Genomic DNA, 267228 nt, shown 5'->3' with positions numbered 1-267228 from the left:
CAATTACAACGTATTTTTTCTTAGGTACACTTAAACTATGTTTATTAAGATGCTTTCGCAAAGTACTAACGCTCGTTGTTATTCTGTATCTATTGGAACATATTTTGCAAATATTATAGCCTGGAGCATATGATGGATTTTTATCAAAGTATTGCCATACAGCACTTCCTAACGTAGTTGTTATATCCGAAGCATCAGTATCTGATCCTATATTCATACGTGACAACTGGCTAGCTGTCTCATCAAGGTCTAAAACATCTTCCCACTCTTCATCAAACTCTTCATCATCAAGCACTAAATCTTCTTGGTCAGGAACAAATTCTTCGTCACTTAATGACATTCCGAGATGAGAGTGGATTTTTTTTAAGTAATCTTTTTAGATTATCAGTATTTATTTATTACAGATTCTTTTTTAGGCAAATCATCATATTGATAGGGACGATTATGTTAATTTCATAGTGTACGGGATCAAATACAAGTTTCTTAACCGATTAATTATTATTTCAACTTAAAGGAACAATCAAAATTTCCTATTTTGTATATTTATAATTATCGTAACTTTTCCGTTTAATTCAAACATTTTTCAGTTCTTTGATTATTGGTGAATTTTTTCGTATGGTGTTTTAAAAAATAATCGTAAGAATTAGAAAACTTTTGCCTTTTAGCATCTAACCGACGTAAAATATATTTGATCTTTGACGAATAATTGAAATGGTTATATTATTTGTCTTTTTATTATTTAACTGAAAAAAAAATTAAAAAAAATCAATGACGTAATTATGATATAATATTTATATTATGACGTATTTCTGAAAAATAATATCATCCATTTTTGATTTCAGCCAATTGGCGTAACAACAAACGACCATTATAATATTATATATAATTATAAACCGAACCGAACTGCTCGAGTCAAACGGTTCAGTTCTAGAGAACCGGAACCGGTTCTCGGTTCCGGCTCGGTTCTCAGTTCAGAACCGTGCTCAAGCCGCTCATTTGTGGAACTTCCCCATCCCTAACTATATGATGAGAAAAGAAAGTAGATGGAATTATATTTTTAAAAACCTAATATTCCACCTTTGAAGTTCTTATAAAGTATTTTATTTTCATCATATTAAGATTTGTATTATTAATTATTATTTGTTTAATACAACATGCGAAAAAATCAACCGTACAATACATATTTAGCTAACCGTACAATACATGTTTTTGTAGTACCTATCGCACATCCCAAGGAATTTAATTGATGTAGTAAACACATTAATTAAGATATTTCAAATAACAATATTGTTGAAGTGTTATTTGTTTCATTTGTAAGATAAAAATTGAAGTAATTTTTATACATTTATATCAACTAGTTTTAACTTTTATATCAGGATCGGAAATTATATACAACAAAATCAACAAAATTTATTATATCAAGAATATAAAATAATCAAGTTAATCAAGTAAATAATTTAAAAATACATTAAAATTTAAATTATTTAGCGTAATTCTTAATAATTATATAAAAAAATTCATTTGGATGCAAAATTAACTAAATAAATAAATTAATTAAAATAAAATACTAATACACTGATGAAAATAAACGTTAAACAGAATTTTGAATTGTAATCGTGAAAAAAAAAAAGTTTTTGAAAGTCAAGAATATTATATTATAAATATCTAATATTGTCGGCAACGTCAACTAAAGTTTAGTTGTTAATTACCTTTAAATAATGATTTTGTTCAACCTGTTTTCTGTTTGAACCTTAAAAATAATATTAATCATAGAAAAATCAATAAATTACATCTTAATTAGTATTTAATTGAGAAATAATAAATTGTGAAGTTTCCATTTAATTAATTAAAAATTTTATTAGTATCTTTAAGAATTATTTTACATTATGAAATTATCATTAATACCTGAAAATTTCGTGCTTATTATATTATCATTAATCAACAATTTTTTGGTTCAAGAAGGTTCTTAAAATCGAGCAATCTGCAGTACTTGCTTCCGAATGTGTTTTGTATGATAATCCTAAACTAGTTGATGGAATGATGTTATTTAATGAATTGTTTATTTCTGTTTCTTCAATTTTGTGGTTGCAATTCTACTGGTTCATATCTCCATTTGTTTATAGCATCTTTAACTTCTCTTGCTATCGGTCGATTTAGTGGATTTGCATCTAAATATCTCTTAAGAAATATACAATTAATTTAGTTACTTTAATATTGAACCCTTGGCATATTCTTATTACTAAATTTTTTATCATGGCTTAAATGTATGAGGGTAGTCCAGAAATTACTTCATACATAATTATGCCAAAACTATAATTATTAGCAGCCTTTGTATAATTTTATCCTCTTAAAATTTTAGGAGCTATATAAGTTAAAACACAATGTTATTTTCTGATTCAATATAATTTGCGTGTTTACATAATCCCATATCAGTTATAGCAGTATCATATTTAAGCTTTAATATATTTTTAATATGTAAATCTCAATGAATTTATTCCTTTCATGAATACGTTCCAATTATAATATCATAATATAATCGATCTTTCCATTCCAATTTAATTTTCTATATTCTTTATCTAAATAATTTCGTAAACTTCCATTTTCCGCATAATTTAAAACTATAATATAATTTTTTGTTTCCGAATCCTGAGTTATTCCATAAAATCCAATAATAAAAGCATTGGTTATTTTATTATGTAATGTAACCTATACTAAATAAAAATAAAACAATATATTAGCAAGATTAACTTAATTATGAAAACATCAGAATAATCATGCATAAATTCCAAAGTACCATTTTTTGAATTATCTAAACTTTCCAGAGCTACGAACATGTTTTTGTTATATCTACTCCAACAACTTTACTCAAATAAGTGCTATGGTGTAGTAGTAACAACGGAATACAACGCAGCATATGTTGCGTAGGTCTTACAATTTATCTTCCACATCAAAAAAAGCTCAGGCACGTGATTCAGTGTACGCGTGATTTGATATATGGCGCAGTTTTGATTGTTCTAAATTCCCAACTAGCGTAATATTTTTTTTTGAATTTTTTTGGCGTAATAAAAATATATATGTATATATATTTTTATAAAATTTTATGTCAGAAAAAAAATTTAATTTTTGATTATACCTTTTTTATAAAAAAATTAGGATTTATTAAGTACTAATTCTGTGACATGTACTGTAGAATTATTCTGTTTATACTTCTAATTATTATTTATTTTATAGTTTTTGTGATATAACAGAGATAATATAAAGTATGACAACGATGTTGTATAGGGTTATGATGTAGTAGGACACGCATGCGACTTGTTTAACTTTAAGCCATGGTTTCTTATTAGTCAACAGGTGATTGTTTTTTGCATTAATTCTAATGTTATAATCGCTTGATTTGAAGCACCAACTACTTTACTAAACTGTAATTTGTCTAAAAATCAACTTTAGACGATTTATTTGATAAAAATCAAGTTATAACAGAAATTCACACTAATTTGTTCACTTATATTCTGCGATAATAAACGTACAAATTTTGTGTGTAAATTTTCAAATTACGTAATCTTTTCCTTTTACAACTTTTACAATTTGTTTCGTCATTTCTTCGGTTCACGTGACTCACGTGATTCAACATTTCAATAGCGTGATTGACCATTCTTTATTTGACGTTTTTGATTTATGCACCTGCAGCACCTGCAGAAACTGCAAGTTCACCACATTAATCATCACTCTGTTTATCACCTGTACCGCACAATATTTATTTATATTATGCATGAGCGTGACAATTAACTCGTCTAATTAATATTTGCTTTGTTTACGAAATTTTGTGAAACTCGCTCCGGAATTTGTTAATCCATAAATTTCATTTTTAATAAAAAAAAAAATTTATGTTTATCTCACATTATGACTTCTATTCGAGAAGACATAGTTTTTGATGCAATTAATAGAGCATTTGCATTAACAGATTTTAATACTCAAGATACCATAGACAAACAATTTGAATTTATGCAACAAACTATTCTTGCTGACAAATCTCTTACAAAAGATGAAAAATCATATGCAGCAGTAAAATTATTAAATAAAGATTTTGACTATTATAAAATTCTTGAAAATGAAGGAATAAAAAGAATTTGTGAAAATTGTCATGATGAATGTTTAGCTACATTATACTGTGAACATTGTGTTCGAAATTATTTAAAATCAAAATTTTCAAACTGGACATCTGGAAATAATGATATTGATAATTTAATACAACAATGTCAAATGGAAACACTTCAACCAGATAGTATAGTAGAATGGATCCCATATGATAAATTACAAAATATTGAATATTTAACTAAAGGTGGATGTTCTGAAATTTATGAAGCATATTGGATTGATGGATTTTATGAAGAATGGGATTCAAAAGAAAAACAATTAAAAAGATATGGAGGACATAATGTAGTACTCAAAAAGTTAGAAAATGTTGAAAGTGCTAATAAAAGTTGGTTTGAAGAGGTATGTAATTTAAAATTATTTGAAAAAGTGATTAAAATAATTACTATATAATAATATCCATTATTTTTTATAGGGTAAATCTCATTTATCTATAAGTAACAAATATGGTCAAATTGTTAAATGCTATGGTATAACAAAAGATCCATCAGATGGGAATTATATGCTTGTAATGTTTGAATTGGATAATAATTTAAGAGGATATTTACATCAAAATCATAATAAACTTACATGGAAAAGAAGAATTCAAATTATTGATGATATAGTGTATGGTGTGTCTAGAATTCATAAAGAAAATGCAATTCACAGAGATTTGCATTCTGGAAACATATTATATAATGGAGATACTTATATAAGTGATCTTGGATTTTGTGGACCAGCTGATAAACCATTAAATAGTATATATGGAAATCTTCCTTATATAGCTCCCGAAGTTATTGTAAAAATGAAATATTCTTTTGCGTCTGACGTATATAGTATTGGCATGCTTATGTGGGAAATCTCATCCGGACAACCACCATTTGTTTATAAACATAATTATGATCTTGCACTAAAAATAATAAATGGAATGAGACCAAGAATAATACCGGGAACTCCTTTAAAATATAAAGAACTAATGGAACAATGTTGGGATGCTGATCCAACAAAAAGACCTGATATCTATACTCTTTATGATGAAACAAGTTCTTTATATAGATCATATCTCATCAATGAAAGTGAAGAACAACAGACAAATAACATTACAAGCATAGATAACTTTCAATTAAATACAAATTTTAGCATTAGTTCTACTAACTCTATTAACTCCTTTTTTAGAAATTCTAGTAGCAGAGTTTATTATTTTAAAGATTTGCCTGAACCAAGAAATGCAACAAAAGGTAAAAAAAATTTATTTATCAAGATTAGTTAACATCATAATAACTGGACATCTATATTTTTATTTAATAGAAGAACAAGAAGGTAATCATCAATATTTGTCAAAACAAATTATATATGGAAAAGTATACTAGTATTTATAACGTTTGTTTTTATAGCTTATCATAGTATACAATTTGACTTTGATTTACAAGATGGCATGATTACAGGTAATAATTAATACAAAATTTTGAAATTTCTTAATTGAAATAATTTAATATTTTATTTATTTTTTAAGAAGTAAAAGACGAATCTATTAAAAGAAGTTACATTAATGGTAATGAGTCATTTTATGAATTATTTATCAGCAATAAGTAAAATAATTAATTTTCTATTACTTAAAAGTAGAAGGACAAGATGATTTAACTATTAACCCTAAGAAAATAAAGTTTGATAATAGTGATAAAGGTAATTATTTCTAGATCTAAGAAATTTTATTTCGTTATTATAAAATTATTTAAGAATTATACGTGTAATAAAATAGGATACTTACAATTTTATTTTAATCTTAAAATTAGATGATGATGATATAAGTAATCCCAATTTTCATCCAGAAGAACAGGCTGAATTAAAAGTTTCTGACTGTAAGTATATTTTTAGAATATCTTCTTGCGTACTATTATTAATATTAACTTATAATAACCAATTTTTAGGTAAGATGGATCTTAATTATCTTTTAAATTAAATTTTATTATTAGTTATTTAGAATTATTTAAACACTAAGGTTTAGAGTAGCAATATTTGCAAGTTTCTTAGTTTGTAATTTGAATAATTCACTTTATTTATGAGTTATATATGATTTAATAAAATTAAACAATTTCTTTTTTATAAGCTAAATTATGATCTATATAACAAATCACGTAATATCATAATATGTAATACCATAAAAATTAGCTATTTTAAACTTTTATAATAGATAAACACTTTTTTGAATTTTTTTGCGTACTAATAAAATAATATATTTATAAAATTTTATCAGAAAAAAAAATTAATTTTTGACGTACCTTTTTTATAAAAAAAAATTAGAATTTATAAGTATTAATTCTGTGATATGTAGTAGAATTATTCTGTTTATAAACAAATTTGCAAATCTTTTTTCTTCCAATTCATTATTTATTTTATATAAATTTTTGTAATATATCAGAAACAATATGATAAAGTATGACAACGATACTGTATAGAGTTATGATGTAGTGGGACACGCGTGCGACTTGTTTAACTTTAAACCATGGTTTCTTATTAATCGACAATAGATCGTTTTTATATAATTATTCGAATGTTATAATCGCTTGATTTGAAGCACCAACTACTTTACTAAACTGTAATTTGTCTATAAATCAACTTTAGAAGATTTATTTGATATAAATCAAGTTATAACAGAAATTCTCACTAATTTGTTCAATTACACTGCGATAATAAACGTACAAATATTGTGTGTAAATTTTCAAATTACGTAATCTTTTCCTTTTACAATTTGTTTCGTTATTTCTTTGGTTCACGTGACTCACGTGATTTAAAATTTCAATAGCGTGATTGACCATTCTTTATTTGAACGTTTTTGATTTATGCACCTGCAGCCCCTGCAGCCCCTGCAAGTTCACCACATTAATCATCACTCTGTTTATCACCTGTACTGTACAATATTTATTTATATTATGCATGAGCGTGACAATTAACTCGTCTAATTAATATTTGCTTTGTTTACGAAATTTTGTGAAACTCGCTCCGGAATTTGTTAATCCATAAATTTCATTTTTAATAAAAAAAAAATTTATGTTTATCTCACATTATGACTTCTATTCGAGAAAACATAGTTTTTGCTGCATGTCATAGAGCATATGCATTAACAGATTATAATACTCAAGATACCATAGATAAACGACTTGAATTTATGCAACAAACTATTCTTGATGACAAATCTCTTACAAAAGATGAAAAATCAAATGCAGTGAAATTATTAAATAAAGAATTTGACTATTATAAAATTTTTTATAATGAAGGAACAAAAAGAATTTGTGAAAATTGTCATGATGAATGTTTAGCTACATTATACTGTGAACATTGTGTTCGAAATTATTTAAAATCAAAATTTTCAAACTGGACATCTGGAAATAATGATATTGATAATTTAATACAACAATGTCAAATGGAAACACTTAAACCAAATAGAATAGTAGAATGGATCCCATATGATAAATTACAAAATATTGAATATTTAACTAAAGGTGGATGTTCTGAAATTTATGAAGCATATTGGATTGATGGACATTATGATGAATGGGATTCAAAAGAAAAACAATTAAAAAGATATGAAGGACATTATGTAGTACTCAAAAAGTTAGAAAATGTTGAAAGTGCTAATAAAAGTTGGTTTGAAGAGGTATGTAATTTAAAATTATTTGAAAAAGTGATTAAAATAATTACTATATAGTAATATCCATTATTTTTTATAGTGTAAATCTCATTTATCTATAAGTAACAAATATGGTCATGTTGTTCAATGCTATGGTATAACAAAAGATCCATCAGATGGGAATTATATGCTTGTAATGTTTGAATTGCATAATAATTTAAGAGAATATTTACAACAAAATAATAATAAACTCACATGGAAAAGAAGAATTCATATTATTTATCATATATTGTATGGTGTATCTAGAATTCATAAAGAAAATGCAATTCACAGAGATTTGCATTCTGGAAATATATTATTTGGTAAAATAGATGTTCGTATAAGCGATCTTGGGTTTTGTGGACCAGCTGATAAACCATTAAATAGTATATATGGAAATCTTCCTTATATAGCTCTTGAAGTTATTGTAAAAATGAAATATTCTTTTGCGTCTGATGTATATAGTATTGGTATGCTTATGTGGGAAATCTCATCCGGACAACCACCTTTTGTTTATAAACATAATTATGATCTTACACTGAAAATAATAAATGGAATGAGGCCAAGAATAATACCGGGAACTCCTTTAAAATATAAAGAACTAATGGAACAATGTTGGGATGCTGACCCATCAAAAAGACCTGATATTGATACTCTTTATGATGAAATAAAATCTTTATATAGATCATATCTTATTAATGAAAATGATGAACAACAGACAAATAACATTACAAGCATAGACAACTTTCAATTAAATACAAATTTTAGTATTAGTTCTACTAACTCTATTAACTCCTTTTTTAGAAATTCTAGTAGCAGAGTTTATTATTTTAAAGATTTGCCTGAACCAAGAAATGCAACAAAAGGTAAAAAAAATTTATTTATCAAGATTAGTTAACATCATAATAGCTGGTCATCTATATTTTTATTTAATAGAAGAACAAGAAGGTAATCATCAATATTTGTCAAAACAAATTATATATGGAAAAGTATAGTATTTATAACGTTTGTTTTATAGCTTATCATAGTATACAATTTGACTTTGATTTACAAGATGGCATGATTACAGGTAATAATTAATACAAAATTTTGAAATTTCTTAATTGAAATAATTTAACAGTTTATTTATTTTTTTTTTTAAGAAGTAAAAGACGAATCTAATAAAAGAATTTATTTTAATGGTAATGAGTTATTTTATGAAATGTTTGTCAGCTGTAAGTAAAAATAATTGATTTTCTATTACTTAAAAGTAGAAGGACAAGATGATTTAACTATTAACCCTAAAAAAATAAAGTTAGATAATAATGATAAAGGTAATTATTTCTAGATCTAAGAAATTTTATTTCGTTATTATAAAATTATTTAAGAATTATACGTGTAATAAAATAGGATACTTACAATTTTATTTTAATCTTAAAGTTAGATGATGATGATCCCAATTTTCATTCAGAAGAACAGGCTGAATTAAAAGTTTCTGACTGTAAGTATATTTTTAGAATATCTTCTTGCGTACTATTATTAATATTAACTTATAATAACCAATTTTTAGGTAAGATGGATCTTAATTATCTTTTAAATTAAATTTTATTATTAGTTATTTAGAATTATTTAAACACTAAGGTTTAGAGTAGCAATATTTGCAGGTTTCTTAGTTTGTAATTTGAATAATTCACTTTATTTATAAGTTATATATGATTTAATAAAATTAAACAATTTCTTTTTTATAAACTAAATTATGATCTATATAACAAATCACGTAATGTCATAATATGTAATACCATAAAAAATTAGCTATTTTAAACTTTTATAATGATCCAAAATCAGGATGTTGCGATCAAGTAGTTGCGGATACTGCAAAAAATAAAAAAATTGGAAAATTTTAAATGATTGTATCGGAAATTTAATAGAACTCCCGCTTAAGTAATTATTTATAATTTATATAAAGTAATTTTTTTTTAATTGACGTGAAAATTTTTTTATTTTAGGTTACTTTGAATTAGGTTAGATAAATAATTAATTCTACAACTGTTACTCAACTTGAATCTTAAAACACTTGAATTCAAGTGAGTATGATGTTTGGTAAAAAAATGTATTTGCTTTTTTTTTGGCTTATTAAATTTTTTTGATTTTTAATTTTTTTAGACTGACGTCTGAACAAATAGCAAGACTTGATGTGTTATCTAAGCTATCTGAAATCTCATTTCCTCATTCGGTTAATAATAAGATTGATAACTACCGTTATAAATAGAAATTATTAAATTTAAATGTATTTTTATATTTTGAAGAAGTACATATCGGCGGATTTGTTTCATCGCCTAAATATGCTGAATTTTTGCATTATGCAGGCACAGAAAAGTTAAGGATGCGTTGCACGATATCCATAAAGATGTGATTAAAAAAAATACAATTTTGATACGATTTTAATTTTGGCTGGAATTATACATAATTTTGGCCAGATTTATGATACGTAGATCGATGTAACATCATATGATAACGCTAAAATGTTTTTTTACTTTCGCTTTCTTTTTAATTTAATTTCTAATTTTAAAAAGTACACAAGTAGTAGTATATGAGTCTACAAGTTAAAACTTAAAAATTGATTTTTAAATTATAAATTTAATATATTACAGTATTTATAATACTTAAATTTAAGTATAATAAGAAAAATAAACATTTGAACGCTCAACACTTATGACAAAAAAATAATAAAATATAAAGATAACCACCCAAACTCTTTTCAAAAATTCACTTTCAAAATATCCTTACAATAAGTCTTCTCAAATGAACCTATATAAGCAAAAAAGGGGGAATTTAGAACAATATTTTTTACAAAAATTCTTAGATCTAAAAGGTAAAAAGAAAAAAAAAGAAACAGAAAACTAGTCAAAAGAATAAAAAAAATCTCCAGCACTAAATATTCATACAACTCACAAACTGACATACCCTAACTCCCTAAGTCGGATGGATTGTGACTATGTCGGATGGGTTAAAACACGGTTTTTTTATAAAATATTTTTTTTTAACGTTGTGAAGTTCAAAAAAAAAAAATTTTTTTAATTGATATGTGAAATCTTGTGTTTGCTGATCAGTTTAGTATTACGCAAAAAAGGAAAAGGAGGTCGTCTAAAGCGGGGGCAAATCACGTGATTCGGTGTAATTTTAATTAGATTAATTTTTTATAAAGAAAGATTAATAGAAACTTTAAAATCATAATATAAGCGTATTTTTATCTGCTTTGCAAGTTTACTTAAGGAAAAAAAGTGGATTATGAATATTGTTTTTGACTTTACATATGAATGAACGAAACTTTGCCGATCATATCCAAAAATGGATAACGAAATTGAAAAAGTCAAATAAATCAAAAACAGCATTCAAAACCCTACTCTGCGCTCTAAGTAAACTTGCAGAGCAGGCAAAAATGCATTTAGGATGTGTGTTTAGAATGGTTGAATATATGGTAAAAAGTTTTATTTTATGAAAACAATTTTTTTCGAAGTCACGTGATTTGCCCCTGCTTTAGACGACCTCCGCAAAAGGCAATAAAGTAATTTTAACCCGTGAATCAAATCCCCTTATGATATGTATAATTATTACAAAAATATTTTTGTTTAATAATAAAGTTTCGATCTACTGTACGTCTCTATAGGTTATTCTTTTATATACGATATACTAGAAAAAATCAGCTGTTACAGCATACTGCACACAGCATACAAATTCTCTCATCAATTAGACTAAAAGAGCTAAAAGGATTGTTTAATCGACCGACCAAATTTATTTTTTAATACAAATACTAAATTTACATATCTAATTATGTTCGTGCTAAATGATTTTAGTTAAAATAGTCAGGAAAGTTACAAAATGAGAAAAAAGGTGTGAAATAAAAACAAAAAATTCATACAATTATCAAAAAAAAAAATGACATCAAGGTCAAACTCATTATACAATATATCATTAACTAGGATGTTAAGGAGGTAAAACAAGTAGTGACGTGACAATATGAATGTACTCTTATGAAGATTAATGAAATTTATATCTATACTAATATTATACACAGGTCGAAGAGATATGGTTTACATATATAGTATATATATAAATAACTCTATATAATGCGATACGGTACGATATGGAGTGAGAGGTACGAATAATTTATGATTGTTTTATCTGCTGATCTCAATTCCATTAGAATTTGATTCATTGAAAGAAAATTTAAAAAATTGGGAAGAATGACTTTATTATTGTAAAAAATCTAATTATCAAGTTTCAGAAAATTTTTTTATAAATTTAGATAGCAAATTTTTGCATGTTTATAAAAAAAAAATATAATATCAAATATATTTTTTACAATATATAAAGAAAGTGGGGTTGATAATTTTATTATATAGTACGTAATGAATAAATGGAATTATTATTTTTTGAAATTTTAATAAATAGCTTCTTGTCAGCTGGACGCAATTTGAACACCTTGTTAATAATCAGGCTTGTGTTATTTATTACAAGTACAATCTTCATATATTTTGGCTTCGTACTGTACCTGCAACTTTAATGATAGTATGCGGCAAAACAGTAGGTACGGTATGATTAGTAAATTGATTATCATACCAACGTAACAATTTAAATAATACCTTTTTTAATGTCATTTTCAGCAATATTAATGATATTTATTCGAACAGGAGAAAATGATTGGCAATCTATAATTAATTTTACGGGCTTCGTTATTAATAAAAAAAAATTTTTTTAGAATTTCGTGTTTTTTATTATACAAACTTTTTTAATGAACAAAAAAAAACAATATGTAGTAACTCTTTTGGCTAAGGGAATTATTTAAAAATTCGCACTATGGGATATATATGTAAAACTGTGCAAGTGTAAAAGATAAAAAAAATAAATAAATAAAAAGCCAAACTAAAACTAAATAAAGGTTTAAAAACAAAATAAGAACCAAAATTAACTTATTTTTGGTCAAAATGGTTCAAAAATAAATCATTTATAATTTAAATTAGCGTCAGAATCTTATGTTCCTCCATAATGAAGTTGAAGACGTGGAATTTTAGCGACTAACTCTGTAAGTGGATATCATATCACATGATGAGATGATCCAGTAAAAAGGGGTATTAACCGATTTTAGCGATTATTAAACTTCTCCTGTTAACTTTATTTTATTTAATAATTGTATTAAAATATAATAAAAATAGTAAAATTTTTTACGTGATTCATATAGTTATAGGTACGCTGTACCCGGAAGTGTACGAAATTTTTTATTATAAATGAAAGGTTTTAAAAATTTGTAATATATTCAAAAATATTTACACGTATCGATAACAAATTTTAGAACTGTAATCATTTTTTCTTTTGAAAATTTAAATAAATATCATGAAAAGTTATTTTTATATTTTCAGAACCTTGAAAAAAATGACACATTTAAAAAAGTAATGAAATACAAAATGGGAAGATATTTTTGATATAACGATAAAATTAAAATAGTATCGAATTGAAATAACAACTTAAAAAATATATTGGTCACTCAGAAATAATCACATAATATATTATGTTGTTTTACATTTAGGTATAAATGTACAAGTTATATTACAATAAAAGCGTTCGTATAGATTTTTTTATTCATATTTCTACTTATATAATATATTTTATGACCATAATGTTAGATTATTATTACGAAAAGTAAAAGGATTCATTCAAAAATTGTACATTCTCACTAATATTAAAACACTAGTACTAACATATATTAAATCTTACAAACTCATAAAAGAATATATAAACCCTAAAAAAGTTAAAGCTATAAAAAATTTTATCCGTTATTTCTGTAAAACTCCGTAAAAATGAGCCTTTCACGGTTCCATTCACGGAAAATGTAAATAATTGGAAATATGAACCTTTTACGGAAAAAAGATGGAATATAAAACCAGATCAACCTTTTTTACAGGGTTATTCTGAGAATAATCATTCAAAAAGTTTTAAGGTTTTATTTGGCAATTGGAAAGGGTTGATTTGTATTAGTGAATCAGTCGATCAATTCTAAAAATGGTTGGATAACTTTATACTTTGGTATTTAAAAAATTATCAATCTATGCCAGATTTGGTGTTAAAAAAAAAATAGAAAAAGAATTATTGAATATTTCTTTTTTGATAATTATTATTACTATAGGTATTATAAGTAATTAAATGTTTAAAAAAATGCATTGCCGCTGCATTTTTTAGTAAATATTATAAATTAATTTTATTTATTCTTTAGGCTTGATCAGCAAAATTGGGATTTTTTTTTCTAATTAACTATTAAATTAAAATTAATATTTTATCATCAAATTGATCTTCATTAACTTCAAAATCGGATGGCGAGTTTTGATGGCACATGTATAACGATATTTTTTATCTTTTGGGTTTAGATTGGGTTCAGTGAGATGCTGTGGTGGTAAGCACAAATCGGAATTACGTTAGTCAGCAATGATGCGATTCAAATAAAATCAACGGACTAATCTTTTTATATCCTCTTTTTCATTTTTTTTTTTATTTTTAATTAATAATCTTAAAGTTGCTACTGCAGTGATAGAAATTGGATTCGCGCAGTTAGAACACCACAAAAAAATTTTCGGTAACGTGACTTTGTACTATTAATCTAATAATAATATCGATAAAAATAATATTTTCACAGCCTCACCTGTTAGTATTAGCGTGTTTTGTGTTTATTTCCAGTAATTTCTTTGAAATTTTATATTATTCTTTTATTATAGTTTTTCTATTCTATTTTCTTAATTTTATTATATTTTACTTTGTTGTGAATATAAAAACGCTTTTTTTATATATTAAATACAATTTTTTTTACAACCTGGAAGTATAAAGGTAAACTATCAAGTTTGAATAAGACTTTTCTATTTAATACATTATAAAAATTATCTTTTTATTGCAATTATTATAATTAATACAAAGAACTATTGTCAAATTTCTAAAATAATAAATAATTTCATCGCTAATTTTAATAAAAAAAACCAACAATAAATTTTATAAAGTGTTTCTTTATATTTTTTTTTATGAAAATTTTTCAAAGATAAATGTTGTACGAAATAAATCTGGCCAATAAAATTCGTTAAATCACGTTATCGAAAATTTTTGACGTTATAAAAGCGCATATGACTTCATATGTTGCGCAAAACATTAATGAATAATTTGCCCTACGTAATTGAATTTTCAAACTGATCGACAAATCGCCTATTAGTATAGTTCGAATTTGTCAAAAGTCCATTCAAAACCATAGCCCCTTTTTCTCATTGTTATAATCATAATTGCGTTATACAGTAGATCCCTTACAATGATCAGTCTTTATCAGTTATAAAGTACAAACAAGAAAATTTGTAATGAAATATTCGTTTGTTCTGATTGGATGACTATTTGATTGTTATTAACATCCCTTACGACATTATTTTCCATTTTTTAAAAATAAAGCAGATATCGTACTTCAAAAAATGGAGTTTATTAATAAAAAACTGGATGCAATTATTAAGAAACGTAGACAGGAAATTGAAGATACACCATTGAATGAACATTTACCACATGATATATTGACATCAATGATTATTAAAAATACACTTCGTGATGTTGATTATATCGAAGCTGGCAAAGTCACGAGAGCTATGACTGATACTGAAATTCGCGTTAATTTATTTGATGGACTTCTTGGAGTTAATAAAGTAAGTAACTTTTAGAAAAATCATAAATGCGACGCTTTAATTTGAAATTATTTTAATCATTCTTTTTTTTTTAATTCATAGACTGCGAATATGTTTTCATTCATTATATATTATATTTCACGTAATCCAGATGTGAAAAGAAAATGCTAAAAGAAATTGATAGTATATTCCAAGATGATAAAATACGACCAATCACAAAAGATGATTATTATAGTTTAAGCTACTGTGAAGCAATTGTAAAAGAAGTAGCTCGAATTCTCCCAGCTATGCGCTCATTTTCAAGATATACTGATAAATCTGATAAAATAGCAGGATATCAATGGCCAGTTGACATACTGTTTATAATTGATATTCATAATAAAGATGATTATTGGGAAGAACCTAATAGATTAATCCTGATAGATGGATGGTTGAAAATTTTGAGCCAAAGAAGAATTCTTTTATATTATGTTTGGTGGAGGATTAAGATCATGTCCAGGAAGAAAGTTAGTAATGATTGAATTAGTTTGTTCGATAGCTTTATTGTTTAGAAAATATGATGTTAATTTAGTAGATATGAATTCGCTCATTAAATGTAAAGCTGATTATGTCAAATTAATAGTTGAAATTAAACCAAGAAATTGATTTGTTGTTGTCATAATTTTCATTAGTTGAGATTAAACAAAGAAATTGGCTTTCTTATATTATTTGTAAAAATAAGTTTATATACCGCTGATTATTGATGAATTAAAATTTATTTAAGTATTTTTATTATTGTTGTTACTTAAAAGTTCTTAAATACAACCGTGAAGTCATTTCGGTTATATCACCGCATATATAGTAAGCATTTTATACGTTAAAACGAACGCTTGAAAAAAAATTTAATAATAGTGTAATATAAAAAGTTTAACTTCCATAAACAATTCTCATTTTTGTTATAGATTTGTTAAAATATTTGAAGTGATATGGCTTCCACTAGGGAAATCTTGATGTGCGCGATTGAAACTTGTCCAATTTGCATAATATTTCCATAATATTTCCAAACTTCATTGAAGTCTTGCGTACACCATGGAAATTGGACAAGTTTCCACTATCTCTTCGACCTCGGCTGTGGTGGCCACTTGCTTTTTTTGTACTGTTTCATAAATGTGTTTTTTAGACTGACTCCTGATAGTCATATAATAAAATTTTGTTAGGTATGTTAATACAATGATACAAAGAATAAATCATATATATCTTAATTCGATCAATCAGAGCAATCTGGTGGCGCAGACGGTAATTTCATTAGTTATTTGTCACGTTATTCAATAAATTGTATTGGTTTATAATTAATCACATGAGACATAACCAATAAAACAAGCATTGTAGATCACTAAAACTAGTTCAGTGTTCGTGAGCGACGCGTTCTGAACTCATTACACAGCACTTACTATGAATTTTAGAATCGTTATTTTGATGATATACCTGTTAATTATTTTTCAATTTCATAAAAATTGGATCGAAGTTCACAAAAATGAACCTAAGAAACATTTATAACAAGACATGGACGCGCTTCTTAAAGTCTCCGCGCGATTATTAATCGTGGCTTAGATCTTCCAAAAATCTGGAAAGCTAACGAACTTTTAGCCAAATGTCAGGCAAGTACTTTCTCCATATAGGAAATGTATGTCCTCTGCAGTGATCTTTTAGTTGACTGCGGTTGTCCACGACAAGGAAGACACAACTTTTAGTTGTCCTTCTGAAGATCTTTTAGATCGTTGTGGTTGCGACATCCATAACAAGGAAGACGCAACTTTTAGTTGTCCTTCTGATGATCTTTTAGATCGTTATGGTTAATATATTAATAGCATTTTTTTTAATTGTACGCTAAAAGCATTTTAAATATATTAATAGTATTTTTTTTTATTTTTTTTTTTGTATCAAGAACCAGAATCAACGTAAAACAGGAAGCAATATAGATAAATTATGGCTTGGAGTTGAAAAAACACTCTAAGAAAAGAATATTAACACGGGAACAAACTGCTTACGGCTTGTTTCTTGCGAAAGTGTCAACATTAGCAATGTTGGAGATAACGACCATTAGGGGCTCCGATAATTTGGTACTATTTAGTCTTTTTCACAGTGCCTTTTTATGATTTGTTTTATTCAATTTATTGAATATTATGCTAAATAGATTTTGAAACTGAAAATAAGGAGACTTCATATAAACGCCGACGTATAGAAGACTCTCTTAATGATTTAAAAAAATACTGGTAACAAGGATGAATTGGAAAACAATTCTGAGAAGAATTCAATATGATGGAAAGATATGGATTGTGGTAACAAAATAATCAATGTACGTGATGCGTTAACAAATGGCAATAACGAAAGACCAACCGCGCACCGAGTAATTATTTGATATACAGTAATATGTTTAAAATGCAAGATGTTGATAACTTAATATTGGAAAATTTTAGTCTAGGGTATTGATTAGGATTAGGGTTCGATCAGGATATGGTTTAGATAGGGTATAAAATTGAGATTAAGGTATGGATTAGGTATGAATTAGGGTTAGAATATATGAGATGAAGCGTTCGGATCATCAGAAGAGCCATTTGTCGCGATTGATATGATTGTTAGATTTATTCTTGATCCGTGCAATAATCGGTACACGTGGTTAAAATTTGATTATAAAGCCAGGTTATGCCTGTGAGTCAGATGTAACTTCAAAATTTTATTTATCTGCTTCAAAAGCTATAAATTCAATAATAAAACACGATATTCAGGACTTCAATTTTATGAAAATATTACCCAAGAACTATTGTCCGATGTTTTGTTTTGTCCTTTAAGATAACAGTTGACAAGCTTTCTCTTTTGATTATAAATTTAAGTGATTCAAATAGGATATCAAACAAGTTTCATGCACAAATATCGAGAAAAGCAAAGTCTTTTTATCCAAATAATTGAAAGCAAATATTGTCATATAGAAGTATTCCAAAAGAAAGAAAGGATCGCATATTACAGTGATGTTTCACCAACTAAAGTCTGGAAGAAAATGGGAATTCCGAAAAATTATAATGGTAATATTTTATTTGGAATTAAGCATCATTTTACAATTAATGCATTGAAAATTTAACAGTAATCTCCAATATATAATGTGAATGAATAGAATGATGTTGAATTAATGACCCAAGAAATTGAAAGAATCTAAAGCGTAAAATTTCCGTTGTTGGAATTGATTAGTATACGTTTTTTACTGAGTGGAAAGAGCAAGAGTCAAGTATTATAGAATTTATGATGCATCTTAAACGGCTATAACGAAGATGATGAAAAGCGTAGTTGTACATATGTTAACTCCCTACTAAAAGCAAGGATCGAAAGTATGTTTTTTTTAAATTTAAACAACTTCATTTTTGCCAAAAAGTCGATAGCTACTTTTATAATACAAGAATCTACTAAATGGATCTATAAAAGAAAATAATCGATTGAAAAGTATAATTGATGAATTTTAGAATAGTTTTAAAGAAACGATTAGAGTCAATAAATGTGGATTGGATAGAAAGCAACGAATTCTCTATTATCGCGGAAAAATTTGGACATAGGGAAATACAAGAAATTTTGCTGATATACATAAAAAACAATTCGTCAATTATTTCGTTATTTCATGAAAAATAATATTTATTCTAATTTTTTTTAGACTTCAAACGATTTAATTAATGCCACAAAGAAATATAGACGTGCAAATGATCAGGATGACCCGCGAGAGTTAAAACGAAGTTATATTTCTGAAATAAAAGACAAAGAATTCAAGAGTTTTTTTCTGACAAAGATAATGTCACTATGAGCTCATAACGCGTTGATCCGAAAACTAACCTGCCGTTACTATATTTAAAGGATAACAAAGAATCCCTCTGACAAAATTCGAAGCGACTTATCGCACGCTTAGCAAGTGGTCGCCATGTGTATCGAAAAGATTTGGGCGGATTATATAATATTTGCAGTGATTATTGCTACGAAGTGTTTGATACATTGATAAATTTGGTAAAGTCAAATGTAAAACAGGAATCGTGGGTAAAATATTCATTTATTTGTTACATTTAATGAATTTATTATAAATAAATATACATAATATTCTCTAATAAAATAAATCTAATAATTTTCAAGAAACATTAATACATTGATGAACGAACTTGAGAAGTTACGCCATGAAGATCCGTAAATATAGCTGTAAATATAGAAGCACAATCTCGCATTCGGATATAATTAACCGTTGTTTACTGTACGTGTTTGGGGAATGTAATTAAGAACATAAGATCCGCGATCAACTGTTCGTGCTTATCGAACATTTAGCTACCTATACTTCCAAAGAATCTTCGAACTACAATTGAGGAGTCACGAAATAACCTTTACTATTTTCTTGCTTACCAGGCAAGAAAGGTCTGTTCGAATCACTTCAAAGCAAACTTTTAGAACTTGATGATGGTAGAACGGTATTGGTATGCGATTACAAAACGAGAATTTTACCTAAAAGTGCCCGGGAAACCAAGGCGTAATTCTTTGGAAAACGAGGATGGAATCTTCATACGATTTTGGTTTTTACAAAACGTGACGATTTGCAGCTTAATGTGCAAGCATTTGACCACTGATCTACCAAGCAAGACACTTGGTTTACAGCATCATTCTTTGATGCTGTTGCCGAAACGCTAGACCCAAAACCAAAGTGGATCAAAATCTTTTCTGATAATGGTGAACGTTACCACAATTCGGAATTGATGACCATTGTTGCAAATTGGAACCAATGGTATAATATCGATGTTCATGGAACTTCCTTGAACCTGGGATGAAAACCCAGCGTTGATTCGCATCAATCGCAGGTAAGTTGCAGAATTTCACCGAAAAGAGGAACATCCATCAATATCTACTGTATCATGAACAAGCGTGTAAATTGGACATCTTGAACTGAAAATCATCCTATAATTAAAGCATTATATTAATTAATGAGTAAGGACTTGTTATATTTGAAATTTTTTTTTCGCTAAAATAATTATATTTTAAATAGCAAGAGATAAGTAAGAGTTTGTTACTATTTAGATGGAGGTGAGATAATAGATGTTGCTATAAAAAACTTGGGCGGAACCTCCGTTGCTCATCTGGATCCAAAACGTAATCAAGTGCTCGTTAAAACTATACCAGGCATTACAAATCATCTTATTTTGAGTGGCCTAAGGAGGCTCAGGTATTATTACCGCACATAGGTGTTATTCTCAACAAATCTGATCAAAGAACCCTTGAATACGTCAACTCCTAGTTTTTCCGCCCATACGAAACCAAATTTAGTATGGAATTTCCCATTGCTCGGACTGAAAGTACGGTAGTGAATGTTCTATTTATGTTCGTAAGAAACCTAATCTTTTTAGTAAATATTTCAGATAAGACCACTTTTGAGAGTAAAAACCATCATATAGGTATAATATCTATATTACGGCTTAGGAACAAATCACTGATAACTGCAATTCATTGTTAGTTATAAACGAAAATTTTCCATTAAAAAGTGGATGAGCGCTCAAAAGTAGCCATAAATATGGTCAACAAGGCACTGGAAAATGCATATCAATGAAGGTGAAAACTTACTTAGAAAGGTTTTTTTAGCAGGGAATGTGAACAAAATTGATCGAATGTCTGCAAAAGAAATAGTAATATAGCTAAAAGAGCTAGCTGAAGAAGGGAAAATGAAGTGCCAGAAATAAAAACAGTTGAAGGATGGATTACAAGGTATTCAGCAAGCTCGCGTAAAGAATCAGCAGAACAAAGGGTAATCGAACCTAATAAAAGACTTGAAGAAGATAGTAATGGTAAAAATAACCATAAGCGGCAGAAAAGATAATAGTTACTGTATATAATCAAAATCTATAGTTTGACCTATATCCGGCCAGGTTCGTGGTGATTTCAAAAAAGGTCTTTAAGATTTTTTTATTTAGCATAAAAGCTTATAAATTTATAATGGAGGTATTTTCACCTGCTCTGAAAGTTTACTTAGGATTCGGAAGAAGGTTTTGAATGTCGATTTTGACGATGATTTTTTAAAAAATAGATTTGGCGAAAGAATAAATAAATCGATAACGATATTTAAAACCGCCTTTGTCGCTCTAAGTAAATTCAAAAATTACACCTAGCTAGTAACTTTTAATGGCAATTTATTATTAGAAAAAAAATTTCTTTTTATGACTTTTGTTGCGCCACAATCAATTGGCTGCGCCAAGCTTTGAGATCATTATTCAGATGTAAAAAATACCTAGTATCAAGCTGATTCAAATATTCATAGAATAATTCACGTTTTTACTAAAAACTATTTTCTTTAAAAATAGTTTGTTTATTTGTTTATTAAAAGTTAATAAAGTGTAAAAGAATAATTTCTTAAATGTCTTTATTATAAAAGTAATAAAATAATTTTTTTATAATAATATTTTAAGAAAAATACTGCTTTTTTTTCATCTCTTTTTTTTTAACTTCGTTTTTTTCTAAGGATATTTATCAGTACAACACGATAATGAGATAATCTGATTGGATGTGTCACGTGATCAAGAGCTGTGGCGTGACACAGATTTCAGATGTGCGCCAGAAATAAATTATATCTAGCAAAATAAAAAAAATTGATAATTCATCACCTGATATCCGGATTTTTGTCAGATCCCGAATTCAGATTAAGAATATCTGATATATGATTTATTCCGTCTTACGCATGGCGGTACAGGTATAAAATTAAACTCGTTGAAACTATACGGATTACAAATATATAGTAAGTATTAACATATTTGAATTTTATCAATTTTAATATATCAGATAATGAAATGAGTTGTCGGTGCCTTTATATACATGTCATATCTTTCATGAAGTTCTGCGGTAAAACTGCCAACTAATAAGGTTGAATTGGCGACAATATCACATCCATACCAACGTTGCTCAAATTCAAGGTTTGATTCTTTTCTTTCTACATCAGCCCATCTCTTTAACACACCTAACAAAATTTTATTATATAAACCTATTATCAGGAGTTGCTTGAATGGAGACTAAAAAATCTGAAAGATTATATTATATTAACAGATTTTGGTGAAAGCGCAAATCGGTTTATCACATTTACGAAACAGCAAGTGGCCACCATCGTTTGTTTGCACATGTCATGTTCGTGATTTTTAACGCATCATATAAAATACTTACTGTATATGTGGTGGGTATAACCGACATGACTGCACGGTTATACTTATATTGTCAAAATTTATATAGTACAGCAATAATAAAAATATTTAAATGACAAATTTAACTTTAAATAAGGGCCGTGGCATTATATTAGGTAATATTTTAAGGGGTGAGGTATTCATAAATCTTAGGTTACATATATTACTATATAAAGGTAATTAATATATATATCTTAGGGGTAATAGGGGTAAGCTCTTATATTAAAGTAATATTATGTAATATATGTCACTGCCCTAACGAAATTACATAATTCACCAATAATCAACATAATTATCTCTATGAATGGTGACGGTTATTTACGTGCCGCCGCGATATATGAACTTATTTTTACGTTTAATCTTAACTAGCTAATAATAATTATAATTCAATAAATCAATTTCTTGGTTTAATTTCAACTAGTAATTCGAAGCAATCAACAAAAATAGCGATACTCCTAGTTTTAATAGGAGAATTCGTATCTACTAAATTAATATCATATTTCCTAAACAATAAAACCATTGTACAAACTAATTCAATCATTGCCAACTTTCTTCCTGGACATGATCTTAAACCTCCACCAAACATAATAAAAGAATTCTTCTTTGGCTCAAAATTTTCAACCATCCATCTATCAGGATTAAATCTATTAGGTTCTTCCCAATAATCATCTTTATTATGAATAGCTTTAATATCAATTATAAACGTTATGCCAGCTGGCCATTGATATCCTGCTATTTTATCAGATTTATTAGTATATCTTGAAAATGAGCGCATAGCTGGGAGAATTCGAGCTACTTCTTTTACAATTGCTTCACAGTAGCTTAAACTATAATAATCATCTTTTGTGATTGGTCGTATTTTATCATCTTGGAATATACTATCAATTTCTTTTAGCATTTTCTTTTTCACATCTGGATTACGTGAAATATAATAAATAATGAATGAAAGCATATTCGCAGTCTATGTTTGATATGTTTGAAAATGAATGATTAAAATAATTTCAAATTAAAGCATCGCATTTATGATTTTTCTAAAAAAGTTGCTTACTTTGTTACATCCGCCAAGAAGTCCATCAAATAAATTACCGCGAATTTCAGTATCAGTCATAGCTTTCGTGGCTTTACCAGCTTCGATATAATTAACATCACGAAGTGTATTTTTAATAATCATTGATGTCAATATATCATGCGGTAAATGTTCATCCAACGGTATATCTTCAATTTCTTGTCTACGTTTCTTAATAATTGCATCAAGTTTTTTATTAACAAACTTCATGTTTTGAAGTAAATTATCTGCTTTATTTTTAAAAAATGGAAAATAATGTCGTAAGAAAGGAGAAATGGAATAAAATATTGCATAATCTGCAAGAAATATGCGAAGTGCTTGAACTATTTTTGCAGAATCACAGACTATTGCTGATGGACCGGATTTTTCATCACCGAAAGTATCAAAATAAGCTTTCATTAAATCAGGTCTTTTACCAGTCAATAATTTAATAATCATATCAAATGAGTATTGATTAAGCCATTGAAACATATTAAATATATTTTTATTTTCTTTGATAATTTCTTCTTTAAGAAATAATTTATTCCAATAACTATCTAATTTATTGAAACGTTCATTTGTCCAATCAATAGCTTCATCAGTAAATTTCGGTGACATAATGGCTTGTAAAAAAAAATGACGATTATATATCCACGATTTAAAATTATTATTGAATACTAATCCTTTTCCTTCAATTCCCAATTCATCTGGCCCTTTGAAATTGGGAAATCTCGTCCAATGTGCACTTCGTTCTGATAAAAAATTTTCAATATATTCTTTTCGACATAAAACTATAGACCGTACGCCTGTATAAGTTGAATAAATTTCATATATGTCACCATATTTCTCGTGACAATAATCGTAAAACATTTGAGCATCTCCCTTAAACTGCCAATGAATATGGGGCAAATTACCAATGAATGGGATTGGGATTGGGCCAGGTAAAGGGTTAACACGAGTAAAATATGTATAATAATAATATGCCACATATGTCATTAATGCTGCACTTAACAACAAAGCACAATCATTAATTGTAAAATTCTCAAGCAGGTTAATAATCATCTCAGATAATTTTTTCAGGGATATTTATATGTTTTTATACGATAAAATAAATCATTTAAAAGTGAAAGTTGAAGAAAGTTTGGAAAGTATCATTATTATCAGTATATAAATAAATATATTCCGATAAAGATAGTCAAAGGGCCATCCAATCAGAGCAAACGAATATTTCATTATCTATTTGTAAAAACTGATCATTGTAAGGGATCTACAAATTATGATTATGAGAAAAGGGGAAGCTCCTTAACAAATTCGAACTCTAATAGGTGATGTCGGTCAAAAAATAGTGTGACATAAATTATTATTAGAGTGCACATTATTCGTAAATATTTTGTGCACAACATATGAAGTCATATGCGCTCTTATTTAAAATTAATAATATTAAGCGTCACTATGAACTACTTTCAATTGAAATGTACGCTAAAGAAAATTTCGGTAACGTGATTTACCGAATTTTATTGGTCAGATTTTTCGCGATTTTTTTTTTTCAAGAAAAAAAATAACATTTTATAACTTAAAAATATTATAATAAAAAAAAAATGAAGAAACATTTATTTAAAATATTTCTTATAATCCTTTTCACATTATAAAATTTTATTGTTGGTTTTTTCTATTAAAATAACCGAATAAATTATTTATTATTTTAAAAACTTAAATAATTTAAATAATTGTGATAAAAAAGATAATTTTTATAACATATTAAATAGAAAAGTCTGATTCAAAACTTGATAGTTCGTCTTTATACTTCCAAGGTTGCGAAAAAATTTTCAATTAATTTTGTAATTTAATCCCTATAAAAAATTTTTATCCGAATATTTCCATTATTTCTCCGTGACTTTCGTAAAAATTCTGTGAAAAAGATACATTCACGGAAAAATCATGGAATTTTTACAGAGAATATAACAACAAAATAAAATACAGTCGACTCTCCTTTATAGGCACACTCAGATATAATCACACCCTCCTTATAAGCACATTTACGTTAGCTCCATGTTACTAATAAACTTATCAAAAAAAAACCCCTCTTTAGTCACATCATATAGTATTTTTATAATCACACCATACTTTTTTAGTCCCAAGAGGTGTACAATAAAAATTAAGAAAATAGAATAGTCCTGAATGTTGAATGAGCGTCAAATATACACAATTAATTCATCCGAAAGACCTTATTTTCCTTTTTTTCCCACTAAAAAAACCTTTTTCTATTAACGCAAAGTATCTCGCCGTTGCACGAAACAATATAATGACAATTATTGCGGATAATTTATGCTCATCCATGTAATCAATTGATTTTAGAAGTATGGTCATAAACAATGATAATGCGAAGGAAATTCTTGACCTAAAACAAATTTTACAGTAAGTTATGCAATAGTTTTCAAATTTTTTGATATTTATATGACGACATTTTTTTTATGACAGAATTTTCTTGAAAATTAGATGATTATCATTCGCATATCTATTCCTTATTCAACTTGAGCAGAATGCAAGTAATAAGGCTTCATTTATTCCATTGGATGAACGTTGTATGAAAATCGTGCCTTTTAAGACAAGAACGACATGATAATAATAATACCTTGGAACGTCAAGTCTGTCAAGAGATGAACATTCAAATCAATAAGTATTTATTAAAATAATTTTGGATGCAAATAAATTATAAATTTTTACGTCAATAAAAAATAAGTTTTATTATTATCATATATTTTTTTGATACAAATTTAATGTATGACATAAATTGATAAAGTAAAAATGTTCTGTCAAAGTGTATCTATTTTAATATTCGATTAATAATACGGTACTTTTATTCTTTTATAATCTGTCAAAAATCAAGAATGACGAATTATAATTAATTTTAAATTAGATAAAAATGGGATCCCGTATATTTCTGACAAAAATATCTACCAATAAATTGTAATAAGGATTATTCCGTCTCGGTTTGAATTTTTTTTTTAAAAAAAAAAATTGGAAAGTCATACCAGGCATATCACAATAATATCAAAACATTACAATACAATAATTACGAAATAAATTTATTGAAGGATAATAATAAATAATAAAAATTTAAAATTTTTTTCATTAGATTAGGCCGGGCAAAATTAATTTTTAGATATTCGTGACATAAAATTTTAAAATTGACGGGGATTTTTTTTTCTTTTTCATATTATATGTATTATATTTTGTACAAATATATCTTGTATTACACAAACAAAGATAAATTGTTAAATCTATGTAAATCTATCTTCCGCCACTTTTTTTATAAAAAGTAAAATCTATAATTGTACGTGTTTTGCTTCGTTCTAAAACTGGAAGTTTCCTATTGTTCAAGTGGTTTATTTGAAGACATTTGCTTTCAGTGTGGAAAAGTACCAGAAGATGAATTTGATGAATCTGAAAAAGTTAGCGTGAATGAAATATATTAACACTATTGTGATGAGTGTTATATGACAGTTTCAAATAAGAAGAAGCGTGGTAATTTCCAAGTAGCAAAAAGGTCACGAAAATAATATGTAACATGAATTTTTATACGGTAATAAAGTATATGCAATTTATTATTATAAAAAAATAATAATTAAAATAAATCTTCATCGGTTCATCCTAATTAATATACTTTACAATACCAAGACTCAAAAATATACTTATAAACCTTACAGTAGAACCGTGTGGAATCAATCGCTCAGTATCGTAATTGAGATTTAAAGGAAATTTCATATAAAATGCTCATTGATACTGCAATGATGAAAATTGGATGTGATTGAATGTATATAAGCGCGATATTTCATAATGGCGCTCATTATTATTTTTATTTTCATATGCAAGAGCGCATATCTGATATGACTTCATGTGGTTTAAAAACTTTGACAAATTCAATAATTAGTACGAAATCCCGAATAAGTGTGATTTATCGATCAGGATGACAAATTGGTTGAAATTTTGTAGCGCAGAGCGCACATTATTTATAATAGATCCTTACAATGATCAGCCTTTAATGGAATTGTTATTAACATCCCTAACTTATTGGATATTATTGATATTATTACACTGATACACTGATAATGACACTCCCCGAACTTCCCTCAGCCTCTATTTTTAAAATTTAACAAATAAATTTTAATATTATAAAAATTTTTTATATCTGTTAAATTCTCAACATCATTGTTGAAGAAATATAATTAAAGAACTATCCAAATTAATCCGTAAATCTATAATTTATTACCAAGGTTATTCTGCGGAACATAATTTTACTTATTAAAAATGATTAGCAAGGTAGTAGTATCATGGGTCACTAATCGAAACCTAAATGTCACCCCGTTATGATCATGTGTTCATTGCAACATTAGAATGGAAAAGGTTCGCGGTTGAGCGGTTTGAGTTGATTCGTTCCTTTTGGTTCGATGCTTTCGGTTCCGAATCGGTTCCGATAAGTTTTTGATATGATCAGTTAAGCTCAAGTCGATTCGTTCAATAGAATCGGTTAGGAACCGGAACGGATCAAGCGAGTCGTTCCCAATCCCTACCGTGTACTGTTTATGTATAACAGTAGATAGCTTTATTGTTTGGGAAAGTCGGTGTTTTGGTTGATTATGTCGAATTATTAGTTGAAATTCAACCGAGAAATTGATTTTTCATCGTTATTATTTGAGATTAAACAGAGAAATGGACTTTCTTATATTATTTTAAAGATAAATTTATATACCGCGGCGACTCGTAAACAACTGTTGCCATTCAGATATTTACAGGTTAAGTTTTGATTATTGGCGAATTATATAACTAAATTATTTAAGATTAAATTTATTTATTTCAGTATTTTTATTATTTTTGAACTTAAAAATTTAAAATTTTTGTGCAGTCTTGGTGGTTATACTCACGCCACCACATATACAGTAGGTACAGACGTACAGTAGTCATTTTATACGAACCCGATATGTGTCAAATAAACGCTTTATTATTTTTTTGACTACAAAAAGAAAAATCGATTAAACTTGACCGTCGTGTTACATTTTAATATCACGTAGTTATAAAGAAATTAAATAATTAATAAAATAATAAAGCTCTTCTGTTACAGGTTTTGTTAAAACACTTTCTATATTATGGCGGCTACTTGTTTTTTTTATCCTGTTTCGTAAACGTGATAAACTGGTTTGCGCTTTCACCAGAATCTATTGACATAATGTATGCGTCCACAATATAATCTTTCAGACTTTTTTGACTCTGTTCGAGCAACTCCTGATAATAGTGATATAATAAAATTTTTTTAGGTGCGTTAGATGTAAGAGATGGTTGGTGTAGAACAAATAAAAAGAACAAACCTTGAATTTGAGCAACGTTGGTATGGATCGTGATATTAACGCCAATTCAACCTTATTAGTTGGCAATTTCGACCGAAGAACTTCGCGGAAGATATATAACCCTCGAAAGGGTACTGACAATTCATAGCAAATTACTTCATTATCTGATATAAAAGAAAATTTAATAATAAAATTCTTATGCAACATGGATCATTTTCAAATACGTTAACACTTACTATATATTTGTAATCCGTATAGTTTTAACGAGCTAAGTTTCACACCTGTACCACAATGCTTTCTTACAATCCTATTGATTATGATTTTCAACATCTTAGCGATCTTTAATTTATCACTGAAAAAGCGTGGATGGCTGCGCTGGTTTGGTGGTCCACTGACTTCACCGACAGTAAATTCAAGGTCTGTTGACTTTAAAGACCAAATGATATCAACTTTTCGTCCAACTTCACGAGATTCTTTATCAGTTTTTTCGAGATTAAGTTCTTCAGATGATGCGAATAAATGTTTCTCACCGCTGCATGGATATACTCATTAAAAATAGATCAAGTTTAAGCAAACTTTTAAGTATACTCACAAAAAAATGCGCATCTCCCGATGCATTCCACGGAACAAACTACGAATGAGAGGTGCCAGAAAAATTTCTCGATATGCTAGTTCAGACAAATCAAAGTCTGTAAGGTCGTTGTCTCTTTCAAAAGATTCCGCACTAAGAAAAAGAACTTGGATGTGAGACTTCGAAAAAAAAACAAAGACTAAATTATCTTATTCTTACAGAAGATTCGCAAAGTCCCATATAAATTTCAGAGTATCGTTTTTTCGTGTTTCAACATAGTTCTCATCGACAACCTTGCGAAAATCGTTTGCCTATATTATTAAATTAAGTAGAATATTTAAAAAAAAGGCATCCAATAATTATGCTATAATTTTAAACAACCCATGGGTTTGATTAAATTGTACTGTATATAATGAGACAAAGAATAGACCACATATACCTTAATAAATTTAACAATTAATTCTTTCACATCATTCGCGATAGATGGCTCTTCTGATGATCCAAATTGCTTCATCTCATATATTGCATCATTAGGCTGGGATCGTATAAAGTCACTATTTGACCCTGGAGTAACATCTATAATATCGTAAAATGCTAGACTAAAATTTTCCAATATAAACATATCAAGTATAAACATAATGCATTTTAAACATATTATAAGAAATAATTACTCGGTGCGCGGTCGGTCTTTTCGTTTTTGCCATTTTGTTAACGCATCACGTACATTGATCTTCGTGCTACCCACAATCCATATCTTTCCATTATATTGGATGGTCTCTTCGGCATGTTTTTCTAATTCATCCTCCTCATTAGTATTTTTTTCATCATAAAGAAAGTTTACGTTATCCAGATCTTCACGTCGGCGTTTATATGAGTTTTCCTTATCTTCCGTTTCAAAATCTACTTTAATGTAATATTCAATAAATTGAATAACTATAAATAATAACATACCTATTTAATAATGGAATTTAATATTTATTATATTTGTTATCTAATTGGTTAATTTCAAGGCACTGAAAAAAACTAAATAATATATACCTAGGTGCTTATCAGTTATCGGAGTTGCCAAAGACCGTTTATCTCCAACATTACTAATGTTGACGCCTTCGCAAGAAACAAGCTGTATGCAGTTCGTTCCCGCGTTAATATTCTTTTCTTGAAAAGTTTTTTCAACACAAAGCCATAATTTATCTATATTGCTTCCTGCTTTACGATGATTCTGGTTCTTGATACAAAAAAAAAGAAAAATACTATTAATATATTTAAAATGCTTTTAGCGTACCATTAACGTTAAAAAATAAAAAATGCTATTAATATATTAACCATAACGATCTAAAAGATCATCAGAAGGACAACTAAAAGTTACGTCTTCCTTGTTATGGACGTCGCAACCACAACGATCTAAAAGATCTTCAGAAGGACAACTAAAAGTTGTGTCTTCCTTGTCGTGGACAACCGCAGTCAACTAAAAGATCACTGCGGAGGACATTTCCTATACGGAGAAAGTACTTGCCTGACATTTGGCTAAAAGTTCGTTAGCTTTCCAGATTTTTGAGAGATCCGCGCTCCGATTAATAATCGCGCGGAGGCTTTTAATAAGCGTGTCCATAGCCTTGCTATAAATTAGTTTCTCAGGTTCATTTTTGTGAACATCGATCCAATTTTTATGAAATTGGAAAACAGACCAGTTATTAACAGGAATATCATCAAAATAACGATTCCAAGAATTCATAATAAGTGTTGTAAAAGTTATTCGTAATAAAGAGAAACGCGTCGCGCCATAATTTGGTTGATCTACATATACTTGAACAAAGTGGTTTTTATTGGTTATGTTCCACGTGATAAACTAACAATAGAATTAATTGAATCTAGCCGGGATTAGGAATAGAAAAAAAAATTTTTTTTTTTGCCGTACGATACAAATTTTCATTGTACAATGAGGGTGTACGATATTAACACCGGAATTAACGTTAACTCTATCACGTGCAAGTGCATAACTGGGTTAGTTTGTACGTTAAAATTGTACACCCAACTGTACGTTAAGGACGTCCGTTGTAAAGTATCTGCATAAAATATAAAATATCAGTCAATAGATGTTTGGAGTCGCTTTGATATAAAGAAAATGATACTATGAACTACAGTATATATTTATCAAAAAAAGCCGGAGAAACTAGCTAAATAAATTTGTTTCTGATTTATTTGTTATTTATTCGAACGGGACCAGGTTATTTATTTCATGAAAGATAATTAACCATATTTTATTTTTCCTAATAAATAATGAGTGTGCTATTATTAATGGTTAAAACCAAATAAAGGAAAATAGTTATGTTTGTGTGTTAGTATATTCTTGGCATCGGTATCATGACACTGTAAATACTAAATATTTACAAAATAGTTTCATTTTCGTTTCCAGAACGATAATATCATTGAATCCATTGAATTCGAATAAATAAATTAAGGACCACGACCACTTTTATCAATATAAAATTATTATTTGATTTTATATAACAAGATACGATATAAGGGGATCGTTCATCCTGCCTGAAGAATGGGTAAAGCAAGTTCTTTAATTAATATTATTAGACAAGAAAGAGATATTTTGAAATTACGTAAATTAAATATTGATTCTCCGATATCTATCTCCAATGAAATAAATATACTTAATGAACTTTCAAAGGCTCTTAAAACCCATTCCACTTTTGAAATATATAAAAATGGTTGCAAGTATAGATTAGATCAAATGAGTTTCCAAGATGATGAAGATAATGCCACTAAATTTCTTGTCAACTTTCGTTCGCTTTGTTTTAAGGCGGAAATCATTAATCCACAGGAGATTAAAAATCATCTTTTGGAAAACATATTCATCAAATGAATTCTTTAAACGTGAATTTCCAAAGAAAATATCTGGCAACACATCAATGAATGAAATTTACAAAGTAACCATTAAACTTACAAGCGAATTCCAATTAATATATGACATACAAAGAATTTTAGGAATTACAGTAATAAAATTATGTGAAAACGTACTATAAATTGCATTAATCTATTTAATTTCATAAGGAAGGTAACATTTTTTTGGAATCTGATACGGGGTGCACTTTAATAATATACTAAGTTCAACAAGCCGCAGCAAAACAGTCGGAAGAACCGGAAAGATATTAATTATGTAATCCCCTGTCGCACTAAGTGTCACCTTTTAAAAATTGCGAGTGATTAGCTGAGTTTATAAATGACCGTTTACTTATTTCCTCATATAGATAGCCGGGAAATTACTAATTTTAGTTTAAAATAGTTTAAATTATTTAATGAGTGACACGCTCCAGAGGGGATTACCCATTTATTTCATGGGAAGGGAAATATTAAAAAATGAGTCATAGTAATATGTAATCAATTTATTTAATCTCCCTGTGTATTGTATTCGAAAAAAGTATTTATATACCCTCAATACCTCACCTCTTTTTTTTCATCGTCTTTTTTTCCATCAACTACAATATTATATATACACAATATATACTTTCGTCGTCTTTTTTTTTCGAGGTCTATCTTCTCTCTGCCTAGGCTTCTCTTTATTAGGTCTTCTATCTCTTAGGCCTTTTCTCTACGCCTTCCTTTAGGTATGTGGGTTGAGAGTGTGGAAGTGTGGAGTGTGGGTTTTGTGTGTGGTGTTTTTATCTTATTTTTTTTTCGTCATTTTTTTTAGGTCTATCTTCTCTCTGTCTAGGTCTTCTCTTATTAGATTTTCTTTTAGACTCTTTTTTTCATTTCGTCATCTTTTTTTTCTCTTCGTCGTCTTTTTTCTTTTGTATCGTTGTCTTTTTTTTTCGTCATCTTTTTTTTAGGTTTATCTTCTCTCTGTCTAGGTCTTCTCTTTATTGGATCTTCTTTTAGGCCCTTTTCTTTATGTCTTTCTTTAGGTATGTGGGTTGGAAGTGTGGGTGTGGGTTGGGAGTGTGGAGTGTGGGAGTGTGTGTGGGTGTGGAGTGTGGAAGTGGGAGTGTGGGTTGGGAGTGTGGGTGTGGGAGTGTGGGAGTGGGTGTGGGAGTGTGGTGTGTGTGTGAGTGTGGGAGTGCGGGTTGGGAGTGTGGAAGTGGGAGTGTGGGTTGGGAGTGTGGGATTGTGGGTGTGGGAGTGTGGGAGTGTGTGTGGGTGTGGGAGTGCGAGAGTGTGGGTTTGTGTGTGTATGGGTTTGTGTATGTGGTGTTTCATTTTATTTTTTTTTCGTCATCTTTTTTTTTAGGTTATCTTCTCTCTGTCTAGGTCTTTTCTTTATTAGATCTTCTTTTAGGCCCTTTTCTTTACGTCTCTCTTTAGGTATGTAGGTTGGGAGTGTTGCGTGGGAGAGGGAGAATGTGTGTGGTATTTTAACTTTTTTTTTCGTCTTTTTTTTTTTTAGGTCCATTTAGGTTTTCTCTTTATTTAGGTCTTTTTCTTTTAGGTCCCCTTCTTTACATTCAAATTCTGTATTCCCTGGTACCTTATATTACCGATCTTGAAAAATAGCAATATGTATTAATACTTGTAAATTTTTAATTGAACGTCAAATTTTGTAATTATTATTTATTAATATCGTTTCGTTAATACTTATAAAAAATTTGAATGAGTAATTAATTTTTTGATGAAATTGGGACTTTGAAAATCTTTCGACAAAATGTTTTCACTAAAAAAAAAAAAATCACGAATTAATAATATTGTGTAGCTTGCTTTATATAATCATGATTAGCACTAGTAGTAGAAGGTAGTAGTGTTAAGTTTGTACTATATTTTATCTATAAAAATTATGGGATAGCGTAAACTATGTAAAATAAATTGGTTAATTATACAACATTTGGAATATAGTAATATACAAGAAATTCAGTAAATAGAGAAGTTATTTTATTATATTTAATTACTTCACGAAATCTTACTAATGAATTTCTGAACAAGATATGTAAGTTTTCTATAAATTTAATTTTAAATATTTTCTAAATCAATTTTTAAAATTGTTTGTGATAATATGTTAATAAATATGTAAATTTAGAATATAAATGATGTAAAAAAGTTATTTGAATGAAATTTTACAAACTGGACCAGTAATAATAAATAAATTGATAGATTAATTGAAGAAATGCAATTAAAATTAGTTGAACATAAAGATATACAATTAAATGAATCAATGGTTTTAAAATGTTTTAAATGATTCTCAGAATATTTCCAGTAATTTTCTAAATGAGGTATGTACTGTAAATATTTAACTATTTGAACACTTTTCTTAAATATTATAATTAACTTGGTTTCTTTCTTTAGGTTAAAACATATTCAATTGATAATTATAATAACTTTGATAATTCCTGATGGAATTCTAAAAATATATGGTATATCAGCGGGGACCCTGAGCAATATATATATAGGTGTCAAAAATTTTATAATAGCTTCTACACAAAGGTTTTTATTAAGATAAATAAGCAAATTCAACATGTATCTTCACGAATTTCCAAAAAATAAATCATGAACTTATTAAAATTTTTAGTATGAAATTGATAATTTCCAATTATTGTCATTTTATTTTTCATTTTATCAATTATCTCGCGATAAACAATTTAACATTTTATCATATTTTCAATAATGTCATTCAAATCATCATATTTCTTTCATTCCCTATTAGTTTTAGTATATTACCATCAATTAAACTTTTGTTTCTGAAAGAAATTCATCAAAAACGGATGGTTCATCGTGATTTTCATCCAGGAAATATATTATTTAAGGATACTTATCATTGGGCTACGCCAAACCATATTTCAGATATGGGATGGAAAATTTATCAAAGTACATGGATAATAAATACTGATTGCTTAGACTGTGCGATCTAAGGTAAGATACGAAATAGATGATGAAGATCATGCAGGAAATTTATTTTTTTTACTATTTTGCATTGTTTCTTTGTTGAGATAATTATCTATTAATATAGTTATTATACTAAAAAAATATAATATTCTAAATTACTTTTATTGATAATTTTGCTTTTGATTAATCGGTAAGTAAAAATTATAATAGTGGATTAAAAGAATTATTCTGAGTCATTTCAATAATGTATTCATAATTATTGACCTAATTATTTACTAATCATGAAACAAGATAATATCGTGTGATTATGTTTAAACAGGTGTTTCGTGATGATTAGATTTCATTTATTTAAGTAACCTTTGTGAAGTTATATACTGTACAGTAGGTTTCATGTGATGCCCGTATTTCTAGTTAATTTAAATATTTTCTTTTCTTTTCTCCTAGAAATTCTTAATTTTTTTTTTAGTTTTATTTTTTGTTTAATATTTTTTAATATATTTTAAAATAAATAAAAATACAGAATATCTTATATATTTATAAGTGTTTTTTTTTTTGAAAAGAAATTTAAACGTTCAAATCATTATTTTTCTAGATGTTAATGTTTTTAAATTTTGATTTTATTTCATTTAATTTTGATTTCTTAAATTTGTAAAAACAATTATAAAGTATGAAAAAATTATGAAAATATCGTAATAATGTTCATCAGGTTAGGTAATATCCATGGTTTTAGAAAAAATTACATAATTTTCATAGTGTAAAAAATATAAATATTTCAAATTTATTTAATCAAACTTAAATTTACATTATATATTATGCTCGCGCAAGATCTTTTATTTTATTACGTTCGCACAAATCTTTTTTAGTAAAAACGAGAAGTAATGGTATAAAAATATGAATGTGATCTTTGAAGTTTATAAAACTTATAATTTACAGGTTCCATTATATTGTCTCCAAGTCTTAGTGACACCTTCAGTAAAATCATCCGATAAAGCAGCTTTGATGGTTTCTCGTGGTCCAAAAATTCAGATCATCTACCAGAAATGTGCAATCAAAAAGCAACTTTTTGTCATTAGCAATAATTGTGCTGACTATACTACAAATTAAAAGCAATATTAAAGTTTTTTGTTAAATCTTTATTAAACAATAAAAAATTTTCTTTTTTAGTAATATTTACATCTTAAAAACTATATATTAATAACTTAATATATTTTCGATAAATTAAACTTCAATAGTGATTTTTTTTTTAAAAAAAAGAGTTGTGACGCCATTATCTCCAAGTTTCCAATTCAATCGGGTCGGGTCAAACTGTAACACGACCCGAAACTTTGAAAATCTAAATACTTCTTTTTACAACTCCCTTTGATTTTTACGATTTTATACGCAACATGACGCTAATATTATGAATAATATTATGAATAAACATTTTTACGTGATATTCAATACAAAATGGCGCAAAAAATCCAAAAATATTTAAAATAAAATATTGCTTGCTCTTGGCCAGTTATAAACATACAACTGTTACTCCTGAACACCACGTAGAGGTGGCAAGCTTCGTTCAGGGAAAAAAGAAACCACTTACCTGTAATCTTAATACAACCAGTTTATAATTAATAGGATTAAATAAAAAATAATAATAATATTTGGGTTGTTAAGAACAAAAAATTGAGCAGAGACGTTCGGACATATAGATAAATAATATAATAACTTTCACAACTTGACAAATTCTATATGTAAACTGTGTTTTTTTAGTTATGTTCTGGCCCCAGATACAACTACTTATGCACACATGCATTAAAAACAAGAAAGAAAATTATAAAAGAAAATTATGTACGTAAAATCAAAACAAATAAAACAAATAATGCACATGTGCATCAGAACAAGAAAGAAATTATTTTTGTAAAAATCAAAAATAAGCTTTCTCATTCCCCCATCTAATTATTTGGTTTACATATATACACAATACGTACTATGTACATACATACATAAAATACGTACGTATATATACGTAATGTGGGAAAGTCGTTCGAGCAATAAACACAGGTTTCTCTACTCAATTTTATTAAAAAATTTGTTCAAGTATGGTTTTAACTTTTTTAAAGTTTTTAACGTGGAGTTGGTCGTACCTACGGTTTAAAATGAGGTGTGAAGTTGGTTGTACCTTACCTATTACCATACTTAACAAGAAAAATAAAAGAAAAAGAAAGGCGAGAAGGAATATGAAAGGAGAGAGAGTTAAAGAGAATAAGAGAAAAAAGTGGCTATTTTATATTTTAATCATGTATCACTTAACCATGGTGAGTCATATTATAAACATGTGAACTCCGTAGTATAAAAAATAGATATTAATCAGTAAACATGTGTTTGCAATAATTTCTCACGTAATCTTGTATACGACGTCAAATTTTATATACTATTTTAGTATTTGCTGTGGGCGTTATATCATTACATCATTACATCATTACATCATTACATAACTAACACGAAAAAACCATTTCTGCGTAACTTAAATTATTTTCAAAAATATCATTTATTTTAACATCTAACTAGAGTGATGTACAATAATCAGTAATAATCAGTTTGAATCATATTTCTGCAGTTGTAACGATTTGAACGATTTAGTTGTCTGTTGGCAAAACCCCTAGTAGCTCTAGCATAAAGCCAATTTAAACACAAAATTATAAGAATTATAAGAATAATAAGTATAATATTTCTGGATATCATTATGGGTATCCTTTTAATATTATCAAAAATTTTCTTAAAAATCTTTTGAAACCTAATTAATATCAAGGTAGATAATCTATTATCAATAACTTGAAATACTTCATATTCTTCTATTTCAAAAGTTTCTCTATTGATGATTTTCTTTTCATATGAATGTTGCTTGCTTTTACCAACAATATTATTAATAAAAGATCCTGATGATTTAATATACAAATCTTGTAAACCAAAATATGGTCCCTCATTTTTACTCCAAATGATTGCTTCTTTTTCAAAATTGACTCGACTTAATATAGGATTAAATCGACTTGTTAATGAAAATAAAAAACTATTTGACGTTTCACATTGATAATTTTTATGATTATGAGATCTTTCATCTTCTACCATCTTGGTACGACACCATTCTAATGGATTATAACCACCAATTATCTCTCTTGGGTGACGAACTTTAATTAAAAGAATAGTTGGTCCCTTATTATCGCAATGTTTATGAAATTTATCAGTCCCAAAACCATCCCGACTAGCACGATAAATAAGATTAAATTTAAAAGGTAAATCGTTAAAATGATGAGGTGTTCCATTTTTCTTATCAATCCAACTTGCTATTAAAGCAACATCTGTAGCGTTAATAATCTTGGAATCAAATATATATCTTGGCGGTAAAGCATTGAAAGAAAGTCTGGAAGCAGAATTTGAAAAATATTGAGTAACTTCATCATCGAGATCATCAGGTAAAATATTTTTAAAATCAGTTCTAATCTTCGTGTATTCATCAGGTGACATTTGAAAAAATCGAATATGAGGGATACAATTTTGTAAAGTTTTCTTTAGATCTATGAAATTCAATGGTTTCCATGTTTTTATATCATTATTTAATATAGAATTTGTATTTTTGATTCCCCATTTAATTAAATATTCCCAAATTTTAATTTCTTCTAATTTAAGATAATCACATTTTAAAAGTTGAATAAGATAAGTTTCTTCCATTTTTAAGAAATCATCAGATTCAAAAATAACTCCGGGATTGTTACACACCAAATTTATTGCAGCTTTATATAAATTGACGAAATTATCACATCGTAAAATTTTAATAATATCTTTTGTTTTCCATTCTAATATATTTCCAAGTAAAACTTCCTCAAGTTGTTGATAAAGCTCAAGTAATTCAAGTTCATCAGCGGCAATTATAACATCAATAATAAGACCAATCTCATTATTTTCAATGGAAATTATTCCCGAATAAATATACCTATTAATAATAATTTGATTTTAAAAAATAATAAATTTTTTTTCTTTTTTTTTTTATTAAATAATGGAAATAAAATACTTACTTTATTAAAACTTGAAATACCAAAGGTGAAATGTTAGGCTTTTTAAAAATAATTATTCCATTTTCTTTTTTTGCCCATCGTAAAGATAAAGCGTTTTTAAAATAATTGGATCTAGAAGCTAAGATTGCTGAATGTAAGTTAAATTCTTTAATATTTTGTTCTTTGCCAACTATAATTTTTGCATTATAATCAATAGGATCTTGAAGTAAATTTAAAAAATCTATGGATAAGGTACGATTCATATTTTACAAATTTTGTAAATAAAAAAATAAAAAAAAAAAAAAAAAAGGAAAAAGAAAAAGAAAAAGAAAATGGAATTTAGAAATTTTTAATGTATCAAAATGTATCAAATGATCAATATGCAATGTAATCGCAGATCATTGAATTATCACTTGAAAAAACAACAATCTGAACTAAAAAGGAAGTTTTAAGCATGTTACGTGCATTTAAGTGTGATTGATTATAGTTCTGTGATTGTTTGTCTGCGCTTCTATATTATCCGCCCTTTCATGCATGAATGACACTAAATATTTAATACGCAGATCTCTTTTAATATTCATATTTTAAGAAATGGATTATAAAGTCCGAAATATTATTGTTTATTAATTAGTCGGACAATGAGACATTTCATTCCGTTTCAAAACAGACTCCAGGAAGTTTTTACATATAAAATAAATCAACTTGCGAAGAAATAATAGTGCTTTCCGTTTCACTTTGTAGTATATACCAAATTAAAATTTTCATATATCATAATTTCCAAGTATCGGTCGAATTTTTAGGATGTTTATAAAATAAATATTGTTAACTTTTGTTATTTTATCTCTGGAAACTAAAAATCAATTAGCTCGATATTACGAAAAATATTCTACGAGTTTAGAAACTCAAATATAATAAAATTTTATTCCTTACCGGCCGGTAGACTACGTTAATATTCAATTATCATTTGGCATGTCGAGTGATGATCAAAATCCTATTAAAACCTGTTTAAAACTTGTTATGAAAAAACTTACTCGTCGTGATGCCTTGCATATAATTTTTATATTTAGGCTTCTATTAAGTTAAAGTATATTTTTATTAATTTATTTAATTACTTTATAGGAATGTTTAAATTATTAATCAATATATTATTACTTCGTATCTATCTTAAATTATTTAAGTTGTGAAAATAATCGAGTAAAAATACTTTATAACAAAGTATATTAATATTTTTATGTATCTCGTTATTCCTAAGACATCCATCTTTTCCCCCTTAAATCCTATTTTAATTGTTACCTTTAAAATATAACTTCATTACTCCAAACACTTATTCTTAAAAATAATAGTGTAAGACTGTAAGGCGTTACAACTCTTGGGCGGTATGGTAAATCTTTTCCTATTGCTTTAGTGTTGTACGCTGAAAGAAGTCTAGCCTTGTTGCTTGCATCATTTTTTTTTTTGTGGCATAACCTAATGCAGATGAAGCATAGAAACTTATTACCGGTAGTGACTTCGGCTCTCTTTGTATAGAATTAACGGGAGACGATCTATGCGAGAATACGTCAATCAAGTATGATTCTGTATGACTCTGACACAGTCATGGGGCTTGCTGCATGATGCATAGGCGAATTATATTGAACCTATTTCTAGTATAGGAAAATTTGGTCTTATTTAGATTGATGCATGAATTTAATCGGATTTAATCGGGGTATATTATACACAAGCACCGAACATAAGATATTATTTCTAAAGAAATGACAAATTGGAAATGTGTTTATACAATTGATTGATTTAATTTGGATACTACTGCGCAAAATCATCATAATATTTTACCAAAAATAGTAACAAATGAATGAATGATTTGTATGTACTATACCAAAAGAAGTCTGGATTGTTTATGCCCTTTGAAAATCAGATAAAAAAAATCGTGATTTTCATATCTTTAACCGGTAGTAAAAATTTTTTTAAAAAAGTGCGCAGCATGCATTTTTACGATATCTTTTTTACAGTATTTTCAAAAATTAATATATTCTAATAATTTAATAGGTTTTTATTTGTCAGTATTTTTTTTTTACTTATTCGTTAAAAATAAATAAATAAATAAATAAAACTTTAATTGATTATTAATATTTGGACCTTAAAAATTGTACGAATCAGTTTGAACTTTATAGTTAACATATAAAAACGTCGATATTAATCGATATTAACCATATTTTAGATCCCAAGTAACAACAATATGTACAATATGTTCTCCGGTTATTGGGATAACGCTAAAATATTTGAATTCAAAATCAAAGGTTAAATCCTACTAAAAAATACGGGGAAGGAATAATCTTTGGAGTAGTATTTGGGCGTAGAGTATTAAAAATTGCTTGTTTAAGAGTAGCTTAACGTATACGTATACGATATATATCGATAAATTAGACACCCATATTTTTTAAATTACTGTGATTAATGTCGCGAATCATTTTAACGTGTAGTATCAGAACCTTTATATAAAAACCTTTTGAATTTTAATCGATTCCGTCCATTTTGTCACATAGTTTCTGACACTAGAATTTAGAACTGATTAAGATGACTGTTAACCTGTACGATAATTTAACCGGTTAATTAATCCAGTTAAAATATGAGATCATGAAGTTTATGATATTTAGTATAATGAAATTGTAACAGAGAATATAGTTTCTTATATATTTAAAATATATACTTAAGCTAAATTTTCAACAACACTTGTTGAAAAGTTATGTTACGCGGAAACAGTATTTAGATTCAAGATGATCTCGCAATGTAAGTATCTACCGTATACTTGGAGTAATTTAACGACAGATAACTGGATATTGTTTATATCAAAGATCATAATCGATTTAGTTTTTAAGTTTCGTTAGATATGCAACGATATCATCTATACTTATTTCTTTATACTCATTCTTTATCATTTCATCATTTCAATATTTTATTGTATTTTATTATATTATTATTGTACATAATTATTAACTATTTATTAATTTATTAATAAAGTATATATATCCATCATTTGCATATGTATTCGGTATTTCGGTTTTCCGATTTAATCACGTGAAGATACATGAAGTAATTCTGGCCAGAATTAAGAGAAAATTTTCGTATTAATTCCAGTCAAATATTAATGCTGACCAGAAATAAGTTTTAACTGACTTAAAATTTTAGGTGCAGATCTATAGTTGCGTGCTATTATGCAATTCTATTAAATAAATACTATTTTACTTTATTTTATTTTATTTATTTTTGAAAAAAAAAAATCATTATTCCTTTTTATTTTTAGTTATTTATAATAATTGGAAAGATGCGCATCTGTCATTGGTTTTTTATTAATTTCAGTTGCTAATATTTTTTCTTTTAATGTTTATAAACAATAATTTAAGAAATAATTATAATCTTAGTACTATTAATAAATTGATTTTTATTTTTTTTTTGAAATAAATTTGAGAATCTTTTCGTTATCTGCGCCTTGTCACACCTTTTTGAAATCAACTGTATCATTCAAAAAAATAAAATTCTACAAAGTTATAATATTAGATTATTTTTTAAGCAAAAAAAATGGAATAACAAAATACTGTTTTGTTTATTTTGTAAAATAAATACTAAAACTAGGGTTGGATTAGCTCAGTCCGGTCCGGTCCAGTCCCAAAAATCAAAAATTTTTCAGCCTGGACCGGATTGAGCCAGGACTGGACTGATTTGTATTTAAGAAATTTGTCCCCACGATTCATTTAATTAAGGAAAAGGTTTATAGTTAGAAAGATCTTATAATTTATTCTCATCATACAAATTTTTATTAGGTAAGTGAAATATTTCTTTTCCGTTTTTTTTTAATAATAATTTTATGCAATTTTTTTTTATAAAAAAAAATTAGTTTATCATATCATTAAATAACAAATTTACATTTCAAAAAAGATACAAATACAATTTGTCATGTATGTTATTTTTATTACAGTTTCCAAATATGCGTATTAAGAAAACACAAACAATAATTCTCGTCATAATATTACAAAAATAACTATATATCATATTAATTCCTAATTAAATTATAACAAGTAATCGATATTTCTTTTTGGAAAAAATATTAAATTTGAATTTATAGTTTAGTTTATATAATGGATAAATAAATTAAATTCTTGACAATTATGCAAATATTTTTTTTCTTGGGCTTTAAATTTTTCTTTTTTCACCCAATACTTTTTCATATTCAAATACAATGACGTCATCTGGTATAAATCATTTGATTGGGCTAGTTATAATTTTCATGATTATCAGCAGGAAATAAATTTTCAGAAATTGAGCATTCATTAGTCATGATGTTATTGCTTAATAACAAGTTTTTTTTATTTAAATAAAAAAAAAATTCCAAGATTTAAACTTTTTTTAGTGCGACAACCTAGAATGTAACGTGCTATTACTAAATATGTAATTAGAATGAAAAGCATCAAAGTAAAATTTATTCAATAATTATTTATTAAAAGTTATATCATTTAAGGATTTAGATAAAAAAAGTTAAAAATATAAAAATTTAACTAGATTACATCTTGAAGGCTACCGAACTTATATAATACATCAATTTGTCTTTAATTCTCTTTTCACAAATAAATAAAATAAAATAAATAAATATAAACCTTGTGAAATAATTCATTAAATCAATATACGGTATTTATATTACAAACTAAGAATATTGTACTCTAGTCTTAGTGTTTAAATAATACATGATAAATAAATAAGTGACAATAATTTAAAATATAAAAAAAATATTGTTAATTTGATTTATAAAAAGACAATTTAAAATCCATCTAAAGATAAAAAATAGATTAATTATTTGCTTTATAAAGAATTTATTTTTTCTACTTTATTTTAAGAGCTTACCATCAGGAATTTCCAGTTCATCTTGTTCTTTTGAATGAAAGTTTGGATTATTATATACTTCATCATCACCTGTAATAGATAAGTAAATAGAATTAAAACGGTATTAAAATTGTTTGTTATTACATAAAATTTTCACCTACCATCGACATATTTTTGAGTTTTTTCTTTTTCGTCATCTAAATTTTAAATAAAAGTCGCGTTTAATAAATTAAATTGATATAGTAACTTTATTTGTTAATAATTTACTTACTATTTGACTTTATTTGCAACTTTTTAAATAATTTAGATAATTTTTTATTACTATCTAAAAATTAAGATATAGATTTAATATATAAATCAATCTCGATTTGACAATAATTAAAATATATTACCTCTAAAAATAGTAATTACTTTTGATGATTTGCTACTATTCTGCTCATTTGATTTATTAAAGTCTTCAACTAAAAAAAGATAAATTAATCATTATATGATAATTCAACGCTATAATGTTATTTAAATACTTACTATTGTCAGGAATGTTAAAATCATACAATTTACTATGAAACACTATTAGTAGTAAAATAAAGTATTTAAAAATTAAATTATTATAGTAACCAAAAAATGGTAGAAATTATTGTTTATACGGTTATACCTTCTTGTTCTTCTGTTATAATAAAAAGATAACATTAATAATGCATTTTAAAATAATATATTCATTAATAAAATATTATACACTTATATATACCTTCTGTTGCATTTCTTGGTTCAGGTAGATTTCCAAAGTTGTGAATTTTACTTGTAAATAATCTGCTACTCGTATAATTTTCTTCTACTTTATTCATTTCTAAATTATCCATTTCTGATTTGAATAATTCATCTGTCATATTTTGAAAATATAAATTAAGTTCATTCACTTTAATTGCAAGTGCATAAGCGTCAGGTCTTTTTAATGGATCAACATCCCAACATTCTTTCATTAAATTTTTATATTCTAATGGAGTTCCTGGCACAATTCTTGGCCTTATACCGTTAATAATATTCATTACAATGTCATTTTCATGTTCATAATTTATAAATGGTGTTTGTCCAGATGAAATTTCCCACATAAGAATTGCAATACTATAAATATCAGATGCAAAAGTATATTCTCTTCCAACAATAACTTCGGGTGCTATGTATGGAAGATTTCCATATATACTTGTTGAAGATTTATCAGCAGGTCCACAAAATCCAAGATCACTAATACACCAGGAATTATTATATTGTAAATATAATATATTTCCAGAATGCAAATCTCTATGAATTGCTTTCTCTTTATGAATATAATAAAGTGCAGCAGTTATTTCTTCAATAATTTTCATTCTATCTTTCCATGTAAGTTGATTATGATTTTGTTGTAAATATTTTCTTAAATCCATATCCATTTTATACATTACAAGCATATAATTTCCATTTGATGGATTTTGCGTTAAACCATAACATCGAACAACATCTGCCCATTTATTACTTATAGTTAAATGCGATTTAGCCTAAAAGATAATATTGTAAAAATACTAGTGCTAATACAAAAATTACAACAATTTTATAAAATATAGAATACAATAATACAAACCTCTTCAATCCAACTTTGATTTGCACTTTCAACATTTTCTAACGCTTTAAGTATTACTTCTACCACTATGTTTTGTATTCCAGGTCTTTCAATTCTTTTTAATTGTTTTTTTTCAGAATCCCATTCTTCATACGCTCCGTCAATCCAATCTGCTGTATAAATTTCAGAAAATCCACCTTTCGTTAAATATTTAATATTTTTTAAATTACTATATGGGATCCATTCAACTATTACATTTGGTCTAGTTGTTTCCAATTGACATTTCTGTATTAAATTATCAATATCATCATTTCCAGATGTCCAATTTGAAAAATCTTCTTTTAAATAATTTCGAACACAAAATTCACAATATAATGTGGCCAAACATTCTTGCTTACAATTTTCACAAATTCTTTTTGTTCCTGAATTATGATTAACTTTACTTTGATCATAATTTTTAGTTAAATCTCTTATTGCGAAAGTTTTTTCATCATTTGTAAGAATTTTATCAGCAAGGACTGTTTGTTTTTGAAATTCAAATTGTTTGTGTATATCATTGTAAATATTAGTATCTGTTAATGTAAATGCTCTATTAATTGTTGTATAAATTAATTCTTTTCGAAGGGTGGACATAATGTAATCAATAAGAAAGGATGAATGAATTATTTTAAGTTCATTCACTTGATAAATTAGTAAAATGCAAATTGTTGATCAAAATTTCATGTTGTCTCACATAAATTTTGTGACCTTGAGGCGTAATAATTTTACGCCTCATAACCAAAAAAAGAAAAATATTACTACCATTTACTTATTTAGTATAATTAAATAATTACGTTTTTTTTATTTTTTATTTTTATATTTATATTTTTTTCAGAGAATAATAATTTGCGTTTAACAAATTTGATTGTCATACTTAATGAATAGATAGTATCCTTATTAATATTCAAATAATTTAATCAATGATTGTTATTCAATTGATGAAAAGCAAATTTTCTTTTATTTTTGTTCAGACATATTTTTTGTTATATAGATGAAGTTTAAAAAAAATTACCAAAATTTACTTGGTTTTTTTATGCATTATTTTCATTCTATTATTAAATTAAATTATGTTACAATAAATTTGGTAATAAAAAAAAAAAAAAAAAAATTCTTTTTTACATAGTGTTTAATTTTACTATAATAGTAGGACTGAAAAATATATTTAATACTAGGACCTAATTTTGTAATAAATAGACTTGCTATATAATTTTCCAGTAAGTCAAATTAAAAGTGACTTATTGTAAGATTTTTTAATATTCATCTAAAATCTTTTTATAAATGGATGATAACTGATAAGTCGATATAAGTATTGTAAGACCTACGCCCGTGATAATCATAGTCTTAACAAAAATGATATTTTTATTAATAATATAAAATTACGACAAAATAATAAAATGCTTGGTTTAATAATATTTCCTAATAAGATAATTTCTAATAAATGATCGTAAATTCTGTTAATTCCTAATAATTCGTCCCTTTTCATGAGGTCTAAATTTACCCCTATTTACTGTATATTCTAATAAATGATTTTCATAGAAATAAATTCTAAGACCACAAAAATATTTCAGTTCTCCCTTTTTGAAGTCTTCCAATTTTTGATCCCAACAAATTTTGATATTAGTGATGCTTTTTCTTGAAGTGATTCCCAATGTCGTTTTCCACTTTTCATAATTATAAACTTTTCAAAATTCGCAATTCTTGATCTTCATCCTATATCCTTATAAAGTAATATTACGATCCTATTCCCAATCCCTAAAAATAAAAGTGAACACAAGAACTAGCTCAGTTTATACTCGTGATCCCGGAGTTATGATTAGCCCATTTTGATAGTTTAATGTCATTAATACGGACCGCAGAAATAATAATCTTAAACTAAATATAATACTACGCCTCACAACTAACAAATTAGTCACGTTACTCATGCGAAGTGGCAGATGATCACGTGATTAATCGTATGACTATGCAAAATATTGTATCATACTACCTATCAAACCTATCTTTTCATACAATCGTTAAAGAATCTTCACTTAAATTATTGTTTCTACGCCGAAATTAGTTATTCATTCTTAATATATACTACATATACAGTACATGTTTGAAAAAAAAATGTAACAAGACGCAGTTTTTTTAGTAGACACAAAAATCCCTCATGACAACTGTTTTTGAAGATTGGTTTCAGGAAATGTATTTTACTGATTCTGTATCAGGGATGACATTTATAATAAAACATTAATATTTGTGAAGCGTTATAAAAAATCATTACATATCAATAAAAAAATATTAATTGTTAATTTTTGTGATGTATTATTAAAATCATTAATTATTAATAATAAAAATATTCATTAAAACCATTAATTTTTGCAAAGTATTTAATTATTGTAACGTATTTTTTATAAAAGACATTAATTTTTATATATTTTTGCAATTTTTGCGAAATTCTTGATTCATGATCCGACTGATCCGTATATGATTTTATGTCGATCATAAGTAATTTTTTTCAGATGCCCGATTTTCATTCTCTTTATGTGAACCTGTTCAATACTAACATACTGTATTTTAATACATAATATTTATTCTAAAGTTTCAAATAGTTAGTTTTTTATAATAATTTTTTCACATAATTTTACTTTTATTTGACGCCACGGACGCCAGATTCCCATTTAAATATTAAAAATATATTAATTTTTATTTAATTTTTGCGATATATTTTAAAAATTATTACATATTAATAAAAGGATTAATTATTACAAAGTATTACAATAATATTACGACTATAAAAGTAATAATATATCGGGACAATAAGTGTCGGGTTAATGAGTTTTGTGTTGTAACGGGATTCGTCGAGATTTTAAACGACTCCATATTATACATATTGGAGACATTTAATATTAACTTTGGTTGTTATTTTGACCCTAAAAGAAAAATAAATTAAACAAAAAAAAAAATTTTAATGAGAAAAATAATACATTATTATTTGAGTAATTCATTTTCTCATTCTCATTGTCGTTTTTATATTATTAATTGCTATTAGCGTTCAAACTTTCAGCATTTCTCACAGAAATTACTGGCATCTCAGTATTGTTAGGAAGAGGCGTATTGTTAAATGGAGGCGTTTTGTTAGGCTGGGATGTGTTGTTAAATGGGGGCGTGTTGTTAGGTCGGGGTGTGTTGTTGTTGGAAGGTTGTACGTAATTGAAAGGAATTTCAGGCAATTTCTTATCATCGATGGTAATTAAAAAGTCCTCGTTTGATGCAAGAAGTCTCCCAAGTTCCTCTTGTTAATTTATAAAAAATTAAACATAGTCTACTGCCCACATAAATAAAGTAAAAAAAGAATTAAATTCAGTGATCTTTAAATTTAATTATAATCGCTCATAATTTTTTTTTTTAAATTTTACTCTCGTGGAGATCAGCATTTTATTAGAGAAATAATATTTTACGCTTACATATATAATTGTTTTTTTTTGTAACGCATTTCTTTATTAATGATAGATATCCAACTACAGAAATACCTAGAATCATACGTGCAACATGATATGACTCTATAACAAAACATTAATCTATCCTCCCTATAAATTTGTTGTTCATGTGTAATAAATGCCTAAAAAAGCACCATTTTGTTTAATTTTCTTTTTTTTGTAATCGGACAAAATGGTGCTTTTTTAGACACTTATTACACATGAACAACAAATTTAACACATTTCGTTTTTATAGGGCCTAAAAACAAAACAACTATCTCTATCTCTAATACTGGAAGAACAGAATCACAAAAACTACGACTAAAGAAACACTGACTAAGTTTAGACAAAGGTACAAAGGCAAACATGGCCTAGCGTGTAGCCCAACCTTTTTCCACGTCAAAGCCCTGTAATCTCACTCGTCCTACAAAACCAAATAGTTAGTACCAAACCAGAAACCTTTTATCTTGGTTTCTCGAACATTTTTTTCTTGCAAGCAAGAGACTTGAGAAGGTAGTAGGCTATTCAGTACTAGTAAGCATTTGCAAACCTGTATGTTACTGTTGATCATTTTTCCAAAAATTTCAAAAATTCTGTACCGTACAGCCAGTACGGTATCATATGTAGATCAATCATATGTAATGTTATATGATTTTATTCTCAAAATAGGTTTTTCATTACATAAATGTAAATTTATTAATGAGAAACAGCTTATTTTATTGAATTTTAGGTGGTCGGCTGCTTTTTGTTTACTTATGCTTCTGAAAAAACTTGATGGTGGTGTTGTTTTTTTTCCAAAAACTTTGTGTAAAATCCAAAGAATTGATTTATCTATGTTGCGAAAATATTTTTTGATAAAAAGACAAACAACTGGAGTTACTTTTATACCATCCTATTTTCGATTTTTCAAATACATACTTAAAAGGCTTTGTCTAAAACACTCTTCTACTTCTTGTTTGAGTTCTATTTCAGCCCTTACAGTTTTGTGCGCCTTTTAACATTATTGTAGTGCTTCATTATAAAAAGACAAGTCGCAACCGCAACTATTAAATGACATAATTATAAGAAATTTTGACTTATATCGTAAATCAGGAATCACGTGATTCAGATTCACTGCTAATTTAGCCACTCGCATTAGTCTAGTTTTGTATCGTTTTTGTAATTCGGTCTGCTAGCGTTTACTTGTAGTCCAGCTTTTGTCGCATATTTTAAAAATAAAAATAAAATACTAATAAATAATTTGGTTGCGGACCTTTGACATTGATTTTGCTCCATATGACGCGTATCTCCATTCAGAGAAACATCAAAATGCTATTTACGTATCGTCCAGTCAGGACCCAGAAGTTATTTTACTTGCTGAGCATCAGTCTTTCTAAATATAGTCGAGAATGCGACAAACGTTGTCTTCGTAATAACAATAGTGTGATGCAATTGTGTCCAAGCTCCAGTATTTTGCGGGTGTTTCAAAGAAAGTCATCTGTGATATGGCAATGAAATTCAAGCTATTTATAAAAATTCGAGCGATCATATGACATCGAAATTAATCAGGTCAACGCGCAGGATTATGAGTTACGAATTGCGATTTGTGTTGTATATCATAGTAAGGATAGACACAGATCCCACATGCACATTATTATAAATAACGTGGCCAAACACAAGTACACAATTTTATTATTTATTGCAAATCTGGAAATTTAATCCAAGAAATAGGACTGTGTTAAGCGAATAAATTGTATGATGTTTTCAAAGTGGGTCAAGTTTTTTCTTTGTTCTCTCACGTTTCCGAAAAATATCTATAACCAATTTGCTTCTATCACTATAGATTCTCAGCTTTTTCTACACTAGATTTCCGAAATAAATTATCCCACACATATCTATAAAAGTTTTGTCTATTTACAGTACATCACTCCCGCCCATACAACACTAAATAAAATAATAATATTCTAGCAAGAGAACTTCTCCGAGAATAGGAAATTACGAACCTAAGTATAAATTCGGAAGATTTAGCAATGAGGTAAAAAAAATAAGCAATATTTCTGATTTACACTTACTACTATGATCCATTTAATAACATTCAATTCTGTCTCGTATTCATTGCTTAATGCGTTATAATAAAAGTGTTTCGATTTTTTTTTATCGGCAGGAATGATACTACGCCAAATTCCATGGTCAGGCCACGGTTGAGATTTTTTTTTCTCTGAATTTCACTGCGCCGATGAGGCACGTGCTAGAGATCACGATTTCTCGGCGAATATCAAATATGTTAAAAGATCAAGAATAGTAATATGCCCGCTTTGACTTTGAGCATCTATAGAGCCGGAAAAATCGATTAACATTGTGATGATGTTCTTTTAGAAACTAGTCGAGCAACAAAACCAACATACCTTTTATCAATTTGCGACATATACGAGTTCGTTTGATTAATATTATTGATGATGTAAATAATGGTAAGTTTGATTGTTCGTTTGTTATTTTTTCACCTTACTTGCACAAGATAGATAAAGAGTTCACTAATCAGGGTCTCACCTTTTTATATAATTTGCAGGGTCAATTTTGGAATACACTTTAGGGAAGATTACGTTAATATGATCGCATCATGAAAATCTGATCAATGGATTTATACCACAAAGATCTATACGTAAAACTTTGAGTATATGCAAGAAAGTTCGAGAATAAATTACGCTTTCCTGGGATACAACGTTACTGCGCATTAATTATCAAATTCAGATTGCATATTCGATTACAACTAGGACGTGATCTATTTTATTCAGGTGGGACTTTAGGTCTCACTTTTTTATCACCATACATCTCTATATCCCACAAAAAATATTCTTAATACAATGTATAGCCTTTTCGGATGAATTATTTATTGATGTAGTAAATAAATTACATGATTCGCTCATAGCCGTGATACGACGGCCGAAAGGCGCCTTGCAAATTTTCTACACTAATATACATGATTATTGACTATAGATTATACCGTCACATATATCTCTATTTTTTTTTGCCGGACTTCATTATACAGTATGTTGATCTTATAACGCTAGTTGGGTGGTCAGTCAACCAATTGTGTGGTAACATAAAATAATGAAAAATGTAAACTGAAAAGATTCGAAGCAATAAAAGCCGATTTAAATTCTTGAAGTAGAGTTCTCTTTATTGCATTTCTTTCCGCTTATCCCTATAAATTAGCATTGAAACCTTATGTTAGTTCTAGCTCATTCACTTCAGGCCATAATAGTGAATACCAAAATGGTATTGTGAACAGTGACCATTTTGACAAGTGGTTGTACACCATAACCCAACTACCTTAGGGATAAGTATACATTTCGGGAGTGACTATATATATCATGGTATCCTTCACCACCATCTATATTCTCTATTATGACCATCAGATCCTTTGCAAGAGTGACTCCAGAGCACTTGGCAGCCAACTACTATATCTTCAAGACGGTGAATTTGAACCTGATGACTTATATTCAGGTACCTTAACCAAGGCTCCACTTTTAAAGATATAACCTTGGGGTACGATGGGCCCCAGTCATCTATTTGCAACCCTTTAAAGCCGTTCGGTCAGCCCTCATAAACCTTCGCACGTTGCTTTCGCGGTGTGCAGTCAAGGATTATGGTCAGTGGGTGATAGAATACTCTTTACCCACCTCTTAAAAATTCCAGTAAACAGTAACATTTATTAGACATTAGATTTTAACGTTTAATTTCTTCATAGGTCGGAGGCGACGTTATTACCCATAAAGTCTTTTGTTGTTCGTATGGACCGTCCCCGTCATCTTTTTTTTTGTTAGGAGAGTTTAGAACTTGGAAACTATTGCTTTTTTGTTAGGAGAGTTTTTTATTAGGTAGTGATTTTTTTTGTTGAGAAGGTGTACTTTTTTATATTATTTTCTTATCACATGATATAAGTCTGACTAATAGTTTGTTTGACATATGAGTCATCTTTACTAACTCTGATTTAGAGAAATCATTGCGTCACGTAGTAAGTTTTTTTTTTCTTTAAAAGTAAATTCAAACAATAGTAAATTTCCATATCGGTTAGTCTACAATCATTATTTTTGCCTTAAATATAGCGGAGTGTCAAATTATCTGAAATACAAATATGCATGATCACACGATAAATATAATCAATTTAAATTAAATGTAAGAAAATTTATTATCTGAAAATAGATGATAATTACCAAAAAAAACTCAGCCCTATCAGCCTCAAAATTTACCCGTGAAATAAAATATAATATCTAACAACCAAAGAAAATAAAGAATAAAACAATAACAAAAAAAAAATAATTAAGAAATAACAAAATAATAATAATAACAAGGAAAACCACGTGAATTAGGAAATAATTCAACAAATAATGAAATTATTCAAAATATTAGATAAGGAATTTATCATAAGATTTTCTACGAGACATTAAGCAAGGATTAAAATAAAATATAAGAACAAAAGTAATGTTATCATTGGTCAGAAATAATAATTTTAAGATGGTATTAGTGGTAGTTAAAATGATATATTTATTTTATTAACATTGTTTATTCTCAACATCTTACAAGAGAAGGATTCCTAAAATTCCGGTGATGATGAGACATTGATCGGACCATTTTGTATAGGATCAAATGATCAATAAATTGTTTATCATGTGATAAATAATGCCTATACGTGATATTTTTTATATTACAATTCCTCATTTTTTTAATTGAATTATTTAAAAAAACTTCAAAGTATACGAAAATAATAAAGATATTTGAAATTACAAGCTTCTAAAAAAAATAAATTTCAAATCAAGAGATATTGTAATTATAATAAAACTTTAAAACAAAAGTTTTTTTAAAATGTTATACAAGTAATAATAATATTACTAGTATAAAGTAATTTATGGACCAAATTTTAAATCAATTAAATGTATAAATTAAGCCTCTTAGTTAATAATTATAATTAATTATTAAAGTAAAAAGTCATATAATAGATTGTTAACATTTGTATAATATAATTTCAATTCTTCTCAACATTAAGGTGGTCGGCCAAATTAAATAAATACTGAATATATAAATAAAAGATTCAAATAATTGAAGTATTTGTAAAAAGATGATTATGGAAAAAAGTTCCTGGATTCCTGGTGGCAGTCCTAACCTATACCGATTTCTATCCTTGGTCTTCATTAAGGTTGAAAGGCAACTTTGTCTTATTGAATTTTTGGTATCAATGTATGAGTGCAATATACGTAGTCTAGGCACTAAAAAACTCAGCAAGAATGGTATCCACTACGAAGATGGTAGTCAGTCATTGAAAAAACATCTCTTTCAACAAATTTTTTTAAGAATAAAAGTTTTTCATACGCCATTTAAATCTCTTAAAGACAACTCTCTTGAAATTTTACATCATATCGTAAATCGTTATACGGTAAAAAGAATATTACCTACTTTAAAGCATATGCAGCAATAAATTATTATGATATACTTAATAAAATCGGTGGCTTGTGTTAGTTTGTGTCTGTCTCCTATTATAATTATAAGTTGTATTATAATTATTCATATGAATAAAAAGATGTATATGAATGTAAATACATCATGATTAGGTAATTAAAAGCTACAATATAACTATACGTATTGATATTGTTGAGTAATTGATTTAATTGATTGCAGATATTGATATCATTTATACTTTTTCTATGATCATTGTACAACAAAAAAAATAATATTTATACGGTTCTTTTCTTTTTTTTTAATACATATCTCTCCTCCATCTCTTTCATTCCTCCTTCAAACTCAACTAAATACTTTTTTTATAAATACTTTCTTTTCAAATAAATATCTAACAAATACCTTTTTATCACACGCAAATAAATATCTTTTTTTTCACGCGAAAATAAATACAATAAATACCTTTTTTTTTCACGCACAAGTGAATACCTTTTTTTCACGCGTAAGTAAATATCTTTTTTCACGCGCAAGAGAAATGCCTTTTTTTTTTACGCGCAAATAAATACCTTTTTTCACGCGCAAGTAAATACCTTTTTTTTCACACGCAAGTAAACACCTTTTTTAACATTAAGAACTGTATTTACTGCCTTTGGACAACATATGGGTAATGAGTTTCATTGGCTATTAAAAACTTGTTTGTAAGTGAAAAACCATTCAAACTACTCTTGTGACGTTTTGTGGTTCTTGTACCTACTGTATTTACGGTACTATTTTATTAGTTATCATTCTTCCTTTGGTTACGCATCGCAAATATTCACTTGTTTTCACTTCTCAATAGAGCTTGTATAGGAAGTAATGAATACTCAAAATACCGCTGAACTTACCGCTTCAGAAAACTCTTCTCTTGAAACCTCTATTCACGCTCCAGCTTCTGGTTTCATTTCTTCTCATTCTCCTGCAGATCCCTCTTCTACTACTAGAGCTCCTTCGATAGGGGACAAGCTAACACTAAATGAGGCTAGGTCATATCATTAAGTGGTAAGTATAATTATAATAGTTCGCCGGATGGACGTATGTGTAGGTGTAACACTGCAGGGTTCACTGAAAGTCTTCCGGATGGTGAACTGGTATAATTGACATAGGGGTTTATGTGCTCGTAGTACGTACCATTTGCTACAGGCTAGTAGCTATCTGATTTTGTGCACAAAGTCATAGCTACAATGATGCCATATAGGTGATCCCCAAGCTGATCCATATGGAAGGGAAGGCCAGGTTCCCGTTGGAAATGACACATATCTCCTATGCCATGTCACTTACTTAGTAATTGTTATTGAATACTATATGAGTCCATTTACCATAGATCCTATGATGGCCACATGGGTGTCCTGGGGTTCCCTGCTTAGGCATAATTAACAGGGTGGTAAACCTCATATGGTATAAGGTGATAGTGACTAAAAAATTTTGTAAATTTTGTAGGGCATGTATCAATTAATTTTTTCTTTTAAATAGGTGTCTTAACGTTGGCGTCAGGTGAAATTCTTACTTCTTATGCACAGTTGAAGATGTGAACTGGGATATAGATTTTTACTCCCATAGACAAATAGAACTTTTCAATTATAGAGTTTTTCTTCTCTTTCTAGTTTTATTCTTATTTTTTCTTATCATATTCACTCGCAAAAATGTGGTTTGATTAATTTAATATTTAATAAATTTAGCTTAGTTCGACTAACTTTTTTTACGCTATTCAGTGACTCATATGATTGGATAAAGGGTTTCTTTACGCGGTTAAAAAGTATTAGTACCGTAAAATTTGCATGTATGGTTAAAATATTTCATCAGCCATAAAAAAAAAGCTGTTTATTATTGTTATTTTATTAATTTATAAAATATATAAATTAAAAATAACCAAAATTTGAAAAAAGACTTGAACACTAAATTATGATTTCTGACTATATTAGTAATTTGGCCACGAATTTAAATCTTTCATTATAGTTGTAAATAATATCAAAAGATTTTTTACAATCAAATTCTTTTCTGATGAAGCTGAATTCGAAATTGACCAGGGTAATACAACGATACTACTGAGTACTGAATAAAGCTTTGATGGTAAATTATCCCATGTTGATACTTCTGGATACTTTGTACCGTGCACAAGTTCTTTTATTCATATCTAAGTGGACAGTAATTTTTGTACCATCTCCGAATGATGGGCAATAATTTCCTATATTAACTCCAGAACTACGACAATTACCATTGAACCTAATACCCATCCAGAAGATTGTTTTCCTGCAGGAATTTCATAATTAAAATTTTCTGATGCACATACCCCAACCCAAGACCAACTACAATCTCTTTCAATAATAACATCCCATTCAAAAATATAATTATTTTCTAATTTCATTTTAGCTCTAACACTGTGGAGTAAATCAAGATCATTTCGTGCATGAATAACTTTTCCATTATCCTCAATAATAAGTTTTGATCCACATGCTGTATAATTGAAATAAATGGGTATAATTTCTACCGGAATTAATTGATTTTGTATTATATCGATATACATTTAGAATAATTTTAGTTAGAACAATTTCTAGTGGCTCAAGCTCAATAATATCAACTAATACTTGAACTTGAATTCGTCTGAAATCAATAAATTCAATTAAAGGTTCCAATTCTTTAGCAATTTTTTGATGATCAGCAATAATTTTATTTTCTACTTGTACAGAGTTTTCTATTTGTTCTAAGGTCGGTAACCGTTCTATAAGAGCTTTAAATGCATCATTAGAAGTTTGTTTATATATAAAAGGCAATTTCTATTTGTACACGGGGTGTTTGAACCCGGGTCATGTGATTATTGCCATTTTGACTAATAGTATAAACTTCAAAATTAGTAGATAAATGGATTTTTGCCTGCTCTACAAGTTTACCTAAGGCATCAAAGGTGCTTATGAATGTCAGTTTTGACTTTACCTATGAATAATTGATTTTGCCGATCGCTCTTAAAAAAATTTAGGAAATGATCGGCAAAGACAGTTTTTCATATATAAGTCAAAAACGGCATTCAAAACCCCCTTTGATGCCTTAAGTAAACTTGCAGAGCAGTCAAAAATACATATATTACATAGAAAAAGTAAAAGGGTGTGACATTGGTGTCATTATATTTCACATGACCCGTGTTCAAACACCCCGTGTAAACTTTGAAATTTTCTATATAAAATATGCTGAACCACTTTCTTAATAACTTTCGGGTCAGCTCTATGCATTATGTATGTGGCATCTAAATTAGACTAAATATATTTTAATAATTAATCCAATAAAAAGGTATAGGACCAACGATTCAGAAAAAAATTTGTCCTAACCATTTTTGTTTAGAAAATTAAAAATAAACTAATTAATTTAGAAATGAATGTAAAAAGCTCAAAAATCCAATTTCCAAAAAAGCCTATTACCGAAGCACCTGCTGTAAAAAACACCTGCCACGATTAGGCGCTACCTGCCGCAACACCTCTGTACCTGCTGCTGCCGTAAAATGTGGCACACGTTTGTCAAGCACGGTTCAGTCGGCTTACCATAATATATCATTATGGTTATGGATAAGAAATAATAAAACATGCCTATTTACAATTAGAAGAATTTTTTGAAATTTTTTCAAATTTAATTAATATACAAAAATTAGAATTACGTAATAGCACATGGGCCAATCTAAATTTAGGATTCATTTATTGTAACTTTTAACATCTATTTTTATCAAAAATAGATTTTATTTATTTATTTAACTTTTATTATTTTTTAAGCATATGTTACCCAGAAAATTTTTTTTAAAAAAAATCTTTTTTTTAATATTATTTGAGTATAACAGGATTCTTAGTTTATAATATATAATCATTTATTATACTATGTATCGTCAAATTTCTGAGAACATAAAAAAATTACTATTGAATGTAATTATTATAATTATATTAGTATAACGATTTTTGTATACCTATGTAAAGTTTTATTTGTGAAAATATTCAATTAATACCCATTTGTCTACCAATTTCATTAAAGAACGTGCTGATAAAAAATGCTTCTTTTAATTTTAAAATTTTTCAAAATTAAGCTTGTTTATTTTTACGTTAACAATTTTTTTTATTTATGTCTACTACCGTATACTAAAACATAGTGAAATTCAACACATCGCAATCTGTTTCAATAGAAAATTTTTTTAAGAATTTGGGTATGATGCAGATCAGTGCATCGGAAAAAATATGACCCGAAAAAAATTCATTTTTTCACCCCAGCCAAATGATCGGCATAGTTTCTAAGCTAAGTGGGCGTGCACTACATCCTAGCTTATAAACTGCCCATGGGCCAGATTAGCCCACGAGATCTGATTGGTCCAAACAACTTACCAACATTTAATTACAAATAAGGCAATTTTATAACTTTTGACCGGATATTTACTTATAAACTCATGGTCAAGGATTGCATTAATGTACATTTTGTACCACCTTGTAACTATAAAAAAGGCAAAAAATTTTTTAAGGTTACACATTAATTTGGCCAGAATTAAGATAATTTCGCCCAGCAAAATTTGGCCGGAATTATAAAACGGACATAAATGTCCGTTTGCAAATTTGGCAAGAATTATAAAAACGGACATAAATGTCCGTTTGCAAATTTGGCCAGAATTATAAAAACGGACATAAATTTGGCCGGAATTATAAAATAGATGGTTTTCAAATTTGGCCGGAATTATAAAAACGGACATTTATGTCCGTTTTTGTAAATTTGGCCAGCATTATGAATGTAAATATTTTAACTAATTATTCAGTAATCATAAATAAATAAATTATATTTTGTTGTCTTTGTCTCATCAAAATATGCTAAATAGTGGAATTTCTATTATCAATAAATAAAAGTTATTAGCATTTATAAATATTTAAAAATATAAAAAATTATTTCAAGAAAATGTTAATATTTTATTATTTACTGTATTTATTAATCCTAAAGGTATAAAACTGCTATGGTGCGGCGCATCTATACTCATCAAATGAAAATTGGGTATTTTTAAACTTCAATAACTCATTAAAATTTTATGTTAAACTGAAAAAGTAAACTGATACAATTATAGATTAAAGGATTCTCTTTCATTCTATCGGATTTAATTTCCTCTAACTTTTATAGATTAAAAGTTATTAGCTTTTTAAGTTGGAGTATTTTTTATATAAGTCTATGTAAAATAGTGAAATTTCGGAATCAATTTTCCACGTGATTACGATTTGAGCCAATCAGGTAAATCTAATTTAATAAATCACGCAATGATCAATGGGGATGTTACCAAATAAGGCTAAACTATTACTTAATTTGGTAAAGATCGGCCTAAAATAAATTTTTGGACTGTTGATGAGTATAGATGCGCCGCACCATACCATTTAAAATATCTCAAAAAAACAATCCAACAAGCTATATATATTTTATCTTTCTATTTGTAATTACTTGATTTCAAGCTAAAGCAGTTTAGCTTTCAGCAATTTAATGTAAATATTTAATCAGATAATAGACATTTGTTTTTTTTAAATCAGAATACTAGATATTGTTTTATTATTTATTTAATATATAAAAGTTATATGAACATTGTGTTTTATAAATATTATACGAAAATTTTGTAAAGAAAATTTACAAAAATTTATAATTGATATAATTAATTAATAATTTAATTTATTATTCTAATTGTTATAAAATAATACATCACATGCTATTTATGGAAGTTTACTTTAATATAATATATATATATTACATTAAGAATGTATAAATAAATTATTTAATTATCCAATTCATTATATACTATCTTTGTAGATAATGTTATATAAATATACTATTTATTTAATGCTATTTGGCATTTAAAAAATTGGTTTATTGAAAAAATATTGACTTTTTAGTTTTTTTATTTTTAAAATTGCCAAAAAATTAGATCTTTCAATTATTAGTATATTAAATATATGTGGAAGTTACATATATAAATATACCTAGTATTTAGTAGTAAATTAAATATATGTGAAAGTTACATAAACATATTGGTATTTAATGTAATTTGGTATTTAAAATTATTTTATTAATTAAAATATTTTTTTTATTATTAGATGCAAATTATTTTAAAAATTGTCAAAAAATTAGATTCTTTAATTATTAGTACATTACATATGCAATTTAGCAATTGAAAAATTATTTTATTAATAGGCCATTGATTTTATTTTAGTTTTATTCTTTTTTTTAATTAGATATAATTTATTTTAAATATTATTAGAAAATTAAATGATTTGATTCTTTTAATTATTAGTATATTATTATATCTATAGAAGTTGAATAAACATACCTATTTAATGGAATTTAATATTTAAATTATTTTATTAATATAAAACTTAATTTTTGTTTTGTTTTTATTTACAGTATTTATTATTTATTTATTTTTTATTAGATACAAATTATTTTAAATATTGTTAGAAATTGGATCAACAAAATCATTCATTAAAAAAAATTTGGATTTGCGAAATGTACTGATAAACATTTACTGCAATATTTGCAAATCCAAATTTTTTTAATAAATGATTTTGTTGATCCAATTTCTAACAATATTTAAAATAATTTGTATCTAATAAAAAAAAATAAAAATAAAAAACTGTAAATAAAAACAAAACAAAAATTAAGTTTTATATTAATAAAATAATTTTAAACATTAAATTCCATTATTAAATAGGTATGTTTATCTAACTTCCATAAATATAATGTACTAATAATTAAGAATCAAATCCTTTAATTTTCTATCAAATTTTAAATAATTTAGATCAAATAAAAAAATAAAATAAAATTAAAATAAAATCAATGTTAATTGCTAAATTACATTAAATAGATTAAATAAGTATGTTTATTTAACTTCTATAAATATATAATATATTAATAATTAAAAGAGCCAAATAAATCATTTAATTTCTATTAATTTTTAAATAATTTAGATCAATAAAAAAAATAAATAAAATCAAAATAAAATGTTAATTGCTAAATTACATTAAATAGTAGATTAATAAATAAGTATATTTATTTAACTTCCATAAATATGTAATATATTAATAATTAAAAGAGCCAAATCATTTAAATTTTTATCAATTTTCGAAATAATTTGGATCAAAATCATCAAATAAAAAAAAATTAATAAAATCAAAATTAATCAATGTTAATTGCTAAATTACATTAAATAAGTATGTTTATTTAACTTCCATAAATATGTAATGTATTAATAATTGAAGGATTTAAATTTCTGACAATTTTTAGATCTAATAAAAAAAGTAAATAAAAAACAAAAAAATAATGTTTTATTTAATAGCATAATTTTTAAATAATAATTAAAAGATTTAATTTTCTGCATTTTTGAAATAATTTGTATTTAATAGTGAAAAATAAAAACAAAAAATCATTTTTTAAATGTTAAATAACTTAAATTTACAATAAAAAAATTTTTTTTTTGGTTAAAATATACCAAATTGCTAAAAGTTAAATTGCATTAACTTGTCATCAAGTAATTGTAAAAATATAATACACAGCTTGTTGGATTGTATTGAGATGTATTAAATGGTAGGAGTTTTATACCTTTAGGATTAATAAATAATAAGATATTTACATTGTTTGAAAAGAATTTTTTTGTATTTTTAAATATTTCCAAATGCCAATAACTTTCCATCTATTGATGATAGAAACCACAATTTAACAATTTAACATGTCTTGATGAGACAAAGCTAACAAGTTATAATTTATTTTTTCTATGATTACTGGATTATGATAAATTGATGCAATTTATAATATTTGCATTTATAATATAATGCTTACCAAATTTACAAAAACGGACATTAATGTCCGTTTTTATAATTCCGGCCAAATTTTGCTGGGCGAAATTATCTTAATTCTGGCCAAATTAATGTGTAACCTTGAAAATTTTTTGCCTTTTTTATAGTTACAAGGTGGTACAAAATGTACATTAATGCAATCCTTGACCATGAGTTTATAAGTAAATATCCGGTCAAAAGTTATAAAATTGCCTTATTTGTAATTAAATGTTGGTAAGTTGTTTGGACCAATCAGATCTCGTGGGCTAATCTGGCCCATGGGCAGTTTATAAGCTAGGATGTAGTGCACGCCCACTTAGCTTAGAAACTATGTCGATCATTTGGCTGGGGTGCATTTTTTATAGTAACTTCTACTTTTGGTAAGTATTCTTTTTTAGTAACTCATTTATGGCATATTGAATAAAAAAAAAAATTTTTTTTTCAATAAAATAAATTTCTAAAATAGCCAAATGGAAATTAAACTTAGTAATTTAAATATCTCAGATAAAGATACAGATATAATAAACATCAAAAATTGTTGTAACCCATTTACTGAAGGATTATGGTGTAAAGAATGTATTGATTATTTAAAAAGATCAGCAGAAAATGATGACAAAGTTGCAATGTTTAATTTAGCCAATAGATATAGAGATGAAGAAGGAACAGAAAAGAATTCAGAAAAAGCCTTTCATTGGTATCAAAAAGCAGCAGAAAAAGATCATATTAAAGCAATGAATAGTTTAGCTCTATGTTATTATGATGGAAAAGGAACAGAAAAGGATTTAGAAAAAGCCTTTCATTGGTATCAAAAAGCAGCGGAAAATGGTGATGAAGTAGCAATGAATAGTTCGGCCATATGTTATTATCATGGAGAAGGAACAGAAAAGAATTATGAAAAAGCCTTTTATTGGTATCAAAAAGCAGCAGAAAATGGTGATGAAAAAGCAATGTATAATTTAACCATATGCTATAAAAATGGAAAAGGAACAGAAAAGGATTTAGAAAAAGCCTTTCATTGGTATCAAAAAGCAGCGGAAAATGGTGATGAAGTAGCAATGAATAGTTCGGCCATATGTTATTATCATGGAGAAGGAACAGAAAAGAATTATGAAAAAGCCTTTTATTGGTATCAAAAAGCAGCAGAAAATGGTGATGAAAAAGCAATGTATAATTTAACCATATGCTATAAAAATGGAAAAGGAACAGAAAAGGATTTAGAAAAAGCCTTTTGTTGGCATTAAAAAGCAGCAGAAAATGGGTATGAAAAAGCAATGAATAGTTTAGCTATATGTTATTATCATGGAGAAGGAACAGAAAAGAATTATGAAAAAGCCCTTTATTGGTATCAAAAAGCAGCAGAAAATGGTGATGAAAAAGCAATGTATAATTTAACCATATGCTATAAAAATGGAAAAGGAACAGAAAAGGATTTAGAAAAAGCCTTTTGTTGGTATCAAAACGCAGCAGAAAATGGTAATGAAGTAGCAATGTTTAATTTAGCTTATAGTTATTATTATGGAGAAGGAACAGAAAATAGTTATGAAAAAGCTTTTTATTGGTATCAAAAAGCAGCAGAAAATGGTGATAAAAAAGCAATGTTTAATTTAGCTATATGCTATGAAAATGGAAAAGGAACAGAAAAGGATTTAGAAAAAGCAGTTTATTGTTATCAAAAAGCAGCAGAAAATGGTTATGTAAAAGCAATGAATAGTTTGGCCATATGTTATGAAAATGGAGAAGGAACAGAAAAGAATTATGAAAAAGCCTTTAATTGGTATCAAAAAGCAGCAGAAAATGGTGATGAAAAAGCAATGCTTAATTTAGCTATGGTCTATGAAAATGGAGAAGGAACAGAAAAGAATTATGAAACAGCCTTTTATTGGTATCAGAAAGCAGTAGAAAAAGATTATATTAAAGCAATGAATAATTTAGCCAATAGTTATTATAATGGAAAAGGAACAGAAAAGAATTATGAAAAAGCCTTTTATTGGTATCAAAATGCAGCAGAAAAAGATTATATTAAAGCAATGAATAATTTAGCCAATAGTTATTATAATGGAAAAGAAACAGAAAAGAATTATGAAAAAGCCTTTTATTGGTATCAAAAAGCAGCAGAAAATGGTAATAAAGTAGCAATGTTTAATTTGGCAGCTAGTTATAAAAATGGAGAAGGAACAGAAAAGAATTTAGAAAAAGCCTTTTATTGGTATAAAAAAGCAGCAGAAAATGGCGATGAAGTAGCAATGAATAATTTAGCCAATAGTTATTATCATGGAGAAGGAACAGAAAATAATTATAAAAAAGCCTTTCATTGGTATCAAAAAGCAGCAGAAAATGGTAATGAAGTAGCAATGTTTAATTTAGCAAATAGTTATTATTATGGAGAAGGTACAGGAAATAGTTATGAAAAAGCTTTTTATTGGTATCAAAAAGCAGCAGAAAAGGATCATATTAAAGCAATAAATAGTTTAGCGCTATGTTATTATGATGGAAAAGGAACAGAAAAGAATTTAAAAAAAGCCTTTCATTGGCATCAAAAAGCAGCAGAAAATGGTGATGAAGTAGCAATGTTTAATTTAGCTAATAGTTATTATAATGGAAAAGGAACAGGAAAGAATTATGAAAAAGCCTTTCATTGGTATCAAAAAGCAGCAGAAAATGGTAATGAAGTAGCAATGTTTAATTTATCCAATAGCTATTATAATGGAGAAGGAACAGAAAAGAATTTAGAAAAAGCCTTTTATTGGTATTAAAAAGCAGCAGAAAATGGTGATGAAGTAGCAATGAATAATTTAGCCAATAGTTATTATCATGGAGAAGGAACAGAAAATAATTATAAAAAAGCCTTTCATTGGTATCAAAAAGCAACGGAAAATGGTAATGAAGTAGCAATGTTTAATTTAGCTGATAGTTATTATTATGGAGAAGGAACAGAAAATAGTTATGAAAAAGCCTTTCATTGGTATCAAAAAGCAGCAGAAAATGGTTATGAAAAAGCAATGCTTAATTTAGCTATATGCTATGAAAATGGAGAAGGAACAGAAAAGAATTATGAAAAAGCTTTTTATTGGTATCAAAAAGCAGCAGAAAAAGATTATATTAAAGCAATGAATAATTTAGCCAATAGTTATTATGATGGAAAAGGAATAGAAAAGAATTATGAAAAAGCCTTTCATTGGTATCAAAAAGCAGCAGAAAAAGATTATATTAAAGCAATGAATAATTTAGCTGATAGTTATTATTATGGAAAAGGAACAGAAAAGAATTTAGAAAAAGCCTTTTATTGGTATCAAAAAGCAGTAGAAAATGGTGATGAAGTAGCGATGTTTAATTTAGCAACTAGTTATAAAAATGGAGAAGGAACAGAAAAGAATTTAGAAAAAGCCTTTTATTTGTTTCAAAGAGCAGCAGAAAATGGCGAGAAGTATGCAATGAAAGATTTAGCCATATGTTATAAAAATGGAGAAGGAACAGAAAAGAATTTAGGAAAAGCCTTTTATTGGAATCAAAATGCAGCAGAAAATGGGTGTATTAATGCAATGCTTAGTTTAGCCAGTAATTATTATAATGGAAAAGGAACAGAAAAGAATTTAGAAAAAGCCTTTCATTGGTTTCAAAAATCAGCAGAAAATGGTGATGAAGTAGCAATGTTTAATTTATCCAATAGCTATTATAATGGAGAAGGAACAGAAAAGAATTTAGAAAAAGCCTTTCGTTGGTGCCAAAAAGCAGCAGAAAAAGATCATATTAAAGCAATGCTTAATTTAGCCAATTGGTATTATGATGGAGAAGGGACAAAGAAGAATTTAGAAAAAGCTTTTTATTGGTATCAAAAAGTAGCAGAAAATAACGTAAATTCTAAAAATGAAGTTGAATCATGTAATGAATGCATGCAACCATATACTGATTATCAGTGGTGTCAACAATGTAATACTAGACGATTTCAACAAGATTTTTCAAAATGGACTAGTAAAAATGAATTTATTGATAAATTTATTCAAGAAGCACAACAGAATACTAAAAATAGTTATGAAATTTTAGAATGGATACCTTATAATAAATTGTCAAGTATTTATTATTATGATAAAGGAGGATTTGGAGAAATCCATAAAGCTATCTGGTTAGATGGACCTATTTATAGTTGGAATTTTAAACAACAACAATGGAATAGACAAATAGATTATGAGGTTGTTCTTAAAATACTTAATAATTCATCAAGTTTAAATAGTAAATTTCTGGATGAGGTATAGTATTTATTTTAATAGCAAATTTTATTTTCTTTTGCAAAAAATTTAATAATTTTTTTATCGTCTATATAGTGGAAATATCATTATAATTGTCAAAAGAAATCATTTTCAAAATTTATTCAATTCTTTGGAATTACTCAAGATCCAAATAATTTAAATTATATAATTGTAATGAGTTATGCGAAAAAAGGAAGTTTGAGAAAATGTTTACCTGATATAATTAAATTTAAGTGGCAAGATAAGCTACAATTATTGAAAACAATTATATTAGGACTTAAAGTAATTCATGAATCAAATTTAACTCATGGCGATTTTCATGATGGTAATATATTAATGTCAGATAATTACAATGAATTATTTATTATTGATTTAGGATTATGTAAACCTATAAACAATTCACAAGATTCTGGTAATGATGATGATGAAATTTATGGAGTTTTACCTTATATGGCTCCTGAAATATTAAGAAACAAACCCTATACTTCAGCAAGTGATATTTATAGTCTTTCAATGATAATGTGGGAATTTACATCAGGTATTCCCCCATTTAAATATGAAGCACATGATTATGACCTTACCTTGAATATTTGTAAAGGGGAACGTCCTGAAATTATAAAAAATACTCCAAAATGTTATATAGATTTAATGAAAAAATGTTGGGATTCAAATCCCTCAAATAGACCAACCATAGGAATGCTTGAAAATATTGTATCTGGATGGATTAGATGTAATAATGAATATTATGCAATAAACAGGGATGGAGATTATAACTTTGTAGTACATAATATTGATAATCAATTAAAAGATGATATGCTTGAATTTGTAGAAGCAAACAAAACTTTAGCACAAGAACAAGCAAATACTTCTATTATGCAATCTCATCCACAAGCATATTATACAAGTCGCAAATTTACTAAATTTACTGAAATTTTAGCTCAAGAAAAGTCCAAATTCATAGTTCAGGAAATCGTTCAAGAAAAGTCTGAGTGTTTTGAATGTATGGTTGTAGATTAATAATCTTGTTATTTATTGAATTATTTATCAGTTATTATATAGAAAATATTTACATTTTATGTGATTACAATTTTAAAATAAAATAAATATTATTAAATACAAGTATAATAATTATTGAATAATGTTCGTTTATTTAATATTTTTATTTCATTATTTCTTATAATTATAATGATTATGGTACATTTCACCTAAATCTGTTTCACAGAAACTCATTTTTCCAAAGTCATTTCGCTGAAGGGAAGTTTTGGAAGTTTGCAGAAAGACAATTCATCAAGGGCATTTCGCTGAAATTTTAGTGATTGACATATTTCTTTAATTAAAAACAATTTGATACAAAGAAAATAATAAATGTTCAAAGAACAAATTCTCTTTTTTACTTGTTTCAGAAAATTGGGAGAATGATGATATCACTATCTTTTTTAAATCCAAGATCAATAATATTTAACTAAATAGAAATAAAAAAAAATATTAATTCAAATTAATCTAGTATGGAATTATTAAAAAAAAAAGAAACCCGAACAACCAAGGAATTTATGAAACATGATGATAGAAAAAAAATATTACGTAAAAATTTATTTTTATAATAATGTTACATAATTAATGGTTTATATATATTTAACAAAAGATCATAAAATAATCAATGGTAAACATAGTGCCACATGATTAATATGTGACATAATATTTTTTTTTTATGCTTTTTTTCCGAAAAATTCATTATAAATGTTTGATTTTTCTATTGTTCATTTATTCTCCCATTCTTTCCCCTCTTAAATACATGATGTTAAATATACTTTCAAATTGGTATGGTAAGGCCTAATGTTTTTTAAAAAAATTAAAAGCTCCATGTAACCATTGGTTAAACTACTGAATTAGAAGAAATGGATTAAAAAATAATTTATATGGATAATTTAGAAAAATGAAAATAAGTATGTGAATATATGGAGAATGAAATAAACCTGGACAGGGAGCTTTTGATGTCAACTTTGTAATGTTAAATGATTTTAAAGAATTTTAAAAATTGGACTAATTAAAATAAAGAAATTGATGAATTAATTCAAAATTATAAAATTTTATACTTAACAAAATGTTTTGAATAGATACCTTATAAAATTCCTAAAGATATTACAAGATATTACTGTATTACAAGTTGTAGATTTAGTGATCTGAATGATACATTAGGTGTCGGCCTGTCGGGTATTGAGAATCAGAATTGATAAAAAATTCGTATTTCACGGTTGCATTAAAAGTTTGAATACAACAAAGATGAAATAATTCGAAAGATGAATTTTAAAATATGTAAAGGAATTAAACCAAAATTTTTAAAGATATACCAAAATTATTGTAAATTTGATAATGAAATGTTGGGATGCTGAAAGAGAAAATATGCTAACCATTGAAGAGATTAAAAAACTGGAATAATAATAAAATCATGATATAAACATCAATAAATCACTTTAAATGTATCCACTGCTGATCAAATAAATTATAACACTTTGAAACTTAAAAAAAAAAGCAATTTAACAACTTCTTTCCCTAGTAAATTACCAAGATATAATTTCAAAAAATTATAAATATTTAGTTATTGGAACTTGTTTTTTAGCTTGCGATTCAAGTCATCACGTAGTAATCAAAATACTTTTCGTACCTTCTATATTAAATCCATCTGTTTTTTTGTTGTTCAAAAAAATTCACATAGATTTAAATGCATCGCCCAGAGACACTTGAATTTGCACTTCTTCAAAACCATTTTCATCAATTCCATCTTCACGTATCTCAATTTTATGATATCGTCATCATCTAAAAATTCTTTAGTTGGAATTTTCTTCTACCAATCCACAAAAGTATTTATTTAATGCATCTGCCAATAAAGCAGCGTGGAGATCGGACATTATGTCTACTGTAGTTCTCTGATTATTTCATTGATATTTTCTATTTTTTATCATTCATTATTTCTTCTTTGTCTCTATCTTGAATCGGCCATATCTTCATTGTTGAAGAAGGCAAAATAGTTTCTTTCCAGCAATTGAAGATTGCTTCATTAATATCTTTGCTATCTTCAAAAGTTACAAATAATTGCAATATTTTCTCTTAAATTATCTTTGAAACTTGCAATTATTCCTGCGTCTAAAAGTTTCAAAAACAGTGCCAGAACGGTTATAAAGAAAAGAACAAAAGGTGGAAGAAAATTCTATTTTCAATAATTTCATTAAAAAAATATTTTCTTTACGTTTTGTATGAACAATTCTGATATGTGATAATAAAATTGAAAAACAAAAAAACAAACAAAGTACGAGTAAACTACAATTTTGACCTGTAATACTTAACATAATAAAAACGGTTACGGCACGATTTCCAGACGGATGTTAGGCTATCGGGAAATGTCCTGTCGGGAAATGGTCCGTGAGTGAATAAAAACCAGCGATCAGCCTGTCGATCGATTTATCTAGAAAAACTCAAAAGTTCGAAATACCATTTTGACCTGGTCTTTAGTTCAGATATAAAGAAAATTTGACTTTTCTTTATATGGCTAAATAGACAACCTATCATTATTGCTAAAGAAATAGAAAGATGAAATAAGTTCGTACCAATTTAACTATTGCTATACCTTAACGCAAATTTCAGATTAAATTTTCAAAATTTTTTACCAAAAAATAATTAACATTGTAAAAATGTATCAAATTGATGTCTAGATTATCCATTCTTTTAAGAATGTAATTAACTATTATTAAAACTTTTTTATTAGAATATTAGCTTACGTAATTTATTTACGCTGTGTCGGCTGCGATATGCTGCGATAGATTAGATTACAATTTAATCTTCGTCATTAGACAAATGCAGTATATGTATATTTACAATAGATATCAAACATATAATAAATTTATACAATTTTTTTTTTATTATTACATATTGATTTCCTTAAACATAGCGTTACTGCGTTAGAATGAATTATATAAGGATTACATAATAATTAAAGTTTATATACTGTACTTTCATCATTCTTTCATATCTGTGACTTGCATATCACATCAATTTTGGATGATCTTGACCCCCTAGAATTGTAAATCATTAAATAACTTCATTATCGTTTTTAAGTCTTTTTTATGTAACTTCAATAATGATATAAATCACAATTGGGTAAAACAAATTATTCAACAAAAGTATTTGTAAATTTATAACGAACATTGGTACCGACAATATTTAGTTATTTCATACCAACGATTTTATTCTTCAAAATAAACGATGTATATCAAACATCATGATTTGCATTACGCCAATTTTAATGGTTTGACATACCGCAGTTTTGTTTATCATGGATTACAATATCTTGCATTTCGAACGTTACACCAGAATTTTGATTCTTTGTTTCTATTTATAAATATACTTTTTTTATAAATCTATTTCTGAAATAATTTCCTTCTTGATTCATGTTCGATTATGTTCGATGTTTCGAAAAAGAATTTATCCATCCAAAATTGTTTCGTCGATAAAAAATGTAAGAAAAAAATATATTATATTATTTTATTTTACCTTTTTTTTTAATTGATACTCTTAATTTTCTTTTTATGTATACCATAAATTCATTATATTTATACAATTAATTTTTTTTTTCTAGATTTAATTTATATATTAATCGTCATTTTATCTTCTACTTTCGTCTAAAAGTATTTTCAAAAAATTCCTACGAGAAAAACCAATTAAAGTTAATCTTCCGTCGTACCGAGTACCCCCATAAGTTGGTGTTGAATTCTTGCCCAATCATAGATAATAATATTATGTCAAACTACCGAAGCGAGGCAAAAGCAAGGTGGGTCAAAACCAAAGTGATGCAAATACAAGACGCAACAGACTAAATAGAGCAAGTACAAGGATGGTTCAAAGTAAAATAAGAAATATATATTAGGTGAATTGTACCAAAATTGAAGTATAGACAATGTGAACGGGATAAAATTTAGATATAGGCAACATAAACCAGACCAAAATTGAGACTAGGGATGGCAACGGTCGGTCATGGTCGGTCATGGTCGGTCATCGGTCGGTCATAACCGGTCAAGAACCTTTGACCGACCGACCGACCGTTGACCGACCGGTCTAACCGACCGGTTAACCGATCCTGAAAACGTTTGCGAAACGTAATTTAATTGAAATACTTAATAAAAAACGTTTTCGCAACGTTTTCTATTACAATAAAATAATTAAAAAAACGTTTGTGAAACATTTTTTTTATTAAATTACGTTTCGCAAACGTTTTCAGGATCGGTCAAACGGTCGGTCAAACGGTCGGTCAGAGGTCTTTGACCGACCGATATCGGTCACGGTCATGACCGGTCATAACCGGTTAATGACCGTGACCGTTGCCATCCCTAATTGAGACCAAGCAAGTCGAAACAAAAGTGAATTAAACCAAAATAAGGTGTGTACAATGCCAAATGGGGAAAAATTAAAGTGAGGCAAAGGCGTTAGATATCGATCGTTGATTATTAATTTTCCTTTTAAATTTTGTGCTGCGTTATCGTATTAAACGATATAATCTTGAAAAATAGCATATATATACAGTATACTATTTATACTTTTCGCACTCGAAAATAAAAAAGAAATTATGGAAAACATGAACTCAACGCAAAATTATTCTAATATACAAACACCTTTACAAATTGTTGAAAATAATGGTGAACTCAACTTTCAACATACTTCAACCCTGGGAATGTCCACTAATACGAACATAAATACCTCACAAACTAGTGCAACTGCTTCTGCACCTACTTTTGAATTTTACCTTCCCATACCGAACGATACACGCATTTATCATGTTACTTATACAGAATTAAATACTACAACAGAAATTGCTCGACATTTAAATAACAGAATTAATTTATCTCATGTTCCTTACCATCATTTTCAACACCACTATAATGTACAAACTTCAATTCGACAACAGATTGTTCAACAATCCGCTGACCATCCACAAAATATGATTCAATTATATTCGAATGATTCGAATGACAATACTTACAATGCGTCATCCATTTCCGGTGATAATGTAAATAATATCTAAATATCATTATTTTTTTTCACACTCTTATTTCCCTTATCTTTTACTTTATACGCAGTATTATGTATGGGTGGGTTACGTCAAATTTTATTGTAAATAAAGCTATTCAAATTATCAGTTCGATTATCTTCGTAAAGAAAGAATTATTTTAACATTGCTGTATATCATAATTCATAACTCACATACGTTTTAATAAGTTTGATTTAGGATATAATATTTTAAGTGTTGACAATCATCATCACGTATTAAAAAGGATTGTGATTATGTGACACTCAAGTATAAATATATATGTGTGCGTGTAATAACTATTAAATTGCTTATTACAGTTATTTATCGGCCATCATTTTCGTGTCATGTCTCCGTCGGCGAATTTCTCATCATTTACTTTGACTGTATATTGCCCAAATTATTAAAAAAGTTTTAATTTTTAGGCCGTGCGTCTCGTATCAGAAATACTATTTATCATAACGATAAATTTGGGTTAACATTACGTTCAAATTACAAAATTAATATTGAGATAGTTAGTAATAAAAAATGATTTTACACTGTATTCATTATCCGTATTTCTATTTGACAGAATGTTAACTATTGTTTGAATTTTTTTAGAAAAATTGAGACATTTTTTGAGATGTCGTATATTAGTCGTACATTGGTCGTACATTAAAGTTTGATATGGCCCGCCGTAAGCCCATCATTTTTCATGATCATGTTACGATTTTTCACATGAACTTTTTCATCATGTGACGAATAATCTTCATGTTTCATATCGTTATGAATGATCGTTTGACGAAAATGTCTTACCACGTATTTCACATTTTAAAATTAAGAGATGTTTTTCTTATTATTTTATAAATGCATAAGAAAATCGTAAATTTCTAAATTTGTAAATAAAAAAAAAACTATAATCTCTAAATTTGTATTATTAAAATTCAGTTTTATATGAAAATTTATACAAAAAAAAAAAAACTTTTTGCCGACAAATTATAAAAATAAAAAAAAAGAAAAAAAAATTTTAAAAATTATAAAAAAAAATGTCTTTAATTTTTTTCTGTTTTATAATACGAATATTCACCAAATGATCCAAGTTCGAAACTCGAAACTCGTAAACTCGTTTTTTTTTTCAATTTCATAAATTAATTTTTACTCTCAATATTAATAATTTTCGTATTAAATTTATATGTGGATTTATTAATTTATCGCAAAAAAAAAAAGTCTTGTACACAGTAACACACGTACTGTATTTTATTAAATTTACTTAACACAATTGCAACTTTTATAAAACTGATTTAAATAATTATATACGTTTAAATATTAATAAAAAAAAAATCGGATTCTTTAATTTCCATACAAAAAAAATTAAGGAACCCAATTTTTTAAGGATTAGGTTTTTTAAAATTTTCTTTTTAATAAAAAATGGTCATTTAGGGTTTCTTTAATTTCTTTCTAATAAACTGGGGAATTTTTTTTTTGATAAATTATCTGTTCATTATCTACATGTCAAAATAAATCAAATAATCGATTTGATAAAAATGTTACGAATGCGATAATATGCGAAAAATCGGTAAATCTAAATTCGTAGAAGATTATTCATCACATGATGAAAATCGGCATGTTACAATGTCACATGGTGAGAAAGCGGCATGTCATCATGAAAGTTATCGTGAATCACGAAAAGTAATTAATGAATCATGATGTCAATTTTATGAATCATGATTTTAATTTCTTTCCTATAAAAAAAAATAAGAAAAAAACCAATTTTCTTCGTTTTAAAAAATGGAAAAGCTTAACAAAGACATAATTCTCCTAATATTAGAAGAATTACAAGATGATTACAAAACTATTCGTTCATGCCTTTTAGTTAATAAGGATTTGTGTGAAACAACCATTCCAATTTTATGGAAAAATCCTACTAGAAAAGATCATATTAATAACGAAAAAAGTTTTTTACAAGTAATACTTTCACATTTATCAGAAAAATCAAGAAATAATTTAAAGAAACAAGGATTTGAATTTTTTGAAGATCAGAGACCTTTATTATATAATTATATTAGTTTTTGGAGACATTTGGATTTAAATTTTTTAGAATGTATCATAACTAATCATCCAAATATTAAATATAATCATTCAGATATTATATATAAAGTTGGAAATGAAATATTGAATCTATTTAATATGAATACAAAATTTATTTCTCTTTCTATTCAAAATCTAGACCGTATTCATATTACAGGGACTGAATCTTGTTTTTCAGAACTTAAATACTGTTCTTGTGATGTTAAAATCAATAGTAATGTTTTAGAGAGTTTGGCTATAACAAACACATCAATTAAAAAGTTGATATTTGAAATTAATCACTTAAAGAATAATCCCGGAATCATTAGATTAATTGAGGCACAAAAAAGCCTAAAAAAAGTCAATTTCGGTAATATATTTGTTGAAAATAGGCATGAAACATATTTTTCAATAATTAGAGCTCAAGAAGAACTAAAGGATCTTGCTGTTTTAGACAGAAATGGATTTATTATTTATGATACATATTTTAAAACACTTGAAGAATCGCTAATTAAATGTGCAGATACTATCCAGTATTTAAAAATAAGGTGGATACCTATTACAAATTATCTTTCATACCTTATAAATTTAGTAAGTTTAAAAATACAACCTACTCACAAAGCACATTTTAAACATTTAGAAAATCTATTTTTACCTCATTTAAAATGTCTAAAAACTCGATATATCTCATCTAAAATTTTAGCAAGTTTAATTGAAAATACAAAAGGTCAACTTAATAAAATTAGTATTCTTTTTCAAAATACCACTGATAATGAAAAGCTTATACAAGTAATTTATAAAAATTGTCCAAATCTTAGTTATCTTCAATTATCATTGGTTGATAGTGATATTCCAGAAGTTGAAAATATATTAATTCATTGTCAATTTTTAATTGAATTAGAAATTATGGAATTGAATGAATTTTCTCCCTTTGAAAAAGACGATTGGAATAAATTATTTGAAATTAGTGCTCCTACCGGGTCAAGTCGGGTCGGGTTTTGAGGAAATATTCGACCCGATCTGAATAAAAAAATATAAGACTCGTATTTATTCGGGTCTCATATTTTTGTAACCCGACCCTTGACTCGACCGAGTATAATTTAACTCGTGTAACCCGGGTTAGACCCGAACATTTAAGTAAAATGGGTACTAACTTATATTATGTGAGATTTTCTTCTAATAATAACAAAATTAATTTCCTTTTATTTGAAAAAAAGGCAACTTAGTGATTAACCACTAGTAGCATCCTGAAATTTGTATCATGAATGGTTATACAAAACATGTAACACTAGCTCTTATTTTTCTCCTAGACTAAATTATCTAAAATAAAATTAAAAATACGAATTTTGAACCTGGTTTAATATAATAAAAATCAAAGAGTTAGGCAAAATAATTAGCAGATATTCAAATCAAAGATAAATTGGAATTCTAAAGCTATCAGAAAAATATTATTCTCAAAAGCCAAATGTTAATTTTTTTATTTTTCTGATTAAGCTATGTTAATATTTGTTAAAACTAATTCTTGGCTTAATTTTGGCCAAAATTATAATTTTGCCAGAATTAAAAACATCCGGGTCGATCCGGGTCAAACCCGGGTCAAACCCGGGTCAAGGAAATTTATAACCCGACCCGGCGGGTCGGGTCATGCGGGTCATGCGGGTCACGGGTCATTAAAAATCGTTAGTACCGACCCGATTTAAAAGTCGAGTCGGGTCAAATTAACCCGGGTCGACTCGTATCATTCGGAGCACTATTTGAAATATTATTGAGATCCTCACCAATTAATTTGTTTAAGTTTAAATTTTTTTCTCGGAATATAGAAAACAAATTAGAAATATTAAAATTATTTCTTGATAGTTGGAAGGACAGACATCCTATAATATTACAAACAATTACATTAGAATATGAATTAGATAAATTGGAGCTACAGGTATTAAAGGATCAACTACAAATGTATAAGGTAGAAGGTATAATTAAAAATTATGACTTTGATGATAATACTGAAGGTATTGGACGTCTCTATCATAACAGTGAATTCAATAATATGTGTCGGTTGCGCATCAATTGGTAACTGACGCACTTCATCTGTATCACACAATAAAGTCTAACGTTATCAACTGATCAACGCCAATGAAGTGTTAAAAAAAAAATTATAGTTAAATAAAAAATAATAGTAGAGACATCTTATGACAATTTCTTTCTTCTATCATTTTTATAAATCAAAGTAATTTTTATACAATACTTATAAAACTTGTAGAGGATAATTAATAATTAAGAACAAATTAGTTAACAATATCCAGCGTGTTCAAAATATGATTTAGCCAATTGTCATACAACTAAAATTTAATGCATCTACCGACTTTCTATAGATTCCCACACAATTACGTTGTTGGCGTAAACAATTTTTGATATAAACTGAAAGAATGCTTAGATAATTCCTTACCGGGTTATAATCAGTGGCAAAAATTCAAGTCGTACTTCTTTTTCTTCGCAAATATCTCGCAAACATGTATTGATGCGTATTGTGCAGGATATGGTGACATTTTTGGAAGCTGAATATTCAACCTACTTCTTAAGTACTTTATATTTGTATAAACACGTAAAGTACAGTATATTTTCATCCCATTTTAAAGTTCTAATTTACCATGTTACAGACTGAATTTTTTACAATGCGATGCTAATAGTTATTGAGTATATGAGCAAGTGTTGAAGGCTCAAACAAAACCTTTAATTTTTAACGAATATGCTTTGCAAATTCTATTAAATTTATACTTCGATAATAAATTTTATTCTAAAAAAAAAATATTTAAAGCGTTCCTTTATCACGTTCATCATCGTAATATAGCATTATTAAGTGGGAAACATTATTAAATGGAATAATTCGTGATCAGTGTAACAATCGATGAAAACTTAGCTTTGCGATTATCTCGTGATCCTGTGATTCAATTCGATTAACTTTTTTTTGTCATATAGCTTTCCGCGCCCTCTACAGAATAAAAAAAAAGATCGCCGAAATTGGACCAATAGATCGATTTTTTTCAGAACATATCGGATTCATCCGAAAGAAATCGGCTTTGCGATTATTTCGTGATCCAGTGGATCAATTTCGATTAACCTTTTGTTGTTGTGCAACTCTCTACACCCCCTACAATATAAAAAAGATCGTCGAAATTGGTTCAATAGATCGTGGGATAATCGCAAACCCGATTTTTTTAATTTACCCCTAGGGATTTCCCCGATTGTTACACGAATAACGAACATAAAACGAAAAAAAAATGACTAAAACGTATACGATATTCCTGGCATTACAAGTAGAATTAATTCTTATTCGCGCGAAAACAAATTTAATTACAAATAATAATTATAAAGTATAAACTGTTTCAAAAATCTCTGAACAACCTTTTATTTATTATTAAAATAAATAAATTTTAAAATAAATGTCAAATAATTAATAAAATATGATTATCGAAAAATTTTTATGCTGATCAGAGTTTAATTTGAGAGAGTAGAAAAAGTTTGTAAATATCCGTATTTTGAAACTCGGTCAGACTCGGTCTGAGCTTAAAATATGAAAATAAATTAATTTTCTACTAAAACTAAAAATTTTAATAATTTTATTGAATATATATTATTTTTTTTTTACAATCATTTCTTGCGTCTCGCTCAGTCGCTCAACAATTTTATATTTAGGCAAAAAATTTAATTCTCTAAAAAAAAGAACCAATTATCAATTTTTTAATATTTATTACAATAATCTATCGTTAAAAAAAAAATCTCGTAAAAAAAAAAAATATATTTAAATTTCTCTTCGCCATTCAATAATGAAATTTTACGCATTATTTTGCAACGCAACTATAATTTTTGGCGTAGGCTCAGTGATTAAATAGCGGAATATTCCTTTTTTGGAGATAATTTGCCATTTAAGACAAAGGATCTTTCATTTTCCCACATAAATGAAAGATTTCTGTTAAATAAAGTTTTTGACCAAAATTGCTGCGCCTCATATTTTTTAAAATTTCGGGTTCACTATAACCCGAAACGATTTCAAAATAGGAAAACTAAATTTATGTTCATAGTAATATTGACTTTATTACAAATAAAAATTACTAAGTGAAACTGTGGGAAGATAATGATAAAAAATGTTAATCTCGAGGGAATATCTTACTATAAAATCATTCATCGATCTATTTTAAGATCAATCAACTAAACCGGATATAGAAAGATTATTCAAATGACATGTGGTAATAACAATTATAATGTTAATAATCAATGTAACGCTTAGCCACAAACGTTGATCCGGATTTTCCTGATTTCTTTTCCAGAAACTTTAAATGATCAAATCAATTAATAATCGTTCATATCATTGATAATATATAAAAATGCATTAATGAGAATCATACGAGATTAATTCATCAAAAATATTAATTTTTGAAGAAATGGCTCAAGATTCTACTTCTCCCGTCAAAACCACTAAAGCTCTTGATGATTATGTTCTATTAGGTCGTAGTGGGTTGAGAGTTTCTCCATTATGTCTTGGCGCTATGGTAAGATTATTCGTAAAACTATTCGTAAATTTGGTCAATTTATAATAATTAATGTATGTTTAACGTATGAAGACTTTTGGAGAATCATGGGTAAGTTACTTGTAAATTAATTCTAATTAATTAATAATTCAAAAAAAAAGAAAAATAATTCTGAACGTTAAAATTATATAAACAGGGATTAGGTGCTACTAAAGAAGAATCGAAAAAGGTTTTTGACCTTTATTATGAAAAAGGTGGAAATTTTTTTGGTAAGTTTCTCTTATTTACGCTGTCGCTCTTAATCTTTTGTCGTGAAGATATTTTAATGACATGCAACTCTTTAGATACCTCTTGCAATTATAATTTTGGTGACGTAAGTAATAAAAATATTAAATATTAGTTCTGTTGATTCAATATTAATATTTATTAATGAAATATTTAGAGTGAACGCTTCCTTGGAGATTACGTTTCCGGTAAACGATCCGATGTTGTGATCGCAACAAAATATACATGTACGAATCTTGAGCTTTCTATGTAACTTTTTCTATTTAATTTTTTGAATTTCCAATAATTTTTCAAAATTTATTTCTTTAGGTAATAATACTTTTATGCAAAAGGAAAGGAGATTCAATCCGAATTTCGGTAAGTTGTTTATAGTTAGTATATATAATATCTTATATTAGTTGACAATAAATTGAAACTTAACTGCTAAATATATAGGAGGAAATCATCGAAAGAGTCTTGTAGAAAATTTGGACGAAAGTTTGAAACGATTGAACATGAGTTATGTTGATATTTTATATGTCCATATCTTTGAATATCGAACTCCCATCGAAGAAATGATGAGATCATTAGATGACGTAGTTCGAAGTGGAAAGGTAAGATAATCATTATTTAACAATATTCATTCAAAATAAGTTGAATATTTATTAATAAAAAAAATTAGGTTTTATATGTCGCTGCAAGCGATATTCCGTCTTGGGCATTCACTCGTGGTAATACCATTGCTGAATTACGTGGATGGAGGTACGATATTATAACAATAGCTTATAGATAATGATAAGCTTTAAATTAACCTATAATTTATTAATCATGTTTAGCCCCTTCATTGGACTTCAAGCGCGTTATAATTTGTTGGATCGTACGTCAGAATTTGACTTACAACCTGCTTGTGCTGAACTTGGTGTATGTATTATCAACTAAAATTCACGTTCATAATTCACTTGAACCCATGTACCTAATAAAATCTTTTTTTTTTAGGCTGGAATTATTCCATGGGGCATCATTGCGGATGGGTAATTAATCATTAATTATTTTTTTTTATCTTCAAAAATTAAAATTTGTTCATTTCCTTTTTTAAAATAGTTTTCTTACCGGAAAATATACGAAGGAATCAACCATTGATATAAAATCTGGTTATCGCAATCAAGCAATTGCGGGTCATTTTAAACATGAACAAAATTGGAAAATTTTAGATGAAGTTGTTGCTATTTCAAAAGAAATTAATAGATCTCCCGTTCAGGTAATTAATTATATTCAAATATTATATAAAAAAAAAAAGTTTTTAATAAATTATATTTTTTTAAACAAATAGGTTTCTTTGAATTGGATTCAACAAAAACCTGGCGTTACTTCTCCTTTAATTGGTGCTAGAACCGTTTCTCAGCTCGAAGAAAATCTTAAATCACTTGAATTCAAGTGAGTATAAAATTATTTGAAAAAGATTTTTTCTTTTAAATAAAAATGATTTCTAATATAAAAAAAAAAAATCATTTTCAGATTGACGCCTGAACAAATGAAAAGACTTGATGATGTTTCTCAACCAACTGGACGTGAAGTTCCATTTCCTTATTCAATGACTGACTCATTTGATGTTTTTATTGGAAAAAATATGCAAGTTCCAAATAAATTTGCACCTATTGTGAATACATATAATTATGGAAGATTATTTTAATGTAAAAAATTATAAATAGGTTTTTATTTTTAAAGTATTTTGTAAAATTGTATATTGTGTATATTTTATGTCTTTCAATTTTATGTCTTTCAATTTTATGTCTCTCGATTTTTGTCTTTCAATTTTATATCTTCCAATTTTTGTCTTTCAATTTTTGTCTTTCCTAAATTCAAATTTTAAATAAAAAATTGAAGTTTAAAATATAAATCGTTTTTTTTTTCAACTGATTCTTTTGATATTATAAATTTTCCTGTTCGTAATCTAATAATACAGTATATACTCCCGAATTTTCAGTGAAAAAATAAAATGTCGTAATAAAAAACCAATCATTTACATAAAAATATTTACCAATTTGACCTTTTAATCTAGAATCAAAAATCAAGTAACGTCCAATATTTATTTATCGCCGTTTTCAAGATGATGTACGCAGTTAAATTTGAATAAAAAAAAGAAACCTAAACCCGGACGAAAACGGGACGAAATATGGACAAAAAAACGGTACACCATTTTGAAAACGGCGATAATTCGATGATCAAAAATTTCTTGCAAAATTAATATTTATTGATTATGAAATTTTCAAGTTCAAAGTGAATTATTTTCCCACGGTTCAACATGCGAAAATAAATCACTTGGAGTCGAAATCCATATTTTATAAAAAAAAAAAACCAAATCTACAATACGTTGTTACAGACAGCCTATGTATTCACCCGAAAATTTATTAACTGCGCCTCACTTCTTATTGCGCAAATTATTTCTTAGTGCCAAAATGTAAAAGAACTGATTAATAGAATGCATTAATAATGCAAGATTATATAGCACCAATTTAATTGTTTCTTTGTAATCTTTTCTCTATTTTTTTTTCAAATAGAACAGTTAGGGAATTTACTGTAGTTTCGGGAAAAGTTTATGTCGATGAAACAGGTTTAATTGCAGATAGTGACAAAAATAAAAAAATTACAAATATTAAATTATTAATCAATAAAATCGGTGAAGTAATGCTGCATGTATTAATAATTAGTTTATCTGATAGGCGTGGTAGCACAATAGAGATCACGATTTTTTGATTTTTTGATTTTTTCTATTAGCTTTTCCATTAGTTTTTTTTTCAGAAATATCAAAAATATTAAAAATAAAAACAAAATTATTTTAATTTTAGAAAGAAAGAAGAAAAAAATAAGCTACTTTAAAAAAAAGTGGAAGGAAATATATGTTATGAATATTTTTTTTTAATTTAGTAACGCATTTCTTTATTAAGTAAGTCATATTAACATAATACAAAAATTGAATAACCCAATCTAGACTAAAATTCGAAATTTATGCCTAACTAATTTACTACGAAGCAACCTATAATAAGAAAAATAAAAAAATTGCTATAAGATACTAAAATTACTACAGAAAATTGATAAAATTTTTTGTCTTAAATGAAAATACTAATTTTATATTAATTCTACCAATTAATAACCTTAATAAACTATTCATAATCTACCAAAAATGACGCAAAATTTAATCCGATTAAATCACATCACCACGTGATTGAGCTTTCGTTTTTTCTTATTATCTTTCTCCTCATCCGAATCATCTGAACAGACCGAACTAGATTATTTTCTTTGGTTTTGTTGATACTAAAGATCTTAAAGGCAACCTTTTACTAAAATCTTCATTCAAATCTGACTTACGGTTTTATTGAAGATGATGTTGTAGGCGTGGGCGTTGGCGTCTGTTTCTCCAATCCATTTGATCCATCGTGTCAAAATATAACTTAACGCCATCTAAAATGTCATCTGACTGTTTTAACGGCGTGGTATTTGTCGACACTGCACAATCTTTTTTCTTCGGTCCGTTAAAGATGTATTTATCGTTCTTCCCAAATACAGTAGTTCATTTTGACTCTTTATCTGTAAGATGAACCTAATCCTTCTTCCATTGCTGATTTATAAATCGCCTCCATTATCTTGTTTTCATTGTTAAAACATAATAATACATACAAAGAACCGTGTGGTCTTATTATCTTGCCGTACATGGCTTTGCGAAGTTTGACGTACTTTATTATGCAATCGGTTTCCTGGTCTTTCATAATATGTTCATTCAATTTACGAGTTGCTTTCCAAAAAAACGTTGTCTAATTTGATAGCCGGCATTTTTCCACTAAACCACCGTATCAAAAACTTTGAACTGCCTTTCATCAACACGGTGTTAACCCTCCAATGAAATTTTTGTCCGCTTCTCCTATTAACGTAATTTTAGCTTTCACTGATTTATATTTGTAAGCTTGTTTAACACTCGGCGTTTCTATAATTCCAGTACGAAATTCCGTACTGCATTCGGTTTTGGTACGAAATCTCGAAAATCATTTGAGCGACCGACAACAAAATCTCGACAATCCAATATCTTGACAAGTCAAAATCCTGACAAAATTATAGCACATTTAAACTAAATATTACATATTGCAACAAATTATTTTATTAGAACACACATCACAAAATTGTCGATATAACTTGTCATGATTTTGGATTGTCGAGATTTTGTTGTCGATCTTGTGTTAGTCGTGCAAGTGACTGTGATCGGATATCCTGCATTCTCTATTGATCTGACGATCTTTTGCTTTTTAGATAACGTTTGATTTTCTGTTTCAACACCCTGTTTTTTTGTTGGTGAATTACTATTTTTATCCTCGACCTTTCGTTCTTAACTTTTTTGATGATTCCGCAATCTCATCTTTCTGCGATATTATTCGTGTTTTACATCCATTATTAAATCTTTAATTGCTGATCTGCCTAAGATGGGCACTGCGTTACTAATAAAATTCGGGGTTAATAGCAATAATAAAAAAAAAGCATTTTTTACATCTCGCGCGCGGAATAAGTTTCCACTATTTCACAAACAGAAATAACATAAATTCAATATTTTCCTTCATTTTATAAAACTTTTTGGCAAGTATGACTTGCCCCATAACTATATTTCTGTAACGGGTTTTCTTCAACTTTCACTTGCTTTTAATAATAAAAATATTTCAATATGTCTTTAAAAACAACTTTAAAAGCTAAAAATTATATGTTTTTAATGTAAATAACACAATATAGTAAAATGAAATATTGAAATTTCATATATTTTAAGGTGTAAATCTGATGCGCGTACATAGTAAACTCATTATTTTGCGTATGAATGTATAATTTTTTTTGTAAATTCTTTTTTATTCAGTATATCATATGACTTTTATTTATAATCAATTTGTCGTCTATGAGATATCCTTTTTTGAAATTTGTGTTCTAACACAAAATCGGCAAATTTAACCCCGAATTTTATTAGTAACGCAGTGCCGATTTTAGGCGGATCGGCAATTAATCTTTTCTTTGCCGATCTTGCTGCGTATATCAGATACAGAACGTAAATATTAAATCCGGATTGACGGTAGAGCTGGAAATTAATAAATATATGATGTCAATTTGAACTAATAATAGAGAAGATCGAAAACTTTGATTTGTAATTATATTGATTGACAAAAGATTTAAATAATTAATAATATTTCACTAATAATGGAAAAGGTCGGAAAATTTAGATTATTGTAGCATTAAAATCTTTGGCTAAAATAAATTATTGATTGACAAAAGACATAATTTAGACTAATAATGGAAAAGGTCAAAAATTTGGATGGTTAAAACAAAATAATGCAGATTCAGTTTCGGGTTCATATAATAAACTAATATAGAAAAGATTGAAAATGTAGAAGCCAATCATTATGATAAATTTCTCGAACATATAAATAATGAGAGTCTACGAAGCTGAACTTTTATCAAATTATTCATCTTCGAAGAAATGGCTCAAGATTCTACTTCTCCCGTCAAAACCACTAAAGCTCTTGATGATTATGTTCTATTAGGTCATAGTGGATTGAGAGTTTCTCCATTATGTCTTGGTGCTTTGGTAAGATTATTTATAAATTTGGTCAATTATGAAAATGTATTTTTAATATCTGTAATTCTTCATTGTTTCATATGAAGACTTTTGGAGAACAACGGGTAAGTCACCTATAAATTAATTTTAACGATGAATCAAAAGAAGAAAAAAATTTCTGAATGTTAAAATTATATAAACAGGGATTAGGTGCTAATAAAGAAGAATCGAAAAAAGTTTTTGACCTTTATTATGAAAAAGGTGGAAATTTTATTGGTAAGTTTTTCTTATTTACGCAGTTGCTCTTAATCTTTTATTATGAGGATATTTTAATGACGTGCGTCTTTTAGATACCGCTTGCAGTTATAATCTTGGTGAAGTAAGTAATAAAATATTAAATATTAGTTCTGTTGATTCAATATTAATATTTATTAATGAAATATTTAGAGTGAACGTTTCCTTGGAGATTATGTTTCCGATAAATGATCCGATGTTGTGATTTCGACAAAATTTACGCGTACGAATCTTGAGCTTTTTATGTAACTTTTTAATTTTTAAATTTCTAATAATTTCAAAATTTATTTCTTTAGTTAATAATACTACTGTGCAAAAGGAAAGGAGATTCAATCCGAATTTCGGTAAGTTGTTCACAGTAGTTAGTATATATAATATCTTATATTAATTGACAATAAATTGAAACAACTGCTAAATATATAGGAGGAAATCATCGAAAGAGTCTTGTAGAAAATTTAGATGGTAGCTTAAAACGACTGAACATGAGTTACGTTGATATTTTATATGTTCATGTTTACGAGTATCGAACTCCGATTGAAGAATTTATGAGATCATTAGATGACGTAGTTCGAAGCGGAAAGGTAAATGAATTGCTGTCTTATTCAGTTTTTTTTATAAATATTATTAAAAAAAAATGAATATAAAAATAATAGGTTTTGTACGTTGCCGTGAGTGATATTCCATCTTGGGCACTCTCTCGTGCAAACACTATGGCTGAATTACGTGGATGGAGGTACGAAATTATAAAATAACTTGTAGATAATTATGTTTTTTTTAAGTTAACGCATTTTTATTAATTGTGTTTAGTCCTTTTATTGGACTTCAAACGCGTTATAATTTGTTGGATCGTTCGTTAGAATTCGACCTACAACCTGCCTGCGCTGAACTTGGTGTATGTATTATAAACTAAATTCATGTTCATAATTCACTTGAACTATATATCTAAAAAAAAAGTTTTTAGGTTGGAATTCTTCCATGGAGTATCGTTGCAGATGGGTAATTAATCGTTAGTTTTTTTTTTATCTTCAATATTTAAATTTATTCATATTTCTTTTTTATATATATAAAAGTTTTCTTACCGGAAAATATAAGAGAGAAACAAATATTAATTTAAAATCCGATTATCGCAATCGATCAATTATAAATTATTCAAAGGACGAAAAAAATTGGCAAATTTTAGATGAAGTTATTGCTATTTCAAAAGAGATTAATCGATCTCCCGTTCAGGTAATTTATAATTTTATATTCAATCTCTAAATATTATATAAAAGTTTCAATACAATATTTTTTTAAAAATAAATAGATTGCTTTGAATTGGATTCAACAAAAACCCGGTATTACTTCTCCTCTAATTGGTGCTAGAACTGTTGCTCAACTCGAAGAAAATCTTAAATCACTTGAATTCAAGTAAGAATCATAATTAACTTTTTCCATTTTTTTTTTAAAAAAAAAATCACAAACTAGAAAGAATAAAATAAAAAATATCATTTTCAGATTGACACCTGAACAAATGAAAAGACTTGATGATGTTTCTCAACCAACTGGACGTGAAGTTCCATTTCCTTATTCAATAACTGACTCATTTGATGTTTTTATTGGAAAAAACATACAAGTGCCAAATAAATTTGCACCTATTGCGACTACATATAATTATGGAAGATTATATTAATATAGTATCAATGTGAATACTTTGTATATTTTATATTTACATCTTCAATTGATTTTTTTCTAATTATACAAATTTCAAATAAAAACAAGAGGCAAGTTTCAATGAGGAGCTATCCATTGGTCATGATATATTTGTGTATAGTATAACATTATTTATTAATAAATTTTTGGTTTATACGTTCAAATCGGCTCCTTCTTTTAAAAAATTACTTTATTGCAAATTCCAATTTCCAACGTTCTGGTATTGAAAAACATTATGCAAGGCATTTTACCTGTCTTTTTAATTTCATTAAGTCCAGTATTGAGAAATCATCGACTCGTGCTTTAAAAAAAATCTATTAGGGTGGGGCAAAATTAAAGTTAATGCTAGTAAAGTTAAAGTTAGAAGTTGGCTAGAAATTACTAATTTAGGATGATCTGTATTTTAACCGGTTAAGTTAGCCGGTTAATTAGTCGGTTAATTTAACTGGTTAAATTAACCGGTTAACCGTTTTTTGAGAAGTCTTAACCGGTTAGCCTTAATCGGTTCCAATCCTAAATGCAGATTCTAAGATCATATAATAAACTAAAATAGAAAAGGTTGAAAATTCGGACCGTTGTAGAAGCCGGTCATTATGATAAATATCTTGAACATATAAATAATGAGAGTCTAGTCAGTCTATGAAGCTGAAATTTTATCAAATAATTCATCTTTGAAGAAATGGCTCAAGATTCTACTTCTCCCGTCAAAACCACTAAAGCTCTTGATGATTATGTTCTATTAGGTCGTAGTGGATTGAGAGTTTCTCCATTATGTCTTGGTGCTTTGGTAAAATTATTTATAAATTTGGTTAAATTATGAAAATGTATTTTTAATATCTGTAATTCTTCATTGTTTCATATGAAGACTTTTGGAGAACAACGGGTAAGTCACCTATAAATTAATTTTAATTGATGAATCAAAAGAAGAAAAAAATTTCTGAATGTTAAAATTATATAAACAGGGATTAGGTGCTAATAAAGAAGAATCGAAAAAAGTTTTTGACCTTTATTATGAAAAAGGTGGAAATTTTATTGGTAAGTTTTTCTTATTTACGCAGTTGCTCTTAATCTTTTATTATGGGGATATTTTAATGAAGTCATTTAGATACCGCTTGCAATTATAATTTTGGTGAAGTAAGTAATAAAAATATTAAATATTAGTTCTGTTGATTCAATATTAATATTTATTAATAATGAAATATTTAGAGTGAACGCTTCCTTGGCGATTACGTATCCGATAAACGATCCGATGTTGTGATTTCAACAAAATATACAGCTTATAATACTGCTATAGAAAAGGATAGGAGATTCAATCCGAATTTAGGTAAGTTGTTCATAGTTAGTATATAATACCTTATGTTAGTTAACAAAACTGTTAAATATATAGGAGGAAATCATCGAAAGAGTCTTGTAGAAAATTTGGATGAGAGTTTGAAACGATTGAACATGAGTTACGTTGATATTTTATATGTTCATGCTTACGAGTATCGAACTCCAATTGAAGAATTTATGAGATCATTAGATGACGTAGTTTGAAGTGGAAAGGTAAATGAATTGCTGACTTATTTAGTTTTTTTTATAAATATTATTAAAAAAAAAATGAATAAAAAAAATAATAGGTTTTGTACGTTGCCGTAAGTGATATTCCATCTTGGGCACTCTCTCGTGCAAACACTATGGCTGAATTACGTGGATGGAGGTACGAAATTATAAAATAACTTGCAGATAATTATGTTTTTTTTAAGTTAACGCATTTTTATTAATTGTGTTTAGTCCTTTTATTGGACTTCAAACGCGTTATAATTTGTTGGATCGTTCGTTAGAATTTGACCTACAACCTGCCTGCGCTGAACTTGGTGTATGTATTATAAACTAAATTCATGTTCATAATTCACTTGAACTATATATCTAAAAAAAAAAAGTTTTTAGGTTGGAATTCTTCCATGGAGTATCGTTGCAGATGGGTAATTAATCATTAGTTTTTTTTTTATCTTCAATATTTAAATTTATTCATATTTCTTTTTTATATATATAAAAGTTTTCTTACCGGAAAATATAAGAGAGAAACAAATATTAATTTAAAATCCAATTATCGCAATCGATCAATTATAAATTATTCAAAGGACGAAAAAAATTGGCAAATTTTAGATGAAGTTATTGCTATTTCTAAAGAGATTAATCGATCTCCCGTTCAGGTAATTTAGAATTTTATATTCAATCTCTAAATATTATATAAAAGTTTTAATACAACATTTTTTTAAAATAAATAGATTGCTTTGAATTGGATTCAACAAAAACCCGGTATTACTTTTCCTCTAATTGGTGCTAGAACTGTTGTTCAGCTCGAAGAAAATCTTAAATCACTTGAATTCAAGTAAGAATCATAATTACCTTTTTCCATTTTTTTTTTTAAAAAAAAAATCACAAACTAGAATAAAATAAAAAATATCATTTTCAGATTGACACCTGAACAAATGAAAAGACTTGATGATGTTTCTCAACCAACTGGACGTGAAGTTCCATTTCCTCATTCAATGACTGACTCATTTGATGGTTTTATTGGAAAAAACATGCAAGTGCCAAATAAATTTGCACCTATTGCGACTACATATAATTATGGAAGATTATATTAATATAGTATCAATGTGAATATTTTGTATATTTTATATTTACGTCTTAAGTTAATTTTTTTCTAATTTACAAGTAAAAACAAGAGGCAAGTTTCCATGGGGAGTTATCCATTGATCATCTATATTTGTATAGTATAACATTATTTATTAATAAATTTTGGTTTATACGTTCAAATCGGCTCCTTCTTTAAAAAATTACTTTAGTATTTATAAATTCTAGCATTCTGGTATTGAAAAAACATTATCTATATTTGTATGCAAGGCATTTTTGCTTGTCTTTTTAATTTCATTAAGTCCAGTATTGAGAAAAATTTAAAAATTTTTTTTTTTCCCTATTGCAAATTCCCAGTATTGAGAATCCTCTTCTGGATATATGAAAAAGAGAAAACTTTTAAAAAAAGTTTATTTTTTCTATTGCAAGTTCCAGTATTGAGAATTCTCTATTAGACATAAACTTTTTCTCTATTTGTAGATTCTGATATTGAAGAAAAAAATTCTTTTGAGAATTTTTTTATTTGTTATTTTAGATATCAGCATTTTTGATTTTAATAAACAAAAACGTCTTTTTGTTGTCAGGTTCTGCCGTTCTGGCATTTCGATTTAGTAATAAAAAAAAAAATTTTTTTATTATTTATGGCCGATTTAATGAAAAAAAAAATAATACTTTTTTCATTCGTAGATATTGGTATGCCAGCATTGAGAAAAATAATTTTCTTTTTTTTATTTATCGATTCTGGCATTCCAATTTAGCTTGAACATTTTTATTGCAGTGATGATGATATATTCATCAGGAAATTTTTTGTGTAGAAAATATGCAAAATTTCGTGCATGAAAAAACTGATTTGCACACCCTGAAAATGCACATTATTTGCATATTAAATATATATAATATGTATATTGAGTAATTTTCTGTGATATATTGTAAAAAATTTGTACAAAAAATTACATATATAATATTGTTAACTATACTGCATAAATTTTGAGAAATTTAAGTATTTGTGCAATATTGATTAGTGATGTAATGGTGTAGTTAGCCGAAAAACGGAGCTGAATTCCTGATTGCTGATCATCCGGACCCGGTTTAATCGCAGAAAATCCCCTGGAATTCCACGACGATCTAAGCCCGAGCCAGGTCCGGATCACGTTGCGGTAATTATCTTTCGGCTAACTACACCAATATAGAGAAGATTATGCCTTACGGTGTCGGTCCAATGATCTTTCTGCGTCCAGTCACGTCAATTTTTAGCACAGTCATGTGAATTTGGGTCCAGATCATCGGAGATCGGACCATGTGGTCTAGTGATTCGCTAAAAATTACTTGATTATAAAGCTTGATCTACACGGTTTTTTTTGCTTTATAATGAGTTATTAAAAAATTTTTTTTTTTACTACTATATTAAATATTTAATGAGATAATGGTTTTAGATGATATAGTATATATAAATTGCTAGGAACCTCTTGTTTCAATAAATTAAGATGCAATTGATTTTTGTTATAAGTTTTTAAACATTTTATTGTATAAAAAATGTTTATTTAAATCTACAATTAATACAAAAAAAAATAAAATAAAATGTAGATCGGTCATGTAGATTTAATTCGGTCTGATTGATCAAAATCACAGGACTCAGTTAACTCAGTCCAATGGTAGCGAAGTCCGATCAAAGTTTAAATTCGGTCTGCATCAAAATTCATATGACTGTGCTAAAAATTGACATGACTGGCAGAAAGATCGTCGGACCGGACTCAGTAAAGATATTTATTTATATAGATAACAACTCTGATTCCCTAAGTCATCATGTGATCATCACGGAAAATAATTTTGCTGAGGTCGATCCAATTTTAATAATTTTTTTTTTAAAAACTTTATTATTATTATAACAATTATTGCATAATTTAGACGACATGCATCTCCTAATAAAGTATCTATCTAAAAACCTGTTAAAAAAAATAAAAATAAAATAAAACTAAACAAACTAAGACTACCAAAACGTACTAGCTATTTATAATTTTAATTTTTAATTAAAATCTACGCTAATACCTACTATCACTAGCGATAGATACTTTACTAACAAATTTATCACTTTTTCTTATTCTTTTTCTTTGATTCCCACCTTTTTTACCTTTCCCTCCTTGAGCAGATTTTTCTTTTTTCGCCACTACTGTAGCAATATTTTCTGATTCACTCTCCCCATCAGTTTCATCACTACTAACTGACCCTACTCAATTATTCCTTGCTACATCGCTTGTGGCCAATTTTTTCTTCTGAAATTTCTTCTTTTTTAATTTCAGGCAGATGCAATGAACAAGCTTGATTCACCTTATTATATAGAATCACGGAAATTGGTACTTCTCCAGTTTTTCCTTTTTTCCTGAAATCATTAATGACGTCAAGCACTTCGTCCGGAGTCACGTGACCGTTCGTATCTGACCCATTTATTTTTATTTTTATTTTTATTTTTATTTTTAAGAAAAAAAACTCTCTCCCCTTTCCGTTTTTTTTTGTTAAAAAACCGCAGTAATATACCTTTTTTTTCACAAATACTTATATTTTTTGTAAGGAGCGAGGACCACTCGGTGGCCTCTACGGAAAGGTCTCCTTTTATTACCCTTGACCTCTGAGAGATATGGATACAGAAGATATACCTGTTCCACTTCAGTCTGTTCATAACGACCAGACTATTTTACCTTTACCTTTTCCCTTAAAAACGTTTAATAATACGTCCAATACTCATGAAAATACTTTCCTTGTCTCTGTGAAAAAATTTCACGTGATGACTAAACGCTGAACCGGTTATAACAAGATTTATGAATTTAGGCGCTCAAAAAGTTTCTTTTTTGAGCTTGCTGATCCTTTCTCGGACACCAATAATCTTCATTTATTTTTACACACCAATGATTATCACATGGATTCTACGCCTATTCGATACACATCCACAAGTTATTTGCCTAACACAAAATATCAAATTAGTAAAATGCTCACACACTTTTTTATTTTACAAAAAGTTTTACCTCGACGTATTCAACAAAAGTATTTTGATTTGATTCGCCGGAAATTATTGGAACAAATTAACTTTATCAAGTCACGTGCTTCTAAAAGAACTTTGAAGAACTCCATTACCCGCACTTTCTTCTCGTTTTCTTATAAGCGCTATCGCTTCCACTTTGGCATTTACATTCCTTGTGAACATGCTTGCGCACCTGGTTCATTAAACCCTTTCACCTGGTGTCATAGCCCGAGCCCTTTCGTCATGTCTTTAAATAGACGTGCTTGTGGTACTCATCAATCTGAATTCTCGAGAACAGAAATCAACCACCATCTGAAACCTGTGCCTGATTCAGACCCAGGATTTATAAATTCAAAATCTTCACACGCAAATCATGTATATGATCTTTGGCAACATCGATGGAAAAATGATATTTTTTCCAATCGTCTTGGTATTCGATACAATGTATGTTATGCAGCCAACAGTAGTAATTTCGTGCGAAAGCACCCAGGCGCCTACATTTATAGGAAACACCTTTCGAATTTCAGCTTCGACCTCAGCAGTAACCCTGTAACGAAACGCAAACAGGAAACCCGCTTTAAGAGACATTGTGCACGGGTGTTTAAAAATATTAACCCTACATCCCGCACTATGAAAGAAGATAAACTCGCAGCAGGGAGACGTTTTCGCTTCCTATTCCATGAATCTCAACACATTTACTCACCTCTTCACCACCTGAAATTCAAACGTTTTTCAATAGGAAAATTTTTACCTGATCCCGATGACTATACATTTAACATACCTTACCATTCGCTGAAGAATTCCAGTATTACGCCTATAGTTGGTTCACAACCTTCGACATCATATAGGCCTTCTGGTGCCAATACAATCCCCCATTATTTGAATGCTGAAGAAATTGCGGTGCTCGGTGGCTCTTTAGAACCACTTAAACGTACTCCTGTTTATTACGGTTATAACCCCGTAGACCCGTCAAAAGTGGACAGTAGTTATCACTTACAATACAACCCTATTCAACCCGATTTACCTCCCAGTATCGAAATACGTCAATCTAATCCTTTAGATTACGATTCATCCACCGCTAACGCTATAGGTACTACACTCAAACATTATTATCGTCGAGCAATGTTGACTCGACAAATTACGGTCTGGACTAAAGACTACCATAAGTATATGAAACAACCTCCACCACCTCCAAAACCTTCCAAAAAGAAACAGCATCACAAGTGGAAGAAATGGATGGAAAAGCATCAAGATTATGAAGACTTTATGAGCAAACCGTACGCTCCTCGGCCTTACTACCCGCCTGATTACCATACAGACCTTTTTGGTTCTCCTTCATACACATCAGATGAAACTAAAACAGTGGAATACCGACCTAACAAGAGGGATACGTTGACCAATTCTTCCGCTTCATCACAATGACACGACAATAAAAGACCAAGACCAGCGAATAGTTATTTACCTGACTCCCTATTTACTAGTCTTAATTCTAATTAAATTAGTTTTTTTTGTTTTCTTTATATATGTATATTTTCCATGTAATGAGTCTTATAACATTTTTTCCTACTTTATAATTTACATTACACATTTTGGCGTCTAACTTACCCCTACGTCATCATGTATATATGTAAATATATTAAACAATTTAGAATAGTATGAACCACTCCACTTATGACAGTATTGACAAGTGGCAGCCTTAGGGCTGAAAGCAAAATACGGGTTTTATTAATTTTTCTTGTTCATTTTTCTTGGAATTTTGGTAAGACTGTTTTAAATTTAATTTTTTTAGTTCTTCTTTTTCATTCGATAGTACTTTCTAGACTCCCGGTTATACCTGATTGTTCTATTGAATAAGAGGCAAGACGACCCCTTCAGGCTCCTCCTGAGAGGTTGGGTTTATCATTAGCTTAGAATTTATTGTTTTTTTAAATCATGTTTATTCTTATTTAGCGTTCGGCAGTCGAGTCTATATTTTAAAAATAAAATAAAAAAAAAAAATTTTTATTTTTAAAATATAGACTCGACTGGACTCGAACGCTAAATAAGAATAAACATGATCTAAAAGAACAATTAATTCTAAGCTAATGATAAACCCAACCTCTCGGGAGAAGCCTGAAGGGGTCATCTTGCCTCTAGAGATTTAGAGGACCCACGCATAGCGTGGACCCCCTAAATCTGCTCTCATACCAGTACCCAGGCGTAGTGCAATGGTAGTTCGTTTCTATTCAAAGTCCTTATGGACCCGCTGCCCATGTACACTACACTAGGTATGAGCCGATTGCAATGTATCCAAGGCTCACGCAAATTGGTGGACCACCATAGGTGGTTAGTACTCCCGCCCGTACTATTATATCCCCATAGGGGCCTATATCGGGTACCAAGATGCTTTAACAGAGTCATAGGACCATCTGGCATATCAGATATGCTGGAACCGCAGTACGGGGCCACTATCCCTTGGTTATCTGAAGTCAAATGACCATTTCTAGGACTCGCCATACCAGTCTACCAATGATCACATCTACCACCTCACCATTCGGTAGGCATCATTTCAGCTCCCCCTAAAGGTACGGGATCTTCAACACAGTTGGTGGCTGTGCACGCAGTAATATTTGTAGCAAGGATCATTGGCTGGACGATCTGAACCTGCGTCCTATTGATTGGTCAGATCAATAGGGAGTGTAGACGCCTTAGGCCATTACACTAGGGACGCCAATCCCCCTCTGACCCATTTACCCCAGCATCGCCCCAAGATTTCTAAGTAAAATTCCACCCCACATGACCGGTGATGTTTAAGGGGGAGTGAAAAAATATTTTTTCACCACTAAAAATTTTCTCTGTCCCCAGAATTACTTATGAAAAAATGAAAACGGTGAGGTGTGACGCGGGGTGACATTTTATGCAGGTCACGTGGGGTGAAAAATCTTGGGGCGACGCTGGGGAAGATTATCTGACCCTTTTTCGAGAAAATGAACCGACAACGCACCAATTTTAATAATTGTTATGATCATCGATCTTTTTTTATTGTAAAAAAAACTTTTTTTGGTTGAATAGTAGCTCTTTGGAACTTTATAACTGATAGAATAACTCACAATGGTATTTAAGAAGGTTAGGGAAACATTATTTTTTTAAACTGAGAATGTTAGCCAATACAGCTAATATTCCATTTTCATTTTTTTATAGAAACTTCAACCCAAATTTCAAAATTGCAAAGTAGGTAGGTATTTCATTTTATTACTCTGCTTTTTGGTTTTTTTTGTTGTTTTTTGATTTGGAAACATTACTAATATTCCCTTTTACCTTTTTTTAGGAACAGTTTGAACTCGACCTGGACTTTAAATTGCAAGATGGGTGGATGTTCCTTATTTCTTTAATTTTTTTTGTTGTTTTTTTGATTTGGAAACATTACTAATGTTCCCTTTTACCTTTTTTAGGAACAGTTTGAACTCGACCTGGACTTTAAATTGCAAGATGGGTGGATGTTCCTTATTTCTTTAATTTTTTTTGTTGTTTTTTTGATTTGGAAACATTACTAATGTTCCCTTTTACCTTTTTTTAGGAACAGTTTGAACTCGACCTGGACTTTAAATTGCAAGATGGGTGGATGTTCCTTATTTCTTTAATTTTTTTTGTTGTTTTTTGATTTGGAAACATTACTAACGTCCCTTTTTCCCTTTTTCTTTCTTTTTTTAGGAAAGGCTTAAGCCAACTTGGGCTTCAGAATTGCAAGGTGGGTTTGTTTTTTTTTTTTTGATTCGGGAGGGTTACTAATATTCTTTTTATTTATTTTTTTTAGGAAATAATTAAAAAAAAATTTTTTGACATGGATCTACTAATTAATGATTACGTAATTTCCTCTACCCTTAAAGATGTATTTATCGTTCGTTCCAAAAGCCCTTTATCTTTAAAGATGAACCTAATTCTTCTTTCATTGCTAATTTATAAATCGTCTCCATCATCTTGTTTCATTGTTAACTAAAATATAATAATACATACAAAGAACCGTGTGGTCTTATTATCTTCCCGTACATGGCTTTGTAAAGTTTGACGCACTTTATTATACAATTGGTTTCCTAGTATTTCGTACTAATATGTTCATTCAATTTACGAGTTGCTTTGCCAAGAAAATAATTTTAATAGCCGGCATTCTTCTGCTAAACCACCGTACCAAAAACTTTGAACTCAACACGGGGTTAACTCTTCCATTTATGAAATTTTTGTCCGCATGAAATTTTTGTCCGCTTCTCGTGTTAACCTAATTTCACTGATTTATATTTGTGAACTTGTTTAACACTCGGCGTTTCTATAATTCAAATCTTGGAGAGTGCTTCGTATATATGGTTATCATTCCACTTCTTAGGAATATCGTAAAATAGTAAATCACGTGACTTCTCTGCATACCCTCTGTAGAAGGTACTGGAACATTCTCTAATGATTTGACGATCTTTTGCTTTTTTAGATTACATTCCCGACACTTTTTGATTTTCTTTGTTTCATCCCATTTTTCGTTGGTGAATTGCCATTTTTATCCTCGACCTTCCGTTCTTTTAACTTTTTTGATTGTAATTCCGCAATCTCCTAATCTTTCTGCGATATTATTCATGTTTTAAATCTTTTAATCTTTTTCTTTTTGTTGTGTTTGCCGATCTTACTGCGTATATGCAATGTATATATACAGAACATTAAATATTAAATTTAAATAAAATCGGATTGACGGTAGAGCTGGAAATTAAAAAAATATGATGTCAATTTAAACCAATAATAGAGAAGATCGAAAACTTTGATTTGTAATTATATTGATTGACAAAAGATTCAGATAAATTAATAAATTTAGATTATTATAGCAATGAAATCTTTGGTTAAAATAAATTATTGATTGACAAAAGACATAATTTTAAACTAATAATGGAAAAGGTCAAAAAATTTGGATAGTTAAAACAAAATAATGCAGATTCCGAGGTCATATAATAAATTAAATAGAAAAGGTTGAAACTTCGGACCGTTGTAGAAGCCAGTCATTATGATAAATATCTTGAACATATAAATAATGAGAGTCTAGTCAGTCTACAAAGCTGAAAATTTTATCAAATTATTCATCCTCGAAGAAATGGCTCAAGATTCTACTTCTCCCGTCAAAACTACTAAAGCTCTTGATGATTATGTTCTATTAGGTCGTAGTGGATTGAGAGTTTCCCCATTATGTCTTGGTGCTTTGGTAAAATTATTTATAAATTTGGTTAAATTATGAAAATGTAATTTTAATATTTATAATTCTTTATTGTTTCGTATGAAGACTTTTGGAGAACAATGGGTAAGTAACCTACCTATAAATTAATTTAATTGATGATTCAAAAAAGAAAAAATTTTCTGAATGTTAAAATTATATAAACAGGGATTAGGTACTAGTAAAGACGATTCGAAAAAAGTTTTTGACCTTTATTATGAAAAAGGTGGAAATTTTATTGGTAAGTTTTTCTTATTTTCGCAGTTGCTCTTAATCTTTTATTATGAGGATATTTTAATGACATCTTTTAGATACCGCTTGCATTTATAATTTTGGTGAAGTAAGTAATAAAAATACTAAATATTAGTTCTGTTGATTCAATATTAATATTTGTTAATGAAATATTTAGAGTGAACGCTTCCTTGGAGATTATGTATCCGATAAACAATCCGAACTTGTGATTGCAACAAAATATTCATGTACGAATCTTGAGCTTTCTATGTAACTTTTCTATTTAATTTTTTGAATTTCCAATAATTTTTCAAAATTTATTTCTTTAGGTAATAATACTTTTATGCAAAAGGAAAAGAGATTCAATCCGAATTTCGGTAAGTTGTTTATAGTTAGTATATATAATATCTTATATTAGTTGAAACTTAACTGCCAAATATATAGGAGGAAATCATCGAAAGAGTCTTGTAGAAAATTTGGACGAGAGTTTGAAACGATTGAACATGAGTTACGTTGACATTTTATATGTTCATGCTTACGAGTATCGAACTCCGATTGAAGAATTTATGAGATCATTAGATGACGTAGTTCGAAGTGGAAAGGTAAATGAATTGCTGTCTTATTTAATTTTTTTATAAATATTATTAAAAAAAAAATGGACAAAAAAATAATAGGTTTTGTACGTTGCCGTAAGTGATATTCCATCTTGGGCACTCTCTCGTGCAAATACTATGGCTGAATTACGTGGATGGAGGTACGAAATGATAAAATAACTTGCAGATAATTATAAGTTTTTTTTAAGTTAACGCATATTTAATAATTGTGTTTAGTCCTTTCATTGGACTTCAAACGCGTTATAATTTGTTGGATCGTTCGTTAGAATTTGACCTACAACCTGCCTGCGCTGAACTTGGTGTATGTATTATAAACTAAATTCATGCTCATAATTCACTTGAACTATATATCTAAAAAAAGAGTTTTTAGATTGGAATTCTTCCATGGAGTATCGTTGCAGATGGGTAATAAATCATTAGTTCTTTATCTTCAATATTTTCAATATTTAAATTTATTCATATTTTTTTTTTTATATATACAAAAGTTTTCTTACCGGAAAATATACGAGAGAATCAAATGTTAATTTAAAATCCGATTATCGCAATCAATCAATTATAAGCTATTCAAAAGATGAAAAAAATTGGCAAATTTTAGATGAAGTTATTGCTATTTCAAAAGAGATTAATCGATCTCCCGTTCAGGTAATTAATAATTTATATTCAATCTCTAAATATTATATAAAAGTTATAATACAACATTTTTTTAAAATAAATAGATTGCTTTGAATTGGATTCAACAAAAACCCGGTATTACTTCTCCTCTAATTGGTGCTAGAACTGTTGCTCAGCTTGAAGAAAATCTTAAATCACTTGAATTTAAGTAAGAATCATAATTACCTTTTTCCATCTTTTTTTTTTTTTTAAAAAAAAATAAATCACAAACTAAAAAAAAAAATATCATTTAGATTGACACCTGAACAAATGAAAAGACTTGATGATGTTTCTCAACCAACTGGACGTGAAGTTCCATTTCCTTATTCAATGACTAACTTATTCGATGCATATTTTGGAAAAAACATACAAGTGCCAAATAAATTTGCACCTATTGCGACTACATATAATTATGAAAGATTATATTAATATAGTCTCAATGTGAATATTTTGTATATTTTATATTTACGTCTTCCGTTAATTTTTCTAATTTACAAATTTCAAATAAAAAAGTAATATTTAAAGAAAAAAAACTAAGTTTAAATAATATATTTACCCGATTCTTTTGACAATTTACATTATAAATTTTCATATTTTTAATGTTATAAATAGGTAAGATTAAACAATCAAATTTATAATTAAAATGTTATAATTATTGCATCTTATTGTTATGCACTAGACGTCTAGTCAAAATCGTGTATCAGGCAATATTCAAATCACGGGATACCGGATAAATCACTTATTCGGCACTTCGAGCTGAATAACTTAAATATCAGTCATATGAATCATATTATATGAATAAAAGTTATTTACGTAATTCCTTATGACGTGTAACACATAATCTTGATGTGGTTTGTCATGAGTATATAATTTAAATAATATAAATATGTTTGATCTTCTTTTTTCTCTGTCTTCTTTTTCTTTGTCTTTTTTTTTCTTTTCTTCTTTTTTTAGGTCTGTTTTCTCTCTGTCTACTAGGTCTTCTGGTCTTCTCTTTATTCTTAGGTTCCTTTTTCTTTTATGTCTTCCTTTAGATAGGTATGTGGGTTGTTGTGTGTATGTTTGTATGTGGTTTGTGTGTGAGTGTGTGGATGGTGGTATGTTTGTGTCCTTTCAGTTTCTCGTTTTACCCTTTCCCTCTCGTATTCCCATTTCCTCTTGCTATCTCTCTCCCTCTCGTATTCCCCTTTCATTTCCCTTTCCCCGACCAATGTCGCTGCATCTCAACATGGTGATCAGATGACAAGAAGTTTTTTAAAAGACTTGGCTAAGTCAGCAACAAATAGTAATTACATATTACATAAGTCATAAATCGATTTGTTCATTTTATTAATTTATTGAATTGATTTCATGTAAACACGACTAAATAAATAATTTGGTATAATTTTAAATTATTGTGCATAGTTTTTCCATTGATATCGACATTATTCCAGCGAAGGGTATATTGTAGTTAGGTTTGGTAGTATATTGTGTGAGAAAAGGAGTGCATTCGAATCGTGAAGAGCGTTTATAATAACATTCTTAGGACTAGCACCGTTTTTGACATTTAAATTTAAACAAAAATCCTTTTTCAATCATATCCCTTTTTGTAATACTGATAATTTGCTATTTTTTGTAATCGATTTTTTTTTTGTTTAATGTTGTAATAATAAAAGATCCTGAGTAAATAAATGTGACAGACTCTAGCTATTACTGCTTTCCTAGTATTCATTTCAGTTCCAAAGTAATAGTAATGATGTTAACTAATAATGTTACCGTTGGTTTCTTTTTATTAAAAAGAGCAGAACACTTATATTAAAGAAATAAAATGTTAGATAGTATATATGTATTGGAGAAAAAATGTATACAGTATTGGCCAGTCTCATATTCCATAACTTTCTACGTCTTGTCTTTAGATCATTTGAATGAGTTAGTTGTTTTTAAATATAACTGCATAAATCTTTAATCTGAGATAATAACCTATGTTCTAGTCATTTTAAGAATGTTCGTAATGCGCTTCACATAGCGTTCGATTGAATCGTTCAACCAATCCGTTAGTTTGAGGGTGATAGGCAGCTTAATAGTAACTGATGCTTAACTCCAAGCTAATCACAAAGAGTATTCAACAAAATGAGTTAACACGATCTGCGCAAATGGATATTAAAGTTGAAAATCTTCGTTAAATCGGACCAATGGAAATCATCCTGATTCAATTTGACTTTGACAAAATACAGTATAAGTTGTAATGCAATATGACGAAATTGGAAAAATGGAATGAACGAAAGGGCGAAACCATAAATGGAAAAGTAGTAATTTGCGTAATATTAAAAAATTCAGTTTATAATGAATTAAAATTTATTTAATTGTAAAGTCCTGAATATAAGCACCCGAATATAAGCACCCGAAAATAAGCACTCCTTACCAGAATTATAGTAATTTTGGCCTACATTATGATGGGGCTCGGCTGGAATTACGTACATAAAAGGGTGCTTATTTTCGGAAATTTACTGTATTGTTGATCACCAATTATTCGTAATTGTATTACGGAATTACGATTGGCGTAATAGTTGCATCAGAAGTGTTTATTTAGAAATTACAGATCAGCCAATTTATCCGTAATTGTATTACAGAATTAATGATTGCGTGTAGTTGCTTACGACTCGCTTGAATTGAATACGTTATCAATTATTCGTAATTGTATTACGGAATTACGGATTTAATCAATGGCTTCTATTATTTAACTTAAATTTATCGATAGGTTTAAACCAATGTTCTATCAGTTATTTCCCTTCAAAAATTTTAACTATTTTTAACTATAGTATTGAAATATGTGTGAAATGCTACAAACAGATTTTTAATTATTAAAAATGCAAATAATGAGACATTTTTAAATTCCGAAAATACGTATATTAATGATTACGTATTCATTATTTATACGTAAATAGTCTTCGGGAAGCCAAATAATAAATTATCCATAATTGTATTACAAAATTAAGGATTTATGATTGCGTATAGTTGCTTACGACTAACGACTTATGTTTACTCGCTTACAATTTAAGGAATTGATTTTGGACGAGTAAATGAGCAAATTGTTTAACCTATAAAGGTTAAGTTTTATTAGTTAATACAAATTAAGTTAATTAATAGTAGATCTGGAAAAAAATATAATTTCTCTGAATGAGTTAGTCTAACTAATAATAGATAAGTTCAAAATTTGGACCGTTGATTGTAAAACCAATCATTAATATAAATACTATGGGTCTACGAAGTTGAAATTTTATCAAAATATTTATTCATTTTTAAAAGAAATGGCTCAAGATTCTACTTCTCCCGTTAAAACCACTAAATCTCTTGACGATTACGTCTTATTAGGTCGTAGCAGATTGAGAGTTTCTCCGTTATGTCTTGGCGCTATGGTAAGATTATTCATAAAAAAAATATTAAATTATTCGTGAATTTGACCAAATAATAAATATTTATATTATATGTTACGTTTTATTTAACGTATAAGACTTTTGGAGAAACATGGGTAAGTCACTTGTAATGTTAATTCGAATTTATTGATTAACAAAAAAAGAAGAAAATGAATATTAACACTGTAAAAATAGGGAGGCTCAAATAAAGAAGAATCAAAAAAATTTTTTGACCTTTATTATGAAAAAGGCGGAAATTTTTTTGGTAATTTATATATTTTTTTTATTACGCAATCAATCGATTCATTATTTTAAGAAAAAATTTAATAACAAGTACATCTTATAGATACCGCTTGTAATTATCAGTTTGTTGAAGTAAGTTAATAAATATAAAAAGAAATGTTTTTTACTAGTTAATTCAATATTAATATTTATTTAATATAATGATTAGAGTGAACGTTTTCTTGGAGATTATGTTTCCGATAAACGATCCGATGTTGTGATTGCAACAAAATATTCGTGTATGAAATTATTAGCTGTCTTATGTAAAACATCATCCAATTTTTTGAATTTTTTAATAATTTTCGAAATTTAATTCTTAGGTAATACGACTGCTTTGCAAAAGGATAAGAGACTCAATCCGAATTTCGGTAAGTTAGTCAACTATTCACAATATAATTAATACATAGTATTAAATGTTTTTACATTAGTTGATAATAAATGAAAATTCAACTATTGAAAATATAGGAGGAAATCATCGAAAGAGTCTTGTAGAAAATTTAGATGGTAGCTTGAAACGATTGAACGTGAGTTACGTTGATATTTTATATGTTCATGTTTACGAGTATCGAACTCCAATTGAAGAATATATGAGAGCATTAGATGACGTCGTTCGAAGTGGAAAGGTAAATAAATTATTTTCTTAAATCGTTCAAAATAAGTTTTTTTTTATAAATAAATATTTTTTTAAAAAAATAGGCTTTGTACGTTGCCGTAAGCGATATTCCAGCTTGGGCACTTTCTCGTTCAAATACTCTTGCTGAATTACGTGGATGGAGGTACGAAATTACAATAATATCTTGTAAATAATAAAGATGAATTTTTAGGTTAACATATATTACGACGCGTTAACAAACTTCTTTTTTCGGTCATAATAATCATTAGCCCTTTCATTGGACTTCAAACACGCTATAATTTGTTGGATCGTTCATTAGAATTTGACTTACAAACAGCTTGTGCCGAGCACGAAGTATGTATTATAAATTTAATCCACGTACTTGAACTATGTATTTAATTAAAAAAATTTTTAGGTTGGAATCATCCCGTGGGGTATCGTAGCAGAAGGGTAATTAATCATTGATGCTATTCCTTTTTTATAAATATAAAATGTAAATATTTGATAACTCTTTTTTATAAATAGTTTTCTTACCGGAAGATATACGAGAGAATCAACTAAATCTCACTCAATTACTAAGTTTGAAAACGAATCGAAAATGGTAGACGAATATCGCAGTCTATCAATTCAAAGTCATTCAAAATCTGAAAAAAATTGGGAAATTTTAGATGAAGTTATTGCTATTTCAAAAGAAATTAACAGATCTCCCGCTCAGGTAATAATTTATATTCAATTTTTTAATATTATATACATATATAATTTTTATAAATTTTTTCTTTTATATATGAATAGGTTGCCATGAATTGGATTCAACAAAAACCTGGGGTTACTTCTTCCATAATTGGTGCTAGAACATTTGCTCAACTCGAAGATAATCTTAAATCACTTGAATTCAAGTAAGTGATTATTATCCAGCAAAAATTTTTCTTTATTTTATAAAATATTGTTTTTTTTTTAATGCGAATAAATTATTTTCAGATTGACACCTGAACAAATGAAAAGACTTGATGATGTTTCTCAACCAACTGGACGTGAAATTCCATTTCCTTATTCATATCATGACCAATTTGATACATTTATTGGAAAAAATATACAAGTTCCAAATAAATTTGCACCTATTTCGACTACATATAATTTTGGAAGATTAGATTAAAGTATTAATGAGAATGTTTTTGAATATTGTATATTTATGTCTTCAATTATTTTTTTTCAAATTCAAATAAGTGTAAGGTTTAAAGAATAAACTAAGTTTAAATAATATATTTTTTACTCGATACTTTTGACATTAAAGATTTAAATATATTGTAATTTTTTTATTTAATAAATCAAAATGTACAATGAAAAATATAATTATTGCATCTATTAAATTAAGATAATTTATTCAAAAATATTTTTTGACCTAATGAAGCCTCGCTTGCCAATTTGACCATTTATTAACCTGGAGAACGAAAGATCTCTGTCGGGAAAATTATAACAAATTTATTTTATTTTTTCGTTTCAAAAAATTTTAAATTTTAAATATTATTGCAGGCCAGCGTATATAATTGTATTAAAGAAATAAAATGTTAGATAATCGTTAGATAATATATATAATTATTTTGTATTAGTGAAAAAGGTATATAGACACTATGAGCTAGTTATTTTTAAATATACTGAATAAATTTTTATAAAATTAATAACGTATTTAAACTATGTCGGTTTATTTGGTAACACATTAGACTGGAGACCAAAAAATGGGGAATGTCATATTTAGAAACGAGTTAAAGGTACGTGTATATACAGAACGTTAAATGTAAAATATAAGTTGTAACACGATATGGAAAAACGGGTGAAAAGTAAAGTGAATGAATGGCGAAACCATAAATAGAAAAGTAGTAATTTGTGTAATATAAAAAATTTGATAAAACCATTTCTTAATGAATTAGAATTTGTAAATTTATCATATGCTCATTTTCGGGATTTTACGTTAGTTGATCATCGGAGTTACGGTAAAATGCGAGAAAAATTTTTGTACCCGAATTGACGATCATATCCTGAAATGCATTAAATCACATCTAGAACTGCGTATTTTTATAGATTAACTTTTTTAACCATAATACTCAATTTAGATGAATCAATTGAAAATATGATTATTCTAAAAAAAATTTTTTATCTCATTTTAACTTAGTAGAAATGAAAAAAAAGATCATTCTAAAATAAGATCTGTCGCAGAATATATAGATGCAGTATTTAGGATGGGGCCATACCATAAGCAGAGAAACATCATGATAAAATCTGGGTATCACGTACTTTGATGAACTACGCTGCAAAAATATCTCATTGATATTTAAATTTACTTAATTTATGCTTATTTTAAAGATTAATTGTAACAACTGATATTTATTAACAAAAAAAAAATAAAATCATGTGGTTCTATAATGATAAAGCCTTTTAATATAGCTCCCTCTGATAAATCTATTTCTTGTGATTGCGTAATATATATAGTTGCATCGATTTATAGAATTATGCAAATCAGCCAAATTGCATTACGGAAATTACGATTGCGTGTGCGTACGACTTATGTTAATTAAACTTTAATCATTTAAGTAATTGGATTGAACAACAAACAGGTTTTATTATTAATTATCCCCGATCGGTATATTTATTTATCCGTTTCTAAAAGATTTTGCAGTAAAATTAACTATTGATTATACAATAATAGACGGATTTGAAAATTTGAGTAATTCAGAAAAATTTGTATTTTCCAAATGAGAAAAACTTTCTTTTATCTTATTCGTAATCTCAATATTATTTTTCAAGTGTAATGGAAATAGTTCCGAAGCCTTTTAAAGTTTAATTATTTTTTAAAAATCTTTTTAAATGAAAACGAAAGAAAATTTGATTCAACAATAAGATATACTCATGATATATTATAAAACACTTAATATTGTGTAAATACTTACTATTGTCTAAACACTTACTATTGTGTAAATGGCAGGGGATAAATCAATTATATCCTGGCTAATGAAATAGTAAAAACTTTACTTCAGTACTTAGAATCGGAATATAACCGATCGGCCGATCATTTATCCGATTATAGTAAAATTTACTTATTCCTAATTAGCCAGGATATAAGTGATACGAATAATGTGACATTTCCAAAACTAGTTAGCATATAGTAATGATGTCGGAATTATTCGGAGTCAAGGATTTATGATTGTGTATAGTTTCTTAACAGATATTTTCCCGAATGAGTTAGTTTATCTAATGATAGAAAGTTCGAAATTTATTTTATCTAAAAAAGTAGTTACAGTGAAAAAAAGTTCGAAACCTGGACCGTTTCAGAAGTCAGTCATTAATACAATCAGAATCCAAAAGATATAAATACTATGGGTCAACGAAGTTGAAATTTTTATTCATTTTTGAAAGAAATGGCTCAAGATTCTACTTCTCCTGTTAAAACCACTAAAGCTCTTGATGATTATGTCCTATTAGGTCGTAGTGGATTGAGAGTTTCTCCGTTATGTCTTGGTACTATGGTAAGATTATTCATAAATTATTCGTAAATTTGATCAAATTATAATTAAGTATTTGTAATACTATGTTTTATTTAACGCATAAAGACTTTTGGAGAAACATGGGTAAGTTTTCTTACAATATTAATTCGAATTGAATTAATAAAAAAAAAGGAAAGAAAGATAATTTTGTATATTTACCATAAAAATAGGGAGGTTCTAATAAAGAAGAATCGAAAAAAATTTTTGACCTTTATTATGAGAAGGGTGGAAATTTCTTTGGTAATTTTTATTTATTATTTTTTTTTATCACGAAATCAATTAAAAAAATCTAATAACAAGTATATCTTTTAGATACCGCCTGTACTTATAATAATGGTGAAGTAAGTTATATAAAAAAAACAATATTTTTTAATTAATTCAATACTAATATTCATTAATATAAATAATTAGAGTGAACGTTTCCTTGGAGATTATATTTCCGATAAACGATCCGATGTTGTGATTGCAACAAAATATTCGTGTATGAATCATGAGACGTCTAGTACGTGACATTATTCAAATTTTGAATAAATAATAATTTCGATTTAATTCTTAGGTAATATGACTGTTATGCAAAAGGATAAGAGATTCAATCCGAATCTCGGTAAGTTAGTCAACTATTCATAATACAATTAATACATAGTATTAAATATTTTTACATTAGTTGATAATAAATGAAAATTCAACTATTGAAAATATAGGAGGAAATCATCGAAAGAGTCTTGTAGAAAATTTAGATGGTAGCTTGAAACGATTGAACATGAGTTACGTTGATATTCTATATGTTCATGTTTATGAGTATCGAACTCCAATTGAAGAATATATGAGATCATTAGATGACATCGTTCGAAGTGGAAAGGTAACAATGTCTTAAACCATTCATTTAAATAAGTTTTTTTTATAAATAAATATTTTAAAAAAACAATAGGCTTTGTACGTTGCCGTAAGCGATATTCCAGCTTGGGCACTTTCTCGTTCAAATACTCTTGCCGAATTACGTGGATGGAGGTACGAAATTGCAATATCTTGTAAATAATAAAGATGAATTTTTAGGTTAACATATATTTAATAACCGTATTTAGCCCTTTCATCGGACTTCAATCGCGCTATAATTTGTTGGATCGTTCATTAGAATTTGACTTACAACCAGCTTGTGCTGAACATGAAGTATGTTTTATAAATTTAATTCACGTTCATAATTCACCTGAACCACATGACATTTAATAAAAAATTTTTTTTTAGGTTGGAATTATTCCATGGGCTATCTTAGCAGAAGGGTAATTAATCATTTATATATTGATGCTACTTATCTTTCATAAATATAAAAATAATATGGTAATGGTTTTATATAAATAGTTTTCTTACCGGAAAATATACGAGAGAATCAACCAAAACTCAATCAAGTACAAACCTTGGTGACGAATCGAAAATGATGGAAGAATATCGCAGTCTATCAGTTCAAAATCATTCAAGATATGAAAAAAATTGGGAGATTTTAGATAAAGTTATTGCTATTTCAAAAGAAATTAACAGATCTCCTGTTCAGGTAATTATTTATATTCAATCTTTAAATATTATATATAATTTTTAATAAATTTATTTTTTTTTCTTTTTATATGAATAGGTTGCCACGAATTGGATTCAACAAAAACCTGGTATTACTTCTCCTATTATTGGTGCTAAAACAGTTACTCAACTCGAAGAAAATCTTAAATCACTTGAATTCAAGTAAGTGATTATTATCCAACAAACCTTTTTCTTTATTTTATTAAAAAAAAAAAAATTGTTTTTTAACTATAAACTATTTTCAGATTGACACCTGAACAAATGAAAAGACTCGATGATGTTTCTCAACCAACTGGACGTGAAATTCCATTTCCTTATACGTTTATTAATTCTTTTGATTCATTTCTCGGAAAAAATACTCAAGTTCCAAATAAATTTGCATCTATTGCGACTAAGTATAACTTTGGAAGATTAGATTGATATCATTACTTAAGTTTCGCAATTTAATATATGCAATTATCTCTATTTTTTCTCGAATTTGTCGTAAAATATACTGTTTCAAATTTTTTTTTTGTGTTTATATTTATCCTCTTAACACTATTTTATATCTTAGTATATAAAGCCCTATAAATAAATTTGAAAATCAACTATTTGATATTTTATTTATTTATTTAACGTTACTTCTTTAATGGATTAAATAAAATATTTATTTTGCAAAGAAAAAATTACATTTAAATGTACTGTATGTAATAAATCTTGTAACCGATCAACGTTTAATTATTCCTTTCTTACACAAACAAAAGAGGAAGTTTTTAACAATTTAATAAGCTTGATAGTGACTTTAACTCCCGTCTTCCAAAAAAATGCAGCGCCTGAAGAAATTGTGAAAGACAAAAATAAACGCGTTAACGAAGAGGGAGACAGGCAAGAGCGTGAAAAAATTTCAAAACATTAATTTAGAATAGTGCGTAATATAGATTTTTGATAGGAATCGCTTTAAACGTGGCGTTTTATTATATATATGTATATTATCATACTTACGCGTGCCACTGACAGACTTTGTAAGTTTAAAAGTGGTAAATTTAAATAATGTATTATAAATGGTAAATTTTAATATGAGTAAAGAGCACTAATACTTATATTTGTTATCATAGAAAGCAAAAAAGGTATTAAGATGAAATTTATTTTACTTTTAATATAAAAAAAATTTAATCCCTTTTTCGATCTTACTAAGAAAAATCTCTTTATTTAGAAAACGCATTATTCATAAATGTGCGCAATATAAAATTTGATAAACTTCCAGAGTACATGAGTGGCCTACTATGTCGGGAAAAAAAATATTAGCTTAAATATTTTTTAAAGTTGCTTAATTATTAAATAGTTATTGGATGAGAGGATAGAGATACCGGTCGAAGACCGATATCCCCATCTAATAATGCAATAACTGAGTTATAGTTCAATCATTAGGAATACTGCGGTGACCAATAGGAATTAATATTACTAATAATGTTTCATTTCATTTTATTTTTTTTACTTAAAAAAATCGAATGATCATTTATGTACAGTATTCTGTTAGTAATTGCTTTATTTTTGTTAACAATACATTCGTTTTTTTAGGCCTGGAATGGATTTAAATATAAATTATTTACCATTTTTATTGATCTTTTTTAAGAACGATTTGCATGTAAGGCCTTCTAAAAATAATTACCTATTAATAATTATAATTATATATATATATATATATATAAATAATATTCTTATTACACAGTGAAATTCGATAAACCGGATCTATCGGTTCCATTAAAAATATCCGGATATCTGGTATAGCGAAAAAATTTCGATGTATTGAAATCTATTATACTGAATTTTTCATGCTAATAAAACTAATATCAATACACTATATTTTGATTTTTTCATCTTAGTTTTAAGCCATAGAGGTCATGAAAATGAACATAAGAATATATATAACTTCAGCCAGAATAAGATTTTTATAATTCTGGCCAAAATTTCTGATTTACCGCATCACGTTACTTAAATTTTATTGGTTCATGATCACGGGATCCGGTTTATCATTTTTACTATGGTTAGAAAATTGATCCGTAATAGCAAATATCGAGCTTTTACTAAACTCCGGTATATTGAAACTATTTTAATATACGTGATTTGGTTCCAGCAAAAAAGTCTGGGTTAGGCCCAAATCCGGTTTATCAAAGATCTGGTTTATCGAATTTGGCTGTGTATATGAGTTGGCTGGCAAATTAAAAATTTTAAATAAGTTACATTTGATAATAAAAAAGGCTGATATAAATAGATTTTCCCTTTACGCTGCGTAAATGTAGACGATTTTTTCGGATCATCCTTTTTTTTGGTAATAAATATTATTTATAGTTTTTTATCAATTTTTTAACTGCTTTGGTTTAATAATTCTGGACTTTTTTGAATATACATCATTTGTTTTTCCATCAATTAAAAATTGATACTGTCGGTCTCGTGTTATCTATGAAATTGCTATTATGGAAAAAAAAATTTATTTGGGTTCTGATTCATACAAATATATTATTATAAGGCTAGGAAATGAAAAAAAATTTTTAACACCTTATTTAACATTACCATTATCTTACATATTTTTTTTTGTAAAATCTTTTTAAATAATTTATCATTTGGCTTCCCTATAAAAAAATTGGGATACGTTTTTTATAAAGTTTTTATACGATTTTTTTTCCTTAGAAATAACGTATCATAATAGGATACGGAAAAATGCACAATTCCGTATCACTAAAAATATGGTTTGGATACGGAATTTGCATGGAATTCATATGGAATTTACATGATTTGATCACTGATTTTACCACGAAATTTATACGATTTGGTCACTGAATTTACTATTTGTATTACAGTTTACTATAATTATATTTACATAAATCTAATTTTACTTTATTAAATTAAATAAAAAATAAAAAATAAACAAAATACAAATACATTATGAAAATTCCCTCCTTATTAAGGCCACCTATTGCAACCAAAATTATCTATAAGTTCAGGTTCATTTAGAGTCAAACAACCTAAAAAAAACAAAAAAAAGAAACATAAGAATGTCTAACTTAATTGGAAAAAAAAAACCCCCCTTCATATAGTATCTGCAATCGTCCAAGTCACCAAAGGTCAGCATTCCTACAAAAAAAGAAAGAGAACTCCAGAATGTCTGACCTACATAAATGAAAGCATCTGATGAAAAAGAAACCAAAACAACAAAATAAATCCAAAACTGACCTACAAAAAAAGAAGACTCTAAAGCAACAAAACTGAAACAACCTACAAAAATAAAAGAATCTGAACCCAACTTACAAAAAAAAAAAAAGAAAATTTGAACTGACCTAAAAAAAGAAAAAAATCCTGAACAATCCTACAAAAAGGAAAGGACTCCCAAACTGATCTACAAAAAAGAAAAAAAGAAACTGAATCTTCTCACAAAAAAAAATCTGCTGGCCTATAAAATAAAAAAAAGGATAAATATAAATAAAAAAGAAAGGGGAATAAAGAATAAATCAAAAAAAAAATTTTTTTAAAAAGAGAGTAACGAAATTAGGAAAGTTAAAAAAAATTTTTTTTTTAAAGGGAGGACGTCAAAGTTAGAAAAATAAAAATTTTTTATAAAGAGGAAATAGAAATAGAAAGAAGAAATTTTTTTTAAAAAAAAGAAGAGTGGGAATAAAAGAATAAAATCAAAAAAAAATTTTTTTTTAAAAGGGGGATGACGAAAAAAGAAGAAAAATTTAAAAAAAATAACAAAAATAAGACAAGAGAAAAGAGAAGGAAGGGAAAGGCAGAAAGGAAGATCGGAAGATCAAACTCATCAAAGTAAGGGTTTATATAAAAACAAAAAACGTATCATAACAAAACAATAAACAATCACGTGATCTCGTGTTATGATACGAGATTTTTGTAAAATTATTTTCTAAAAATATTAAGTTTAAAAATTCCGTATACATTCCGTATGATTAATTTTTTCCGTATACATTAGTTTTTTAAAAAAATGTTCAAAAATGAATTGCTTATTAATTATACGGAATTTGTATATGGAATCTATAGAAACGTGCATAAAATGTATACAAAACGTATCCTTTCCGTATACATATTTCTTATAGGGAAAAGGAAAGGACTCCCAAACTGATATACAAAAAAATTGAATCTTCTCACAAAAAAAAATCTGCTGGCCTATGAAATAAAAAAAGGGATAAATATAAATAAAAAAGAAAGGGAATAAAGAATAAATCAAAAAAAAATATTTTTTTAAAAAGAGGGTAACGAAGTTAGGAGAGTTAAAAAAAATTTTTTTTTTAAAGGGAGGACGTCAAAGTTAGAAAAATAAAAAATTTTTTATAAGAGGAAATAGAAATAGAAAGAAGAAAATTTTTAGAAGAGTGGGAATAAAAGAATAAAATCAAAAAAATTTTTTTTTTTAAGGGAGTGATGAAAAAAAATTTTTTTTTAAAGGAGAGTGATGAAAAAGAAAAATTTTTAAAGTGAGGTACGAAAAAAAAAATTTTTTTTTAAAAGGGGGGTGACGAAAAAGAAGAAAAATTTAGAAAAAATAACAAAAATAAGACAAGAGAAAACAAGACAGAAAGGAAGATCGGAAGATCAAACTCATCAAAGTAAGGGTTTATAGGGGGAGCTGAAATGATGCCTACCGAATGGTAAGGTGGTAGATGTGATCATTGGTAGACTGGTATGGCGAGTCCTAGAAATGGTCATTTGACTTCAGATATAACCAAGGGATAGTGGCCCCGTACTGCGGTTCCAGCATATCCGATATGCCAGATGGTCCTATGACTCTGTTAAAGCATCTTGGTACCCGATATAGGCCCCTATGGGGATATAATAGTGCGGGCAGGAGTACTAACCACCTATGGTGGTCCACCAATTTGCGTGAGCCTTGGATACATTGCAGTCGGCTCATACCTAGTGTAGTGTACATGGGCGGCGGGTCCTTAGGGACTTTGTATAGAAACGAACTACCATTGCATAAGGTGGGTACTGGTATGAGAGCAGATTTAGGGGGTCCACGCTATGCGTGGGTCCCTAAATCTCTGTGGGTAAGACGACCCCTTCGGGCTCCTCCTGAGAGGTTGGGTTTAACATTAGCTTAGAATTTATTGTTCTTTTAGATCATGTTTATTCCTATTTAGCGTTCGACCCCAGTCGTGTCCGTATTTTAAAAATAAAAATAAAATAAAAATAAAAGTTTAAAAATTCCATATACATTCCGCATGATTAATTTTTTCCGTATACATTTCTTATACATTAGTTTTTTTAAAAAATGTTCAAAAATGAATTGCTTATTAAATATACGGAATTTGTATACGGAATCTATAGAAACGTACATAAAATGTATACAAAACGTATCCTTTCCGTATACATATTTCTTATAGGGCTTGACCATTCCTGATTGGTCAGCTAGAATCACGTGAGGATTATACATAGGGTTGGATCGGTCTGGTCCAGTCCGGTCCAGTCCCAAAAAGACCGGTCTTTCAACCTGGACCGGACCGGACCGGGACCGGACTGATTAAATTTAAAGAAATGATTTTTAGACCTCTAAACTATGCTAAAACATTAAAGAACGTTGTGAAACGTTTTTTAATATGTAATTTAACAAATAAAAAACATTTCGCAACGTTTTTTAATTATTTTAATAGAAAATGTTGCGAAAATGTTTTTTATTAATAAGTTCATAAAAAAAAACGTTTTTCGCAAACGTTTTTAATTATTTTAACAAACAACGTTGCGAAAACATTTTTATTAAGTAATTTACGTTTTGCAACGTTTTTTATTAAGCAATTTAATAAAAAAAAACGTTTTCATACGTTTTTTTAATTATTTTATTAATAGGAAACGTTGCAAAAACGTTTTTTATTAATAATTTCACGAAAAAAAAGTTTTGCACGTTTTTTTTAATAAAAAACATTGCGAAAACGTTAAAAACTGAACTGACAATTGGTTTTGGCAAAAACTGTGCCCTAGAAGTAGATGAGCACAAAAATTGGCTCATTTTTATTGGATATTAATAATATGGGATCGGTCTTCGGTCTGGACCGGTCCTCAGATTTCAGACCGAAGACCGTGAAGACTGGTCCCAAGACTGATGCAGGACCGGTCTTTGCTAGGACCGATCCAACCCTAAGTATACATGTGATTGTTTGCCATGCAGATCAGCTCTCTGATTTCCCATAATTTTATTCGTGATAAAAATTTTTTAAGATAAAAATAATTAATAAATAATATCAAAAATTAAGTTATTTTTATCTTTTTAAATCTAAATTATAATATTTTTTAAAAATCGTTCCGTCTTATCAAGGATATTTACACCTGATCACTAACGTCATTTTCATGGTAGTCTACGAAAATGATTGGCGTTTAGTTTTAACTATAAAATGACATAATTCTAATAGATTTGATGGAGATTACACAATTCAGATTAATTCATACAAAGTAATCTAAATATGACCAAGTTTTTTTTATTATATTTTTTTTTTACGTCATTATTTTGAACGTCGATCATTTATTATGTTAGTACATATGTAAAATAAACGTAACACAAAAGTAATACAAAGCTTCGTATATGTTGTGATAGGTTACGAATAAAAGCATTATTTTTTTTTTTTTTGAAAACCTTCATAGAATTTATATAATCCATATATGTGTCAAGGATGGAAGATTTGTTAAGAAAAGCATGTGTAAAATGTTCTAAAATATACACAAACGAACGGTATAAATGGTGTAAGCTATGTGTAATAAGTTGGTTAAAAGAAAATTTTGCGAACTGGACAAGTGAAAACGAACAAATTGATAAATTAATTCAAACAATGCAATTAGGAATTAATGATTATAAAGATGTAATATTTGAATGGATACCATATCATCAGTTTAATAATATTAAAGAATTAAGCAATACAACACATTCAGCAAAATGGAATGATGGTCCATTATCATATAGCTATCATAAAAATGAATATACAAGAAATAAAGCAAAAATTGAAGTTATACTAAAATATTCAGTTAATTCACAAAATATTACCAATGAATTTTTAAATGAGGTATGTAAATTTTATGAATTTAATCTCGAATACACTATAATATATTGACACTTATTTCGTAGATTATAACATATTATGATAAAATTAAAATATATGGCATATCTCAAGATCCTAACACAAGGAATTATATTATAATATTTGATGAAGATCAATATTTGAAGAATTTCTGTGTAAAATGTGAAAAGTATCATACAAATGCACATAATGTTTGGTGTAAATGGTGTGAGCAGTGCCAGATAAGTTGGTTAAAAGAAAATTTCACAAGCTGGACTAGTGAAAATGAACAAATTGATAATCTAGTTCAAACAATGCAATTAGAAATTAATAATTATAAAGATGTAATATTTGAATGGATACCATATCATAAGTTTAATAATATTGAAGAGTTAAGCAGTATAACATATTCAGCAAAATGGAAGGATGGTCCATTATCATATAGTTATTATAAGAATGTATATACAAGAAGTTTAACAAATATTGCAGTTGTATTAAAATATTTAGTTGATTCACAAAATATTACTAATGAATTTCTAAATGAGGTATGTAAAATTTCTATGAATTTAATTTCAAGTAAATTATAATATATTGACGCTTATTTTCAATAGTTTATAGCATATTATGATAAAGTCAAAATATATGGTATATCTCAAAATTCTAATACAATGGATTACGTTATAGTATTTAATAAAGATCAATATTTGGAGAATTGCTGTATAAAATGTGAAAAGTATTTTACAAATGTGAGGTATAAATGGTGTAAAATATGTGAAATAAGTCAACTAAAAGAAAATTTCACAAACTGGACTAGTGAAAATGAGCATATTGATAGTCTAATTCAAAAAATGCAATTAGGAATTAATTATTATAAAGATATAATATTTGAATGGATACCATGCTATCAGTTTAATAATATTAAAGAATTAAGCAATACAGCATATTTAGCAAAATGGAAGGATGGTCCATTATCATATAGTTATTATAAAAATAAATATACAAGAAATAAAGCAAACATTGCAGTTATGTTGAAATATTTAGTTAATTCACAAAATATTACTAATGAATCCCTAAATGAGGTATGTAAATTTTTATGAATTTAATTTCTTTCCAGTACATTATAATATATTGACACTCATTTTAATAGATTATAGAATATTATGATAAAGTTAAAATATATGGTATATCTAAAAATCCTAATACGACGGATTACATTTTGGTATTTAATAAAGAACAATATTTGGAGAATTGCTGTATAAAATGTGAAAAGTACTTTACAAATGTGGAATATAAATGGTGTAAAATATGTGAAATAAGTCGGTTAAAAGAAAATTTCACGAGCTGGACTAGTGAAAATGAACTTGTTGATAATTTAATTCAAAAAATGCAATTAGAAATAAGTGATTATAAAGATATAATATTTGAATGGATACCATATTATCAATTTAATGATATTAAAGAATTAGGCAATACAACATATTTAGCAAGATGGAAGGATGGTTTATTATATTGGAATGAAAGAGGATATATAAGAAGTTCAGCAAATGTGACAGTTATTTTAAAGTATTCGATCGATTCACAAAATATTACTAATGAATTTCTAAGTGAGGTATGTAAATTTTCTATGTATTAATTTTAAGTAATGTATTGACATTCATTTTTAATAGATTACAGAATATTACAATAAAGTTAAAATATATGGTATATCTCAAAATCCTAACACAAGAGATTATATTATGATATTTAATATATATCAATATTTGGAGAGTTGTTGTGTAAAATGTGAAAAGTACTTTACAAATATGGAATATAAATGGTGTAAAACATGTGAAATAAGTCAGTTAAAGGAATATTTCACAAACTGGACCAGTGAAAATGAACATATTGATAAATTAATTCAAGAAATGTAATTAGGAATAAATTATTATAATGATACAATATTTGAATGGATACCATACTATCAGTTCAATAATATTAAAGAATTAAGCAATACAACATATTTAGCAAGGTGGAAGGATGGTTTATTATATTGGAATGAAAAACAATATATAAGACATTCAGCAAATAAAGCAGTTATTTTACAATATTTAATTAATTCACAAAATATTACCAATGAATTTTTAAGTGAGGTATGTAAATTTTCTATGAATTTGATTTCAAGTACATTATAAAATAATGACATTCATGTTTAATAGATTATAGCATATTATGATAAAGTTGAAATATATGGAATATCTCAAAATCCTAATACAAAGGATTACATAATGATATTTAATGAAGATCAATATTTGAAGAATTGCTGTGTAACATGTGGAAAGTTTTACACAAATTCAGAGTATAAATGGTGTAAAGCATGCCAAATATATCGGTTAAAAGAAAATTTTACAAATTGGACTAGCGGCAATAAACAAATTGATAATCTAATTCAAAAGGAGCAATTAGAAATTAATGATTACAAAGATGTAATATTTGAATGGATACCATACAATCAAATTAATGATATTAAAGAATTAAGCAATACAACATATTTAGCAAGCTGGAAAGATGGTTTATTGTATTGGAATGTAGAAAGATATGTAACAAGATGGAATAATGATTTATTGTATTGGAATGAACAAAGATATAAAAAAAATTCAGCAAATGAAGCAGTTATTTTAAAATGTTTAATTAATTCACAAAATATCACTAATGAATTTTTAAATAAGGTATGTAAATTTTCTATAAATTTAATTTCAAGCAAATTATGATATATTGACACTTATTTTAATAGATTATAACGTATTATAGTAAAATTAAAATATATGGTATATCTCAAAATCCTGATACAATGGATTACATCGTCATATTTAATGAAGATCAATATTTGAAAAATTGCTGTGTAAAATGTGAAAAATATTTTACAAATGCAGAATATAAATGGTGTAAATCATGTGAAATAAGTTGGTTAAAAGAAAATTTCACAAACTGGACGAGTGAAAATGAACTTATTGATAAATTAATTCAGAAAATGCAATTAAAAGTTAATGATTATAAAGATATAATATTTGAATGGATACCATATTATCAATTCAATGATACCAAAGAATTAAGCCATACAACATATTTAGCAAGATGGAAGGATGGTCCATTGTCATTTAGTCATTATAAAAATGTATATGCAAGAAGTTTAGAAAATAGTGCAGTTATATTAAAATATTTAGTTGACTCACAAAATATTACTTATGAATTTCTAAATGAGGTATGTAAATTTCTATGAAATTAATTTCAAGTATATTACGATATAATAACATTTATTTTTAATAGATTACAGCATATTATGATAAAGTTGATATATATGGCATATCTCAAAATCTTAAAACAAAGGACTACGTTATGATATTTAATGTAGATCAATATTTGGAAAATTACTGTATAAAATGTGAAAAGTACTTTACAAATGTGGAGTATAAATGGTGTAAATCATGCAAAATAAGTTGGTTAAAAGAAAATTTCACAAGCTGGTCTAGTGAAAATGAACTTATTGATAAATTAATTCAAGAAATGCAACTAAAAATTCATAATCATGGAGATATAATATTTGAATGGATACCATATAATCAGTTTTATGACATTAAAAAAATAGGCAAAGATAATTTTTCTAAAGTATATTCAGCCAGATGGATAGAAGGTCCATTATATTGGAATAAAAAGGAATATACAAGAAATTCAATAAATAAAGTAGTTATTTTAATATATCTAACTATTTCACAAAATATTACTAAAGAATTTCTGAACAAGGTATGTAAATTTTCTGTAAATTTAATTTAAATATTTTCTATAATATTAATATTTTTGATAATAGATTATTGTACAGTATAAAGAATTTCAGTTGTATGGAATATCACAAAATTCTAATACAATGAATTATATTATAGTCCTTGAATTAAATCAATATTTTAAAATTTTTTGTGATAAATGTGCCAACAAATATATAAATGCAGAATATAAATGGTGTAAATCATGTCAAATAAATTATTTAAAAGAGAATTTTATGAACTGGACCAGTAATAATGAACAAATTGATAAATTAATTCAGGAAATGCAATTAAAAATTAATGATCATAATGATATAATATTTGAATGGATACCATACAACCAATTTAATGATATTAAAGAAATAGGTAAAGGTGGTTTTGCTAAAGTATATTCAGCAAGATGGATGGAAGGTCCATTATATTGGAATAAAAAGGAATATACAAGAGATTTAAATAAAACGGTAGCTTTAAAATGTTTAGATGATTCTCAAAATATTTCTAATAAATTTCTAAGTGAGGTACGAAAATATTTAATTTGAGTACATTTTCTTAAATATAATAATTAGTAATTATTTTTCTTTTTTTAGGTTAAAGCATATTCAATTAGTAGGTTTAATAATTTTGACAATTCTGGTGAAATTCTTAAAATATATGGTATATCTCAAAACCCAGATACAGAAGATTATATTATGGTTCTTCAACATGCAAGAGGTGGAAATTTTAATAATTGGTTAAATAATAATCATAAAAACTTTAGTTGGTCAAATAAATTAAAAGTGTTGAATAATATTATTAATGGTCTTAAAGAAATGCATCAAAAACAGATGGTTCATCGTGATTTTCATACAGGAAATATATTATTTAAGGATACTTATTATTGGGCTACTTCAAACTATATTTCAGATATGGGATCAAGTGGAGAAGTTAATAACATAGATGAAACAAAAACTTATGGAGTTATGCCCTACGTAGCTCCTGAAGTATTAAGAGGAAGACCTTATACTAAAGCAGCAGATATATATAGCTTTGGAATGATGATGTATTTTGTGGCAACTGAAAAACAACCATTTGCAAATCGTGCTCATGATGGATTATTAGCATTAGATATTTGTAAAGGAATTAGACCAGAAACAAATGAGCAAGAAGCACCTAATTGTTATATTGACCTAATGATAAAGTGTTTGGATTTAAATCCAATGAATAGGCCTAATGTTGCTGAAGTGGAAGAATTAATTAAGCAATTTTATTCAAATAATGACGATCAATTCAAAGAAGCAGAAGAATATAGATACAATAATAATGGAGTAGGTAAAAATAATCATTCAACAACTCACTCTCAAGCTTTCTATACATCTAGATTACTCAATCCTTTTACGGAAAATCTTCCAAAATACGCAGATGATAATACTGATTGCTTAGACTGTGCAATTAAGGTAAATTTTATGATTAATTAAAGATTTTGTTAGGTTTATTATAATGAGAAATTAATTTTTGATATTATAATTTTTGTTCATTGATTATAGAGTTAAAATGTAAACTTTTTTTACATAAATAAAAGTAGCTTGTAATTGATTAAATTACTTTGTATTATTTTAAAGAATGATTCAAAATTGATATATAAATGTTATAAATATTTTGTACAAGAAAAATTATTTTTTGATGCTAGCAGTTATTTATTTATCAATAAGTCATATTCCACTATTAAAAAGATAATACTGGTATAAAATTACTATTCAATATCTAATGTAAATATTCGCAAAAAAGAAACTTTCGACTATTAAAATCTAATTGGTCCCTCAATTCAGATATGTATAGCAAAGACCTAATTGATAAACTTCTTAATTATTTGAGGCTTTTGAGCTGAATATCTGTATTACTGAGTACATAATGAAAATTAAGTATTAGAATTAAATAAATTATTTTTTTTTGAAAATTTGTAATTGAATTTCATGTTACTTACCCTGTAATTTGATCCGTAATTTCTGTAAAAATCACGTGAATATGCAGAAAACAAAACATGGAATAAAAAAACATGGAATAAATCTATTATAAAGGATATTATCAATTTATATAATTTATTATTACATAAATTATTGATAGTTTGCATCGTTATTTCTTCTTGCTATACGAATAAAAAATGGTATAAAATGGTATCTGGACTTTTCGCCAAAGTCCATTCCATCAAAACCCATTTCGCCGAAGCAATTTCTCTGAAGAGATGTTTCACTAAAGTGCTATTTCCCGAAATATTTTCCCAAATGGCCATGTTACTGAAGGCATTTTGGCGGCGAAGGGACATCTAATTCTCTTACACATTACAAGTCACGTTTGTTCATTTTTATTTAATTACAGCTATTTGCAAAAATAATGGACATTTTTCCTCCGGAGATTCATACACAGTCATACGCAGTCATACGCAAAGATTATTATTGATCGGCAGTAATTCTGGCCAAATTGTAATTTTATAACAATGGCTATACCAATCATATCCTTTTTTGGCGATGGCCATTCCACAATGAAAATTTCCTTTTTCAAATTTGTATAACATTTAATTTCCTAAAACGGAAATTATAATTCTGGTCAAGTTCATAATTTGGCCAGAATTATGCAGATCGATTATGCTCTTGTCGTATGACTGCGTATGAAACTTCCGAGCAAAAATAAACAATTTCATATTTCTTTAAATTATGTTAATCACTAACATTTTTGGCCAAATGTCCTTCGACGAAATGAGCGATTTGGGAAAAGGATTCAGTGAAATGTTTATTCAAAGAAACGCCATTTGACGAAATATCCCTTCGGCGAAATGGCATCAGCGAAATGGGTTTTGGTGAAATAGACTTCGGCGAAACGCACCGTAACTATAAAAAATAAATTATTTGTAATCAAAAAAAATTTTTATTTATTAGACAACTGACTAAAGTTAGTCCGGCTGAATAGTATTTAATAAAAAACACACAAATATTAAGATATATTCAAAAATATTCAATATTTTCAACATTCTTTTGTGGCCCCGATTCATTTAATATGAATAGGAACTATGCTTATATTTAGAATAATCATCATTTAGTTCAATTTATAAAGATGTAATATTTTAAAAACAAAGGTTTATTTTTTCTAAAAAAAAAAATGTAAAATAATAATCAAAATTTTTTTACAGTATTTTTTTTACAAAGTCAATCTAACTAAATATATTAAAAAATAATTATCGATTTTGAAATGATCTTGCATTTTTTCATTTTTAATTGATTAAATTAATCTATTAACCGATTTTTTAGGTACCTTAATCGATTCTAACATCTAAGTTATGTACTGTCTAGAATTGTATTTTATTATTGTTTAGTAGTGATGAACTAATGTTTTATGTTATAAGTTTAACTTTTAGGAGGCTCAAAATAAATTTATCAAAATTATATTTTAAAGATCCTTATAATACGTATTTTATTTTTTGCTATATCATTATATCATTAATAATGATATTTCAATTATTAATAATTTAGTCAATATTAAAAATTAGTTATCAGTTTATCAAAATTTCTAAAATAAGCGACCTTATTGATTTAGTTTGAACATTAGTACGTTACAATCGAAGAAAAATTCTTCAATAATCGGCATTGCTTGGTACCTTGAAATCGAAATTTGTAATATTCGAATTTTAATGAATTTGATAAATTACCAATATCACTTGTACTACAGAACTTTCAAATTTTTATTGGACTTTCAAATTCTAAAATTATTACTTATTAATATTGTTTCTCAAACGTTTAATACTTGTCAAAAATTTGAATGGTTGATTTTTAAAAGAAATATGAAATTTTAATAATATATACTAGTAACAGCCATTGCTTCACACTGGGATAAATGAACTTAAACCATATACAATTCATCCTTATTACTATAGTGAATCCCATGGGTTAGAGATTAAAATTCGTTATGTGATCATTGATTTACCTAATTTGTAACACAAAAAAAAAAATAATTTGATAAAATTATTGAAAAAATTTGAAGTTCCTTTAACTACGATAACTGATAATTATAAAATGAGTTTTATTAAAGTATGACCAGGGTTTTCATTTCTAAGCACATAGGATATAGGATATAATGTATTATCATATGACTGCCACCAAAAACGTCAAAATGTTCCAAAATGTAATCCTTCATCTAATTTTCCTACTTTTATTAATGAAACGTCATATTATTTAACTTGCAAATTTTTATAAACGCGGCTTTGAGAGATTCAGAAGCGCGAAATATTCACCGCCGATCATTGCAAAAGAAAAGGACCACCCAATTCATTTCATTTTCGTTCCGAGGCTTCATGAGTAATCATACGCAGAGATTATTACTGATCGGCATAATTTTGGCCAAATTATAATTCCAGCCAGAATTTTAATTAAATAATAACTGCGTCGTAGTAAAAATGGTCTGTTATTTTTACAAATAGCTGTAATAAATATGTTTGATTTTTTTTTTACAGGCAGATTAACAAATTAAAAATTTTAGGTTATATTACAAACCCTAAAAGAATTGGAATAGTTTATCTTTGAAGGATAATATTACCCATCCAGAAGAAATTAGGAAAACATCTTGAACAAGTCCTAAATCCAAAGAAATATTATCAATTGGGTTTCCAAATAATTGTAATTCTTTTCTATAAATATATATTGCACCGTAGTATCAACATGGTCATAATAATTCTTAGAATATGAAATTTCCGGGAAGAAAATTTACATTTCTTGTTAACTCGTTCAAAATTCAAATACAAGATGTTAAAATCTCGCCTTTATTCCAAAAAAGATAATTTTTTATGCTGATCATTTATTCTGGCCAGCTTTGTCATTTAACATCGATTAAATTATATATAATTTTATTCATTGTTTCCCTTTTTTTAATAATATTATATCTTGTATTGTTATCCGCTATATTTTTAATGATATAATTTGCGGTAGAATATATTTTTCCGGAAAGTAGGGACTAGGCTTTAATTTGGATCAAATTAATTTTATTTATTCCATATTTTGGGTAAGATACGCTTTGTGTTACATATAAATAGGAAAAGGGGAAAGTTAAAGTCCGACACATCAGGAAATCATTCTAAAAAGGAAACGACGCTTAGCAGAATTTATACACTCCATGAAAAATAACTTAATCGGATTAGATCAATATTCTATAGAATTCTGTAAAAATATATTTTTATATATTTATATGAATTATTTTTGTCTTCCATTAAGAAGGTCTAAAATTAAATTTTGTTTGTTTACTGCTGCAATGTTGCAATGTAGCATTATCAATTCTATGAAGAAATTGTTCATAGACATATTTTCTATACAGAAAATTCTTGGGATAACATGAATAAATTATAAATAATTAGAAAAAAAAAACTTCTGTCTGCAAACTTTAGTATTTACAACGTATAATTCCTTGTTAATAATAGCTTTCTTACCTTATCGTTGGAGACGACATCTTCATAGTAACATTAGATCTAAATTTGTGACGCAGTGATCGATATTGTATTTTACAACTTCGACTCCAACCACTCTAATTTAAAAATAAAATTAAATCAAAAATATATAACGTATCGATAATGTTGATATGCTACAGACGGTTTAATTTCTTTAAAATTTATTTGTTAATCCATACATTCATTTTTTTCCGTTATACACTTATATTTCATGTTATTCAATCACGTTACCAAGGGCTTATGAGACTTTTACCACGTTGTCCTTTTTTTCAATTTTTCCTTGTTTGGAAATTGGAATAGATGCCATTAAAATATATAATATTAGGATTTGGAATTAGAATTCGCTATTCAAGTAGTGACTTATTTAATCCATTGTTTTGTTTTTATTTTTCATTTATTTCGTTTCATTTCAATTTATTTTTATTTTATTTTAATTTATTTTTTTGGGTTAATGATGGCTTAAGAATATTTTTTTTACCATGTATTGAATTACTTAAATTTCTTTTTCCTTTTTCTTATTTTACTATATAAATTATAAATCGTGCCTTATCCAGTAATTTTTTGAATTTCCTCCACGATCTTATTAATTATAATGTAAAAGTCATAGTTGTCAAAGGACGTAATAATAAAGTATTCAAATTTTAGTAACCTTAACTTTGCTTTATCTTTTAAAAAATCTAATATTTCATCTTTGATGTTTGTAGTTCTTATAAAGCCAACATATATTATATTGCCAATTATTATCTGTCTAATACAGCATGAATAGATATAATATCTTTGATTGAAAGTAAATAGTCTTACTGATGTTACAAATGATGAACTTAATTTACTATAACTTGACGTATTTTTCTTCAGAGTGGAAAACAAATACTATCAAATAGCCAATTAAACCTTACTATTTAAAAGATTTAATAATTTTGAGATTGATAAATTTCATAAATCATTATAATCATTAAAGTTCACCATTTAAGGGAGATGTTGTACAAAATGGTAGAAGATTCACAACCGTGAACCTTCAAAAATTATTAACTATTAATGCAATACACTTATAGTTTTTCTGGATTGTTGCAACCGTCGAATATATTAAATCAATTAAACTGATTTAGACTGATAGCTTCGATTCCATCCCAGTTAATGTGTAAAATTTCTTTAAAGAATAACTGAATTAATATAACTTTAATACTATAATTTATATGTTCTTAATGTATTTTATTCAATTTTTTTTTATTTATTCACAGTATTTGACATTAACATTAATATGATAATTTTAAATTTTATTTAAATAATTTAAATTATGCAGAATGAATAAAAATGAGTTTTTAAAACAAAGTCAATTTCAATTTGACGCTTAATGATAAAACTTTTTACTTGATATTTTTCATGCAAAATGTCAAAAATTATTTTATTAACGTGAATACTAAAATAGTATATAAAGTATGAATTAATATATTCATTTATTTATATTAAATAAAAAAAAAATAAATTATTTAATTAACGAATTATTAATTAAAATTCAAAATTAATATTAATATTTTATTAGAATCAGTAAAACGAATCAAATTAAGCGTGTAAGACAATTTAATATAGAAACTTCAACGTTTCATAGTTTATATACAAAATATTAAGAGTTAAAATCTTTTAGTAAAAAGACAAAGAGATATTTTAATGATTAATAGTATAACACTCAAAATAAATCATAATTTTATTATCTATAAACCGCTTTGGGTCGGGGATAAATAAAAAGAAATAAATTTCAATATTTCACATGATGAGGCTTCAAAAGAAATGAAATACCATTAATATTTTATAGATAAGAAGCGATAATTTCTGGTTGCGACTTACGTGCTTATTGGAAAGTTTCCTTACTTTTTTTTGAAGGAATTAGTTGTTATAATTAATGAGCTTAAAATCAAATTTTCATATTGTATTGAGAATTAACAAATTCAATATACGGAGGATATTGAATTAATCACGTGATTCACATATGATGTCTATTCGTAAAAATTTAATCGAATTATAATGAATTCGTTTACTCCTGGATTATTATCGGTAGTGGTAGTAGTGCAGGTCTTTTATTTTTCAAGAAGTTCGGGTTGGGCTCCAGCTTGTCTGGAATTCGATGGTAGGATTCGTTTAGGTCGTGCTAGTTATAGTCCATCCCTTTGCTTAGTTTCTCTGCCGGCTTCACATAAAATAAATAATGAATTCGCTTACATTCGCTTAATTTTTTTTTAAAATTATATGATCAAATAATCTTAATGTAAAAAAATAACAAGATTAATTTTTGAAAAATTCAATATTTTATTATAGATATTTATCTATGATTTTAACTCGTCGCAGATTAGTTTATCGGAAAAAATATGACCCGAAAAAATTTTTTTTTTTTGTTGTGACTTCTACTTTTGGTTCAAGTATTCCTTTTTAGTAAACTCAATAAAATATAAAAAAAAATTTGTCAAAAAAAAATAAATTCTTTCAATAAAATAAGTTTCTAAATAAAAAATGGGAACGAAATTTAGCAATTTAAATATTTCAAATAATGATATCAATACAATAAATAACGAAAATTGTTTATATTGCAGTAAACCTTTTACTAATGAATTATGGTGTAAAGAATGCATTAATTCTTTAGAAAAATTAGCAGAAAATGGTAATAGAGAAGCAATATTTAATTTAGCCATACGTTATGAAGGTGGAAATGGAACGGAAAAGAATTTAGAAAAAGCTTTTTACTGGTATAAAAAAGCAGCAGAAAATGGTGATGCAGATGCAATGAATAATTTAGCCGTATGTTATGAATATGGAGAAGGAATAGAAAAGAATTTAGAAAAAGCCTTTTATTGGTATCAAAAAGCAGCAGAAAACGGTGTTAAAGAAGCAATGTTTAATTTAGCCATGTGTTGTTATAGTGGAGAAGGAACGGAAAAGAATTTAGAAAAAGCCTTTTCTTGGTATCAAAATGCAGCAGAACATGGTAATACTAGTACAATGAATAATTTAGCTGGTATGTATTATAATGGTGAAGGAACAGAAAAGAATTTAGAAAAAGCCTTTTATTGGCAACAAAGAGCAACAAGAAGTAATGAAGTAAGTTATAATAATGAAGCTGGTGAATTATGTAATGAATGCAAGCAACCATATACTTATTACCAGTGGTGCCAACAATGTAATACTAAACAATTTCAACAAGATTTTTCAAAGTGGACTAGTAAAAATGAATTTATTGATAAATTTATTCAAGAAGCACAATTAAAAGCTAAGAATAGTTATGAAATTTTAGAATGGATACCTTATGATAAATTGTCAAGTATTAATTATTATGATAAAGGAAGATTTAGTGAAATTCATAAAGCTATCTGGTTAGATGGACCTATTTTTAGTTGGAATTTTGACAAAAAACAATGGAATAGATGTAATTTTCAAACAGGTTATGAGGTTATTCTTAAAACACTTAATAATTCATCAAATTTAAATGATAAATTTCTGGAGGAGGTATGTTATTTATATTATTTTATAGCTAATTTATTTTCTCTTGCAAAAATTTAATAATTTTTTTATTATTTATATAGTGGAAATATCATTATACCTGTCAAAAAAAATCATTTTCAAAATTTATTCAATTCTGTGGAATTACTAAAGATCCAAATAGTTTAAATTATATAATAGTAATGAGTTATGCAAAAAAAGGAAGTTTGAGAAAATGTTTATCTGATATAATTAAATTTAAGTGGCAAGACAGATTACATTTATTGATTAGGACTCAAAGTAATTCATGAATCAAATTTAACTCATGGTGATTTTCATGATGGTAATATTTTAATGTCAGATAATCAAAATGAGTTATTTATTATTGATTTAGGATTATGTAAACCCATAAGTGATACTGCTAATAAAATTAATGAAATTTATGGAGTTTTACCTTATATGGCTCCTGAAATATTAAGAAAAAAACCCTACGCTCCAACAAGCGATATTTATAGTTTTTCAATGATAATGTGGGAATTTACATCAGGTATTCCTCCATTTAATTATGAAGCACATGATTTTAAGCTTATCTTGAGTATTTGTGGAGGGAAACGTCCTGAAATTATAGAAAATACTCCAAAATGCTATGTGGATTTAATGAAAAAATGTTGGGATTCAGATCCTGCTAATAGACCAACTATAATAATGCTTGAGAATATTATATCTGAATGGATTGGATGTATTAGTGATTATTATAGAATAAATAGTAATGGAGATTATGAATATGTTGTACCTAATGTTGATAATCAATTAGAAGATGTTATGTTGGAATTTGTTGAGGCAAACAAATCTTTAGTGCAAGAACAAGTAAATGCTTCTATTATACAATCTCATCCACAAGCACATTATACAAGTCGCAAACTTAGTGAAATTTTAGTTCAAGAGACTCAGGGTTTTGATTGTGTAATTGAAGATTAACATGTCTGTTGTTTATCGGATTATTTATCAGTTATTAATTATTATATAGTAAAAAATTATATTATTTTACCATTTTTACAATAAAGTAAACATTATTATATTATATTTATTGAAATAACATTTTTATTTGCAGTTTGTTTAGCATATTTAAGTTATATCCAATCAATACTCAAAAAATTTACTTGTATTATTATTGCCTTGGAGTAATATTATAATCATTATTTATTTTATAAAAGCAGCTAAACACCTAAAATATCATCATGAAATTCATTTATTGAAGTTGCATAATCAATACTAGTATTTAACAACTTACTATTACTTCCATCCCTTTTTTAATTTAGATTGATAAATTATTTTATTTGTGTTCTTAAGCACCTCAAATAATAAATTGATGAGTGAATGATTAACCAAAAAAATATCAGTAAGATTCAAAGAGTTTGAAAAGCTTCCTATTTGATGAATAACAAGCAAGCTAAAAACCATTTTTTTTCTTCAAATGGTGATCTCAATGATCTTCTATTGATAGAAAATGCATTATCATTTAAATTTATATTATTTTACTTTTAATGCAAGAAATTTTTAATTGCCTTTTAACTTTTACTCAATTCATCATTATCATAAAAAAAAATAAAAAAGTCTGTTGCTTAATGTCAAGCAATAAAAAAGATATTCTTAGTGATACTTTAGCATAATGACATCACTATCTGATTAAATTGAAGTAGTTGTTTGAGAATGGCCTATATTGTGGATAAGATGTTGATAGTAATTTAGTGATAAATAAATACTTCATTAATAATTTCTTTAGCCATAACATTGAAATTAAAAAAGATTTCAATGCTAGATAACTATGAGAACTTTTCCAATTTGCAAGATTAGACTTTCCTAAACTACCAAAACCAATTTCTTTAATATTATTAAAATGATTATAGTCATAATATTTAATTCATTCTTTCGCAATAGATTCTTCAATCCAATTAATCCACTCATTTGAATTATTAGTAATTTTAAGTTCAGTGCTATCAGACATAGTGATTATTGTAGTAGTTAGCGGGAGTTAATTTCTATGTGAAAAAAATTTTAGGGTCGAAAAAAGATAGTAAGTTGCTGTGTAATTTGTAAATCATGCCCATGCAGTAAAAAAATAATCTGCTCTACGTTAGACTCTAACGTGACATGACGTCACAAATTATTTCTAGGTGACATGACTGACACGTGATACCATGAATAATAATTTATTTCAAGTACATTAGTACATTTATAATTATAATATAATTGACACCTATTTTTAATAGTTTATTGCTTATTATGATAAAGTTAAAATGTATGGGATATCTCAAAATCCAAATACAAATGATTGCATTATAAATTTATAATATTTAATAAAAATCAATTTTTTTTTATTTTCTCAAATGAATAAAAATACATATATTAATTAATATTTATAAATTATGTATCTTCAGTATCTTCAGTACGGTACGGTGCATCAAATTTCCAAAAATTCCAAAAATTTCGTACCGTACTTGTTTTATATATACTTATATATATTATTGAGCCCATCAATTTGATGCAAATTCGTACTATATTTGTATAATCTACTCCTAAATCATGCATGTTTTAATTTGCCCGCTCCACTTCCCAATAAAAAAATTTGTCCGAATATTTCCATTATTTCTTGTAAAAATTCCGTGAGAATGATACATTCACGGATATCCGTATTAGGGGGATGAAAATTTTCATGATTAAGACTATAAATTCCAAGAAACTTGATACATTCACGGAATAAACATGGAAATATAAAACACGGGATCAACATTTTTTACAGGCTTCCTTCGGAACTGTTGGAACTATTACTATTATATCATATTTAAAATTATTTCAATATCTTCTACGTAAATCAAAAATAATGGCTTTTGTAATTACTATTTATCAGACATTTACTAATTGTTAGTACAATCAAATACCAACCTGATAAAAAAGTTACTTGGCACACGTGACCTCGTAACTGCTTACCTTACATGTAATTGCAATAAGGATATGATCAGTGAAATTTGCTGAGCCATCGCTCAGCAAATTTCACAACTCGTATTGCTTATTGCAAGTACAATAGTTGAAAGTGCCGAGTAACTATTTTTTTTTTTGTGTTACAATTTTTATTCCAAATTTCATCAATAGGATTAAGGTTGAGCTTTTAAAATAAACGAAAAAAACTTATCACGAAAGACAAGTTTCCAAGCAACTTCAAACATTATGAAACATGTTATTTTATCGAAAAGTCATTATATGAAACGTCATTTTGATTTTTAAGAAAATATAGCTTCAGTAACATTCAGAATAAATAACGATCTTGTAAATATTTAAAAGTTTTTCATTATTGTAAAACAAAAGAAAAAAATTCCCATTTAATTATGAGTTTCCTAAAAATTTTATTATATGAAATAATTAAAAAAAATAATAATTACTTTTTTTTTTATTGCTTTTTAAAATGTGCATTCCATTATACAATGATATCTAATCAGGATAATAATGGAAAAATAAAAAGTGGCACTCTCATCATAAATTACGGTAGTTTCCTTATTCTATGATTGTGACGCTTTAACATGCAGTAACTACTATGCAAGTTTACAGTTACTATTATACAATAAAGTTCTAGAAATAACTCCGATAAATGATCATTTTTCTAGTTCTTATTCCGAAGAAACTCATACACGTGATCATTTTTTCTGAAAAATTTTTTATAGGGATGCATATTAAAGAAAACAAATAATTGTTATGAATTTTAAATTGTGGAAATGCAGGTTTGCAGCTTCTATTATACAATGAAGTTACAATACAGTTAGTTACTATTATACAATAAAGTTACAGTGCAGTTACTTCATATTATGAAACAAATATCTGTTATGAATTTCAAATTAAAGTAATGCAGGTTTATAGTTTCTATTATACAATGAAGTTACAATACAGTTACTGCGTATTAAGAAAACAAATATGTGTAATAAATTTCAAATTATGGTAATTTAGGTTTGCAATTATTATTATGCAATGAAGTTACAATACAATTATTGAATATTAATAAAAGTTAAATATTTGTAATAAAGTTTCGCTTAAATTCGGAACTTTTCGCCCGTAAAATAGAAATATTTAGTAATTAGTATTAAATATTAAACCGAATCAATAATTTTTGGTTAGAAACATTTTTTCTTGTTACGTATTATTTGATTAATAATTAATAATCAATATAAAAGTAGAATACTATTCGTAAGATCCAAGATTTTAATCTAACTCAATTTAATCGAGGTTTAACCGAAATTCTGAACTATCTGCAACATGCCGATCATTTGAATACAAAGTTGAAATTAGTACTGCGTACTATGTCACATATTCATTTCTATAATTTTATCATTTTTGGTTAGTTCACTCGTTATTTTCGGATAAACGTTATCCCGAAAATCGAAAAGCCGGCTTTGCCAAACTAATTATAACAATCGATAGAAAAAAAAAACCGATAAAATTATATATAAATAAACACTATGAATCTATGAAATCGAAAATTTAAAAATTATTATTTTTTAAAAAAAATGGCTCAAGATTCTACTTCTCCCGTTAAAACTACTAAAGCTCTAGATGATTATGTCTTATTGGGGCGTAGTGGATTAAGAGTTTCTCCATTATGTCTTGGCGCTATGGTAAGGTTATTTCGTAAGCCTGATCATAAATTATGGTGTAAAATTAACGTAAATTATTAAAGTAATATATGTATAATTTCTATTTTCTCACACATAAAAGACTTTTGGAGAACAATGGGTAAGATTTATATTAAATTATTTGAATTGATTATCTAGAAAAAAAAAAGAAAATAGTTTTTTAAAATATTAGCATTATACAAATATAGGGAATAGGTACTAATAAAGAAGAATCGAAAAAAGTTTTTGATCTTTATTACGAAAAGGGTGGAAATTTCTTTGGTAATTTTTTTTATTTACGCAGTAACCAATTATTTTTATCATGATTATAAAAAAATTTTTAATAATGATATATGTATCTTTCAGATACCGCCAACATGTACAATTTTGGTGATGTAAGTATTTATAATATTACAATTTTTTTTAGTTAATTCAATATTAATATTCATTATTAAAATAACTAGAGTGAACGTTTTCTTGGAGATTACGTTTCCGATAAACGATCCGATGTTGTGATTGCAACGAAATATTCGTGTATGAATTATGAGTTTTCTTAGTGACTTCATTTAATTCATTTAATTTTTGAATTTTTAATGATTTTCGACATTTAATTCTTAGGTAATCCAACTGCTTTGCAAAAGGACAAGAGGTTCAACCCGAATTTTGGTAAGCCTACAGTAAACTATTCAAGCGCAATTATTAAATAGTTGATAATAAACGAAAACTTTTTTGTTAAATGTATAGGAGGAAATCATCGAAAGAGTCTTGTAGAAAATTTAGATGAGAGTTTGAAACGGTTGAACATGAGTTATGTTGATATTCTATATGTCCATTTCTTTGAATATCGAACTCCAATTGAAGAGTATATGAGATCATTAGATGACATCGTTCGAAGCGGAAAGGTAAATAAACAATTTGTCTTACAGTCCACTTACAGTCCCACACAAATTATTTTCTAAAATATATTACTATAAAAATAAAATAGGCCTTGTATGTTGCCGTAAGCGACACTCCATCTTGGGCACTTTCTCGTTCAAATACCATTGCTGAATTACGTGGATGGAGGTACGAAATTATAATTATAATTTGTAAATAGTAAAGTAGAATTTTAGGTTAACATATATTTATTAACCGTGTTTAGCCCTTTCATTGGACTACAAACGCGTTATAATTTGCTGGATCGTTCGATGGAATTTGACTTACAACCTGCTTGTGCTGAGCATGACGTATGTATCATAAATTTAAATTTAACGTTTACACTATTTCATACACTTGAAATACATTATAATGATATTAAATCAAAAATTTTAGATCGGAATTATTCCATGGGGTATTATTGCTGAAGGGTAATTATTAATCATTGATGCATTCTTTTATGTTAAAATATTTAACGTTGTACTAATTGTTTTTATAATAGTTTTCTTACCGGAAAATATACGAGAGAATCAGTAAATTCGGATAGTCGCGGTCAATCAATTGCAAAACATGCACAATCTGAAAAAAATTGGAAAATTCTAGATGAAGTTACTGCTATTTCAAAAGAAATTGATAGATCTCCCGTTCAGGTAATTATTTATATATATTCTAACTTTAAATATTAAATATAAATTTTATTAAGATTTTTTTTTTAAAAAAATAAATAGATTGCTTTGAATTGGATTCAACAAAAACCCGGTATTACTTCTCCTTTAATTGGTGCTAAAACAGTTACTCAGCTTGAAGAAAATCTTAAATCACTTGAATTCAAGTAAGTATAATTATTTGATCATAATTTTTATTTTATGGAAAAAAAAAATTTCTGAAATTTACTTAATATAAACCAATCTTTTTTTCAGATTGACACCTGAACAAATGAAAAGACTTGATGATGTTTCTCAACCAACTGAACTTCCATTTCCTTATTCATTTACTGACCAATTTGATAAATATGTTGGAAAAAACATCGAAGTACCTAATAAATTTGGATCCATTGCGACCTCACGTAATTATGGAAGATTATATTAATTAATTAATATGGTTATTACTTAAAAAATTATTTTGTATATTCAATGTTACCGCAATTTAATCCAAATACATAATTGGATTATTGTGACTTTTTTGTTTTTTTTTTCTATTTGTCGTAAATATATTTTTAAAATTTATTGTATTTATTCTTTTGAAAGTTATAAAAAAAATATCTATTTTCAGCTTATATTTAGTTCGATTTGTTGAAAAGAAAAATTAAATCGTAAATATTTTATTGTTGGATATTATTTTAACAGTCAATATGTTTATATAGGAAAATCAATTTAAATAAAATCTTTAAATATACAAACAATCTTTATAACCCTCCCATTTTGATATATTGAAGTGTAAAATAAATTTTAATAATTAAATAATAACTATAGGCTATTCACGGATTTTAACCAGTAGTGACAATAAAAATCTTTCATATTTAATACCTCGTGTTCAGTCACTGCATAATACAGCCCACCTTTTGATACTATGATCATATGATGAATACTACTTATCCATGACAATTATTAAACCATAAATCATGTGAATTTGACCTTAAACTACAGAGTAGGATAATAGGATTAAAACCCATTTAAATTTCGAAAATAATAATGAATCTGTTGCTTACTAAAGTAAAAAAAAAAATTAACAAAAGCTTGAAAATATAAAATAAAAATCCAATTAAATTGTTAAATTAATTGAGAGTTTTGACATATAATTTCTATAAGGTTTTTTTTTAATACGAAATTATAGGAGAAACAGAAAGTCGTTAAGTTGTAATACAGAACTCACTTGATAGACTTGATACGTAAGTACGGTAACGCCACGGTCGTCACGCCAATTCTCCAATATCAAAAAAATAATATTGAATAAGGCTTCAAAAAAATTATTGAAGTAGAGATTTATAAAACGTACAAACATTCGTTATAATGGAAATTAATCCACCTTATCAAAGCTTTCTTTTTGATATTTCTTAGAACAAGAAGACTTGTAAACTTGTCTATACTGTATTTATTTGTCATGACGTTCACTACAGTGTTTGTCAAATGACTTGAAATGAACAAATGACTCAAATGACAAGTCATTTGTCATTTGTCATTTGCAACTCAAATGACCTGTCATTTAAGTCATTTGAAAAATATTAAATATTCTGAGAATTCTTATTAATTATTTTATTTATTTTAATTAAGAAAACAAAAATATTAAAACAAAATTGGTTTAATATATATAATCAAAAAAGTTTCAATAGTAGTAAAGATTTTTTAATCACGTGATTTGTCATTATTTGTTAATAATATTATTATAGACAGGATTATTTCACTTATAATTATTTCACTAATGATCATTTTATCCATACAGATAAAAGTTAATTAATTATGCAATAAAATATTTAATTGTAACAACTGTAGTGGATCCCATATATATAATTGTTGTCTTTATTTAATCATAAGATGGCCATAACATTTATTTATGCATATAATTATATAATAAAATTATATATAATAAATAACATATCAGATATTATTATCACTTTAATAATTATGGTTGTATTATTTATTATTTTCAGATTACAGTAAAAAATAAATAATTTTGTGAAATTGATTCTGTTTGTGATTATTTCGATTACGTCCTTCCTTTTTTATACATCACGTGATTATAAATTGTCCAATAATCTTTAAATATTTTAATGACAAATGACCAAATGACAAAGGACGCAAATGACATTCAAATGATACCCAATCATTTGGCATTTGTCATTTCACGAATAATTCAAATGCCAAATGCCAAATGATGGGGTGTCATTTGACCAAATGACTCCTAATCCGAAAAATGGTCAAATGACCAGGTCATTTCCGAACACTGGTTCACTACGCTCTAATTTTTGCCGATCCATTATGAAATCTACACTGGGTATATAAGCAATCATGTATGGTATGGTTGGTTTGTATGGTTTTACGCAGTATGGTTTTGAACACAAATACGTACTGTACATAATTGAATACCTAATTTATTGGCTACCACTGACATCTCATTTAATAACTTATCAGCCTAATTATGCATATATATTATTAATTGTTATATTGATTTATAGGTTGATTTATAATAAAATTATGCATATATATTATTAATTGTTATATTGATTTATAGGTTGATTTATAATAATTGTGTATTTATTAAATTGGACTTAGTTTCTTTATTTGCAAGTTATTTATCATATTTATAATATATAAAAGAAGTAGAAGTGAAAACGTGTACTATTTTACAAATAGAAATTAAAGAACATTGGCTGAAAGACAAACAGCAAATCATAGAGCTCTAGCAGAAGTTGAAAAACTAGAATTAGAAAATATAAAGCTACGCAAAGAATTAGAAAGTTTAATTTTTTTTCGTTTTTGGTTTAATAAATAGAAATTATTAAACCGTGTTTTATGATCATGTATTGATTGATCGTCATGTATTATGTTATTTATTCTTATGCTAAAAATTCATACATGTATGGTTTCTTACAAGTCTGCATACTTTAGATTGAAAACAGGTTTAAGCAACACCTATCTACACTTGGGACTACGTCATCGGTAAAATTTCTTGCCGAAATTCGGACTACGTTGTGCTGCGCCACCGAAAAAAAAGCGAAAAAAGACGGAAAAGTTCCGAGTCCAAGTAACCAAAGCCCATAAACAAGTAAGGTGAAAGTGGTTAATTTATTTATTGGTCCTGGTTGCTTCTTTTCAAGACTGCTCCTTAAAAAACCTTTGCCCATGCCAGCTTTTTAAGTAATTTCCTGCGAACCTGGTCAATGGCAATTAATCTATAAACTACTTATAACTTTTGAGAAAAAAAACATATCTACAGCTTCTTAAAAAAGTGAATAAAATGTCAGAAATACGTAAAAAATCTTTAAAAAATAACTTTTAGCACTCCGTCTATTTTTTCGTTCTGAGAATTTTTTGGACTGATGATCGACGGAAAGAGTTACACATTCGATATTAATAATATTTTTAAAACTATAACAAAAAAGTTTTTAAAATTCTTTAATTAATCTATTATATTATTTCTATATATTCATTTTGTGAGAAAACTTTTTTTCCTTCCTTTTATTAAAATCACATGAATGGTAAAACATAATTCCAATCGTAACATTCTGTGTCACATTAAATACATTATTGTGTAGAAGTGCAACATTTCTCAACGCAGATCAGTGCATCGGAAAAATATGTCCGAAAAAATTTTTTGTCGTAACTTCTACTTTTAATTAAAATTTTCCCTTCTAGTAACTCATTCATTGAACGAGAAAAAAAATTTTTAAAAAAATAAAATTTTAGCAAAATTTATCTCAAAAATAAAACCAAATGGTTACTAAATTTAGTAAATCAAATATCTCAGATAAAGATACTAATTTAATAAACATCAAAAATTGTTTATATTGCAATAAGCCTTTTACTGAAAAATTGTGGTGTAAAGAATGTATTAATTCGTTGGAAAAATTAGCAGAAAGTGGTAATATAGTAGCAATGTTTAATTTAGCCAATAGTTATTATTATGGAAAAGGAACAGAAAAGAATTTAAATAAAGCCCTTAATTGGTTTCAAAAAGCAGCAGAAAATGATGATGAAGATGCAATGTTTAAACTAGCCAGTATATATTATAATGGAGAAGAAACAGAAAAGAATTTAGAAAAAGCCTTTTATTGGATACAAAAAGCAGCTGAAAAAGACCATATTGAAGCAATTTTTAATTTAGCCATATATCATTATACTGGAGAAGGAACAGAAAAGAATTTAAAAAAAGCCTTTTATTGGATGCAAAAAGCGGCCAAAAAAGACTATATTGAAGCAATTTTTAATTTAGCCTGTATGTATAAAAATGGAGAAGGAACAGAAAAGAATTCAAAAAAAGCCTTTTATTGGTATCAAAAAGCAGCAGAAAATGGATATACTAATGCAATGTTTAATTTAGAAGTGTGTTATTATATAGGAGAAGGAACAGGAAAGAACTTAGAAAAAGCCTTTTATTGGATACAAAAAGCAGCTGAAAAAGACCATATTGAAGCAAGTTTTAATTTAGCCGATAAATATTATAATGGAGAAGGAACAAAAAAAAATTTAGAAAAAGCCTTTTATTGGTACCAAAAAGCAGCAGAGAAAGGATATGCTAATGCAATGTTTAATTTAGCCAGTATGTATAATTATGGAGAAAGAACAGAAAAGAATTTAGAAAAAACCTTTTATTGGTATAAAAAAGCAGCAGAAAATGGACATACTAATGCAATGTCTAATTTAGCCATCATGTATAATAATGGAGAAGGAACAGAAAAGAATTTAGAAAAAGCCTTTTATTGGTATCAAAAAGCAGCAGAAAATGGATATACTATTGCAATGGTTTATTTAGCCATGTGTTATTATGATGGAGAAGGAACAGAAAAAAAATTAGAAAAAGCTTTTCATTGGTATAAAAAAGCAGCAGAAAATGGACATACTAATGCAATGTTCAATTTAGCCATTTATTATAAAAAAGGAGAAGGAACAGAAAAGAATTTAGAAAAAGCCTTTTATTGGTATCAAAAAGCAGCTGAAAATGGTGTTGAAGGAGCAATGAATAATTTAGCCATATGTTATGGAGAAGGAAAAGGAACAGTAAAGAATTTAGAAAAAGCATTTTATTGGTATAAAAAAGTAGCAGAATATGGTGTTAAAGAAGCAATATTTAACTTAGCTACATGTTATTATAATGGAAAAGGAACAGAAAAGAATTCAGAAAAAGCCTTTCATTTGTTTCAAAAAGCAGCAGAAAATGGACATACTTATGCAGTGTTTAATTTAGCCGTATGTTATGAAAATGGAGAAGGAATAGAAAAGAATTTAGAAAAAGCCTTTCATTGTTATCAAAAAGCAGCAGAAAATGGTATTGAAGAAGCAATGAGTAATTTAGCCATATATTATAAAAAAGGAGAAGTAACAGAAAAGAATTTAGAAAAAGCCTTTTATTGGTATCAAAAAGCGGCAAAAAATGATGAAAATGCAATGTTTAATCTAGCCATCATGTATAATAATGGAGAAGAAACAGAAAAAAATTTAGAAAAAGCTTTTCACTGGTATCAAAAAGCAGCAGAAAAAGATCATATTAAAGCAATGAATAGTTTAGCCATATGTTATAAAGAAGGAAAAGGAACAGAAAAGAATTTAGAAAAAGCATTTTATTGGTATCAAAGAGCAGCACAAAATGGACATACTGATGCAATGTTTTACTCAGCCTGTATGTATATTAAAGGAGAAGGAATAGAAAATAATTTAGAAAAAGCCTTTCATTGGTATCAAAAAGCAGCAGAAAATGGACATACTAATGCAATGTTCAATTTAGCCATTTATTATAAAAAAGGAGAAGGAACAGAAAAGAATTTAGAAAAAGCCTTTTATTGGTATCAAAAAGCGGCAAAAAATGATGAAAATGCAATGTTTAATCTAGCCATCATGTATAATAATGGAGAAGAAACAGAAAAAAATTTAGAAAAAGCTTTTCACTGGTATCAAAAAGCAGCAGAAAAAGATCATATTAAAGCAATGAATAGTTTAGCCATATGTTATAAAGAAGGAAAAGGAACAGAAAAGAATTTAGAAAAAGCATTTTATTGGTATCAAAGAGCAGCACAAAATGGACATACTGATGCAATGTTTTACTCAGCCTGTATGTATATTAAAGGAGAAGGAATAGAAAATAATTTAGAAAAAGCCTTTCATTGGTATCAAAAAGCAGCAGAAAATGGACATACTACCGCAATGTTTTTATTAACCTTATGTTATGAAAATGGAGAAGGAACAGAAAAGAATTTAGAAAAAGCATTTTATTGGCATCAAAAAATAGTTGAAAGTAACAAAGTGGGTCTTAAAAATGAAGCTGAATTATGTAATGAATGCAAGCAACCATATAATGATTACCAGTGGTGCCAAAAATGTAATATTAAACGATTCCAACAAGACTTTTTAAAGTGGACTAGCGAAAATGAATTTATTGATAAATTTATTCAAGAAGCACAATTAAATGCTAAAAATAGTTATGAAATTTTAGAATGGATACCATATAATAAATTGTCAAATATTAATTATTATGATAAAGGAGGATTTGGCGAAATTTATAAGGCTATCTGGTTAGATGGACCTATTATTAGTTGGAATTTTGACAAACAACAATGGAATAGATGTAATTTTCAAACAGGTTATGAAGTCATTCTTAAAACACTTAATAATTCATCAAATTTAAATAGTAAATTTCTGAATGAGGTATAGTATTTTTATTTAATAGCAAATTTTATAATCTTTTGCAAAACTTTAATGATTTTTTTTTATTTATATAGTGGAAATATCATTATAATTGTCAGAAAAAATCATTTTCAAAATTTATTCAGTTCTTTGGATTTACCCAAGATCCAAATAATTTAAATTATATAATAGTAATGAGTTATGCAAAAAAAGGAAGTTTGAGAAAATGCTTATCTGATATAATTAAATTTAAATGGCAAGACAAGTTACAATTGTTGAAAACAATTATATTAGGACTTAAAGTAATTCATGAATCAAATTTAACTCATGGTGATTTTCATGATGGTAATATTTTAATGTCAGATAATTACAATGAGTTATTTATTATTGATATGGGATTATGTAAGCCTATGAATGATTTGCAAGATACTGATAATAAAATTAATGAAATTTATGGAGTTTTGCCTTATATGGCACCAGAAATATTAAGAATGAAACCTTATACTCCAGCAAGTGATATTTATAGTTTTTCAATGATAATGTGGGAATTTACATCAGGTATTCCTCCATTTAATCATGAGGCACATGATCATCACCTTACCTTGAATATTTGTAAAGGGAAACGTCCTGAAATCATAAAAAATACTCCAAAATGTTATATAGATTTAATGAAAAAATGTTGGGATTCAAATCCCTCCAATAGACCAACTATAGGAATGCTTGAAAATATTATATCTGAATGGATTAGATGTATTAATGAATATTATGAAATAAACAGGGATGGAGATTATAAATTTAAGGTATCTAATGTTGATGATCAATTAAAAGATGATATGATTGAATTTGTAGAAGCAAACAAAACTTTAGTACAAGAACAAGCAAATACTTCTATTATACAATATCATCCACAAGCAAATACTGCTATTATACAATCTCATTCACAAGCATATTATACAAGTCGCAGACTTACTGAAATCTTAGTTCAAGAAAATTCTGAGTGTTTTGAATGTGTAATTAAAATTTAATAATTCTATTATTTATGTTAGAATATTTTATTATGTAGGAAATATATATATTACATACTTACACAATTTCTACAATAAAGTAATTATTATTAATACAAATATAAAAATAAAGTTTATTAATATATTATAATTTATTTAGTAAATTTAAACAAATCCATACTTCAAAATTTATTAAAATTACTATTGCAAATGAATACTTAACATCAATGATAGTCTTTGTCTACAATATAAAATAATTCATCGAAAGGGAATAGAAGTAATAATCCAAGTTATTTTAATGTGTGACAGGTTACGCCGAAATGCCAAATTATCTGCCTGATCGTACTATTTATTAGACAACTGGTTAGTTCATCATCATCAGCCACATCAATTCTTTTTTATCGTTTTTCCCTTCCCCCCTTTTCTTCCCCTTTTCATGTTTTAAAAATATGTTTTAATATTTAAAAGTTTTTTGTTATTTAATAAAGTTAAACGTTTTCCACCAGCAGCAGAGCTTTAGGTGCTAAAATATTTTTATAAATATTTCATAAATAAATCCATAACAAACGGGATTATAAATTTCACAACATAATTTCAGCATTTGGTCATATTAAACAGTTGAAAAATGAAAGATACTTAAAGATAGTTGTTTATGAGGTATGCAGATGCTTGTATATTGATTTGTATTAATTTTCATGAAGTTGTATGGATTTTTTTGTAATACTAAGACGCGTTTTTTAATAAAAATTTCATAAATTTCATGTAAATATAGTATTTAATAAAATGTATGCAATAATATTAATTCTTTTATATGACAATATTTGAAAGTATGCAATATATATATTTTTTATTCTTTAACATTTTTAAAAAGCGCAAAAATTTTTTTTAAGATAAACATTACATGAAAAAATAAGCAAATTGACATTTACAGTTGTAATCTAAAATAATATATTCGGCATAACCTGTCATACATTCCAGACATGCTTTAAAAGAAGTTGAATGATATATTTGGCTAATATCAAAAGTCTAAACATAAACCATTTAAAATCTAAACATTTTGACAAGATTTGACATATACGTTCTAATCATCTACTGTTAAACTTAGAAAAAAAAAATAATAAAATATTTAGTTTTTAGTTTTTAGTTTTTAAATTTTAAGCTGAAATATAAAAATAATATTAAAAGTTATAATTTTATTACAAAGAAATATAAAGAAATATTAAAACTATAGTAAAAATACATAATTCTTATATTAAAATCATATAAGGTTTTAACACTATTTAAACCTTTTGATAATTTCAACTTTTAAAAATAAAATATCCTTCGGAGTCATGTGCCGATGGCTAATCCATGAAAATTTTTGTGGCTAATCCAGATCCGGTTAATGAAATTTTTATCGATTTTTTTTTTTACGAAAAAAAAATTTAGTTTTTTCTTATTAATCTAGGCCATTCCCTTCCTTTTGGAAAGATAAAATTTTTATGGTTTCTTATTTTTTTCGGTTTTTTCAAAACCGATTTTTTTTAATATTATTATTAATTAGTCAGTTTTTTTTCGTTTTTTTTTTCAAACTAACGCTGCACGTTAATATGATCTCGTCATTCAGTCACAGTAATTTGTAATAGATAACTCTACAGATGCAGTATTTGTGGCCCCACCATAAAAGCCAAAAATTATAAATATTAGTATTATTTTGATTGGTTTAGGAAATATGGATGTAGGAACGTAAAGAAGAAATTTTTTTTATGATAATATTTCTTTTATGACATCATTAAATAGCACCTTTTTATTTTACGATCATATAGTATTATAGTATTGGTTAGACTTATGAAGATCAAAACTTTATTATCCGGGTTAGCTATATTTAGGTAAATAATAGGACCCAGAAATATATATATAGGGGTCAGGTGATGAAAAAAATTTTTTACTATGAGCTGTACGCATTTTTTCAGGGCCGGAATTATGATAATGCCAGTCGGTTACTATAATAGGAAATAAAATTCTGACTGGCATTATCAAAAATTATCTAAAAAAGGAAAGATTTTCATGATTTTTTTAGTTCAAAATACGCAAACTCAAACCTGACCCTTTTATATATATTTCTGGGTCCTTAAATAATATTATCATAATTACTAATAATCGATAAGTAAAACGAATAATAATAATAATAATAATAAATTCTTATTTTTTTTCGGTTTGAAAAAAAAATGAAAAAAAAAATTTTAATTTCAGAAAATAATTTCGGCCTATAAGAATCGGGGAAAAAGGCATTTTAAAAAAAGAACCTTTAAGTCTATAAGAACCGAAAACCGAAAAAAAGGTATCTGATATATAAAAAAAATAATAAAATTTCCGGTCTATAAGAACAAAAAAAAAAGGTATAAACTGGGAGATTTATTTTTTATTTTTTTTTTTAATAAAAATGAATATTTGAGCCTTGGTGTGATCTGCTGCGGCCAATTTGAGAGACTAAAACAAAATATGATTAATAAGAAAAATTACTTTTTTTTTTATTTAGCATTATCTCATTAGCAAAAAATTGGATTAGCCGCAAAAATCTCATGGATTTGGCCATCGCCACATGCATAACCATGCAAATTATTTAACGATTAATAAATACGGAATAAATTGATTGGAGGGTAATCTAAACTTTTTTTAGTTATTTAGAAGATGTAAATTAATTTAAGAAATATTTAAACAAACATATTTTAATATACCTTAAATGTTTAGATAACAATAAACTGCAATAAAAAATTACAAATGTTGCGGTATATAAAAATTTCGATCGTATCAATTGATTTTAGCTTCTTCTTATGATAGAAGATAACGCTTAAATATTATTCATCTTCACGAAAAACCTTGAGAAGTTTCACAAAATTGGTCACATCAGAGATGATAAATACTGATATTATGATAAATGTATAAATCAACTAACATTATTATTGTTGGATTCTTATTTCAATAATTTAATTTTTACTTTAATTATAGATTTACTTAATGGTTTTATTTTGACAAAAAAAAAAATGATGCAATACAAAGTCCGAGTTGTAAATCACTTAAAAATTTATTAACGTTAATCTTTACTTGTTAAGGTTAATCACTTTTTGTGGAACTGGATACAATTCTATATCGGCGGATTTGCGTAATCACATGTCAGCCGAGACACGTGATTACGCAAATCCACCATATAAGTATTAAATAGAACATTAAGGCAATTTAAAGAAAGTAGATCAAAGTATACGTTAACTATTAAGGGTTGCTCACTGAGAATCACGTCTCATTATTATTTTTATAGTTTTATCATTTTTGGTTAATTCGTCCATTTTTGTAACAAACGCAAGCAAAAGGTTATACAATTTCAATAGTAGCGTTGTTTAACCGATTAATTAATAGATTATATGATTATATGTTACCTTAATCAATCAAAAATCGGATTAATTGATCGACCCATTAATTGATCAAATGTCAATTTTAAATAAAGTTTGACATCATACTTTTCATAAAAACCCTTTCCTATTCAAGGGATAAGATGAGATGAAATACTAATATATCGCATAAAGAACATTTTTAAAAAGCATACAACGTTATTTAATTTACCAATAAAATTTAAGGATTAACGGATGATCCGTTAAAATTCGTATTAGGATTAATCCGGATAAATCCTAATTTATGCAAAATTAAGATTTTTCCTATCAAGGATCAATCCGTAAATTTTCAGATTCAGATGACGTTTTAAAAATAGGATCGGATCATTAATTTAAATTACTAAGGGATAATCACTGCAAGTATTATTCATTTTTGTTGGATTCGCTCATTTTTTAAAACTAATGCGGGCAAAAACTTATTTATCTTAATTAAAGTAAGTGGATTTGTAATAAATCATAATCAGGTTAGCTAAATCAATAGATAGAAAACATTTGTATATAAATATACGTTACGATACGAGAGATTTTTCTGAAAAATATTTTATTTTGAAAATATGTCTCAAGATTATACTTCTCCCGTCAAAACTACTAAAGCTCTTGATGAATATGTCTTGTTGGGGCGTTCTGGATTGAGAATTTCTCCATTATGTCTTGGCACTGTGGTAAGATAATTTTGCAATCTAACCAAAATTATTATGAATATCTTTGATAACAAAACATTTTATTAATATTAACATAATTATGCTGTATATTGAAGACTTTTGGTGAACAATGGGTAAGTTATATACTCTATATTAAGAAATGAAAAAAATGATATCTGAATTTCATTAACACTTTACAAATAGGGAGTGGGCGCTGATAAAGAAAAATCGAAAAAAGTTTTTGATCTTTATTACGAAAGGGGTGGAAATTTCTTTGGTAATTTTTCATTAATTTACGTAGTCAATAATAAGTCATTTCATAATTTTTCGAATAATTTAATAATAACGTATATTTTTCAGATACCTCCAACATTTACAATTTTGGTGAAGTAAGTATTGATATTATAATTATTATTTTTTTTTTATTTAATTTAATATTAATATTTATTAATAAATGATTAGAGTGAACGTTTCCTTGGAGATTACGTCTCTGATAAACGATCCAATGTCGTAATTGCAACAAAATATACAAGTATGGATCATGAATTATCTTTATAATATCATTCAAATTTGGAATTTTCAATAACCTTCAAGATTTATTTTTACAGCTAATAGAACTGCTATGTTAAAGGATCAGAAATTCAATCCGAATTTCGGTGAGCTAGTAAATTATAATAGTACAGTTAAAACATTTTATGTTAATTGATAATTAAACATATAGGGGGAAATCATCGAAAAAGTCTTGTGGAAAATTTAGATGAAAGTTTGAAACGATTAAATATGAACTATGTTGATATTTTATATGCTCATATGTTTGAATATCGAACTCCAATCGAAGAAATGATGAGATCATTAGATGACGTTATTCGAAGTGGAAAAGTAAGCAAACTTATTTTTCTTATAATATTTACTCGAACAATTTTTTTTCTAAATATTATTAAAAAAAAATAGGCATTATATGTTGCCGTGAGCGATATTCCATCTTGGGCACTCGCTCGAGCTAATACTATTGCTGAATTACGTGGATGGAGGTATGAAATTATAATAATTACTTTAACCTAATAAAAACTAAAGTTATTAAGTTAACTCATATTTATAAACTACTTTAGCCCTTTCATTGGACTTCAAACACGTTATAGTTTATTGAATCGATCGTTTGAATTTGACTTACAACCTGCTTGTGCTGAACTTGATGTAATGTATTATAAACTTATATTTTACATTTATACTACTAGTACTTGAATTAAATAATGATATTAAATCAAATTATTTAGGTTGGAGTTATTCCATGGGGTACTATTGCTGAAGGGTAATTATTAATTATTAATTATATGATGTATTCATTGTTAAAATATTAACGTTATATTAATTATTTCTTTTAATAGTTTTCTTACCGGAAAATATACAAGAGAATCGACAGTTGATCCAAAACTAAACATTCGTAATAAAGCAATCGGAGCTTATTCAAAATCTGAAAAAAATTGGAAAATTTTAGATGAAGTTATTGCAATTTCAGAAGAAATTGATAGATCTCCAGTTCAGGTAATTATTTATATTCAATCCTCTAAATATTTAAATATAATTTATTAATAAAAATATTTTTCTTAAATAAGTAGGTTGCTTTGAATTGGGTTCAACAAAAACCTGGTATTACAAGTTCTCTAATTGGTGCTAGAACAGTCAGTCAGCTTGAAGAAAATCTTAGATCGCTTGAATTCAAGTTAGTATAATTATTTGAAAAAAAAAATTTTCTTTTTAAAAAAAAAAAAATGTTTCTAATATAAATTTAATTTTTTTCAGATTGACACCTGAACAAATGAAAAGACTTGATGATGTTTCTAAACCAAACGAAGTTCCATTTCCTCATAAATTTGCTAACCAATATGATAGATATATTGGAAAAAATATTCAAGTACCAAATAAATTTGCGCCTATTGTGAAAGCATATAACTATGGAAGTTTATATTAATCAATGAAACAAGATTATTAATATAATTTATATATTTGTATATTAAACAGTTTAATATATTGCTACGACCTCTTTATTTTTTTCTCGATTTGTCAAATTTAATATGAAACAAAATAGTATTTTTGACCGTTTTATTCAATATATTTTTATTTTTTTTTTGTCAATAGAAAATGATTTTTTTTTATTTTATATATGAATTTATATAATAAAAGATTGTAAGTACTCGATGATCTATATAGTTATATTTTAAAGAATAAATATTTATACTTGATTTCGCTTAACAAATACATAATATTTTAATAAGTTAAGATAAATTTTATTAATACATGCTTAAATTGCTTAATTACTAATTCATGTATTAATAAAAACAAATAAGTGATAAGCGGTTCTTCTAGATATATAATATTTATGAGGTTCTTATTTAATACGAAATTATAGAGGAAAATAGAAAGTCGTTAAATTGTCATACCGGACCACTTGAATTTAGTGGTTCGATCCGGATATGTAAATTTCGTTAAAAATGGCTTATGACAATAACAACCGACTTTAATTTTGTAGAAATCGGGATTAAACCCGTTTATTAAGAAATTTCAGCACTACGATCATATTCGTAGTACAACTTCCTTTTTTTTGTTTCTTATTTGTCTATAATCGTATTAATTGATTTTCACTACTATGAGAATCAGCCGCTAGAATAAAATCAGAATCTCATAATTAACGGAATATATGATTGGTAATATTTTGTTGATATATATTCCGCAATTCCGCATGATTATAATAATTATAATTTTTTTAGCAACGTGATTTATGAAGAGTAGCAAAATTCCAAAAAGTTGAAATAAATATTTTTATTAATATGTAAAGATTTTTAAAATATTTCGTAAACAATTAATGTTTTCATTTTAAAAATTAATATTTTTATTAATATTTGATAACACTTCGTAAAATAAAACGAATTATTACTAATGTTATTAATTTAAAAAAAAATTTAGTTTTTCGCTTTATATTAAGATGAAAATGTAATTTTTACATACTTAAGATAATTATTTATTCTAATATAATGATTAAAAAATTAAAAAATTATTTTTTAAAACTTGTTGTATTCATGAGAATATTTAATTGTCGGATATGAGTATTGGAATTTTGGAATTTTTGGGATTCGATTTGTGAAAATTGTGTGCTATTATGCACTATTAGTTAATTAACTTTAGTGAAAAGACTCATTATTATTATTATAATTAAATTTAAGCTATTTAAATTTCACTTTGCAAAAAATAAGTGCAATTAAAATAATAAATGAATTTTGGAAAATACCTAACGGGTAAAGTCATATCATTTTTGTGGAACAATATTATTTATTTCATCAGTCAACATAAAAGATAATCAGGTTGTGATGGGCCTTTTAAACCTACATGAATTTATTATGATGATTAATAACAATTTTTAATGCTAGAATTATTTTTTATATAGGACTTTTTTATCAATTAGATATTATTCATCTCATAACCAACTAATTTCAAATTTTAATAGAAAAATTCTCATAAATTATAAATATAAACATATTTTATCAGTTATAGGTAAATTTTTTCTAATAATAATTTTTATTTTCCAATGGTTCAAGTCAGAATGAGTATTTTACTCCGAGTTATATGTGCAAGTAGTACAAGTTACTAAACGGGCTATAGGTATATCAGTATTATCAGTTTTATATGATCAGCACTATTTGTAGCAGAGTCACGTTTGTATTACCCATATGGCGCAATTATTCTAATGTTTGTGTATTACATATATATTGGATAACTGATAATGCAGGTTGAATAAAAATTTTTGAGAAAATAAAAAAATATTTATACATCAAAATGCAGAACTTATTAACAAATAACACAAACAAGTGTGTAAAATGCGGCAATATGTACATAAATATTAAATATAAATGGTGTGAAACATGTCAAATTACAAGCTGGACTAGTGGAAATAAAGATATTGATAATCTAATTCAAGAAATACAATTAAAAATTAATTGTTACATAGATATAATGTTTGAATGGATCTCATGCAATCAATTTGATAGAATTAAAGAAATAAGCAATGCGGTATATTCAACAATATGGAAATTTAGTCCATTAAATTGGAATATAAAGGAACTTATAAAAAAATCAAATAGGATAGTTGCTTTAAAAGTGTATTTATATAATGAAGTTTTAAAAGGTCTAAATAAGGTACGAAATTTTATAATTAAATAATTTTTTTTTTTTACTATACAGTAATTATAATAATAATTTTGTGCTTTTATACAGTTCAGACAATACCAAATAGAGGATTATTACAATGATTTTGAGTTTTTTATATTAAAAAATTTTGAAATCTTTTATGGAAAATGCATAAAATGTGGAAAGTATTATACAAATTCAGAGTATAACTGGTGTAAACCATGTCAAATAAATTGGTTAAAAGAAAATTTCATGAACTGGACCAGTGAAAATGAACAAATTGACAATTTAATTCAAGAGATACAATTAAGTATTAATGATTATGAAGATGCAATATCTGAATGGATACCATATTACCAGTTCAATGATATCGAAAGATTAGATAATATAGTATATTCAGCGAAATGGGAGAATGGTCCATTATCATATAACTATTATAATGAAGAATATGCAAGAAATTCAGCAAATAAATCCGTTATTTTAAAATATTTGGTTAATTCACAAAATATTACGAATGAATTTCTGAAAAAGGTATACAAAATTACAAATTTCTATATATTTTGATTCAAGTATTTCTACTATTATTAATATTTTTTTTCAATAGATTATGGCAACTTATGGTGAATTTAAAATATATGGCATATCTCAAAATCCTAAAACAAAAGATTATATTATAGTATTCAATAAAGATCAATATTTAGAAGATTGCTGTGTAAATTGTGGAAAGTATTACACAAATGCATGGAACAAACGATATAAATGTTGTAAACATTGTCAAATAAGTTGGTTAAAAGAAAATTTCACAAATTGGACCAGTGAAAATGAAAAAATTGATAATCTAATTCGAAAAATGCAATTAAAAATTAGTAATTATAGAGATATTATATTTGAATGGATACCGTACTGTCAGTTTAATGATATTGAAGAATTAAGCAGTATAGCATATTTAGCGAGATGGAGGGATGGCCCATTATCATATAGTAACTATTTTTATAAAAATGAATATGCAAGAAATTCAGCAAATAAGCCAATTATTTTAAAATATTTAGTTAATTCGAAAAATATTACTAATGAATTGTTGAATGAGGTATGTAAGTTTTTCTAATAAATTTAATTCTACTACTTTCTGTATTGTTAATAATTTTTCAATAGATTATAGCATATTATGATAAAGTTAAAATATATGGTATATCACAAAGTCCTAATACTAAAGATTACATTATGATATTTAATAAAGATCAATATTTGGAAAATTGCTGTATAAAATGTGGAAAGTATTACACAACATCAGAGTATAAATGGTGTAAACCATGTAAAATTAATTGGTTAAAAGAAAATTTCACAAACTGGACCAGCAAGAATGAACAAATTGATAGTTTAATTCAAAAAATGCAGTTACTAAATATTAATAATCATAAAGATATAATATTTGAATGGATATCATACAATCAATTTAATGATATTAAAGTATTAAGCAATACAACATATTTAGCAATATGGAAAGATGGTTTATTATCATATAACAACTATTATAAGAATGAATATACAAGAAATTTAACAAATATTGCAGTTGTATTAAAATATTTAGTAAATTCACAAAATATCACTAATGAGTTTCTAAATGAGGTATGTAAATTTTCTATGAATTTAATTTCAAGTACATTACGGTACAACATAATATATTGATACATTTTTAATAGATTATGGCTTATTATGATAAAGCTAAAATATATGGTATGTCACAAAATCCTAAAACAAAAGATTACATTATGATATTTAATAAAGATCAATATTTGAAAAATTACTGTATAAAATGCGAAAAATATTTCACAAAATCAGAGTATAAATGGTGCAAACCATGTCAAATAAACTGGCTAAAAGAAAATTTCACGAACTGGACTAGTGGAGATGAAAAAATTGACAACCTAATTCAAAAGAAACAATTAGAAATAAATGATTATAAAGATATTACATTTAAATGGATACCATATAATCAGTTTAATAATATTATTGAATTAACCAATAAAATATATTCAGCAAAATGGAAAGATAGTTTATTATATTGGAATGAAAAAAAGCATAAAGATTTAAATAAAGCAGTTATTTTAAAATATTTAATCAATCCACTAGATATTGCTAGTGAATTTTTGAAGGTAGTATATATTAGTTTTTTGTAAATTTATTTTCAAATATTTTTTGTAATATTAATATAATATTATTATTTAATAGATAATAACATATTATAATGAAATTGAAACATATGGTATATCTCAGCATCCTAATACAAAAGATTACATTATAATATTTAATGAAGATCAATATTTAAAATATTGCTGTATAAAGTGCGACAAGTATTACACAAAATCAGAGTATAAATTGTGCAAACCATGTCAAATAAATTGGTTAAGAGAAAATTTTACAAACTGGACTAGTAAAAATAAACAAATTGACAAATTAATCCAAAAAATGCAATCAAATGTTAATGATTATAAAGATGTAATATTTGAATGGATACCATATAACCAATTTAGTGATATTAAAGAAGTAGGTAATAATAAAGTGTATTCAGCAAAATGGAAAGATGGTCCATTATCATATGTCTATTATGCAAATAAATATACAAGAAATTTAGCAAATCAAGAAGTTATTTTAAAATATTTAGTTGATTCACAAAATGTTACAAATGAATTTTTAAATGTGGTATGTAAATTTTTTTATGAAGTTAATTTCAACTAATTATAGTATATTGATACTTATTATTTTAATAGATTATAGCATATTATGATAAAGTTAAAATATATGGTATATCTCAAAGTCCTAATACAAAAGATTATATTATAATAATTAATAAAAATCAGTATTTAGGAAATTGCTGTATAAAATGTGGAAAATATTACACAAAGTCATGGTATAAATGGTGTAAAGCATGTCAAATAAATTGTTTTGAAAAATATTTCACAAGCTGGACCAGTGAAAATAAACAGATTGATAAACTAATTCAAAAAATGCAATTAAAAGTTAATGATTATAAAGATATAATATTTGAATGGATATCTTACTATCAGTTTAGTAATATTGAAGAATTAGACAATATGGTGTATTCAGCAAAATGGAAGGATGGTCCATTATTATATAATTACTATAAAGAAAAATACACAAGGAATTCAGCAAATCAGGCAGTTATTTTAAAATACTTAATTAATTCAGAAAATATTACAAATGAATTTTTAAATGAGGTATGCAAGTTTTCTAGAAATCTATTTCAAATGTTTTCTAAAGTATTGATTTTTTTTTCAATAGATTATAACATATTATGATAAAGTTAAAATATATGGTATATCTCAAAATCCTAATACAATGAATTACATTATAATATTTAATAAAGATCAATATTTGGAAAATTGCTGTGTAAAATGTGAAGAGTATTATACAAAATCAGAATATAAATGGTGCAAACCATGTCAAGTAGGCTGGCTAGAAGAAAATTTTACAAGCTGGACCAGTGAGAATAAACAAATTGATGACTTAATTCAAGAACTGCAATTAAAAATTAAAAGTCATAGAGATATAATATTTGAATGGATATCATATAGCCAGTTTGATAATATTAAAGAATTAAATAATTTAGTATATTCAGCAAAATGGAATGAAGGTTCATTGTACTGGAATAAAAAGAAATATGTAAGAAATTCAGTAAATAAAGTAGTTATTTTAGAATATTTAAACAATTCACAAAACATTACTGATAAGCTTTTGAATGAGGTATGTAATTCTTCTATAAATTCGATTTAAAAATACTTCTTATATACATTATAAATAATTTTTTAACAGATTGTAGAATATTATGACAAGTTCAAAATATATGGAATAACTCAAAATCCTATTACACAAGATTACATTATAGTCCTTGATGAAAATCAATACCTTAAGATTTTTTGTGATAAATGTGCTAATAGATATGTAAATATGGAGTATAAATGGTGTAAACTATGTCAAATAAAGTGGCTAAAAAAGAATTTCATAAATTGGACCAGCGAAAATGAACAAATTGATAATTTAATTCAAGAAATGCAATTAAAAATTAATAATTATAAGAATACAATATTTGAGTGGATACCGTATTATCAGTTTATTGAAATTGAAGAAGCAAGTAACAATACAGTATATTTAGCAAGTTGGAAGGATGGACCATTGTCATATTATTATTACAATAATACATATACAAGAAATTCATTGAATAAAATAGTTACTTTAAAATGTTTAGTTAATTCGCAACATATTACTAGTAAACTTTTAAAGGAGGTATATAAGTTTTTATATATTTTATTTCAAGTATTTCTATATTATTAATACTTTTTGTTAATGTATAGATTATGGAATATTATGACAAACTTCTTACAATATATGGAATAACTCAAAATCCTAATACAAAAGATTACATCCTAATTCTTAATCAAGATCAATATTCTAGAATTTTTTGTGATAAATGCGCTAGAAAATACATAAGTGCAAAGTATAGATGGTGTAAACTATGCCAAATAAATTATTTAAAAGAAAATTTCGCAAACTGGACCAGTGAAAATGAGCAGATTGATAATTTAATACGAGAAATGCAATTAAAAATTAATGATTATAAAGACATAATATTTGAATGGATACCATATTATCAGTTTAGTGATATTGAAAAAATAGGCAATAATACAGCATATTCAGCAAGATGGAAGGATGGTCCATTACGTTGGAATGAGAAGAAATATGTAAGAAATACAGCAGATAAAACTGTTGCTTTAAAATACTTATTTAATTCAGAAAATATTACAAACGAATTTTTGAATGAGGTACGTAAGTTTTCTAGAAATTTATTTCAAACATTTTCTAAAGTATTAATATTCTTCTTAATAGATTACATCATGCTATGACGAATTTGAAATATATGGAATAACTCATAATCGCAATACAAAAGACTACATCATAGTTTTTAGTTATGATCAATATTTTAGATATTTTTGTGATAAATGTTCTATTAAATACATAGATGCAAAGTATAAATGGTGTAAATCATGTCAAATAAATCATTTAAAAGAAAATTTTACAAACTGGACCAGTGATAATGAACAAATTGATAAATTAATTCAAGAAATGCAATTAAAAATTAATGATTATAAAGACATAATATTTGAATGGATACCTTATGATCAGTTCAATGAGATTAAAGAAATAGGTAAAGGTGGGTTTGCTAAGGTATATTCAGCAAGATGGAAGGACGGTCCATTATGTTGGAATGAAAAGGAATATATAAGAGATTTTAATAAAACAGTGGCTTTAAAATGTTTAAATAATTCACAAAACTTCTCTAATAAATTTTTTAACGAGGTAAAAGAATTTTTAACTTTTGTACTTAAATATAATTCTTTTGAATATAATTGATTCTTTATCTTTAGGTTAAAGCATATTCAATTAATGACCTCAATAATATTAATAATTCTGGCGAAATTCTAAAAATTTATGGAATATCTCAGAACCCTAATACAAAAACCTATGTTATGGTTCTACAATATGCAAGAGGAGGAAATTTTAACAATTGGATGAAGAAAAATTATAAGCATTTTGAATGGATAAATAAATTAAAAGTATTAAAGAATATTATTAATGGTCTTAAAGAGATACATCAAAAGCATATGGTTCATCGTGATTTTCATACAGGAAATATATTATTTAAGGATACTTATTATTGGATTACTTCAAATTACATTTCTGACATGGGATTATGTGGAGAAGTTGATAATGTAGATGAAACAAAAATTTATGGAGTTATGCCTTATGTAGCTCCTGAAGTATTAAGAGGAGGTCCTTATACTAAAGCAGCAGATATATTTAGTTTTGGAATGATTATGTATTTTGTAGCAACTGAAAGACAACCTTTTGCAAATTGTGCACATGATGAGTTTTTAGCATTAGACATATGTAATGGCACTAGACCTGAAATAAATAAGCCAGAAGCACCTAAGTGTTATGTTGACTTAATGAAAAAGTGTTGGGATTTAAATCCAATTAATAGACCCAATGTTGCTGAGGTGGAAAAAATGATTAGTCTATTTTATTCAAATTACGAAGATCAATTTAAAGAAGCAGAAGAATATAGATTAAACAATGATGGAATATATAAAAATAATCAACCAGATACTCATCTCCAGGCTATTTATACATCTCGAATACTTAATTCTTTTACAAAAGAACTTCCAAAATATAGTGAATGTTTAGAGTGTGCAATCGGAATAAACCTTTATAATCAATCAGAATAAGATTTTCATCAACATTTTTATTTATAATTTTATTGATATAGTATGTTAAAAACGAAGTTTATTATATTTATTCATCATTTTTAATGAATAATTTTTAAAATTTTGATATTATATTTTTGTTCAACACTGATTATAGAGTAGCATGTAAATTTTTTTTACTTGAATAAAGTCAGTTTGTAATTGAACAAATTACTTTGAGTGGCTTGCTTTAAATATATATAAATTACAAAGCATAATTACAATTAAATTTCTATAATAAAAGGCTAAAGAAATTATCAAAATAAACAACATGATATGATATGAATGCTCACTCGTTTAGCATAACCCTCATTATTAAAAAAATTGTTGCTAACAGTTTGCCATTATTACAAAATTACGTGGAAGGGAAAGCATAATATACTTTTTTTCTTTCGTAAATTTCGTAAATGCAAAAATTGTTATTTCCTGGAATGTTGCTGTATCATATTTCAACACTAGTACAACCCCACGTTCCATTATATGGACGATTCGTAATTGTAACAATTTTTTGTATCAATTCTTTTTCTTTTTGACTTTGATTTTAATATTTTTTTCATTGTTTTTAATTTTTTTGTATCGGTAACCCATTTTCTTCAAGACCGATATCCTCCTTCTGTCCTTTATTTTTTTTCTTTTTTTATCTTTGTTCGTAATTCCTTGACTTTTTCCTAACGCGATCACCTTATTGCATCTGTTAATCAATATTAGTTCTTTTATGTTGAGATAAGTTCGTTCCCATATCTAATAGTAATTTCTTTTCTTCTTTAATGTTAACTATTTTATTTAGGTTGTTATTGAATAAAACACGTGTTAGTTCTCTAATCTTTGTAATATTAGATGATAAATTAAATATTTTGACTGCTCCGTCAAAGATACATATATATCTTTTACAATGTTCTCACTATTTTATACATTTCTGCGTCCTTGACCTAGTATTCTTCTTCTATCTCCATTAGAGTTTTCAATAAGACTACTTCTTCATTACAGTCATTATCGTCACAATCGTCACATGTCCAAATATGATTCCAATATTCAACGACTTCAACGTGATACTCATTTCTCACATGATCCTCAAAAATAATCGCCACATTACCTCTTTCAAATAATAACTCATACGTTAGAAACTGTAACAAAATTTATAAATTTATAACCTTGGCTTTCCAAACATGCCTTTCTTTAAAAACTTATATGTTCTTAACCAATCAGTTTCTTGTAGCTCATTACGATGGAAAATCTCTTCTAATAAAGAACTCATTAAAATTTCGCTCTCATATTTACTGTGTAGAAACTTTTCATTCGATTTCTATAGTTTCCAAAGATAATATTCTTTTTCCATCTCAGCGTAAAATTTTCCAATTCAATATTAAAGACACTTAATATTAATCTATCTGTCGTTATCGTCGATGTCGTCCTCTCTTTAGCATTACTTATCTGATTATCTTCCCCTTCACATGGTTTATTACGTTATAAATACTTCCGTACGAACTCTATTCCATTATTAACTATGAACTCTTGTATAAAATTTAATTCTATATAATGATTATAATTCAATTTTTTTCAGTCACTTTTTCTTTAATAAAATTTCTAATAAGGTAATGGCTAAACTCTCCATTTTAATAATTATATTTTTATCCCTTATTTTCGTTATATTCCCCTTGTTTTAATAGTAAAAAACTATTATAATCCCATGCAAAATCGTCTTTACTCTATCAATTTCTTTCATTCTTATTTCCCATTCTACCTTTTTAAACTCTAATGATCCCTCTTCCAATTTATACCCAGTTTATCTGTGTCGTATACTTTTCTGTTCTTATTTATATAAAGTATCAATTTCATTTATATTATTATCCGGAGCGAATCGAAGGACTATATATGTCTACGCATTTGAAACAATGATCGATCACGTAAGTTTCCTGTCTCTCACATGACGTAGTGACGTCATCCAATAAAATCGCAAATTGGAGTTCTGTCACCACCTTCATTCGTCACTACTTTGGTTATATATTCGAACCATTTCGGTTTTTTTTCTTTAGTATTAAATTATTTTCTTTACAGAAGTGTTTCCATTTTAACATCCGTTCTCACATTTTTTCTATACATTTCTATACATTGTAAACATACTTCTTCTTAATACTATTGATCCATCTATCTTAAAATTTTCGCGGTATGATATCATCTACACTAATCTTTTTCCTTTTATCAAATGATCTTCATTTCTTACTTACAATTTCATGGTCGTGATATCATTGTTGCGTTAATACAGTAATATCAGTGCATCCGCTATATAAGAATTTCTAACAAATTTCAGACGTTCAATATAGTCACCTATATCCATTACTCCATATTAGTACTAACTGTAATTTCTTTAATTGGATATAAAAAATTTCGCATAATTCATTATTATTATTGACGTAATATAATAAATTCTTACTCAACATTTCAAGTTGCAAATCATAGATATTTTTTGAGCCAATTAAATCTTTGTCATATAAGAAAAAATTTGGTAATGTTGATGCTAAGTTTCCTTTATTCTTGCACAGCTATTGATAGGCGTTCACATTCTGACTATAAAATATCATTGATTACTTCATTATGAAAATTCCGTGTTAAATATAACATTGTGTAATAATACATAATAAATAATATTATATACTTATTGTATAGTATTTAGGCAATAACGTGCTGTTTTCGATTGAGGCCATTTGATTGGCTCAGATTGTGCCACGAAGTGGTACAATATGACCGATCAAATGGTTGAGATCGAAAACAGCAAAGTATTGCCTAAAGACCTATACAATAAGTGTTTTATTATATAGACTCTCACGATCACACTATTAAATCAGTCACGAGTTAATTTATAGTCTATTTGTATAAAAATCTAATTTTATTAATTTTATTATGTATTTGTAATGATTTAAACAGTATTCATTTATTATATATATCATCAATAAAGCTATTCAATAAATGTAAAAAAAATACAGTGTGATCCTATAAGGATATATAATAAAATTATTTCTTATTTGATCTTTTATAACTGAAACAACAGCTTTTGTAGTTAAAATTATTTTATCTATCATCAAAATAACGGTTACATCTTATAAATAATACGGGTGATAATTATAACCAAATTTATTTCTGCAAAGCTTCTGTAAATAAATCTATTTTCGTTGACTCAAAATATTTATAAATTACGCAAATCCGTCCGTAGTAGTTAGACTTCTCAGTAACAGCAAAATTGAAGATGATTGGCATTGGAATTCTATATTAGGTAGTACGGGTGTTCGGTTATAGACATGATCACCATAACATAATATAAATAAAGGACGTTCGTATCCCAAACTTTAATTTTACCTGCATTTTTTTTTGCATTTCTTGCTTTATTATTTAAAAAATTTAAAAACAATGTCTTCAAAATTTTGGGCAGAATTATCTAGCGATTATGAAAAACTTTTTGAAACAGAAATTGGATATGACGTTATTATTTATGCTGGTGAAGAGCAATATGTTAAAGAAATTCATGCTCATTCTAATATTTTATCTATTAGGTCTCAATATTTTCGCTCTGCATTTTCTAATGAATGGGCTGAAAAGAAAGATGGAAAATTTATTTTCAAAAAACCAAATATTTCTCCACAATTATTTAATATTATTCTTAGGTATTTATTTTTAATAATCATATTTTTTTTTAAAGAAAAAGTTTAATTAATTAATCATTATATTAATAGGTTTTTTTATTGTGGAAATATTGAATTAAAGAATTTACAAGGTTCTGACATATTGAAATTGTTAATAGCAGTTGATGAACTTAATCTTCATCCTTTAGTATCTCATATTCAAGAATTTTTGATTAAACATCAAACTGAATTTTTATATCAAAATCCAACTGAAATTCTTGAAACTGTTTATCAATATGAAACATTTACAGATTTATGGAATTTCTGTCTTGAAAATATCTGTAAAGAACCTCAAGTTTTATTTAATTCTGATAGATTTATTTATTTAAAAGCTCCTTTATTAGAATCGTTATTAAAAAGGGATGATTTAAATATGGAAGAAATTGAAATTTGGGAGAATTTGTTAAAATGGTGTTTTACTCAACAAAATATAAAGAATGAACCATCAAAATGGAATAAAGAAGATATTACAAAGATCGAGAAGGCATTACAAAGATTTATCCCTTTAATTCGATTTTACGATATTGATCCCATAGATTTCTTTTATAAAGTATATTGTTATAAAGATATCTTACCACAGGAATTAATTCATGATCTTTTAGAATTTCATATTGTTCCTAATATAAAACCTAAATCCAATTTTACACCTTCAAGAAAAACTAATTTTAAATCAACTTTAATTGAACCAAACAATGTTTCTATTTTAGCTTCATGGATTGACAAAAAAAGTTCTTCATGTTATAATAGAAAAAATATTCCTTATAAATTTGAATTATTATATCGCTTAAGTCAGGATGGAAATGATGTTAAAGATTTTCATAAAAATTGTGATAATAAAGGAGCTACTATTTGGGTAGCAAAAATTAAAAATTCATTACAATTAATTGGAGGATACAATCCCCTTGATTGGGATGTAAGTTGGGCATGGAAAACTACAGCAGATAGTTTTTTATTTAATTTTCCAAATGGAAAAAATACTTATGCTGCAAGAGTAAGTTATGTTAATTCTTCACAACTTGCAGTTTTTTGTGGCGATAGTCATGGTCCAACTATGGGTAATTTAACCTGTTATAATAATAATTGGTGTTATAATAATTACGATAGTGGAAATCGCTATTCTAAAATAGGAATCCCAACAAATTTCGAAGTAGAAGATTATGAAGTATTTAAAGTAATTAAAAAATAGTAATAAATTTGTATTTATGAATGAAGGATTTGCTTCATCATTTAGAAAAATAAAATAATTTTTTTTGCTGCTCATAATAACCAATATCTATGCATTTAAGATAAATTCATCTTGTTCATATTGCTAATAAATCATAAACTTATTTTCATAACAACATATTATTATTTTTAACCTATAATGATATTTCTCATGCTAATAATTGCTTAGCTGTGCAATGTCAAATAAAATACTCAAATTAAAGTTTATATAAGCTACAGAATAACTAATCCATAAAATAAAACGGTTTATAATTTATTTCAGTGACTTTTTCATTACTTGTCCCTTTTTATTATTTTATTGCAAATTTTCTACTAGCTAAATTTATTGCTATTGATTTTGATTGAAATTTATATGAATGACATCGCATTAAGATAATTCATCAGATGATTGTTTGCAATAACTTTTAATTCTTAAGCATTAACAAATACATGTATTTCATTTCAAATACTTTAAATACATTTTTACATCATCATCACGATAACTTATAAATAAAAATGTCTATAGCTTTAGTCCTTATTCTGATGGACATAAATATAATACTATATACATTTAGTAAGAAATAAAAGGAAAGGAGGAAAGAAGGTTGGAGATTTTTTTACAAGATAACAGTATGTCATCACATATTAAGAATAATATGTCACGAGAAATTATTTATATCACTGCCATGCTAAAAGTAGGCATTTCGCCATATTGTGTTAGGTCATTGGCGTAAATTCATACGGCTGACGTATCAAAATATGAATATTTAGAAAATTTATAATTTTTCGTGGGTATTATTCCTTTTGGGGAGACAATAATAGAAGTGAACAATAGAAAGTCAAGCCATGCATAACCATGTTATTAATAATCAATTAAGGAGGAGATAATATAATAGGAGGAATAGGAGGACAATAGAAAAAAATATGTTGAAAAAAAAAATAATAATTATATAAAATACATAAAAAATTAAAAAGATATTTTAAAATATTATAAATATAAGAAAAGACGTGGAAACTCACAATTTGGTAATTTTAATATTTTTAGCATGTGAAAAGAACAATTGCCGCTTAAATTCTACCCGCGGATCTTTATTGCCGCAGATCGACTAAATTTATGCCAACCCAATTGCCAACCCTAATTTGAAACGGAATAGCAGTCATTTCTATAATAAATTTATTATTAATCAAATGACATGTGATTACACAAACACGCCTAGTATAAATAACTACTTTTAGCGTAATTTTTTAAAAAAAATTGTAAATCCCCCTTTTGTTTTTCGTTCGCTATAAAATGTACTAAAATATTAGATATACCCGAAAAATGATTTTCGGGATGGCTTTTTAACTTTATATTCATGTATCAAGTTAATAGATTATGTCTCGTTTAACAATTCCATTATTATGGGAATATCCATTTTCTTTTAAATATCCTAGGCAAAATTATATACTCTTGATTTTACATATAAACGTCATTATTATGATATTACTACTGTATTTCTGAATTTATTTATTTGTGATATTAGGCATCTTTATCTTAAATATGACATTTATGATACATATAATATATAATTTAAAATTACTATAAATTACCGGAAGTAATTTAATAATATATAATTTATTGCATTACGTTGAGAAATCCACAATTTTTTTTTTATAAGCTATATTACGTGTAATTTTATTTTACTTCCTAGTTTACACGTACAAAATGTTTACACGTAAAAATGATTTCACTGTCATATTTTTCAACTACTTTAGCAAGTCGTATTTCCGACACTTTATCTTCCCTCGGCAATACATTCTTTAAAACAAACTATCCTTTTGTTTCTTACGAGAGTAGTTACTCTTGTAATTTTAGGCACTCATTTTTAAAATTTTTAAGCTCCAATTCCAATTCAATTTCATAAATTAATTTCCAATTTATAAATCGTTATCAAAATCTTGAAGAGAATTTAAGTATTATAATTAAATCACAACAAAATCTCAAAATCATTTCTTTTAATTTTGATAGCCTTCCTTTATATAATTCACTAAAAAATCCTAATTATTATGGTAAGTTAATATGCAATTTTTTACGATGAAAAAAAACAAAACTTGTTCGTTTGTGGGCTCTCATTTGATAATTTAATGTACATGTTCAATTGTTTTATTAAGTTTTCATCTTCCAAATCAATCGTTACAAAACAAAAAAGGAGATATCCTTAAAAAGTAAACAAAAAGATGGAACATAGTTTTACCGTTCATTTCTGAAAATTAATAATTAATGAAATAACGGATAAAAGAAAAAATTATAGAAGATGAATACAAATTGGAAATAATAATTTAATGTTAATGTCTTACAAATAAAATCTCATATTTACAACCAATTTACAAGATTACTAGTTTAGTTAAACAGGGCGGACATGCTTATTATCACTGTGCCGATCATTTGCCGATCATATATATATTGATTATCACGTTTATTTTGAAACTCTAAGCAAAATCATATTTGCTAGAAAAATTGTACTAATTATTTTATTTGGTAGTTTAGGATACCCAAAATATACTATAAAATTATTGTAGCAAAAAAAAATAAAGTTAGCTTTGAGCCGAAATTTTAATAATTATAGTATTAGCCAATCATATGCCGATCATCTGCTAATTTGACTTTGAAGCTTCGGGCGAAGCCACAGATGTTTGGGCGAAACTTGAAACTTTTATAGTATATTATTTAAGTATTCAAGAATCTATGGCTAAAATAAACATGGATAATTTTTAATAAACAAAAAGTTATCATTAAATACATGCTTGCAATTATTGTAAGATTAATATAAGGCTAATATTTGGTAAAATCTTCATGAACTATTTTATGAATTAATTTATTAATAGTATATAAATAAAGTAAATAAAATCAAAATTTTATACATTGTTAGTAGAGTTTGTAAAAAAAATAAACTCAACGGTATTTTTTTGTGACAATATTGAACAAATGATCGGCAAAATGATCGGCAATATCGTGATAATATGAGGATGTCCGCCCTGTTGTTTAGTTACTAGTTTTTGAGCTGTATATTTCTTTGCCTCCTCCAAAGTGTTCCAAATGTCCAGAAATGTATAGAAAATTTTTGATAATTATTTTAAATAATTAGTTACAAATTTGACCTTGGGTGGACGGTGAATCATGTTAATATCGCAAAAAAAGAATAAAATTATATATTTTCCTAAATTCATTAAAATTTTATTTTGTGATAAAAACATAATATTAAACGAAAATTTCAAAATTTTATTTATCTGCCAAATCTTCTCGTGATTTTAAAGCTCTAAAGGGAAGGTCATCAAAGTTTCCTGAGTCAGCAACAACAACTCGGAAAAGTGTAGAAGCAATACTCTGATCAATTCCTATATTCGACCACCAATAATCATACAGTATGTAATTGCACATGACATTCAACAGAAACCGATAACGTTATGTTAACATTAAGTTAACGTTAACATTTTGTTCGTCTCATATATTTAGTAGTGCTAAATTTAACGCCACTCTCCATATCAAAGATTTTTTATAAATACATTTTGCCATAGAATTATGTTATATGACAATCACTTCTAAATTAATTATCATTGACCAAAAAATTTAATCATTCTACCGTATTTCTTTTTTTATTTATTTTTTTTTTGTAGGTTCTGGCTTCTCCTGAGAGACTTTTGGATGGTAAGTTAGTTGTTTGAGAGTAGAGTTTTAAAATTGATTAAGAAACGTGCTAAAAGCTAACATTTCTTTTTTTTAAATTTTGCAGAGTTTAGTTTCTCTGGAGAGGACTTTCAGACGATAAATATCATAATAAAAATTGGACTGTATAAAAACATTAAAAAATTTAACATATACCAATATTTAACCATTCTATTATTATTATTATTATAAAATAAAGTACTTAATCATTATATTGTGTAAAATAATGATGGAATGTTTGGGGATTTGTCAATTGTAATTTGTACATTGGCAAGATACTGTACATAGTAATTGAACGAAACTATTTTGTTACAGATTTTACAAAAAAAAAATTAAAATTATTCATTTAATTTATTTCATTACCTTTAATATTTTCAATTTCTTGTTTATTCATTTTAAATAAAAGTAATGATTTCAGATTCCTTTAAAAGTAGAGAACATTGATATTAAAGGAATTAAATTACCATTTACTTTACTGTACATAATACATCTTTTGTAAAAAAATATCAAGTAGAGTTGAGCAAATTGATGATAGTTTTAATAATTTTTAACTTCGGAAAATGAAAGAAAATGATCTTTTTTAATATTATGAATGGATTCATCAATATCCTAATTCCGCTCATCTAAATTTTTGATGACCGCGATGAAACGAGTCTTTATAATTCCATAAATAAACTGATAAACTAGATGAACTTTTCTTCTTTTAAAAGGTGCTGAGATAATTTAAATTTGAGAATCAATGATTTACAGTCGACTCTGGTTATAACGAACCTGTTTGTACCGAAACCTCGTTATACCGAATCATAATTTCCAGAACCGATTTTTTATAAATAATTTCACTGGATATAACGAACTTTTATAATAAAACACTATATAACGCATCCGAACCAAACTTAACCAGCCCCTATATATCAGCTATATAATAACTTTATACTTTCTATAACGAACGGTCATGTGACTATATAGTAGTCCAGGCCAATTTTATAGTGCTGGCCAGAATTACTAGTAATTTTTTCGAAAATTTATGTTAAAAAGAAATTATAATTTTGGCCAGCATTACAAATTTGGCCTAAATTGCCTATAAAGAAAACTAGTTCGGTATATTATATAACGAATTCACTATATACCGAACTAAACCTCCTGGAACGGAGGGTTCGTTATATCCAGAGTTGACTGTATATCAGACAAATAAACCAACAATAATCATGAATAAGCCTATTTACAATCAAAAGATTGGGTACATTATCTCCAGATTTTGATATATTGCCATCTGAAGAAAGTTCTGAATTAATTATGTCCAAAAAATCACAACAATCATATTGAACTTCATAATACCATTAATTCTTGGCTTATAGCTCATAAAATTTTGTCTCTTATTATTATGTACAGTACGTTTAAGTAGTGTATTTTCCACATTATTTTCTTAGTAAACTGCGTTTTATTAGTGTTTTATTACTTTTAATGTTTCAACAAAAATCCTCTTATATTTCTTGCTAATGATAAATTTCGTTCCTTTATCACAAGCAGTTATAATACAACTAAATTAAGGTTGTTGTTACTTGCTCGTAGAACGAAAAGAGTAAATAGTACGTAGGGTATTCGTACGATTTTTTTGATTAAGAAATATCTTAATTGAGTTTATATTTCTTATTTTTCTTCACATTTCATTTTAAGTTTGTATGATTAGACGTTAGAAAGTGATAATACGCGTAATAACATTTTTATACCGCCGTTAAGTACAAAAGATACAAACAAAAAATTATTACAACCTTTTCTTTATATTATAAATAGATGCAACTTGCAAAATAGGGTAAATTAAATCATTATTTGTCATGGATAATAAAACTTTAGCAAAAAAAATATTTAAAATTTTTTATATTAACGGAAAAGAGTAAATTATCAAGATCTGCAATGATGTCATTATTTTTCATGTAACACAAAACTATCAAGCATATCTGCATGATACTTTGGATATCTTAGTTTCTGGTAGTGAACTTGGTCTCCAAGAATTAACCACTTATTTACAATCCTTTTTGATTGAAACTAAGGCAAATTGGATGGAATTTAATTTTGATTTGATATATAAGACAAGTTTTGAGAATGATTCTTTCTTGGAACTTTAAGAATTTTGTAATAATTTAATAACCAAAGAGCCAAACAAGATATATAAATCTCTAAATTTTTCCTCAATTTCAGAAAAACTTTTGGTTTCACTTATTCAAAGTGATAATCTTCAAATGAATGAAATTCAAGTATGGAAAAATGTGCTTAGATGGAAACTTGCTCAAAATCCAAAACCTTCCGATCCTACTAATTTTTCAAAAGAAGATTTTAATGCTTTGAAAAATAGTTTATAACATTGCGTTCCACATATTAGATTCTATAATTTAACTTCTGAAGAATTTGCAGATAAAGTATTGCCTTATAAAAAAATTATATTAAAGGAATTATATGAAGATTTATTAAAATATTTCTTGAAACCCAGTATCCAATCAAGTAAAACATCAAAACCTCATATTACTACTGAAGAAATTAATATTGATTCCATTGATTCCAAAATTATTACAATTCGACATGCTGAATTAATCTCAAAATGGATCGATAGAACTGAAATTACAGATGAGATAAAAAATACATACAAATTCAAATTGTTACTTTGTGGATCTCGTGATGGATTTACATATAAAAAATTTCATGAAATTTGTGATAATCAATCTCGTACTGTAACAATTATTAAGGTGAAAGTCAGTAAGGAAATTTTTGGTGGATATAATCCAATTGAATGGAAGTCTGATGATTCTTATGGCACTACTAAGGACAGTTTTATATTCTCGTTTAAGAGATATAATGATATTAAAAGTTATATTTTAAGTCGTATAAAAAATGAAAAAGTCGCTATACTTAACTCCTTTGATCGTGGACCATTATTTGGTATCAGTGACTTGGTTTTAGATGGAGATTTTGGTAAATGTATGTGGTAATTTTGCTTACGAAAAACAAATCAGTGAAACTACTGATTTATTTTCTGATTTATTTTCTGTGGAAGAATATGAAGTATTTCAAATTACAAGATAAATCTCATTTACAATTGTCGATTTTCGTTATTTATTTTAAACATAAGTAAACGATATCACATGGAACTTAGTTTATATAATGTGGACTATTATATACGATTTAAATAATAAGTGATCAACATATTAGTACAGATTAACCATAAATGGGTTGTATTAATATCCTTATTAGGTTAGTACCAATTTATCTTGGCGTTACGAATAGTTTTATGTTCGAGTTACGTACTACCATTTTCAAAACAAGAAAATGTTTCTTAGTATCCGGTTTACTATTTTGGCTAGTTTTAAAACTTTGTATCGTTCTTGATAGAAATTTTTTTACTTGCAGCAATGATTTTGAATACAATATTGTGTTACAGTCGATTTATATTATATTAAATTTAGCGTTGTCGTTCAAACTAAATTGTACAAAAGTGAAAATAAATGTAGGTTATTTAATATAGTTAAATTATTATATGAAATTATTAAGTTACTCCTTCATTAAGATACATTTTACAAATATAAGATATATTAATGATCTAAATATTTGTTTAAAACAAATACTGTACATGATTATTTTCTGTAACGTAACTCGGAAGGTTATTTCCGATTTTGTGTCCCATTATTGTCATCGTCAGTTTACATCATAATTGATTTCGTCTTACATCAAATTTATTTGTCCATTATTATATTTAATCGACAAAGAATTTCTTTGTTATTAAAATTATATAGTTACAATTTCTCATTCTCATCATGTTAGTGATACATGAATAATTTATCTACTTATTTAAATAAAGTTAAGAACGTAAAACAAAAAAAATAAATAAAATAAATTAATTATTCATAAAAACATTCTTTGTTTGGCTTCTTTATAAGTAAAAAAATAGAACATTCTATAATTTGTATTTCATTATATCGTGTTTGCTTATTTTGGCTAGTGATTTAGTTACTACTGAACGTTGTCTTTTGAATTTTTAAATTCTAATCCATTGATATTTATAATCTAACAAAGAGAGTTAATTTAATAATGTAACACTACCGACAAAATTAATTTATTTAATATTTTTAAGTTTTTTGAAAGAAGTTTTAAGTTATTTTTAGTGAAACCCTGATATTTTATATCTTAATTAATAATTTGTACTATTTTTGGCATGTAAGAATATTGCCCATTTTTTATATAAAAATGGCTGGAAATACCTTCCAAGTATCATCATAAAATTTACTTCAAGACAAATTCTAAAGTACATAACACCAATGGCCGAAAAATTAAACAAGAAGGCATCTATCAGAACTACCGGAAAATTGGATAGGAAGGTAGTCAGCAAAACTGCTAGTAAATTGGACAAGAAGGCAGCTAGCAAAACTACTCAAAAGAAGGCAGTTATTACTACCAATAATCTAGACAAAGCTCAAATTAAGAAGGTATATTTTTTAACTTTTTGAATAAATATTTTGTTATTTCAAATTATTAACTTCATAATTAACCATTATGATAGATTTTTGACGTTTTTGACTATAATGGTAACGGTATCTTGTCTCTCGCTGAAATTGATAAAGCCGTTATTGAACTCTATCCTCACCTCGCAAAAGATAAGCCTGCCATCATGCGAGCTTATAAAGCTGCCGATACTTCCAAAGTTTGTCTTCAAATTAGCTTTTATTATTCTTATTTTACTTATTGAATCCTAATACTTATAAAAATTTCTTTAGGATGGTTTCATTGATTTCAAAGAATTTGGTCGTCTCATCGATCTTCTTCATTACTACAATGAGCTATTCAAAATATTTAAGAAACTTGATATAGATAATGACAGGCGTATCGATTTTGGAGAATTCAAAAAAGGTCATAAATTAATTGGAATAAATGTGGTATCAAATAAAGAACTTAAATCCAAGTTTAATGAAATTGATACGAACCTTGGAGGTTACATTCTCTTTGATGAGGTAACATAAAATCATTATTTTTGTATAATAAGAGTTTTTCATAAAAAATTTTTTTAATATAAAATCCTAATTTCGAATGTTTTTACTTTTCAGTTCTGCATTTATGCTGCAAAGATGAAATTGATATCCGATATACCTCAAGATACTCAAGATACTCAAAATAGTCAAGAAGAAATACCACAGGACGTTCAGAATAAACAAGAAGTTCAGGAAACTCAAACAAAATTATAAAATAATTTTTATTAGAAATTTTGCATATCAATTATTCATGCCATAAATATTAAATTTTTACATTTTTCAATATCATCTTTTAATTTAAATAAAAAGGAATTCTTAAAAAGTTTTGCTTTAATAATCTTTCAAGTTTAAATAATTAGCAAATTTTATAAATGAAATAATAACCTTGACTATGTTTTACCTGAAAAAGCCTTGAGTTTAATTTGAATTACCTGTACTGATTTTCTAATTTTCTGTAGTTAGAGATCAATACGCGTTGGAAGATAATCAAAGCTGACAGTTGTTGTAACATTCAGGTTTAAGAATATACCTGTTTAGTTGCATGTCGAGCAACTTATTATGCAGTGATAAACCAAATTTCTCTTTAATTTTAAACAATTTGACTTACTAGTATTAGATTCATTTTTATTTATTTTTTATTTTTACTTTAGAAAGGTAGATACATTTGTGAGATATGAAGATACATTGAAATTTTACAAAAAAGTCATATGTACTATTGATCTAAAACTAAATGTACAAAATCCAACCGGCAGACCCACCCTTCGTTAACTATTATAAAATACAAAATATTGAAGCGGTTACACCAGATCGGTTACTATACTGTAAACATTAAAAAACGTCACGTGCTGCACCACCGACTAGTACCTATCATAATGACGTAATATTATTAGCACTACGCAGAACTTCGTGGTATTATCAGTTAATAATTATTATGACTATGAAACCATATTACTATTATCATGTATTCAAATTCCAATATACTTTTTTATTTTTAAAAAATATTTTGATTTGTGCGCTTTGTAAAAACTTCTTTTAATTCATTTTAAATCTCTTTACCTTTTCTTTTTCTCTTATTTGAACGTCTATTTCAAATCAAGAAACTTTTCTTGGGCACTTTAAAGATTTATCTTCAAAGTTTCAAGCTTTATTATATCATTCGTTTGAATAATTCAGTTTTAACATTTTTATTTGTAACATGTTCATCAATCATCATTTAAATATTAACGTACGAAGATTACGAATAATTTACTCTTACTGTATTTAACGTTAAGTATACTTTTCATAATATTCATGTGATTTAAACCCCATAATCCCTAAAATATAATTTCTAACTAAATAAATCGTCTTTATTAAAGGGAAGAAAATTGTTAAATCATGATTCTTAAGAATTTTTTTATCGGCCTTGTTATAGCAACAACGATGATTCTTATAATTTATGCATATGGAACGTTTCTTATGAATTTTTTCTTGTAAGATAATAGATAGATGGCGGTGGATTCAACCTCCTTCTTTTACGACATTTAGGGTTTTAACCCTTGTGAATTTTTTCTAAGTGTAGAAAATAAAAAATCTTAATAAAATCCATTCTAATTTTTTTGTGACGCCAACACGCCATGAATATAGGAATATAGCCAAACCTCTTCATACTGCAGGCAACTGTAGCAATTTTTTCGCAAAAATTTTCGGTACATCTGGTTTAACTTTTTTTATCCTGTGTACAGTATGCTGTATGTTTATACGTATTGAAAAATAAAAAATACAAAATTACATTGGAAACAATGTATGACAGATCAAAATAACAATATTAAGTAGCACCATCCCTATAAAAAATTTTTATCCGAATATTTCCATTATTTCTCCGTGTCTTCCGTAAAAATTCCGTGAAAATGATACATTCACGGATATCCGTGTTAGCGAGATGAAAATTTCCATGATTTAAGGCTATAAATTCCATGAAAATGATACATTCACGGAAAAAACATGGAAAGATAAAACAAGGATCAGATTTTTTACAGGGCATTAAATTATTGCTCACAGTTTCATGACATTAAAATTCAGTTTCAATAATTAATATTTCTAGAACCAACAGTGTCATCTCGACATCAAAGTGCAACATTAATCTATAGCCAGAACACAAAATAGTGATGGCAATGCAAATATTACACAAATGATATATTTTTATTAAGGCCTTTCAGGCTTTCGTCACATAAAATCATTATTATTGAAAAATATATGTAATTATATACGAATTGTTTAATAGATCTCATCATTCTTTGACTTCAAATTTCTCATGATAAAACAAATGAACAACAAGGATGATTTAAATTGACAAGAAACAAAAGGAAATTATACAATACGATTACAGCTAGATAGTTATTTAAGCACAATATAATGAATTTTTACACAAAATTTAGACAAAGTTAGATAAAAAAAATACAAATATCAGACATTTCGTTTTTATAGGGATTAACTAAATACTGCATAGTTTCACCAAGTAACTATATATTAACCTATTCATTCACAATAAATATAGTTTATCAATCTTAATTAAAAAGGAAATAGAAATAAGTAATAATCCAAGCTGTTTTAAAAGATGGCATCGATGATACAACTTCAATAAATGAATTTTATAATTATATTTTAAGAATCCATATTCTATGAAATATAATTATAATATTTTTTTAAAGCAATAAATAATACTGGTAAGTTCTTAATCTTAAAGTGTGGATATGAATATTAAGCATAACAAATTTCAATTAAAAAATAAAAATTATAATAAAGATTTTTTTGATAATTATTATATCTGCATTTAAAATATTTATTTTAGTAAAAATTGCAATATAACAACTGACAAATAGCCTAACAAATAAAGAATAAACAACAGAATTATTAAATATTAACTTCACATTCAAGACAACCAGTATTTAAGATTTCAGTAAATTTACGACTTGTATAATATGCTTGTGTATGTGATTGTATAATAGAAGCATTTGCTTGTTCTTGTACTAAAGTTTTGTTTGCTTTTATAAATTCAAACATATCATCTTTTAATTTATTATCTATATTAGATACTACAAATTTATAATTTCCATCCCTGTTTATTCTATAATATTCATTAATACATCTAATCCACTCAGATATAATATCTTCGAGCATTGTTATGGTCGGTCTATTGGAAGGATCTGAATCCCAACATTTTTTCATTAAATCTATATAACATTTTGGAGTATTTTCAACAATTTCAGGGCGTTTCCCTTCACAGACACTCAAAATAAGGTGATGATCATGTGCTACACGATTAAATGGAGGAATACCTGATGTAAATTCCCACATTATCATTGAAAAACTATAAATATCACTTGCTGGTGTATAGGGTTTTTGTCTTAATGTTTCAGGTGCCATATAAGGTAAAACTCCATAAATTTCTTTAATTTTATTGTCAGAATCTTGTAAATCATTTATAGGTTTACATAATCCTAAATCAATAATAAATAACTCATTGTAATTATCTGATATTAAAATATTACCATCATGAAAATCACCATGAGTTAAATTTGATTCATGAATTACTTTGAGCCCTAATACAATTTTTTTCAATAATTGTAACTTTTCTTGCCATTTAAATTTAATTATATCAGACAAACATTTTCTTAAACTTCCTTTTTTTGCATAACTCATTACTATTATATAATTTAAATTATTTGGATCTTGGGTACATCCAAAAAATTGAATAAATTTTGAAAATGATTTTTTCTGACAATTATAATGATATTTCCACTGTATAAATAATAAAACAAAATTAATTTTTGTAAAAGAAAAAAAAATTGCTAATAAATATAAATAATATATATACCTCATCCAGAAATTTACTATTTAAACTTGATGAATTATTAAGTGTTTTAAGAATAACCTCATAACCTAATTGTCTATTCCATTGTTGTTTGTCAAAATTCCAACTAAAAATAGGACCATCTAACCAGATAGCTTTATGAATTTCACTAAATCCTCCTTTATCATAATAATTGATATTTGACAATTTATTATAAGGTATCCATTCTAAAATTTCATAACTATTTTTGGCATTTAGTTGTGCTTCTTGAATAAATTTATCAATAAATTCATTTTTACTGGTCCACTTTGAAAAATCTTGTTGAAATTGTTTGACATTACATTGTTGACACCACTGGTAATTAGTATATAGCTGTTTGCATATATTGCATAATTCAACTTCATTTTTAAAATCTATTTTGTTACTTTCTGTTGCTTTTTGACGCCAATAAAAGGCTTTTTCTAAATTCTTTTCTGTTCCTACTCCATTTTCATAACAAAAGGCTAAATTATACATTGAATTAGTGAAACCATTTTCTGCTGCTTTTTGATACCAATAAAAGGCTTTTTCTAAATTCTTTTCTGTTCCTTCTCCATTTTCATAACAAAAGGCTAAATTATGCATTGAATTAGTGAAACCATTTTCTGCTGCTTTTTGATACCAATAAAAGGCTTTTTCTAAATTCTTTTCTGTTCCTTCTCCATTATAATAAGAATTGGCTAAATTATGTATTGCTTCAACATCATTTTCTGCTGCTTTTTGATACCAATAAAAGGCTTTTTCTAAATTCTTTTCTGTTCCTTCTCCATTTTCATAACAAAAGGCTAAATTATACATTGAATTAGTGAAACCATTTTCTGCTGCTTTTTGATACCAATAAAAGGCTTTTTCTAAATTCTTTTCTGTTCCTCCTCCATTGTAATAACGTAAGGCTAAATTATACATAGAATCAGTGAAACCATTTTCTGCTGATTTAAGATACCAATAAAAAGCTTTTTCTAAATTTTTTTCTATTCCTTCTCCATTGTAATAACATATGGCTAAATTATTCATTGCTTTTTTTTCACCATTTTCTGCTGCTTTTTGATACCAATAAAAGGCTTTTTCTAAATTCTTTTCTGTTCCTTCTCCATTGTAATAACGTAAGGCTAAATTATGCATTGCCTCTTTAACACCATTTTCTACTGCTTTTTGATACCAATAAAAGGCTTTTTCTAAATTCTTTTCTGTTCCTTCTCCATTTTCATAACAAAAGGCTAAAATATACATTGAATTAGTGAAACCATTTTCTGCTGCTTTTTGATACCAATAAAAGGCTTTTTCTAAATTCTTTTCTGTTCCTTCTCCATTTTCATAACAAATGGCTAAATTATACATTGAATTAGTGAAACAACTTTCTGCTGCTTTTTGATACCAATAAAAGGCTTTTTCTAAATTCTTTTCTGTTCCTTCTCCATTGTAATAATGTAAGGCTAAATTATACATTGAATTAGTAAAACCATTTTCTGCTGCTTTTTGATACCAATAAAAGGCTTTTTCTAAATTCTTTTCTATTCCTTCTCCATTGTTATAACATAAGGCTAAATTATGCATTGAATTAGTGAAACCATTTTCTGCTGCTTTTTGATACCAATAAAAGGCTTTTTCTAAATTCTTTTCTGTTCCTTCTCCATTGTAATAACGTAAGGCTAAATTATGCATTGAATCAGTAAAACCATTTTTTGCTGCTTTTTGATACCAAATAAAGGCTTTTTCTAAATTCTTTTCTATTACTTCTCCATTGTAATAATGTAAGGCTAAATTATGCATTGAATTAGTGAAACCATTTTCTGCTGCTTTTTGATACCAATAAAAGGCTTTTTCTAAATTCTTTTCTGTTCCTTCTTCATTTTCATAACAAAAGGCTAAATTATGCATTGAATCAGTAAAACCATTTTCTGCTGCTTTTTGATACCAATAAAAGGCTTTTTCTAAATTCTTTTCTGTTCCTTTTTTATTTTCATAACAAAAGGCTAAATTATGCATTGAATTAGTCAAACCATTTTCTGCTGATTTTTGATACCAATAAAAGGCTTTTTCTAAATTCTTTTCTGTTCCTTCTTCATTTTCATAACAAAAGGCTAAATTATACATTGAATTAGTCAAACCATTTTCTGCTGCTTTTTGATACCAATAAAAGGCTTTTTCTAAATTCTTTTCTGTTCCTTCTCCATTTTCATAACAAAAGGCTAAATTATGCATCGAATTAGTGAAACCATTTTCTGCTGATTTTTGATACCAATAAAAGGCTTTTTCTAAATTCTTTTCTGTTCCTTCTCCATTGTAATAACATACGGCTAAATTATGCATTGAATTAGTGAAACCATTTTCTGCTGCTTTTTGATACCAATAAAAGGCTTTTTCTAAATTCTTTTCTGTTCCTTCTCCATTGTAATAACGTAAGGCTAAATTATGCATTGAATTAGTGAAACCATTTTCTGCTGCTTTTTGATACCAAATAAAGGCTTTTTCTAAATTCTCTTCTGTTCTTTCTCCATTGTAATAACGTAATGCTAAATTATGCATTGAAATAGTGAAACCATTTTCTGCTGCTTTTTGATACCAATAAAAGGCTTTTTCTAAATTCTTTTCTGTTCCTTCTCCATTGTAATAACAATTGGCTAAATTATGCATTGAATTAGTGAAACCATTTTCTGCTGATTTTTGATACCAATAAAAGGCTTTTTCTAAATTCTTTTCTGTTCCTTCTCCATTGTAATAACATAAGGCTAAATTATGCATTGAATTAGTGAAACCATTTTCTGCTGCTTTTTGATACCAATAAAAGGCTTTTTCTAAATTCTTTTCTGTTCCTTCTCCATTGTAATAACGTAAGGCTAAATTATGCATTGAATTAGTGAAACCATTTTCTGCTGCTTTTTGATACCAAATAAAGGCTTTTTCTAAATTCTCTTCTGTTCTTTCTCCATTGTAATAATGTAGGGCTAAATTATGCATTGAAATAGTAAAACCATTTTCTGCTGCTTTTTGATACCAATAAAAGGCTTTTTCTAAATTCTTTTCTGTTCCTTCTTCATTTTCATAACGTAATGCTAAATTATGCATTGAAATAGTGAAACCATTTTCTGCTGCTTTTTGATACCAATAAAAGGCTTTTTCTAAATTCTTTTCTGTTCCTTCTCCATTGTAATAACAATTGGCTAAATTATGCATTACCTCTTCATCACCATTTTCTGCTGCTTTTTGATACCAATAAAAGGCTTTTTCTAAATTCTTTTCTGTTTCTTCTCCATTTTCATAACAAAAGGCTAAATTATGCATTGAAATAGTGAAACCATTTTCTGCTGCTTTTTGATACCAATAAAAGGCCTTTTTTAAATTCTTTTCTGTTCCTTCTCCATTGTAATAATGTAAGGCTAAATTATGCATTGAATTAGTGAAACCATTTTCTGCTGCTTTTTGATACCAATAAAAGGCTTTTTCTAAATTCTTTTCTGTTCCTTCTTTATTTTCATAACAAAAGGCTAAATTATGCATTGAATTAGTGAAACCATTTTCTGCTGCTTTTTGATACCAATAAAAGGCTTTTTCTAAATTCTTTTCTGTTCCTTCTCCATTGTAATAACGTAAGGCTAAATTATGCATTGAATAAATGAAACCATTTTCTGCTGCTTTTTGATACCAATAAAAGGCTTTTTCCAAATTCTTTTCTGTTCCTTCTCCATTGTAATAACAAAAAGCTAAATTATGCATTACCTCTTCATCACCATTTTCTGCTGCTTTTTGATACCAATAAAAGGCTTTTTCTAAATTCTTTTCTGTTCCTTCCCCATTGTAATACCTTTTAGCTAAATTAAATATTGCTACTTTATTACCATTTTCTGCTGATTTTTCTAAAGAATTAATACATTCTTTACACCATAATTCTTCAGTAAAGGGTTTATTGCAATATAAACAATTTTTGGTGTTTACTATATCAGCAACTGAGATATTAGATTTACTAAATTTGGTTTCCATTTGTTTTTATTTTAGAAATTTATTTTACTAAAAAAATTATTAAGACGAAAATTTTTTCAATATTTCATGAATTAGGTTACTTAAAAGGAATACTTTAACTAAAAGTAGAAGTTACAATAAAAAATATATTTTCGGGCCATAATTTTTCCGATGCACTGATCTGCGTTAAGAAATTCCTTTAAAAATACATTGTGTATTGTGTAATGATAAAATTTGCCGTTCACGTGATTTAATTAAAAGGAAGTAATTACATGTTCTTACAAAAAAGAATGGATAAAATACATTAAATTACTATTTAACATATTTATAAAAAAAAATTATTGTTAGTTTATAATTCTTTTTTGTTACAGTCTTAAAAATATCATTCGTTTATAACGAATATATACTAAATTCCAATCTTATACTATTTTTCGTTATTTTCTCAACAACTGGTGACCAAGGTTAAATTAAGTTTTTATTCTATAATATCAGATATATAATAAAATTTGAATTAATAATCATTAAAAATAGACTTATAATGACTATTTCTATTTGTGTTTAAACATGGGTTTCCAAAAAAAGAAAATTTTCTATGCTGATCATTTAATGTTTGGCAGAATTAAATTTAGCGGGAAAAACAGAAAACAAAAATCTGCTAAATAAGTCAAAATTGACATTAAAAACCAACTTTGACGCTTTAAGCTGATCCGTAAATAACGGATGATCTGGATAACCATCCGAATGACGGATCGCAACATTATATTAAGAAAATGAAAACTTCAATATTTATCTTTTTGTGTCTTGACATACCTCGCATTTCACATTTAGTTTCTCTGAAGTATGACAATAACACCATCTGATTGCATAACTCTTTATTACCAAGTGAAAAGTAAATATAAAGCTGTACTATATAATATTAGATAGTTATTATTGAGTGAGAGAAGAGAGATATCGGTTGAATACTGAATAAATACTTTAAGAACAATTGTATTTTATTATATTGATTTTAAAAATATAGTTGCTTCAATTGAAGTATTTGAACAATTACTATAATTTAGAAACAGAAACGTTGACGAAAGTTTATGGCATATCAAGGAGATACTTTATATTTCACAAGATAGAAAATATGACGGTATCAAGAAATCTCGTTATGTGAACAATAATTTTACCAAACTACCGCGAAGAAAATTTATGTGATTAATAAACATGCTTTTTAACATATTTAGTGTTTGCAGACTTATTTAGTAATAACTATGTACCAGTTATTTAATAAAGATGTTGTTATCAGTTATGGAATTATTTATATAATGTACCTCTAAATTACTGTTTCAAATGAATATAAAATATAAATCATCTTCACCTTTAACGTTAATATCTTCATTATGTGAAATAATTGTGTATGCATCGCAAGATCATTGAATAGAACGAAGTATTTTGTTGTACTCAATAAAATAATTAATATAAATCCGAAAAATTATTTCTCTTGACATAGTTTTTGTGCTTAATTGTGGATATATCATATTCTTTATCTTGACAAGCTAACGAAGTTCTCTCACTTAAGGTTTTCGATTTATAAAAATTAATTTACAATTTTTTAATAATTTAATTCAGAAAAATATAGATGATTTAAGAAAAAAAGTAAAGGACTAAAGGAATACTAGTTTAGATAGTTTAGATAGGATTTAATTAGTTGTTTGTTAGTATTTAGATTTATATTGGAAAATTTTAAAACAGTCATATCGGCATAAATTTAGCCGATGTAAATTACCTGCGGCAATAAATGATTTGAAGATCCGCGGGTAGATATTTTGGTGGTGTTTAGTAAACTTTTTTAAAAAAAAGGTTTAATTATCACATATTAATTCTTTGTTATTATGCATTTATACTTTGTATTGTATACATGATGATCAACAATGAAAATCTGCATGAACCTATTGGGCTGAACGATAATTTCTTATATTGCTTAAGTGTTTAACTCCAAGAATTGGATCTGCATAATTAATTTAACTTTATAAGTAAGAAATGTCAATCTTTATTTAAAATATGGTCATTTGATCAATCAACAAGTATCAGATGACATTACAAAAATGTCGTACCACTTTGATCTACAGTAGCATTATTTAAAGAATTGTTAACGTTAGACTCCAACATAATTTTTTTTTTAAAAAAAAAAATTTAAACAAGAAAACCAACAATGTCGTCCAATAAAATGATAGATATCAATATTTCTATAGATGATGAAAATTATTTAAAGAATCTTATAATAAAATTTCGTAATAACATTATTAAATCATATGACTTTGAGAATTTTGAAAAGATTTCGACTAATTGGATGAAAACTTCCTTTGAAAGTAATGATAAAGATCCTGAAAGAATTCTCAAAATAATGGAAAACCATAAAGGAAATAAATCTTGGTTTACAAGTTTAATAGGATATTTTTATCAATTTGGTATTGGTTGTAATCTTAATAGGGAAAAGGCGTTGGATTGTTATTTAATTGCCATCAATAATAATATTAATTATGATTCTTTAGATATAATAGATAACAATCAATTACATTTGATTATAAAAAATAATGGTGTATTCAATTTGTTAAGAAATAGTAACACGATTATTGGAAAATATTTATTATCATTATTTTATTATAAAGATTTTATTAATAGTATTTTATCTGTTACTGATCTTGAACAAAATAAATTACTGTTTCTTCTAAAATTAGACGGAAAAAGTAAATTAGAAGTACATTTTAATTTAATAATTTGTAGAAAAGATGTAAATGTTGATTATAAAAAAGTTTTTGAATTACTTTTAAGTTTGACTGAAAAAAAAAATTTAGATGCACAATATAATTTGGCAATTTGTTATATGGATGGAATAGGAACACAAAAAGACGAAAAAAAAGCATTTGACTTGTTTTTAGAATCTAGTATTAAACCAAATATATCTTCTGCTTTTAAAAATAGGTTGAGGAGTAAATTTGAAATGGACTTAGAATCTGCGATATCAAATGATTCAATAGCACAAAGTAAGGTAGGATGTCATTTTCAATCTGGAAAAGTAGTGAAAAGAAATAAAATAAGGTCATTTAAATGGTATTTAAAATCAGCTAAAAATGGATATGTAAAGAGTCAAATTAATGTGGGATCTTGTTATGAATGTGGTAAAGGAACGGACAAGAATGAAATAGAAGCGTTTAAATGGTATTTAAAATCAGCTAAAAATGGAAATGCAATGAGTCAAAATAATGTGGGATATTGCTATGACCATGGGATAGGAACAGATAAGGATGAAACAAAAGCATTTGAATGGTATACAAAATCAGCTATTATAGGATGTAATGATGGACAATATAATTTAGGATATTGCTATGAAAATGGCAAAGGAACTGACAAGAATGAAATAAAAGCATTTGAATGGTACACAAAAGCAGCTGAAAATACTAGTAATGCTGTAGCACAAAATAATTTAGGAGATTGTTACAAATATGGTAAAGGAACAGATAAGGATGAGAAAAAAGCATTTGAGTGGTATTTAAAATCGGCTAAAAATGGGTATAAAATGGGACAAAATAATGTGGGATATTGTTATGAACATGGTTGTGGAACGGGAAAAAACCAGAGTAATGCAACTCAATGGTTCAAAAAAGCAGCCAAAAGTGTTGTAGCACAAAATAATTTGCGAACATGCAAATATGGTGTTGAAATCGCTATAAAGGATTTATTGTAGCTTTAATTAATGGAATCAAAGTAAATAATGTTATTCAAAAATTTATAGTTGATTATATATAAAGCCACATATCTTCATAATTTATGATGGTGATTCATTTGGCCGAAATTTAAAGACTTAGCCAAACCAAACTGGTGTTTTAAATAATTATTTGTTATTCAATATATTTTGCATAATTTCTTTACAACCTCTTTGTATAATAGCCAAGCAATGATTTATTTGGCCTAATAAGCAATATTACCCATCATAACTTAAATAACCTTTTGGAAAGAAACAAACTGTAGTTTAGGAATTTGAGTAAAGAAAAATGTTATGTTTATATATTAGTATTTATCTAGTATTTTGCTGAAGAATTTACGTAGAAAGAATTTAGTTTGTATTTAAGAAAGAAATGAACTTTTAGTTAACATTAATTATTTCATTAAATTATTTCATTAAATTATCTGGAAATAACTTTTTTTTTAGCAAAAAATACACATCTGATTAAAATATAAATAAATAAATTTAAATTTTTGATGGGTCGCAGCTATAAGTATAAAAATAAAATATCTTTATTATGTAAAACTGCTAAATATTAACTGTTAATAATTAATCACTTATAAATTCGAAAAATTTAATTTTCAAATCATTATAATTTTGGATTACTATATTATATAACTTAAACTCCTTTACTTCATCTTTCAGATAAAATAATTCTTTATGACCATAAGCATCAGTGAAAAAATGATTTTTAAAAGCAAAGTATTTAACTCTTTTCATTTTCATAATATATTCTTTTATATTGTATAACATATTGTCTTGCCCAACTTTTTCTCGTTTTCTATCCATTTTATTACTAAGTAATAACTTCTCGATAAAAGTATTGTGAGAATTTATCAAAAATATTTCAAAATCTGTAGTATTCATAACAAGAGTCAAATCTAAATATTCTAATTTAAAAGGAAGTATTTGACCTAAATTTTGCAGTATAATTGATCCAAGTTCAGTATCTAAACCTGATCCAAAATCGTAATTTGTATCAATAGTAAGATAATTAAGGTTTTGTTTAATGTTTTCAATTAAGTTGAATGTTAAATAGATGTTCTGATTACTAAATTCAGTTAGTTTAAAGAATTTAATTTTCGTACAATATCTTGTAATTAATTTAAGTATTTTTGATTTTGACTCAAGGAATTGTGAATCTGATACACCATAATAAAATGTATTAGGTTCAAATGATAATCCAAAATTTTCCAAATAATCTCCAGATTTTTGTAATAATAAATCTATTGACTCGAATATTTCATCTATAATTAAAGATTTTAATTTAAATGGTTTAATTGAATTAATTATTTGTTGAATAAAATTAGAACCTAAAGAATAACAATTTATAATATGAATAGATTCTAAAACATTTAATTCTTCAAATACTTCATTTAAATTATTTATATCTTTAAAATCAATATCGCAAAATATAATTGTGTTTAAAGTATTTGAACAATTAGAATTCAATAATATTGGAGGAATTTCATCAATAAAGCAAATTTTTTTAAGATTTTTTTGTGATTTAATTAATTGTGATAAATATTCAATAGCTGTACTATCTTTATACTTAACAAAATTTGAAATATGAAGTGATGAAATTGAATTGCAATTAGAACTTAAAAATTTTAATAAAGGAGCATTAATATCAAGATAAAGAATTTTGATATTATAAATGAAATTTGAACTTTGTAAAACTGATTCAGAATTAATATCAAAATATTTATGATGATATGTAATATCAAAAGCATATAAATTTGCTTTATTTTCAATGAATATTTTAATTAATAATTTATGAAAAAATTTTATGAAATCTAAATTTTGTGTATTCTTAAGAAATAATAATAAACATTGTTCATTTTTTTTAACAGCTGCAACCCAGTTTTCAATACAATCACCAATCAAATGAGCATCTAAATGTTGAATAAAACTAGGATAATTAAATAATGTATTTGAAGGAGTTAAATGATTTATACCAAATTCATTTAATTTTATTTTATCATTATCATTTAAATTAATCAAATAATTTTCAATAAAACGAATTTCATGATATTCAATGTTATAATAATTTTTATGAGATATAATTGAAAATGGATTTTCCCATAATAATGGAATTGCCAAATGACACCATAATCTATTGACTAAGATACAAGAATGTAATGTTGAAAAATCATTCCGAAAATATTGCATAATATCGCTTAATAATTCGGGTAATTCTCCTGAAAATATTTTTGAACACGCCATATTTAAGTGAAAAAAAGAAAGGGAAGGAGAGGTTTTTGTTTGAAGTTTGGTTTGTGGTAAATTAAATTCATTTTCGGAGTTACGACTCCGATATTGTTGCACAATTAATTTATGCATGTCGATCACTTCGTTCACTTGAGATAGAAATTGAGTCTATTTGATCCCGAATATGGAAACGCTGTGTAATTAAGAGGTACAGCTTCAACATAATCAACGCCACTTCGTAAGAAATAATGTATTTCAGGTACATAAATATAGGTCATATAGAATCTGCACACAACACATGTTACACATGTTTCCGGAAATCGATATATCGTATATGATTCTATTGAAAATTTTGGAAGTACGGTGATAGTGACGATATCGTGTTTGTAGTTTGCGTTTGCTTCGGTTTTCGCAAGACTTAAACACTTGATTTCCTAGAAAATCGTGATTACTGAAATGATTCTTATGGAATACAAAAGAATTTCGCTTTAGTTATAAGGACAAAGAAATTATTCTCAAACATTCAACAGAAATGTCGACAATCTTTGGACACACTCTTTTCATATAAATTATCACCTCTTATCCGGTCTGTACATAATATTATTTACAAATATCTGCGTTAGTTTCTTGCAACAGCAAGTTTTTCATTAAGTAGACAATCCTTTTTTTGGTAATATTAGTTTTCTCTCACATATGCGAATAAAGAAGATTTTCTGAAGGAATACTAGATGTTTTCTGGGATAAAAACAAATAGGTGCTCTATGATCGTTCAGCAGAGTAAAGTGTTGTAAGTGCGTGAAAACTTTGCAATTGCCAAGGTCTACAAACTTTATATCTTATGAAAATACCAAAAGGGATATGATTTTCACTATATTACTAATCGCAATGATTAACTTGGAAAGGGGGAAGTTTTGAAAATCAGAATATAAATAAGTAGCTTTTATTAATCGTGGCAGAATCATGGATCTTATTTGAGTGAATACTGGGAATGACGTCAACTTCCAACTTCCTTATATAATAACGAGGCAAGAGACTTAGCCTTATGGAAAACTGAGATGCCCAACGAAGCAGAGGACGTTATTACAAATCTCGTTCTTGTTGAGAGTGATAACCTGACAAAATTCACAGCAGGTGAATTAAATGGATTCCGGGAAGGAGATTTGGGTCGATCTCTCGAAAATCATACATCATTTTGAAGCAAGAATTAACAGGAGTATTTGCGTGTCTAGAATCACAGGATCGAGGTAGAAGTTCATTCTTAGAGTCTAGGGTCTAGAAATGTCTAGAAATGCATTTTTTTTCGTACATGATATAAACTTATATTATAACATTTTTAAAGAACACGTTTCAGTTATCTATGCGAAGTTTGTATTGTTTTTATCCTTATCAAAGGATTTATTAGCGTAATCTTTTAACTTTACTTGGTATACATCAACAGCATAGCGGGCTTTCTCATTTATCACATTAATTTGCCGATCATTTTCCGATTTTATCACATGATATAAAATGCCGTTACAAGACATTGCATAAATTTCTACATATTAATATGACCTCAAATATTGCAAATAAATTTATTGCACTTTAAATTTTAATCATACAAAGTTTTATTCAAATTGAATTATTATTGACCGATTTTTGCAAGTAGTAACTTTTAATTTAATGCATTTTACGTAATTTTTTAATATAAATGACTGGCAGATTTAAAAACTCACATAATAATCGTACTTTAAATCTTGCAAACTAATAAATATTAATAAAATATATTTGCAAAAAAAATTTTATTAGAATCTGAAATAAATTCAAGAATTTTAATATGTACCTTCCATATAAATTAAAAATCCATTATAATTCCTGTTGCAAAATCATAAATAACTCAACATATATGCATGCCAGAAAAATGAATTTATATTTATTTGAAAGGAGAGAATGAGATCTATCTAAAAAGTTAAAAATCGCATTGATTGAATCATTGGTTCCTTAATAAATACGCTCAACACATTTACTATCAATTTGACATAAACTCTTGCATTTGAACGTAAATATCTCCTTATCTAATGATTCAATTTGCATGATTTTTGATTCCAAAATTAGAGCCCATTTACCCCTTTCAAAGGAATATAAAATTATTCATTTAGCATATGTGTATGTTGATAAATTAACGATAATGTCATTACAATCAAAACCTGACACAAAATTTAAATTATATTTCTTACCAATAGTTGTAGCCATAAAACTCCTTTCACTTTATTTAAAGGATGTTGTTTAAGCTTTTAATAGAATATACTGATGAAATTCATAAGTCAACTCCTAAAAAAGATGAAGAAATAATTAGTTTATTAATAAAGGAAAAAAAATTTCTAAAAATCCTATCTGATCCTTTAAATGGTAAGGAGTTCTATCAATAAAGAATTTTTTTGACACTAAACTTATTTAAAACTTTATAACTTACACTTAAGAAGAACCTGGAGTGTCAAAATATATCTTTATTTGATTCCAACTATTTTTTGTCAAAAATTCTTTGTAAAGCCAAATAATATAAACGTACTATACATATTTTCATTTTATAAGAAGGTTTCAAGTGTTTATAACTTCTGGATTCCACCTCCAATAGCCAGATTCCTTTGTAATATATTTAAACAAGACCTGAAGAATCAATTTTTTTTATCGTCCTTTGCTATTAAATTTTTTGTGGCACAATTAAAATAAATTAGTACAGCTATCACATGTGCGATACATATGATATCCAGCCAATAAAATACATATCTATATATAAACAATTATGTCAGTATTACGTCATTTAAAAATTACTAGAAAATGTGAATTTTAGTATTTATTATGGCGCCATAACAGATAATTTATTAAATAAAAAACTAAAAATAATACATATGCCGATCATCATGTGATTATTCAAAAATCGGAAAGCCTGCTATGTTTACATCAACAGATTAAAAGAATTCATCATAAGATACCGAGTATTTTTAATAAAGAACTTAATCAATATTATTTCCCATCATTTCGATAGAATTTATTTTTTTATAAATAAAAATTTTAAATCATGAAATATTTGTATTATTTGAAATTACAGTCGACCCCCTATATAGTCACCCCCCGTATAATCACAACATATAAAATTCCCTTTATAAGCACTCCATATTTTGGCCCAATGTACTAATAAATATATTAGAAAAACCTCCTCTATAGTCACAACATATGACTTTTTTTATAATCACACCCTTTTTTTTCGGTCCCGAGGGGTGTGACTATAAAGGGGGCTGACTGTATTTACTTTATTATAATTGTTAAATTTAATATGGAGCGAAAGTAGAATAATAGAACTCATCACTAATATTCATAATATAAAAGGGGTAATATTTAATTTTAAATTCAATTTTCTCACTATATAAATACTGCACTTATTGCACTATATTTATACGATAGATTCTATATTATTTTGAAATAGTTGCTAAAGGATTTTGTGATTTATATCGTAAATTTATATGAATAAGATTATAAGATGGAAAATATATAATATATTTTTTTATAGAATCACATATCGAAAAATTTGAAAAAACACATTTTATGACAAATCGAAAAAAAAAGAAGAGGTTGAGACAAACCGATTTTTTTGATTCAACTTTAATTAGCAAGTGATATTTAAATAATCAAATATGCAATTTAAACCGAATTGATGTTTTGCAATTTAATCTAATTGTAGTCTTAGGTTTAGTGAAAAGCCTCATCCAAAAACATTTATACAAGTATAATAGTAAATTATTAACCTCTTACATTTATAGTAGTATTCCAATAAATACGTAAAAATATCGGTCATTAAAATTCCCCATATAATAATATGAAAAAATAAGAAAACATTTCGTATAAATATTTGAATATTTTTTGTTACTGTATTAATATTATAATTAATGTATGCATTTTTTTATTATCTGTTGTGTAATGTGAAAATAATTCAGTTTTTCGCAAAGTACAAAGGAATTTAAATTTGAATTAATAAGGCGCAGCTAAAATAATAAATAATGTTGAAAAAAACCTTCACAGTTAAAAAGGGAACTTAATTTGTTTCGAAATTCACTTCAACTTAAATGTATAAGGATTTTGTAAAACTCTTATCCGAATCAGAATATAATAAACGGTTTAAAAAAAATTCATGATGTGTCGTTTAAAAATTTCGTCATTTCTGAGAAGGTCGATGATTTTTTTTTTTTTATTTGGTATCACGTGATATTTATAATTAAATGGTTATAAGTTAAGCATATTAAAAATAATTAATAGTTATTCAGTACAAAGTGCAGAATAACTGTTATATTGGTAGATTGGTTGATCCGGGCTCCGCAGAATCCCGAGAACGTGATTTGGATATTGCTGTTAAATGATTCAACTGCAGAATTTTATGATATATAAAAGATTCGATCGTCAATTGATTTGACCTAAAAATAAAATTATTGCTTCTTATGACTTAAATATTGTGTCTTCACAAAAACCGTGAGACGTTTTACAAAATAAATGAAATGTAATACGGGGTAAAATATTTAAAAAATTTACCGGTGGTAGCAAAAATCTTACGTTACACTTAATAAACAATCATGTGATCTAATATTTTAATTTAATTGGTTACACTATATCTTACAAGGAAACTTATATTAGAATGCCCTAAGTGAGTAAGTGTGGTATGCAATGTCAAAATCCCATTCAAGAGGAATAATATGAACTATTAAACAAATCGGCAAAAGAACATTTAAGGGCCGTAAAGAAGTTTTACGTTATTAAAACTAAACTATTAAGGTTAATCACTGCAATATTACGTCACATTATTATTTCTATAGTTTTATCATTTTTGGTTAGTTCGTCAATATTTTATAACTAATTGACCAAATTAAATTATAGAAAATAATAATGCAAATTCAAATTCTTTCAAGAGTAGGGCATCAAAAAATTGTTTGATCGATTAATTGATAGATCAATACGATGCCATAATCGATCGTCATTGAAATAATCGTTTATCGTCTGCATTTCTATAATTTTATCATGTTTGGTTAGTTTATCCATATTAAAATTTAAAATTATCACGATCTTTCATATTGGGTACTTCATAGACAATCTATAGACAAACGAAAAATTTTTTTTATATTATTAATCAAAGAGGGCTTGTAATAAATCTTGTTGGTTAATAAAAAATATATATATACATACATTACGAAAAAAATTTTTTTAAAAAATATTTTATTTTATTTTGAAATATGGCTCAAGATTCTACTTCTCCCGTCAAAACTACTAAAGCTCTCGATGATTATGTCTTATTGGGACGTAGTGGATTGAGAGTTTCTCCATTATGTCTTGGTACTGTGGTAAGATTTTTTTTTTGTAACTGAAGCTAATCAAAATTATTATGAACATCTTTGACTAAACATTTATTATTTTCACAATTATGCTGTATATTTAAGACTTTTGGCGAAAGTTGGGTAAGTTATATACTCTACATTAAGAAATGAAAATGATGTCTGAATTTCATTAACACTTTATAAATAGGGAGTGGGCGTTAATAAAAAAGAATCGAAAAAAATTTTTGATCTTTATTACGAAAAGGGCGGAAATTTTTTTGGTAATTTTTTTAATTTACGTAGTCACTAATTGGTCATGTCATGATTATGATGAATATTTTAATAAATAACTTGAATCTTTCAGATACCGCCAACATTTACAATTTTGGTGAAGTAAGTATTAATATACTAATTTTTTTTATTTAATTTAATATTAATTAATATTCATTAATAAATGATTAGAGTGAACGTTTCCTTGGAGATTACGTTTCTGATAAACGATCCGATGTCGTGATAGCAACAAAATATACGAGTATGAATCAATATAATATCATTCAAATTCGGAATTTTCAATAATCTTCGAGATTTATTTTACAGATAATCCAACTGCTATGCAAGCGGATCAGAGATTCAATCCGAATTTCGGTGAGTTAGTAAACTATTATAATATGGTATTGAATATTTTTAATGTTAATTGATAATTTAACTGTTAAATATATAGGAGGAAATCATCGAAAAAGTCTTGTGGAAAATTTAGATGCGAGTTTGAAACGATTGAATATGAATTATGTTGATATTTTATATGCTCATTTGTTTGAATATCGAACTCCAATCGAAGAAATGATGAGATCATTAGATGACGTTGTTCGAAGTGGAAAAGTAAGCAACTCATTTTTCGCTACTACGTGACTTTTGGTCATTCTTATAGTATTTACCTGAATAATATTTTTCTCTATATTATTTTTTGAAAAAAAATAGGCATTATATGTTGCCGTAAGCGATATTCCATCTTGGGCACTCTCTCGTGCTAATACATTTGCGGAATTACGTGGATGGAGGTACAAAAAATTTTAACTTGATAGATAGTAAAGATGAACTTCAAATTAACGTATATTAATCAACCATGTTTAGCCCTTTCATTGGACTTCAAACGCGTTATAATTTATTGAATCGATCGTTAGAATATGACTTACTACCTTCTTGTGCTGAACTTGACGTGTGTATTATAAAATTAAATTCATATTTATACTATAAATTATACATAATTATACTAATTCTATGTTTAAAAAAACTTTTAGATTGGAATTATTCCGTGGGGTGTCGTCGCCGAAGGGTAATTATTAATCATTGTCGCATTTTTTTTTATATTAAAAGATAATTAGTGTACTAATTGTTTTATAATAGATTTCTTACCGGAAAACATACGAGAGAATCAACCGCTAATTTAAAATCGGAAAGTCGCAGTCACAAAGTAGCAAATCACTCAAAAGTTGAAAAAAATTGGAAGATTTTAGATGAAGTTATTGCCGTTTCAAAAGAGATTGATAGATCTCCTGTTCAGGTATTTAATCTTTAAAAATAATATTCATTTTATTGAAAAAAAATTAAAAATTATAGTTTTAATGTTTTTTTTTTCCTAATACATAGATTGCTACAAATTGGGTTCTACAAAAACCGGGGATTACCTCTTCTTTAATTGGTGCCAGAACAGTTTCTCAGCTTGAAGAAAATCTTAAATCGCTTGAATTCAAGTAAGGATAATAATTATTTAAGAAAAAATTTTTCTTAATTTTTACTTTAAAACTTTCTAATATATAAATAATCTTTTCAGATTGACACCTGAACAAATGAAAAGACTTGATGATGTTTCTCAACCAGATGATTTTCCATTTCCTTATTCATTTACTGACCAATTTGATAAATATATTGGAAAAAACATACAAATGCCAAATAAATTTGCATCTATTGCGAAAATATATAATTATGGAAGTTTATATAATTAAATCATTAACTTCAAATTATTTAAATTATTTTGTATATTCAATGTTAACGTAATTTAATCCAAGAAATTGGATTGTCGCCTTTTTTTCTCGATTTTATCGTAAAATATATTTTAGACTTATTTTTTCTATTGTATTTATTCTTTTGACGCTATTAATAAATTATTTCCTTTATTTTATACATTAAAATGAAATTAAGTAATAAAAGATTGTAAGTTCAATTCATTTGAAAAATGAAAATAACCATAAATAGTTTTTATTTTTTAATTTTTTTAAATAAAAAGGAATTAATCAGGCAGTAAATACTATAATTACCATTTACAGTTATTTATATTATTGACGCTTTCGCTTAACGAAATACATAACGATAATATTTTACAAATAAAGTATAGATTAATTTTACTAATGCATGCTTAAATTGCTTTATAGAATAGAATTAAATCCTACTATTTAACAATTTTAAAATAATATTAATCTGTCGCTTTAAAATACAAAATACAAAAAAAAAATTAGTAAATACTTCTTTATACAAGTAAGAAATAATTATAAAAAATGGACGATTTTTTATCAATTAATTTAAACTTTCATTTATTTTGCTGTTAAAATAAATGGATTTACGGTTCTTGCCACTTTTTCTAGATATGATATTTATAAAGTTCTTTTTTTTTAATATCAAATTAAAGAAACTTGGAAAGCTAGATTGTCGTACCGGACCACGTGATACATAATACCGCAAATTCACCGGTGTTATAAAACATAAAAGCCTTCTTTATAATGATAACTTTTATAAACTTTTTAACCTCACAAAAACGTTCTTATAACTTCGTCACTTTAACGTGAGTAAAGTTAAAGCGAACGATGCAAGAAGCACCAACAATCGTTAATTAATACAAAATAATGCCTCGTGAATCAATACATCGTCGATTCCACAACATTATCGCCAATTTTTATTCAGACAAACCAATTTCTTTACATACAACTCTATACCGATTTTTTATTTCTCCAATTCCGAGTGGACAAACATTCACACATTTAGTTCATAAATATTTTTATATTACTAATCCATGTTTCTTTTCTATTGGAAGATGCTTAAGAGAGCGAAACTTCGGTTAATTTGAGTAAGGGGTAAAAAGTCGGTCCCTCACGGGGCAGTGGTGATATCCACATGAATGACAATTATTAAGTAAAAAATGCTGAAATTTTATTCAAAAGTTTACTTAAATGCACATATTCTTAATAGTGTAACCTTACAAATATTATCACGTGATCTATTAAGGAGAACGTAAGATCGTCTTACAGAGAATCAATGTAATATGAATTCACGTTAATCATTTGGTCATTTACTTTTAAATTTCCTTTTTGTTTCAATTTTATTTTTACATTTTTATTACCTTTGGTTATTTATCTGTAACTGTGTAACACTGGCAAATTTGCCAAGAATTATAAATGCTCGGAAAATCAAAAGGCCACGGTTTTTTTCTTTGAATCAATTAAAGTAAACTATTAAAATATACAAGTTACATAAATAATTAACTACGAAAGTTGAAATCTTGAAAGTTATCGAAAACCTTAATTTTTAAGAAAATGACTCGAGATACGTTGTCAAACGACACCACCAGTAAAGCTCAAGCTCTCGATGATTATGTTTTATTAGGACGTAGTGGATTAAGAGTTTCTCCATTATGTCTTGGAACTTTGGTAAGATCATTTTTTTATAATTTGCCAAAATTATGATGTAAATAATTAATTATAATATTTTTTAATAACACTATATATTTGTTAACATATATTTAAAGACTTTTGGAGAACAATGGGTAAAGTTGAATATTAATTTGAATTAATGATTAAAAAAAAAAATGAAAAAAAAATGATTACTTAATATTTTAACGTTATATAAATAGGGATATGGCGTTAATAAAGAGGAATCGAAAAAAGTTTTTGATCTTTATTATGAAAAGGGTGGAAATTTTTTTGGTAATTTTTTTTTTTTTAGTTTAGTTACGCAATCATTTGACTTTATCAACAAAAAGTTATTTTAATACTTTTTATTCCTTAGACACCTCTTGTAATTACAATTTGGGTGAAGTAAGTAATAAAAAAGCAAATTGTTTTTTTAGTTAATTACAATATTAATGTTTATTAATAAAATACTTAGAGTGAACGTTTCCTCGGAGATTATGTTTCCGATAAACGGTCCGATGTTGTGATTGCAACAAAATATTCGGGTATGAATTATAAACTTTCTATGTAACATAATTTAATTTTTAAATATTCAATAATTAATAATTTTCGAAATTTAATTCTTAGGTAATGTAACTGCTGTACAAAAAGATAGGAGATTTAATCCGAATAGCGGTAAATTATAGTAATATCTCATGTTATTAAAAATAAGTTGAAACTTATATATGTATATCTTAGGAGGAAATCATCGAAAGAGTCTTGTAGAAAATTTAGATGGAAGTTTGAAACGGTTAAATATAAGTTATGTTGATATTTTACATATCCATTTCTACGAGTATCGAACTCCAATTGAAGAATTTATGAGATCATTGGATGACGTAGTTCGATGTGGAAAAGCAAGTTAATCATTTTTACAGTTTTTCATTCAAAATAAGTTCTTCTAAATATTATTTTAAAAAAATATATTAGGTTTTATATGTTGCTGTAAGCGATATTCCATCTTGGGGACTCGCTCGAGCTAATACTATTGCTGAATTACGTGGGTGGAGGTATGAAATTATAATAATTTCTTTAACCCGATATTAAACATATTAAATTCACGCATGTTTATAAACTGTATTTTAAGCCCTTTCATTGGACTTCAAACTCGTTATAATTTGTTGGATCGATCGTTAGAATTTGACTTACAACCTGCTTGTGCTGAACTTGATGTGTGTATAACTAAATTCACGTTGCGTTGGAATTAAACCATATATAAGTATTAAATTTATATTTTAAAAACCTTTTAGGTTGGAATTCTTCCATGGGGTATCGTTGCCGAAGGGTAATAAATCATATTTTTTTTTTTATGTTTTTAAAATAATAACGTTATATTAATTTTTTTATAATAGTTTTCTTACCGGAAAATATACGAGAGAATCAGCTGCTGCTTTAAAACCAGAAGCTCGCGGTTTTTCAGTTGCAATACATTCAAAAATTGAAAAAAATTGGAAAATTTTAGAAGAAGTTACTACCATTTCAAAAGAGATTGATAGAACTCCTGTTCAGGTAATTATTGTATTCAATCTTTTATAAAAAATTAACAGTTTTTATATATTTTCCTCATTTATAAATTAGGTTGCTTTAAATTGGGTTCAACAAAAACCTGGTATTACTTCTCCTATAATTGGTGCTAGAACTGTCACTCAGCTTGAAGAAAATCTTAAAACACTTGAATTTAAGTAAGTTAAAACTATTAAAAAAAAAAGTGTTCGCTAACGTAAATTTATAACAAAAAAAAAAAATTTATTTTCAGATTGACACCTGAACAAATGAAACGACTTGATGAAGTATCTAAACCAGCTGAAATTCCATTTCCTCACTCGTATACTTACATTTTTGATAGACATCTCGGAAAAAACATTGAAGTTCCAAAAAAATTTGAACCTGTTGCGAGTGCATACAATTTTGGAAGAATAAACAATAATTAATGAATCGATTACGACTTTATTACATTTTTTTTAAATTTATTTTTAATTATTTTTTTCTTTCTTAATTTTTTAGTTGAAATAAAAAAAAAATTAATATACTGTAAAAAATTAAATTATGAACGACCATATTTTAAGTAACATAAAAAGCCAAACATTTGTATGATTTGGATTGGTTTGAAAATGTTGTGAATAAGAATGTATCGACCATATCGATCAAATTTACAGTTTTAGTAACATACAAAAACGTAAAAGAAAATATTTTTTTTGAATAAAATTATTAAAATGGAAATTTTAGTCCTTATTGTTCTTTATTAGACGTGCAGATCATCGTCATAAATGCCATTATATGCATTTTTGCCCTTCGATAAAGTACTTCCATCCAAATAAAACCGAATTTTCTGTAGTACTAGGGCGAATTCGCCGACAGAAAATTATACATTCTATTCAACGGTTCATTAAATAAGAATTTGAAAAACTATAAATAAGTTGAATTTTCTATACTTACTTATACTGTAATATTATAAAATGGAACTTGTAAAATTAAATGATGAAAATTCTTTTGATCCAACACCAAAATTAAAATCTAGTCCTGTACCGATTTTTTTTATTTCTTTTAATGAGTATGATAATAATTGTATTCATTGTGGAGAAGAATACACAAAGACGATTTTTAGTGACCAAAAATATTGCAAAAAATGTTTATCGAGTTATTTAACTAATATAACCGATAATAATATATACTTGGACGTATATTTATTCACAAAGGACTTGGAATGTATTGAACACAGAATAAATAAAATCAAAATACCACAAAATTTCCAAGAATGCTGTAGAAATTGCTTGATAGTATTATATTTTAAACAAATATCTATTAAATATGTTGATGGGTTTAATATAGTAGATTCTTACAATTTATACGAATACGTGATTGAAAGTGAAAAATATTGTAAACTATGTGAAAAATTATTATATCAAGGAACAGAAGGAACAGGTTATTTTAACAAATTTAAATTATGTTCAACTTGTTATATAATCTCTTCTGGATGTATAGAATCAACCTTAACTAAAAAAGTCATTTCAATTATTTATTTGCCGTGGTGGGAAAATAAATCTTATTGTTATTGTGAAGAAACATTAGTATTTACGTCAAACTGTCAAAAATATTGTGAGAATTGTTTTATATTTTTTATTGGATGTAGATATTGTTTAACAACAAATATTATTTTTGGAATTACAAATCAATCACAATGTAAAAAATGTAAAAGAGTATCAATTATTATACTAGACAACAAAAAGATTATTAGTATTAACAGCGGGAATAATGTTTTAGATGATTTTCTTATTAGTATAAGACATGATCAATTGAAAATAGCTAAATTCGCCAACGATTTAAAAAATATTGATAAATATTTCGTTCCATCCAAAATTTGTGATGATTCTTTATGCGGTAAAGTTTTGTCAAAAAAATTAATGAAATATATACCATATTCTCAATTTACAAATGTAAAAAAAATAGCAGAAGGAGGATTTAGCATCATATATCGAGCAACTTGGTTAGATGATAGCAAAAAAAATAAAATTGTCATTTTAAAAAGATTTAAAAATCTTCAATATGCTAAAAAATATTTTTTGAAAGAGGTAAATACTTAAAAATTCATATTTGCATTTAATGTTTGAAAAATATTTTAATTTTAATCTCGAAATTTATAGTTGGAGTCGAATCATCGCTGTTATAAATTTGGTTCATATGTTAATGAAACTTTTGGTTTTACAAAAGGTCCCAAATTGGATGATTATATATTAGTTATGCAATATGCATCGGAAGGAGATTTACATAAATATTTACAAAAGAAATTTACAGAAATTAATTGGGAACGAAAGATATCATTTTTATATGATATTTTATTAGGGTATTTATATTTAATTCTTAAATATATTGATAATGATTAATTTGTAATACTAATTTAATAATCTTATTTTAGACTTAAGAATCTCCATGATTCAAATTTCATACATCGAGATTTCCATAGTGGAAATATATTGGTAAATATTTTAAATAGCTATTATGATACTACTAGTATTTCTTATAGAATAGGAGATCTAGGATTATCACGATCAGCAAATGATACCTCATCAGATGATGAAATATATGGAGTAATACCTTATATTGCACCAGAAATATTTAAAGGTTCAGCATTTTCTAAAGAATCCGATATTTATAGTTTGGGTATGATTATGTGGGAACTTACAACAGGTTGTAAGCCTTTTGCTAATGTTGAACATGATCATTGTCTTATTTTTAATATTATTGATGGTGTACGACCTGAAATTACAGAAGATACACCAGAATGTTTTGCTAATTTAATGAAAAGTTGTTGGGATTCTGATCCAAAAAAAAGACCTTCTATAGGTGACATTGAGAGTATTTGTTATAATTGGCTTTATCAATATACCAATAATCAATTTTATCAAGCTGAATTAAAAAGGAAAATTTTAATAGATTCGAAGAAGCTTGGTTCCAAGTTTAGTGAAAAGCCCCATCCAAAAGCTATTTATACAAGTAGATCATTAAATTCTTACATTTCTAAATGTTCATCTATCAATTTTTCATCAAATGGTATGTATACTATTTTGATAAAAGTCATCTTTGGATAGTTAAATTAAATTTCTTTTTTTATAGATTACATCTCAAATGATCTAGAATTTGACATAGATATTAAAAGGTATGTATTTAAAGTTAAAATATCTGTTAAATTAAATATATATAAATTCAACAATTCAAATAAAATTAAATTTTTATCAGTAGTGAATTCAACGTAATTGGAACTAAGCGAAACATTGAAGAATTAAATATTAATTCTTATGAAAATAGTAATGGTAAATATATTATTTGAATAAATTTTATTGAAATATTTATGTTTATATTTTATTTATTTATTTTTTTTTTTAAAAAAAAAATAGAAAAACGCATTAAAACTAGCTCCAGTTAATCAAGGATGACAATTAAGAAGAATAGGAAATGAAAAAAGTTTCATATAAATTACTATATATTGTTTATTATCAATAATTTATTTTACAGTATGAATAAATTTTATTGTATAATATTATTTAATTAGGTTTATCATTTTTTGCAAGATGAGATTTAAGTAAGAAATAGCATAAATTTGATCTGTAACGCAACTAAAATGATAAATAAAAATTGGAAATAACTTTAAACGGTTAAAAAGACTTAACAAGTTAATTAAGTCGCGAATTATTTCGTGTATAAAATTAAAATTCGCTTCAACTTATTTATAAAAGCGCATGAAAAAAAATGTGTCGAATCAAAACCAAATTATTTTTTATTTCATATAAAAAACGCTTTAAAAAAATTCATGGTGTTTCGTTTAGAAAATAATAATGATGATGGTAGTGAAAATATAAATAAGTCGGTTAATTTGAGATGATTAATGGTTAACTATTTTGACATAATTCTGGTCAGATTTAATAATGCGGGCCAGTGATATGCAATTGTAGCCACGTGTTCAAACTCCTTTCAACTAAGTTTATAGCAGCTAAAGAAAAAATATATTATAAAATATTATCTTTTATAATTAATGTTATTATATAAATATCCAAAGGATTTTAAAACAATTATAAATTGATTGGGTAAACCTTCTATTGTCATTTAGAGCGAGAGTGAATTTTTTTTTAAATTAATTCCAACTTGCGTTAAAAAAAATAATTAAAATCAATAATATATTTGAGAATATTTGTATAGTTTAATTAATGACTTTTTAAGAAGTTTGTTAAATGCTTCAGGTCTTTTATCATTATAGAAAATTTCATAACTTTACTAATTAATACATAAATTGAAACTTCATAGGATTAGTTTTTATTAACAAAAAAATATTAATGAAAGATTTTCTTGCGTTTTCTCTACCAATACTGTAAATACACAATGAAATTCGATAAACTGGATTCTTGATAAACTGGATCATAAGTAAAATTCTGATATCACGGAGCCAAGACATGGAATGGATTATTACAGTTTATAATAAATTTGTTCTCGACATACCGGATTTCTCAATATACCAAATTCTTGAAAAAATTTTCTATTGAAACAGACATACGCAAAATTTCAAACAATTTATGTATTTTAACATCCTATTATTTAATTAAAAGCTCTATTTAAGTAGAATATAATGGTATTTCATAACATATTATTTATTTTCCGAAAAAAAAAATATTGTAAATTGTGATTAGCTTAAAAGGTTACACAAAGTTTCTCCATTTTAAATAACAAAATTTTTCTAAATTTAAAATCAACAATGATGAAGTTATGTTTTTAGAATTCTTAAAGTATGGGTTGACAACAAATTCATACCAAAGTTTCGTCCAAGTTCTAAATCCTCTCGACTTCTTTACAATTTTACTGATCCTAACTTGATATTGTGTATAAAATTCATTCTTTTTTGTAACCCTTATATGGCTTTAAACCATAAGCTAAGTCCGAATAATTTTCTAAGGTTTAATAACTAAAAAGTAGCAATTGTAATTGATCATAAATCCAATAATCCAATGTTTTTAAAATTATACAAATTCAATTATAATTATATACTGTATGTATGATAAAATTAACATTTAGTTGCGTAACAAGTTGACTAACGAAAATTTATAATATTTTAGAGATCAACATATACAATATTATTATTATATTTTTAATAAAAAACAATTCCCGCCTCAATAAATTTTCAAATTTAACTACGCAAGTTGATAATTCAAATAAAGATTAAAGAACAGTCAATAATATTTAAATATATTTTTAAAGAATGGATTGAATAAGTCGTCTTTTTGATACATTTTAATAATGTTACTTATTTTTGCACTATAGTTAAATTGGCACAAGCTTATTTTTAATTTGCTATTTCCTTTGGAAATAATAGATTGTATATTAGTCATATAAAGGGTCTAATTTCTTTATTTCATATCATTTTATTAATTATAGATTCGACACGAACACTTTTTTAATATGTACCGTAAGTATTACCATGCATCAAGGACCCCGAAAAATACATAAAAAGGTCACATTTGAGTTAGAACCTAAATTTTCATGAAAATCTTGCCTTTTCTAGATAGTGCCGGCCTAAATTTTATTGTCCGTTTTGATACTGACCAGCATTATCATAATTCCGGCCCTGAAAAGTTGCTTATTTTAGGCCAAAATCTTGCCGATCATTTATGACCTCCATATGTATTTTTCGGGGTCCTATGCATCATTTGTCAAACTGCGCCTTAAAAATATTCATACCAATACGTAAAAGGAAAATTATTAAATAGAAATAGGGGTATGTAGATCATCATCATTACACAATGCACAAAGTATTAGTTTTATATAAGACCTTACCCATATAAGATAGTTAACCAATTAAAATACAATATTAAATCACATAACTTGTGTACGTAAGAATTAAGTAATTCATTATTTTTAAGAATTTGAAAAATTATAAATACAGTATATCGAATTTTCCAATACAGATACTCGTAACAAAGATGGAACTAATAAATGTAAATCAAGAAAATTCTTTTAATCCAACACCAAAATTAAAATCTAGTCCCATACCAATTTTTTTTGTTTCTTTTAATGGGGATGATAATATTTGTATTCATTGTGGAGAAAAATACACAATGACGTTAATTTATGAACAAAAATATTGTAAAAAATGTTTATCGAATTATTTAACTAATATGGATAATGATTCTAGTAAACATAAGACCGATACTAGAAGTGGAACCGTTATAATTGATAATATCAATATGTACTTGGACGTATATTTATTAAAAAAAGACTTGGAATGTAGTAAATATGAAATAAGTGAAACAAAAGTATCGCAGAATATTCAAGAATGCTGTAGAAATTGTTTGATAATATTATTTTTTAAACAAATAATTGGTCGTTATCATAATTTTTATTATAATTATCAGGATTTGAGTACTAAATACAAAAACGTGATTGAAAGTGAAAGATATTGTAAACTATGTGGAAAATTGTTATATCAAGGAACAGATCATTATATAATGAGAGAATTTAAATTATGTTCAAATTGTTATCTAATTTCTTCTGGATGTATAGAATCAACCTTAACTAAAAAAGTTATTTCAATTGTTTATTTGCCGTGGTGGGAAAATACATCTGATTGTTATTGTTATGAAAAATTAGTATTTACATCAAACTGTCAAAAATATTGTGAGAATTGTTTTATATTTTTAATTGGATGTAGATATTGTTTAACAACAAATATTATTTTTGGAATTACAAATCAATCACAATGTAAAAAATGTAAAAGAGTATCAATTATTATACTAGATAACAAAAAGATTATTAGTATTAACAGCGGGAATAATGTTTTAGATGATTTTCTTATTAGTATAAGACATGATCAATTAAAAATAGCTAAATTCGCCAACGATTTAAAAAATATTGATAAATATTTCGTTCCATCCAAAATTTGTGATTATTCTTTATGCGGTAAAGTTTTTTCAGAAAAATTAATGAAATATATACCATACCATATTCTCAATTTACAAATGTAAAAAAAATAACAGAAGGAGGATTTGGTATTGTATATCTAGCAACTTTGATAGATGGTTCCAAATATTTAACGAATTATGATGAATATGATACGAAAAATAGAGATAAGCTTGTCATTTTAAAAAGATTTAAAAACTTTCAATATGCTAAAAATTATTTTATGAGTGAGGTAAATATTTTAATAATTTACATTTATTCACTTAATGTTTATTAAAAATATTTTAATTCTAATCGAAATTTATAGTTGAAAACAAATCATCATTGTTATAAATCTATATATAATGTTATTAAAACATTTGGTTTTACAAAAGATCCAAAATTGAATGATTATATATTAGTTATACAATATGCATCAGAAGGAGATTTACATAAGTATTTACAAAAGAAATTTGCAGAAATCAATTGGAAACAGAAAATACATATTTTAATTAATATTTTAATTGGGTATTTATTATTTAAATTTATTGGTTAATAAATAATTCACGATAATAAATTTAAATTCATTATTTTTATTTTAGACTTGAGGCTATTCATAATGCAAATTTTATACATCGAGATGTCCACAGTGAAAATATATTGGTAGATTTGCCAAGCAAATATTACGTAAATTGTAAAATCGGAGATTTAGGATTATCACGACCTGCAAATGATACCTCATCGGATAATGAAATTTATGGTGTGATACCTTATATTGCACCAGAAATATTTAAAGGGTCTGCATTTTCTAAAGAATCTGATATTTATAGTTTGGGTATGATTATGTGGGAACTTACAACAGATTGTAAGCCTTTTGCTAATGTTGAATATGATCATACAGTATTCTTATTTTTAATATTATTGATGGTGTACGACCTGAAATTACAGAAGATACACCAGAATGTTATGCTGATTTAATGAAAAGTTGTTGGGACCTGATCCCAAAAAAAGACCCTCTATATATGAAATTGAGAAGATTTGTTATTCATGGAATCTTGGAGGAAATGTTATTTATCAATTTTATCAAGCTGAATTTAAAAGGATAATGTTAATAGACTCAAAGAACCTTAGTCCCAAGTTTAGAAAAAAACCTCATCCAAAAGCTGTTTATACAAGTAGACCTTTAAGTTCTTACATTTTTAAATGTTCATCTACCAATTTTTCATTAAATAGTACGTACTAACTATTAAGTCATCTTTTTTTTTTGATGAATAATTAATTACTTTTTTTTTATAGATTATATTTCAAAAGAACTAGAATTTGACATAGATATTGAAAGGTATTTAAAGTTAAAAAAAATATTTGTTAAGTTATTTATAATTTAAATCCAAATAATTCACAATTTTTATATTAGTAACAAATCAAACGTACTTGAAACTAAGCGAAATATTGAAGAATTAAATATTAATTCTTATGAAAATAATGGTAAATATTATTTTTATTTGATTAAAATTTATTTGAATATTATTATTTACTTTTATTATTTACTTTTTTTTTTAAGAAAATACATTAAAATTAATTCCCATCTATCAAAAACAATAATGAAATGAAAAAAAAAATTTCGTATAAATATCGTATATTTTTTATTTAATATTTTAATTATATATAAATATAATTTTTTTTTAATTATTCAATGATTGCAATTAGTCTTGGTGAGAATGACTTATTTTCGCAAAGATTAAGAATTAATAAGGCGCAGCTAAAATAAAAAATCTTAACAAATAGAAAGGCCTTAAATCGTACCTTGAACTAAGTTTTTCGAAAGAGTTGTTTCGTGTATGAAATTAAAATTCATTTCTACTTATACTGTATATTCATGAAAAAATGTAGGATTTTGATAGCGTGTTAAAATTCTTATAACCGAATCCGAATCAAATGATTTTTACTTACATATAATAAACGTTTAAAAGGAATTCGTGGAGTCTCGTTTAAAAAATTTCTTCTTGTATTCTTATGTAACTTGACGATCCTCGAGGTGATTTTTTTTTTATTTGTATATAATAATTTATTACAAAAAAGTCACTTATCTTCTGCGCATTGGTCGGATTGGTCGGATTGAACGAATTACTATTTCTGGATTATCCTTTTCACCCAGTCTAATTTTTTCAGACCGGATAATTTGACGGATTCCGTCAAATTATCCGATAAGATTACATACCTTGAGATCATCAGACTTTAGAAAAATTGGTGTCACATCAGATTAATATATAGTAAAAAAAAAAAAAATTTTTTTTTTATTTATCATCAGATGATTTTCACATTTAAAAATTTTTATATGCGATTGATTTAAATATACTGCATCCTAAAATATCCTTTAATATTATTACAATAAATATCTTAGCTTTGTGGAAATTAATTAGTACTGCTACGCTAATACGCTAATTTCTACACGGATTTTGTTCCAAATATATATGAAAGCTGTTGAGCGACTTCGCCTAAACCACGAGTATTACTCCAACATCATAAAATAGAGATACAAGTAGTTTCGGGTCTACTGAGCAACTTCACTTAATCTTCCAGAGGCTATTACTTTAATCAAGCTCGGTGAAAATTAAGTTTTAAACCTGCTGCCAATTGAAATCTCACTAAAAAAAAAAATAAATATTTCTATAATGAATGCTACAGTTAGTTTGATGAAAAATTGAAAAATAATAAAAAGTTGCTATTGAGAGACATTCAATAAAATATTTAGAAGTTTATAAATAGGTTTAAGTCTAAAATTTATCATAAACGAAAGATGAAAAAAAAAGGTGTAATACAAAAGTCTGGTGATTTACCAGTATGGTAAATGTGGTTAGCCTTACTTGCTTAGATTAAATTTCAATCACGTTTTCTGTGCAACCATATTAACTATATTAGCCATCTCAATCACAGTTTACCCACTTTCGAATTCCTTCGATGAAAAGTTTCTAAAGACCTTTTTTTTTTTAATTTTTTTAAGTCTCAAAGCCAATGAAAAATTCCAACGTCATCAAAAACCAATACTAAGGGCAGTGTTACGTCACATTTTTATTTCTATGAATTTATCATTTTTGGTTTATACTTTGCTCATATTTTTTTAAGCTAACTCGGGCAAAGAATTATCCAGAAAATCAAAGAGCCATTAATTTATAAAAAAGAAACAAGCAAACATTTATATATAAATATACATCACAAGAAATTTTAAGAATATTTATTTTTGAGAATATGGCACAAGATACTTCGTCTATTAAAACCGCTAAAGCTCTCGATGATTATGTCTTATTGGGGCGTAGTGGATTGAGAGTTTCTCCATTATGTCTTGGTACTGCGGTAAGATCATTTTTGTAAGCTAAATAAATATCTTTGACAAAACATATATTGTTAACATATTCTATACATTGAAGACTTTTGGAGAACAATGGGTAAGTTATTTATATAATTTGAATTGATGATAAAAAAAAGATCTCTGAATTTCTGAATATTAACACTTCAAAATAGGGAATCGGCGCTAATAAAGAAGAATCGAAAAAAGTTTTTGATCTTTATTACGAAAGAGGCGGAAATTTTTTTGGTAATTTTTCAGTTATGCAATCACTTGATTTAATGTTATAGAAAATTTCCTATTTAATAATACGCAAATCTTTAGATACTGCCTGTAATTATAATGATGGTGAAGTAAGTAATAAAAAATAAATAAAAATTTTTTTTAGTCAAACAAATATTAATGTCCATTAATAAAATATTTAGGGCGAACGTTTCCTTGGAGATTATGTTTCCGATAAACGATCTGATGTTGTGATTGCAACAAAATATACGTGTATGAACCATGAATTAACTAAATAATATCGTTTCAAATTTGAATTTTCAATAATTTTTTAGATTTAATTCTTAGGTAATACAACTTCTATGCAAAAGGATGTGAGACTCAATCCGAATTTAGGTGAGCTAGTAGACTATTCATAATACAAAATTAAATATTTTTTAATGTTGATTGATAATAAATGTAACTTAACTGTTAAATACATAGGAGGAAATCATCGAAAAAGTCTTGTGGAGAATCTTAATGAGAGTTTGAAACGATTGAACATGAGCTATGTCGATATTTTATATGTTCATATTTATGAGTTTCGAACTCCAATCGAAGAAATTATGAGATCATTAGATGACGCCGTTCGAAGTGGAAAAGTAAATAAACTATTATTTTATAATGTTTGCTCGAAATAATTTTTCTAAATATCATTATTAAAAATATATATATATATAGGTATTATACGTTGCTGCAAGCAATTTTCCATCTTGGGCACTCGCTCGCGCTAATACATTTGCAGAATTACGTGGATGGAGGTACAATAATTTTGATTTGTAGATATTAAAGATGGGCTTCAAGTTAATACATTTTCATCAAACGTGTTTAGTTCTTTCATTGGACTTCAAACGCGGTATAGTTTATTGGATCGATCATTAGAATTTGATTTACAACCTGCTTGTGCTGAACTTGATGTATGTATTATAAAATTATACTCTATTTGAATTATGTACGGTTACTAAAGTTACTAAATCTATATATATTTAAAAACTTTTAGGTTGGAATTATTCCGTGGGGTGCCGTTGCCGAAGGGTAATTATTAATTATTGATGCTTTTTTTTTATATTATAATATACTCATAATATTAATTATTTTCATAATAGTTTTCTTACCGGAAAACATACGAGAGAATCTGCTGCTAACTTAAAATCGGAACATCGCAGTCATAAAGTAGCAGATCATTCAAAAGTCGAAAAAAATTGGAAGATTTTAGATGAAGTAATTACTGTTTCAAAAGAGACTGGCAGAACTCCTGTTCAGGTGGTGTTTAATCTTAAAACTATAGTTTTTAATTGTTTTCAACAATTGAATATTAATTTTTTTTTTCTAATACATAGGTCGCTATGAACTGGGTTCAACAAAAACCTGGAATTACTTCTCCTTTAATTGGTGCTAGAACAGTTACTCAGCTCGAAGAAAATCTTAAATCACTTGAATTCAAGTGAGTATAATTGTTTGAAAGTTTTTTTTTTAAAAAAAAAATTGTTTACTAACGTAAATTAAAAAAAAATTCTAATATTACCAGATTGACGCCTGAACAAGTGAAAAGACTGGATGAAGCATCTAAACCAGCTGAAATTCCATTTCCTAATTCGTTTGTTAGCAATTATGATAGATTCATCGGAAAAAACATTGAAGTGCCTCGTAAATTTGAAGCTATCTCGACTTCATGTAACTTTGGAAGAATAAATCTTTAATTTATTTCACAAGGCTCAATTTTTGTTTTCTCTCGATTGTTTATAAATATATTTTTTCTTCAATAAAATAAAATATTCAGAACTTTTGACACGATCCTCTTGAAGAATTTACTTCTTTTGAAATGACGTTCCCAGTGACTTTTACTGAATTTTCTTTTATATTATTTTTCTTTTTGTTTTTATTTTTATTATTCTTAAGCTGAAGACGTTGTCAAAGGTTTTCTCATTTTTGGGAAATTTTTTTTTATTTTTTTTTTATATATATATTATTTTTATCAATAGTTTTATTTTTGAATTTTTATTTCAATTTTATTTTATTATTATCATTGTTTTCATTATTTTCCAGATTTTCCTTTATCCAATAACTCACTATTTTTTCTATAAATTAGATCAGTTTATTATTTGATCATCATCATTCGTGTTCAGACTATTTACTGGTCTAGTTAATATTGCACTTTTTCGAATGCTTCTTTGGAAGAATGTTTCGAGTAGAATTTTTCTTTTGATATTGGATTAAAGGCCGTGGTATTTACGAGCGATCTGTTTAAGCGGGTTAGGTAGATGAAATGATCGGTATGGCTAAAAATTATTTAAAAATGTAGACGTTGACGAAAGAATTTTGTTCAGCATGAAAATAAAACGACCTTTCAAAAATTTCATTAGATGTTCAACAAATATTTCCAGAAAATATGTATACTGCATACACGGTATAAAGTTTCTCGAATCATTTTATTAATTTCAGCCTCAGATGACAATTGACTATGGTATATACGGATAAAATATCATATTTGTTTAAATTTTAGTACATGCAGTTCAGACGAATAGTGGCAGTGATGGTGAATTGGTGATGAAGTCATAGTTACAAATCATCGATATATGTACGCAGTTACAAGTACGGTAAAATTTATGTTAAAATCATGTTCTTTTTCTTACAATCAAAAAAATTTTACTATTTTTTTAATTTTTTTCTTTGTATGTTACCGTAAGAGATCTTTCAATAATCAATCTTAAACATTTGTTCGTGTCAATACTATTTATTCTTGCTGAAATAAGCGAATACTTAACCTGCAGATGATTAATTCTTAATTTACCTTAGAATTTTAACTTTACTACTTTAATTCACCCTGTAATGATACTGCATTACTGCATCTGAATTAATATTTGATTTTAAAATCGGAATCAACTCTATATTATATAATATATCACATGACCTCAGAATCATCATCCAACACTTCATTATAACTAAATGTTGTTCTTACAAATTTCTTGTGGGACATCTATAAATTAAAAAGGATGGTTAGCTCTCGCTAAGTACGAATTTCATCCCGCTATCTGGTAGTGACGTGAGGCAGTATCCTTCTAAAGTATCAAGTAACATAACGAAGCAGTGCGGATCTTCTTCCTATATATTAGTGTCGACATTTTCACCGTCCGTTCCTGAAAACTGCACAATAAAAGGTATAGCTACAAGTATCTATTTGAAAGAACTTACAAAAACACAGCTTTAGGTTATTGCGTCCGTTCACTGACATCTCTCCTGGACACACAAGAGATTTGTTATCATCCAGAAATTCTGAAAACAGAGAAGGACGTTCACAGTAAAACTGTGGCCACGAAGCGCTTCCAGTTCTCTGAATTCAAAAGTCCTCAATGAGAACAAATCAATTGCATGAGTCAAAGTTGAGGAAGGCACGTAACTATTCCTCATTGCGGAATAGTAGACCTCAACACTGAGAAGATCTTATTCGTATCTCAGCCAGGTCCGTCAGTTAACAGAGTTATCATAGATAGACCTGCCAGCTCACAAGGTTGCCGTAACTTCCTTGATCATTGCATCCACTTGTTCACCTTCACTAGATAGCTTTACAAAAACAGTTCAACATACCTTTAATATTAGATAAAAATGATATATGTAAACCTTCCTTATTTTTTAGAAATGATTCTTGTATATCTTGTTCAACCTTTTGCGAGTTACAACCCACATACCTAAAGAGAGAGAGGCCAAAAGAAGACCTAATAAAGAGAAGACCTATACAGAGAGACGATAGACCTAAAAAAAAAATGACGAAAAAAAAATGACGAAAAAAAATATGACGGAATGAAAGAAAAAAGATGATGAAGCGAAAAAAAGACGACAAAACAAAAAAAAGGACGAAAATAAAAAAAAGGACGAAAATAAAAAAAAAGGACGAAAATAAAAAAAAAGGACGAAAATAAAAAAAAAGGACGAAAATAAAAAAAAAAGGACGAAAATAAAAAAAAAAGACGAAAATAAAAAAAAAGGACGAAAATAAAAAAAAAGGACGAAAATAAAAAAAAAGGACGAAAATACAAAAAAAAAGGACGAAAATAAAAAAAAAGGACGAAAAACAATAAAAAAAAAGGACGAAAAACAATAAAAAAAAAGGACGAAAAAAAAAAAAAGGACGAAAAAAAAAAAAAAAGGACGAAAAAAAAAAAAGGACGAAAAACAAAAAAAAAAAGGACGAAAAACAATAAAAAAAAAGGACGAAAAACAATAAAAAAAAAGGACGAAAAACAAAAAAAAAAGGACGAAAAAACAAAAAAAAAGGAACGAAAAAACAAAAAAAAAAAGGACGAAAAACAATAAAAAAAAAGGACGAAAAACAAAAAAAAAAGGACGAAAAAACAAAAAAAAAGGAACGAAAAAACAAAAAAAAAACAACGAAACAAAAAAAAGACAACGAAACAAAAAAAAAGGACAAAACAAAAAAGGGGTCTAAAAGAAGGCCTAATAAGAGAAAACCTAGACAGAGAGTCCTAAAAAAAAAGACGAAAAAAAATGATATAACCACACACAAACCCGTCTAAAGGAAGATGTAAAGAAAAGGGGCTAAGAGATAGAAGGAAAAGCCTAAGAGAGAAGATAGACCTCGAAAAAAAAAGACGACGAAAGTGCTGACGAAAAAAAAGATGATGAAAAAAAGAGGGGTATTGAGGGTATATAAATACTTTTTTGAATACACATTAGGGAGTATAGTATCTTGCATAATACAATAGTTTGACAATACAATTGTTTTGACAATACAGTTGTTTCTGGGTTTGAAAAAAAAAAACTGGAAATAAAAAAAAATAATAAAAAAAAAAGCCTCCGATATACTGCGGCTGATCGCATCATCCAATATTTTTTTTTCCATTTTTGGTATGATACCAATATAATCGGAGTTAGGTATTCAAACATCCATTTAACTGTAAACAACTGAAAAAAAAAATTATCATAGACAAAAACTGCGCAAAACACCGCCATACCGCCCATACGTTCAAAAAATTCGTTCCGACAGGAGGATAAAAAAAAACCCTCCAAAGTTTTGTCCTAATTGTAATGAAATAAGTAAATTCGTTTATTTACTTTTTAGTAAAGTAAATAAAATAGGAGAAATCATAAATAACTGAAAATTTTTTAAAAACGACGACCCTTTTGAGTACACTCTTTATTGTTCTTAACAATTGGGACCCTATGGAATTAGATTCATAGGGTTCTTGGAACTTGGACGGTAAGTAAAATGTCAAAATTTAGAAAACTTACAAAAATTCGTAATTCTTACAACTCGAAATTACAATAAGAATGAAATGTTTGTCTTCTATCTATTATAGTGAAAATATTGATTGCAAAAATGATGATAAATGACCCATAAATATTTTAATATTTACAATTTTATAATTTTATCAAGGCAAAATCGACAATCGACAAACACTTTTGGGCAACCTGTAAAATTTTCTTAAATTTATTCGATAATTTATTACAAGCATAATTCGTTTTTCGTTTTATGTATTACGTAACGTTCATCTCCGCACCGGCATTAGCGAATATTTGCGGGCTGAGTTTCATGCCATTTTTAATTCTGCCCAAAATTCAGATAAAATGGTTTTCAATAACCGATTTATCTTTTTGATTAAAAAAAAGTGATCCTATTATCAAAAAAATTATGGGCAAACGCGGAACATCTCGTCTCGACATTAATTCATGTGATCTGCAGACAAATTTATAAGGCGCAGCTAAAATAATAATTTAACGGTTTAAAAGTGAAATTTTTGATGATCTCAAAAATTATGAATCATCTATAATTATACTTGTAATTAAATAAAAGAGAAAACTTTAGAAGAATAAGCCAAAGAGAGATAAATATACTGAATATACCGTTAATTAAAAGAGTGATAAGCGCAAAAAAATAAATAAATATTTTGATACGTCAAAACCGTACAAATGACGCAACTTGAACTACATCTTCACCCAAAAATACTAAAAAATGCGCCCAATTTCAATTCAAGATACTGTATGATTGTCAAAATTTCGCTTAGTCAATTTACTCAATCACTTTTTTGTTTAATTTGTGTTTTATATACACGTTAATTGCTTGGTCAATTTACTTTTAAATCTCTCTTGTTTCAATTTTATTTTTACCTTTTATCACTTTTGATTAACCGTGTAACACTGGTAAATTTGCTAAGAATTAAATACAGAAATACTCACCAAAAGGCCACGGTTTTTAAAGTAAATTATTGAAATATATACAAATTCATAAATAATTAAAACTTACGAAACTACGAAAGTTGAAATCTTGAAAGTTATCAAAATTTTTATTTTAAGAAAATGACTCACGATACTTCCCCTAGTAAAGTTCTCGATGATTATGATTTATTGGGACGTAGTGGATTAAGAGTTTCTCAATATGTCTTGGAACTTCGGTAAGAACATTTTTTAAAATTTGCCAAAATTATGATATAAATAATTAGTTATAATATTTAATAACATTATATATTGTTAACATATATTTGAAGACTTTTGGAGAACAATGGAGTTGAATATTAATTTGAATTAGTGATTAAAAAAGAAAAAAAAATGATTTCTCAATATTTTAACGTTATATAAATAGGGATATGGTAGTAATAAAGAGGAAACGAAAAAAGTTTTTGATCTTTATTATGAAAAGGGCGAAAATTTTTTTTTGTTTTAGTTACGCAATCAATTGACTTTATCTATAGAAGTTCGGTTACTTTAACATTTTTATTTTTTAGATACCTACATTAAGTAAGTAATAAAAAGGCAAATTTTTTTAGTTAAATACAATAATAATATTTATTAATAAAATACTCAGAGTGAACGTTTCCTCGGAGATTATGTTTCGATAAACGATCCGATGTTGTGATTGCAACAAACTGTTTATGTAATATCATTTAATTTCAGTTGAATTTCGATAATTTTCAAAATTTGAAATTTAATTCTTAGTGCTATACAAAAGGATAAGAGATTCAACCCGAATAATGCCCTTATAAAAAAAAAATTCTGGGAAAAACTTACATTTTTTTAGTTTTTATTCCGAAGAAACTCAGACACGTGATCATTTTTCTGAAAAAATTTTACAGGGACGGCAAATTAATTGACAACTTATACATGTATATTTAAGAGGAAATCATCGAAAGAGTCTTGTAGAAATTTAGATGAAAGTTTTAAACGGTTAAATATGAGTTATGTTGATATTTTATATGTTCATGGCTATTCCGATTGAAGAATTTATGAGATCGTTAATCGTTTTTAATTCAAAATAAGTTTGTTCTCTAACTGAAATATTATTAAAAAATAAATGTTAGGTTTTATATGTTGCTATAAGCAACACTCCATCTTGGGAACTCGCTCGAGCTAATGCTATTGCTGAATTACGTGGATGGAGGTAGAAATTTTAATAATTACTTTTACTTGGTAGAAACTAAAGATGTTAAGTAAACGCTCATTTATCAACTGTACTTTAGCCCTTTCATTGATTGGACTTCAATCACGTTATAACTTGTTGGATCGATCTTTAGAATTTGTCTTACAACCTGCTTGTGCTGAACTTGATGTGTGTATAAGCTAAATTTACACTTGAACTATATATAAGAATTAAATACATATTTTAAAAGGTTGGAATTCTTCTATGGGGTGTCACTGCCGAAAGGTAATAATTAATTATTATCCCATTCTTTTATTTTAAAATAATAACGTTATATTGATTGTTCTATAATAGTTTTCTTACCGGAAAATATACGAGAAAATCAGCCGTTGTATGGTGATCGATTTTTTTTTATAGTGCATAGACATATCGGACAAAAATATAAAAAGTTATAGTTTTAAATTTATAAATAGGTTGCTTTAAATTGGGTTCAACAAAACTGTTCTACAATTGGTGCCAGAGCAGCCGCCCAGCTTGAAGAAAATCTTAAATCACTTGAATTTAAGTAAGTTTAACTATTTAAAAATTTTTTTATTTTTAAAAAAATATATATTTACTATCGTAAATTCAACAAAAAAAAAAAAATTGTTTTCAGAATGTCACCTGAACAAATGAAACAACTTGATGAAGTATCTAAACCAACTGAAATTCCATTTCCTTACTCGTATGTTTTGACATTTTTGATAGACATATCGGAAAAAACATTGAAGTTCCAAAAAAATTTTGAACCTGTTGTGAGTACATACAATTTTGAAAGAATACACAATAATTAATAAATGGATTCTATCTTTATTACATTCAATTTATTTTTAATTTTTCATTTCTCAATTTATTTATACATAAATAGGATTTTATCGTTGAGATAAATAATAAAGGTGTGAAAGAACGAAAAAAAAGAAAAAATAGAAAAAAAAATTATTAAAATAAAAAATAAAAAATCATACTTACTGTAGGATTGCAGCGTTAGTGCGTCAGTCAAATTTCTTCCTTTTCTTTAGTTGTTTTTATATAAAAACGAATTATTAAAGTAAATTGTTAATATTATTAGGTAAAATTAACCATGTAGTAAGAAAGTTAATGTAAATAAGTTACCTAGGTTGAGTTTAGTGAAATTTATTGTTCTATGGATTCTAGAAAATAAAAAACCAGGATGAGAAATATTAAAAATTCAGTTTTAAAAAAATTGTAAAGAAAAATTATTAAAATCTCGGTTTTAAAAATTAAAAAAAAAATATTAAAAAAATCCGGTCTAACAAAAAGAAACCAAAAAAAAACAATATTAAAAAAAATGATCTAGTCTAAAAAAAAGACTGAAAAAAAGATCCAGTCTCAAAAAAAAGAGACCAAAAAAAATATTATTAAAACAAACAAAGATATGGTCTAAAAAAAGGCCGGAAAAAAAAATATTATTAAATAAAAAAAGATCCAGTCTAAATAGAGACTGAAAAAATCAACATTCGGATAGCTACGGTATCGATCTGCTGGCAGCAGATTGAAAGGGCCGAAAATGAAACATGGCTTTTTTCGTTAATTAGCTATTCGAAACTGTATTATCTCAGATTGGCCATCAAATGTACACATGACCCACTAATAATTATGGAATAGTTGGTGTAAATCAAAAATACAAAACTCCGGATGAATTTCCTTCTCATTCTTTTTTATTTAAAATGCAATTTTTATAATATATGCTATTTTGCTTTATAACAGAAATATTCTTATTCTTTATTATTTGTTAAATAGTAAAACCATTAATTAATGACTTAAGTGCCCCAATAGTTTATTAAAAAGATTCGATGCGACTTCAATACCAAATGGTTGTGGCTGAATATTTTGAAATGATGATTCCTCCCTATGGTTATTGAATATTACTAATACTAAAAAAATATTATTATTAATATTATTAAAAAGAAAACCTGTTGCGGCCCATTGTTATCAACAAAAAAAAATATAATTTTTTAAAAAAAACGGCGTGCCCATTGTTATCGGTATTTTTGCGAAATGAACTTGATGAAGTATATGAAGCATATAAATCTAGCAAATATGGATATATGAATTTTAGGGATCCGTACAAAATACCGAAACTCGAAAACCCGACAGTACATTATCCCGAACTCTAAATTTCGAAATGGCAAAATCTCGAAATGCCATAATCCCGAATTGTCAAAATCCCGAATTGTTATAATCCCGAATTTTATAATTCCGACACCCTATAATATTGATTTTCTTTAGATTTTTCGTTTCAGTATTTTGAATTTCGGGATTATGAAGTGTCGGACTTATGAAATGTCAGGATTATGGCATTTCGAGATTTTGCCATTTCGAGATTTCGGGTTCGGAATAATGTACTGTCGGGTTTTCGAGTTTCGGGATTTCGTACCAAACCCGAATTTTAGTATTAACAATATTAATAATAATACACGTTATATTTGTAGAAAATTGTATTTTTATTATACATAAAAAAAGTATCATAGTAACATTATATATAAATTTCCTTTATTAGCATTAATATTATAGTTGTTAATAAAAAAAAAATAATATTTAAATAAGTATTATTATATAGCCATATTAATTAAAATGTATTTCATTTTAGTTATATAGATTCAAATAAAGAAACAATATATTTATTTTGATTATTTCGCGGAAATGATCTTGATCAGAATCTAAAAGATGAAAAAACAAAAAAAAATTATTAAGGGGAAAAAGTATTAGTAAAAAAAAAATCCTAAATTTACCAATAAGAAAAAAGAAACGAAAAAAAAGGTGCTTACCATTGCCTGCAGCACCGATCTGATCAATCGATCCAAACCTAAATGGTGTTTGAAAAAAAAAGCCAAACCGAAAAAAGTAAAGGTGAAAAAAATTTTTTCAGATTGGAAAAAAAAGCCAAAGCCAACCCGAAAAAAGAAAAAGGTTCGAAGAAAACCGAAAAAAAAAATTTGGGAAGAAGGATAAAGAGAAAAATTGGTTGAAAAAAGAAACCATAAAGGAAAAAGAAAAAAAAATTAAAAAAAATTTGGGGGAAAGAAAGAAATCGGTTTAGAAAAATGGAAATTTCCGAAATCCGAAAAAAAGGAATCCGAAAAAAAAATTAAGTACTGAAAAAATTCTGAAAAAAATGACAATAATTCGGTCCAAAAAGATCGAAAAAAAAAAATGATACTGTACGGTCTAAAAAAAAAATCGGTCTTAAAAGACCAAAACAATAGGATTATTTAATAAAATTTTCAGTTTGGGAAAAAACCAAACCGAAAGAAGAAAAGGGAGAAAAAATTTTTTTTGGTTTGAAATTTTTAAAAAAAAGGAACCAAAAAAAGCTAAAAATATTTGAAAAAAGAAAAATCGGATAAAAAAAATTATAATCAAATTGGATTAGTTGATTGGATCGAATAGTTTTTGACCATAAATAGATCAGGCGGAGGCATGTCACGGGGTTTAATTATATGGCATCGCCGAGCCATCATCAAGTTTAATGACATCGCATCAATACGACCTAAACAAGGGGGGAAGGTGGGGGAAGTTCATATAGATAATTTTAGAAACTGAAAAACAGCAGATAATAATAGAAAAGTAGAAAAATATATATATATTATAATTTTAGAATAATGTATATAGTAATTTTTTTTAGAATTAGATGGGTTTTAGATTTAGTTTAGTCATTAGTAAATGTATGATTTATATCAAATAGTACGTTAGTCTTTACTTCATTTTATATACGGAGATTTTGATATGGAGAGATTTAGTGTAAACTATGTTTTGCCTAAATTTTAATTTATTTCTTTTGTATTTATCGAGTAATATGTTCTACTACGTTTACTAAATAAAGAATACGTTTATTAATTAAAAATATATATATATATATATTACTTTAATGTTATTTAATATTTTTAATAATTTAAATGCACTGTTACAGACATGGCAGTACCATCCCGATTCTATTTAAACATCTAAATGAAATTGAATAAAAATTGAAATTTCTGCAAAGTATGACTTGCCAGTAGTGTAATTTAAATAATTTTTGTCAAAAAAATTAATTATAAATAAAAATATAAAGATTATATCTAATTTTATAATAAGATTTCATTAAATTAAATTTCAAATTTTATAAATAGAATTAAAGCAGTTTGCTCACACTTATAATTGGTGTTAAACAAAACCATCCATTAAAAAGAAATTATATTATTCTGTTTATATATATAATGTAAAATAATTAACATAAAAAAAAACATTCATCACATTAAAACATATGCTAGAGAAGCTACAGCTTGTACTTCCTCATTAGAGCCTGGATAGAAGCAGAAACTCAACTTATTAGAAAAATCTTCTTGTTTAATAGAGAAGGTGTACTCATTTCCTTGATAGACACTTTCAAAACGGCTAGATTGGCCTTCACCATATCTTGCTGCTAGCTCAGCTACTCGTATTGGATCCCCAGTTGTTGAATATGTTGTCATTCCAGCTACAAGTTGAAAAGATACATGTGGTGGCACTAATGTAACAGGTGCTGAACATACGGCTAGATTTTGATTTTTATTGTCCCATACTTGAGCACTGCTATCGTCAACACAGAATGCATCATTTGGGGTAATATTAACACAAGAATCACCATCTCCACAGCTGAAATTAGTATCAACAGGTGTGCCTGGTTGACTAAAAGATTCACATGTAACCCTCACTGATTTCCTTGTAGCGCAAGTGGAGCTTTTATATTTAGCATTATTAGGGTCAGTGCATTTAGGCCTAGTGGGTACTGCAGAACCATCAATACTAAAAATCTGATCTTGTAAATTTACCACAGGTATTCCTACTACAGCTGAAACCAAAAAGAAAATATATATAATATATAATTGAGCAAACATATTCTGAGAATGATATGGAAAGAAATGTGAAATTTTTAATTTGTTCTTGTAAAAAAAAGAAAATAAAAAATATTATTTTTTTACAGTGATATTGTTAAAATCATTAATATGCGTTTTCATGCCATTTATTTATACATTTTACCTATAAAAAATTTTATCCATAAAAATGAACCTTTTCCATTCACGGAAAATGTGAATAATTTGATAAATTCCGTGATATGAGATTATTAATTCCGGAACCGGAAATATGAGCCTTTTACGGAAAAAAAAAAGATCAACTTTTTTTACAGGGAAATATATGAATCACGATCCACCTGCATGCACGTTGCCGATCCTATTCATAATAACGTGGTCAAGATTAATTAATTATATTTTTGTAACTTTACGAAACCTGATTAATGAATTGCACTACGCGGTCCCATAAAAATGATCACGTGCCTGAATTTCTTCGGAACAAAAATCATTTATCGGAGTTTTTTCCAAAATTTTGGGTCATTAAAAAAATGACATAATATTATTCCGTTGATCAATCGGGTTCGATCCTTATTTGGATAAATCTATCATCTATGTTTAATTAGGATATCCGAATTAGGGCATCCTGACTATATTTAGGTACACATTGCCTATAAATACACAATAAAATAAATTAAAAATTCATTCTTACAAATTCGCCACACGAAATTTCCTTTTACCTATTTCTTATTAAATCGTATTTTTCCCAAAATATTCATAAAATATTTACGAAAATTTTGCTACTAAAAACATTATTAATAATTAATATAAATAGAGTATTAGATTGAATTTTAATGATGGAATGTCAATCGCTAACATTTTCGGAATGACTGACCTTATATGGTGTCGGTGAAATGGAGAAAAGTATCGCCCTATAAAAACGAAATGTGCTAAATTAGTTTTTATACTTGTACTCATGTATAATAAATGTCTAAAAAAGCACCATTTTGTTTAATTTTTGTTTTTTTGTAATAAGACATAAATTGCGCTTTTTTAAACGCTACACAAATATAATACAAATTTAACACATTTCATCTTTATAGGGTCGGCGAAATGTCCATTCAGGGGAATTTCCATTCTACGAAATGACCCTTCGGCGAAACATCATTTCGGTGAATGGCTGCGTATCAGTATACCGAATTACGCCCCATTAGAAAATGCGAGACTCTTGAATGATAGAATTAATCTATCTCACATTCCTGATTGATAAACAAATTCATTTTCCTTTCTTTATTTTTTTTTTCTATTAAATATAGTTGATATTTAACATTTAATTATTTTTAAATAGTTTAAATATATTTTGTAATTCTGCGAAACCTGATTAATAAATTGCACTACGCGGTACCTATAAAAATTTTTCAGAAAAGTGATCACGTGTCTGAATTTCTTCGGAACAAAAACTATCATTTATCGGAGTTTTTTCCTTAATCAAGCTGAATTTAAAAGGAAAAAGTTAATAGATTCAAAGAAATTTGGTCCCAATTTTAGTTTAAAGTCTCATCCAAAAGCTATTTATACAAGTAAATCATTAAACTCTTACATCTCTTAATGTTCATCTATCAATTTTCATCAAATGGTATGTAACCGTACTATTATTAGTCATCTTTCATCATCTCTCAAAGAACATTTGTTTTCAATATTTTACTTATTATGTATAATTATTATTTTTTATTATGCGATATTTTTCAATTAGCTTTGGTGAAATGGCACATTTTTTCGTGAGATTCAAGCACGAAGTAACTTAAATTTGATTTATAAGGCACAGCTAAAATAATAAGTAAATGTTGGGAAAAAAGATTTTAAAACAGAGAAAGGTCTTATTAAACCATTACCTTGAACCAAATTCTCGAAAGAGTTGTTTCATGTATAAGATTAAAATTCTTCATGAAAAAATGTAGGGTGCTAAAATTCTTAATGACCGAACCTGAATCAGATGATTATCTTATTTACGGGATCACCGACACCTATAATATCGACAGTCTATAATCCCGACACCAAAATCCTGATAAATGCAAATCCCGATTGAATCAAAATCCTGACAGTCACAGAATCCCGATGATCTAAAATCTTGACAGCTAAAATCCTGTCTCAGATGAATTTGAGTTTAGTTAATTTTTTTAATACAATTGTTTCTAATTTTAGAAGATAAGGAATAGTTAGTAGTCTAGTAATATACTGTACATAATCCTTTTAACTAAGATAAAAAATTTTTTCTTTTAATTTCATAACGTTGGTTAATTTGCATTAATATTAATAAAATTTGCTAACAATTTACATTGGTATTAATAAAATTTACAATAAATTAACCTGTTACTGCGTCATTGCATTTTTAAAATTATATTTAAAAAAAAAAAACTTTTGGATTTTGATTGTCAAGATTTTTAACTGTCGGAATTTGTGACCATCGGGATTTTATTTCAACATTTCAACGGGATTTGGGTTTGTCGGGATCTTGGTGTCGGGATTGTAGACTGTCGATTTTATGGTTGTCGGGATTTTGTGGTAAACCACTTATTTACATATAATAAACGTTTTAAAGAAATTCATTGAGTTTCGTTTAAAACTTCTAGTTTAAAATAAACTAACGTCAAAAATGTCACTTTCTGCGTCCTGTAGACCAAAATGGTATTTTAACAATTTAAAGAAATCTTTGAAATTTTGATCAGTAAATATTCTTAAAATACCATTGAACTATTTATTCAAATAAATATTGAGTTTTACTTTCTATAATTAAGGAAACTTCTTCACAGCGTAACTGTAGAAAGATTTAAGATTTTTTTTTTTTCAAACTAACGCCGATGAATTGATTTCTTTGATCACGTGATTGAAGGCAAGCTCGCGCAGTAGAGGAGATTTTTTAAAATAATGCCTGCTGATCTTTTTCTTTGTGACGCTTTGGTGTCACATCAGATTTATATATATACACCGTTTCAGCATTTTTTTTTACAGTAAAATTAATTTTTATTCATCACATGACTTCAAATTTAAAAATTAAATAAATACTAAAATATCCTTTAAATATTATTACAAAAATGTCTTAGCTTTATAAATATTTATATCGAATTAGTAATTAGAAAAACTAGTACTTTTACGCTAATTTCTACACGGATTTCATTTCAATATAAACTATTGAGCGGCCTCACCTAAATCACAAGTATTATTCCAACATCATAAAACAGTGATACAAGTAGTTTCGAGTATCGGTCTTCCAGAAGCTAATCAGGCTCAGTGAAAATCAAGTTCTAAACTTTGCTGAACGACTTAGTCTTCCAACTGGAATCGCGCTAAAAATCAAAAAATAATAATAATAATATTTTTATAATGAATTCTACAGTTAGTTAGTTTCGATAAAAATTAATAAAAAGTTACTATTGGGAGACATTCAATAGGAAAGTTCATAAATAGGTTAAGCCTAAAAAAAAAGGTGTAATACAACGTCAAGTAATTTAACCTTACTTGTTTAGATTGAATTTTAATCACGTTTTTTTTGTGAAATCAGATTAAACCTCTAATCAATCTCGATCACGGTTTACCCACTTTCGAATTCCTTCGATGAAAGTTTCTAAAGAGCATTTTTAAGACTCAAAGCTAATGAGAAATTTCAACGTCATTAAAAACTTGTACTAAAGGTAGTATTTATACGTCATATATTTATTTCTATAAATTTATTATTTTTGGTTACTTCGCTCATATTTTTTTAAACTAACGTGGGCAAAAAAAATCCGGAAAATCAAGTCATCATAATCAAATTAAATTAGTTAATTTATAAAAAAAGAAACTAGGAAATATTTTATATGTAAATACACATCACGAGAAATTTTTTAAAATATTTCATTTTTGAGAATATGGCTCAAGATACTTCGTCTACAAAAACCACTAAAGCTCTCGATGATTATGTCTTATTGGGGCGTAGTGGATTGAGAGTTTCTCCATTATGTCTTGGTACTTTGGTAAGATCATTTTAGTAAACTAAATAAATATTTTGATAAAACATATATTGTTAACATATGCTATATAATGAAGACTTTTGGAGAACAATGGGTAAGTTATATATATTAATTTGAATTGATGATAATAAAAGATTTCTGAATTTATGAATTTCTAAACATTAACACTTTACAAATAGAACTTGGGCTCTAATAAAGAAGAATCGAAAAAAGTTTTTGATCTTTATTACGAAAGAGGCGGAAATTTTTTCGGTAATTTTTTTGTTATACAATCACTAGATGATGTTATAAAAAATTTTCTATTTAATAATACGTAAATTTTTAGATACTGCCTCCAATTATAATTATGGTGAAGTAAGTAAAAAAAAAAAAAAATTTTTTTTAGTCAACTCAATATTAATGTCCATTAATAAAATATTTAGAGTGAACGTTTCCTTGGAGATTATGTTTCTGATAAACGATCTAATGTTGTGATTGCAACAAAGTATACGAGTATGAAACATGAATTAACTGTATATTATCGTTCAAATTTGGAATTTTCAATAATCTTCGAGATTTAACTAATTCTTAGGTAATACAACTGCTATGCAAAAGGATATAAGACTCAATCCGAATTTAGGTAAGCTAGTAAACTATTTATAATACGAATATTAAATATTTTTTAATGTTGATTGATAATAAATAAAACTTAACTGTTAATTACATAGGAGGAAATCATCGAAAAAGTCTTGTGGAGAATCTTGATGAGAGCTTGAAACGATTGAACATGAGCTATGTCGATATTTTATATGTTCATGCTTATGAGTTTCGAACTCCAATTGAAGAATTTATGAGATCATTAGATGACGCCGTTCGAAGTGGAAAAGTGAATAAACTATTATTTTATAGAGTTTACCTTGAATAATTTTACTAAATATTATTATTAAAAATATATATATATATAGGTGTTATATGTTGCTGCAAGCAATTTTCCATCTTGGGCACTCGCTCGCGCTAATACATTTGCAGAATTACGCGGATGGAGGTACGAAATTATAATATTAATTTTAGTTTGTAGATATTAAAGATGAACTTCAAGTTAATGCATTTTCATCAAACGTATTTAGTTCTTTCATTGGACTTCAAACGCGTTATAATTTGTTGGATAGATCGTTAGAATTTGACTTACAACCTGCTTGTGCTGAACTTGATGTGTGTATTATTATAAAATTATATTCTATTTGAATTATATATAGATACTAAATCTATATATATTTTTATAAACTTTAAGTTGGAATTATTCCGTGGGGTGCCATCGCCGATGGGTAGTTATTAATTATTGGCGCTTTTTTTTTGTATTATAATATAATTATAGTATTAATTATTTTCATAATAGTTTTCTTACCGGAAAATATACAAGAGAATCAGTAAAATCGGAAAGTCGCGGTGATTCAGTTGCGAGACACTCAAAAATCGAAAAAAATTGGGAGATTTTAGATGAAGTTATTGCTATTTCAAAAGAGATCGGAAGAACTCCTGTTCAGGTATTCATCCTTTAAAACTATAATTTTTAATTTTTTTCAATAATTGAATATTAATTTTTTTTTTCTGATACATAGGTCGGTATGAATTGGGTTCAACAAAAACCTGGAATTACCTCTCCTTTAATTGGTGCTAGAACAGTTACTCAGCTCGAAGAAAATCTAAAATCACTTGAATTTAAGTGAGTATTATTTATAATTGTTTGAAAAGTTTTTTTTTTTAAAAAAAAAATTGTTTACTGACGTAAATTAATGTAAAAAAAATTTTAACATTATCAGATTGACACCTGAACAAATGAAAAGACTGGATGAAGCATCTAAACCAGCTGAAATTCCATTCCCTAATTCGTTTATTAGCAACTATGATAGATTCATCAGAAAAAACATTGAAGTGCCTCGTAAATTTGAAGCTATCTCGACTTCATGTAACTTTGGAAGAATAAATCTTTAATTTATTTTACAAGGCTCAATTTTTGTTTTTTCTCAAAGTTTACAAATTTTATATTTTCATCAATAAATAAAATAAAGAAAATGTAATTGACACAATAGATATATAAAGTTTCTCGGTAGTTAACATTATAATTATAATTGTTTATAAGATTACCATCTTTGTCTAAAATTTTAGTAGTGAAAAATTGCCATCTGACGCAATTGTCACAAATACATACGTACGCACGTTAAGAAAATGAAAGGTCTATCTTTTACTATAACTAAGAAAATTTCAAGCTAATCTTTATGTTATTAGCGTCACTCGAGATCATCAAAGAGGCTGCTACAATTTTTTTATTCCTTGTATATACTACTACTATAAGAGATATTCAATCTTAAACATTCGCTCGCGCCAATATTATTTATTATTGCTGTAATAAGTGAATACTGTATTTAACTTGCATATGATCAATCCTTAATGATACTGCATTTAAATTACCCTCGAACGTCAACCCTATTCAGATCGATTTCATATAATTTGATATGACCGTTTTTCTAAAATAAATACAACTGGGAATAAACAAGAACTTGATATTACTACTTCGATCTGTCATCTGTACTAAAAATGATGCTTGGCTCAAAGAAAACATTCAATTATAATTATTTTTATAATTCACAGAACAAACGTATAGTATAAAAGATAAAAATCCCATTTTCACACAATTATTGAAAATTTTTTATTTTTATATGTATAATTTGATTTAAGTGATTCAAAGAATTTGTACATTCAATCTTCGCTTAATAAAGTCTCATTTTAGCAAATTACAATATTTCGATCAATTTTGTTCTTTATTAATAATGTAACGTGATAAATTCTCATCGTATTATATTCACAAAAATTTAAAACAACATTATATCCAAAAATTAAATATTATAAATATCACTTTTATTGAATACATTAAATCTATTTTCTTTTTTCTACCATTTTTAAACGAGATCATTGTGTTAATTTTATATTCGAATATAAGTATTTATTTTTTTCTAAAAAAAAAATAATAATAATAAATTAGATATTGGATTTAAAAAAACAAAACATTTATTTTTATATAAAAAAAAATAAATACTGCATAAATAACATGACAGTCAGTATACGTAAACCTATTTATTTATTCAATAACAATTTAAGCTATCACATTATTTGTTTTTCATTGAATCCACAATCATCCGATCCACTTTCTTTTTATAATAGTAGTTGGTACCTTTATATTCTTTATATTCTAAAAAGCATTATACGATTATAATTCAATTATAAGACGAATATTATAATGTTTTTTGATATTCGAATATTCCATTGATTTACCGCAGCACTAAATCATATGCTATCCTTTTCTACGCTTTTGCATTTCGTTTTGTCTTTTTGATAAAATGGGCGATGTATTGTTCTATGGTTTATTTGATAACTATTTATCTTTGACATCAGTCTTTGGCTCATTTCTTTAACAGGATTGAAATGAATTTTTATAAAAAGGAATATCCGCGCAAGTTTTACCCATGTTTAGACATTCTAATGAAATTACTCAAGCGTAACAAAATTTTTAATTTTTTAATTATTTTTGAGTTTATAGAATTCCATTATGTCTAGTGTTACCATAGTAAATTAATATATATTAATTAAAATCCAAATTATCATGGCGTTAGGAAAATGGAGATAAAACAAATTGTCGCCCACATGGCGATGGAAAAAATAATTTTATCGTCACCATATTCTCCATATCCTTGAAGTTTATCAAAATGAAAAATTAAAGGTGAAAAATGTTCATTTATTCTCGTTAAAAAGTAAATTTATTCTTAACATAAATATCACCGTTTTCAAAACGGTATAGCCTTATATATTTGAATGAAGAAATAAGAATACTAGATTTTCGGATGAATATTGGTATCTGAATAAATTAATAGGATATACCGTTTTGAAAATGGTGATAAAAGTGGAGTTTGAAAAAGGACATAAAAAAAATAACAATACAATAATTTAAAGATCATCTATCAAACTACTCTTTAAAAATCTAAAAGACTTATCATACGTTATAATTTATTTCTTACGGTAAAGCATATCGACTAGCTTGTTTATCTTAAATTATGATTCGGTTTAGTCTTATTGGTTATTTTGATATAATTGAACTCCATTAACTTGAATTATCTTCAGGACTGTTTGAAGAAATTGGAGATGTATTGTAGGCATTATTATCTGAATATTCTTGGAAAGCAGGTTGAATATCCATAGTATTGAAAGATTGTTGTGGGATAGCATCTTGAGGAATTGAAGATGATACATCGTAAGCATTATTATCTGAATATTCTTGGAAATTTGGTTGAATAATCATAGTATCGAAAGATTGTTGTGGGATAGTGTTTTGTTGATAACCAACAGATTGTTGACCGATTTCTTCCCGAATTAAACGGTGCACATTATAATGATACAGAAGCTGATATCAATTCTATTATTCAAGAGTCGAGCGATTTCCGTTGAATTTAATTCGGTATACGTAACATAATAAATACGCGTATCATTTGGTAAAGGAAGATAAAATTCAAATGTATTATTTTGAGGTGTAGGAAAAATCGTATTAGTATTATTAAAGTTATTTCCAGTTTGATCCATTGGTAAATTATTCATGTTAGTTTATAGCTGAAAATTTTAATTTAATTACCAGGTATTTATTTATTCGTTCTCCTACCGTATGTAACACAAACAACATGATCTAGGAATTGACAATTGATCGGCAGATCCACCACGAAAATCTACAAACTGGGCCGTCCCTTTATAACAAGACTAAAATTAGTATTGTCACAAAAAATAATTCATAAACCGTTTACATTTTATGTGGAACATAGATATCTGTTTACTGATTTTCCTTCTTAGGATAATCTGATATCACCATGTAAGTAAAATAAGAAAAGATTGTCGCACAGTTGATGATTATTGATTGTGGCGTGTGGCCGTCGTACCGTTATACGTCTCTTAAAAGAATTTCTCATAAGAAACTAAGATTAATTCTAATCAATTAATGTAACAAACTCCATAAATTCACAAATTATTTAAATGATAATGAATCTCTTCAAACGTAGGAATACCTAATACGAACCAAGATAATTTACATGTTAATAATACTCTACACCAGTGATGTGCATTTGTACTTCCAGTATAAAAATTTAGTTGAAAGTTTCCATTCCAAATGGTTTTATTAGAAAATTATGCTTCCAATCTTCCAAGAGTACATCACTGCCCTATACTTATTACCACTCCTCAATAATACATTTGAATTCTATCTCCCTTTACTAAATGATACACATCTATTATGTTACGTATGTTGAATTAAGTTCGCACAATTCAACAAATACCATTCTTTCGATAGATAATATAAGAATATTCAGATAATAATGCTTACGGTACACAATCCCTACCTACAATTTTTCAAAACGGTGCTACACTTCAGGACAAATTACACCAAAATAATCAAACCAATCAAAATGTGGTAAGCCAAATATAATGATGTTAGAATTCTTATATGTTCATTTAATTTCATCCAAAATCTTTTTAAAGATCAATAATAATTATTATTCTTTTATTATTATTACTATTTACTGGTTCTTTTTTTTCAAACTCTTTTAATTCAAGAAATTATATAAGAATAAATGAATATCCATCATTTACTATTTTTATTAAAAACAAAATAATTTTTTCCGATCACTGATATGATATATTATTCGCAATATAAAGTAAGATATATATCAACTACCAAGAAAATTATCTTCTGAAAATTCTTTTGAATGATGATGCAGGTGTCAAATTTTCATTTATAACTCTCCTAACCCTTATTCCACGCAATTGGCACTTCATTTTCAAATTCGATACTAGTAACGTCAATATGACAGGTTTGTGACCTTGTGCGACAAAGATCTAAATTTGTTTATTCACTCACTAATTTATATATAATATTCGACTATGACCACTTCTGACAATACAGTTGAGATAAGAAGTGAGGTAAAACTGCAGAAAACAAAATACATTAATTATTTACAACAAGCCTTTAAGCTTGGTATTATTAAGGAGAAGAGTACAGTAAAATATAAAAATGTGATAGCTAAAGTTTCAATTCTGGACGAACAAGCAGTCTTGTTCTATGGAGATATTCCTTATTACTCCTTTTATAAGTTCATGCTCACATTTGATAAGGTATGACTCATTTTACTGCAATTTTAAGTTTTGTTTTGATATTTATAAGTTTTATACTTCAAGCACACATGATACATAAAGCTTTTCATTGACAAAGTTCCGTACTATTATTTTCAAAAAGAACTAAAAACCAAGGGTAAGTAAATTTTTATAAACCACTTCTGACCTTCAAACAGCATTAATTAAACAACTTTAAATAATTAAAAGAGAAAACTTTCATGTCTACCATTTCGTCGATCACACCCGGAGCAAGATTATTATTAGATAAACCAACAAGCGACAGCTTTATACCTGAAATTATGGCCTATTTCATTAGCTGAGGTTTTCAATCAAACCTTGTTAGGTCCTTTCTGGAAGTGGAAGTCCACCTTAATCTTAAAACGAATATGCAACTCATGTTTAATTTTCTTGAAGAACGCCAGCAATTGAATCCCAAAATCTTCGTTGGTATTGAGGGAACTGGCATAAGTGGTTTAACTTCAGGTGACGATAAGAGATTACTTATGGAATGGGAACTTACGGAAGAAGCCTCAAATGAACTCCGTAATAGGTTGTGTGATGATATCCTCTGGTCTAAACAAATTTTATATCATTGGTTATTTGAATGGGTCCTCAATCCATGGGGTTCCAACATTCAGATGGCCTTTAATAAGATTTTCTATGATGCACAATTCCCATGCAATCAATGGAACAGTTACAATAGGAAAGGTGGGCCACAAATGTTCGCCTCATCATATGATGATATCACTACCAGAATAGATGAAATTTTAAGTAACAACATGAAAGTTGCCAATGCCAATTTCCATATTTCCCATATCCTTGAAGTTTGTCAAAATGAAAATTAAAGGTGAAAGATGTTCGTTTGTGTTCGTTAGAAAATAAATTTATTCTTAACATAAATATCGACACAGATACGACGACTTTTCACATTACGACTCAAGTGATTATGTGGGAGAAAATTGTCAAACGTTGCACAGAGTATTGAATCATTTGAACGCGCACGTAAGTTAGTAAAGTTAACTCCAATAAAAATGTTTTATACTCCGCAAAAAAGCTTATTAGAAGAAGTATATGGGAATGTAAGCACTGCATTTGATTGATCCGTAGAATTTATTGTTCCATAAATAAAGCCTAAATATCAAAGTTTATTTCTGATCTTTTTTAATAATAACAAAGAAAATGGCAAAACTAAGTTAAAAAAATTAGTTCCAAGTTCAAAGACTAATCACTTTTTATATTATTAGGCTCAGCCAAATTTCCCCCTTTTAGTTCAAAATCTCAATGCTCTCGCTACAGCCACCGGAAACGTGACTTTGGAATTATCCCGGCTACCGAATATCCCGACAACTAACGTCGCTGTACAAGTAAATCAAATATTGCGAAACCAACAACAAATGACGGGAACTCTACGAAGGATTCGACGAGATCTACAAACTGTTCGACGAGATCTACGAACTGTTCAACAGACCCAGAGAACCGATCATAGACGCCTAAGACGAATCCGACGTTCAATCCAAGCACTGTATGTATATATTGATGTATTTTTAAATGATTTTTACCAAAATAATGGTGGATAAATGTATATTTTATTATTTAGAGACGTCCGTTCTTTTTGCAGGACGGTAAATTCTCGAATAAGTAATCCACGCGAAAGAATAGAAGTTCTGCCAAATCTTCGAAATGTGCTTCCCAACAACTTCCCCGCGAATGTTTCCCAACTTCGGAGAGCGAATGGTATATATAATATATATAGCCAACATGATTTTACTTTTTAATGATTCTAATGGTTGGTAAATTGCTTTTTAAATCTACAGGGCAAACTATCGATAACCTCCTAGCCTTTTATGGCTTACAAGTTGGTGGAGGTTTAGTACGAGATCGGAGAAGGCGTTTGGCAGAGTACATAGGCGTAAAAGTGTTGTAGTTGTCACCAAGATCTCTAGTTTCTTTTTATGTAGTCAAAAGTAACCACGATTTATCTAGAAAAAATAACCTGTTGCTTAAATATCATTTAGTGATAATATTAATAATGTAAATAATAATAAATTTGATTGTTTCGCTTGACTTTTGCGTTTTACTTACACATAAGAGAATTTACCAACTGTGATATCATCTTTGTTATATGCTTATGGGTGAATACGATTGCATCACGAAAATCTGATCTTGATTCGAATTTTTGTGCTTCTCTTCAGTTTTGCTGTAGAAAGTTAAAAAAACGTGGGAATTACCTACTTCCTGCTGAAGCTTAAAAAGACCTTCTTTTCTCTGACCTCCGAAACTTAAGAAACAGACAAAGAATGAAACTCTCGTGCATTATACGAGAGCTGAGTATTGGCACTCCTAAAGTTTCTTGCTGGCAGAGGCGTCGGTAGCTTCATTAAAGTGCTTCTTATTGCGGCTAACAGGCTGAGTTGGCCTACTTCTATTCCTCGTTATCCACATCCATTTCTTGTTCTGGTACCTCTGGTATCTGAAGTTGATTACTCATCCTTCTAACTATTGACGAAGCACTTGACTGAGATAGCGTTATAGTAAGGCTGAAGAGTTCGATTGTGTTGATGATGTTGAAAATCTTCATTCAGAAACTACAAGCAATACAGTTGCAGCATAATCAGAGATAAGACAATTATTTTGACGTGTTAATAGGAAAGTTTTTTTGATACATTCCCTATGAAACACATGCCCACAAGATAACACAGTAAATGCTTCGAATGAAGGTGAAAGGATCTCTTTACCACATTGCGGACATTTCTCCATCTCCTAGTTTCTTCAGGATGCTGTACGCGAGGTTTTGAATGTTGGACAGAGACATCCGGGCTTTGGGAGTAAGTGAAAAAAAAGGCCGTTAATATAGCACTACAGGAACAAACGATCAACTGGATCTTCATTAGCAATTACGTACAGCATTTTGCCAATGCGTCAATCCTCCTTGCAAATCATGTTGATAAACTTACACATTCCCAGCGGATAAACAGTTTCGGTAAGAATTTTTCCGATGTCATGCTGCGCCACATGAGTGCTGCGCCCGGATTATGATTGTACCGAGATACCTTCTGATTGAGACATTTCTTCGCGCAGAATAGCATGGTTCGGATGGTCTATAGGTCCACTTCGGTCGGATTGTTCATTCTTCGAAAATCCCTAAAGCTGCAAAGATTTCTTCATTCGTGATTTGAGGCGTTTCATTCTTACTTTCTTCCTCATCAGATTCGTCGTCGAATATCTTAATATCGGCCCATTTGGACTTTGCCGCCTCGAATGCTTCTACTTCTTTGCGTGTGAGTTCATCATGGATCCGCTCCATAGATTCGTCGTAATCGGAGTTAGAGTCTGAATTGGAGTCGGAGTAAGAACTAGAAGAACTTGCTGGTTTCATTCCGGCTTTCTTCATCCTTTGTCCGCAAACATGAGCGAGTCATTTCCAGTAGTAGTGGCGGTAGAAGTGTATTAGTTTCAGACATTGGTTGTTTGGTTCGGGTGAAAATGTGTTACGTTCGGAGTATACCGATGTGAGATATATTTCTGAAAAGCAGGCGTTAATATAGGTTTTATGTCGCACAAACAGCCGGGTGATTTTCAGCGTAGCTCATTACACGTGACATTTACCAATAGAACAAAACAAGCTTCGTACGGGTAAAATAACAATGTTTTATTTTTCTGTAATAGAATAAAAAGTACCAGAAGCGGCAATAATACATAAAATTCGAATTACTACTACTTCGCTCGCTCGCAACATAATATTAAAAATTATTATGACAGGGGGTAAACGGTGACATGGATGAAGCCTGGTAGAGGCTGTTTAGGAAAAAAAATGGAAATTTGAGCCTGCGAGTTCATAGACTTTTCAGGAACGCTTCCGGGATGAACTTGTTGAATGTCTAGAGACTTATTATTAAATGGTTCCCACAATTGTTCTTGAATTGCAGTTTCGAGCGCGCTAACGTCTTGACTTGTATCGCTTGAATTACTTCATTGCGTGGAAGCTAAAAAAACCCCCCCTATGGGGATAATTATTAAATGGTTCCCACAATTTGTTCTTGAATTGCAGTTTCGAGCGCGCTAACGTCTTGACTTGTGTAAATTGGAATCGCTTGAATTACTTCATTGCGTGGAAGCTAAAAAACCCCCCCCTATGGGGATAATAAGACAGTTGAGAGTAATACTCATCTTGCTTTCCTGAAACCCGAAGACACAACTTAGGGTGAGAAATTACTCGCGCTTCGTTCACATGAAAGCATAACTTCCGACATATACGCACCTTAATTTTCGCGAGAAGGTTGAGTGAACTTCTACTTAAGGCCAGTCCTTGACGCTTATATCTCGTATCAAGAGCCGCCAAATAATAAAAAGCCAGCAGGAATATGACTAACATTATCGTGTGGTGCCAAGAAACTCTTGAAAGCACTTGCAAACGGATTTTTCAAACCTTTTCATATGATCTTCCTCGCAAGACTCAAAGTAGCTTTGCGCCTGACGATCTCGGAATTGCAAAGTCCTCAGCCCTTCATAGTATATGGTTTTACCGTCAATATTGACTTATTGGGTTGGTCTTGTGTTGTGACATAGCTTTTTTCACATTCCTCGCGCGTTTGTTCAGGGAAAAGAAAGAGGTGGCGGTTAGCGTATTTTATTTCTTTCGAAAGTATTCTGTCGCACAAACACAGCCAACTCACATGACCATTAGAGCTAATGATCATCTGCTGTAACTACCCGGCCTGCTGATCTCTGCTCCGGACTAGGGACACTTACTACCCCATCAGAGTATAGAGTATTCATTGGACGAATCAGATGAATCGGAAGATTCAGTTTCAGAATCTCCAGAATAGTGCCCCTTTAAGGGTGCTCCACGGGAGGCGAGTCTAGTTTTTAACAAGCGCCACAGCTCCCACTCTCCTGACGAGTTCTTTATATACATAGCGTTGTTCTTAACCAGACATCTTCCGCATCTGTTACAATTTCTGCTAAATACACCTGGTACCCATCATTGTTTCGACCATAAAACCAATCATTGCCAAGTAAGATATAATCAGGAACATGGAGTCATGCTTTGCAATCAATACTTTGGTTAGAATTGTGATAGGCTTAGTCTTATTATTAGGTCAGGATTCGAACTTTATATTTGTAGTAAAAGTGAGCGGAACTACAGCCCACCCAAGAGGATGGCCGACCATCTCCCACTATTTCTGTCTTTAGCGCTTATTTGTCTAGAAATTTTCCTACCAATACTCTTGAGCATTTTATCAGAACACATGGATGGTCTTCGAGTCCAGGTTCTAGGACACAATAGACTTTATTATTGCCAACTTTAGCTTTGACAGTTTTTACGTACATGTTTATATGTAAAAAAATAAAATTAAACTTTTTCCGTTCACCGCATTTGCCAGTCGCGGGATGACTGCTTTTGATTCTCTATGACTCTAACAGATAATGAATTATATCTTGATCGAAAAAATGAATTCTCACCTAACCCATCATCGAAATCAGTAGCTGTACATTTTGATTATCAGTTATTTCATTTTTTACGGTCTCTGCCTCCGAATCTTCATCGGAACTAGGGATTGGAATCGATTCAATCGAAAATTGAATCTCGAGAATCGATTAAAGATTCGATTAATCGTATCAAAGTTTCGATTCGGGGATTCGATTTTTGACTTCGATTGATCGAATCTAATCGAATTAATATAATATTGCAATGTGATTTTCTACTATTTGCAATATCATCCGAACCTGGTTCAGATGTAGATCGTCATGAAATTCTGTATTAAGTTGGATTTAAATGATCGACAATTAAAATTAAATTCGGTTTTAGGCCAACAGTACGACAATATTATAAATTATTATTATAATAAATTGTAATATTCCAATTCTATTCTAATTAAATAATATATTGTTTTAAATAAAACCGGGGAAATTTTTATTGGTCGCATTAATTCATAATTCTGGCCTGCATTATAGTTTCGGCCAGAATGTTCAAGTGCAGAATCTTTAATTTTATCAACGTTTTTAGTAATTTGATGGGATTTTTTTTATCAAAGTACAGTTTATATAGAAATAAAAAGATTATTTCGCTGCACTATAATATCAAAATAATTGATTTATTGAAATTCAATTTTTAGATTCGATTAATCGATTCTATTCAGACGATTCGATTTTCGATTAATTCGATTTTGGTAGAATCGATTCCGATCCCTAATCGGAACTAGGGTCAGAGCCTTCCGAGTCCGTTTTACCTATAGCATAATTATTTCCTGCATCTAATCTTTCTGACTCTTGCCTTAATGCAATTCTTGTAAGAAGACTAAGATATTGTGGGGTTGCATTTCGTCCACCATGCCTTTATTATTAATAATGTATAATAATTGTTGACGCTGTATCTGTTTTACGTCATGAAATAAAAGTATGGCTAATGTCATACAAAGTTACCTATTATTTCTTATTTAGTTGATATAACCTTGAACACAACAATCATTGAGAAATAACCCCTGATAACGAATCCCAAATTCGACATTCCCACGCATAATTCTCCTAGAGGTTATGCATGAGTTTATGTGATTAATAATGTTTATTTCCTGGGTAAAATTTTGCGAGTAAATTTTCATGTTATGACATTGACGCGCATTTCGTATGTCAATTTGAAATAATTTTCTTTCTTTCAATGATTCGCCCATATATAATTTTTTAATTTCTTTGAAACGATGAAGGATATTAATTTCTCGTATGGTATAAAAGTACACACCGTTAAACATAGGAAAAATAGATAATCCTACACTTACTAAGTATATAAGAATTATGCAATAACACTCAAAATAATAATTACGTATCATAGTTTCGTTGAAAGGAACTGCGTTAAAAGCATTACTACTATCATATACTAAAAAGCAAGCGTTGGACGTTGGTTACTGAGCTAATTGAACAATTAAATATTATAATTATTCTCGTTTCTCACATACCCTGTTTATATCATTCAATAAATCAAGTGATTTTTGATTTCACTCAATTTTAAATCCGAGGCCCTGAATTAAAATATTTTTGCTTCAGCTGTTCTCTCTTTCTTCCTTTTTAATTCTGTATTTAATTTTGTTTGAAAATAAATTTGGTTAAACGAAAATTATCCTTAACAATGTAACTTTAGCCTTAAATTTTTGAATTAAAATTAACGATGACTTATGTTATCTTACGTTCATGCAAATAATTTAGGACAGTATCTCACCAAAAGAATACTGTAAACATTATTGTTTTCTACAAAAAGAGAGAAAAAAGTTTATTTTATTGATTCCTTCGTTAAAAATATACTGTATGTGGTTAATAAATTAATATTTAAACACCACGGTATAGTCGGTATACGCTTCGCATCACATGATTACATCACATGGTGGCGGAAATTATATTCCCTATAATAATAGATGTCCGTTAAATAATAAATTTATTCTTAAAATAGATTACGCCGTTTTTAAAATGTTGTGGCATTATATATTTGAAGAATACTACTGTATTTTTAAAAATGCCAATAAAAATAGAATTTGAAAAGGACATAAAAAAAATAACAATACAATAATTTAAAAGATACACCCATCAAACTACTTTTTTAAAAAACAAAAAGATTTATTAAATGTAACATATGTAACATAAAAATTGAATTTAAATTAATATAATTATATTTCTTATATAATATCTAGCTTAATTAATACCATAGTTTTATCTAAAGTTATGATTTGATGTTTATGACGTAATTGAACTCCATTATATCCTCAAGTATTTTCAAGACTATTTGGAGGAATTGAAGTTGCATCGTAAGTATTGTCATCTAAATATTCTTGGAAAGTAGGTTGAACAATTATAGTTTCGAAAGATTGTTGTGGGGGAGTATCTTGTTGATAATCAACAGGTTGTTGAATAGGAGAAATTGAAGATACATCGTAAGCATTATCATTTGGATATTCTTGGGAAATTGGTTGAATAACCATAGTATCGAAAGATTGTGGGATAACAGATCGTTGAACAATCTGTTGGCGAATTGAATGTTGTACATTATAATGATAAGTAAGCTGATGATCAGGAATGCGGGATAAATCAATTCTACTATTTAAGTGTCGCGCGGTTTCCGTTAAATTTAATTCGGTATACGTAACATGATAAATACGCGTACCATCTGGTGAAGTAAAATAAAATTCAAGTGTAATATTTTGAGGTGCAGGAGTTGTTGTATTAGTATTATTGATGAAGTTATTTTCAGTTTGATCCATTAGTAAATTAGAATAATCTTGTATAGTATCAGGTTGTTAGTTTATATATTGATGAAATTTTTTTTAAAAAAAGAAAGAAGAATTACCAGATATTTATGTATTTATTCAGTTTGAATGCGTCGTTTCCTATTAAGTTAATTAGTAATTTATGTAACATTATGTAACACAAACAAACGATATCATGGGACAATGTTAGAATTATGATCCTAAAAAAGAAATTGATACCATTAAACAAAGATTAACCACCCATATAGTTAATATAGCGTTTACATAAAAGGATATTATATACTTTACATAAATGGTTAAGATAACATGCACATATTAAGAATATTATTATACGACCGAAGACCACATGGTATTCTCTGACAACATGACCAATAACAATGTTACATATAAGGTTAAATACATTTATCTTGTGAGTTTTGATGATAAAAATAACTGATACAACAATAATTTTGCACATGACCATCTTTGCCGATCATCAAAACAAACGAAATTTTGCAAAGAATCTAATCGAGATAACGTGTGCTTGTAGTCCCTGCTTTTTGTCTCATATTTAAAGAATCAATCGAGAACATTACTTCTCTATTATTAAAATGAATACCGTGCTCCAAATTATTTACTTATACATAATAAAGAAAATTATAAAGTTTCTATAACGTAAAGGCAATAAAAAAAATTTTACACCCTTTTTTAATTAAAAATTTAAAATATTATATATTTGAAGGGTATAGGTTGATGAACATATGATCATTTACAAAATCTTTTTGATGGAAAGGAATCTCCATTTTAGTTTTATATTATAGTTAATCTCCGGTTAAATGTAGTCTAGAATAGTTTGTATATTTAATTTTGATCGTTACACCATTATTTTATATCCTATTTGTTCTCTTTGTAGTCGTCTTTCATAAACATCCAAATTTAATATTTAAAAAATGACGATCATTTAAAAATAGTGCCAAGAAGGGTTCGGGATTTACCGTAAATGAAAAATAATATTTTCGTCGCACAGCGATTTATTACGATTGTTGTAAAATTTGTTGACGTCGTACCATTGTACTTCTCTAATACCTATAAAAGTAAGGTTTTTTTTTTTAAAAAAAAATTTTTTACAAATTTACTTTAAAAAAAATCCATCTAGAAAAAACTATGAATTCAGGTAACCATGTTACACAAGATTTTCCTAATTTACCAACGGATCAAACTGGAAATAACTCCGTAACTTCACAAATTACTGATAATAATGAAACCTTCCAGCATGCTTCAAACGTAGGAATAACTAATATGAATCAAGATAATTTATATAATAATAATAATACTATTTCTACACCTCAGAATAATACATTTGAATTTTATCTTCCTTTACCAAATGATACACGTATCTATCATGTTACCTATACCGAATTAAATTCAACAGAAATCGCACAATTCCTGAATAATAATATCAATTCATCTCACATTCCTAAACCTGTTAACTATCAACAAAATACCATTCAACAACAATCTTTCAATAATATGAATATTCAACCTACGTTCCAAGAATATTCAGATAATAATGCTTACGATACAAACTCGATTTCTCCAAACGGTGCTATCCCTGAAGATACTTCAGGATAAATTACACCAAACAATCAAAGTAAGATGTGGTAAGCTGAATGATATTACACAATATACCCTAATATAATAGTAATCTAACATCTACGCTTCATCTAATTTTTCGATCCAAAATCTTTTATCTTTTAAAGAGTAGGTTTGATGGATAAAATATTATAATAATAATTATTATTTTATTATTGTTGTTGTTATTATTAATAAAATATTTACTACCTTTTTTTTCAATCTTTATTTTAATCTAAGAAATTGATACCCGACAGTTCACATATGGGGTGCCGCAAGGCATGACGGATGGCGTGGAAATTAATTATATTAGAGATAGTCCAAAAGATTATTATTTTATGTACTAATAGACAATTTTTTAATAAATTTTACATGTTTTACGGTTAAAAAAAAATTTTTAAGAAATTGATTATAAGAATAATTTTAACAAGAATAAATGAACGTTCGTCATAGTCTAATTGTTCAAGGATATGGTATAGTCATATAGTGATATAGATTATGACAAACAAAATAATTTTTCATGACATATAATTGGTGATAAGTAAGATATCAAATATTTCGTTGAATGATGTAATGCGGATTTCAAGTTGTCATGTATAGAACCATCCAACTCTCCTAACTCTTATTCCATCTGCGGTGATTCGATGTTAATTTCTTGTTAATATTCAACTTAAAATTCATAATTATAAAATTTTAATATGCTATAAACTTTTCTTTTCACCTTTTCGATTTTTCCATCTTTTTATAAAGAATAACTTTCTTTTCTTTAGCTAAAAAAAAATAATTTTATACGTATTCATTCCTGTTGCGAGTACATACAATTTTGGAAGATTACAATAATTAATGAATAGATTCTTATTTTTATTACATTTTCAAATTTATTTTTAATTTTCCTTTTTCTAAATTTATTTATATATATAGGATTTATCGTTGAGTTAAAAAAATAAATATAAAATAAATTAATTATAAATGGTCATTTTAAATAATAAACCAAAATTTATATGGTTTAGATTGATTTAAAAATAGTGTGAATAGAGATGTATCGACCATATCGATCAAATTTACAGTTGATAACATACAAAACGTAAAAGAAAATATTTTTTTTTGGATAATGAAATTATTAAAATAGAAACTTTAGTCCTTATTGTTCTTTTCAATTGAAATAAATATGGTTAGACATGCAGATCAACGTCATAAATGCATTATATGCATGTTTGCCTTCGATAAAGTACTTCTAAATAAAAACCGAATTTTCCGTAGTACTAGGGCGAATTCACCAACAGAAAATTCTACATTCTATTAAACGGTTCATTAAATAAGAATTTAAAACTATAAATACGTTGAATTTTCTATACTTGTTTATACTGTAATATTATAAAATGGAACTTGTAAAATTAAATGATGAAAATTCTTTTGACCCAACACCAAAATTAAAATCTAGTTCTGTACCGATTTTTTTTGTTTCTTTTGATGAGCGTGATAATAATTGTTTTCATTGTGGAGAAGAATACACACGAACGATTATTTATGGTCAAAAATATTGCAAAAAATGTTTATCATGTTATTTAAATAATATAACTGCTATTAACATACATTTGGTCGTATATTTATTCGCAAAGGACTCGGAATGTACTGATTATCATGAAATAATTAGAACAAAAGTACCACCAAATATTCAAGAATGCTGCTTGATAATATTATTTTTTAAACAGATAATTAGTCATTATCAACTGTTTGATAATACTTTAGATGATTTATATGATAAAGTGTTCGAAGATGAAAAATATTGTAAACTATGTGGAAAATTATCATATCAAGAAACAGACCATAAGTTTATAATAAAGTTCAAATTGTGTTCGAGTTGTTATCTAATCTCTTCTGGATGTATAGAATCAACTTTTACTGAAAAGTTTATTTCAATTATTTATTTACCATTTTGGGATAATACAAGTAGATGTTATTGTGATAAAAAATTAGTATTTACATCAAACTGTCAAAAGTATTGTGAAAATTGTTTCATATTTTTTATTGGATGTAGATATTGTTTAACAACAAATATTATTTTTGGAATTACAAATCAATCACAATGCAAAAAATGCAAGAGAATATCAACTATCATTTTTGATAGAACAAAAATTATTAGTATTAACAGTGGAGATAGTGTTTTAGATGATTTTCTTATTAATATAAGATATGATCAATTGAAAATAGCTAAATTCGCTAACGATTTAAAAAATATTAATAAGTATTTCATTCCATCCGAGATATACAATAATTTTTTTAGACATGATCAGAAATGGGTAAAATATATACCATATTCTCAACTTACAAATGTAAAAAAAATAGCAGAAGGAGGATTTAGCATCATATATCAAGCAACCTGGATTTATGATTTAAAAAATAATAATAATTCAATTGTCATTTTAAAAAGATTTAAAAATCTTCAATATGCTAAAAAATATTTTTTAAAAGAGGTAAATACTTAAAAATTCGTATTTTTATTTAATGTTTGCAAAATATTTTAAATTTTAATCTCGAAATTTATAGTTGGAGTCGAATTATTGCTGTTATAAATTAGGTTCATATGTTAATGAAACTTTTGGTTTTACAAAAGATCCCAAATTGGATGATTATACATTAGTTATGCGATATGCATCGGAAGGAGATTTACATAAATATTTACAAAATGAATTTACAGAAATTAAATGGTAACTAAAGATATCAATTTTACATAATATTTCAACAGGGTATTTATATTTTAGTTTTTAAATGTATTGATAATGATTAATTTGTAATACTAATTTAATAATCTTATTTTAGACTTATGAATGTTCATGGTTCAAATTTCATACATCGAGATTTACATAGTGGAAATATATTGGTAAATATTGTAAATAGAATTTCTACGCTTTATAAAATAGGAGATCTAGGATTATCACGATCTGTAAATGATATCTCATTGGATGATGAAATATATGGAGTAATACCTTATATTGCACCAGAAATATTTAAAGGATCTGCATTTTCTAAAGAATCTGATATTTATAGTTTGGGTATGATTATGTGGGAACTTACAACATGTTGTAAGCCTTTTGCTAATGTTGAACATGATCACACTCTTATTTTTAATATTATTGATGGTGTACGACCTGAAATTACAGAAGATACACCAGAATGTTATGCTAATTTAATGAAAAGTTGCTGGGATCCTGATCCAAAAAAAAGACCTTCTATAAGTGAAATTTGGGATACTTGTAGTCTATGGTATAATCATTATAGATCTGTTTCAATTATTAGCAGTTCCGATTACATTATTCAATTTGCCCAAGCTGAATTAAAAAGGAAAGATTTAATAGTTTCGAAGAAGCTTGGTTCCAAGTTTAGTGAAAAGCCTCATCCAAAAGCTATTTATACAAGTAGATCATTAAATTCTTACATTTCTAAATGTTCATCTATATTTTCTAAATATTCATCTATCAATTTTTCATCAAATGGTATGTATACTATTTTGATAAAAGTCATCTTTGGATAGTTAAATTAAATTTCTTTTTTTATAGACTACACCTCAAATGATCTAGAATTTGACATAGATATTAAAAGGTATGTATTTAAAGTTAAAATATCTGTTAAATTAAATATATAAATTCAACAATTCAAATAAAATAAAATTTTTATCAGTAGTGAACTCAACGTAATCGGAACTAAGCGAAATATTGAAGAATTAAATAATAATTCTTGTGAAAATAATAGTAAATATATTATTTGATTAAATGTTATATTATATTTTTATTTTTATTTATTTATTTTTTTAATTTAAAATAGGAAAACGAATTAAAATTAATTAAGGGATGTCTCATATCTCTCAAAAACTAAACCAGTCTGTAGCGATGCTACACATCACCGATTGAAAAAATAAGAAATAGAAAAAATTTTCATATAAATATCGTTTTAATTTCAATACTATACAGTATTTAGATTTAGAGTATATATATTTTATATATTATTCAATTAGCTTAGATGAAAATGACACATGTAAATTTAAGTACGAGATTTTATAATTTGTATTTATACAAGGCGTTGATAAAATAACAAACAAATGTTGGAAAACCCATAACTCACTTGAAATGATTTACAAAGCAAGTTTTTCAATGTTTCGTGTATAAAATTAAAATTCACTTAAAATTATCGTTATTATAAAAATGTAAGATTTTGTATAGCGTTCTAAAACTCCTAATGACAGATCCCAAATCAGATGATTTTTGATGTTTCGTTTAAAATTTTAAAATTCCCAATAACGACAAAAAAAAAGTTCACATTTTCTTGTTAAACAAATTTCGCTAGTTTCTGCACAGAAAAGGTAGATCAATAATTTTTTGATTTATGTGATTTTTTTTATTTTAAATACTAGCAACAACCCGTTGCTTCGAACCGGGATCGAAATTCTTCATACAATCGAATCATTCTAGCGATAATTTCTCGTTACACAATTCAAATTAATTTATAGAGGGTAATCTAAATATCATTTAATAATTATTGTGTACTGATAACAAGAAATTGACTTATTAGCAGGGGAGCAGGGGAGCTGCCATTCGATTTTATTTCGTTATAGTAAGAACTATTTAAAAGAGGAAACTAAATAGTAAGCTTTATTTACTAATAAATTCACGTAAAATTTTCGTGATTAGGTATTTATTAGGGCACTTGGTTAATAACGATAGTGGAATAATTATATTTATAGTATTTTCTCGAACAATTTTTTCTAAATATTAATTAAAAAGTTGTTTAAAATTTTCTGACGCCATAAAAATATATATAAGACATATATTAAATGACGATTTGCGTAAGATACTATAAGTAACCATTTTTTATTTTTATAGACTTATGATATTTTTCTATAATTAACAAATTTTTTTATTCTTGTAAGAGATATTCCATCTTAAGCATTCTCCCGTGCCAATATTATTGCTTATTTATTGTAAAATCAGAATATCTTCGAAAGTCAAACATACTCATATAGAATTTTATATATAGTTTTCTTATATAAATTAATATAAATGTTTTTTTTTTCTTTGATAAATAAAATTGGGTTACTTGATATTATTTCTTCGCTTGGTGCTAAAATGCTGCTCTGCTCAAACTAAGCATTCAAATATAGTTATTTTTACAATTCACAGAAACAAACAAAACTTGTAAAGAGCAAAAATTCCATTATTAGAATTTTTGTTTAAAGTAATTCAAAAGGATATTTATTACATTCAATCTTAATAAAATTTCATTTGATTTCTTTGATCAATCGTGAATTCGTGATTTTACCTTTACGTTATTTGTATACAATAAATTAACAGAAAGATAAACAAAAGGAAATTTTAATGTAACGACTGTAACGTGATAAAATCTTAGAATAAGAATTTTTTTTTTCGTTTGTATTCACATAAAACTATACCAACTTTTATATTAAAATAGTTAGAGGAGGATTTTTATTAGAAAATTTAAACGCCAGATCATGTGTTAATTTAATATTCGAAGAAAAGCATTTTATTTTTTTTTTTTAAAGAAACTTAAACATAGTATTTAAAGTTTATAAAAAAGAAAAAATAAATAAATAGTAATAATTCTGAAGTATGACAAGAACCCACGTTTATATATCCACCAAAATTTAAACATCGAAATGAAACGAATTGTTTGTATCTTGCACATTATTCCCTATACCCTTGAAGGAGAACTCAATTATCGAAATCGAAAATTAAATCATTAAGTTAATAAATAGAAGTTCGTTTAATCTCAATAAATTATTCTTAAAATAGATTATCGTCATTTTCAAAAATTGTGTAGTATTTTGGACGAAAAAAAACACCAGATAACCGGGTAATATTGGAAATGGGAATGGTATAAAATAATAATAATAATAATAATATAATATGTAAATCTATCTAACCCACCCTTTAAAAAAACTTATTCGGTAAATCATATAAATATTGAATTTATATTAACATCAAATGTTAAATTGTAACATATAAATATAACAAAGCATATAATGACATACTAGCTTAATACTATAAATTATAATTTGAGTTTAGCCTTAATTAATTTGATGTGGTTGAGGTATCACCAAGACTGTTTGGAGGAACTGAAGATGTATCGTAAGCATTATTATCTGAATATTCTTGGATAGTGGGCTGAATATCCATAGTATCGAAAGTTTGCTGTGCGATGGCATCTTGTTGATAATCAACAGGTTGTAGAATAGGAGAAATTGAAGATACAACGCAAGCACTAGTATTCTCTAAATATTCTTGGTAAATCGGTTGAACATCAATAGTATCTAAAGATCGTTGTGGGGAGGTGTTTTGTTGATAACCAATAGATTGTTGAACAATTTCTTGCCTAATTAAACGTTGTACATTATAATGATATGGAAGTCTATGATTGGGAATGTGAGATAAATCAATTCTATTATTTAAGAGTTGTGCGATTTCTGTTAAATTTAATTCGGTATAAGTAACATGATAGGTATATACATCATTTGGTAAAGGAAGATAAAATTCAAATTTTATATTATCGAAAGGTTGTTGCGAGATAGTATCTTGTTTATAATCAACAGGAATAAGAGAGATTGAAGATACGTCGTTAGCATTATTATCTGAAGATTCTTGGAAGTTACGTTGAATATCCATAGTATCGAAGGATTGTTGTGGGATGACATCTTGTTGATAATCAACAGGTTGTTGAATAGGAAGAATTGAAGATACATCGAAAACATTATTATCCGAATATTCTTGAAAATTACGTTGAATATCCATAGTATCGAAAGATTGCTGCGAGGTAGATTTTTGAACAATTTCTTGCCGAATTAAATTTTGTATATTATAATGATATGGAAGCCGATGATTGAGAATGTGGGATAAATTAATTCTATCATTCAAAAGTTGCGCGATTCCTACTGAATTTAATTCGGTATAAGTAACATGATAAATACGCGTATCATTTGGTAAAGGAAGATAAAATTCAAACGTAATATTTTGAGGTGCAAGAGCAGTCATATCAATATTATTAATATGTGAGGTGTCTAAAATCATTGAAGTGTGTTGAAAGTTTTCATTATTGTCAATAATTGAAGGTACGAAGTTATTTCCAGTTGAATAGTCTCGTATAATATGGTTATTTAAATTCGTGTTTCCCATATTAAATTTTATAATATTATTTTAATATTGAATTTTTTTTTAAAAAAAAAACGAGGATAATTGCTTGGTTTATATAGTATAATGTTGAATAAGACTACAAGTGTCATGTGATCTTTACTCATCATTTGATGATAAAATATTATCAAGAATTTATTTCTATTTTAATAGTATGTTTGTTTCACTGCTTAACGTTATCAAAAACGATAACGATTTTAATATAAAATGGGCCATATTAATACATGATCGGCAAATCTTTCTGTACTAATAATATAATGTACTAAACAAATTTCGGAATAATGTTTTTTTTCACAAAATTCCTTCCTTGAATGATATATTCGTATCACCTATGTACTATCAAAATATAAGGGCGTATTTACTAAGTTATATTATTCAAAAATATTTCAGAAGTGAAATCAAAGTTCTAAAATGACCTATAAAGTTCCTAACTAAAACTTTAGATCAATAAAAATTAAACACCAATTAAAATAAATTTCAAAATTAAATTCAAGGCTGCAGAAATTTGCGGATAACTAAAAATTACCCAATAAAATTTATTGTCAATTGTCCAATAGTTAAGGTCATTTCGGACCGCAGCAATTTAAAACTAAAAAATTTTATACAAATATGATACTGCGCTCTGAAATTAATAATATCATTACCCTCTAGGCCTCTGTAAACCATTTAAATATACGAAGTACGCAATATAAGAATTTTATTATTTCGTTTGTTAAATTAAAATAAGAATTAATTTTTTTTTATTACGTTATATTCCATATTAAAATATTCTATTAATACATCTTCATGTTTACTATAGACGTTAAAAAACGCGAAGTAAAAGCAAAAAATTCAGCTCAATAATTTAAAGAACAATTTAAAGAACGAAAAAACGAGTTTCAAGATTTAGATATTATTACAATTTATAATTATTAGCAATTGTAGCATATTGTTAACAATTATAGTACGTACAACAGTTTTTTGTTATATTAAAACTTTTTGTATTACTCATAGTACGTACGTTCACTAAATCTAAAAAAAAATTATACTAGTACATTGTTTATAATTTTCGTACATATATAGAACCGACCAAAATTAAGGACTTATAAAGTTTATTTCAACCCAGGCCCAGGGTACAGTAAAGCAGCGGTTAATGAAAGATGTTTCGATTTGAGTATGATAACAGAAAAACAATTACTGTCCAAGGGAAAGGACAAGCAAAATAGTAGTGGAAGGAAGTATTAGTTAAAAAAACTTTAGAAGACTTAGAAATAGGGTAAATCATCTCTTTTACCAAAAAAAAAAATAATTAAAAAATATGATTTTTTTATAATCAGACCGATCTGGACCGGTCCAGTACCGGTCCTCAAATCCTGGACCGAAGACTGAAAGACCGTTCCTCCTCAACCCTGCCGGGCGTAGACATTCTATGAGTTTTCATGTTACACAATTCAATTATTTATATGGAGATTCTAAACGTCATTTCGTCAGACATTTTTTTTTTTTGGATTTATATTAAACTGCATAAAAAATTATGATATATATAAATTTTCGGTATCCTGAAACATAACATAATTCCTTTAAATAAACAGTCAGAATTTTCTGATTCTAAAAATAGTAATTCTGATTTCAGTTTTTAATAATCACTATTATATATATAAAATAAAAATTAGTTTATCTCTCGTTATATAAACAAAAAAAAAAATTATTTTTTTTCATGCCTCTAAAACTTCGGATTTTTGAATATTTTATCTACGATCATTGACGGGATATGATTATATATATATAACTGAGTGAATGACATATATTTGAATTTTCTTCAACTTATTACAATGGTTAACTAGTTAATGACTTACTGAATATAATAAAATTTTTAACATTTTTTTATTTCCAATATAAAAATGTAAATTTTCTTACCCTTAAATTTACAGTAAAAAAATATTATTTAGTTATTTTAATTTGTTTCATTTTTATAACTGTGAAATTCATACAAAATAAAAATTAAGGACATCTCAATTATAGGTAAACAGGTTAATACTTATTTTAACCATAATTCTGGTCAGATTTTAATAATGCGGGCCAGAGATTTGCGATTGCGGTCACGCGAACTTTAAGTTTCGACATCCCAATACGTAATATTAAGTCGGTACAATTTTGCGGCTAAAAAAAAAAAATCTAAAATAATTTTTGATTAAGACTCTTGGCTACCCTAAACAGAATGAATATGATTAAACAAACTATTTAGTTATGTTCGCTTTACAGTAATTCTAAAATATTAGATTCAATAATATAAATATCCATTTGACAATTATAATAAATTAGTTGGATAACACTACTATCGTCATTTAATAGAATTTAGAGCGTGCGGTTGAATATTCTTTTTAACTTAGTACTAAAATTATTAATATATTTGAGAATACTGTATTTGTATAGTTTAATTAATGATTGTTCAAGAGGCTTTGGGTCTTTACTATTATAAAACTAATAACAATTTTTAATAATTATACTGATTAATATATAATTTTGAATTTTTATAGGATTGGACAATAAAAAATGAAGATTTTTCTTGCGTTTTCTCCGCCAATACTATCACGTGTGTAAATACACAGTACTGAGGTCTGGAAACCTCTCAATATTCCAGATTTTTTAAAATATTTTATTGGAACGGAGTAAAGCTTCAAATTTTAAATTTGACTAACTTTAAAATCAACAAGGTTGAAGTTATTTTATTAAAATTTTTAGTAACAACAGTAAGAAGTAAATTTATACCAAGGATAGTTTTATTGTAGTACGTTAAAGAAATCTCAAAATTTGATGCATAAACTCATCTTTTTGTAATTCTTATATGGTTTTAAATCTTAAGCTAAGTCTGTTATCATGCGAAAGAAGCTGCCACCTTCTCTCCCGACAAGTGATGTTAAATAAAAATAAGAACTTTATTAAATAAAATACATTGCTTGGTTTAATATACATCAAAATACAAAATATAAGTTTAAACTCTAAGATTATTGCTAATTTAAGGGTACTTATTTTAGAGTTATTAACTTCTAATGTATTACTAACTTTTGGAATTACATCATTTTATTGGGCATCCCTATAGGATCATGTTATTTAATTTCCGCTCAATATTGCTAACGCATTACGTCATTTACCAAATATCATTTACATTAGTTTAGCTTAATACTGTACAGCAATTTGAAAAACTGTTACTTAAACTATATTAGTATTATCTATTGAATACAAATGTACAATTATTGAAAATTGATCCGTTTCCTTTAAAAATATCCTGTAAAGTTTCAGTTTCATTTATTGTCAATTTGTTGGATTTGTTAGAAAATGGAATTCGGCTTTCTTGATTGATTTCAGCTAATTTTATTAATAGAAATCAATAAAATAAAATAAAATAAAACAAACTATTAATAAATTACCTTTAAAAATTTCGCGTGCACTAGTAAAAGTTGATTTAAGTTCAATTGGTGTTAATGCTTGCTTATCTGGCATTGAAAAATGTGGCAAAGGTTCTAAAACATCTAAAATTCCATATTGTATAATTAGTATATTGAAAATCAATTTAAAAATTAAAATTAAAACTCACCCGAGCCTTCCATTTGATCATTATCTATAAGAACGTTCATTAAGTTGTTTAAACTAACATTCTGCATTTTTTCTTTAGTTCTTTCATAGCTAGTAAATCCTGAATTTGATTTATGCCGGGTAATTGCCATAACTTCATTGTCACTAGTACCAAGTTCTTTCAATATTCCTACTAAACTTTTTCGGGCGCTATGGTTGCTGATCTTTCGATTGCCAATATCAATACCACATTCTATTACAATTTCATGTAAAAAATTTTTTAATCGCTTTTCACCAACATGAAACTTTTGAAACCAACGATTATAAATAATATAATCTATAAATAAATAAATAAGTTAACTAATAAATGTCATATTACTGAAAAAAATAGCATAAAATGATAAAGTACATTGAACTCACCATCTTCAGACACATATTCTCTTAAATAGAATTCTTTATCGGCATTACCTGGTCTTTTAGAAAAATATTTGTTATAAGTTTCCATTATCATTGGATGATATGGAATTCTTAATTTTTCATCATTTAATGAGCCATTAATACCCCTTTGATTTGTTTTACTTCGAGGAATATTTACATCAAAACCCTGACCATCAGCTCTAAACTTAAAATGAGAATATTGTAATGAATAGTGCTCACCACCTCTAAGAGCTAAGAATAATGCATTTAAAAAAAAGACTTTTTTTAACAATCCAGTGGGTGTGTCAATGTTTAATACTGGTGAATACAGTATTTTTTTACATTCTTCAACAGAAAGACCATCAGCTCCTTGAACATTGGCCTTTCCTTGTTCTGCTACATGTTTCATTTTGCCATCTAATACATCATATAATATTGGAAATTGTTTTCTTGAAGTAAAATCCATTGGAGATAGTGATGATAAATCATTTAAATGTCGGTTTAATGCATGTATAGCACTGAGGATAGATCTAGCCTTGTATTCTTCACCAGAATTAGTCTTCATAACTGTTACGAAACTACAGATTTGACTTTCTAATTCCTTTCTATCAGTAATATCTATGCTTTTACCAGTAAATCCAGCTTTTTCACGAAAGTTTTCAAATTGGTGAACCCAATTTGCTGTGGATTTATCTGTATTTACTACTCTTGACTTCTTTTTGAAAAAATTTATTTCGTCTTCTGTAGGTAAATAAAACTTGAATAGAAAATATTGTATTAGCAAATTAATATAACAATATTTTGGTAATAATAACAACATACTTTATCATTATTTATTTTATTTTTGTTAGTTTTTTCCTTCATTATTAAAATAAATAATAGAATAGGTTGAAAGAAAAAAATGTGTAAAGAAAAAGTAGGGTATTTAAAAAGTGTATATAAAAAAGAATGTGTAAAAGAAAAAACGCGTAAAGAAAAAATGTGTACAAATGAGTGGATTTAAAAGAAAGTTTAAATAAACTTTTAAACGCGTAAAGAAAAAGACGCGTAAAAATTGAAATTTAAAAGAAAGTTTAAATAAACTTTTAAAACATGATCTTGGTGGTCTGCCACAATAAAATCATTATTAGGTAAGAAGTATTCAATATTACCATTTTGACCATCAACATTATATGATTGGCCATTGTGCCACTACGTGGCACAATAACGGCCAATCATTTAACATCGACGGTCATAAATCTTCATATTGAATACTTCTTACCCAATAACTATATAATATTAATCATTGGTTCCCTCCATTATTAATGTTCATCACCATGCAGTAATACAAGTTTCATCTTTTACTTGATCGTCATGTGATGATCATTGGGTTATATTTGCTATTTTTATAAACTGTATGTATGATAATTTTTAACATTTTGTGACGTAATAACACATATTTTAGCGTTAATCGTTTCTTTTATTTTAAGAAAGTTTTTTTAAAAATGGGTAAAAAAAACATAAATTGTAAAAAAAAGTTACAATATTAAAATATACAGTATTATAATATTTTTTTTTTAAAAAAAATAAATAACCATCGGTATGAATTTCAATATAAAAATCCGGATGACCGATCCGTAAATAACGGATGATCCAGACAACCATCCAAATGGATCCATTACTATAAAATACTACTAATCAAACGGATGGATCCGGATTTATGTACAGAAATAGCAGATGACAAATTATTCGTATCTTCATCCGCCGGAATGGTTTCGAATCGGATAAATCCGCGGATTGGCGGATTGACGGATTGACGGATCGCAACACTAACTTTAGGGTAATCATATACGCGGTTAATCTTTTTCTTCATCGGAATACAATATAATATGACGTGCAGGTTAAAATTCATAATTTATTTCGAATACTTTAATAATTTTTAATCATGTAAAAAAATAATTTAATCATGTTTGAATCTATATACCGTACTGTTCGTTGTATAGATTATTAGTATTATATTATGAATTCACCCTATACGGAGGGTGGTTCCGTGGTTCGTTATATTAAGTGGCGACTGTAATAATATTTAAATTACCACAAATTTATTTTAACTTGCTATTTTCTTTAACAATAATAGATCGTGTATTTGGACATATAAGGAAATTTTTCTTTAAAAAATCAAAATGATGGTTCAAATGTTTAATGTTTTACACGACAGACAGATCGCACAAAAATTAAAATACGATCAGCAACAATTTAGTTAGTAATCACGGATAGAAGTCAAACTATATATTTTATTTTAATATACAAAACGTAAAGGAAAAATATTTTTCAATGAAATTCTTAAAATAGAAACATCCCCCCCTTGTTTTGTTCTTCTCCTTTCAATTGGTAGAGTTAGGCATGTAGATCAACAGATCAGCATCATTAACATTATGCATTTATTATACCCTTAGATAAAGTACTTCCAAAAATAAATACGAACCGAATTTTCTGGAGAATTCACTGATAGAAAATTCTATATTTATTCAGATATTCATCATTTAAGGATTTGAAAAACTATAAATATATCGAATTTTCAATACTTGCTTATATGGAAAACATAATAAAATGGATCTTATAAATGTAAATGATGAAAATTCTTTTGATCCAACACCAAAATTAAAATCTAGTCCCGTACCGATTTTTTTCGTTTCATTTAATTTGAGAGATGAATATTGTTTTCATTGTGGAGGAGTATATACAAAAACGTTAATTTATGAGCAAAAATATTGCAAAAAATGCTTATCATGTTATTTAACTAAAATAACAGATAATAATATATACTTGGACGTATATTTATTTGCAGAGGACTTAGAATGTAGTGAACATGAAATAAATGGAACAAAAGTATCACGAAATATTCAAGAATGCTGTAGAAATTGCTTGACAATATTAGTTTTTAAACAAATACGTAGTTACACTTCGGAATCGAAAAAAATTCCCATATACAAAAACGTGTTCGAAAGTGAAAAATATTGTAAACTATGCGGAAAATTATTATATCAAGGAACAGATCATAACATTATAACGGAATTTAAATTATGTTCAAATTGTTATCTAATCTCTATTGGATATATAGAATCAACCTTAACTAAAAAGCCTATTTCAATTATTTATTTACCATGGTGGGAAAATAGATTTAGTTGTTTTTGTTTTGAAGAATTAATATTAACATCTAACTGTCAAAAGTATTGTGAAAATTGTTTCATATTTTTTATTGGATGTAGATTTTGTTTAACAACAAATGTTATTTTTGGATATACAAATCAATCGCAATGTAAAAAATGCAAGAGAGTATCAACTATTACTTTTGATATCACAAAGATGATTGGTATTAACAGTGGAGATAGTGTTTTAGATGATTTTCTTGTTAGCATAAGATCATATCAATTGGAAATAGCTAATTTTGCTAACAATGTAAAAAGTATTGATGAATATTTCGTTCCATTCGAGATGTGTTGTATTTCTATTTGCGATAATTTTAAAGGACTATTAATGAGATATATACCATATTCTCAATTTACAAATGTAAAAGAAATAACAAAAGGAGGGTTTAGTATTGTATATCAAGCAACTCGGTTAAATGGTTCAAATAAGAATATTTATCGTTTTTTGACTAGAGATAACATTGTCATTTTAAAAAGGTTTAAAAACTCTCAATTTGCTGAAAAATATTTTATGAATGAGGTAAATACGTCAACAATTCGTAATTATTTTTATTTGATATTCATTAAAAATATTTTAATTTTAATCTTATTAATCTTGGGAATTAATAGTTAAAGATAAATCATCATTATGGAAGTTATGAAACTATTATTAAAACCCATGGTTTTACAAAGGATCCAAAATTAGACGATTATATACTAGTTATGCAATATGCGCAGAATGGAGATTTACATAAGTATTTACAAAAGAATTTTACAAAAATTAATTGGCAACAGAAAATAATTATTTTATTTCAAATCACATTTGGGTAATCATATTTTAAATATATTGGTAAATGATTAATTCATAATGCAAATTTATTAATTATTTTATTTTAGACTCCGGACTATTCACAATGCAAAGTTTATACATCGAGATTTTCATAGTGGAAATATATTGGTAGATTATCCAGCTAAAATTAAAATCGGAGATCTAGGATTATCACGACCTGCAAATGATACCTCATCGGATAACGAAATTTATGGAGTGATACCTTATATTGCACCAGAAATATTTAAAGGGTCTGTATATTCTAAAGAATCTGATATTTATAGTTTGGGTATGATCATGTGGGAACTTACAACAGGTTGTAAGCCTTTTGCTAATATTGAACATGATCATATTCTTATTTTTAATATTATGGATGGTGTAAGACCTGAAATTACAGAAGATACACCAGAATGTTATGCTAATATAATGAAAAGTTGTTGGGATTCTGATCCAAAAAAAAGACCTTCTATAAAAGAAATTTATTATACTTGTGAAACATGGCGTTGTCATAATTATGATGAACCTCTCAAATACTATCATGATCAATTTAACCAAGCTGAATTAAAAAGGAAAAATTTAATAGTTTCGAAGAAGCTTGGTTCCAAGTTTAGTGAAAAGCCTCATCCAAAAGCTATTTATACAAGTAGATCATTAAATTCTTACATTTCTAAATGTTCATCTATATTTACTAATTGTTCATCTATCAATTTTTCATCAAATGGTATGTACTATACCGTAATACTATTATTAGTCATCTTTGAATAAATAAATTAAAAATTTTTTTCCTTATAGATTATATTTCAAAAGAATTCGAATTAGGCATAGGTATTGAAAGGTATTTAAAGTTAAAAATATTTATTATTTATAATTTAATTTCAAACAATTCAAAAATCAATAAAATACGATTTTATATTATTAGTGAACTCAACGTACTTGGAACTAAACGAAATATTGAAGAATTAAATATTAATTCTTATGAAAATAATGGTAAATATACAGTATTATTTGATTAAATGTTTTCACTATTTGTTGTTTATATTTTTATTTATTTATTTATTTAATTTAAAATAGGAAAACGCATAAGAAATTAGTTTCATTTATTAATCATATCTGAAGAAATAAGAAATTTTCATATAAAATATCGTTTATCTTATTATATTTAGAGTATATATATTTTTATTGTACAATATTATTCAATTAGCTTTTGGAGAAAATGATATATGTTCGCAAAGTGAAATATAACGAGATTACAAGGTGGCTTATAATTCTTATTATAATTTGTATTTATATAAGGCGCAGATAAAATAAAAAAAAAAATGTTGGAAAAACCATAACGACTTAACTGGTTAATTGAATCATAAATTAATTAACTTGAAATGATTTACAAAAGTTTTTCAAGAGTTGTTTCGTGTATAAAATTAAAAGTCACTTAAACTTATTATGAAAAATGTAGGATTTTGTATAGCGTTCTAAAACTCTTAATGACAGAATCCAAATCTGATGTTTCGATTGTTCGTTTAAAAATTCCCAACTTAAATAACGACTCACATTTCTTGTTTAACAAATTTCGCTAGTTTCTGCACAGAAAAGGTAGGTCAATAATTTTTTGATTTATGTAATTTTTTTTATTTTAAAAAATAGTAACAGCCCGTTGCTTCGAATACTCTTCGAACCGGGATCGAAACTCTAATGTATCGTCAATAAAAATGATCGACATGGTACGAGTTTTATGACGAGACTCGTTACACAATTCAAATTAATTTAAAAGGGTTCATTTAATATTATTGTGTACCGATAAACTTCCTATTTAGGATAGCTTCTTAACAGATATTGGCTTGGGATTGAGATTATCAGCTTGATGACGCTTCAATCTTTGATTCACAAAATTGGTGTCACTTCAGATTATATATATATTATACCGGCATTTTTATCTTAAAATGATTTAATATCAAATCATATGAGAGTATTTTTTATCGAAATAATTATTAATAACAAATATTAAAAAAAGGTTCGATTACATTTTATTAAAAATGCTTTGTTAATGTTTTTACAAAAAAATACGTTTACAGAAATTGAAATTAGTGTAATTTGTTATGTTAACTAATAAATATTTAGGAGGAAATCACCGAAAAAGTTTGTGGAGAATTTAGATGAGAGTTTAATGTTGATATTTTATTTATTCATGCTTATTAGCTTTGAACTCCAGTTGAAAAACTCATGAGACCATTAAATGACGTCGCTCGAATTGGAATAGTAATTAACTATTATATTTATAGTATCTTCTCGATCAATTTTTTCTAAAAAAAAGTAAGTATATATTATACGTTGCTGTAAAGCAAAATTTCCATCTTAAGCACTCACTCGTTCTAATACATTTGCAGAATTACGTGGATGGAGGTACGAAATAATAATAATAATTTTAGTAGATATTAAAGGTCATTGGACTTCAACCGCGTTATAGTTAGTTAGTTGTTCGTTAGAATTTGACTAACAGCTGAAATTGAGGTGTGTATCATATAATTAAATTATACTTATTATATTTGATTTATATAAGAATACTAAATCTCTATTTAAAATCTTTTAGGTTGGGATTATTCCATGTGGTGTCCAAAGATAATTATTGTAACTATTGTATTAATAATTAATTTTATATTAGTTTTCTTGCCAGAAAATATAAGAGAATCAGCAAAATCGGAAAGTCGTGGTGAATCAGTTGCAAATCGTTCAAAAGTTGAAAAAAATTGGAGGATCTTAGATGAAGCCATTGTCATTTCATATTCCGTTTTCAGGTATCCAACCTTTTAAAACTCTAGTCTTTAATTTTTTCCAACAACCGGATATTAATGGTTTTTATCGTTATACATAGGTTGCTACGAATTGGGTTTAACAAAAACTTGGAATTACCTCTCCTTTAGTTGGTGCAAGATTAGTTACTCGGCCTGAAGAAAATCTTAAATCACTTGAATTAAAGTGTTGAAAAAGGTTTTTTCTTTTTTAAAAAAAAATTATTTATTAACATAATTGAAAAAAGACTTGATGAAGCATCCAAACCAGCTGAAATTCCAATTTTAATTTATTTGTTACAATCATGATAGATTACATCGGAAAAAGCATTAAAGTGTCTCATAAAATTTAAGCTATCGCGATTGGAAGAATAAGTCTTTAATTTATATTACGAGGTCTCAATTTGTTATTTTTCTCGATTGTTTATATTAAATATATTTTCTTCAACAAATAAAGTAAATTCAGAGGATTAAAGTAATTTAGTGATTTAAGTCGTTTAGAACTTTCTACACCATAAAAATGATGTATGTTATGAATCATTTTATTAAATTGACGATTTACGTCAGATACTATAAGTAAACATTCTTTTATTTTATTGACTCATGATATTTTCTTATAATTAACAACTGTACAAGATATTCTACCTTAGGCATTCTCCCATTCCAATCTTATTGCTTAAAAGAAATGTATTTAAAATCCGAAAATTCAACTCTCACTACTTTTATAGGATTTATATATAGATCTCCTGTATAAATTGATATAAATGAAGACCATAAATTCCATTATTAGAAGTTTTTGTTTAATATATATTATCGAAATAAAGAGACCCAAAAGGATTTATATATTCAATCTAAGTTAATATAATCTTATTTAATTTAATAATTTCTACTTAAATATCAAAATGAAAATTAAAGGTAATAAATAGATGTTTCGCTTAATTTCATAACTTATTCTTAAAATGGTGTAGTCTAGTATATTTAAAATACCAGATTACCGGATAATATTGGAAATGGGATAAAAATAGAGGCCTGATATAAATAGGAAACGGAAACCGACGTAAGTCCGGTGCGAAAAAAATACAGATTTGCGATTTCTTAGGATGACGTCACATGAGTGACAGAGAACTCACGTGATCGATCATTTGTCATAATGCGTAGACATACTATATTATTAAGTTAAACATACAAATAATTGAATCTATATTAATTAATTTACATATAAATATAATTATATTTCTTACAGCATATTTATCTTAAATTATAATTTGGGTTTAGCCTTAGTTATTTTGATGTGATTGAATTCCATTGTATCCATCTTCAGGACTGTTTGGGGGAACTGAAGATGCATCGTTAGCATTATTATTTGAATATTCTTGGAAAATGGGTTGAATATCTATAGTATCGAAAGATTGTTGTAGAGTGGTGTCTTGTTGATAATCAACAGGTTGTTGAATAGGAGATATATCGTAAGAACTATTATCTGAATATTCTTGGAACATAGTATCGAAAGATTGTTGTGGGATAGCATCTTGTTGTTGATAATCAACAGGCTGTTGAATAATTTGTTGCCAAATTAAATGTTGTACATTATTATGATATGGAAGTTGATGATCGGGTATGTGGGATAAATCAATTTTATTATTTAAGAGTTGCGCGATTTCTTTTGAATTTAATTCGGCATAAGTAACATGATAGACATGTGCATCATTTGGTAAAGGAAGATAAAATTCAAATTTTATATTGTCGGAAGATTGTTGTGAAGTGGTTTCTTGTTTATAATCAAAAGGAATAGGAAGAATTGAAGATACATCGTCAGCATTATCATCTGAATATTCTTGGAAATTACGTTGAATATCCATAGTATCGAAAGATTGTTGTGGGATAGCATCTTGTTGATAATCAACAGATTGTTGAATAGGAAGAATTAAAGATAAATCGAAAGCATTATTATCCGAATATTCTTGGTAAATCGGTTGAACATTCATAGTATCGAAAGATTGTGATTTGTTGCCGAATTAAATGTTGTACATTATAATGATATGGAAGTCGATGATTTGGAATATGAGATAAATCAATTCTATTATTCAAGAGTCGCGCGATTTCCGTTGAATTTAATTCAGTATAAGTAACATGGTAGATACGTGTATTATTTGGTAAAGGAAGATAAAATTCAAATGTAATATTTTGAGGCGCAGGAGCAATTGCATTAGAATTATTAATGAAGTTATTTCTAATTTGACCCATTGATAAATTAGAATAATCCATGTTTCTAATAATTTTTAAATTGTTGGGTTTATACTGTGTGTGTACTGGTGAAAATTTCAAAGAAAAAATAACAACGTATTTATATATATCTTTTTTCTTTTCTCTTTATGTATATACAAGATAATATATAAAGTTGTGTAACGTCTAAACGTCACATTTGGATTAGTTTTCATCTTGTATAAATTATTTTGCCGGCATGATGCAGATTATGCATACTGAGAAATAAATTAACGTCACCGCTTTAAAGTTTTTCCTCCTATTATCTAAAAAAGCAAGTTATATACATATTTAGTATGATAGGCGTTTTTAGTTAACCAAACATGGCAAGATTGATCAACATTATGAAAGGTTCGATTGATTGTTTTACAAACTGCGCTATAAGTAGATGACCGAGTTGATCAACATAATGAAAGTTTCGCATGATTTTCCAGAAATCCCAGATATATTGGTAAAAACTATTTTCCCTAGATTGAATACATATAGTATGTAATTAAATAAAATAAACAAAATTATTAATCATATGATCTGTTCATTCCCAAATCGTTCCATTGTCCCACTATACTTTGTGTAGCGATTGATAATATTTCTTGTTATAAATTAACGATTCAAATTGAACAAAATTTTTTATATTTTATAGAATGAAACTAAATTTATAATGTATAAAAATTTGGCATGATTTTGAATTACTGATTACTAGCTGTTGAGATATTCTACTTAATTCTTGGACTAATTAAAAATTCTTTGACAATTTTTTTAAAAATTTGAAAAATATGTAAAATTGTAAATACTATAAAATTTAACATAGCACTTACTGTATATTAATTAAGTTACACAACCTAAAATGTAATTTTACAACCCTATATGTTTAAAAGTAAAATTTTTGCGATACTATGCCTATCAATTTCTGCATAATTGTTAGGATTTTGATCGCAAAATTGGTTTAACCGGTCAAAAAATGTTATTAAAATAATTTTCAACAATAACAATTAACACGTTCATTTTTGCTTATTTTTAAATTGCGATCAAAAATTCTACTTTTTTGTGGATATGTAATTGATCAAGTTGCATAATTTTGTCACCCAAGAAGGTAATGGAACATTCTCTATTGATCTCAATAACTGTATTCCATATAAAAATAATAAATAAACTATATATGTGATATTTAACCCAAATGACGTAATGCGTCAAAAATATCTGCAATAATAATCTATCTAAAAAATATCAGTAAGTTAAAAACGACATGATCTTGTTTAGCTTTATAATAATTAATAATTATTAACTCAAACCCTGATCAAAAATCCGATCAGTCAGAAATGAACTTAATAATTTTTTTTCGCTAATTACTCACATTGCTTTCAACATTGCACAAGATATCAAGAAGAAAAATGTAATCAATATGCAATTTTATTTAATGTATAATATGACGGTCTCTTTTGACTGACTACGACAAATTATGGTTATTTTACATTCAGAAATTCTCAAACGACAAATGACGATCCTTTTTAAGTATATTTGAATATTCTGGCATTAAACGATTGTTGGACGTTTTGCCATGTACTGTTGTACATGCACATCTCTAATTTCTAATAATTATCAATGAAACAAAAACTCCGTAACTTCCATAAACGGAATACCTAATATAAATCAAGATAATTTATATATTAAATAACAGTCACCGGGCATTTCCGTTTACTAATTAAATATGTGGTTTGTCGATCATTTTTTTTACTATCACTATGATTTAAAATTTTGCTGATCATTTTGATTCCGGTAAATTTTTCCAAAAAATGATCGCCCTTGTTCATTATCAAATTATGGATCAGAATTATATATATTTATATATATTTAATTTAATTTATATTAATACTTAATATTAAAGGAACTGAATGCTGAATTGAATAGTGTAATCATTAGAGTAAAATTGCGATTTGGGCTTTTCCGTAGCCATTTAATTGTGCATTAATTTTTAATAAACAAGAGAAAAATTAGATGACTATAATTTAGGATTAAGAGGTAAAATAGTATCTATTCAATTTCAAAGTTTTCTTTCATCAATACTCATATTTATAAAGAAATTTCATTTCTTTTTTTTTTTGTTTTAAAATCTATCTATCAGCTGAATAAACCAAATATGTTTAATTTAATTTATTTAATTAATTTATAATTTTACAGGTTCCAGAACTCTGAACCTGACCTGACAGGTTGAAGAAAAATTCGCATGAATTTTTCTTAAAAAGTTTAATAAAAATGCGAAATATTTTTAATAGATAATTTAATAAAAAAATGTTTCGCAACATTTTTTATTAAAGCGAAAAGTATTGAGAAAACTTTTAAGGAATTATGTGGAGAATTTAATATTTGTATTAATTTATTGTCTTTTTCTATTGATGTCAAAATTTCTGATGAACTTGAACAATTAAAGCCGATCAAGATGATTTAGCTAAAGTAAGATTAAAAATTTAGTTCTATCAATAAATTTATTTGAATGTTAAATTAATTATAAGCTATTACTTTTAATAATTATAGTATCTAAAAGAAATGGCGTCTGGTATGTTCATCGTGATATTAGTGTTGTTAATATATTAATCACACTCAATGAAACAGCAAAACTTGCAAATTTTAAATTAAGTCGTTTAACTGCACTTGCATTAATTCAAGTACAAAATTTAGGACGAGTTCGCTATTGTGCACCTGAATGGTTAGAAAGGGCTCCAAATTTCAATTATGATTATAAATGTAAGATTTATCTTACTTTGGGAAATTGCTAAAGAGAGAATTCCATATAAAGATACTAATAATACTGTGAAAAAGTATGTAATAAAATGTATAGAGAACCATTTTCTGAAAATAGTCAAATGCCAGAAGAATTCAAACAATTACAATTTGAAGGTATGTAAAAGAAAATATTTTAAATAATAATTTTATTTGTTAGACTTAAAATTTCTTCTTTTTTTTTTATATACATTTTAGTCTTTCATCAAGATCCATATTTTAGGCCAGACATTACAAAAATATTTGAAGTTCTTAGAATTGTGTCAAAGATTATTCAAAGCGACCAAGTGCCTCGTTAATTCCTACTCCCAAACGAGCATACAGCATTGATCAAGATGCACATGCCCTTCCAAGTAATTTACCAGATTTTAAATCGTTTAAATACATGACACTCATTGATGCAGCAAAACAACATAAATTGTGTGATAGAAAAGACAAACTTATTGGAGATATAATAACTGCATACAAATGCTTTGAAGCCTATGCAAACCTTGGCGGGACGAGTACAATAACCCGTAATCATCAACCCTGTAAAAAATCTAATCCGTGTTTTATCTTTCCATGTTTTTTCCGTGAATGTATCATTTTAATGGAATTTATAGCCTTAAATCATCACGGATATCCGTGAATGTATCATTTTCACGGAATTTTTACGGAAGACACGGAGAAATAATGGAAATATTCGGATAAAAATTTTTTATAGGGCAAATCCTAGCAAAATATTATAAAGCAAATTTACATTTCAAAAGGATTTGTCGAAAGTCCCCCAAATAAAGATAAAATTGTTGCTGAATTGTCTAAAGAAGTTGCTGATGATGAAGCAAATGAATTCCCTGAAGCGAAATTAAGATATGGAGATTGTTTGTATCATGGCAAAGGTGTTGAGTAAAATACAAAATCAAAATTTTTCAGAAGCTCTTAAATATTTTGAAAAGCTGCCGAAGATGGTTTTAGAGTGGCAATGTATAACGCTGGAAAGATGTATTATAATGGTATTGGTTGTAAAAGATATAGAAAAAGCTAAGGATTATATGAAATTAGCTGCTTATAATTGTGACGAAACTGCTATCAAATTTTGTATGGAGCATAACCTTTAATTATATATTTTAAAATTTATTATTTTCGATATAATATATTATTTCTTATCAATATATGTATTTCATACATTTTTATATGACCATGATTACTCTTTATTAATTAAGTTTGTTGTGAAACCATTCTTATCCAATTTATAAAATTCTAAAAAATATTTTTTTTTTTCACCAATTAGTAAACAATAAACGAATGAATCATTTAGTAATTACTCTTTACAGTTTTTTTTTCGTTAACACGAATTTCTTTATTAGACTATAAAAAATATTGAAAACAACAATTATATCTTAATTTTTATATACAGTATAAATAATTTACAATTTATCTATTAGTAAATAAATTTAAATTATATAATATGCATAAATATTAGGAATACTAATAATTTAGTATTACTTTTATTATTTACATAATATTCTATCAAACGAATTTAAGCTGATATATAGGAATTGAGTCGAATAAATCCAATGAAATAATATTAGGAAACTTTCTTGTTATTAGTAAATATTCAAATTTCTGGTTTATTCGTCACATGTAAACTTTATTAATAACAGGTAGTTGGCTATTTTTTTAAATTTACAAATAAATAGAATGTTTTCAAGCTATAAAAGCAAATTTAGCCTTCAAAATTATACTACTTTTATTTAAGATCTTGTTTTTAAACGAAAATAATATTATTTTAGTTGGTTGCTGTCATATAAATCTGATGTAAAAAAGTTATTGATTAATAAATATTATTCTGAAACATGTAATTATAAACTAAACATTTTTTAGTTCTGGCGCTTACTGTATAATAAAGAATTCACCTTCTCAGCTATTTATCAACAACGTACATATAAATCTTTCAACCAAATTTTACAACAAAATTTTACAACAATACAACTATACTAATGGTTGGCTCGTCACGTAAAAAACTTTTGAAAGAACTAAAATTGGTTAATGTATCGTAAAAAAAGTGATATTTTGTTAAAATCTTTGTCCCAACTAAATGAAGATAGGCTAATTTATGTAGTACAAACATTTTAATTAGTGATTGGCGCTGCGCCAGTGACTGATAATTCTGTATTCTGCGCCTCAGAATAATACATTTGAATTCTATTTCCTTTACCAAATGATGCACGTATTTACCATATTAAGAGATTATACGAAATGGCTTAATTTATGCCGGTTATGAATTGAATATGGGTATTTTAGATTCATTCGGATTTTTTAACTTTATTTTCTGATATTAATAAATTATATCTCGGAAAGTAATTTATCTGCGCACACTTTGAAATAGAACCCATTAAAATTTCCGAAATTTTAAAAATTCGATAAACTATGCATTATTAGTCTTTGTGCAATAATGAAAGATTAGACAAATACACGAGAACCCAAAGAACAACGTAATACCTCACTCTTTTGAAAATACTAAAGAAAAACATTTTTTTTTTCTTATTGAGAAGTATCTAAAGAAGCTAAAAAGGCTTGAATTGTTTACTTTTTTTTGAAAAGGGAGATATCATATGAAAAAAAACAACTATTTGGAGCGTTCTCACAGAATTTGTGAATTTTAACAGGGATTACTATAAATTATAATGATCGTCAAAAAAATCTCTAATAATAAACTTTTATATGATACTACAAAATATCATTCAATAAATTCAATAACAATCGTTAATATGAATATATAAATATACCTTCTGCCAACTCTTTGATAGAAGCAGTTACCTTAATATATATATTCTCCTAGTAAATTGTCTTAAAATATATTCCCTATCACTTTTCTCTATCACTTTGTTGTAAAAGCCTGAAGTCCTATATCTATTAATAAAATCATTATACTTTGGTTAAATTTACACGTTATTTCTGACAGTCATTTAACATTTGTTTCTATAACCATTGCGTATTATTATTTATCATATTTTGTAGTTATTCACCTGGACAATTCTTAACGAACAATACCGGAATACCAGGATAGGTAGTATTGAGTAAGAATCTTGTTGGTAATCGAGTAATTATATGATATAATACTGCTAGTTATACGACTCTTAATTACTGATACAACCGGTAACAATAGTAAATAAATAATTATGCTTATCATTTTTACCATTTTGTTACGTACATGTACATGATTACGTATACGATTATCATTTTTTTTTTTTGAAAAAGAATCACGTTTTTTTTAAAAAAAATATATATATATATATTAACCTGCCATCTGTAGAGAAGCTAACTGTGGATCCAATACTTGAAACTTGAAGTTTGAAACTTATACTTAAGCCTACATTTAAGTATATGCTTTAAGCTTCAAGCTTAATATAAAAATGCTGGAAAAGTAAGCTATATTTGGGCATCAAATTAACCATATATTGCATTTCATGGTCAGTACGATCAATAAATTTATTTAAAAAATAATGCTATGATTAAAACTAAACGGGCTTTTGGCATTCTTATCTTCAAGCTAATGAATGATAATCATTTCATTGGTACTTAATAATTACCTAAGATGAAATGATTAACCAGTTACTGCAATTAATAATTGATATACATTCCAGTTGTGCTAAATTTGTTTGTCATATAGTATGCATGCAATGATGCAATGCTTGTACTTGTGATCAATCGTTTTGCACATAACAAATAATGTATTTTGCATAAATATTATTACCATATTTATTAATACTGATAAAGGCGCTCAATAATAAAAAAAAAGAAAAAAAGATATTTACTTTATCTTTTTCAGTTGGGGAGAATTTGAGAATTTTGATATAGTAATGGACCAACATATTAAAGGTATATCAAACAAGCTGAAATATTAAGTTTTTATTTATAAACAATTCAATATTTTACATTATTCAACTAATTATATTCTTAATTTAAATAACTAGATTGTAAGTAATATATATAATTTACAGTAAATACTTTTATATTATCTTTATATCTAACAAATTAATAATTAATAATACTACAGGGTGTAAGTTATATGATATCTATATTTATATTATTTATATAATTTAACTAATTTCATTATTTAAAAATTTATTTTATAGATGGTAAGATATTTATTTAATTATATTATTACTTATCATTATAATATTTACATATAATTTAAACTAACTAATTTCTTTATTTAAAAAATTATTTTATAGATGGTAAGTTATTTATTTAATTCTATTATTACTTATTTGTTATAATATTTACATATAATTTAAACTAACTAATTTCTTTATTTAAAAAATTATTAAATAATATAGCTCGTAAGTTATTTATTTAATTCTATTATTACTTATTGTTATAATATTTACATATAATTTAAACTAACTAATTTCTTTATTTAAAAAATTATTAAATAATATAGGGAGTAAGTTATTTATTTAATTCTATTATTACTTATTGTTATAACATTTACATATAATTTAAACTAACTAATTTCTTTGTTTAAAAAATTATTAAATAATATAGGGAGTAAGTTATTTATTTAATTCTATTATTACTTATTGTTATAATATTTACATATAATTTAAACTAACTAATTTCTTTATTTAAAAAATTATTTTATAGATGGTAAGTTATTTATTTAATTCTATTATTACTTATTGTTATAATATTTACATATAATTTAAACTAACTAATTTCTTTATTTAAAAAATTATTAAATAATATAGCTCGTAAGTTATTTATTTAATTCTATTATTACTTATTGTTATAACATTTACATATAATTTAAACTAACTAATTTCTTTATTTAAAAAATTATTAAATAATATAGGGAGTAAGTTATTTATTTAATTCTATTATTACTTATTGTTATAATATTTACATATAATTTAAACTAACTAATTTCTTTATTTAAAAAATTATTTTATAGATGGTAAGTTATTTATTTAATTCTATTATTACTTATTGTTATAATATTTACATATAATTTAAACTAACTAATTTCTTTATTTAAAAAATTATTAAATAATATAGGGTGTAAGTTATTTATTTAATTCTATTATTACTTATTGTTATAACATTTACATATAATTTAAACTAACTAATTTCTTTATTTAAAAAATTATTAAATAATATAGGGAGTAAGTTATTTATTTAATTCTATTATTACTTATTGTTATAATATTTACATATAATTTAAACTAACTAATTTCTTTATTTAAAAAATTATTAAATAATATAGTTCGTAAGTTATTTATTTAATTCTATTATTACTTATTGTTATAATATTTACATATAATTTAAACTAACTAATTTCTTTATTTAAAAAATTATTAAATAATATAGTTCGTAAGTTATTTATTTAATTCTATTATTACTTATTGTTATAATATTTACATATAATTTAAACTAACTAATTTCTTTATTTAAAAAATTATTAAATAATATAGTTCGTAAGTTATTTATTTAATTCTATTATTACTTATTGTTATAACATTTACATATAATTTAAACTAACTAATTTCTTTATTTAAAAAATTATTAAATAATATAGGGAGTAAGTTATTTATTTAATTCTATTATTACTTATTGTTATAATATTTACATATAATTTAAACAACTAATTTCTTTATTTAAAAAATTATTAAATAATATAGGGAGTAAGTTATTTATTTAATTCTATTATTACTTATTGTTTTAATATTTACATATAATTTAAACTAACTAATTTCTTTATTTAAAAAATTATTAAATAATATAGCTCGTAAGTTATTTATTTAATTCTATTATTACTTATTGTTATAATATTTACATATAATTTAAACTAACTAATTTCTTTATTTAAAAAATTATTTTATAGATGGTAAGTTATTTATTTAATTCTATTATTACTTATTGTTATAATATTTACATATAATTTAAACTAACTAATTTCTTTATTTAAAAAATTATTAAATAATATAGGGTGTAAGTTATTTATTTAATTCTATTATTACTTATTGTTATAACATTTACATATAATTTAAACTAACTAATTTCTTTATTTAAAAAATTATTAAATAATATAGGGAGT

General features: G+C 26.8%; 52 protein-coding genes across 55 annotated transcripts; 39 read left to right on the top strand and 13 right to left on the bottom strand.

Annotated features, from left to right (window-relative positions):
• Window positions 1-5107: 5107 nt before the first annotated feature.
• Window positions 5108-6091, top strand: OCT59_026956 (uncharacterized protein; the record flags this gene model as incomplete). Its single annotated transcript, XM_066136608.1, has 7 exons — window positions 5108-5369; window positions 5440-5451; window positions 5526-5576; window positions 5645-5683; window positions 5755-5814; window positions 5925-5990; window positions 6060-6091. The coding sequence occupies 7 exons, from the start codon at window positions 5108-5110 to the stop codon at window positions 6089-6091; spliced, it is 522 nt and encodes a 173-aa protein (XP_065993079.1).
• A 2311-nt stretch (window positions 6092-8402) lies between these two features.
• OCT59_026955 (uncharacterized protein) lies at window positions 8403-9379 on the top strand (the record flags this gene model as incomplete). The annotated part of the gene is made up of 7 exons (XM_066136607.1): window positions 8403-8664; window positions 8735-8746; window positions 8817-8867; window positions 8941-8979; window positions 9052-9111; window positions 9222-9278; window positions 9348-9379. 7 exons carry the CDS (start codon window positions 8403-8405, stop codon window positions 9377-9379), a joined length of 513 nt encoding a protein of 170 aa, XP_065993078.1.
• A 19502-nt stretch (window positions 9380-28881) lies between these two features.
• OCT59_026954 (uncharacterized protein) lies at window positions 28882-31375 on the bottom strand (the record flags this gene model as incomplete). The annotated part of the gene is made up of 11 exons (XM_066136606.1): window positions 28882-29010; window positions 29094-29236; window positions 29309-29604; window positions 29665-29796; window positions 29863-29954; window positions 30083-30242; window positions 30315-30528; window positions 30682-30868; window positions 30967-30975; window positions 31157-31259; window positions 31329-31375. The coding sequence occupies 11 exons, from the start codon at window positions 31373-31375 to the stop codon at window positions 28882-28884; spliced, it is 1512 nt and encodes a 503-aa protein (XP_065993077.1).
• An 816-nt stretch (window positions 31376-32191) lies between these two features.
• Window positions 32192-32515, top strand: OCT59_026953 (uncharacterized protein; the record flags this gene model as incomplete). The annotated part of the gene is made up of 1 exon (XM_025326125.1): window positions 32192-32515. The coding sequence occupies one exon, from the start codon at window positions 32192-32194 to the stop codon at window positions 32513-32515; it is 324 nt and encodes a 107-aa protein (XP_025177607.1).
• Window positions 32516-38025: 5510 nt separating this feature from the next.
• On the bottom strand, window positions 38026-39754 carry OCT59_026952 (uncharacterized protein; the record flags this gene model as incomplete). Its single annotated transcript, XM_025330396.2, has 2 exons — window positions 38026-39430; window positions 39513-39754. 2 exons carry the CDS (start codon window positions 39752-39754, stop codon window positions 38026-38028), a joined length of 1647 nt encoding a protein of 548 aa, XP_025177608.1.
• Window positions 39755-44297: 4543 nt separating this feature from the next.
• On the bottom strand, window positions 44298-45244 carry OCT59_026951 (uncharacterized protein; the record flags this gene model as incomplete). The annotated part of the gene is made up of 7 exons (XM_066136604.1): window positions 44298-44308; window positions 44382-44450; window positions 44522-44557; window positions 44632-44685; window positions 44753-44821; window positions 44886-44927; window positions 45094-45244. 7 exons carry the CDS (start codon window positions 45242-45244, stop codon window positions 44298-44300), a joined length of 432 nt encoding a protein of 143 aa, XP_065993076.1.
• Window positions 45245-55733: 10489 nt separating this feature from the next.
• Window positions 55734-56011, top strand: OCT59_026950 (uncharacterized protein; the record flags this gene model as incomplete). Its single annotated transcript, XM_066136603.1, has 2 exons — window positions 55734-55900; window positions 55960-56011. The coding sequence occupies 2 exons, from the start codon at window positions 55734-55736 to the stop codon at window positions 56009-56011; spliced, it is 219 nt and encodes a 72-aa protein (XP_065993075.1).
• Window positions 56012-57099: 1088 nt separating this feature from the next.
• Window positions 57100-57438, bottom strand: OCT59_026949 (uncharacterized protein; the record flags this gene model as incomplete). Its single annotated transcript, XM_025330397.2, has 1 exon — window positions 57100-57438. One exon carries the CDS (start codon window positions 57436-57438, stop codon window positions 57100-57102), a length of 339 nt encoding a protein of 112 aa, XP_025177611.1.
• Window positions 57439-63201: 5763 nt separating this feature from the next.
• Window positions 63202-63972, top strand: OCT59_026948 (uncharacterized protein; the record flags this gene model as incomplete). The annotated part of the gene is made up of 1 exon (XM_066136602.1): window positions 63202-63972. The coding sequence occupies one exon, from the start codon at window positions 63202-63204 to the stop codon at window positions 63970-63972; it is 771 nt and encodes a 256-aa protein (XP_065993074.1).
• A 30-nt stretch (window positions 63973-64002) lies between these two features.
• On the top strand, window positions 64003-67067 carry OCT59_026947 (uncharacterized protein; the record flags this gene model as incomplete). Its single annotated transcript, XM_066136601.1, has 3 exons — window positions 64003-65392; window positions 65489-66658; window positions 67051-67067. The coding sequence occupies 3 exons, from the start codon at window positions 64003-64005 to the stop codon at window positions 67065-67067; spliced, it is 2577 nt and encodes an 858-aa protein (XP_065993073.1).
• A 604-nt stretch (window positions 67068-67671) lies between these two features.
• OCT59_026946 (uncharacterized protein) lies at window positions 67672-67992 on the top strand (the record flags this gene model as incomplete). The annotated part of the gene is made up of 1 exon (XM_025317760.2): window positions 67672-67992. One exon carries the CDS (start codon window positions 67672-67674, stop codon window positions 67990-67992), a length of 321 nt encoding a protein of 106 aa, XP_025177614.2.
• A 4597-nt stretch (window positions 67993-72589) lies between these two features.
• Window positions 72590-73045, top strand: OCT59_026945 (uncharacterized protein; the record flags this gene model as incomplete). The annotated part of the gene is made up of 1 exon (XM_025326126.1): window positions 72590-73045. The coding sequence occupies one exon, from the start codon at window positions 72590-72592 to the stop codon at window positions 73043-73045; it is 456 nt and encodes a 151-aa protein (XP_025177615.1).
• A 1770-nt stretch (window positions 73046-74815) lies between these two features.
• Window positions 74816-76096, top strand: OCT59_026944 (uncharacterized protein; the record flags this gene model as incomplete). Its single annotated transcript, XM_025310868.2, has 1 exon — window positions 74816-76096. One exon carries the CDS (start codon window positions 74816-74818, stop codon window positions 76094-76096), a length of 1281 nt encoding a protein of 426 aa, XP_025177616.2.
• A 3373-nt stretch (window positions 76097-79469) lies between these two features.
• On the top strand, window positions 79470-81778 carry OCT59_026943 (uncharacterized protein). 2 transcript variants are annotated; one of them, XM_025317761.2, is made up of 13 exons: window positions 79470-79638; window positions 79711-79728; window positions 79814-79886; window positions 79962-79990; window positions 80060-80129; window positions 80212-80259; window positions 80338-80495; window positions 80564-80643; window positions 80718-80802; window positions 80878-80912; window positions 80983-81139; window positions 81212-81315; window positions 81397-81778. In XM_025317761.2, the coding sequence occupies exons 1-13, from the start codon at window positions 79531-79533 to the stop codon at window positions 81569-81571; spliced, it is 1140 nt and encodes a 379-aa protein (XP_025177617.2). In that variant the 5' UTR covers window positions 79470-79530; the 3' UTR covers window positions 81572-81778. The 2 variants fall into 2 exon arrangements, with proteins under 2 accessions (XP_025177617.2, XP_065993072.1); XM_066136600.1 differs by having other exon boundaries at window positions 79502-79638; window positions 80341-80495.
• A 3606-nt stretch (window positions 81779-85384) lies between these two features.
• Window positions 85385-87425, top strand: OCT59_026942 (uncharacterized protein; the record flags this gene model as incomplete). The annotated part of the gene is made up of 12 exons (XM_025332068.1): window positions 85385-85492; window positions 85570-85587; window positions 85666-85738; window positions 85813-85845; window positions 86053-86100; window positions 86180-86337; window positions 86410-86489; window positions 86564-86648; window positions 86718-86752; window positions 86827-86983; window positions 87060-87163; window positions 87251-87425. 12 exons carry the CDS (start codon window positions 85385-85387, stop codon window positions 87423-87425), a joined length of 1074 nt encoding a protein of 357 aa, XP_025177618.1.
• Window positions 87426-88124: 699 nt separating this feature from the next.
• Window positions 88125-90078, top strand: OCT59_026941 (uncharacterized protein; the record flags this gene model as incomplete). The annotated part of the gene is made up of 12 exons (XM_066136599.1): window positions 88125-88232; window positions 88311-88328; window positions 88408-88480; window positions 88551-88579; window positions 88652-88769; window positions 88833-88972; window positions 89065-89144; window positions 89219-89303; window positions 89375-89409; window positions 89484-89640; window positions 89716-89819; window positions 89904-90078. The coding sequence occupies 12 exons, from the start codon at window positions 88125-88127 to the stop codon at window positions 90076-90078; spliced, it is 1122 nt and encodes a 373-aa protein (XP_065993071.1).
• A 3245-nt stretch (window positions 90079-93323) lies between these two features.
• OCT59_026940 (uncharacterized protein) lies at window positions 93324-94502 on the top strand (the record flags this gene model as incomplete). The annotated part of the gene is made up of 2 exons (XM_066136598.1): window positions 93324-93524; window positions 93879-94502. The coding sequence occupies 2 exons, from the start codon at window positions 93324-93326 to the stop codon at window positions 94500-94502; spliced, it is 825 nt and encodes a 274-aa protein (XP_065993070.1).
• Window positions 94503-98184: 3682 nt separating this feature from the next.
• Window positions 98185-100226, top strand: OCT59_026939 (uncharacterized protein; the record flags this gene model as incomplete). Its single annotated transcript, XM_025317762.2, has 13 exons — window positions 98185-98292; window positions 98371-98388; window positions 98470-98542; window positions 98613-98641; window positions 98711-98780; window positions 98862-98909; window positions 98977-99134; window positions 99207-99286; window positions 99363-99447; window positions 99517-99551; window positions 99632-99788; window positions 99863-99966; window positions 100052-100226. 13 exons carry the CDS (start codon window positions 98185-98187, stop codon window positions 100224-100226), a joined length of 1140 nt encoding a protein of 379 aa, XP_025177621.1.
• A 2858-nt stretch (window positions 100227-103084) lies between these two features.
• On the top strand, window positions 103085-105237 carry OCT59_026938 (uncharacterized protein; the record flags this gene model as incomplete). Its single annotated transcript, XM_025326127.1, has 13 exons — window positions 103085-103192; window positions 103288-103305; window positions 103385-103454; window positions 103536-103564; window positions 103641-103710; window positions 103792-103839; window positions 103937-104094; window positions 104168-104247; window positions 104354-104438; window positions 104500-104534; window positions 104610-104799; window positions 104877-104980; window positions 105063-105237. 13 exons carry the CDS (start codon window positions 103085-103087, stop codon window positions 105235-105237), a joined length of 1170 nt encoding a protein of 389 aa, XP_025177622.1.
• Window positions 105238-107494: 2257 nt separating this feature from the next.
• On the top strand, window positions 107495-109606 carry OCT59_026937 (uncharacterized protein; the record flags this gene model as incomplete). The annotated part of the gene is made up of 13 exons (XM_066136597.1): window positions 107495-107602; window positions 107687-107704; window positions 107791-107860; window positions 107933-107961; window positions 108032-108101; window positions 108177-108224; window positions 108322-108479; window positions 108549-108628; window positions 108703-108787; window positions 108863-108897; window positions 108977-109166; window positions 109245-109348; window positions 109432-109606. The coding sequence occupies 13 exons, from the start codon at window positions 107495-107497 to the stop codon at window positions 109604-109606; spliced, it is 1170 nt and encodes a 389-aa protein (XP_065993069.1).
• Window positions 109607-120415: 10809 nt separating this feature from the next.
• OCT59_026936 (uncharacterized protein) lies at window positions 120416-121540 on the top strand (the record flags this gene model as incomplete). Its single annotated transcript, XM_025329158.2, has 3 exons — window positions 120416-120529; window positions 120599-121444; window positions 121535-121540. The coding sequence occupies 3 exons, from the start codon at window positions 120416-120418 to the stop codon at window positions 121538-121540; spliced, it is 966 nt and encodes a 321-aa protein (XP_025177624.2).
• A 6434-nt stretch (window positions 121541-127974) lies between these two features.
• Window positions 127975-129248, top strand: OCT59_026935 (uncharacterized protein; the record flags this gene model as incomplete). Its single annotated transcript, XM_066136596.1, has 2 exons — window positions 127975-128559; window positions 129042-129248. 2 exons carry the CDS (start codon window positions 127975-127977, stop codon window positions 129246-129248), a joined length of 792 nt encoding a protein of 263 aa, XP_065993068.1.
• A 394-nt stretch (window positions 129249-129642) lies between these two features.
• Window positions 129643-129915, top strand: OCT59_026934 (uncharacterized protein; the record flags this gene model as incomplete). The annotated part of the gene is made up of 1 exon (XM_025329159.2): window positions 129643-129915. The coding sequence occupies one exon, from the start codon at window positions 129643-129645 to the stop codon at window positions 129913-129915; it is 273 nt and encodes a 90-aa protein (XP_025177626.2).
• A 3543-nt stretch (window positions 129916-133458) lies between these two features.
• Window positions 133459-135919, top strand: OCT59_026933 (uncharacterized protein). Its single transcript, XM_025331135.2, has 13 exons — window positions 133459-133598; window positions 133699-133716; window positions 133805-133877; window positions 133962-133990; window positions 134060-134129; window positions 134214-134261; window positions 134340-134497; window positions 134581-134660; window positions 134737-134821; window positions 134907-134941; window positions 135013-135160; window positions 135239-135342; window positions 135431-135919. Exons 1-13 carry the CDS (start codon window positions 133491-133493, stop codon window positions 135597-135599), a joined length of 1125 nt encoding a protein of 374 aa, XP_025177627.1. The 5' UTR covers window positions 133459-133490; the 3' UTR covers window positions 135600-135919.
• Window positions 135920-138940: 3021 nt separating this feature from the next.
• OCT59_026932 (uncharacterized protein) lies at window positions 138941-142869 on the top strand (the record flags this gene model as incomplete). The annotated part of the gene is made up of 3 exons (XM_066136595.1): window positions 138941-141463; window positions 141940-142402; window positions 142508-142869. The coding sequence occupies 3 exons, from the start codon at window positions 138941-138943 to the stop codon at window positions 142867-142869; spliced, it is 3348 nt and encodes a 1115-aa protein (XP_065993067.1).
• A 3958-nt stretch (window positions 142870-146827) lies between these two features.
• OCT59_026931 (uncharacterized protein) lies at window positions 146828-148883 on the top strand (the record flags this gene model as incomplete). Its single annotated transcript, XM_066136593.1, has 13 exons — window positions 146828-146935; window positions 147031-147048; window positions 147119-147191; window positions 147275-147303; window positions 147377-147446; window positions 147523-147570; window positions 147636-147793; window positions 147866-147945; window positions 148024-148108; window positions 148189-148223; window positions 148300-148456; window positions 148531-148634; window positions 148715-148883. The coding sequence occupies 13 exons, from the start codon at window positions 146828-146830 to the stop codon at window positions 148881-148883; spliced, it is 1134 nt and encodes a 377-aa protein (XP_065993066.1).
• Window positions 148884-150919: 2036 nt separating this feature from the next.
• OCT59_026930 (uncharacterized protein) lies at window positions 150920-153468 on the top strand (the record flags this gene model as incomplete). The annotated part of the gene is made up of 8 exons (XM_066136592.1): window positions 150920-151102; window positions 151181-151624; window positions 151698-151819; window positions 152105-152180; window positions 152246-152719; window positions 152794-153246; window positions 153323-153356; window positions 153437-153468. 8 exons carry the CDS (start codon window positions 150920-150922, stop codon window positions 153466-153468), a joined length of 1818 nt encoding a protein of 605 aa, XP_065993065.1.
• Window positions 153469-154185: 717 nt separating this feature from the next.
• OCT59_026929 (uncharacterized protein) lies at window positions 154186-157395 on the top strand (the record flags this gene model as incomplete). Its single annotated transcript, XM_025308613.2, has 8 exons — window positions 154186-154329; window positions 154394-154855; window positions 154925-155395; window positions 155464-155617; window positions 155786-155931; window positions 155996-156146; window positions 156411-156466; window positions 156535-157395. The coding sequence occupies 8 exons, from the start codon at window positions 154186-154188 to the stop codon at window positions 157393-157395; spliced, it is 2445 nt and encodes an 814-aa protein (XP_025177630.2).
• A 10835-nt stretch (window positions 157396-168230) lies between these two features.
• On the top strand, window positions 168231-168974 carry OCT59_026928 (uncharacterized protein; the record flags this gene model as incomplete). The annotated part of the gene is made up of 2 exons (XM_066136591.1): window positions 168231-168342; window positions 168403-168974. 2 exons carry the CDS (start codon window positions 168231-168233, stop codon window positions 168972-168974), a joined length of 684 nt encoding a protein of 227 aa, XP_065993064.1.
• A 1281-nt stretch (window positions 168975-170255) lies between these two features.
• On the top strand, window positions 170256-171342 carry OCT59_026927 (uncharacterized protein). The gene is made up of 4 exons (XM_025332070.2): window positions 170256-170465; window positions 170540-170680; window positions 170754-170987; window positions 171081-171342. The coding sequence occupies exons 1-4, from the start codon at window positions 170298-170300 to the stop codon at window positions 171216-171218; spliced, it is 681 nt and encodes a 226-aa protein (XP_025177632.2). The 5' UTR covers window positions 170256-170297; the 3' UTR covers window positions 171219-171342.
• A 2552-nt stretch (window positions 171343-173894) lies between these two features.
• Window positions 173895-174161, bottom strand: OCT59_026926 (uncharacterized protein; the record flags this gene model as incomplete). Its single annotated transcript, XM_025317766.2, has 1 exon — window positions 173895-174161. The coding sequence occupies one exon, from the start codon at window positions 174159-174161 to the stop codon at window positions 173895-173897; it is 267 nt and encodes an 88-aa protein (XP_025177633.2).
• Window positions 174162-174765: 604 nt separating this feature from the next.
• OCT59_026925 (uncharacterized protein) lies at window positions 174766-178851 on the bottom strand (the record flags this gene model as incomplete). Its single annotated transcript, XM_066136590.1, has 2 exons — window positions 174766-174782; window positions 175176-178851. 2 exons carry the CDS (start codon window positions 178849-178851, stop codon window positions 174766-174768), a joined length of 3693 nt encoding a protein of 1230 aa, XP_065993063.1.
• A 2143-nt stretch (window positions 178852-180994) lies between these two features.
• Window positions 180995-183098, top strand: OCT59_026924 (uncharacterized protein). Its single transcript, XM_025332071.2, has one exon. It carries the CDS (start codon window positions 181025-181027, stop codon window positions 182555-182557), a length of 1533 nt encoding a protein of 510 aa, XP_025177636.2. The 5' UTR covers window positions 180995-181024; the 3' UTR covers window positions 182558-183098.
• A 47-nt stretch (window positions 183099-183145) lies between these two features.
• On the bottom strand, window positions 183146-184822 carry OCT59_026923 (uncharacterized protein; the record flags this gene model as incomplete). The annotated part of the gene is made up of 1 exon (XM_025326128.1): window positions 183146-184822. The coding sequence occupies one exon, from the start codon at window positions 184820-184822 to the stop codon at window positions 183146-183148; it is 1677 nt and encodes a 558-aa protein (XP_025177637.1).
• A 5237-nt stretch (window positions 184823-190059) lies between these two features.
• On the top strand, window positions 190060-192383 carry OCT59_026922 (uncharacterized protein; the record flags this gene model as incomplete). The annotated part of the gene is made up of 13 exons (XM_025331136.2): window positions 190060-190167; window positions 190264-190281; window positions 190349-190421; window positions 190505-190533; window positions 190603-190672; window positions 190738-190785; window positions 190862-191019; window positions 191119-191198; window positions 191272-191356; window positions 191439-191473; window positions 191545-191701; window positions 191788-191891; window positions 191972-192383. 13 exons carry the CDS (start codon window positions 190060-190062, stop codon window positions 192141-192143), a joined length of 1137 nt encoding a protein of 378 aa, XP_025177638.1. The 3' UTR covers window positions 192144-192383.
• A 1341-nt stretch (window positions 192384-193724) lies between these two features.
• On the top strand, window positions 193725-195790 carry OCT59_026921 (uncharacterized protein; the record flags this gene model as incomplete). The annotated part of the gene is made up of 13 exons (XM_025317769.2): window positions 193725-193838; window positions 193937-193954; window positions 194042-194114; window positions 194197-194225; window positions 194296-194365; window positions 194448-194495; window positions 194559-194716; window positions 194790-194869; window positions 194947-195031; window positions 195110-195144; window positions 195212-195368; window positions 195438-195541; window positions 195616-195790. 13 exons carry the CDS (start codon window positions 193725-193727, stop codon window positions 195788-195790), a joined length of 1146 nt encoding a protein of 381 aa, XP_025177639.1.
• Window positions 195791-196315: 525 nt separating this feature from the next.
• OCT59_026920 (uncharacterized protein) lies at window positions 196316-198780 on the top strand (the record flags this gene model as incomplete). Its single annotated transcript, XM_025334403.2, has 6 exons — window positions 196316-197428; window positions 197501-197700; window positions 197773-198407; window positions 198471-198513; window positions 198594-198667; window positions 198752-198780. 6 exons carry the CDS (start codon window positions 196316-196318, stop codon window positions 198778-198780), a joined length of 2094 nt encoding a protein of 697 aa, XP_025177640.2.
• Window positions 198781-201322: 2542 nt separating this feature from the next.
• OCT59_026919 (uncharacterized protein) lies at window positions 201323-203879 on the top strand (the record flags this gene model as incomplete). The annotated part of the gene is made up of 8 exons (XM_066136588.1): window positions 201323-202298; window positions 202376-202530; window positions 202606-202805; window positions 202880-203112; window positions 203393-203509; window positions 203574-203616; window positions 203692-203762; window positions 203839-203879. 8 exons carry the CDS (start codon window positions 201323-201325, stop codon window positions 203877-203879), a joined length of 1836 nt encoding a protein of 611 aa, XP_065993062.1.
• A 1644-nt stretch (window positions 203880-205523) lies between these two features.
• Window positions 205524-207581, top strand: OCT59_026918 (uncharacterized protein; the record flags this gene model as incomplete). The annotated part of the gene is made up of 13 exons (XM_025317770.2): window positions 205524-205628; window positions 205703-205720; window positions 205797-205869; window positions 205945-205973; window positions 206046-206115; window positions 206191-206238; window positions 206326-206483; window positions 206563-206642; window positions 206714-206798; window positions 206882-206916; window positions 206988-207144; window positions 207222-207325; window positions 207410-207581. 13 exons carry the CDS (start codon window positions 205524-205526, stop codon window positions 207579-207581), a joined length of 1134 nt encoding a protein of 377 aa, XP_025177642.2.
• Window positions 207582-213313: 5732 nt separating this feature from the next.
• OCT59_026917 (uncharacterized protein) lies at window positions 213314-214176 on the top strand (the record flags this gene model as incomplete). The annotated part of the gene is made up of 6 exons (XM_066136587.1): window positions 213314-213439; window positions 213501-213535; window positions 213605-213641; window positions 213724-213815; window positions 213906-213974; window positions 214158-214176. 6 exons carry the CDS (start codon window positions 213314-213316, stop codon window positions 214174-214176), a joined length of 378 nt encoding a protein of 125 aa, XP_065993061.1.
• A 3363-nt stretch (window positions 214177-217539) lies between these two features.
• On the bottom strand, window positions 217540-218166 carry OCT59_026916 (uncharacterized protein; the record flags this gene model as incomplete). Its single annotated transcript, XM_025332072.2, has 1 exon — window positions 217540-218166. The coding sequence occupies one exon, from the start codon at window positions 218164-218166 to the stop codon at window positions 217540-217542; it is 627 nt and encodes a 208-aa protein (XP_025177644.1).
• Window positions 218167-222023: 3857 nt separating this feature from the next.
• OCT59_026915 (uncharacterized protein) lies at window positions 222024-224096 on the top strand (the record flags this gene model as incomplete). The annotated part of the gene is made up of 14 exons (XM_066136586.1): window positions 222024-222128; window positions 222202-222219; window positions 222305-222377; window positions 222451-222479; window positions 222548-222617; window positions 222697-222744; window positions 222833-222990; window positions 223070-223149; window positions 223232-223316; window positions 223396-223429; window positions 223501-223531; window positions 223636-223648; window positions 223724-223827; window positions 223925-224096. 14 exons carry the CDS (start codon window positions 222024-222026, stop codon window positions 224094-224096), a joined length of 1020 nt encoding a protein of 339 aa, XP_065993060.1.
• A 2161-nt stretch (window positions 224097-226257) lies between these two features.
• OCT59_026914 (uncharacterized protein) lies at window positions 226258-226748 on the bottom strand (the record flags this gene model as incomplete). Its single annotated transcript, XM_025326131.1, has 2 exons — window positions 226258-226517; window positions 226634-226748. 2 exons carry the CDS (start codon window positions 226746-226748, stop codon window positions 226258-226260), a joined length of 375 nt encoding a protein of 124 aa, XP_025177646.1.
• A 1946-nt stretch (window positions 226749-228694) lies between these two features.
• OCT59_026913 (uncharacterized protein) lies at window positions 228695-230232 on the top strand (the record flags this gene model as incomplete). Of its 2 annotated transcripts, XM_066136584.1 has the most annotated exons (5): window positions 228695-229029; window positions 229220-229310; window positions 229553-229830; window positions 229906-230042; window positions 230123-230232. In XM_066136584.1, 5 exons carry the CDS (start codon window positions 228695-228697, stop codon window positions 230230-230232), a joined length of 951 nt encoding a protein of 316 aa, XP_065993058.1. The 2 variants fall into 2 exon arrangements, with proteins under 2 accessions (XP_065993058.1, XP_065993059.1); XM_066136585.1 differs by lacking the exons at window positions 228695-229029; window positions 229220-229310 and adding an exon at window positions 229340-229387.
• A 1200-nt stretch (window positions 230233-231432) lies between these two features.
• Window positions 231433-231699, bottom strand: OCT59_026912 (uncharacterized protein; the record flags this gene model as incomplete). The annotated part of the gene is made up of 1 exon (XM_066136583.1): window positions 231433-231699. One exon carries the CDS (start codon window positions 231697-231699, stop codon window positions 231433-231435), a length of 267 nt encoding a protein of 88 aa, XP_065993057.1.
• Window positions 231700-236056: 4357 nt separating this feature from the next.
• Window positions 236057-236551, bottom strand: OCT59_026911 (uncharacterized protein; the record flags this gene model as incomplete). Its single annotated transcript, XM_025326132.1, has 1 exon — window positions 236057-236551. One exon carries the CDS (start codon window positions 236549-236551, stop codon window positions 236057-236059), a length of 495 nt encoding a protein of 164 aa, XP_025177649.1.
• A 1111-nt stretch (window positions 236552-237662) lies between these two features.
• On the top strand, window positions 237663-238553 carry OCT59_026910 (uncharacterized protein). Its single transcript, XM_066136581.1, has 2 exons — window positions 237663-238197; window positions 238297-238553. The coding sequence occupies exon 1, from the start codon at window positions 237701-237703 to the stop codon at window positions 238166-238168; it is 468 nt and encodes a 155-aa protein (XP_065993056.1). The 5' UTR covers window positions 237663-237700; the 3' UTR covers window positions 238169-238197; window positions 238297-238553.
• Window positions 238554-244251: 5698 nt separating this feature from the next.
• OCT59_026909 (uncharacterized protein) lies at window positions 244252-245349 on the bottom strand (the record flags this gene model as incomplete). Its single annotated transcript, XM_025329161.1, has 1 exon — window positions 244252-245349. The coding sequence occupies one exon, from the start codon at window positions 245347-245349 to the stop codon at window positions 244252-244254; it is 1098 nt and encodes a 365-aa protein (XP_025177652.1).
• A 6573-nt stretch (window positions 245350-251922) lies between these two features.
• OCT59_026908 (uncharacterized protein) lies at window positions 251923-254420 on the top strand (the record flags this gene model as incomplete). Of its 2 annotated transcripts, XM_066136580.1 has the most annotated exons (6): window positions 251923-253041; window positions 253131-253327; window positions 253398-254050; window positions 254122-254164; window positions 254249-254316; window positions 254401-254420. In XM_066136580.1, the coding sequence occupies 6 exons, from the start codon at window positions 251923-251925 to the stop codon at window positions 254418-254420; spliced, it is 2100 nt and encodes a 699-aa protein (XP_065993055.1). The 2 variants fall into 2 exon arrangements, with proteins under 2 accessions (XP_065993055.1, XP_065993054.1); XM_066136579.1 differs by lacking the exons at window positions 251923-253041; window positions 253131-253327 and having other exon boundaries at window positions 253699-254050.
• Window positions 254421-255370: 950 nt separating this feature from the next.
• OCT59_026907 (uncharacterized protein) lies at window positions 255371-256244 on the top strand (the record flags this gene model as incomplete). Its single annotated transcript, XM_066136578.1, has 5 exons — window positions 255371-255412; window positions 255606-255636; window positions 255711-255764; window positions 255914-256118; window positions 256196-256244. 5 exons carry the CDS (start codon window positions 255371-255373, stop codon window positions 256242-256244), a joined length of 381 nt encoding a protein of 126 aa, XP_065993053.1.
• Window positions 256245-257389: 1145 nt separating this feature from the next.
• On the bottom strand, window positions 257390-258097 carry OCT59_026906 (uncharacterized protein; the record flags this gene model as incomplete). The annotated part of the gene is made up of 1 exon (XM_025326133.1): window positions 257390-258097. The coding sequence occupies one exon, from the start codon at window positions 258095-258097 to the stop codon at window positions 257390-257392; it is 708 nt and encodes a 235-aa protein (XP_025177653.1).
• Window positions 258098-260915: 2818 nt separating this feature from the next.
• OCT59_026905 (uncharacterized protein) lies at window positions 260916-262038 on the top strand (the record flags this gene model as incomplete). Its single annotated transcript, XM_066136577.1, has 5 exons — window positions 260916-260925; window positions 260982-261113; window positions 261189-261266; window positions 261419-261664; window positions 261899-262038. 5 exons carry the CDS (start codon window positions 260916-260918, stop codon window positions 262036-262038), a joined length of 606 nt encoding a protein of 201 aa, XP_065993052.1.
• Window positions 262039-267228: the final 5190 nt, after the last annotated feature.

The sequence above is a fragment of the Rhizophagus irregularis genome, chromosome 7, assembly GCF_026210795.1.
Source record: "Rhizophagus irregularis chromosome 7, complete sequence".
Taxonomy (NCBI): domain Eukaryota; kingdom Fungi; phylum Glomeromycota; class Glomeromycetes; order Glomerales; family Glomeraceae; genus Rhizophagus; species Rhizophagus irregularis.
This window is presented reverse-complemented; position numbering and strand designations above follow the sequence as displayed.

Excerpts from the sequence above, each read along its gene's own strand:
- OCT59_026943 (XM_025317761.2), top strand. The coding sequence starts at position 79,531 with ATGGCTCAAGATTCTACTTCTCCCGTCAAAACCACTAAAGCTCTTGAT. Across the intron at positions 79,887-79,961 it reads AAAAGGTGGAAATTTTTTTG|ATACCTCTTGCAATTATAAT; the intron begins GTAAGTTTCTCT and ends GCAACTCTTTAG. Across the intron at positions 81,140-81,211 it reads TTAATAGATCTCCCGTTCAG|GTTTCTTTGAATTGGATTCA; the intron begins GTAATTAATTAT and ends TTAAACAAATAG.
- OCT59_026927 (XM_025332070.2), top strand. The coding sequence starts at position 170,298 with ATGGCCGAAAAATTAAACAAGAAGGCATCTATCAGAACTACCGGAAAA. Across the intron at positions 170,466-170,539 it reads ACAAAGCTCAAATTAAGAAG|ATTTTTGACGTTTTTGACTA; the intron begins GTATATTTTTTA and ends CCATTATGATAG. Across the intron at positions 170,988-171,080 it reads GTTACATTCTCTTTGATGAG|TTCTGCATTTATGCTGCAAA; the intron begins GTAACATAAAAT and ends TTTACTTTTCAG.
- OCT59_026924 (XM_025332071.2), top strand. The coding sequence starts at position 181,025 with ATGTCGTCCAATAAAATGATAGATATCAATATTTCTATAGATGATGAA.
- OCT59_026933 (XM_025331135.2), top strand. The coding sequence starts at position 133,491 with ATGGCTCAAGATTCTACTTCTCCCGTTAAAACTACTAAAGCTCTAGAT. Across the intron at positions 133,991-134,059 it reads ACATGTACAATTTTGGTGAT|AGTGAACGTTTTCTTGGAGA; the intron begins GTAAGTATTTAT and ends TAAAATAACTAG. Across the intron at positions 134,822-134,906 it reads CTGCTTGTGCTGAGCATGAC|ATCGGAATTATTCCATGGGG; the intron begins GTATGTATCATA and ends CAAAAATTTTAG.
- OCT59_026910 (XM_066136581.1), top strand. The coding sequence starts at position 237,701 with ATGAATTCAGGTAACCATGTTACACAAGATTTTCCTAATTTACCAACG.